The sequence below is a fragment of the Anopheles funestus genome (assembly GCF_943734845.2).
Source record: "Anopheles funestus chromosome X unlocalized genomic scaffold, idAnoFuneDA-416_04 X_unloc_29, whole genome shotgun sequence".
Lineage (NCBI taxonomy): Eukaryota > Metazoa > Arthropoda > Insecta > Diptera > Culicidae > Anopheles > Anopheles funestus.
In genome coordinates, this window is record NW_026045153.1 from 867874 (window position 1) to 1139443 (window position 271570).

Below are 271570 nucleotides of genomic sequence, written 5' to 3' on the forward strand. Positions count from 1 at the left end.
TGAAGAAAGATCGAGAAAATGTTGAAAATTGGCCGAGTTATGGCAGGTGAAAGAAAAAGCTTAGGTCGCGAATAACTTTTTTGCCCGACATCGGAGCACATGGTCGTGGAAGACTTTTAGCTTGCATTTGTCGAGATCTATCCAAATCACAAAGAAAATCCAAAATCGGTCGGTAAATGACTGAGATATGGGCAAAAATAGGTTGAAACGTGGCACCGGGGTTGAACGGGGTTGAAATAGGTTGAAATAGAGGTTTTTCGCGAATAACTTTTGTGCCCTACGTCTGAGCACATGGGTGTAGAATACTTTTTGGTAGAATTTCACGAGATGTAACTAAAACAGAAGAAATTTTGGAAAAATGTTGAAAATTCACCGAGTTACATCGAAGAATAGGTGCAAATGTGAACATTTTGTATGGAAAACAACAGTTGGTGCACCAAACTTTGTACCGCGAATAACTTTTTTGCCCGGCATCGGAGCGCATGGTCGTGGAACAACTTTTTGTAGCGCGTCACGAGACGCATCTAATTCTGAAGAAAGATCGAGAAAATGTTGAAAATTGACCGAGTTATGGCAGGTGAAAGAAAAAGTTTAGGTCGCGAATAACTTTTTTGCCCGACATCGGAGCACATGGTCGTGGAAGACTTTTAGCTTGCATTTGTCGAGATCTATCCAAATCACAAAGAAAATCCAAAATCGGTCGGTAAATGACTGAGATATGGGCAAAAATAGGTTTAAACGTGGCACCGGGGTTGAACGGGGTTGAAATAGGTTGAAATAGAGGTTTTTCGCGAATAACTTTTGTGCCCTACGTCTGAGCACATGGGTGTAGAATACTTTTTGGTAGAATTTCACGAGATGTAACTAAAACAGAAGAAATTTTGGAAAAATGTTGAAAATTCACCGAGTTACATCGAAGAATAGGTGCAAATGTGAACATTTTGTATGGAAAACAACAGTTGGTGCACCAAACTTTGTACCGCGAATAACTTTTTTGCCCGGCATCGGAGCGCATGGTCGTGGAACAACTTTTTGTAGCGCGTCACAAGACGCATCTAATTCTGAAGAAAGATCGAGAAAATGTTGAAAATTGGCCGAGTTATGGCAGGTGAAAGAAAAAGCTTAGGTCGCGAATAACTTTTTTGCCCGACATCGGAGCACATGGTCGTGGAAGACTTTTAGCTTGCATTTGTCGAGATCTATCCAAATCACAAAGAAAATCCAAAATCGGTCGGTAAATGACTGAGATATGGGCAAAAATAGGTTGAAACGTGGCACCGGGGTTGAACGGGGTTGAAATAGGCACCTTACTCGGTGGACACAAATCGGTACATAAAACAGGTTTTTCGCGAATAACTTTTGTGCCCTACGTCTGAGCACATGGGTGTAGAATACTTTTTGGTAGAATTTCACGAGATGTAACTAAAACAGAAGAAATTTTGGAAAAATGTTGAAAATTCACCGAGTTACATCGAAGAATAGGTGCAAATGTGAACATTTTGCATGGAAGACAACACTTGGTGCACCAAACTTTGTACCGCGAATAACTTTTTTGCCCGGCATCGGAGCGCATGGTCGTGGAACAACTTTTTGTAGCGCGTCACGAGACGCATCTAATTCTGAAGAAAGATCGAGAAAATGTTGAAAATTGGCCGAGTTATGGCAGGTGAAAGAAAAAGCTTAGGTCGCGAATAACTTTTTTGCCCGACATCGGAGCACATGGTCGTGGAAGACTTTTAGCTTGCATTTGTCGAGATCTATCCAAATCACAAAGAAAATCCAAAATCGGTCGGTAAATGACTGAGATATGGGCAAAAATAGGTTGAAACGTGGCACCGGGGTTGAACGGGGTTGAAATAGGTTGAAATAGAGGTTTTTCGCGAATAACTTTTGTGCCCTACGTCTGAGCACATGGGTGTAGAATACTTTTTGGTAGAATTTCACGAGATGTAACTAAAACAGAAGAAATTTTGGAAAAATGTTGAAAATTCACCGAGTTACATCGAAGAATAGGTGCAAATGTGAACATTTTGTATGGAAAACAACAGTTGGTGCACCAAACTTTGTACCGCGAATAACTTTTTTGCCCGGCATCGGAGCGCATGGTCGTGGAACAACTTTTTGTAGCGCGTCACGAGACGCATCTAATTCTGAAGAAAGATCGAGAAAATGTTGAAAATTGGCCGAGTTATGGCAGGTGAAAGAAAAAGCTTAGGTCGCGAATAACTTTTTTGCCCGACATCGGAGCACATGGTCGTGGAAGACTTTTAGCTTGCATTTGTCGAGATCTATCCAAATCACAAAGAAAATCCAAAATCGGTCGGTAAATGACTGAGATATGGGCAAAAGTAGGTTGAAACGTGGCACCGGGGTTGAACGGGGTTGAAATAGGCACCTTACTCGGTGGACACAAATCGGTACATAAAACAGGTTTTTCGCGAATAACTTTTGTGCCCTACGTCTGAGCACATGGGTGTAGAATACTTTTTGGTAGAATTTCACGAGATGTAACTAAAACAGAAGAAATTTTGGAAAAATGTTGAAAATTCACCGAGTTACATCGAAGAATAGGTGCAAATGTGAACATTTTGCATGGAAGACAACACTTGGTGCACCAAACTTTGTACCGCGAATAACTTTTTTGCCCGGCATCGGAGCGCATGGTCGTGGAACAACTTTTTGTAGCGCGTCACGAGACGCATCTAATTCTGAAGAAAGATCGAGAAAATGTTGAAAATTGGCCGAGTTATGGCAGGTGAAAGAAAAAGCTTAGGTCGCGAATAACTTTTTTGCCCGACATCGGAGCACATGGTCGTGGAAGACTTTTAGCTTGCATTTATCGAGATCTATCCAAATCACAAAGAAAATCCAAAATCGGTCGGTAAATGACTGAGATATGGGCAAAAATAGGTTGAAACGTGGCACCGGGGTTGAACGGGGTTGAAATAGGCACCTTACTCGGTGGACACAAATCGGTACATAAAACAGGTTTTTCGCGAATAACTTTTGTGCCCTACGTCTGAGCACATGGGTGTAGAATACTTTTTGGTAGAATTTCACGAGATGTAACTAAAACAGAAGAAATTTTGGAAAAATGTTGAAAATTCACCGAGTTACATCGAAGAATAGGTGCAAATGTGAACATTTTGCATGGAAGACAACACTTGGTGCACCAAACTTTGTACCGCGAATAACTTTTTTGACCGGCATCGGAGCGCATGGTCGTGGAACAACTTTTTGTAGCGCGTCACGAGACGCATCTAATTCTGAAGAAAGATCGAGAAAATGTTGAAATTTGGCCGAGTTATGGCAGGTGAAAGAAAAAGCTTAGGTCGCGAATAACTTTTTTGCCCGACATCGGAGCACATGGTCGTGGAAGACTTTTAGCTTGCATTTGTCGAGATCTATCCAAATCACAAAGAAAATCCAAAATCGGTCGGTAAATGACTGAGATATGGGCAAAAATAGGTTGAAACGTGGCACCGGGGTTGAACGGGGTTGAAATAGGTTGAAATAGAGGTTTTTCGCGAATAACTTTTGTGCCCTACGTCTGAGCACATGGGTGTAGAATACTTTTTGGTAGAATTTCACGAGATGTAACTAAAACAGAAGAAATTTTGGAAAAATGTTGAAAATTCACCGAGTTACATCGAAGAATAGGTGCAAATGTGAACATTTTGTATGGAAAACAACAGTTGGTGCACCAAACTTTGTACCGCGAATAACTTTTTTGCCCGGCATCGGAGCGCATGGTCGTGGAACAACTTTTTGTAGCGCGTCACGAGACGCATCTAATTCTGAAGAAAGATCGAGAAAATATTGAAAATTGACCGAGTTATGGCAGGTGAAAGAAAAAGTTTAGGTCGCGAATAACTTTTTTGCCCGACATCGGAGCACATGGTCGTGGAAGACTTTTAGCTTGCATTTGTCGAGATCTATCCAAATCACAAAGTAAATCCAAAATCGGTCGGTAAATGACTGAGATATGGGCAAAAATAGGTTGAAACGTGGCACCGGGGTTGAACGGGGTTGAAATAGGTTGAAATAGAGGTTTTTCGCGAATAACTTTTGTGCCCTACGTCTGAGCACATGGGTGTAGAATACTTTTTGGTAGAATTTCACGAGATGTAACTAAAACAGAAGAAATTTTGGAAAAATGTTGAAAATTCACCGAGTTACATCGAAGAATAGGTGCAAATGTGAACATTTTGCATGGAAGACAACACTTGGTGCACCAAACTTTGTACCGCGAATAACTTTTTTGCCCGGCATCGGAGCGCATGGTCGTGGAACAACTTTTTGTAGCGCGTCACGAGACGCATCTAATTCTGAAGAAAGATCGAGAAAATGTTGAAAATTGGCCGAGTTATGGCAGGTGAAAGAAAAAGCTTAGGTCGCGAATAACTTTTTTGCCCGGCATCGGAGCGCATGGTCGTGGAAGACTTTTAGCTTGCATTTGTCGAGATCTATTAAAATCACAAAGAAAATCCAAAATCGGTCGGTAAATGACTGAGATATGGGCAAAAATAGGTTGAAACGTGGCACCGGGGTTGAACGGGGTTGAAATAGGTTGAAATAGAGGTTTTTCGCGAATAACTTTTGTGCCCTACGTCTGAGCACATGGGTGTAGAATACTTTTTGGTAGAATTTCACGAGATGTAACTAAAACAGAAGAAATTTTGGAAAAATGTTGAAAATTCACCGAGTTACATCGAAGAATAGGTGCAAATGTGAACATTTTGTATGGAAAACAACAGTTGGTGCACCAAACTTTGTACCGCGAATAACTTTTTTGCCCGGCATCGGAGCGCATGGTCGTGGAACAACTTTTTGTAGCGCGTCACAAGACGCATCTAATTCTGAAGAAAGATCGAGAAAATATTGAAAATTGACCGAGTTATGGCAGGTGAAAGAAAAAGTTTAGGTCGCGAATAACTTTTTTGCCCGACATCGGAGCACATGGTCGTGGAAGACTTTTAGCTTGCATTTGTCGAGATCTATCCAAATCACAAAGAAAATCCAAAATCGGTCGGTAAATGACTGAGATATGGGCAAAAATAGGTTGAAACGTGCGCACCTTACTCGGTGGACACAAATCGGTACACAAAACAGGTTTTTCGCGAATAACTTTTGTGCCCTACGTCTGAGCACATGGGTGTAGAATACTTTTTGGTAGAATTTCACGAGATGTAACTAAAACAGAAGAAATTTTGGAAAAATGTTGAAAATTCACCGAGTTACATCGAAGAATAGGTGCAAATGTGAACATTTTGTATGGAAAACAACAGTTGGTGCACCAAACTTTGTACCGCGAATAACTTTTTTGCCCGGCATCGGAGCGCATGGTCGTGGAACAACTTTTTGTAGCGCGTCACAAGACGCATCTAATTCTGAAGAAAGATCGAGAAAATGTTGAAAATTGGCCGAGTTATGGCAGGTGAAAGAAAAAGCTTAGGTCGCGAATAACTTTTTTGCCCGACATCGGAGCACATGGTCGTGGAAGACTTTTAGCTTGCATTTGTCGAGATCTATATAAATCACAAAGAAAATCCAAAATCGGTCGGTAAATGACTGAGATATGGGCAAAAATAGGTTGAAACGTGGCACCGGGGTTGAACGGGGTTGAAATAGGTTGAAATAGAGGTTTTTCGCGAATAACTTTTGTGCCCTACGTCTGAGCACATGGGTGTAGAATACTTTTTGGTAGAATTTCACGAGATGTAACTAAAACAGAAGAAATTTTGGAAAAATGTTGAAAATTCACCGAGTTACATCGAAGAATAGGTGCAAATGTGAACATTTTGTATGGAAAACAACAGTTGGTGCACCAAACTTTGTACCGCGAATAACTTTTTTGCCCGGCATCGGAGCGCATGGTCGTGGAACAACTTTTTGTAGCGCGTCACAAGACGCATCTAATTCTGAAGAAAAATCGAGAAAATGTTGAAAATTGACCGAGTTATGGCAGGTGAAAGAAAAAGTTTAGGTCGCGAATAACTTTTTTGCCCGACATCGGAGCACATGGTCGTGGAAGACTTTTAGCTTGCATTTATCGAGATCTATCCAAATCACAAAGAAAATCCAAAATCGGTCGGTAAATGACTGAGATATGGGCAAAAATAGGTTGAAACGTGGCACCGGGGTTGAACGGGGTTGAAATAGGCACCTTACTCGGTGGACACAAATCGGTACATAAAACAGGTTTTTCGCGAATAACTTTTGTGCCCTACGTCTGAGCACATGGGTGTAGAATACTTTTTGGTAGAATTTCACGAGATGTAACTAAAACAGAAGAAATTTTGGAAAAATGTTGAAAATTCACCGAGTTACATCGAAGAATAGGTGCAAATGTGAACATTTTGCATGGAAGACAACACTTGGTGCACCAAACTTTGTACCGCGAATAACTTTTTTGCCCGGCATCGGAGCGCATGGTCGTGGAACAACTTTTTGTAGCGCGTCACGAGACGCATCTAATTCTGAAGAAAGATCGAGAAAATGTTGAAAATTGGCCGAGTTATGGCAGGTGAAAGAAAAAGCTTAGGTCGCGAATAACTTTTTTGCCCGACATCGGAGCACATGGTCGTGGAAGACTTTTAGCTTGCATTTGTCGAGATCTATCCAAATCACAAAGAAAATCCAAAATCGGTCGGTAAATGACTGAGATATGGGCAAAAATAGGTTGAAACGTGGCACCGGGGTTGAACGGGGTTGAAATAGGTTGAAATAGAGGTTTTTCGCGAATAACTTTTGTGCCCTACGTCTGAGCACATGGGTGTAGAATACTTTTTGGTAGAATTTCACGAGATGTAACTAAAACAGAAGAAATTTTGGAAAAATGTTGAAAATTCACCGAGTTACATCGAAGAATAGGTGCAAATGTGAACATTTTGTATGGAAAACAACAGTTGGTGCACCAAACTTTGTACCGTGAATAACTTTTTTGCCCGGCATCGGAGCGCATGGTCGTGGAACAACTTTTTGTAGCGCGTCACGAGACGCATCTAATTCTGAAGAAAGATCGAGAAAATGTTGAAAATTGACCGAGTTATGGCAGGTGAAAGAAAAAGTTTAGGTCGCGAATAACTTTTTTGCCCGACATCGGAGCACATGGTCGTGGAAGACTTTTAGCTTGCATTTATCGAGATCTATCCAAATCACAAAGAAAATCCAAAATCGGTCGGTAAATGACTGAGATATGGGCAAAAATAGGTTGAAACGTGGCACCGGGGTTGAACGGGGTTGAAATAGGTTGAAATAGAGGTTTTTCGCGAATAACTTTTGTGCCCTACGTCTGAGCACATGGGTGTAGAATACTTTTTGGTAGAATTTCACGAGATGTAACTAAAACAGAAGAAATTTTGGAAAAATGTTGAAAATTCACCGAGTTACATCGAAGAATAGGTGCAAATGTGAACATTTTGTATGGAAAACAACACTTGGTGCACCAAACTTTGTACCTCGAATAACTTTTTTGCCCGGCATCGGAGCGCATGGTCGTGGAACAACTTTTTGTAGCGCGTCACAAGACGCATCTAATTCTGAAGAAAGATCGAGAAAATGTTGAAAATTGACCGAGTTATGGCAGGTGAAAGAAAAAGCTTAGGTCGCGAATAACTTTTTTGCCCGACATCGGAGCACATGGTCGTGGAAGACTTTTAGCTTGCATTTGTCGAGATCTATCTAAATCACAAAGAAAATCCAAAATCGGTCAGTAAATGACTGAGATATGGGCAAAAATAGGTTGAAACGTGGCACCGGGGTTGAACGGGGTTGAAATAGGCACCTTACTCGGTGGACACAAATCGGTACATAAAACAGGTTTTTCGCGAATAACTTTTGTGCCCTACGTCTGAGCACATGGGTGTAGAATACTTTTTGGTAGAATTTCACGAGATGTAACTAAAACAGAAGAAATTTTGGAAAAATGTTGAAAATTCACCGAGTTACATCGAAGAATAGGTGCAAATGTGAACATTTTGTATGGAAAACAACACTTGGTGCACCAAACTTTGTACCGCGAATAACTTTTTTGCCCGGCATCGGAGCGCATGGTCGTGGAACAACTTTTTGTAGCGCGTCACGAGACGCATCTAATTCTGAAGAAAGATCGAGAAAATGTTGAAAATTGACCGAGTTATGGCAGGTGAAAGAAAAAGCTTAGGTCGCGAATAACTTTTTTGCCCGACATCGGAGCACATGGTCGTGGAAGACTTTTAGCTTGCATTTGTCGAGATCTATCCAAATCACAAAGAAAATCCAAAATCGGTCGGTAAATGACTGAGATATGGGCAAAAATAGGTTGAAACGTGGCACCGGGGTTGAACGGGGTTGAAATAGGCACCTTACTCGGTGGACACAAATCGGTACATAAAACAGGTTTTTCGCGAATAACTTTTGTGCCCTACGTCTGAGCACATGGGTGTAGAATACTTTTTGGTAGAATTTCACGAGATGTAACTAAAACAGAAGAAATTTTGGAAAAATGTTGAAAATTCACCGAGTTACATCGAAGAATAGGTGCAAATGTGAACATTTTGTATGGAAAACAACACTTGGTGCACCAAACTTTGTACCGCGAATAACTTTTTTGCCCGGCATCGGAGCGCATGGTCGTGGAACAACTTTTTGTAGCGCGTCACGAGACGCATATAATTCTGAAGAAAGATCGAGAAAATGTTGAAAATTGACCGAGTTATGGCAGGTGAAAGAAAAAGCTTAGGTCGCGAATAACTTTTTTGCCCGACATCGGAGCACATGGTCGTGGAAGACTTTTAGCTTGCATTTGTCGAGATCTATCCAAATCACAAAGAAAATCCAAAATCGGTCGGTAAATGACTGAGATATGGGCAAAAATAGGTTGAAACGTGGCACCGGGGTTGAACGGGGTTGAAATAGGCACCTTACTGGGTGGACACAAATCGGTACACAAAACAGGTTTTTCGCGAATAACTTTTGTGCCCTACGTCTGAGCACATGGGTGTAGAATACTTTTTGGTAGAATTTCACGAGATGTAACTTAAACAGAAGAAATTTTGGAAAAATGTTGAAAATTCACCGAGTTACATCGAAGAATAGGTGCAAATGTGAACATTTTGTATGGAAAACAACAGTTGGTGCACCAAACTTTGTACCGCGAATAACTTTTTTGCCCGGCATCGGAGCGCATGGTCGTGGAACAACTTTTTGTAGCGCGTCACAAGACGCATCTAATTCTGAAGAAAGATCGAGAAAATGTTGAAAATTGGCCGAGTTATGGCAGGTGAAAGAAAAAGCTTAGGTCGCGAATAACTTTTTTGCCCGACATCGGAGCACATGGTCGTGGAAGACTTTTAGCTTGCATTTGTCGAGATCTATCCAAATCACAAAGAAAATCCAAAATCGGTCGGTAAATGACTGAGATATGGGCAAAAATAGGTTGAAACGTGGCACCGGGGTTGAACGGGGTTGAAATAGGTTGAAATAGAGGTTTTTCGGGAATAACTTTTGTGCCCTACGTCTGAGCACATGGGTGTAGAATACTTTTTGGTAGAATTTCACGAGATGTAACTAAAACAGAAGAAATTTTGGAAAAATGTTGAAAATTCACCGAGTTACATCGAAGAATAGGTGCAAATGTGAACATTTTGTATGGAAAACAACAGTTGGTGCACCAAACTTTGTACCGCGAATAACTTTTTTGCCCGGCATCGGAGCGCATGGTCGTGGAACAACTTTTTGTAGCGCGTCACGAGACGCATCTAATTCTGAAGAAAGATCGAGAAAATGTTGAAAATTGACCGAGTTATGGCAGGTGAAAGAAAAAGTTTAGGTCGCGAATAACTTTTTTGCCCGGCATCGGAGCGCATGGTCGTGCAACAACTTTTTGTAGCGCGTCACAAGACGCATCTAATTCTGAAGAAGGATCGAGAAAATGTTGAAAATTGACCGAGTTATGGCAGGTGACAGAAAAAGCTTAGGTCGCGAATAACTTTTTTGCCCGACATCGGAGCACATGGTCGTGGAAGACTTTTAGCTTGCATTTGTCGAGATCTATCCAAATCACAAAGAAAATCCAAAATCGGTCGGTAAATGACTGAGATATGGGCAAAAATAGGTTGAAACGTGCGCACCTTACTCGGTGGACACAAATCGGTACACAAAACAGGTTTTTCGCGAATAACTTTTGTGCCCTACGTCTGAGCACATGGGTGAAGAATACTTTTTGGTAGAATTTCACGAGATGTAACTAAAACAGAAGAAATTTTGGAAAAATGTTGAAAATTCACCGAGTTACATCGAAGAATAGGTGCAAATGTGAACATTTTGTATGGAAGACAACACTTGGTGCACCAAACTTTGTACCGCGAATAACTTTTTTGCCCGGCATCGGAGCGCATGGTCGTAGAACAACTTTTTGTAGCGCGTCACGAGAAGCATCTAATTCTGAAGAAAGATCGAGAAAATGTTGAAAATTGACCGACTTATGGCAGGTGAAAGAAAAAGCTTAGGTCGCGAATAACTTTTTTGCCCGACATCGGAGCACATGGTCGTGGAAAACTTTTAGCTTGCATTTGTCGAGATCTATCCAAATCACAAAGAAAATCCAAAATCGGTCGGTAAATGACTGAGATATGGGCAAAAATAGGTTGAAACGTGCGCACCTTACTCGGTGGACACAAATCGGTACACAAAACAGGTTTTTCGCGAATAACTTTTGTGCCCTACGTCTGAGCACATGGGTGTAGAATACTTTTTGGTAGAATTTCACGAGATGTAACTAAAACAGAAGAAATTTTGGAAAAATGTTGAAAATTCACCGAGTTACATCGAAGAATAGGTGCAAATGTGAACATTTTGTATGGAAAACAACAGTTGGTGCACCAAACTTTGTACCGCGAATAACTTTTTTGCCCGGCATCGGAGTGCATGGTCGTGGAACAACTTTTTGTAGCGCGTCATAAGACGCATCTAATTCTGAAGAAACATCGAGAAAATGTTGAAAATTGACCGAGTTATGGCAGGTGAAAGAAAAAGCTTAGGTCGCGAATAACTTTTTTGCCCGACATCGGAGCACATGGTCGTGGAAGACTTTTAGCTTGCATTTGTCGAGATCTATCCAAATCACAAAGAAAATCCAAAATCGGTCGGTAAATGACTGAGATATGGGCAAAAACAGGTTGAAACGTGCGCACCTTACTCGGTGGACACAAATCGGTACACAAAACAGGTTTTTCGCGAATAACTTTTGTGCCCTACGTCTGAGCACATGGGTGTTGAATACTTTTTGGTAGAATTTCACGAGATGTAACTAAAACAGAAGAAATTTTGGAAAAATGTTGAAAATTCACCGAGTTACATCGAAGAATAGGTGCAAATGTGAACATTTTGTATGGAAAACAACAGTTGGTGCACCAAACTTTGTACCGCGAATAACTTTTTTGCCCGGCATCGGAGCGCATGGTCGTGGAACAACTTTTTGTAGCGCGTCACAAGACGCATCTAATTCTGAAGAAAAATCGAGAAAATATTGAAAATTGACCGAGTTATGGCAGGTGAAAGAAAAAGTTTAGGTCGCGAATAACTTTTTTGCCCGACATCGGAGCACATGGTCGTGGAAGACTTTTAGCTTGCATTTGTCGAGATCTATCCAAATCACAAAGAAAATCCAAAATCGGTCGGTAAATGACTGAGATATGGGCAAAAATAGGTCGAAACGTGGCACCGGGGTTGAACGGGGTTGAAATAGGTTGAAATAGAGGTTTTTCGCGAATAACTTTTGTGCCCTACGTCTGAGCACATGGGTGTAGAATACTTTTTGGTAGAATTTCACGAGATGTAACTAAAACAGAAGAAATTTTGGAAAAATGTTGAAAATTCACCGAGTTACATCGAAGAATAGGTGCAAATGTGAACATTTTGTATGGAAAACAACAGTTGGTGCACCAAACTTTGTACCGCGAATAACTTTTTTGCCCGGCATCGGAGCGCATGGTCGTGGAACAACTTTTTGTAGCGCGTCACAAGACGCATCTAATTTTGAAGAAAGATCGAGAAAATGTTGAAAATTGGCCGAGTTATGGCAGGTGAAAGAAAAAGCTTAGGTCGCGAATAACTTTTTTGCCCGACATCGGAGCACATGGTCGTGGAAGACTTTTAGCTTGCATTTGTCGAGATCTGTCCAAATCACAAAGAAAATTCAAAATCGGTCGGTAAATGACTGAGATATGGGCAAAAATAGGTTGAAACGTGGCACCGGGGTTGAACGGGGTTGAAATAGGCACCTTACTCGGTGGACACAAATCGGTACATAAAACAGGTTTTTCGCGAATAACTTTTGTGCCCTACGTCTGAGCACATGGGTGTAGAATACTTTTTGGTAGAATTTCACGAGATGTAACTAAAACAGAAGAAATTTTGGAAAAATGTTGAAAATTCACCGAGTTACATCGAAGAATAGGTGCAAATGTGAACATTTTGTATGGAAAACAACAGTTGGTGCACCAAACTTTGTACCGCGAATAACTTTTTTGCCCGGCATCGGAGCGCATGGTCGTGGAACAACTTTTTGTAGCGCGTCACAAGACGCATCTAATTTTGAAGAAAGATCGAGAAAATGTTGAAAATTGGCCGAGTTATGGCAGGTGAAAGAAAAAGCTTAGGTCGCGAATAACTTTTTTGCCCGACATCGGAGCACATGGTCGTGGAAGACTTTTAGCTTGCATTTGTCGAGATCTATCCAAATCACAAAGAAAATCCAAAATCGGTCGGTAAATGACTGAGATATGGGCAAAAATAGGTTGAAACGTGGCACCGGGGTTGAACGGGGTTGAAATAGGTTGAAATAGAGGTTTTTCGCGAATAACTTTTGTGCCCTACGTCTGAGCACATGGGTGTGGAATACTTTTTGGTAGAATTTCACGAGATGTAACTAAAACAGAAGAAATTTTGGAAAAATGTTGAAAATTCACCGAGTTACATCGAAGAATAGGTGCAAATGTGAACATTTTGTATGGAAAACAACACTTGGTGCACCAAACTTTGTACCGCGAATAACTTTTTTGCCCGGCATCGGAGCGCATGGTCGTGGAACAACTTTTTGTAGCGCGTCACGAGACGCATCTAATTCTGAAGAAAGATCGAGAAAATGTTGAAAATTGACCGAGTTATGGCAGGTGAAAGAAAAAGCTTAGGTCGCGAATAACTTTTTTGCCCGACATCGGAGCACATGGTCGTGGAAGACTTTTAGCTTGCATTTGTCGAGATCTATCCAAATCACAAAGAAAATCCAAAATCGGTCGGTAAATGACTGAGATATGGGCAAAAATAGGTTGAAACGTGGCACCGGGGTTGAACGGGGTTGAAATAGGCACCTTACTCGGTGGACACAAATCGGTACACAAAACAGGTTTTTCGCGAATAACTTTTGTGCCCTACGTCTGAGCACATGGGTGTAGAATACTTTTTGGTAGAATTTCACGAGATGTAACTTAAACAGAAGAAATTTTGGAAAAATGTTGAAAATTCACCGAGTTACATCGAAGAATAGGTGCAAATGTGAACATTTTGTATGGAAAACAACAGTTGGTGCACCAAACTTTGTACCGCGAATAACTTTTTTGCCCGGCATCGGAGCGCATGGTCGTGGAACAACTTTTTGTAGCGCGTCACAAGACGCATCTAATTTTGAAGAAAGATCGAGAAAATGTTGAAAATTGGCCGAGTTATGGCAGGTGAAAGAAAAAGCTTAGGTCGCGAATAACTTTTTTGCCCGACATCGGAGCACATGGTCGTGGAAGACTTTTAGCTTGCATTTGTCGAGATCTATCCAAATCACAAAGAAAATCCAAAATCGGTCGGTAAATGACTGAGATATGGGCAAAAATAGGTTGAAACGTGGCACCGGGGTTGAACGGGGTTGAAATAGGTTGAAATAGAGGTTTTTCGCGAATAACTTTTGTGCCCTACGTCTGAGCACATGGGTGTAGAATACTTTTTGGTAGAAGCTCACGAGATGTAACTAAAACAGAAGAAATTTTGGAAAAATGTTGAAAATTCACCGAGTTACATCGAAGAATAGGTGCAAATGTGAACATTTTGTATGGAAAACAACACTTGGTGCACCAAACTTTGTACCGCGAATAACTTTTTTGCCCGGCATCGGAGCGCATGGTCGTGGAACAACTTTTTGTAGCGCGTCACGAGACGCATCTAATTCTGAAGAAAGATCGAGAAAATGTTGAAAATTGACCGAGTTATGGCAGGTGAAAGAAAAAGCTTAGGTCGCGAATAACTTTTTTGCCCGACATCGGAGCACATGGTCGTGGAAGACTTTTAGCTTGCATTTGTCGAGATCTATCCAAATCACAAAGAAAATCCAAAATCGGTTGGTAAATGACTGAGATATGTGCAAAAACAGGTTGAAACGTGCGCACCTTACTCGGTGGACACAAATCGGTACACAAAACAGGTTTTTCGCGAATAACTTTTGTGCCCTACGTCTGAGCACATGGGTGTAGAATACTTTTTGGTAGAATTTCACGAGATGTAACTAAAACAGAAGAAATTTTGGAAAAATGTTGAAAATTCACCGAGTTACATCGAAGAATAGGTGCAAATGTGAACATTTTGTATGGAAGACAACACTTGGTGCACCAAACTCTGTACCGCGAATAACTTTTTTGCCCGGCATCGGAGCGCATGGTCGTGGAACAACTTTTTGTAGCGCGTCACAAGACGCATCTAATTCTGAAGAAAGATCGAGAAAATGTTGAAAATTGACCGAGTTATGGCAGGTGAAAGAAAAAGCTTAGGTCGCGAATAACTTTTTTGCCCGACATCGGAGCACATGGTCGTGGAAGACTTTTAGCTTGCATTTGTCGAGATCTATCCAAATCACGAAGAAAATCCAAAATCGGTCGGTAAATGACTGAGATATAAGCAAAAATAGGTTGAAACGTGCGCACCTTACTCGGTAGACACAAATCGGTACACAAAACAGGTTTTTCGCGAATAACTTTTGTGCCCTACGTCTGAGCACATGGGTGTAGAATACTTTTTGGTAGAATTTCACGAGATGTAACTAAAACAGAAGAAATTTTGGAAAAATGTTGAAAATTCACCGAGTTACATCGAAGAATAGGTGCAAATGTGAACATTTTGTATGGAAAACAACAGTTGGTGCACCAAACTTTGTACCGCGAATAACTTTTTTGCCCGGCATCGGAGCGCATGGTCGTGGAACAACTTTTTGTAGCGCGTCACAAGACGCATCTAATTCTGAAGAAAGATCGAGAAAATGTTGAAAATTGACCGAGTTATGGCAGGTGAAAGAAAAAGCTTAGGTCGCGAATAACTTTTTTGCCCGACATCGGAGCACATGGTCGTGGAAGACTTTTAGCTTGCATTTGTCGAGATCTATCCAAATCACAAAGAAAATCCAAAATCGGTCGGTAAATGACTGAGATATGGGCAAAAATAGGTTGAAACGTGGCACCGGGGTTGAACGGGGTTGAAATAGGCACCTTACTCGGTGGACACAAATCGGTACATAAAACAGGTTTTTCGCGAATAACTTTTGTGCCCTACGTCTGAGCACATGGGTGTAGAATACTTTTTGGTAGAATTTCACGAGATGTAACTAAAACAGAAGAAATTTTGGAAAAATGTTGAAAATTCACCGAGTTACATCGAAGAATAGGTGCAAATGTGAACATTTTGTATGGAAAACAACACTTGGTGCACCAAACTTTGTACCGCGAATAACTTTTTTGCCCGGCATCGGAGCGCATGGTCGTGGAACAACTTTTTGTAGCGCGTCACAAGACGCATCTAATTCTGAAGAAAGATCGAGAAAATGTTGAAAATTGACCGAGTTATGGCAGGTGAAAGAAAAAGTTTAGGTCGCGAATAACTTTTTTGCCCGACATCGGAGCACATGGTCGTGGAAGACTTTTAGCTTGCATTTGTCGAGATCTATCCAAATCACAAAGAAAATCCAAAATCGGTCGGTAAATGACTGAGATATGGGCAAAAATAGGTTGAAACGTGGCACCGGGGTTGAACGGGGTTGAAATAGGTTGAAATAGAGGTTTTTCGCGAATAACTTTTGTGCCCTACGTCTGAGCACATGGGTGTAGAATACTTTTTGGTAGAATTTCACGAGATGTAACTAAAACAGAAGAAATTTTGGAAAAATGTTGAAAATTCACCGAGTTACATCGAAGAATAGGTGCAAATGTGAACATTTTGTATGGAAAACAACAGTTGGTGCACCAAACTTTGTACCGCGAATAACTTTTTTGCCCGGCATCGGAGCGCATGGTCGTGGAACAACTTTTTGTAGCGCGTCACAAGACGCATCTAATTCTGAAGAAAGATCGAGAAAATGTTGAAAATTGACCGAGTTATGGCAGGTGAAAGAAAAAGTTTAGGTCGCGAATAACTTTTTTGCCCGACATCGGAGCACATGGTCGTGGAAGACTTTTAGCTTGCATTTATCGAGATCTATCCAAATCACAAAGAAAATCCAAAATCGGTCGGTAAATGACTGAGATATGGGCAAAAATAGGTTGAAACGTGGCACCGGGGTTGAACGGGGTTGAAATAGGTTGAAATAGAGGTTTTTCGCGAATAACTTTTGTGCCCTACGTCTGAGCACATGGGTGTAGAATACTTTTTGGTAGAATTTCACGAGATGTAACTAAAACAGAAGAAATTTTGGAAAAATGTTGAAAATTCACCGAGTTACATCGAAGAATAGGTGCAAATGTGAACATTTTGTATGGAAAACAACACTTGGTGCACCAAACTTTGTACCGCGAATAACTTTTTTGCCCGGCATCGGAGCGCATGGTCGTGGAACAACTTTTTGTAGCGCGTCACGAGACGCATCTAATTCTGAAGAAAGATCGAGAAAATGTTGAAAATTGGCCGAGTTATGGCAGGTGAAAGAAAAAGCTTAGGTCGCGAATAACTTTTTTGCCCGACATCGGAGCACATGGTCGTGGAAGATTTTTAGCTTGCATTTGTCGAGATCTATCCAAATCACAAAGAAAATCCAAAATCGGTCGGTAAATGACTGAGATATAGTCAAAAATAGAAATTGAAATGCGAATCGCGAGAAATCAGCCTGAAGGTAGGCAATTCGTATAAGCCATTCAAAGTATTAGAAGCTACTTTTTCGAATAACTTTTTCCACAGACATCTTAGCACATCGGCTTAGAATAACTTTTGGTAGCTGATGAGCAGATCTATCCAAATCTGTGTTACAATTGAAGATCCATTGGAAACTGACCGAGTTATAAGCATCCAAAGTGGCAAAATGAGGAATTTTTTAGGAAAAATTGAGAAAATTTTAAGTCTTTGTACCTCTAATAACTTTTTCCACAGACAACTTAGCACATCGGCGTAGAATAACTTTTGGTAGCTGATGAGCAGATCTTTCCAAATCTGTGTTACAATTGAAGATCCATTGGAAACTGACCGAGTTATAAGCATCCAAAATGGCAAAATGAGGAATTTTTTAGGAAAAATTGAGAAAATTTTAAGTGTTTGTACCTCGAATAACTTTTTCCACAGATAACTTAGCACATCGGCGTAGAATAACTTTTGGTAGCTGATGAGCAGATCTTTCCAAATCTGTGTTACAATTGAAGATCCATTGGAAACTGACCGAGTTATAAGCATCCAAAGTGGCAAAATGAGGAATTTTTTAGGAAAAATTGAGAAAATTTTAAGTCTTTGTACCTCAAATAACTTTTTCCACAGACAACTTAGCACATCGGCGTAGAATAACTTTTGGTAGCTAATGACAAGATCTATCCAAATCTGTGTTACAATTGAAGATCCATTGGAAACTGACCGAGTTATAAGCATCCAAAGTGGCAAAATGAGGAATTTTTTTGGAAAAGTTGAGAAAATGTTAAGTCTTTGTACCTCGAATAACTTTTTCCACAGACAACTTAGCACATCGGCGTAGAATAACTTTTGGTAGCTGATGAGCAGATCTTTCCAAATCTGTGTTACAATTGAAGATCCATTGGAAACTGACCGAGTTATAAGCATCCAAAGTGGCAAAATGAGGAATTTTTTTGGAAAAGTTGAGAAAATGTTAAGTCTTTGTACCTCGAATAACTTTTTCCACAGACAACTTAGCACATCGGCGTAGAATAACTTTTGGTAGCTGATGAGCAGATCTTTCCAAATCTGTGTTACAATTGAAGATCCATTGGAAACTGACCGCGTTATAAGCATCCAAAGTGGCAAAATGAGGAATTTTTTAGGAAAAATTGAGAAAATTTTAAGTCTTTGTACCTCGAATAACTTTTTCCACAGACAACTTAGCACATCGGCGTAGAATAACTTTTGGTAGCTGATGAGCAGATCTTTCCAAATCTGTGTTACAATTGAAGATCCATTGGAAACTGACCGAGTTATAAGCATCCAAAGTGGCAAAATGAGGAATTTTTTTGGAAAAATTGAGAAAATTTTAAGTCTTTGTACCTCTAATAACTTTTTCCACAGACAACTTAGCACATCGGCGTAGAATAACTTTTGGTAGCTGATAAGCAGATCTTTCCAAATCTGTGTTACAATTGAAGATCCATTGGAAACTGACCGAGTTATAAGCATCCAAAGTGGCAAAATGAGGAATTTTTTAGGAAAAATTGAGAAAATTTTAAGTCTTTGTACCTCTAATAACTTTTTCCACAGACAACTTAGCACATCGGCGTAGAATAACTTTTGGTAGCTGATGAGCAGATCTTTCCAAATCTGTGTTACAATTGAAGATCCATTGGAAACTGACCGAGTTATAAGCATCCAAAGTGGCAAAATGAGGAATTTTTTTGGAAAAGTTGAGAAAATTTTAAGTGTTTGTACCTCGAATAACTTTTTCCACAGATAACTCAGCACATCGGCGTAGAATAACTTTTGGTAGCTGATGAGCAGATCTTTCCAAATCTGTGTTACAATTGAAGATCCATTGGAAACTGACCGAGTTATAAGCATCCAAAGTGGCAAAATGAGGATTTTTTTAGGAAAAATTGAGAAAATTTTAAGTCTTTGTACCTCAAATAACTTTTTCCACAGACAACTTAGCACATCGGCGTAGAATAACTTTTGGTAGCTAATGACAAGATCTATCCAAATATGTGCTACAATTGAAGATCCATTGGAAACTGACCGAGTTATGAGCATCCAAAGTGGCAAAATGAGGATTTTTTTGGAAAAGTTGAGAAAATGTTAAGTCTTTGTACCTCGAATAACTTTTTCCACAGACAACTTAGCACATCGGCGTAGAATAACTTTTGGTAGCTAATGACCAGATCTATCCAAATATGTGCTACAATTGAAGATCCATTGGAAACTGACCGAGTTATAAGCATCCAAAGTGGCAAAATGAGGAATTTTTTTGGAAAAGTTGAGAAAATGTTAAGTCTTTGTACCTCGAATAACTTTTTCCACAAACAACTTAGCACATCGGCGTAGAATAACTTTTGGTAGCTAATGACCAGATCTATCCAAATATGTGCTACAATTGAAGATCCATTGGAAACTGACCGAGTTATAAGCATCCAAATTGGCAAAATGAGGAATTTTTTTGGAAAAGTTGAGAAAATGTTAAGTCTTTGTACCTCGAATAACTTTTTCCACAAACAACTTAGCACATCGGCGTAGAATAACTTTTGGTAGCTAATGACCAGATCTATCCAAATCTGTGCTACAATTGAAGATCCATTGGAAACTGACCGAGTTATAAGCATCCAAAGTGGCAAAATGAGGAATTTTTTTGGAAAAGTTGAGAAAATGTTAAGTCTTTGTACCTCAAATAACTTTTTCCACAGACAACTTAGCACATCGGCGTAGAATAACTTTTGGTAGCTAATGACCAGATCTATCCAAATATGTGCTACAATTGAAGATCCATTGGAAACTGACCGAGTTATAAGCATCCAAAGTGGCAAAATGAGGAATTTTTTTGGAAAAGTTGAGAAAATGTTAAGTCTTTTGTACCTCGAATAACTTTTTCCACAGACAACTTAGCATATCGGCGTAGAATAACTTTTGGTAGCTAATGACCAGATCTATCCAAATATGTGCTACAATTGAAGATCCATGGGAAACTGACCGAGTTATAAGCATCCAAAGTGGCAAAATGAGGAATTTTTTTGGAAAAGTTGAGAAAATGTTAAGTCTTTGTACCTCGAATAACTTTTTCCACAGACAACTTAGCACATCGGCGTAGAATAACTTTTGGTAGCTAATGACCAGATCTATCCAAATATGTGCTACAATTGAAGATCCATTGGAAACTGACCGAGTCCAAAGTGGCAAAATGAGGAATTTTTTTGGAAAAGTTGAGAAAATGTTAAGTCTTTGTACCTCAAATAACTTTTTCCACAGACAACTTAGCACATCGGCGTAGAATAACTTTTGGTAGCTAATGACCAGATCTATTCAAATATGTGCTACAATTGAAGATCCATTGGAAACTGACCGAGTTATAAGCATCCAAAGTGGCAAAATGAGGAATTTTTTTGGAAAAGTTGAGAAAATGTTAAGTCTTTGTACCTCGAATAACTTTTTCCACAAACAACTTAGCACATCGGCGTAGAATAACTTTTGGTAGCTAATGACCAGATCTATCCAAATATGTGCTACAATTGAAGATCCATTGGAAACTGACCGAGTTATAAGCATCCAAATTGGCAAAATGAGGAATTTTTTTGGAAAAGTTGAGAAAATGTTAAGTCTTTGTACCTCGAATAACTTTTTCCACAAACAACTTAGCACATCGGCGTAGAATAACTTTTGGTAGCTAATGACCAGATCTATCCAAATCTGTGCTACAATTGAAGATCCATTGGAAACTGACCGAGTTATAAGCATCCAAAGTGGCAAAATGAGGAATTTTTTTGGAAAAGTTGAGAAAATGTTAAGTCTTTGTACCTTGAATAACTTTTTCCACAGACAACTTAGCACATCGGCGTAGAATAATTTTTGGTAGCTAATGACCAGATCTATCCAAATATGTGCTACAATTGAAGATCCATTGGAAACTGACCGAGTTATAAGCATCCAAAGTGGCAAAATGAGGAATTTTTTTGGAAAAGTTGAGAAAATGTTAAGTCTTTGTACCTCGAATAACTTTTTCCACAGACAACTTAGCACATCGGCGTAGAATAACTTTTGGTAGCTAATGATCAGATCTATCCAAATATGTGCTACAATTGAAGATCCATTGGAAACTGACCGAGTTATAAGCATCCAAAGTGGCAAAATGAGGATTTTTTTTGGAAAAGTTGAGAAAATGTTAAGTCTTTGTACCTCGAATAACTTTTTCCACAGACAACTTAGCACATCGGCGTAGAATAACTTTTGGTAGCTAATGACCAGATCTATCCAAATATGTGCTACAATTGAAGATCCATTGGAAACTGACCGAGTTATAAGCATCCAAAGTGGCAAAATGAGGAATTTTTTTAGAAAAATTGAGAAAATGTTAAGTCTTTGTACCTCAAATAACTTTTTCCACAGACAACTTAGCACATCGGCGTAGAATAAGTTTTGGTAGCTGATGAGCAGATCTTTCCAAATATGTGCTACAATTGAAGATCCATTGGAAACTGACCGAGTTATAAGCATCCAAAGTGGCAAAATGAGGAATTTTTTTGGAAAAGTTGAGAAAATGTTAAGTCTTTGTACCTCGAATAACTTTTTCCACAGACAACTTAGCACATCGGCGTAGAATAACTTTTGGTAGCTAATGACCAGATCTATCCAAATATGTGCTACAATTGAAGATCCATTGGAAACTGACCGAGTTATAAGCATCCAAAGTGGCAAAATGAGGATTTTTTTTGGAAAAGTTGAGAAAATGTTAAGTCTTTGTACCTCGAATAACTTTTTCCACAGACAACTTAGCACATCGGCGTAGAATAACTTTTGGTAGCTAATGACCAGATCTATCCAAATATGTGCTACAATTGAAGATCCATTGGAAACTGACCGAGTTATAAGCATCCAAAGTGGCAAAATGAGGAATTTTTTTGGAAAAGTTGAGAAAATGTTAAGTCTTTGTACCTCGAATAACTTTTTCCACAGACAACTTAGCACATCGGCGTAGAATAACTTTTGGTAGCTAATGACCAGATCTATCCAAATATGTGCTACAATTGAAGATCCATTGGAAACTGACCGAGTTATAAGCATCCAAAGTGGCAAAATGAGGAATTTTTTTAGAAAAATTGAGAAAATGTTAAGTCTTTGTACCTCAAATAACTTTTTCCACAGACAACTTAGCACATCGGCCTGGAATATCTTTTGGTAGCTAATGACCAGATCTATCCAAATATGTGCTACAATTGAAGATCCATTGGAAACTGACCGAGTTATAAGCATCCAAAGTGGCAAAATGAGGAATTTTTTGGAAAAGTTGAGAAAATGTTAAGTCTTTGTACCTCGAATAACTTTTTCCACAGACAACTTAGCACATCGGCGTAGAATAACTTTTGGTAGCTAATGACCAGATCTATCCAAACATGTGCTACAATTGAAGATCCATTGGAAACTGACCGAGTTATAAGCATCCAAAGTGGCAAAATGAGGAATTTTTTTGGAAAAGTTGAGAAAATGTTAAGTCTTTGTACCTCGAATAACTTTTTCCACAGACAACTTAGCACATCGGCGTAGAATAACTTTTGGTAGCTAATGACCAGATCTATCCAAATATGTGCTACAATTGAAGATCCATTGGAAACTGACCGAGTTATAAGCATCCAAAGTGGCAAAATGAGGAATTTTTTTGGAAAAGTTGAGAAAATGTTAAGTCTTTGTACCTCGAATAACTTTTTCCACAGACAACTTAGCACATCGGCGTAGAATAACTTTTGGTAGCTAATGACCAGATCTATCCAAATATGTGCTACAATTGAAGATCCATTGGAAACTGACCGAGTTATAAGCATCCAAAGTGGCAAAATGAGGAATTTTTTTTGGAAAAGTTGAGAAAATGTTAAGTCTTTGTACCTCGAATAACTTTTTCCACAGACAACTTAGCACATCGGCGTAGAATAACTTTTGGTAGCTAATGACCAGATCTATCCAAATATGTGCTACAATTGAAGATCCATTGGAAACTGACCGAGTTATAAGCATCCAAAGTGGCAAAATGAGGATTTTTTTTGGAAAAGTTGAGAAAATGTTAAGTCTTTGTACCTCGAATAACTTTTTCCACAGACAACTTAGCACATCGGCGTAGAATAACTTTTGGTAGCTAATGACCAGATCTATCCAAATATGTGCTACAATTGAAGATCCATTGGAAACTGACCGAGTTATAAGCATCCAAAGTGGCAAAATGAGGAATTTTTTTGGAAAAGTTGAGAAAATGTTAAGTCTTTGTACCTCGAATAACTTTTTCCACAGACAACTTAGCACATCGGCGTAGAATAACTTTTGGTAGCTAATGACCAGATCTTTCCAAATATGTGCTACAATTGAAGATCCATTGGAAACTGACCGAGTTATAAGCATCCAAAGTGGCAAAATGAGGAATTTTTTTGGAAAAGTTGAGAAAATGTTAAGTCTTTGTACCTCGAATAACTTTTTCCACAGACAACTTAGCACATCGGCGTAGAATAACTTTTGGTAGCTAATGACCAGATCTATCCAAATATGTGCTACAATTGAAGATCCATTGGAAACTGACCGAGTTATAAGCATCCAAAGTGGCAAAATGAGGAATTTTTTTGGAAAAGTTGAGAAAATGTTAAGTCTTTGTACCTCGAATAACTTTTTCCACAGACAACTTAGCACATCGGCGTAGAATAACTTTTGGTAGCTAATGACCAGATCTATCCAAATATGTGCTACAATTGAAGATCCATTGGAAACTGACCGAGTTATAAGCATCCAAAGTGGCAAAATGAGGAATTTTTTTGGAAAAGTTGAGAAAATGTTAAGTCTTTGTACCTCGAATAACTTTTTCCACAGACAACTTAGCACATCGGCGTAGAATAACTTTTGGTAGCTAATGACCAGATCTATCCAAATATGTGTTACAATTGAAGATCCATTGGAAACTGACCGAGTTATAAGCATCCAAAGTGGCAAAATGAGGAATTTTTTTTGGAAAAGTTGAGAAAATGTTAAGTCTTTGTACCTCGAATAACTTTTTCCACAGACAACTTAGCACATCGACGTAGAATAACTTTTGGTAGCTAATGACCAGATCTATCCAAATATGTGCTACAATTGAAGATCCATTGGAAACTGACCGAGTTATAAGCATCCAAAGTGGCAAAATGAGGAATTTTTTTGGAAAAATTGAGAAAATGTTAAGTCTTTGTACCTCGAATAACTTTTTCCACAGACAACTAAGCACATCGGCGTAGAATAACTTTTGGTAGCTAATGACCAGATCTATCCAAATATGTGCTATAATTGAAGATCCATTGGAAACTGACCGAGTTATAAGCATCCAAAGTGGCAAAATGAGGAATTTTTTAGGAAAAATTGAGAAAATTTTAAGTCTTTGTACCTCGAATAACTTTTTCCACAGACAACTTAGCACATCGGCGTAGAATAACTTTTGGTAGCTAATGACCAGATCTATCTAAATATTTGCTACAATTGAAGATCCTTTGGAAACTGACCGAGTTATAAGCATCCAAAGTGGCAAAATGAGGAATTTTTTTTGGAAAAGTTGAGAAAATGTTAAGTCTTTGTACCTCGAATAACTTTTTCCACAGACAACTTAGCACATCGGCGTAGAATAACTTTTGGTAGCTAATGACCAGATCTATCCAAATATGTGCTACAATTGAAGATCCATTGGAAACTGACCGAGTTATAAGCATCCAAAGTGGCAAAATGAGGAATTTTTTTGGAAAAGTTGAGAAAATGTTAAGTCTTTGTACCTCGAATAACTTTTTCCACAGACAACTTAGCACATCGGCGTAGAATAACTTTTGGTAGCTGATGAGCAGATCTATCCAAATATGTGCTACAATTGAAGATCCATTGGAAACTGACCGAGTTATAAGCATCCAAAGTGGCAAAATGAGGAATTTTTTTGGAAAAGTTGAGAAAATTTTAAGTCTTTGTACCTCGAATAACTTTTTCCACAGACAACTTAGCACATCGGCGTAGAATAACTTTTGGTAGCTAATGACCAGATCTATCCAAATATGTGCTACAATTGAAGATCCATTGGAAACTGACCGAGTTATAAGCATCCAAAGTGGCAAAATGAGGAATTTTTTGGAAAAGTTGAGAAAATGTTAAGTCTTTGTACCTCGAATAACTTTTTCCACAGACAACTAAGCACATCGGCGTAGAATAACTTTTGGTAGCTGATGAGCAGATCTTTCCAAATCTGTGTTACAATTGAAGATCCATTGGAAACTGACCGAGTTATAAGCATCCAAAGTGGCAAAATGAGGAATTTTTTAGGAAAAATTGAGAAAATTTTAAGTCTTTGTACCTCGAATAACTTTTTCCACAGACAACTTAGCACATCGGCGTAGAATAACTTTTGGTAGCTAATGACCAGATCTATCCAAATATGTGCTACAATTGAAGATCCATTGGAAACTGACCGAGTTATAAGCATCCAAAGTGGCAAAATGAGGAATTTTTTTAGAAAAGTTGAGAAAATGTTAAGTCTTTGTACCTCGAATAACTTTTTCCACAGACAACTTAGCACATCGGCGTAGAATAACTTTTGGTAGCTAATGACCAGATCTATCTAAATATGTGCTACAATTGAAGATCCATTGGAAACTGACCGAGTTATAAGCATCCAAAGTGGCAAAATGAGGAATTTTTTTGGAAAAGTTGAGAAAATGTTAAGTCTTTGTACCTTGAATAACTTTTTCCACAGACAACTTAGCACATCGGCGTAGAATAATTTTTGGTAGCTAATGACCAGATCTATCCAAATATGTGCTACAATTGAAGATCCATTGGAAACTGACCGAGTTATAAGCATCCAAAGTGGCAAAATGAGGAATTTTTTTGGAAAAGTTGAGAAAATGTTAAGTCTTTGTACCTCGAATAACTTTTTCCACAGACAACTTAGCACATCGGCGTAGAATAACTTTTGGTAGCTAATGATCAGATCTATCCAAATATGTGCTACAATTGAAGATCCATTGGAAACTGACCGAGTTATAAGCATCCAAAGTGGCAAAATGAGGATTTTTTTTGGAAAAGTTGAGAAAATGTTAAGTCTTTGTACCTCGAATAACTTTTTCCACAGACAACTTAGCACATCGGCGTAGAATAACTTTTGGTAGCTAATGACCAGATCTATCCAAATATGTGCTACAATTGAAGATCCATTGGAAACTGACCGAGTTATAAGCATCCAAAGTGGCAAAATGAGGAATTTTTTTGGAAAAGTTGAGAAAATGTTAAGTCTTTGTACCTCGAATAACTTTTTCCACAGACAACTTAGCACATCGGCGTAGAATAACTTTTGGTAGCTGATGAGCAGATCTTTCCAAATCTGTGTTACAATTGAAGATCCATTGGAAACTGACCGAGTTATAAGCATCCAAAGTGGCAAAATGAGGAATTTTTTTGGAAAAGTTGAGAAAATGTTAAGTCTTTGTACCTCGAATAACTTTTTCCACAGACAACTTAGCACATCGGCGTAGAATAACTTTTGGTAGCTAATGACCAGATCTTTCCAAATATGTGCTACAATTGAAGATCCATTGGAAACTGACCGAGTTATAAGCATCCAAAGTGGCAAAATGAGGAATTTTTTTAGAAAAATTGAGAAAATGTTAAGTCTTTGTACCTCAAATAACTTTTTCCACAGACAACTTAGCACATCGGCGTAGAATAACTTTTGGTAGCTAATGACAAGATCTATCCAAATCTGTGTTACAATTGAAGATCCATTGGAAACTGACCGAGTTATAAGCATCCAAAGTGGCAAAATGAGGAATTTTTTTGGAAAAGTTGAGAAAATGTTAAGTCTTTGTACCTCGAATAACTTTTTCCACAGACAACTTAGCACATCGGCGTAGAATAACTTTTGGTAGCTGATGAGCAGATCTTTCCAAATCTGTGTTACAATTGAAGATCCATTGGAAACTGACCGAGTTATAAGCATCCAAAGTGGCAAAATGAGGAATTTTTTTGGAAAAGTTGAGAAAATGTTAAGTCTTTGTACCTCGAATAACTTTTTCCACAGACAACTTAGCACATCGGCGTAGAATAACTTTTGGTAGCTAATGACCAGATCTTTCCAAATATGTGCTACAATTGAAGATCCATTGGAAACTGACCGAGTTATAAGCATCCAAAGTGGCAAAATGAGGAATTTTTTTGGAAAAGTTGAGAAAATGTTAAGTCTTTGTACCTCGAATAACTTTTTCCACAGACAACTTAGCACATCGGCGTAGAATAACTTTTGGTAGCTAATGACCAGATCTATCCAAATATGTGCTACAATTGAAGATCCATTGGAAACTGACCGAGTTATAAGCATCCAAAGTGGCAAAATGAGGAATTTTTTTGGAAAAGTTGAGAAAATGTTAAGTCTTTGTACCTCGAATAACTTTTTCCACAGACAACTTAGCACATCGGCGTAGAATAACTTTTGGTAGCTAATGACCAGATCTATCCAAATATGTGCTACAATTGAAGATCCATTGGAAACTGACCGAGTTATAAGCATCCAAAGTGGCAAAATGAGGAATTTTTTTGGAAAAGTTGAGAAAATGTTAAGTCTTTGTACCTCGAATAACTTTTTCCACAGACAACTTAGCACATCGGCGTAGAATAACTTTTGGTAGCTAATGACCAGATCTATCCAAATATGTGTTACAATTGAAGATCCATTGGAAACTGACCGAGTTATAAGCATCCAAAGTGGCAAAATGAGGAATTTTTTTTGGAAAAGTTGAGAAAATGTTAAGTCTTTGTACCTCGAATAACTTTTTCCACAGACAACTTAGCACATCGACGTAGAATAACTTTTGGTAGCTAATGACCAGATCTATCCAAATATGTGCTACAATTGAAGATCCATTGGAAACTGACCGAGTTATAAGCATCCAAAGTGGCAAAATGAGGAATTTTTTTAGAAAAATTGAGAAAATGTTAAGTCTTTGTACCTCGAATAACTTTTTCCACAGACAACTAAGCACATCGGCGTAGAATAACTTTTGGTAGCTAATGACCAGATCTATCCAAATATGTGCTACAATTGAAGATCCATTGGAAACTGACCGAGTTATAAGCATCCAAAGTGGCAAAATGAGGAATTTTTTAGGAAAAATTGAGAAAATTTTAAGTCTTTGTACCTCGAATAACTTTTTCCACAGACAACTTAGCACATCGGCGTAGAATAACTTTTGGTAGCTAATGACCAGATCTATCCAAATATGCGCTACAATTGAAGATCCATTGGAAACTGACCGAGTTATAAGCATCCAAAGTGGCAAAATGAGGAATTTTTTAGGAAAAATTGAGAAAATTTTAGGTCTTTGTACCTCGAATAACTTTTTCCACAGACAACTTAGCACATCGGCGTAGAATAACTTTTGGTAGCTAATGACCAGATCTATCCAAATATGTGCTACAATTGAAGATCCATTGAAAACTGACCGAGTTATAAGCATCCAAAGTGGCAAAATGAGGAATTTTTTTTGGAAAAGTTGAGAAAATTTTAAGTCTTTGTACCTCGAATAACTTTTTCCACAGACAACTTAGCACATCGGCGTAGAATAACTTTTGGTAGCTAATGACCAGATCTATCCAAATATGTGCTACAATTGAAGATCCATTGGAAACTGACCGAGTTATAAGCATCCAAAGTGGCAAAATGAGGAATTTTTTAGGAAAAGTTGAGAAAATGTTAAGTCTTTGTACCTCGAATAACTTTTTCCACAGACAACTTAGCACATCGACTTAGAATAACTTTTGGTAGCTTATGACCAGATCTATCCAAAAAAGTGCTACAATTGAAGATCCATTGGAAACTGACCGAGTTATAAGCATCCAAAGTGGCAAAATGAGGAATTTTTTTTGGAAAAGTTGAGAAAATGTTAAGTCTTTGTACCTCGAATAACTTTTTCCACAGACAACTTAGCACATCGGCGTAGAATAACTTTTGGTAGCTAATGACCAGATCTATCCAAATATGTGCTACAATTGAAGATCCATTGGAAACTGACCGAGTTATAAGCATCCAAAGTGGCAAAATGAGGAATTTTTTGGAAAAGTTGAGAAAATGTTAAGTCTTTGTACCTCGAATAACTTTTTCCACAGACAACTTAGCACATCGGCGTAGAATAACTTTTGGTAGCTGATGAGCAGATCTTTCCAAATCTGTGTTACAATCGAAGATCCATTGGAAACTGACCGAGTTATAAGCATCCAAAGTGGCAAAATGAGGAATTTTTTAGGAAAAATTGAGAAAATTTTAAGTCTTTGTACCTCGAATAACTTTTTCCACAGACAACTTAGCACATCGGCGTAGAATAACTTTTGGTAGCTAATGACCAGATCTATCCAAATATGTGCTACAATTGAAGATCCATTGGAAACTGACCGAGTTATAAGCATCCAAAGTGGCAAAATGAGGAATTTTTTTAGAAAAGTTGAGAAAATGTTAAGTCTTTGTACCTCGAATAACTTTTTCCACAGACAACTTAGCACATCGGCGTAGAATAACTTTTGGTAGCTAATGACCAGATCTATCTAAATATGTGCTACAATTGAAGATCCATTGGAAACTGACCGAGTTATAAGCATCCAAAGTGGCAAAATGAGGAATTTTTTTGGAAAAATTGAGAAAATGTTAAGTCTTTGTACCTCGAATAACTTTTTCCACAGACAACTTAGCACATCGGCGTAGAATAACTTTTGGTAGCTAATGACCAGATCTATCCAAATATGTGCTACAATTGAAGATCCATTGGAAACTGACCGAGTTATAAGCATCCAAAGTGGCAAAATGAGGATTTTTTTTGGAAAAGTTGAGAAAATGTTAAGTCTTTGTACCTCGAATAACTTTTTCCACAGACAACTTAGTACATTGGCGTAGAATAACTTTTGGTAGCTAATGACCAGATCTATCCAAATATGTGTTACAATTGAAGATCCATTGGAAACTGACCGAGTTATAAGCATCCAAAGTGGCAAAATGAGGAATTTTTTAGGAAAAATTGAGAAAATTTTAAGTCTTTGTACCTCGAATAACTTTTTCCACAGACAACTAAGCACATCGGCGTAGTATAACTTTTGGTAGCTAATGACCAGATCTATCCAAATATGTGCTACAATTGAAGATCCATTGGAAACTGACCGAGTTATAAGGATCCAAAGTGGCAAAATGAGGAATTTTTTTGGAAAAGTTGAGAAAATGTTAAGTCTTTGTACCTCGAATAACTTTTTTCACAGACAACTTAGCACATCGGCGTAGAATAACTTTTGGTAGCTAATGACCAGATCTATCCAAATATGTGCTACAATTGAAGATCCATTGGAAACTGACCGAGTTATAAGCATCCAAAGTGGCAAAATGAGGAATTTTTTTGGAAAAGTTGAGAAAATGTTAAGTCTTTGTACCTCGAATAACTTTTTCCACAGACAACTTAGCACATCGGCGTAGAATAACTTTTGGTAGCTAATGACCAGATCTATCCAAATATGTGCTACAATTGAAGATCCATTGGAAACTGACCGAGTTATAAGCATCCAAAGTGGCAAAATGAGGAATTTTTTTGGAAAAGTTGAGAAAATGTTAAGTCTTTGTACCTCGAATAACTTTTTCCACAGACAACTTAGCACATCGGCGTAGAATAACTTTTGGTAGCTAATGACCAGATTTATCCAAATATGTGCTACAATTGAAGATCCATTGGAAACTGACCGAGTTATAAGCATCCAAAGTGGCAAAATGGGTAAAATTTTACGGGGCAAAGCCAAGGGTAATTTTTTTTATCCCTCTAATAACTTCTAGCACAGACATTGAATCGCTTTGTGATGTACGGATGAAATGTAGCAAACAGTTGGAACTACCCATAAAATCTTAAAGATAGACGATAAAATGTATAGAACCGGAGTAATTTGCGATACTTGGTGAAAAATCGAGTGAAAAATTAACTATAAACTGTTTTTCCTCAATAACTCGAATACTAGACGTCGGAGGGGGGTGCCGTAGAACAATTTTTTGTAGCCCTTAAAATTACCTTTCGAATGATATATAGTGGTTTTTTGGTCAAACAGTGACCCCGAGACTAGTAACGCTCCATACACAAAACCGCCTAAAAAGATTTGGTTTTGCAAAATTTTGAAAAGTGCGTCAAAAAATTTTTTTCAAAAAGTACCAAATCGTGATCAGAACTCACTATAGACCATAAAAAGTGAAATCCGATGATCATTTGCAACACTTGGTCAATCGAGAAAAATTTCACTTTTTTACTAGAGTCGGGTACCCTGTACGAAAAACCGCTATAGTTGCGGTTTTTGGCCAATAACTCGAATACTAGACGTCGGAGGGGGGTGCCGTAGAACAATTTTTTGTAGCCCTTGAAATTACCTTTCGAATGATATATAGTGGTTTTTTGGTCAAACAGTGACCCCGAGACTAGTAACGCTCCATACACAAAACCGCCTAAAAAGTTTTGGTTTTGCAAAATTTTGAAAAGCGCGTCAAAAAATTTTTTTCAAAAAGTACCAAATCGTGATCAGAACTCACTATAGACCATAAAAAGTGAAATCCGATGGTCATTTGCAACACTTGGTCAATCGAGAAAAATTTCACTTTTTTACTAGAGTCGGGTACCCTGAACGAAAAATCGCTCAAGTGATGGTTTTTGGCCAATAACTCGAATACTAGACGTCGGAGGGGGGTGCCGTAGAACAATTTTTTGTAGCCCTTGAAATTACCTTTCGAATGATATATAGTGGTTTTTTGGTCAAACAGTGACCCCGAGACTAGTAACCCTCCATACACAAAACCGCCTACAAAAACTTTGTTTTGAAAAATTTTGAAAAGTTCAAAAAATTTTTTTTTTCAAAAACTACTAAAACGTGATAAGAACTTACTATAGACCATGAAAAGTGATATCCGATGATAATTTGCAAAAGTTGGTAACTAGTAAAAAATTTCACTTTTTTACTAGAGTCGGGTACCCGTACATTGAACATTTTGTATGGAAGACAACACTTGGTGCACCAAACTTTGTACCGCGAATAACTTTTTTGCCCGGCATCGGAGCGCATTGTCGTGGAACAACTTTTTGTAGCGCGTCACGAGACGCATCTAATTCTGAAGAAAGATCGAGAAAATGTTGAAAATTGGCCGAGTTATGGCAGGTGAAAGAAAAAGCTTAGGTCGCGAATAACTTTTTTGCCCGACATCGGAGCACATGATCGTGGAAGACTTTTAGCTTGCATTTGTCGAGATCTATCCAAATCACAAAGAAAATCCAAAATCGGTCGGTAAATGACTGAGATATGGGCAAAAATAGGTTGAAACGTGGCACCGGGGTTGAACGGGGTTGAAATAGGCACCTTACTCGGTGGACACAAATCGGTACATAAAACAGGTTTTTCGCGAATAACTTTTGTGCCCTACGTCTGAGCACATGGGTGTAGAATACTTTTTGGTAGAATTTCACGAGATGTAACTAAAACAGAAGAAATTTTGGAAAAATGTTGAAAATTCACCGAGTTACATCGAAGAATAGGTGCAAATGTGAACATTTTGTATGGAAAACAACACTTGGTGCACCAAACTTTGTACCGCGAATAACTTTTTTGCCCGGCATCAGAGCGCATGGTCGTGGAACAACTTTTTGTAGCGCGTCACAAGACGCATCTAATTCTGAAGAAAGATCGAGAAAATGTTGAAAATTGACCGAGTTATGGCAGGTGAAAGAAAAAGTTTAGGTCGCGAATAACTTTTTTGCCCGACATCGGAGCACATGGTCGTGGAAGACTTTTAGCTTGCATTTGTCGAGATCTATCCAAATCACAAAGAAAATCCAAAATCGGTCGGTAAATGACTGAGATATGGGCAAAAATAGGTTGAAACGTGCGCACCTTACTCGGTGGACACAAATCGGTACACAAAACAGGTTTTTCGCGAATAACTTTTGTGCCCTACGTCTGAGCACATGGGTGTAGAATACTTTTTGGTAGAATTTCACGAGATGTAACTAAAACAGAACAAATTTTGGAAAAATGTTGAAAATTCACCGAGTTACATCGAAGAATAGGTGCAAATGTGAACATTTTGTATGGAAAACAACAGTTGGTGCACCAAACTTTGTACCGCGAATAACTTTTTTGCCCGGCATCGGAGCGCATGGTCGTGGAACAACTTTTTGTAGCGCGTCACAAGACGCATCTAATTCTGAAGAAAGATCGAGAAAATATTGAAAATTGACCGAGTTATGGCAGGTGAAAGAAAAAGTTTAGGTCGCGAATAACTTTTTTGCCCGACATCGGAGCACATGGTCGTGGAAGACTTTTAGCTTGCATTTGTCGAGATCTATCCAAATCACAAAGAAAATCCAAAATCGGTCGGTAAATGACTGAGATATGGGCAAAAATAGGTTGAAACGTGGCACCGGGGTTGAACGGGGTTGAAATAGGTTGAAATAGAGGTTTTTCGCGAATAACTTTTGTGCCCTACGTCTGAGCACATGGGTGTAGAATACTTTTTGGTAGAATTTCACGAGATGTAACTAAAACAGAAGAAATTTTGGAAAAATGTTGAAAATTCACCGAGTTACATCGAAGAATAGGTACAAATGTGAACATTTTGCATGGAAGACAACACTTGGTGCACCAAACTTTGTACCGCGAATAACTTTTTTGCCCGGCATCGGAGCGCATGGTCGTGGAACAACTTTTTGTAGCGCGTCACGAGACGCATCTAATTCTGAAGAAAGATTGAGAAAATGTAGAAAATTGGCCGAGTTATGGCAGGTGAAAGAAAAAGCTTAGGTCGCGAATAACTTTTTTGCCCGACATCGGAGCACATGGTCGTGGAAGACTTTTAGCTTGCATTTGTCGAGATCTATCCAAATCACAAAGAAAATCCAAAATCGGTCGGTAAATGACTGAGATATGGGCAAAAATAGGTTGAAACGTGGCACCGGGGTTGAACGGGGTTGAAATAGGTTGAAATAGAGGTTTTTCGCGAATAACTTTTGTGCCCTACGTCTGAGCACATGGGTGTAGAATACTTTTTGGTAGAATTTCACGAGATGTAACTAAAACAGAAGAAATTTTGGAAAAATGTTGAAAATTCACCGAGTTACATCGAAGAATAGGTGCAAATGTGAACATTTTGTATGGAAAACAACAGTTGGTGCACCAAACTTTGTACCGCGAATAACTTTTTTGCCCGGCATCGGAGCGCATGGTCGTGGAACAACTTTTTGTAGCGCGTCACAAGACGCATCTAATTCTGAAGAAAGATTGAGAAAATGTTGAAAATTGGCCGAGTTATGGCAGGTGAAAGAAAAAGCTTAGGTCGCGAATAACTTTTTTTGCCCGACATCGGAGCACATGGTCGTGGAAGACTTTTAGCTTGCATTTGTCGAGATCTATCCAAATCACAAAGAAAATCCAAAATCGGTCGGTAAATGACTGAGATATGGGCAAAAATAGGTTGAAACGTGGCACCGGGGTTGAACGGGGTTGAAATAGGTTGAAATAGAGGTTTTTCGCGAATAACTTTTGTGCCCTACGTCTGAGCACATGGGTGTAGAATACTTTTTGGTAGAATTTCACGAGATGTAACTAAAACAGAAGAAATTTTGGAAAAATGTTGAAAATTCACCGAGTTACATCGAAGAATAGGTGCAAATGTGAACATTTTGTATGGAAAACAACAGTTGGTGCACCAAACTTTGTACCGCGAATAACTTTTTTGCCCGGCATCGGAGCGCATGGTCGTGGAACAACTTTTTGTAGCGCGTCACAAGACGCATCTAATTCTGAAGAAAGATCGAGAAAATGTTGAAAATTGGCCGAGTTATGGCAGGTGAAAGAAAAAGCTTAGGTCGCGAATAACTTTTTTGCCCGGCATCGGAGCGCATGGTCGTGGAAGACTTTTAGCTTGCATTTGTCGAGATCTATCCAAATCACAAAGAAAATCCAAAATCGGTCGGTAAATGACTGAGATATGGGCAAAAATAGGTTGAAACGTGGCACCGGGGTTGAACGGGGTTGAAATAGGCACCTTACTCGGTGGACACAAATCGGTACATAAAACAGGTTTTTCGCGAATAACTTTTGTGCCCTACGTCTGAGCACATGGGTGTAGAATACTTTTTGGTAGAATTTCACGAGATGTAACTAAAACAGAAGAAATTTTGGAAAAATGTTGAAAATTCACCGAGTTACATCGAAGAATAGGTGCAAATGTGAACATTTTGTATGGAAAACAACAGTTGGTGCACCAAACTTTGTACCGCGAATAACTTTTTTGCCCGGCATCGGAGCGCATGGTCGTGGAACAACTTTTTGTAGCGCGTCACAAGACGCATCTAATTCTGAAGAAAGATCGAGAAAATATTGAAAATTGACCGAGTTATGGCAGGTGAAAGAAAAAGTTTAGGTCGCGAATAACTTTTTTGCCCGACATCGGAGCACATGATCGTGGAAGACTTTTAGCTTGCATTTGTCGAGATCTATCCAAATCACAAAGAAAATCCAAAATCGGTCGGTAAATGACTGAGATATGGGCAAAAATAGGTTGAAACGTGCGCACCTTACTCGGTGGACACAAATCGGTACACAAAACAGGTTTTTCGCGAATAACTTTTGTGCCCTACGTCTGAGCACATGGGTGTAGAATACTTTTTGGTAGAATTTCACGAGATGTAACTAAAACAGAAGAAATTTTGGAAAAATGTTGAAAATTCACCGAGTTACATCGAAGAATAGGTGCAAATGTGAACATTTTGTATGGAAAACAACAGTTGGTGCACCAAACTTTGTACCGCGAATAACTTTTTTGCCCGGCATCGGAGCGCATGGTCGTGGAACAACTTTTTGTAGCGCGTCACAAGACGCATCTAATTCTGAAGAAAGATCGAGAAAATATTGAAAATTGACCGAGTTATGGCAGGTTAAAGAAAAAGTTTAGGTCGCGAATAACTTTTTTGCCCGACATCGGAGCACATGGTCGTGGAAGACTTTTAGCTTGCATTTATCGAGATCTATCCAAATCACAAAGAAAATCCAAAATCGGTCGGTAAATGACTGAGATATGGGCAAAAATAGGTTGAAACGTGGCACCGGGGTTGAACGGGGTTGAAATAGGCACCTTACTCGGTGGACACAAATCGGTACATAAAACAGGTTTTTCGCGAATAACTTTTGTGCCCTACGTCTGAGCACATGGGTGTAGAATACTTTTTGGTAGAATTTCACGAGATGTAACTAAAACAGAAGAAATTTTGGAAAAATGTTGAAAATTCACCGAGTTACATCGAAGAATAGGTGCAAATGTGAACATTTTGCATGGAAGACAACACTTGGTGCACCAAACTTTGTACCGCGAATAACTTTTTTGCCCGGCATCGGAGCGCATGGTCGTGGAACAACTTTTTGTAGCGCGTCACGAGACACATCTAATTCTGAAGAAAGATCGAGAAAATGTTGAAAATTGGCCGAGTTATGGCAGGTGAAAGAAAAAGCTTAGGTCGCGAATAACTTTTTTGCCCGACATCGGAGCACATGGTCGTGGAAGACTTTTAGCTTGCATTTATCGAGATCTATCCAAATCACAAAGAAAATCCAAAATCGGTCGGTAAATGACTGAGATATGGGCAAAAATAGGTTGAAACGTGGCACCGGGGTTGAACGGGGTTGAAATAGGCACCTTACTCGGTGGACACAAATCGGTACATAAAACAGGTTTTTCGCGAATAACTTTTGTGCCCTACGTCTGAGCACATGGGTGTAGAATACTTTTTGGTAGAATTTCACGAGATGTAACTAAAACAGAAGAAATTTTGGAAAAATGTTGAAAATTCACCGAGTTACATCGAAGAATAGGTGCAAATGTGAACATTTTGTATGGAAAACAACAGTTGGTGCACCAAACTTTGTACCGCGAATAACTTTTTTGCCCGGCATCGGAGCGCATGGTCGTGGAACAACTTTTTGTAGCGCGTCACGAGACGCATCTAATTCTGAAGAAAGATCGAGAAAATGTTGAAAATTGGCCGAGTTATGGCAGGTGAAAGAAAAAGCTTAGGTCGCGAATAACTTTTTTGCCCGACATCGGAGCACATGGTCGTGGAAGACTTTTAGCTTGCATTTGTCGAGATCTATCCAAATCACAAAGAAAATCCAAAATCGGTCGGTAAATGACTGAGATATGGGCAAAAATAGGTTGAAACGTGGCACCGGGGTTGAACGGGGTTGAAATAGGTTGAAATAGAGGTTTTTCGCGAATAACTTTTGTGCCCTACGTCTGAGCACATGGGTGTAGAATACTTTTTGGTAGAATTTCACGAGATGTAACTAAAACAGAAGAAATTTTGGAAAAATGTTGAAAATTCACCGAGTTACATCGAAGAATAGGTGCAAATGTGAACATTTTGCATGGAAGACAACACTTGGTGCACCAAACTTTGTACCGCGAATAACTTTTTTGCCCGGCATCGGAGCGCATGGTCGTGGAACAACTTTTTGTAGCGCGTCACGAGACGCATCTAATTCTGAAGAAAGATCGAGAAAATGTTGAAAATTGGCCGAGTTATGGCAGGTGAAAGAAAAAGTTTAGGTCGCGAATAACTTTTTTGCCCGACATCGGAGCACATGGTCGTGGAAGACTTTTAGCTTGCATTTGTCGAGATCTATCCAAATCACAAAGAAAATCCAAAATCGGTCGGTAAATGACTGAGATATGGGCAAAAATAGGTTGAAACGAGGCACCGGGGTTGAACGGGGTTGAAATAGGCACCTTACTCGGTGGACACAAATCGGTACATAAAACAGGTTTTTCGCGAATAACTTTTGTGCCCTACGTCTGAGCACATGGGTGTAGAATACTTTTTGGTAGAATTTCACGAGATGTAACTAAAACAGAAGAAATTTTGGAAAAATGTTGAAAATTCACCGAGTTACATCGAAGAATAGGTGCAAATGTGAACATTTTGCATGGAAGACAACACTTGGTGCACCAAACTTTGTACCGCGAATAACTTTTTTGCCCGGCATCGGAGCGCATGGTCGTGGAACAACTTTTTGTAGCGCGTCACGAGACGCATCTAATTCTGAAGAAAGATCGAGAAAATGTTGAAAATTGGCCGAGTTATGGCAGGTGAAAGAAAAAGCTTAGGTCGCGAATAACTTTTTTGCCCGACATCGGAGCACATGGTCGTGGAAGACTTTTAGCTTGCATTTGTCGAGATCTATCCAAATCACAAAGAAAATCCAAAATCGGTCGGTAAATGACTGAGATATGGGCAAAAATAGGTTGAAACGTGGCACCGGGGTTGAACGGGGTTGAAATAGGTTGAAATAGAGGTTTTTCGCGAATAACTTTTGTGCCCTACGTCTGAGCACATGGGTGTAGAATACTTTTTGGTAGAATTTCACGAGATGTAACTAAAACAGAAGAAATTTTGGAAAAATGTTGAAAATTCACCGAGTTACATCGAAGAATAGGTGCAAATGTGAACATTTTGTATGGAAAACAACAGTTGGTGCACCAAACTTTGTACCGCGAATAACTTTTTTGCCCGGCATCGGAGCGCATGGTCGTGGAACAACTTTTTGTAGCGCGTCACGAGACGCATCTAATTCTGAAGAAAGATCGAGAAAATGTTGAAAATTGACCGAGTTATGGCAGGTTAAAGAAAAAGTTTAGGTCGCGAATAACTTTTTTGCCCGACATCGGAGCACATGGTCGTGGAAGACTTTTAGCTTGCATTTATCGAGATCTATCCAAATCACAAAGAAAATCCAAAATCGGACGGTAAATGACTGAGATATGGGCAAAAATAGGTTGAAACGTGGCACCGGGGTTGAACGGGGTTGAAATAGGCACCTTACTCGGTGGACACAAATCGGTACATAAAACAGGTTTTTCGCGAATAACTTTTGTGCCCTACGTCTGAGCACATGGGTGTAGAATACTTTTTGGTAGAATTTCACGAGATGTAACTAAAACAGAAGAAATTTTGGAAAAATGTTGAAAATTCACCGAGTTACATCGAAGAATAGGTGCAAATGTGAACATTTTGCATGGAAGACAACACTTGGTGCACCAAACTTTGTACCGCGAATAACTTTTTTGCCCGGCATCGGAGCGCATGGTCGTGGAACAACTTTTTGTAGCGCGTCACGAGACACATCTAATTCTGAAGAAAGATCGAGAAAATGTTGAAAATTGGCCGAGTTATGGCAGGTGAAAGAAAAAGCTTAGGTCGCGAATAACTTTTTTGCCCGACATCGGAGCACATGGTCGTGGAAGACTTTTAGCTTGCATTTATCGAGATCTATCCAAATCACAAAGAAAATCCAAAATCGGTCGGTAAATGACTGAGATATGGGCAAAAATAGGTTGAAACGTGGCACCGGGGTTGAACGGGGTTGAAATAGGCACCTTACTCGGTGGACACAAATCGGTACATAAAACAGGTTTTTCGCGAATAACTTTTGTGCCCTACGTCTGAGCACATGGGTGTAGAATACTTTTTGGTAGAATTTCACGAGATGTAACTAAAACAGAAGAAATTTTGGAAAAATGTTGAAAATTCACCGAGTTACATCGAAGAACAGGTGCAAATGTGAACATTTTGTATGGAAAACAACAGTTGGTGCACCAAACTTTGTACCGCGAATAACTTTTTTGCCCGGCATCGGAGCGCATGGTCGTGGAACATTTTTTTGTAGCGCGTCACGAGACGCATCTAATTCTGAAGAAAGATCGAGAAAATGTTGAAAATTGGCCGAGTTATGGCAGGTGAAAGAAAAAGCTTAGGTCGCGAATAACTTTTTTGCCCGACATCGGAGCACATGGTCGTGGAAGACTTTTAGCTTGCATTTGTCGAGATCTATCCAAATCACAAAGAAAATCCAAAATCGGTCGGTAAATGACTGAGATATGGGCAAAAATAGGTTGAAACGTGGCACCGGGGTTGAACGGGGTTGAAATAGGTTGAAATAGAGGTTTTTCGCGAATAACTTTTGTGCCCTACGTCTGAGCACATGGGTGTAGAATACTTTTTGGTAGAATTTCACGAGATGTAACTAAAACAGAAGAAATTTTGGAAAAATGTTGAAAATTCACCGAGTTACATCGAAGAATAGGTGCAAATGTGAACATTTTGCATGGAAGACAACACTTGGTGCACCAAACTTTGTACCGCGAATAACTTTTTTGCCCGGCATCGGAGCGCATGGTCGTGGAACAACTTTTTGTAGCGCGTCACGAGACGCATCTAATTCTGAAGAAAGATCGAGAAAATGTTGAAAATTGGCCGAGTTATGGCAGGTGAAAGAAAAAGTTTAGGTCGCGAATAACTTTTTTGCCCGACATCGGAGCACATGGTCGTGGAAGACTTTTAGCTTGCATTTGTCGAGATCTATCCAAATCACAAAGAAAATCCAAAATCGGTCGGTAAATGACTGAGATATGGGCAAAAATAGGTTGAAACGAGGCACCGGGGTTGAACGGGGTTGAAATAGGCACCTTACTCGGTGGACACAAATCGGTACATAAAACAGGTTTTTCGCGAATAACTTTTGTGCCCTACGTCTGAGCACATGGGTGTAGAATACTTTTTGGTAGAATTTTACGAGATGTAACTAAAACAGAAGAAATTTTGGAAAAATGTTGAAAATTCACCGAGTTACATCGAAGAATAGGTGCAAATGTGAACATTTTGCATGGAAGACAACACTTGGTGCACCAAACTTTGTACCGCGAATTACTTTTTTGCCCGGCATCGGAGCGCATGGTCGTGGAACAACTTTTTGTAGCGCGTCACGAGACGCATCTAATTCTGAAGAAAGATCGAGAAAATGTTGAAAATTGGCCGAGTTATGGCAGGTGAAAGAAAAAGCTTAGGTCGCGAATAACTTTTTTGCCCGACATCGGAGCACATGGTCGTGGAAGACTTTTAGCTTGCATTTGTCGAGATCTATCCAAATCACAAAGAAAATCCAAAATCGGTCGGTAAATGACTGAGATATGGGCAAAAATAGGTTGAAACGTGGCACCGGGGTTGAACGGGGTTGAAATAGGTTGAAATAGAGGTTTTTCGCGAATAACTTTTGTGCCCTACGTCTGAGCACATGGGTGTAGAATACTTTTTGGTAGAATTTCACGAGATGTAACTAAAACAGAAGAAATTTTGGAAAAATGTTGAAAATTCACCGAGTTACATCGAAGAATAGGTGCAAATGTGAACATTTTGTATGGAAAACAACACTTGGTGCACCAAACTTTGTACCGCGAATAACTTTTTTGCCCGGCATCGGAGCGCATGGTCGTGGAACAACTTTTTGTAGCGCGTCACAAGACGCATCTAATTCTGAAGAAAGATCGAGAAAATGTTGAAAATTGACCGAGTTATGGCAGGTGAAAGAAAAAGTTTAGGTCGCGAATAACTTTTTTGCCCGACATCGGAGCACATGGTCGTGGAAGACTTTTAGCTTGCATTTGTCGAGATCTATCCAAATCACAAAGAAAATCCAAAATCGGTCGGTAAATGACTGAGATATGGGCAAAAATAGGTTGAAACGTGGCACCGGGGTTGAACGGGGTTGAAATAGGTTGAAATAGAGGTTTTTCGCGAATAACTTTTGTGCCCTACGTCTGAGCACATGGGTGTAGAATACTTTTTGGTAGAATTTCACGAGATGTAACTAAAACAGAAGAAATTTTGGAAAAATGTTGAAAATTCACCGAGTTACATCGAAGAATAGGTGCAAATGTGAACATTTTGTATGGAAAACAACACTTGGTGCACCAAACTTTGTACCGCGAATAACTTTTTTGCCCGGCATCGGAGCGCATGGTCGTGGAACAACTTTTTGTAGCGCGTCACAAGACGCATCTAATTCTGAAGAAAGATCGAGAAAATGTTGAAAATTGACCGAGTTATGGCAGGTGAAAGAAAAAGTTTAGGTCGCGAATAACTTTTTTGCCCGACATCGGAGCACATGGTCGTGGAAGACTTTTAGCTTGCATTTGTTGAGATCTATCCAAATCACAAAGAAAATCCAAAATCGGTCGGTAAATGACTGAGATATGGGCAAAAATAGGTTGAAACGTGGCACCGGGGTTGAACGGGGTTGAAATAGGCACCTTACTCGGTGGACACAAATCGGTACATAAAACAGGTTTTTCGCGAATAACTTTTGTGCCCTACGTCTGAGCACATGGGTGTAGAATACTTTTTGGTAGAATTTCACGAGATGTAACTAAAACAGAAGAAATTTTGGAAAAATGTTGAAAATTCACCGAGTTACATCGAAGAATAGGTGCAAATGTGAACATTTTGTATGGAAAACAACAGTTGGTGCACCAAACTTTGTACCGCGAATAACTTTTTTGCCCGGCATCGGAGCGCATGGTCGTGGAACAACTTTTTGTAGCGCGTCACAAGACGCATCTAATTCTGAAGAAAGATCGAGAAAATGTTGAAAATTGACCGAGTTATGGCAGGTGAAAGAAAAAGTTTAGGTCGCGAATAACTTTTTTGCCCGACATCGGAGCACATGGTCGTGGAAGACTTTTAGCTTGCATTTGTCGAGATCTATCCAAATCACAAAGAAAATCCAAAATCGGTCGGTAAATGACTGAGATATGGGCAAAAATAGGTTGAAACGTGGCACCGGGGTTGAACGGGGTTGAAATAGGTTGAAATAGAGGTTTTTCGCGAATAACTTTTGTGCCCTACGTCTGAGCACATGGGTGTAGAATACTTTTTGGTAGAATTTCACGAGATGTAACTAAAACAGAAGAAATTTTGGAAAAATGTTGAAAATTCACCGAGTTACATCGAAGAATAGGTGCAAATGTGAACATTTTGTATGGAAAACAACAGTTGGTGCACCAAACTTTGTACCGCGAATAACTTTTTTGCCCGGCATCGGAGTGCATGGTCGTGGAACAACTTTTTGTAGCGCGTCACAAGACGCATCTAATTCTGAAGAAAGATCGAGAAAATGTTGAAAATTGACCGAGTTATGGCAGGTGAAAGAAAAAGTTTAGGTCGCGAATAACTTTTTTGCCCGACATCGGAGCACATGGTCGTGGAAGACTTTTAGCTTGCATTTGTCGAGATCTATCCAAATCATAAAGAAAATCCAAAATCGGTCGGTAAATGACTGAGATATGGGCAAAAATAGGTTGAAACGTGCGCACCTTACTCGGTGGACACAAATCGGTACACAAAACAGGTTTTTCGCGAATAACTTTTGTGCCCTACGTCTGAGCACATGGGTGTAGAATACTTTTTGGTAGAATTTCACGAGATGTAACTAAAACAGAAGAAATTTTGGAAAAATGTTGAAAATTCACCGAGTTACATCGAAGAATAGGTGCAAATGTGAACATTTTGTATGGAAAACAACAGTTGGTGCACCAAACTTTGTACCGCGAATAACTTTTTTGCCCGACATCGGAGCACATGGTCGTGGAAGACTTTTAGCTTGCATTTGTCGAGATCTATCCAAATCACAAAGAAAATCCAAAATCGGTCGGTAAATGACTGAGATATGGGCAAAAATAGGTTGAAACGTGGCACCGGGGTTGAACGGGGTTGAAATAGGTTGAAATAGAGGTTTTTCGCGAATAACTTTTGTGCCCTACGTCTGAGCACATGGGTGTAGAATACTTTTTGGTAGAATTTCACGAGATGTAACTAAAACAGAAGAAATTTTGGAAAAATGTTGAAAATTCACCGAGTTACATCGAAGAATAGGTGCAAATGTGAACATTTTGTATGGAAAACAACACTTGGTGCACCAAACTTTGTACCGCGAATAACTTTTTTGCCCGGCATCGGAGAGCATGGTCGTGGAACAACTTTTTGTAGCGCGTCACAAGACGCATCTAATTCTGAAGAAAGATCGAGAAAATGTTGAAAATTGACCGAGTTATGGCAGGTGAAAGAAAAAGCTTAGGTCGCGAATAACTTTTTTGCCCGACATCGGAGCACATGGTCGTGGAAGACTTTTAGCTTGCATTTGTCGAGATCTATCCAAATCACAAAGAAAATCCAAAATCGGTCGGTAAATGACTGAGATATGGGCAAAAATAGGTTGAAACGTGGCACCGGGGTTGAACGGGGTTGAAATAGGCACCTTACTCGGTGGACACAAATCGGTACATAAAACAGGTTTTTCGCGAATAACTTTTGTGCCCTACGTCTGAGCACATGGGTGTAGAATACTTTTTGGTAGAATTTCACGAGATGTAACTAAAACAGAAGAAATTTTGGAAAAATGTTGAAAATTCACCGAGTTACATCGAAGAATAGGTGCAAATGTGAACATTTTGTATGGAAAACAACACTTGGTGCACCAAACTTTGTACCGCGAATAACTTTTTTGCCCGGCATCGGAGCGCATGGTCGTGGAACAACTTTTTGTAGCGCGTCACAAGACGCATCTAATTCTGAAGAAAGATCGAGAAAATGTTGAAAATTGACCGAGTTATGGCAGGTGAAAGAAAAAGCTTAGGTCGCGAATAACTTTTTTGCCCGACATCGGAGCACATGGTCGTGGAAGACTTTTAGCTTGCATTTGTCGAGATCTATCCAAATCACAAAGAAAATCCAAAATCGGTCGGTAAATGACTGAGATATGGGCAAAAATAGGTTGAAACGTGGCACCGGGGTTGAACGGGGTTGAAATAGGCACCTTACTCGGTGGACACAAATCAGTACATAAAACAGGTTTTTCGCGAATAACTTTTGTGCCCTACGTCTGAGCACATGGGTGTAGAATACTTTTTGGTAGAATTTCACGAGATGTAACTAAAACAGAAGAAATTTTGGAAAAATGTTGAAAATTCACCGAGTTACATCGAAGAATAGGTGCAAATGTGAACATTTTGTATGGAAAACAACACTTGGTGCACCAAACTTTGTACCGCGAATAACTTTTTTGCCCGGCATCGGAGCGCATGGTCGTGGAACAACTTTTTGTAGCGCGTCACAAGACGCATCTAATTCTGAAGAAAGATCGAGAAAATATTGAAAATTGACCGAGTTATGGCAGGTGAAAGAAAAATTTTATTTCGCGAATAACTTTTTTGCCCGACATCGGAGCACATGGTCGTGGAAGACTTTTAGCTTGCATTTGTCGAGATCTATCCAAATCACAAAGAAAATCCAAAATCGGTCGGTAAATGACTGAGATATGGGCAAAAATAGGTTGAAACGTGGCACCGGGGTTGAACGGGGTTGAAATAGGTTGAAATAGAGGTTTTTCGCGAATAACTTTTGTGCCCTACGTCTGAGCACATGGGTGTAGAATACTTTTTGGTAGAATTTCACGAGATGTAACTAAAACAGAAGAAATTTTGGAAAAATGTTGAAAATTCACCGAGTTACATCGAAGAATAGGTGCAAATGTGAACATTTTGTATGGAAAACAACACTTGGTGCACCAAACTTTGTACCGCGAATAACTTTTTTGCCCGGCATCGGAGCGCATGGTCGTGGAACAACTTTTTGTAGCGCGTCACAAGACGCATCTAATTCTGAAGAAAGATCGAGAAAATGTTGAAAATTGACCGAGTTATGGCAGGTGAAAGAAAAAGTTTAGGTCGCGAATAACTTTTTTGCCCGACATCGGAGCACATGGTCGTGGAAGACTTTTAGCTTGCATTTGTTGAGATCTATCCAAATCACAAAGAAAATCCAAAATCGGTCGGTAAATGACTGAGATATGGGCAAAAATAGGTTGAAACGTGGCACCGGGGTTGAACGGGGTTGAAATAGGCACCTTACTCGGTGGACACAAATCGGTACATAAAACAGGTTTTTCGCGAATAACTTTTGTGCCCTACGTCTGAGCACATGGGTGTAGAATACTTTTTGGTAGAATTTCACGAGATGTAACTAAAACAGAAGAAATTTTGGAAAAATGTTGAAAATTCACCGAGTTACATCGAAGAATAGGTGCAAATGTGAACATTTTGTATGGAAAACAACAGTTGGTGCACCAAACTTTGTACCGCGAATAACTTTTTTGCCCGGCATCGGAGCGCATGGTCGTGGAACAACTTTTTGTAGCGCGTCACAAGACGCATCTAATTCTGAAGAAAGATCGAGAAAATGTTGAAAATTGACCGAGTTATGGCAGGTGAAAGAAAAAGTTTAGGTCGCGAATAACTTTTTTGCCCGACATCGGAGCACATGGTCGTGGAAGACTTTTAGCTTGCATTTGTCGAGATCTATCCAAATCACAAAGAAAATCCAAAATCGGTCGGTAAATGACTGAGATATGGGCAAAAATAGGTTGAAACGTGGCACCGGGGTTGAACGGGGTTGAAATAGGTTGAAATAGAGGTTTTTCGCGAATAACTTTTGTGCCCTACGTCTGAGCACATGGGTGTAGAATACTTTTTGGTAGAATTTCACGAGATGTAACTAAAACAGAAGAAATTTTGGAAAAATGTTGAAAATTCACCGAGTTACATCGAAGAATAGGTGCAAATGTGAACATTTTGTATGGAAGACAACACTTGGTGCACCAAACTTTGTACCGCGAATAACTTTTTTGCCCGGCATCGGAGCGCATTGTCGTGGAACAACTTTTTGTAGCGCGTCACGAGACGCATCTAATTCTGAAGAAAGATCGAGAAAATGTTGAAAATTGGCCGAGTTATGGCAGGTGAAAGAAAAAGCTTAGGTCGCGAATAACTTTTTTGCCCGACATCGGAGCACATGATCGTGGAAGACTTTTAGCTTGCATTTGTCGAGATCTATCCAAATCACAAAGAAAATCCAAAATCGGTCGGTAAATGACTGAGATATGGGCAAAAATAGGTTGAAACGTGCGCACCTTACTCGGTGGACACAAATCGGTACACAAAACAGGTTTTTCGCGAATAACTTTTGTGCCCTACGTCTGAGCACATGGGTGTAGAATACTTTTTGGTAGAATTTCACGAGATGTAACTAAAACAGAAGAAATTTTGGAAAAATGTTGAAAATTCACCGAGTTACATCGAAGAATAGGTGCAAATGTGAACATTTTGTATGGAAAACAACAGTTGGTGCACCAAACTTTGTACCGCGAATAACTTTTTTGCCCGGCATCGGAGCGCATGGTCGTGGAACAACTTTTTGTAGCGCGTCACAAGACGCATCTAATTCTGAAGAAAGATCGAGAAAATGTTGAAAATTGACCGAGTTATGGCAGGTGAAAGAAAAAGTTTAGGTCGCGAATAACTTTTTTGCCCGACATCGGAGCACATGGTCGTGGAAGACTTTTAGCTTGCATTTGTCGAGATCTATCCAAATCACAAAGAAAATCCAAAATCGGTCGGTAAATGACTGAGATATGGGCAAAAATAGGTTGAAACGTGCGCACCTTACTCGGTGGACACAAATCGGTACACAAAACAGGTTTTTCGCGAATAACTTTTGTGCCCTACGTCTGAGCACATGGGTGTAGAATACTTTTTGGTAGAATTTCACGAGATGTAACTAAAACAGAACAAATTTTGGAAAAATGTTGAAAATTCACCGAGTTACATCGAAGAATAGGTGCAAATGTGAACATTTTGTATGGAAAACAACAGTTGGTGCACCAAACTTTGTACCGCGAATAACTTTTTTGCCCGGCATCGGAGCGCATGGTCGTGGAACAACTTTTTGTAGCGCGTCACAAGGCGCATCTAATTCTGAAGAAAGATCGAGAAAATATTGAAAATTGACCGAGTTATGGCAGGTGAAAGAAAAAGTTTAGGTCGCGAATAACTTTTTTGCCCGACATCGGAGCACATGGTCGTGGAAGACTTTTAGCTTGCATTTGTCGAGATCTATCCAAATCACAAAGAAAATCCAAAATCGGTCGGTAAATGACTGAGATATGGGCAAAAATAGGTTGAAACGTGGCACCGGGGTTGAACGGGGTTGAAATAGGCACCTTACTCGGTGGACACAAATCGGTACATAAAACAGGTTTTTCGCGAATAACTTTTGTGCCCTACGTCTGAGCACATGGGTGTAGAATACTTTTTGGTAGAATTTCACGAGATGTAACTAAAACAGAAGAAATTTTGGAAAAATGTTGAAAATTCACCGAGTTACATCGAAGAATAGGTGCAAATGTGAACATTTTGCATGGAAGACAACACTTGGTGCACCAAACTTTGTACCGCGAATAACTTTTTTGCCCGGCATCGGAGCGCATGGTCGTGGAACAACTTTTTGTAGCGCGTCACGAGACGCATCTAATTCTGAAGAAAGATTGAGAAAATGTTGAAAATTGGCCGAGTTATGGCAGGTGAAAGAAAAAGCTTAGGTCGCGAATAACTTTTTTGCCCGACATCGGAGCACATGGTCGTGGAAGACTTTTAGCTTGCATTTGTCGAGATCTATCCAAATCACAAAGAAAATCCAAAATCGGTCGGTAAATGACTGAGATATGGGCAAAAATAGGTTGAAACGTGGCACCGGGGTTGAACGGGGTTGAAATAGGTTGAAATAGAGGTTTTTCGCGAATAACTTTTGTGCCCTACGTCTGAGCACATGGGTGTAGAATACTTTTTGGTAGAATTTCACGAGATGTAACTAAAACAGAAGAAATTTTGGAAAAATGTTGAAAATTCACCGAGTTACATCGAAGAATAGGTGCAAATGTGAACATTTTGTATGGAAAACAACAGTTGGTGCACCAAACTTTGTACCGCGAATAACTTTTTTGCCCGGCATCGGAGCGCATGGTCGTGGAACAACTTTTTGTAGCGCGTCACAAGACGCATCTAATTCTGAAGAAAGATTGAGAAAATGTTGAAAATTGGCCGAGTTATGGCAGGTGAAAGAAAAAGCTTAGGTCGCGAATAACTTTTTTGCCCGACATCGGAGCACATGGTCGTGGAAGACTTTTAGCTTGCATTTGTCGAGATCTATCCAAATCACAAAGAAAATCCAAAATCGGTCGGTAAATGACTGAGATATGGGCAAAAATAGGTTGAAACGTGGCACCGGGGTTGAACGGGGTTGAAATAGGTTGAAATAGAGGTTTTTCGCGAATAACTTTTGTGCCCTACGTCTGAGCACATGGGTGTAGAATACTTTTTGGTAGAATTTCACGTGATGTAACTAAAACAGAAGAAATTTTGGAAAAATGTTGAAAATTCACCGAGTTACATCGAAGAATAGGTGCAAATGTGAACATTTTGTATGGAAAACAACAGTTGGTGCACCAAACTTTGTACCGCGAATAACTTTTTTGCCCGGCATCGGAGCGCATGGTCGTGGAACAACTTTTTGTAGCGCGTCACAAGACGCATCTAATTCTGAAGAAAGATCGAGAAAATGTTGAAAATTGGCCGAGTTATGGCAGGTGAAAGAAAAAGCTTAGGTCGCGAATAACTTTTTTGCCCGGCATCGGAGCGCATGGTCGTGGAAGACTTTTAGCTTGCATTTGTCGAGATCTATCCAAATCACAAAGAAAATCCAAAATCGGTCGGTAAATGACTGAGATATGGGCAAAAATAGGTTGAAACGTGGCACCGGGGTTGAACGGGGTTGAAATAGGCACCTTACTCGGTGGACACAAATCGGTACATAAAACAGGTTTTTCGCGAATAACTTTTGTGCCCTACGTCTGAGCACATGGGTGTAGAATACTTTTTGGTAGAATTTCACGAGATGTAACTAAAACAGAAGAAATTTTGGAAAAATGTTGAAAATTCACCGAGTTACATCGAAGAATAGGTGCAAATGTGAACATTTTGTATGGAAAACAACAGTTGGTGCACCAAACTTTGTACCGCGAATAACTTTTTTGCCCGGCATCGGAGCGCATGGTCGTGGAACAACTTTTTGTAGCGCGTCACGAGACGCATCTAATTCTGAAGAAAGATCGAGAAAATGTTGAAAATTGGCCGAGTTATGGCAGGTGAAAGAAAAAGCTTAGGTCGCGAATAACTTTTTTGCCCGACATCGGAGCACATGGTCGTGGAAGACTTTTAGCTTGCATTTGTCGAGATCTATCCAAATCACAAAGAAAATCCAAAATCGGTCGGTAAATGACTGAGATATAGTCAAAAATAGAAATTGAAATGCGAATCGCGAGAAATCAGCCTGAAGGTAGGCAATTCGTATAAGCCATTCAAAGTATTAGAAGCTACTTTTTCGAATAACTTTTTCCACAGACAACTTAGCACATCGGCGTAGAATAACTTTTGGTAGCTGATGAGCAGATCTTTCCAAATCTGTGTTACAATCGAAGATCCATTGGAAACTGACCGAGTTATAAGCATCCCAAGTGGCAAAATGAGGAATTTTTTAGGAAAAATTGAGAAAATTTTAAGTCTTTGTACCTCGAATAACTTTTTCCACAGACAACTTAGCACATCGGCGTAGAATAACTTTTGGTAGCTGATGAGCAGATCTTTCCAAATCTGTGTTACAATCGAAGATCCATTGGAAACTGACCGAGTTATAAGCATCCAAAGTGGCAAAATGAGGAATTTTTTAGGAAAAATTGAGAAAATTTTAAGTCTTTGTACCTCGAATAACTTTTTCCACAGACAACTTAGCACATCGGCGTAGAATAACTTTTGGTAGCTGATGAGCAGATCTTTCCAAATCTGTGTTACAATTGAAGATCCATTGGAAACTGACCGAGTTATAAGCATCCAAAGTGGCAAAATGAGGAATTTTTTAGGAAAAATTGGGAAAATTTTAAGTCTTTGTACCTCGAATAACTTTTTCCACAGACAACTTAGCACATCGGCGTAGAATAACTTTTGGTAGCTGATGAGCAGATCTTTCCAAATCTGTGTTACAATTGAAGATCCATTGGAAACTGACCGAGTTATAAGCATCCAAAGTGGCAAAATGAGGAATTTTTTAGGAAAAATTGAGAAAATTTTAAGTCTTTGTACCTCGAATAACTTTTTCCACAGACAACTTAGCACATCGGCGTAGAATAACTTTTGGTAGCTGATGAGCAGATCTATCCAAATCTGTGTTACAATTGAAGATCCATTGGAAACTGACCGAGTTATAAGCATCCAAAGTGGCAAAATGAGGAATTTTTTAGGAAAAATTGAGAAAATTTTAAGTCTTTGTACCTCGAATAACTTTTTCCACAGACAACTTAGCACATCGGCGTAGAATAACTTTTGGTAGCTGATGACCAGATCTATCCAAATCTGTGTTTTAATTGAAGATCCATTGGAAACTGACCGAGTTATAAGCATCCAAAGTGGCAAAATGAGGAATTTTTTAGGAAAAATTGAGAAAATTTTAAGTCTTTGTACCTCGAATAACTTTTTCCACAGACAACTTAGCACATCGGCGTAGAATAACTTTTGGTAGCTGATGAGCAGATCTTTCCAAATCTGTGTTACAATTGAAGATCCATTGGAAACTGACCGAGTTATAAGCATCCAAAGTGGCAAAATGAGGAATTTTTTAGGAAAAATTGAGAAAATTTTAGGTCTTTGTACCTCGAATAACTTTTTCCACAGACAACTTAGCACATCGGCGTAGAATAACTTTTGGTAGCTGATGAGCAGATCTTTCCAAATCTGTGTTACAATTGAAGATCCATTGGAAACTGACCGAGTTATAAGCATCCAAAGTGGCAAAATGAGGAATTTTTTAGGAAAAATTGAGAAAATTTTAGGTCTTTGTACCTCGAATAACTTTTTCCACAGACAACTTAGCACATCGGCGTAGAATAACTTTTGGTAGCTAATGACCAGATCTATCCAAATATGTGTTACAATTGAAGATCAATTGAAAACTGACCGAGTTATAAGCATCCAAAGTGGCAAAATGAGGGTTTTTTTGGAAAAGTTGAGAAAATGTTAAGTCTTTGTACCTCGAATAACTTTTTCCACAGACAACTTAGCACATCGGCGTAGAATAACTTTTGGTAGCTGATGAGCAGATCTTTCCAAATATGTGCTACAATTGAAGATCCATTGGAAACTGACCGAGTTATAAGCATCCAAAGTGGCAAAATGAGGAATTTTTTAGGAAAAGTTGAGAAAATGTTAAGTCTTTGTACCTCGAATAACTTTTTCCACAGACAACTTAGCACATCGGCGTAGAATAACTTTTGGTAGCTAATGACCAGATCTATCCAAATATGTGCTACAATTGAAGATCCATTGGAAACTGACCGAGTTATAAGCATCCAAAGTGGCAAAATGAGGAATTTTTTAGGAAAAGTTGAGAAAATGTTAAGTCTTTGTACCTCGAATAACTTTTTCCACAGACAACTTAGCACATCGACGTAGAATAACTTTTGGTAGCTAATGACCAGATCTATCCAAATCTGTGTTACAATTGAAGATCCATTGGAAACTGACCGAGTTATAAGCATCCAAAGTGGCAAAATGAGGAATTTTTTAGGAAAAATTGAGAAAATTTTAGGTCTTTGTACCTCGAATAACTTTTTCCACAGACAACTTAGCACATCGGCGTAGAATAACTTTTGGTAGCTAATGACCAGATCTATCCAAATATGTGTTACAATTGAAGATCAATTGAAAACTGACCGAGTTATAAGCATCCAAAGTGGCAAAATGAGGAATTTATTAGGAAAAGTTGAGAAAATTTTAAGTCTTTGTACCTCGAATAACTTTTTCCACAGACAACTTAGCACATCGGCGTAGAATAACTTTTGGTAGCTAATGACCAGATCTATCCAAATATGTGCTACAATTGAAGATCCATTGGAAACTGACCGAGTTATAAGCATCCAAAGTGGCAAAATGAGGATTTTTTTTGGAAAAATTGAGAAAATGTTAAGTCTTTGTACCTCGAATAACTTTTTCCACAGACAACTTAGCACATCGGCGTAGAATAACTTTTGGTAGCTAATGACCAGATCTATCCAAATATGTGCTACAATTGAAGATCCATTGGAAACTGACCGAGTTATAAGCATCCAAAGTGGCAAAATGAGGAATTTTTTTGGAAAAGTTGAGAAAATGTTAAGTCTTTGTACCTCGAATAACTTTTTCCACAGACAACTTAGCACATCGGCGTAGAATAACTTTTGGTAACTAATGACTAGATCTATCAAAATATGTGCTACAATTGAAGATCCATTGGAAACTGACCGAGTTATAAGCATCCAAATTGGCAAAATGAGGAATTTTTTTGGAAAAGTTGAGAAAATGTTAAGTCTTTGTACCTCAAATAACTTTTTCCACAGACAACTTAGCACATCGGCGTAGAATAACTTTTGGTAGCTAATGACCAGATCTATCCAAATATGTGCTACAATTGAAGATCCATTGGAAACTGACCGAGTTATAAGCATCCAAAGTGGCAAAATGAGGAATTTTTTTTTGGAAAAGTTGAGAAAATGTTAAGTCTTTGTACCTCGAATAACTTTTTCCACAGACAACTTAGCACATCGGCGTAGAATAACTTTTGGTAGCTAATGACCAGATCTATCCAAATATGTGCTACAATTGAAGATCCATTGGAAACTGACCGAGATATAAGCATCCAAAGTGGCAAAATGAGGAATTTTTTTGGAAAAGTTGAGAAAATGTTAAGTCTTTGTACCTCAAATAACTTTTTCCACAGACAACTTAGCACATCGGCGTAGAATAACTTTTGGTAGCTAATAACCAGATCTATCCAAATATGTGCTACAATTGAAGATCCATTGGAAACTGACCGAGTTATAAGCATCCAAAGTGGCAAAATGAGGAATTTTTTTTGGAAAAGTTGAGAAAATGTTAAGTCTTTGTACCTCGAATAACTTTTTCCACAGACAACTTAGCACATCGGCGTAGAATAACTTTTGGTAGCTAATGACCAGATCTATCCAAATATGTGCTACAATTGAAGATCCATTGGAAACTGACCGAGTTATAAGCATCCAAAGTGGCAAAATGAGGATTTTTTTTGGAAAAGTTGAGAAAATGTTAAGTCTTTGTACCTCGAATAACTTTTTCCACAGACAACTTAGCACATTGGCGTAGAATAACTTTTGGTAGCTAATGACCAGATCTATCCAAATATGTGCTACAATTGAAGATCCATTGGAAACTGACCGAGTTATAAGCATCCAAAGTGGCAAAATGAGGATTTTTTTTGGAAAAATTGAGAAAATGTTAAGTCTTTGTACCTCAAATAACTTTTTCCACAGACAACTTAGCACATCGGCGTAGAATAACTTTTGGTAGCTAATGACCAGATCTATCCAAATATGTGCTACAATTGAAGATCCATTGGAAACTGACCGAGTTATAAGCATCCAAAGTGGCAAAATGAGGAATTTTTTTGGAAAAGTTGAGAAAACGTTAAGTCTTTGTACGTCAAATAACTTTTTCCACAGACAACTTAGCACATCGGCGTAGAATAACTTTTGGTAGCTAATGACCAGATCTATCCAAATATGTGTTACAATTGAAGATCCATTGGAAACTGACCGAGTTATAAGCATCCAAAGTGGCAAAATGAGGAATTTTTTTTGGAAAAGTTGAGAAAATGTTAAGTCTTTGTACCTCGAATAACTTTTTCCACAGACAACTTAGCACATCGACGTAGAATAACTTTTGGTAGCTAATGACCAGATCTATCCAAATATGTGCTACAATTGAAGATCCATTGGAAACTGACCGAGTTATAAGCATCCAAAGTGGCAAAATGAGGAATTTTTTTAGAAAAATTGAGAAAATGTTAAGTCTTTGTACCTCGAATAACTTTTTCCACAGACAACTAAGCACATCGGCGTAGAATAACTTTTGGTAGCTAATGACCAGATCTATCCAAATATGTGCTATAATTGAAGATCCATTGGAAACTGACCGAGTTATAAGCATCCAAAGTGGCAAAATGAGGAATTTTTTAGGAAAAATTGAGAAAATTTTAAGTCTTTGTACCTCGAATAACTTTTTCCACAGACAACTTAGCACATCGGCGTAGAATAACTTTTGGTAGCTAATGACCAGATCTATCTAAATATTTGCTACAATTGAAGATCCTTTGGAAACTGACCGAGTTATAAGCATCCAAAGTGGCAAAATGAGGAATTTTTTTTGGAAAAGTTGAGAAAATGTTAAGTCTTTGTACCTCGAATAACTTTTTCCACAGACAACTTAGCACATCGGCGTAGAATAACTTTTGGTAGCTAATGACCAGATCTATCCAAATATGTGCTACAATTGAAGATCCATTGGAAACTGACCGAGTTATAAGCATCCAAAGTGGCAAAATGAGGAATTTTTTTGGAAAAGTTGAGAAAATGTTAAGTCTTTGTACCTCGAATAACTTTTTCCACAGACAACTTAGCACATCGGCGTAGAATAACTTTTGGTAGCTGATGAGCAGATCTATCCAAATATGTGCTACAATTGAAGATCCATTGGAAACTGACCGAGTTATAAGCATCCAAAGTGGCAAAATGAGGAATTTTTTTGGAAAAGTTGAGAAAATTTTAAGTCTTTGTACCTCGAATAACTTTTTCCACAGACAACTTAGCACATCGGCGTAGAATAACTTTTGGTAGCTAATGACCAGATCTATCCAAATATGTGCTACAATTGAAGATCCATTGGAAACTGACCGAGTTATAAGCATCCAAAGTGGCAAAATGAGGAATTTTTTGGAAAAGTTGAGAAAATGTTAAGTCTTTGTACCTCGAATAACTTTTTCCACAGACAACTTAGCACATCGGCGTAGAATAACTTTTGGTAGCTGATGAGCAGATCTTTCCAAATCTGTGTTACAATTGAAGATCCATTGGAAACTGACCGAGTTATAAGCATCCAAAGTGGCAAAATGAGGAATTTTTTAGGAAAAATTGAGAAAATTTTAAGTCTTTGTACCTCGAATAACTTTTTCCACAGACAACTTAGCACATCGGCGTAGAATAACTTTTGGTAGCTAATGACCAGATCTATCCAAATATGTGCTACAATTGAAGATCCATTGGAAACTGACCGAGTTATAAGCATCCAAAGTGGCAAAATGAGGAATTTTTTTAGAAAAGTTGAGAAAATGTTAAGTCTTTGTACCTCGAATAACTTTTTCCACAGACAACTTAGCACATCGGCGTAGAATAACTTTTGGTAGCTAATGACCAGATCTATCTAAATATGTGCTACAATTGAAGATCCATTGGAAACTGACCGAGTTATAAGCATCCAAAGTGGCAAAATGAGGAATTTTTTTGGAAAAGTTGAGAAAATGTTAAGTCTTTGTACCTTGAATAACTTTTTCCACAGACAACTTAGCACATCGGCGTAGAATAATTTTTGGTAGCTAATGACCAGATCTATCCAAATATGTGCTACAATTGAAGATCCATTGGAAACTGACCGAGTTATAAGCATCCAAAGTGGCAAAATGAGGAATTTTTTTGGAAAAGTTGAGAAAATGTTAAGTCTTTGTACCTCGAATAACTTTTTCCACAGACAACTTAGCACATCGGCGTAGAATAACTTTTGGTAGCTAATGATCAGATCTATCCAAATATGTGCTACAATTGAAGATCCATTGGAAACTGACCGAGTTATAAGCATCCAAAGTGGCAAAATGAGGATTTTTTTTGGAAAAGTTGAGAAAATGTTAAGTCTTTGTACCTCGAATAACTTTTTCCACAGACAACTTAGCACATCGGCGTAGAATAACTTTTGGTAGCTAATGACCAGATCTATCCAAATATGTGCTACAATTGAAGATCCATTGGAAACTGACCGAGTTATAAGCATCCAAAGTGGCAAAATGAGGAATTTTTTTAGAAAAATTGAGAAAATGTTAAGTCTTTGTACCTCAAATAACTTTTTCCACAGACAACTTAGCACATCGGCGTAGAATAACTTTTGGTAGCTAATGAGCAGATCTATCCAAATCTGTGTAACAATTGAAGATCCATTGGAAACTGACCGAGTTATAAGCATCCAAAGTGGCAAAATGAGGAATTTTTTTGGAAAAGTTGAGAAAATGTTAAGTCTTTGTACCTCGAATAACTTTTTCCACAGACAACTTAGCACATCGGCGTAGAATAACTTTTGGTAGCTGATGAGCAGATCTTTCCAAATCTGTGTTACAATTGAAGATCCATTGGAAACTGACCGAGTTATAAGCATCCAAAGTGGCAAAATGAGGAATTTTTTTGGAAAAGTTGAGAAAATGTTAAGTCTTTGTACCTCGAATAACTTTTTCCACAGACAACTTAGCACATCGGCGTAGAATAACTTTTGGTAGCTAATGACCAGATCTTTCCAAATATGTGCTACAATTGAAGATCCATTGGAAACTGACCGAGTTATAAGCATCCAAAGTGGCAAAATGAGGAATTTTTTTGGAAAAGTTGAGAAAATGTTAAGTCTTTGTACCTCGAATAACTTTTTCCACAGACAACTTAGCACATCGGCGTAGAATAACTTTTGGTAGCTAATGACCAGATCTATCCAAATATGTGCTACAATTGAAGATCCATTGGAAACTGACCGAGTTATAAGCATCCAAAGTGGCAAAATGAGGAATTTTTTTTGAAAAGTTGAGAAAATGTTAAGTCTTTGTACCTCGAATAACTTTTTCCACAGACAACTTAGCACATCGGCGTAGAATAACTTTTGGTAGCTAATGACCAGATCTATCCAAATATGTGCTACAATTGAAGATCCATTGGAAACTGACCGAGTTATAAGCATCCAAAGTGGCAAAATGAGGAATTTTTTTGGAAAAGTTGAGAAAATGTTAAGTCTTTGTACCTCGAATAACTTTTTCCACAGACAACTTAGCACATCGGCGTAGAATAACTTTTGGTAGCTAATGACCAGATCTATCCAAATATGTGTTACAATTGAAGATCCATTGGAAACTGACCGAGTTATAAGCATCCAAAGTGGCAAAATGAGGAATTTTTTTTGGAAAAGTTGAGAAAATGTTAAGTCTTTGTACCTCGAATAACTTTTTCCACAGACAACTTAGCACATCGACGTAGAATAACTTTTGGTAGCTAATGACCAGATCTATCCAAATATGTGCTACAATTGAAGATCCATTGGAAACTGACCGAGTTATAAGCATCCAAAGTGGCAAAATGAGGAATTTTTTTAGAAAAATTGAGAAAATGTTAAGTCTTTGTACCTCGAATAACTTTTTCCACAGACAACTAAGCACATCGGCGTAGAATAACTTTTGGTAGCTAATGACCAGATCTATCCAAATATGTGCTATAATTGAAGATCCATTGGAAACTGACCGAGTTATAAGCATCCAAAGTGGCAAAATGAGGAATTTTTTAGGAAAAATTGAGAAAATTTTAAGTCTTTGTACCTCGAATAACTTTTTCCACAGACAACTTAGCACATCGGCGTAGAATAACTTTTGGTAGCTAATGACCAGATCTATCCAAATATGCGCTACAATTGAAGATCCATTGGAAACTGACCGAGTTATAAGCATCCAAAGTGGCAAAATGAGGAATTTTTTAGGAAAAATTGAGAAAATTTTAGGTCTTTGTACCTCGAATAACTTTTTCCACAGACAACTTAGCACATCGGCGTAGAATAACTTTTGGTAGCTAATGAGCAGATCTTTCCAAATATGTGCTACAATTGAAGATCCATTGAAAACTGACCGAGTTATAAGCATCCAAAGTGGCAAAATGAGGAATTTTTTTTGGAAAAGTTGAGAAAATTTTAAGTCTTTGTACCTCGAATAACTTTTTCCACAGACAACTTAGCACATCGGCGTAGAATAACTTTTGGTAGCTAATGACCAGATCTATCCAAATATGTGCTACAATTGAAGATCCATTGGAAACTGACCGAGTTATAAGCATCCAAAGTGGCAAAATGAGGAATTTTTTTGGAAAAGTTGAGAAAATGTTAAGTCTTTGTACCTCGAATAACTTTTTCCACAGACAACTTAGCACATCGACTTAGAATAACTTTTGGTAGCTTATGACCAGATCTATCCAAAAAAGTGCTACAATTGAAGATCCATTGGAAACTGACCGAGTTATAAGCATCCAAAGTGGCAAAATGAGGAATTTTTTTTGGAAAAGTTGAGAAAATGTTAAGTCTTTGTACCTCGAATAACTTTTTCCACAGACAACTTAGCACATCGGCGTAGAATAACTTTTGGTAGCTAATGACCAGATCTATCCAAATATGTGCTACAATTGAAGATCCATTGGAAACTGACCGAGTTATAAGCATCCAAAGTGGCAAAATGAGGAATTTTTTGGAAAAGTTGAGAAAATGTTAAGTCTTTGTACCTCGAATAACTTTTTCCACAGACAACTTAGCACATCGGCGTAGAATAACTTTTGGTAGCTGATGAGCAGATCTTTCCAAATCTGTGTTACAATTGAAGATCCATTGGAAACTGACCGAGTTATAAGCATCCAAAGTGGCAAAATGAGGAATTTTTTAGGAAAAATTGAGAAAATTTTAAGTCTTTGTACCTCGAATAACTTTTTCCACAGACAACTTAGCACATCGGCGTAGAATAACTTTTGGTAGCTAATGACCAGATCTATCCAAATATGTGCTACAATTGAAGATCCATTGGAAACTGACCGAGTTATAAGCATCCAAAGTGGCAAAATGAGGAATTTTTTTAGAAAAGTTGAGAAAATGTTAAGTCTTTGTACCTCGAATAACTTTTTCCACAGACAACTTAGCACATCGGCGTAGAATAACTTTTGGTAGCTAATGACCAGATCTATCTAAATATGTGCTACAATTGAAGATCCATTGGAAACTGACCGAGTTATAAGCATCCAAAGTGGCAAAATGAGGAATTTTTTTGGAAAAATTGAGAAAATGTTAAGTCTTTGTACCTCGAATAACTTTTTCCACAGACAACCTAGCACATCGGCGTAGAATAACTTTTGGTAGCTAATGACCAGATCTATCCAAATATGTGCTACAATTGAAGATCCATTGGAAACTGACCGAGTTATAAGCATCCAAAGTGGCAAAATGAGGATTTTTTTTGGAAAAGTTGAGAAAATGTTAAGTCTTTGTACCTCGAATAACTTTTTCCACAGACAACTTAGTACATTGGCGTAGAATAACTTTTGGTAGCTAATGACCAGATCTATCCAAATATGTGTTACAATTGAAGATCCATTGGAAACTGACCGAGTTATAAGCATCCAAAGTGGCAAAATGAGGAATTTTTTAGGAAAAATTGAGAAAATTTTAAGTCTTTGTACCTCGAATAACTTTTTCCACAGACAACTAAGCACATCGGCGTAGTATAACTTTTGGTAGCTAATGACCAGATCTATCCAAATATGTGCTACAATTGAAGATCCATTGGAAACTGACCGAGTTATAAGGATCCAAAGTGGCAAAATGAGGAATTTTTTTGGAAAAGTTGAGAAAATGTTAAGTCTTTGTACCTCGAATAACTTTTTTCACAGACAACTTAGCACATCGGCGTAGAATAACTTTTGGTAGCTAATGACCAGATCTATCCAAATATGTGCTACAATTGAAGATCCATTGGAAACTGACCGAGTTATAAGCATCCAAAGTGGCAAAATGAGGAATTTTTTTGGAAAAGTTGAGAAAATGTTAAGTCTTTGTACCTCGAATAACTTTTTCCACAGACAACTTAGCACATCGGCGTAGAATAACTTTTGGTAGCTAATGACCAGATCTATCCAAATATGTGCTACAATTGAAGATCCATTGGAAACTGACCGAGTTATAAGCATCCAAAGTGGCAAAATGAGGAATTTTTTTGGAAAAGTTGAGAAAATGTTAAGTCTTTGTACCTCGAATAACTTTTTCCACAGACAACTTAGCACATCGGCGTAGAATAACTTTTGGTAGCTAATGACCAGATTTATCCAAATATGTGCTACAATTGAAGATCCATTGGAAACTGACCGAGTTATAAGCATCCAAAGTGGCAAAATGGGTAAAATTTTACGGGGCAAAGCCAAGGGTAATTTTTTTTATCCCTCTAATAACTTCTAGCACAGACATTGAATCGCTTTGTGATGTACGGATGAAATGTAGCAAACAGTTGGAACTACCCATAAAATCTTAAAGATAGACGATAAAATGTATAGAACCGGAGTAATTTGCGATACTTGGTGAAAAATCGAGTGAAAAATTAACTATAAACTGTTTTTCCTCAATAACTCGAATACTAGACGTCGGAGGGGGGTGCCGTAGAACAATTTTTTGTAGCCCTTAAAATTACCTTTCGAATGATATATAGTGGTTTTTTGGTCAAAAAGTGACCCCGAGACTAGTAACCCTCCATACACAAAACCGCCTAAAAAGTTTTGGTTTTGCAAAATTTTGAAAAGTGCGTCAAAAAATTTTTTTCAAAAAGTACCAAATCGTGATCAGAACTCACTATAGACCATAAAAAGTGAAATCCGATGATCATTTGCAACACTTGGTCAATCGAGAAAAATTTCACTTTTTTACTAGAGTCGGGTACCCTGAACGAAAAATCGCTCAAGTGATGGTTTTTGGCCAATAACTCGAATACTAGACGTCGGAGGGGGGTGCCGTAGAACAATTTTTTGTAGCCCTTAAAATTACCTTTCGAATGATATATAGTGGTTTTTTGGTCAAACAGTGACCCCGAGACTAGTAACGCTCCATACACAAAACCGCCTAAAAAGTTTTGGTTTTGCAAAATTTTGAAAAGTGCGTCAAAAAATTTTTTTCAAAAAGTACCAAATCGTGATCAGAATTCACTATAGACCATAAAAAGTGAAATCCGATGGTCATTTGCAACACTTGGTCAATCGAGAAAAATTTCACTTTTTTACTAGAGTCGGGTACCCTGAACGAAAAATCGCTCAAGTGATGGTTTTTGGCCAATAACTCGAATACTAGACGTCGGAGGGGGGTGCCGTAGAACAATTTTTTGTAGCCCTTGAAATTACCTTTCGAATGATATATAGTGGTTTTTTGGTCAAACAGTGACCCCGAGACTAGTAACCCTCCATACACAAAACCGCCTAAAAAGTTTTGGTTTTGCAAAATTTTGAAAAGTGCGTCAAAAAAATTTTTTCAAAAAGTGCCAAATCGTGATCAGAACTCACTATAGACCATAAAAAGTGAAATCCGATGGTCATTTGCAACACTTGGTCAATCGAGAAAAATTTCACTTTTTTACTAGAGTCGGGTACCCTGAACGAAAAATCGCTCAAGTGATGGTTTTTGGCCAATAACTCGAATACTAGACGTCGGAGGGGGGTGCCGTAGAACAATTTTTTGTAGCCCTTGAAATTACCTTTCGAATGATATATAGTGGTTTTTTGGTCAAAAAGTGACCCCGAGACTAGTAACGCTCCATACAAAAAACCGCCTAAAAAGTTTTGGTTTTGCAAAATTTTGAAAAGTTCAAAAAAATTTTTTTTTCAAAAACTACTAAAACGTGATAAGAACTTACTATAGACCATGAAAAGTGATATCCGATGATAATTTGCAAAAGTTGGTAACTAGTAAAAAATTTCACTTTTTTACTAGAGTCGGGTACCCGTACATTGAACATTTTGTATGGAAGACAACACTTGGTGCACCAAACTTTGTACCGTGAATAACTTTTTTGCCCGGCATCGGAGCGCATTGTCGTGGAACAACTTTTTGTAGCGCGTCACGAGACGCATCTAATTCTGAAGAAAGATCGAGAAAATGTTGAAAATTGACCGAGTTATGGCAGGTGAAAGAAAAAGCTTAGGTCGCGAATAACTTTTTTGCCCGACATCGGAGCACATGGTCGTGGAAGACTTTTAGCTTGCATTTGTCGAGATCTATCCAAATCACAAAGAAAATCCAAAATCGGTCGGTAAATGACTGAGATATGGGCAAAAATAGGTTGAAACGTGGCACCGGGGTTGAACGGGGTTGAAATAGGCACCTTACTCGGTGGACACAAATCGGTACATAAAACAGGTTTTTCGCGAATAACTTTTGTGCCCTACGTCTGAGCACATGGGTGTAGAATACTTTTTGGTAGAATTTCACGAGATGTAACTAAAACAGAAGAAATTTTGGAAAAATGTTGAAAATTCACCGAGTTACATCGAAGAATAGGTGCAAATGTGAACATTTTGTATGGAAAACAACACTTGGTGCACCAAACTTTGTACCGCGAATAACTTTTTTGCCCGGCATCGGAGCGCATGGTCGTGGAACAACTTTTTGTAGCGCGTCACGAGACGCATCTAATTCTGAAGAAAGATCGAGAAAATGTTGAAAATTGGCCGAGTTATGGCAGGTGAAAGAAAAAGCTTAGGTCGCGAATAACTTTTTTGCCCGACATCGGAGCACATGGTCGTGGAAGACTTTTAGCTTGCATTTGTCGAGATCTATCCTAATCACAAAGAAAATCCAAAATCGGTCGGTAAATGACTGAGATATGGGCAAAAATAGGTTGAAACGTGGCACCGGGGTTGAACGGGGTTGAAATAGGTTGAAATAGAGGTTTTTCGCGAATAACTTTTGTGCCCTACGTCTGAGCACATGGGTGTAGAATACTTTTTGGTAGAATTTCACGAGATGTAACTAAAACAGAAGAAATTTTGGAAAAATGTTGAAAATTCACCGAGTTACATCGAAGAATAGGTGCAAATGTGAACATTTTGTATGGAAAACAACACTTGGTGCACCAAACTTTGTACCGCGAATAACTTTTTTGCCCGGCATCGGAGCGCATGGTCGTGGAACAACTTTTTGTAGCGCGTCACGAGACGCATCTAATTCTGAAGAAAGATCGAGAAAATGTTGAAAATTGGCCGAGTTATGGCAGGTGAAAGAAAAAGCTTAGGTCGCGAATAACTTTTTTGCCCGACATCGGAGCACATGGTCGTGGAAGACTTTTAGCTTGCATTTGTCGAGATCTATCCAAATCACAAAGAAAATCCAAAATCGGTCGGTAAATGACTGAGATATGGGCAAAAATAGGTTGAAACGTGGCACCGGGGTTGAACGGGGTTGAAATAGGTTGAAATAGAGGTTTTTCGCGAATAACTTTTGTGCCCTACGTCTGAGCACATGGGTGTAGAATACTTTTTGGTAGAATTTCACGAGATGTAACTAAAACAGAAGAAATTTTGGAAAAATGTTGAAAATTCACCGAGTTACATCGAAGAATAGGTGCAAATGTGAACATTTTGTATGGAAAACAACAGTTGGTGCACCAAACTTTGTACCGCGAATAACTTTTTTGCCCGGCATCGGAGCGCATGGTCGTGGAACAACTTTTTGTAGCGCGTCACAAGACGCATCTAATTCTGAAGAAAGATCGAGAAAATGTTGAAAATTGACCGAGTTATGGCAGGTGAAAGAAAAAGTTTAGGTCGCGAATAACTTTTTTGCCCGACATCGGAGCACATGGTCGTGGAAGACTTTTAGCTTGCATTTGTCGAGATCTATCCAAATCACAAAGAAAATCCAAAATCGGTCGGTAAATGACTGAGATATGGGCAAAAATAGGTTGAAACGAGGCACCGGGGTTGAACGGGGTTGAAATAGGCACCTTACTCGGTGGACACAAATCGGTACATAAAACAGGTTTTTCGCGAATAACTTTTGTGCCCTACGTCTGAGCACATGGGTGTAGAATACTTTTTGGTAGAATTTCACGAGATGTAACTAAAACAGAAGAAATTTTGGAAAAATGTTGAAAATTCACCGAGTTACATCGAAGAATAGGTGCAAATGTGAACATTTTGCATGGAAGACAACACTTGGTGCACCAAACTTTGTACCGCGAATAACTTTTTTGCCCGGCATCGGAGCGCATGGTCGTGGAACAACTTTTTGTAGCGCGTCACGAGACGCATCTAATTCTGAAGAAAGATCGAGAAAATGTTGAAAATTGGCCGAGTTATGGCAGGTGAAAGAAAAAGCTTAGGTCGCGAATAACTTTTTTGCCCGACATCGGAGCACATGGTCGTGGAAGACTTTTAGCTTGCATTTGTCGAGATCTATCCAAATCACAAAGAAAATCCAAAATCGGTCGGTAAATGACTGAGATATGGGCAAAAATAGGTTGAAACGTGGCACCGGGGTTGAACGGGGTTGAAATAGGTTGAAATAGAGGTTTTTCGCGAATAACTTTTGTGCCCTACGTCTGAGCACATGGGTGTAGAATACTTTTTGGTAGAATTTCACGAGATGTAACTAAAACAGAAGAAATTTTGGAAAAATGTTGAAAATTCACCGAGTTACATCGAAGAATAGGTGCAAATGTGAACATTTTGTATGGAAAACAACAGTTGGTGCACCAAACTTTGTACCGCGAATAACTTTTTTGCCCGGCATCGGAGCGCATGGTCGTGGAACAACTTTTTGTAGCGCGTCACGAGACGCATCTAATTCTGAAGAAAGATCGAGAAAATATTGAAAATTGACCGAGTTATGGCAGGTTAAAGAAAAAGTTTAGGTCGCGAATAACTTTTTTGCCCGACATCGGAGCACATGGTCGTGGAAGACTTTTAGCTTGCATTTATCGAGATCTATCCAAATCACAAAGAAAATCCAAAATCGGTCGGTAAATGACTGAGATATGGGCAAAAATAGGTTGAAACGTGGCACCGGGGTTGAACGGGGTTGAAATAGGCACCTTACTCGGTGGACACAAATCGGTACATAAAACAGGTTTTTCGCGAATAACTTTTGTGCCCTACGTCTGAGCACATGGGTGTAGAATACTTTTTGGTAGAATTTCACGAGATGTAACTAAAACAGAAGAAATTTTGGAAAAATGTTGAAAATTCACCGAGTTACATCGAAGAATAGGTGCAAATGTGAACATTTTGCATGGAAGACAACACTTGGTGCACCAAACTTTGTACCGCGAATAACTTTTTTGCCCGGCATCGGAGCGCATGGTCGTGGAACAACTTTTTGTAGCGCGTCACGAGACACATCTAATTCTGAAGAAAGATCGAGAAAATGTTGAAAATTGGCCGAGTTATGGCAGGTGAAAGAAAAAGCTTAGGTCGCGAATAACTTTTTTGCCCGACATCGGAGCACATGGTCGTGGAAGACTTTTAGCTTGCATTTATCGAGATCTATCCAAATCACAAAGAAAATCCAAAATCGGTCGGTAAATGACTGAGATATGGGCAAAAATAGGTTGAAACGTGGCACCGGGGTTGAACGGGGTTGAAATAGGCACCTTACTCGGTGGACACAAATCGGTACATAAAACAGGTTTTTCGCGAATAACTTTTGTGCCCTACGTCTGAGCACATGGGTGTAGAATACTTTTTGGTAGAATTTCACGAGATGTAACTAAAACAGAAGAAATTTTGGAAAAATGTTGAAAATTCACCGAGTTACATCGAAGAATAGGTGCAAATGTGAACATTTTGTATGGAAAACAACAGTTGGTGCACCAAACTTTGTACCGCGAATAACTTTTTTGCCCGGCATCGGAGCGCATGGTCGTGGAACATTTTTTTGTAGCGCGTCACGAGACGCATCTAATTCTGAAGAAAGATCGAGAAAATGTTGAAAATTGGCCGAGTTATGGCAGGTGAAAGAAAAAGCTTAGGTCGCGAATAACTTTTTTGCCCGACATCGGAGCACATGGTCGTGGAAGACTTTTAGCTTGCATTTGTCGAGATCTATCCAAATCACAAAGAAAATCCAAAATCGGTCGGTAAATGACTGAGATATGGGCAAAAATAGGTTGAAACGTGGCACCGGGGTTGAACGGGGTTGAAATAGGTTGAAATAGAGGTTTTTCGCGAATAACTTTTGTGCCCTACGTCTGAGCACATGGGTGTAGAATACTTTTTGGTAGAATTTCACGAGATGTAACTAAAACAGAAGAAATTTTGGAAAAATGTTGAAAATTCACCGAGTTACATCGAAGAATAGGTGCAAATGTGAACATTTTGCATGGAAGACAACACTTGGTGCACCAAACTTTGTACCGCGAATAACTTTTTTGCCCGGCATCGGAGCGCATGGTCGTGGAACAACTTTTTGTAGCGCGTCACGAGACGCATCTAATTCTGAAGAAAGATCGAGAAAATGTTGAAAATTGGCCGAGTTATGGCAGGTGAAAGAAAAAGTTTAGGTCGCGAATAACTTTTTTGCCCGACATCGGAGCACATGGTCGTGGAAGACTTTTAGCTTGCATTTGTCGAGATCTATCCAAATCACAAAGAAAATCCAAAATCGGTCGGTAAATGACTAAGATATGGGCAAAAATAGGTTGAAACGAGGCACCGGGGTTGAACGGGGTTGAAATAGGCACCTTACTCGGTGGACACAAATCGGTACATAAAACAGGTTTTTCGCGAATAACTTTTGTGCCCTACGTCTGAGCACATGGGTGTAGAATACTTTTTGGTAGAATTTTACGAGATGTAACTAAAACAGAAGAAATTTTGGAAAAATGTTGAAAATTCACCGAGTTACATCGAAGAATAGGTGCAAATGTGAACATTTTGCATGGAAGACAACACTTGGTGCACCAAACTTTGTACCGCGAATTACTTTTTTGCCCGGCATCGGAGCGCATGGTCGTGGAACAACTTTTTGTAGCGCGTCACGAGACGCATCTAATTCTGAAGAAAGATCGAGAAAATGTTGAAAATTGGCCGAGTTATGGCAGGTGAAAGAAAAAGCTTAGGTCGCGAATAACTTTTTTGCCCGACATCGGAGCACATGGTCGTGGAAGACTTTTAGCTTGCATTTGTCGAGATCTATCCAAATCACAAAGAAAATCCAAAATCGGTCGGTAAATGACTGAGATATGGGCAAAAATAGGTTGAAACGTGGCACCGGGGTTGAACGGGGTTGAAATAGGTTGAAATAGAGGTTTTTCGCGAATAACTTTTGTGCCCTACGTCTGAGCACATGGGTGTAGAATACTTTTTGGTAGAATTTCACGAGATGTAACTAAAACAGAAGAAATTTTGGAAAAATGTTGAAAATTCACCGAGTTACATCGAAGAATAGGTGCAAATGTGAACATTTTGTATGGAAAACAACACTTGGTGCACCAAACTTTGTACCGCGAATAACTTTTTTGCCCGGCATCGGAGCGCATGGTCGTGGAACAACTTTTTGTAGCGCGTCACAAGACGCATCTAATTCTGAAGAAAGATCGAGAAAATGTTGAAAATTGACCGAGTTATGGCAGGTGAAAGAAAAAGTTTAGGTCGCGAATAACTTTTTTGCCCGACATCGGAGCACATGGTCGTGGAAGACTTTTAGCTTGCATTTGTCGAGATCTATCCAAATCACAAAGAAAATCCAAAATCGGTCGGTAAATGACTGAGATATGGGCAAAAATAGGTTGAAACGTGGCACCGGGGTTGAACGGGGTTGAAATAGGTTGAAATAGAGGTTTTTCGCGAATAACTTTTGTGCCCTACGTCTGAGCACATGGGTGTAGAATACTTTTTGGTAGAATTTCACGAGATGTAACTAAAACAGAAGAAATTTTGGAAAAATGTTGAAAATTCACCGAGTTACATCGAAGAATAGGTGCAAATGTGAACATTTTGTATGGAAAACAACACTTGGTGCACCAAACTTTGTACCGCGAATAACTTTTTTGCCCGGCATCGGAGCGCATGGTCGTGGAACAACTTTTTGTAGCGCGTCACAAGACGCATCTAATTCTGAAGAAAGATCGAGAAAATGTTGAAAATTGACCGAGTTATGGCAGGTGAAAGAAAAAGTTTAGGTCGCGAATAACTTTTTTGCCCGACATCGGAGCACATGGTCGTGGAAGACTTTTAGCTTGCATTTGTTGAGATCTATCCAAATCACAAAGAAAATCCAAAATCGGTCGGTAAATGACTGAGATATGGGCAAAAATAGGTTGAAACGTGGCACCGGGGTTGAACGGGGTTGAAATAGGCACCTTACTCGGTGGACACAAATCGGTACATAAAACAGGTTTTTCGCGAATAACTTTTGTGCCCTACGTCTGAGCACATGGGTGTAGAATACTTTTTGGTAGAATTTCACGAGATGTAACTAAAACAGAAGAAATTTTGGAAAAATGTTGAAAATTCACCGAGTTACATCGAAGAATAGGTGCAAATGTGAACATTTTGTATGGAAAACAACAGTTGGTGCACCAAACTTTGTACCGCGAATAACTTTTTTGCCCGGCATCGGAGCGCATGGTCGTGGAACAACTTTTTGTAGCGCGTCACAAGACGCATCTAATTCTGAAGAAAGATCGAGAAAATGTTGAAAATTGACCGAGTTATGGCAGGTGAAAGAAAAAGTTTAGGTCGCGAATAACTTTTTTGCCCGACATCGGAGCACATGGTCGTGGAAGACTTTTAGCTTGCATTTGTCGAGATCTATCCAAATCACAAAGAAAATCCAAAATCGGTCGGTAAATGACTGAGATATGGGCAAAAATAGGTTGAAACGTGGCACCGGGGTTGAACGGGGTTGAAATAGGTTGAAATAGAGGTTTTTCGCGAATAACTTTTGTGCCCTACGTCTGAGCACATGGGTGTAGAATACTTTTTGGTAGAATTTCACGAGATGTAACTAAAACAGAAGAAATTTTGGAAAAATGTTGAAAATTCACCGAGTTACATCGAAGAATAGGTGCAAATGTGAACATTTTGTATGGAAAACAACAGTTGGTGCACCAAACTTTGTACCGCGAATAACTTTTTTGCCCGGCATCGGAGTGCATGGTCGTGGAACAACTTTTTGTAGCGCGTCACAAGACGCATCTAATTCTGAAGAAAGATCGAGAAAATGTTGAAAATTGACCGAGTTATGGCAGGTGAAAGAAAAAGTTTAGGTCGCGAATAACTTTTTTGCCCGACATCGGAGCACATGGTCGTGGAAGACTTTTAGCTTGCATTTGTCGAGATCTATCCAAATCACAAAGAAAATCCAAAATCGGTCGGTAAATGACTGAGATATGGGCAAAAATAGGTTGAAACGTGCGCACCTTACTCGGTGGACACAAATCGGTACACAAAACAGGTTTTTCGCGAATAACTTTTGTGCCCTACGTCTGAGCACATGGGTGTAGAATACTTTTTGGTAGAATTTCACGAGATGTAACTAAAACAGAAGAAATTTTGGAAAAATGTTGAAAATTCACCGAGTTACATCGAAGAATAGGTGCAAATGTGAACATTTTGTATGGAAAACAACAGTTGGTGCACCAAACTTTGTACCGCGAATAACTTTTTTGCCCGGCATCGCAGCGCATTGTCGTGGAACAACTTTTTGTAGCGCGTCACGAGACGCATCTAATTCTGAAGAAAGATCGAGAAAATGTTGAAAATTGACCGAGTTATGGCAGGTGAAAGAAAAAGCTTAGGTCGCGAATAACTTTTTTGCCCGACATCGGAGCACATGGTCGTGGAAGACTTTTAGCTTGCATTTGTCGAGATCTATCCAAATCACAAAGAAAATCCAAAATCGGTCGGTAAATGACTGAGATATGGGCAAAAATAGGTTGAAACGTGGCACCGGGGTTGAACGGGGTTGAAATAGGTTGAAATAGAGGTTTTTCGCGAATAACTTTTGTGCCCTACGTCTGAGCACATGGGTGTAGAATACTTTTTGGTAGAATTTCACGAGATGTAACTAAAACAGAAGAAATTTTGGAAAAATGTTGAAAATTCACCGAGTTACATCGAAGAATAGGTGCAAATGTGAACATTTTGTATGGAAAACAACACTTGGTGCACCAAACTTTGTACCGCGAATAACTTTTTTGCCCGGCATCGGAGAGCATGGTCGTGGAACAACTTTTTGTAGCGCGTCACAAGACGCATCTAATTCTGAAGAAAGATCGAGAAAATGTTGAAAATTGACCGAGTTATGGCAGGTGAAAGAAAAAGCTTAGGTCGCGAATAACTTTTTTGCCCGACATCGGAGCACATGGTCGTGGAAGACTTTTAGCTTGCATTTGTCGAGATCTATCCAAATCACAAAGAAAATCCAAAATCGGTCGGTAAATGACTGAGATATGGGCAAAAATAGGTTGAAACGTGGCACCGGGGTTGAACGGGGTTGAAATAGGCACCTTACTCGGTGGACACAAATCGGTACATAAAACAGGTTTTTCGCGAATAACTTTTGTGCCCTACGTCTGAGCACATGGGTGTAGAATACTTTTTGGTAGAATTTCACGAGATGTAACTAAAACAGAAGAAATTTTGGAAAAATGTTGAAAATTCACCGAGTTACATCGAAGAATAGGTGCAAATGTGAACATTTTGTATGGAAAACAACACTTGGTGCACCAAACTTTGTACCGCGAATAACTTTTTTGCCCGGCATCGGAGCGCATGGTCGTGGAACAACTTTTTGTAGCGCGTCACAAGACGCATCTAATTCTGAAGAAAGATCGAGAAAATGTTGAAAATTGACCGAGTTATGGCAGGTGAAAGAAAAAGCTTAGGTCGCGAATAACTTTTTTGCCCGACATCGGAGCACATGGTCGTGGAAGACTTTTAGCTTGCATTTGTCGAGATCTATCCAAATCACAAAGAAAATCCAAAATCGGTCGGTAAATGACTGAGATATGGGCAAAAATAGGTTGAAACGTGGCACCGGGGTTGAACGGGGTTGAAATAGGCACCTTACTCGGTGGACACAAATCAGTACATAAAACAGGTTTTTCGCGAATAACTTTTGTGCCCTACGTCTGAGCACATGGGTGTAGAATACTTTTTGGTAGAATTTCACGAGATGTAACTAAAACAGAAGAAATTTTGGAAAAATGTTGAAAATTCACCGAGTTACATCGAAGAATAGGTGCAAATGTGAACATTTTGTATGGAAAACAACACTTGGTGCACCAAACTTTGTACCGCGAATAACTTTTTTGCCCGGCATCGGAGCGCATGGTCGTGGAACAACTTTTTGTAGCGCGTCACAAGACGCATCTAATTCTGAAGAAAGATCGAGAAAATGTTGAAAATTGACCGAGTTATGGCAGGTGAAAGAAAAAGTTTAGGTCGCGAATAACTTTTTTGCCCGACATCGGAGCACATGGTCGTGGAAGACTTTTAGCTTGCATTTGTCGAGATCTATCCAAATCACAAAGAAAATCCAAAATCGGTCGGTAAATGACTGAGATATGGGCAAAAATAGGTTGAAACGTGGCACCGGGGTTGAACGGGGTTGAAATAGGTTGAAATAGAGGTTTTTCGCGAATAACTTTTGTGCCCTACGTCTGAGCACATGGGTGTAGAATACTTTTTGGTAGAATTTCACGAGATGTAACTAAAACAGAAGAAATTTTGGAAAAATGTTGAAAATTCACCGAGTTACATCGAAGAATAGGTGCAAATGTGAACATTTTGTATGGAAAACAACACTTGGTGCACCAAACTTTGTACCGCGAATAACTTTTTTGCCCGGCATCGGAGCGCATGGTCGTGGAACAACTTTTTGTAGCGCGTCACAAGACGCATCTAATTCTGAAGAAAGATCGAGAAAATGTTGAAAATTGACCGAGTTATGGCAGGTGAAAGAAAAAGTTTAGGTCGCGAATAACTTTTTTGCCCGACATCGGAGCACATGGTCGTGGAAGACTTTTAGCTTGCATTTGTTGAGATCTATCCAAATCACAAAGAAAATCCAAAATCGGTCGGTAAATGACTGAGATATGGGCAAAAATAGGTTGAAACGTGGCACCGGGGTTGAACGGGGTTGAAATAGGCACCTTACTCGGTGGACACAAATCGGTACATAAAACAGGTTTTTCGCGAATAACTTTTGTGCCCTACGTCTGAGCACATGGGTGTAGAATACTTTTTGGTAGAATTTCACGAGATGTAACTAAAACAGAAGAAATTTTGGAAAAATGTTGAAAATTCACCGAGTTACATCGAAGAATAGGTGCAAATGTGAACATTTTGTATGGAAAACAACAGTTGGTGCACCAAACTTTGTACCGCGAATAACTTTTTTGCCCGGCATCGGAGCGCATGGTCGTGGAACAACTTTTTGTAGCGCGTCACAAGACGCATCTAATTCTGAAGAAAGATCGAGAAAATGTTGAAAATTGACCGAGTTATGGCAGGTGAAAGAAAAAGTTTAGGTCGCGAATAACTTTTTTGCCCGACATCGGAGCACATGGTCGTGGAAGACTTTTAGCTTGCATTTGTCGAGATCTATCCAAATCACAAAGAAAATCCAAAATCGGTCGGTAAATGACTGAGATATGGGCAAAAATAGGTTGAAACGTGGCACCGGGGTTGAACGGGGTTGAAATAGGTTGAAATAGAGGTTTTTCGCGAATAACTTTTGTGCCCTACGTCTGAGCACATGGGTGTAGAATACTTTTTGGTAGAATTTCACGAGATGTAACTAAAACAGAAGAAATTTTGGAAAAATGTTGAAAATTCACCGAGTTACATCGAAGAATAGGTGCAAATGTGAACATTTTGTATGGAAGACAACACTTGGTGCACCAAACTTTGTACCGCGAATAACTTTTTTGCCCGGCATCGGAGCGCATGGTCGTGGAACAACTTTTTGTAGCGCGTCACGAGACGCATCTAATTCTGAAGAAAGATCGAGAAAATGTTGAAAATTGGCCGAGTTATGGCAGGTGAAAGAAAAAGCTTAGGTCGCGAATAACTTTTTTGCCCGACATCGGAGCACATGATCGTGGAAGACTTTTAGCTTGCATTTGTCGAGATCTATCCAAATCACAAAGAAAATCCAAAATCGGTCGGTAAATGACTGAGATATGGGCAAAAATAGGTTGAAACGTGCGCACCTTACTCGGTGGACACAAATCGGTACACAAAACAGGTTTTTCGCGAATAACTTTTGTGCCCTACGTCTGAGCACATGGGTGTAGAATACTTTTTGGTAGAATTTCACGAGATGTAACTAAAACAGAAGAAATTTTGGAAAAATGTTGAAAATTCACCGAGTTACATCGAAGAATAGGTGCAAATGTGAACATTTTGTATGGAAAACAACAGTTGGTGCACCAAACTTTGTACCGCGAATAACTTTTTTGCCCGGCATCGGAGCGCATGGTCGTGGAACAACTTTTTGTAGCGCGTCACAAGACGCATCTAATTCTGAAGAAAGATCGAGAAAATGTTGAAAATTGACCGAGTTATGGCAGGTGAAAGAAAAAGTTTAGGTCGCGAATAACTTTTTTGCCCGACATCGGAGCACATGGTCGTGGAAGACTTTTAGCTTGCATTTGTCGAGATCTATCCAAATCACAAAGAAAATCCAAAATCGGTCGGTAAATGACTGAGATATGGGCAAAAATAGGTTGAAACGTGCGCACCTTACTCGGTGGACACAAATCGGTACACAAAACAGGTTTTTCGCGAATAACTTTTGTGCCCTACGTCTGAGCACATGGGTGTAGAATACTTTTTGGTAGAATTTCACGAGATGTAACTAAAACAGAACAAATTTTGGAAAAATGTTGAAAATTCACCGAGTTACATCGAAGAATAGGTGCAAATGTGAACATTTTGTATGGAAAACAACAGTTGGTGCACCAAACTTTGTACCGCGAATAACTTTTTTGCCCGGCATCGGAGCGCATGGTCGTGGAACAACTTTTTGTAGCGCGTCACAAGACGCATCTAATTCTGAAGAAAGATCGAGAAAATATTGAAAATTGACCGAGTTATGGCAGGTGAAAGAAAAAGTTTAGGTCGCGAATAACTTTTTTGCCCGACATCGGAGCACATGGTCGTGGAAGACTTTTAGCTTGCATTTGTCGAGATCTATCCAAATCACAAAGAAAATCCAAAATCGGTCGGTAAATGACTGAGATATGGGCAAAAATAGGTTGAAACGTGGCACCGGGGTTGAACGGGGTTGAAATAGGCACCTTACTCGGTGGACACAAATCGGTACATAAAACAGGTTTTTCGCGAATAACTTTTGTGCCCTACGTCTGAGCACATGGGTGTAGAATACTTTTTGGTAGAATTTCACGAGATGTAACTAAAACAGAAGAAATTTTGGAAAAATGTTGAAAATTCACCGAGTTACATCGAAGAATAGGTGCAAATGTGAACATTTTGTATGGAAAACAACAGTTGGTGCACCAAACTTTGTACCGCGAATAACTTTTTTGCCCGGCATCGGAGCGCATGGTCGTGGAACAACTTTTTGTAGCGCGTCACAAGACGCATCTAATTCTGAAGAAAGATCGAGAAAATATTGAAAATTGACCGAGTTATGGCAGGTGAAAGAAAAAGTTTAGGTCGCGAATAACTTTTTTGCCCGACATCGGAGCACATGGTCGTGGAAGACTTTTAGCTTGCATTTGTCGAGATCTATCCAAATCACAAAGAAAATCTAAAATCGGTCGGTAAATGACTGAGATATGGGCAAAAATAGGTTGAAACGTGGCACCGGGGTTGAACGGGGTTGAAATAGGCACCTTACTCGGTGGACACAAATCGGTACATAAAACAGGTTTTTCGCGAATAACTTTTGTGCCCTACGTCTGAGCACATGGGTGTAGAATACTTTTTGGTAGAATTTCACGAGATGTAACTAAAACAGAAGAAATTTTGGAAAAATGTTGAAAATTCACCGAGTTACATCGAAGAATAGGTGCAAATGTGAACATTTTGCATGGAAGACAACACTTGGTGCACCAAACTTTGTACCGCGAATAACTTTTTTGCCCGGCATCGGAGCGCATGGTCGTGGAACAACTTTTTGTAGCGCGTCACGAGACGCATCTAATTCTGAAGAAAGATTGAGAAAATGTTGAAAATTGGCCGAGTTATGGCAGGTGAAAGAAAAAGCTTAGGTCGCGAATAACTTTTTTGCCCGACATCGGAGCACATGGTCGTGGAAGACTTTTAGCTTGCATTTGTCGAGATCTATCCAAATCACAAAGAAAATCCAAAATCGGTCGGTAAATGACTGAGATATGGGCAAAAATAGGTTGAAACGTGGCACCGGGGTTGAACGGGGTTGAAATAGGTTGAAATAGAGGTTTTTCGCGAATAACTTTTGTGCCCTACGTCTGAGCACATGGGTGTAGAATACTTTTTGGTAGAATTTCACGAGATGTAACTAAAACAGAAGAAATTTTGGAAAAATGTTGAAAATTCACCGAGTTACATCGAAGAATAGGTGCAAATGTGAACATTTTGTATGGAAAACAACAGTTGGTGCACCAAACTTTGTACCGCGAATAACTTTTTTGCCCGGCATCGGAGCGCATGGTCGTGGAACAACTTTTTGTAGCGCGTCACAAGACGCATCTAATTCTGAAGAAAGATTGAGAAAATGTTGAAAATTGGCCGAGTTATGGCAGGTGAAAGAAAAAGCTTAGGTCGCGAATAACTTTTTTGCCCGACATCGGAGCACATGGTCGTGGAAGACTTTTAGCTTGCATTTGTCGAGATCTATCCAAATCACAAAGAAAATCCAAAATCGGTCGGTAAATGACTGAGATATGGGCAAAAATAGGTTGAAACGTGGCACCGGGGTTGAACGGGGTTGAAATAGGTTGAAATAGAGGTTTTTCGCGAATAACTTTTGTGCCCTACGTCTGAGCACATGGGTGTAGAATACTTTTTGGTAGAATTTCACGAGATGTAACTAAAACAGAAGAAATTTTGGAAAAATGTTGAAAATTCACCGAGTTACATCGAAGAATAGGTGCAAATGTGAACATTTTGTATGGAAAACAACAGTTGGTGCACCAAACTTTGTACCGCGAATAACTTTTTTGCCCGGCATCGGAGCGCATGGTCGTGGAACAACTTTTTGTAGCGCGTCACAAGACGCATCTAATTCTGAAGAAAGATCGAGAAAATGTTGAAAATTGGCCGAGTTATGGCAGGTGAAAGAAAAAGCTTAGGTCGCGAATAACTTTTTTGCCCGGCATCGGAGCGCATGGTCGTGGAAGACTTTTAGCTTGCATTTGTCGAGATCTATCCAAATCGCAAAGAAAATCCAAAATCGGTCGGTAAATGACTGAGATATGGGCAAAAATAGGTTGAAACGTGGCACCGGGGTTGAACGGGGTTGAAATAGGTTGAAATAGAGGTTTTTCGCGAATAACTTTTGTGCCCTACGTCTGAGCACATGGGTGTAGAATACTTTTTGGTAGAATTTCACGAGATGTAACTAAAACAGAAGAAATTTTGGAAAAATGTTGAAAATTCACCGAGTTACATCGAAGAATAGGTGCAAATGTGAACATTTTGTATGGAAAACAACAGTTGGTGCACCAAACTTTGTACCGCGAATAACTTTTTTGCCCGGCATCGGAGCGCATGGTCGTGGAACAACTTTTTGTAGCGCGTCACGAGACGCATCTAATTCTGAAGAAAGATCGAGAAAATGTTGAAAATTGGCCGAGTTATGGCAGGTGAAAGAAAAAGCTTAGGTCGCGAATAACTTTTTTGCCCGACATCGGAGCACATGGTCGTGGAAGACTTTTAGCTTGCATTTGTCGAGATCTATCCAAATCACAAAGAAAATCCAAAATCGGTCGGTAAATGACTGAGATATAGTCAAAAATAGAAATTGAAATGCGAATCGCGAGAAATCAGCCTGAAGGTAGGCAATTCGTATAAGCCATTCAAAGTATTAAAAGCTACTTTTTCGAATAACTTTTTCCACAGACAACTTAGCACATCGGCGTAGAATAACTTTTGGTAGCTGATGAGCAGATCTTTCCAAATCTGTGTTACAATCGAAGATCCATTGGAAACTGACCGAGTTATAAGCATCCCAAGTGGCAAAATGAGGAATTTTTTAGGAAAAATTGAGAAAATTTTAAGTCTTTGTACCTCGAATAACTTTTTCCACAGACAACTTAGCACATCGGCGTAGAATAACTTTTGGTAGCTGATGAGCAGATCTTTCCAAATCTGTGTTACAATCGAAGATCCATTGGAAACTGACCGAGTTATAAGCATCCAAAGTGGCAAAATGAGGAATTTTTTAGGAAAAATTGAGAAAATTTTAAGTCTTTGTACCTCGAATAACTTTTTCCACAGACAACTTAGCACATCGGCGTAGAATAACTTTTGGTAGCTGATGAGCAGATCTTTCCAAATCTGTGTTACAATTGAAGATCCATTGGAAACTGACCGAGTTATAAGCATCCAAAGTGGCAAAATGAGGAATTTTTTAGGAAAAATTGAGAAAATTTTAAGTCTTTGTACCTCGAATAACTTTTTCCACAGACAACTTAGCACATCGGCGTAGAATAACTTTTGGTAGCTGATGAGCAGATCTTTCCAAATCTGTGTTACAATTGAAGATCCATTGGAAACTGACCGAGTTATAAGCATCCAAAGTGGCAAAATGAGGAATTTTTTAGGAAAAATTGAGAAAATGTTAAGTCTTTGTACCTCGAATAACTTTTTCCACAGACAACTTAGCACATCGGCGTAGAATAACTTTTGGTAGCTGATGAGCAGATCTATCCAAATCTGTGTTACAATTGAAGATCCATTGGAAACTGACCGAGTTATAAGCATCCAAAGTGGCAAAATGAGGAATTTTTTAGGAAAAATTGAGAAAATTTTAAGTCTTTGTACCTCGAATAACTTTTTCCACAGACAACTTAGCACATCGGCGTAGAATAACTTTTGGTAGCTGATGACCAGATCTATCCAAATCTGTGTTTTAATTGAAGATCCATTGGAAACTGACCGAGTTATAAGCATCCAAAGTGGCAAAATGAGGAATTTTTTAGGAAAAATTGAGAAAATTTTAAGTCTTTGTACCTCGAATAACTTTTTCCACAGACAACTTAGCACATCGGCGTAGAATAACTTTTGGTAGCTGATGAGCAGATCTTTCCAAATCTGTGTTACAATTGAAGATCCATTGGAAACTGACCGAGTTATAAGCATCCAAAGTGGCAAAATGAGGAATTTTTTAGGAAAAATTGAGAAAATTTTAGGTCTTTGTACCTCGAATAACTTTTTCCACAGACAACTTAGCACATCGGCGTAGAATAACTTTTGGTAGCTGATGAGCAGATCTTTCCAAATCTGTGTTACAATTGAAGATCCATTGGAAACTGACCGAGTTATAAGCATCCAAAGTGGCAAAATGAGGAATTTTTTAGGAAAAATTGAGAAAATTTTAGGTCTTTGTACCTCGAATAACTTTTTCCACAGACAACTTAGCACATCGGCGTAGAATAACTTTTGGTAGCTAATGACCAGATCTATCCAAATATGTGTTACAATTGAAGATCAATTGAAAACTGACCGAGTTATAAGCATCCAAAGTGGCAAAATGAGGAATTTTTTTGGAAAAGTTGAGAAAATGTTAAGTCTTTGTACCTCGAATAACTTTTTCCACAGACAACTTAGCACATCGGCGTAGAATAACTTTTGGTAGCTGATGAGCAGATCTTTCCAAATATGTGCTACAATTGAAGATCCATTGGAAACTGACCGAGTTATAAGCATCCAAAGTGGCAAAATGAGGAATTTTTTAGGAAAAGTTGAGAAAATGTTAAGTCTTTGTACCTCGAATAACTTTTTCCACAGACAACTTAGCACATCGGCGTAGAATAACTTTTGGTAGCTAATGACCAGATCTATCCAAATATGTGCTACAATTGAAGATCCATTGGAAACTGACCGAGTTATAAGCATCCAAAGTGGCAAAATGAGGAATTTTTTAGGAAAAGTTGAGAAAATGTTAAGTCTTTGTACCTCGAATAACTTTTTCCACAGACAACTTAGCACATCGACGTAGAATAACTTTTGGTAGCTAATGACCAGATCTATCCAAATCTGTGTTACAATTGAAGATCCATTGGAAACTGACCGAGTTATAAGCATCCAAAGTGGCAAAATGAGGAATTTTTTAGGAAAAATTGAGAAAATTTTAGGTCTTTGTACCTCGAATAACTTTTTCCACAGACAACTTAGCACATCGGCGTAGAATAACTTTTGGTAGCTAATGACCAGATCTATCCAAATATGTGTTACAATTGAAGATCAATTGAAAACTGACCGAGTTATAAGCATCCAAAGTGGCAAAATGAGGAATTTATTAGGAAAAGTTGAGAAAATTTTAAGTCTTTGTACCTCGAATAACTTTTTCCACAGACAACTTAGCACATCGGCGTAGAATAACTTTTGGTAGCTAATGACCAGATCTATCCAAATATGTGCTACAATTGAAGATCCATTGGAAACTGACCGAGTTATAAGCATCCAAAGTGGCAAAATGAGGATTTTTTTTGGAAAAATTGAGAAAATGTTAAGTCTTTGTACCTCGAATAACTTTTTCCACAGACAACTTAGCACATCGGCGTAGAATAACTTTTGGTAGCTAATGACCAGATCTATCCAAATATGTGCTACAATTGAAGATCCATTGGAAACTGACCGAGTTATAAGCATCCAAAGTGGCAAAATGAGGAATTTTTTTGGAAAAGTTGAGAAAATGTTAAGTCTTTGTACCTCGAATAACTTTTTCCACAGACAACTTAGCACATCGGCGTAGAATAACTTTTGGTAACTAATGACTAGATCTATCAAAATATGTGCTACAATTGAAGATCCATTGGAAACTGACCGAGTTATAAGCATCCAAATTGGCAAAATGAGGAATTTTTTTGGAAAAGTTGAGAAAATGTTAAGTCTTTGTACCTCAAATAACTTTTTCCACAGACAACTTAGCACATCGGCGTAGAATAACTTTTGGTAGCTAATGACCAGATCTATCCAAATATGTGCTACAATTGAAGATCCATTGGAAACTGACCGAGTTATAAGCATCCAAAGTGGCAAAATGAGGAATTTTTTTTTGGAAAAGTTGAGAAAATGTTAAGTCTTTGTACCTCGAATAACTTTTTCCACAGACAACTTAGCACATCGGCGTAGAATAACTTTTGGTAGCTAATGACCAGATCTATCCAAATATGTGCTACAATTGAAGATCCATTGGAAACTGACCGAGATATAAGCATCCAAAGTGGCAAAATGAGGAATTTTTTTGGAAAAGTTGAGAAAATGTTAAGTCTTTGTACCTCAAATAACTTTTTCCACAGACAACTTAGCACATCGGCGTAGAATAACTTTTGGTAGCTAATAACCAGATCTATCCAAATATGTGCTACAATTGAAGATCCATTGGAAACTGACCGAGTTATAAGCATCCAAAGTGGCAAAATGAGGAATTTTTTTTGGAAAAGTTGAGAAAATGTTAAGTCTTTGTACCTCGAATAACTTTTTCCACAGACAACTTAGCACATCGGCGTAGAATAACTTTTGGTAGCTAATGACCAGATCTATCCAAATATGTGCTACAATTGAAGATCCATTGGAAACTGACCGAGTTATAAGCATCCAAAGTGGCAAAATGAGGATTTTTTTTGGAAAAGTTGAGAAAATGTTAAGTCTTTGTACCTCGAATAACTTTTTCCACAGACAACTTAGCACATTGGCGTAGAATAACTTTTGGTAGCTAATGACCAGATCTATCCAAATATGTGCTACAATTGAAGATCCATTGGAAACTGACCGAGTTATAAGCATCCAAAGTGGCAAAATGAGGATTTTTTTTGGAAAAATTGAGAAAATGTTAAGTCTTTGTACCTCAAATAACTTTTTCCACAGACAACTTAGCACATCGGCGTAGAATAACTTTTGGTAGCTAATGACCAGATCTATCCAAATATGTGCTACAATTGAAGATCCATTGGAAACTGACCGAGTTATAAGCATCCAAAGTGGCAAAATGAGGAATTTTTTTGGAAAAGTTGAGAAAACGTTAAGTCTTTGTACGTCAAATAACTTTTTCCACAGACAACTTAGCACATCGGCGTAGAATAACTTTTGGTAGCTAATGACCAGATCTATCCAAATATGTGTTACAATTGAAGATCCATTGGAAACTGACCGAGTTATAAGCATCCAAAGTGGCAAAATGAGGAATTTTTTTTGGAAAAGTTGAGAAAATGTTAAGTCTTTGTACCTCGAATAACTTTTTCCACAGACAACTTAGCACATCGACGTAGAATAACTTTTGGTAGCTAATGACCAGATCTATCCAAATATGTGCTACAATTGAAGATCCATTGGAAACTGACCGAGTTATAAGCATCCAAAGTGGCAAAATGAGGAATTTTTTTAGAAAAATTGAGAAAATGTTAAGTCTTTGTACCTCGAATAACTTTTTCCACAGACAACTAAGCACATCGGCGTAGAATAACTTTTGGTAGCTAATGACCAGATCTATCCAAATATGTGCTATAATTGAAGATCCATTGGAAACTGACCGAGTTATAAGCATCCAAAGTGGCAAAATGAGGAATTTTTTAGGAAAAATTGAGAAAATTTTAAGTCTTTGTACCTCGAATAACTTTTTCCACAGACAACTTAGCACATCGGCGTAGAATAACTTTTGGTAGCTAATGACCAGATCTATCTAAATATTTGCTACAATTGAAGATCCTTTGGAAACTGACCGAGTTATAAGCATCCAAAGTGGCAAAATGAGGAATTTTTTTTGGAAAAGTTGAGAAAATGTTAAGTCTTTGTACCTCGAATAACTTTTTCCACAGACAACTTAGCACATCGGCGTAGAATAACTTTTGGTAGCTAATGACCAGATCTATCCAAATATGTGCTACAATTGAAGATCCATTGGAAACTGACCGAGTTATAAGCATCCAAAGTGGCAAAATGAGGAATTTTTTTGGAAAAGTTGAGAAAATGTTAAGTCTTTGTACCTCGAATAACTTTTTCCACAGACAACTTAGCACATCGGCGTAGAATAACTTTTGGTAGCTGATGAGCAGATCTATCCAAATATGTGCTACAATTGAAGATCCATTGGAAACTGACCGAGTTATAAGCATCCAAAGTGGCAAAATGAGGAATTTTTTTGGAAAAGTTGAGAAAATTTTAAGTCTTTGTACCTCGAATAACTTTTTCCACAGACAACTTAGCACATCGGCGTAGAATAACTTTTGGTAGCTAATGACCAGATCTATCCAAATATGTGCTACAATTGAAGATCCATTGGAAACTGACCGAGTTATAAGCATCCAAAGTGGCAAAATGAGGAATTTTTTGGAAAAGTTGAGAAAATGTTAAGTCTTTGTACCTCGAATAACTTTTTCCACAGACAACTTAGCACATCGGCGTAGAATAACTTTTGGTAGCTGATGAGCAGATCTTTCCAAATCTGTGTTACAATTGAAGATCCATTGGAAACTGACCGAGTTATAAGCATCCAAAGTGGCAAAATGAGGAATTTTTTAGGAAAAATTGAGAAAATTTTAAGTCTTTGTACCTCGAATAACTTTTTCCACAGACAACTTAGCACATCGGCGTAGAATAACTTTTGGTAGCTAATGACCAGATCTATCCAAATATGTGCTACAATTGAAGATCCATTGGAAACTGACCGAGTTATAAGCATCCAAAGTGGCAAAATGAGGAATTTTTTTAGAAAAGTTGAGAAAATGTTAAGTCTTTGTACCTCGAATAACTTTTTCCACAGACAACTTAGCACATCGGCGTAGAATAACTTTTGGTAGCTAATGACCAGATCTATCTAAATATGTGCTACAATTGAAGATCCATTGGAAACTGACCGAGTTATAAGCATCCAAAGTGGCAAAATGAGGAATTTTTTTGGAAAAGTTGAGAAAATGTTAAGTCTTTGTACCTTGAATAACTTTTTCCACAGACAACTTAGCACATCGGCGTAGAATAATTTTTGGTAGCTAATGACCAGATCTATCCAAATATGTGCTACAATTGAAGATCCATTGGAAACTGACCGAGTTATAAGCATCCAAAGTGGCAAAATGAGGAATTTTTTTGGAAAAGTTGAGAAAATGTTAAGTCTTTGTACCTCGAATAACTTTTTCCACAGACAACTTAGCACATCGGCGTAGAATAACTTTTGGTAGCTAATGATCAGATCTATCCAAATATGTGCTACAATTGAAGATCCATTGGAAACTGACCGAGTTATAAGCATCCAAAGTGGCAAAATGAGGATTTTTTTTGGAAAAGTTGAGAAAATGTTAAGTCTTTGTACCTCGAATAACTTTTTCCACAGACAACTTAGCACATCGGCGTAGAATAACTTTTGGTAGCTAATGACCAGATCTATCCAAATATGTGCTACAATTGAAGATCCATTGGAAACTGACCGAGTTATAAGCATCCAAAGTGGCAAAATGAGGAATTTTTTTAGAAAAATTGAGAAAATGTTAAGTCTTTGTACCTCAAATAACTTTTTCCACAGACAACTTAGCACATCGGCGTAGAATAACTTTTGGTAGCTAATGACAAGATCTATCCAAATCTGTGTTACAATTGAAGATCCATTGGAAACTGACCGAGTTATAAGCATCCAAAGTGGCAAAATGAGGAATTTTTTTGGAAAAGTTGAGAAAATGTTAAGTCTTTGTACCTCGAATAACTTTTTCCACAGACAACTTAGCACATCGGCGTAGAATAACTTTTGGTAGCTGATGAGCAGATCTTTCCAAATCTGTGTTACAATTGAAGATCCATTGGAAACTGACCGAGTTATAAGCATCCAAAGTGGCAAAATGAGGAATTTTTTTGGAAAAGTTGAGAAAATGTTAAGTCTTTGTACCTCGAATAACTTTTTCCACAGACAACTTAGCACATCGGCGTAGAATAACTTTTGGTAGCTAATGACCAGATCTTTCCAAATATGTGCTACAATTGAAGATCCATTGGAAACTGACCGAGTTATAAGCATCCAAAGTGGCAAAATGAGGAATTTTTTTGGAAAAGTTGAGAAAATGTTAAGTCTTTGTACCTCGAATAACTTTTTCCACAGACAACTTAGCACATCGGCGTAGAATAACTTTTGGTAGCTAATGACCAGATCTATCCAAATATGTGCTACAATTGAAGATCCATTGGAAACTGACCGAGTTATAAGCATCCAAAGTGGCAAAATGAGGAATTTTTTTGGAAAAGTTGAGAAAATGTTAAGTCTTTGTACCTCGAATAACTTTTTCCACAGACAACTTAGCACATCGGCGTAGAATAACTTTTGGTAGCTAATGACCAGATCTATCCAAATATGTGCTACAATTGAAGATCCTTTGGAAACTGACCGAGTTATAAGCATCCAAAGTGGCAAAATGAGGAATTTTTTTGGAAAAGTTGAGAAAATGTTAAGTCTTTGTACCTCGAATAACTTTTTCCACAGACAACTTAGCACATCGGCGTAGAATAACTTTTGGTAGCTAATGACCAGATCTATCCAAATATGTGTTACAATTGAAGATCCATTGGAAACTGACCGAGTTATAAGCATCCAAAGTGGCAAAATGAGGAATTTTTTTTGGAAAAGTTGAGAAAATGTTAAGTCTTTGTACCTCGAATAACTTTTTCCACAGACAACTTAGCACATCGACGTAGAATAACTTTTGGTAGCTAATGACCAGATCTATCCAAATATGTGCTACAATTGAAGATCCATTGGAAACTGACCGAGTTATAAGCATCCAAAGTGGCAAAATGAGGAATTTTTTTAGAAAAATTGAGAAAATGTTAAGTCTTTGTACCTCGAATAACTTTTTCCACAGACAACTAAGCACATCGGCGTAGAATAACTTTTGGTAGCTAATGACCAGATCTATCCAAATATGTGCTATAATTGAAGATCCATTGGAAACTGACCGAGTTATAAGCATCCAAAGTGGCAAAATGAGGAATTTTTTAGGAAAAATTGAGAAAATTTTAAGTCTTTGTACCTCGAATAACTTTTTCCACAGACAACTTAGCACATCGGCGTAGAATAACTTTTGGTAGCTAATGACCAGATCTATCCAAATATGCGCTACAATTGAAGATCCATTGGAAACTGACCGAGTTATAAGCATCCAAAGTGGCAAAATGAGGAATTTTTTAGGAAAAATTGAGAAAATTTTAGGTCTTTGTACCTCGAATAACTTTTTCCACAGACAACTTAGCACATCGGCGTAGAATAACTTTTGGTAGCTAATGAGCAGATCTTTCCAAATATGTGCTACAATTGAAGATCCATTGAAAACTGACCGAGTTATAAGCATCCAAAGTGGCAAAATGAGGAATTTTTTTTGGAAAAGTTGAGAAAATTTTAAGTCTTTGTACCTCGAATAACTTTTTCCACAGACAACTTAGCACATCGGCGTAGAATAACTTTTGGTAGCTAATGACCAGATCTATCCAAATATGTGCTACAATTGAAGATCCATTGGAAACTGACCGAGTTATAAGCATCCAAAGTGGCAAAATGAGGAATTTTTTAGGAAAAGTTGAGAAAATGTTAAGTCTTTGTACCTCGAATAACTTTTTCCACAGACAACTTAGCACATCGACTTAGAATAACTTTTGGTAGCTTATGACCAGATCTATCCAAATATGTGCTACAATTGAAGATCCATTGGAAACTGACCGAGTTATAAGCATCCAAAGTGGCAAAATGAGGAATTTTTTTTGGAAAAGTTGAGAAAATGTTAAGTCTTTGTACCTCGAATAACTTTTTCCACAGACAACTTAGCACATCGGCGTAGAATAACTTTTGGTAGCTAATGACCAGATCTATCCAAATATGTGCTACAATTGAAGATCCATTGGAAACTGACCGAGTTATAAGCATCCAAAGTGGCAAAATGAGGAATTTTTTGGAAAAGTTGAGAAAATGTTAAGTCTTTGTACCTCGAATAACTTTTTCCACAGACAACTTAGCACATCGGCGTAGAATAACTTTTGGTAGCTGATGAGCAGATCTTTCCAAATCTGTGTTACAATTGAAGATCCATTGGAAACTGACCGAGTTATAAGCATCCAAAGTGGCAAAATGAGGAATTTTTTAGGAAAAGTTGAGAAAATTTTAAGTCTTTGTACCTCTAATAACTTTTTCCACAGACAACTTAGCACATCGGCGTAGAATAACTTTTGGTAGCTAATGACCAGATCTATCCAAATATGTGCTACAATTGAAGATCCATTGGAAACTGACCGAGTTATAAGCATCCAAAGTGGCAAAATGAGGAATTTTTTTAGAAAAGTTGAGAAAATGTTAAGTCTTTGTACCTCGAATAACTTTTTCCACAGACAACTTAGCACATCGGCGTAGAATAACTTTTGGTAGCTAATGACCAGATCTATCTAAATATGTGCTACAATTGAAGATCCATTGGAAACTGACCGAGTTATAAGCATCCAAAGTGGCAAAATGAGGAATTTTTTTGGAAAAATTGAGAAAATGTTAAGTCTTTGTACCTCGAATAACTTTTTCCACAGACAACCTAGCACATCGGCGTAGAATAACTTTTGGTAGCTAATGACCAGATCTATCCAAATATGTGCTACAATTGAAGATCCATTGGAAACTGACCGAGTTATAAGCATCCAAAGTGGCAAAATGAGGATTTTTTTTGGAAAAGTTGAGAAAATGTTAAGTCTTTGTACCTCGAATAACTTTTTCCACAGACAACTTAGTACATTGGCGTAGAATAACTTTTGGTAGCTAATGACCAGATCTATCCAAATATGTGTTACAATTGAAGATCCATTGGAAACTGACCGAGTTATAAGCATCCAAAGTGGCAAAATGAGGAATTTTTTAGGAAAAATTGAGAAAATTTTAAGTCTTTGTACCTCGAATAACTTTTTCCACAGACAACTAAGCACATCGGCGTAGTATAACTTTTGGTAGCTAATGACCAGATCTATCCAAATATGTGCTACAATTGAAGATCCATTGGAAACTGACCGAGTTATAAGGATCCAAAGTGGCAAAATGAGGAATTTTTTTGGAAAAGTTGAGAAAATGTTAAGTCTTTGTACCTCGAATAACTTTTTTCACAGACAACTTAGCACATCGGCGTAGAATAACTTTTGGTAGCTAATGACCAGATCTATCCAAATATGTGCTACAATTGAAGATCCATTGGAAACTGACCGAGTTATAAGCATCCAAAGTGGCAAAATGAGGAATTTTTTTGGAAAAGTTGAGAAAATGTTAAGTCTTTGTACCTCGAATAACTTTTTCCACAGACAACTTAGCACATCGGCGTAGAATAACTTTTGGTAGCTAATGACCAGATCTATCCAAATATGTGCTACAATTGAAGATCCATTGGAAACTGACCGAGTTATAAGCATCCAAAGTGGCAAAATGAGGAATTTTTTTGGAAAAGTTGAGAAAATGTTAAGTCTTTGTACCTCGAATAACTTTTTCCACAGACAACTTAGCACATCGGCGTAGAATAACTTTTGGTAGCTAATGACCAGATTTATCCAAATATGTGCTACAATTGAAGATCCATTGGAAACTGACCGAGTTATAAGCATCCAAAGTGGCAAAATGGGTAAAATTTTACGGGGCAAAGCCAAGGGTAATTTTTTTTATCCCTCTAATAACTTCTAGCACAGACATTGAATCGCTTTGTGATGTACGGATGAAATGTAGCAAACAGTTGGAACTACCCATAAAATCTTAAAGATAGACGATAAAATGTATAGAACCGGAGTAATTTGCGATACTTGGTGAAAAATCGAGTGAAAAATTAACTATAAACTGTTTTTCCTCAATAACTCGAATACTAGACGTCGGAGGGGGGTGCCGTAGAACAATTTTTTGTAGCCCTTAAAATTACCTTTCGAATGATATATAGTGGTTTTTTGGTCAAACAGTGACCCCGAGACTAGTAACGCTCCATACACAAAACCGCCTAAAAAGATTTGGTTTTGCAAAATTTTGAAAAGTGCGTCAAAAAATTTTTTTCAAAAAGTACCAAATCGTGATCAGAACTCACTATAGACCATAAAAAGTGAAATCCGATGATCATTTGCAACACTTGGTCAATCGAGAAAAATTTCACTTTTTTACTAGAGTCGGGTACCCTGTACGAAAAACCGCTATAGTTGCGGTTTTTGGCCAATAACTCGAATACTAGACGTCGGAGGGGGGTGCCGTAGAACAATTTTTTGTAGCCCTTGAAATTACCTTTCGAATGATATATAGTGGTTTTTTGGTCAAACAGTGACCCCGAGACTAGTAACGCTCCATACACAAAACCGCCTAAAAAGTTTTGGTTTTGCAAAATTTTGAAAAGTGCGTCAAAAAATTTTTTTCAAAAAGTACCAAATCGTGATCAGAATTCACTATAGACCATAAAAAGTGAAATCCGATGGTCATTTGCAACACTTGGTCAATCGAGAAAAATTTCACTTTTTTACTAGAGTCGGGTACCCTGAACGAAAAATCGCTCAAGTGATGGTTTTTGGCCAATAACTCGAATACTAGACGTCGGAGGGGGGTGCCGTAGAACAATTTTTTGTAGCCCTTGAAATTACCTTTCGAATGATATATAGTGGTTTTTTGGTCAAACAGTGACCCCGAGACTAGTAACCCTCCATACACAAAACCGCCTAAAAAGTTTTGGTTTTGCAAAATTTTGAAAAGTGCGTCAAAAAAATTTTTTCAAAAAGTGCCAAATCGTGATCAGAACTCACTATAGACCATAAAAAGTGAAATCCGATGGTCATTTGCAACACTTGGTCAATCGAGAAAAATTTCACTTTTTTACTAGAGTCGGGTACCCTGAACGAAAAATCGCTCAAGTGATGGTTTTTGGCCAATAACTCGAATACTAGACGTCGGAGGGGGGTGCCGTAGAACAATTTTTTGTAGCCCTTGAAATTACCTTTCGAATGATATATAGTGGTTTTTTGGTCAAAAAGTGACCCCGAGACTAGTAACGCTCCATACAAAAAACCGCCTAAAAAGTTTTGGTTTTGCAAAATTTTGAAAAGTTCAAAAAAATTTTTTTTTCAAAAACTACTAAAACGTGATAAGAACTTACTATAGACCATGAAAAGTGATATCCGATGATAATTTGCAAAAGTTGGTAACTAGTAAAAAATTTCACTTTTTTACTAGAGTCGGGTACCCGTACATTGAACATTTTGTATGGAAGACAACACTTGGTGCACCAAACTTTGTACCGCGAATAACTTTTTTGCCCGGCATCGGAGCGCATTGTCGTGGAACAACTTTTTGTAGCGCGTCACGAGACGCATCTAATTCTGAAGAAAGATCGAGAAAATGTTGAAAATTGACCGAGTTATGGCAGGTGAAAGAAAAAGCTTAGGTCGCGAATAACTTTTTTGCCCGACATCGGAGCACATGGTCGTGGAAGACTTTTAGCTTGCATTTGTCGAGATCTATCCAAATCACAAAGAAAATCCAAAATCGGTCGGTAAATGACTGAGATATGGGCAAAAATAGGTTGAAACGTGGCACCGGGGTTGAACGGGGTTGAAATAGGCACCTTACTCGGTGGACACAAATCGGTACATAAAACAGGTTTTTCGCGAATAACTTTTGTGCCCTACGTCTGAGCACATGGGTGTAGAATACTTTTTGGTAGAATTTCACGAGATGTAACTAAAACAGAAGAAATTTTGGAAAAATGTTGAAAATTCACCGAGTTACATCGAAGAATAGGTGCAAATGTGAACATTTTGTATGGAAAACAACACTTGGTGCACCAAACTTTGTACCGCGAATAACTTTTTTGCCCGGCATCGGAGCGCATGGTCGTGGAACAACTTTTTGTAGCGCGTCACGAGACGCATCTAATTCTGAAGAAAGATCGAGAAAATGTTGAAAATTGGCCGAGTTATGGCAGGTGAAAGAAAAAGCTTAGGTCGCGAATAACTTTTTTGCCCGACATCGGAGCACATGGTCGTGGAAGACTTTTAGCTTGCATTTGTCGAGATCTATCCTAATCACAAAGAAAATCCAAAATCGGTCGGTAAATGACTGAGATATGGGCAAAAATAGGTTGAAACGTGGCACCGGGGTTGAACGGGGTTGAAATAGGTTGAAATAGAGGTTTTTCGCGAATAACTTTTGTGCCCTACGTCTGAGCACATGGGTGTAGAATACTTTTTGGTAGAATTTCACGAGATGTAACTAAAACAGAAGAAATTTTGGAAAAATGTTGAAAATTCACCGAGTTACATCGAAGAATAGGTGCAAATGTGAACATTTTGTATGGAAAACAACACTTGGTGCACCAAACTTTGTACCGCGAATAACTTTTTTGCCCGGCATCGGAGCGCATGGTCGTGGAACAACTTTTTGTAGCGCGTCACGAGACGCATCTAATTCTGAAGAAAGATCGAGAAAATGTTGAAAATTGGCCGAGTTATGGCAGGTGAAAGAAAAAGCTTAGGTCGCGAATAACTTTTTTGCCCGACATCGGAGCACATGGTCGTGGAAGACTTTTAGCTTGCATTTGTCGAGATCTATCCAAATCACAAAGAAAATCCAAAATCGGTCGGTAAATGACTGAGATATGGGCAAAAATAGGTTGAAACGTGGCACCGGGGTTGAACGGGGTTGAAATAGGTTGAAATAGAGGTTTTTCGCGAATAACTTTTGTGCCCTACGTCTGAGCACATGGGTGTAGAATACTTTTTGGTAGAATTTCACGAGATGTAACTAAAACAGAAGAAATTTTGGAAAAATGTTGAAAATTCACCGAGTTACATCGAAGAATAGGTGCAAATGTGAACATTTTGTATGGAAAACAACAGTTGGTGCACCAAACTTTGTACCGCGAATAACTTTTTTGCCCGGCATCGGAGCGCATGGTCGTGGAACAACTTTTTGTAGCGCGTCACAAGACGCATCTAATTCTGAAGAAAGATCGAGAAAATGTTGAAAATTGACCGAGTTATGGCAGGTGAAAGAAAAAGTTTAGGTCGCGAATAACTTTTTTGCCCGACATCGGAGCACATGGTCGTGGAAGACTTTTAGCTTGCATTTATCGAGATCTATCCAAATCACAAAGAAAATCCAAAATCGGTCGGTAAATGACTGAGATATGGGCAAAAATAGGTTGAAACGTGGCACCGGGGTTGAACGGGGTTGAAATAGGCACCTTACTCGGTGGACACAAATCGGTACATAAAACAGGTTTTTCGCGAATAACTTTTGTGCCCTACGTCTGAGCACATGGGTGTAGAATACTTTTTGGTAGAATTTCACGAGATGTAACTAAAACAGAAGAAATTTTGGAAAAATGTTGAAAATTCACCGAGTTACATCGAAGAATAGGTGCAAATGTGAACATTTTGTATGGAAAACAACAGTTGGTGCACCAAACTTTGTACCGCGAATAACTTTTTTGCCCGGCATCGGAGCGCATGGTCGTGGAACAACTTTTTGTAGCGCGTCACGAGACGCATCTAATTCTGAAGAAAGATCGAGAAAATGTTGAAAATTGGCCGAGTTATGGCAGGTGAAAGAAAAAGCTTAGGTCGCGAATAACTTTTTTGCCCGACATCGGAGCACATGGTCGTGGAAGACTTTTAGCTTGCATTTGTCGAGATCTATCCAAATCACAAAGAAAATCCAAAATCGGTCGGTAAATGACTGAGATATGGGCAAAAATAGGTTGAAACGTGGCACCGGGGTTGAACGGGGTTGAAATAGGTTGAAATAGAGGTTTTTCGCGAATAACTTTTGTGCCCTACGTCTGAGCACACGGGTGTAGAATACTTTTTGGTAGAATTTCACGAGATGTAACTAAAACAGAAGAAATTTTGGAAAAATGTTGAAAATTCACCGAGTTACATCGAAGAATAGGTGCAAATGTGAACATTTTGTATGGAAAACAACAGTTGGTGCACCAAACTTTGTACCGCGAATAACTTTTTTGCCCGGCATCGGAGCGCATGGTCGTGGAACAACTTTTTGTAGCGCGTCACGAGACGCATCTAATTCTGAAGAAAGATCGAGAAAATGTTGAAAATTGACCGAGTTATGGCAGGTGAAAGAAAAAGTTTAGGTCGCGAATAACTTTTTTGCCCGACATCGGAGCACATGGTCGTGGAAGACTTTTAGCTTGCATTTGTCGAGATCTATCCAAATCACAAAGAAAATCCAAAATCGGTCGGTAAATGACTGAGATATGGGCAAAAATAGGTTGAAACGTGGCACCGGGGTTGAACGGGGTTGAAATAGGTTGAAATAGAGGTTTTTCGCGAATAACTTTTGTGCCCTACGTCTGAGCACATGGGTGTAGAATACTTTTTGGTAGAATTTCACGAGATGTAACTAAAACAGAAGAAATTTTGGAAAAATGTTGAAAATTCACCGAGTTACATCGAAGAATAGGTGCAAATGTGAACATTTTGTATGGAAAACAACAGTTGGTGCACCAAACTTTGTACCGCGAATAACTTTTTTGCCCGGCATCGGAGCGCATGGTCGTGGAACAACTTTTTGTAGCGCGTCACGAGACGCATCTAATTCTGAAGAAAGATCGAGAAAATGTTGAAAATTGACCGAGTTATGGCAGGTGAAAGAAAAAGTTTAGGTCGCGAATAACTTTTTTGCCCGACATCGGAGCACATGGTCGTGGAAAACTTTTAGCTTGCATTTGTCGAGATCTATCCAAATCACAAAGAAAATCCAAAATCGGTCGGTAAATGACTGAGATATGGGCAAAAATAGGTTTAAACGTGGCACCGGGGTTGAACGGGGTTGAAATAGGTTGAAATAGAGGTTTTTCGCGAATAACTTTTGTGCCCTACGTCTGAGCACATGGGTGTAGAATACTTTTTGGTAGAATTTCACGAGATGTAACTAAAACAGAAGAAATTTTGGAAAAATGTTGAAAATTCACCGAGTTACATCGAAGAATAGGTGCAAATGTGAACATTTTGTATGGAAAACAACAGTTGGTGCACCAAACTTTGTACCGCGAATAACTTTTTTGCCCGGCATCGGAGCGCATGGTCGTGGAACAACTTTTTGTAGCGCGTCACAAGACGCATCTAATTCTGAAGAAAGATCGAGAAAATGTTGAAAATTGGCCGAGTTATGGCAGGTGAAAGAAAAAGCTTAGGTCGCGAATAACTTTTTTGCCCGACATCGGAGCACATGGTCGTGGAAGACTTTTAGCTTGCATTTGTCGAGATCTATCCAAATCACAAAGAAAATCCAAAATCGGTCGGTAAATGACTGAGATATGGGCAAAAATAGGTTGAAACGTGCGCACCTTACTCGGTGGACACAAATCGGTACATAAAACAGGTTTTTCGCGAATAACTTTTGTGCCCTACGTCTGAGCACATGGGTGTAGAATACTTTTTGGTAGAATTTCACGAGATGTAACTAAAACAGAAGAAATTTTGGAAAAATGTTGAAAATTCACCGAGTTACATCGAAGAATAGGTGCAAATGTGAACATTTTGCATGGAAGACAACACTTGGTGCACCAAACTTTGTACCGCGAATAACTTTTTTGCCCGGCATCGGAGCGCATGGTCGTGGAACAACTTTTTGTAGCGCGTCACGAGACGCATCTAATTCTGAAGAAAGATCGAGAAAATGTTGAAAATTGGCCGAGTTATGGCAGGTGAAAGAAAAAGCTTAGGTCGCGAATAACTTTTTTGCCCGACATCGGAGCACATGGTCGTGGAAGACTTTTAGCTTGCATTTGTCGAGATCTATCCAAATCACAAAGAAAATCCAAAATCGGTCGGTAAATGACTGAGATATGGGCAAAAATAGGTTGAAACGTGGCACCGGGGTTGAACGGGGTTGAAATAGGTTGAAATAGAGGTTTTTCGCGAATAACTTTTGTGCCCTACGTCTGAGCACATGGGTGTAGAATACTTTTTGGTAGAATTTCACGAGATGTAACTAAAACAGAAGAAATTTTGGAAAAATGTTGAAAATTCACCGAGTTACATCGAAGAATAGGTGCAAATGTGAACATTTTGTATGGAAAACAACAGTTGGTGCACCAAACTTTGTACCGCGAATAACTTTTTTGCCCGGCATCGGAGCGCATGGTCGTGGAACAACTTTTTGTAGCGCGTCACGAGACGCATCTAATTCTGAAGAAAGATCGAGAAAATGTTGAAAATTGGCCGAGTTATGGCAGGTGAAAGAAAAAGCTTAGGTCGCGAATAACTTTTTTGCCCGACATCGGAGCACATGGTCGTGGAAGACTTTTAGCTTGCATTTGTCGAGATCTATCCAAATCACAAAGAAAATCCAAAATCGGTCGGTAAATGACTGAGATATGGGCAAAAGTAGGTTGAAACGTGGCACCGGGGTTGAACGGGGTTGAAATAGGCACCTTACTCGGTGGACACAAATCGGTACATAAAACAGGTTTTTCGCGAATAACTTTTGTGCCCTACGTCTGAGCACATGGGTGTAGAATACTTTTTGGTAGAATTTCACGAGATGTAACTAAAACAGAAGAAATTTTGGAAAAATGTTGAAAATTCACCGAGTTACATCGAAGAATAGGTGCAAATGTGAACATTTTGTATGGAAAACAACAGTTGGTGCACCAAACTTTGTACCGCGAATAACTTTTTTGCCCGGCATCGGAGCGCATGGTCGTGGAACAACTTTTTGTAGCGCGTCACAAGACGCATCTAATTCTGAAGAAAGATCGAGAAAATGTTGAAAATTGGCCGAGTTATGGCAGGTGAAAGAAAAAGCTTAGGTCGCGAATAACTTTTTTGCCCGACATCGGAGCACATGGTCGTGGAAGACTTTTAGCTTGCATTTGTCGAGATCTATCCAAATCACAAAGAAAATCCAAAATCGGTCGGTAAATGACTGAGATATGGGCAAAAATAGGTTGAAACGTGGCACCGGGGTTGAACGGGGTTGAAATAGGTTGAAATAGAGGTTTTTCGCGAATAACTTTTGTGCCCTACGTCTGAGCACATGGGTGTAGAATACTTTTTGGTAGAATTTCACGAGATGTAACTAAAACAGAAGAAATTTTGGAAAAATGTTGAAAATTCACCGAGTTACATCGAAGAATAGGTGCAAATGTGAACATTTTGTATGGAAAACAACACTTGGTGCACCAAACTTTGTACCGCGAATAACTTTTTTGCCCGGCATCGGAGCGCATGGTCGTGGAACAACTTTTTGTAGCGCGTCACAAGACGCATCTAATTCTGAAGAAAGATCGAGAAAATGTTGAAAATTGACCGAGTTATGGCAGGTGAAAGAAAAAGCTTAGGTCGCGAATAACTTTTTTGCCCGACATCGGAGCACATGGTCGTGGAAGACTTTTAGCTTGCATTTGTCGAGATCTATCCAAATCACAAAGAAAATCCAAAATCGGTCGGTAAATGACTGAGATATGGGCAAAAATAGGTTGAAACGTGGCACCGGGGTTGAACGGGGTTGAAATAGGCACCTTACTCGGTGGACACAAATCGGTACATAAAACAGGTTTTTCGCGAATAACTTTTGTGCCCTACGTCTGAGCACATGGGTGTAGAATACTTTTTGGTAGAATTTCACGAGATGTAACTAAAACAGAAGAAATTTTGGAAAAATGTTGAAAATTCACCGAGTTACATCGAAGAATAGGTGCAAATGTGAACATTTTGTATGGAAAACAACAGTTGGTGCACCAAACTTTGTACCGCGAATAACTTTTTTGCCCGGCATCGGAGCGCATGGTCGTGGAACAACTTTTTGTAGCGCGTCACGAGACGCATCTAATTCTGAAGAAAGATCGAGAAAATGTTGAAAATTGACCGAGTAATGGCAGGTGAAAGAAAAAGTTTAGGTCGCGAATAACTTTTTTGCCCGACATCGGAGCACATGGTCGTGGAAGACTTTTAGCTTGCATTTGTCGAGATCTATCCAAATCACAAAGAAAATCCAAAATCGGTCGGTAAATGACTGAGATATGGGCAAAAATAGGTTGAAACGTGGCACCGGGGTTGAACGGGGTTGAAATAGGTTGAAATAGAGGTTTTTCGCGAATAACTTTTGTGCCCTACGTCTGAGCACATGGGTGTAGAATACTTTTTGGTAGAATTTCACGAGATGTAACTAAAACAGAAGAAATTTTGGAAAAATGTTGAAAATTCACCGAGTTACATCGAAGAATAGGTGCAAATGTGAACATTTTGTATGGAAAACAACAGTTGGTGCACCAAACTTTGTACCGCGAATAACTTTTTTGCCCGGCATCGGAGCGCATGGTCGTGGAACAACTTTTTGTAGCGCGTCACAAGACGCATCTAATTCTGAAGAAAGATCGAGAAAATATTGAAAATTGACCGAGTTATGGCAGGTGAAAGAAAAAGTTTAGGTCGCGAATAACTTTTTTGCCCGACATCGGAGCACATGGTCGTGGAAGACTTTTAGCTTGCATTTGTCGAGATCTATCCAAATCACAAAGAAAATCCAAAATCGGTCGGTAAATGACTGAGATATGGGCAAAAATAGGTTGAAACGTGCGCACCTTACTCGGTGGACACAAATCGGTACACAAAACAGGTTTTTCGCGAATAACTTTTGTGCCCTACGTCTGAGCACATGGGTGTAGAATACTTTTTGGTAGAATTTCACGAGATGTAACTAAAACAGAAGAAATTTTGGAAAAATGTTGAAAATTCACCGAGTTACATCGAAGAATAGGTGCAAATGTGAACATTTTGCATGGAAGACAACACTTGGTGCACCAAACTTTGTACCGCGAATAACTTTTTTGCCCGGCATCGGAGCGCATGGTCGTGGAACAACTTTTTGTAGCGCGTCACGAGACGCATCTAATTCTGAAGAAAGATCGAGAAAATGTTGAAAATTGGCCGAGTTATGGCAGGTGAAAGAAAAAGCTTAGGTCGCGAATAACTTTTTTGCCCGACATCGGAGCACATGGTCGTGGAAGACTTTTAGCTTGCATTTGTCGAGATCTATCCAAATCACAAAGAAAATCCAAAATCGGTCGGTAAATGACTGAGATATGGGCAAAAATAGGTTGAAACGTGGCACCGGGGTTGAACGGGGTTGAAATAGGTTGAAATAGAGGTTTTTCGCGAATAACTTTTGTGCCCTACGTCTGAGCACATGGGTGTAGAATACTTTTTGGTAGAATTTCACGAGATGTAACTAAAACAGAAGAAATTTTGGAAAAATGTTGAAAATTCACCGAGTTACATCGAAGAATAGGTGCAAATGTGAACATTTTGCATGGAAGACAACACTTGGTGCACCAAACTTTGTACCGCGAATAACTTTTTTGCCCGGCATCGGAGCGCATGGTCGTGGAACAACTTTTTGTAGCGCGTCACGAGACGCATCTAATTCTGAAGAAAGATCGAGAAAATGTTGAAAATTGGCCGAGTTATGGCAGGTGAAAGAAAAAGCTTAGGTCGCGAATAACTTTTTTGCCCGACATCGGAGCACATGGTCGTGGAAGACTTTTAGCTTGCATTTGTCGAGATCTATCCAAATCACAAAGAAAATCCAAAATCGGTCGATAAATGACTGAGATATGGGCAAAAATAGGTTGAAACGTGGCACCGGGGTTGAACGGGGTTGAAATAGGTTGAAATAGAGGTTTTTCGCGAATAACTTTTGTGCCCTACGTCTGAGCACATGGGTGTAGAATACTTTTTGGTAGAATTTCACGAGATGTAACTAAAACAGAAGAAATTTTGGAAAAATGTTGAAAATTCACCGAGTTACATCGAAGAATAGGTGCAAATGTGAACATTTTGTATGGAAAACAACAGTTGGTGCACCAAACTTTGTACCGCGAATAACTTTTTTGCCCGGCATCGGAGCGCATGGTCGTGGAACAACTTTTTGTAGCGCGTCACAAGACGCATCTAATTCTGAAGAAAGATCGAGAAAATGTTGAAAATTGACCGAGTTATGGCAGGTGAAAGAAAAAGTTTAGGTCGCGAATAACTTTTTTGCCCGACATCGGAGCACATGGTCGTGGAAGACTTTTAGCTTGCATTTGTCGAGATCTATCCAAATCACAAAGAAAATCCAAAATCGGTCGGTAAATGACTGAGATATGGGCAAAAATAGGTTGAAACGTGCGCACCTTACTCGGTGGACACAAATCGGTACACAAAACAGGTTTTTCGCGAATAACTTTTGTGCCCTACGTCTGAGCACATGGGTGTAGAATACTTTTTGGTAGAATTTCACGAGATGTAACTAAAACAGAAGAAATTTTGGAAAAATGTTGAAAATTCACCGAGTTACATCGAAGAATAGGTGCAAATGTGAACATTTTGTATGGAAAACAACACTTGGTGCACCAAACTTTGTACCGCGAATAACTTTTTTGCCCGGCATCGGAGCGCATGGTCGTGGAACAACTTTTTGTAGCGCGTCACAAGACGCATCTAATTCTGAAGAAAGATCGAGAAAATGTTGAAAATTGACCGAGTTATGGCAGGTGAAAGAAAAAGTTTAGGTCGCGAATAACTTTTTTGCCTGACATCGGAGCACATGGTCGTGGAAAACTTTTAGCTTGCATTTATCGAGATCTATCCAAATCACAAAGAAAATCCAAAATCGGTCGGTAAATGACTGAGATATGGGCAAAAATAGGTTGAAACGTGCGCACCTTACTCGGTGGACACAAATCGGTACACAAAACAGGTTTTTCGCGAATAACTTTTGTGCCCTACGTCTGAGCACATGGGTGTAGAATACTTTTTGGTAGAATTTCACGAGATGTAACTAAAACAGAAGAAATTTTGGAAAAATGTTGAAAATTCACCGAGTTACATCGAAGAATAGGTGCAAATGTGAACGTTTTGTATGGAAGACAACACTTGGTGCACCAAACTTTGTACCGCGAATAACTTTTTTGCCCGGCATCGGAGCGCATGGTCGTGGAACAACTTTTTGTAGCGCGTCACGAGACGCATCTAATTCTGAAGAAAGATCGAGAAAATGTTGAAAATTGACCGAGTTATGGCAGGTGACAGAAAAAGCTTAGGTCGCGAATAACTTTTTTGCCCGACATCGGAGCACATGGTCGTGGAAGACTTTTAGCTTGCATTTGTCGAGATCTATCCAAATCACAAAGAAAATCCAAAATCGGTCGGTAAATGACTGAGATATGGGCAAAAATAGGTTGAAACGTGGCACCGGGGTTGAACGGGGTTGAAATAGGTTGAAATAGAGGTTTTTCGCGAATAACTTTTGTGCCCTACGTCTGAGCACATGGGTGTAGAATACTTTTTGGTAGAATTTCACGAGATGTAACTAAAACAGAAGAAATTTTGGAAAAATGTTGAAAATTCACCGAGTTACATCGAAGAATAGGTGCAAATGTGAACATTTTGTATGGAAAACAACACTTGGTGCACCAAACTTTGTACCGCGAATAACTTTTTTGCCCGGCATCGGAGCGCATGGTCGTGGAACAACTTTTTGTAGCGCGTCACGAGACGCATCTAATTCTGAAGAAAGATCGAGAAAATGTTGAAAATTGGCCGAGTTATGGCAGGTGAAAGAAAAAGCTTAGGTCGCGAATAACTTTTTTGCCCGACATCGGAGCACATGGTCGTGGAAGACTTTTAGCTTGCATTTGTCGAGATCTATCCAAATCACAAAGAAAATCCAAAATCGGTCGGTAAATGACTGAGATATGGGCAAAAATAGGTTGAAACGTGGCACCGGGGTTGAACGGGGTTGAAATAGGCACCTTACTCGGTGGACACAAATCGGTACACAAAACAGGTTTTTCGCGAATAACTTTTGTGCCCTACGTCTGAGCACATGGGTGTAGAATACTTTTTGGTAGAATTTCACGAGATGTAACTAAAACAGAAGAAATTTTGGAAAAATGTTGAAAATTCACCGAGTTACATCGAAGAATAGGTGCAAATGTGAACATTTTGTATGGAAAACAACAGTTGGTGCACCAAACTTTGTACCGCGAATAACTTTTTTGCCCGGCATCGGAGCGCATGGTCGTGGAACAACTTTTTGTAGCGCGTCACAAGACGCATCTAATTCTGAAGAAAGATCGAGAAAATGTTGAAAATTGACCGAGTTATGGCAGGTGAAAGAAAAAGTTTAGGTCGCGAATAACTTTTTTGCCCGACATCGGAGCACATGGTCGTGGAAGACTTTTAGCTTGCATTTATCGAGATCTATCCAAATCACAAAGAAAATCCAAAATCGGTCGGTAAATGACTGAGATATGGGCAAAAATAGGTTGAAACGTGGCACCGGGGTTGAACGGGGTTGAAATAGGCACCTTACTCGGTGGACACAAATCGGTACACAAAACAGGTTTTTCGCGAATAACTTTTGTGCCCTACGTCTGAGCACATGGGTGTAGAATACTTTTTGGTAGAATTTCACGAGATGTAACTAAAACAGAAGAAATTTTGGAAAAATGTTGAAAATTCACCGAGTTACATCGAAGAATAGGTGCAAATGTGAACATTTTGTATGGAAAACAACAGTTGGTGCACCAAACTTTGTACCGCGAATAACTTTTTTGCCCGGCATCGGAGCGCATGGTCGTGGAACAACTTTTTGTAGCGCGTCACGAGACGCATCTAATTCTGAAGAAAGATCGAGAAAATGTTGAAAATTGGCCGAGTTATGGCAGGTGAAAGAAAAAGCTTAGGTCGCGAATAACTTTTTTGCCCGACATCGGAGCACATGGTCGTGGAAGACTTTTAGCTTGCATTTGTCGAGATCTATCCAAATCACAAAGAAAATCCAAAATCGGTCGATAAATGACTGAGATATGGGCAAAAATAGGTTGAAACGTGGCACCGGGGTTGAACGGGGTTGAAATAGGTTGAAATAGAGGTTTTTCGCGAATAACTTTTGTGCCCTACGTCTGAGCACATGGGTGTAGAATACTTTTTGGTAGAATTTCACGAGATGTAACTAAAACAGAAGAAATTTTGGAAAAATGTTGAAAATTCACCGAGTTACATCGAAGAATAGGTGCAAATGTGAACATTTTGTATGGAAAACAACAGTTGGTGCACCAAACTTTGTACCGCGAATAACTTTTTTGCCCGGCATCGGAGCGCATGGTCGTGGAACAACTTTTTGTAGCGCGTCACAAGACGCATCTAATTCTGAAGAAAGATCGAGAAAATGTTGAAAATTGACCGAGTTATGGCAGGTGAAAGAAAAAGTTTAGGTCGCGAATAACTTTTTTGCCCGACATCGGAGCACATGGTCGTGGAAGACTTTTAGCTTGCATTTGTCGAGATCTATCCAAATCACAAAGAAAATCCAAAATCGGTCGGTAAATGACTGAGATATGGGCAAAAATAGGTTGAAACGTGCGCACCTTACTCGGTGGACACAAATCGGTACACAAAAGTTATTCGCGAAAAACTTTTGTGCCCTACGTCTGAGCACATGGGTGTAGAATACTTTTTGGTAGAATTTCACGAGATGTAACTAAAACAGAAGAAATTTTGGAAAAATGTTGAAAATTCACCGAGTTACATCGAAGAATAGGTGCAAATGTGAACATTTTGTATGGAAAACAACACTTGGTGCACCAAACTTTGTACCGCGAATAACTTTTTTGCCCGGCATCGGAGCGCATGGTCGTGGAACAACTTTTTGTAGCGCGTCACAAGACGCATCTAATTCTGAAGAAAGATCGAGAAAATGTTGAAAATTGACCGAGTTATGGCAGGTGAAAGAAAAAGTTTAGGTCGCGAATAACTTTTTTGCCTGACATCGGAGCACATGGTCGTGGAAAACTTTTAGCTTGCATTTATCGAGATCTATCCAAATCACAAAGAAAATCCAAAATCGGTCGGTAAATGACTGAGATATGGGCAAAAATAGGTTGAAACGTGCGCACCTTACTCGGTGGACACAAATCGGTACACAAAACAGGTTTTTCGCGAATAACTTTTGTGCCCTACGTCTGAGCACATGGGTGTAGAATACTTTTTGGTAGAATTTCACGAGATGTAACTAAAACAGAAGAAATTTTGGAAAAATGTTGAAAATTCACCGAGTTACATCGAAGAATAGGTGCAAATGTGAACGTTTTGTATGGAAGACAACACTTGGTGCACCAAACTTTGTACCGCGAATAACTTTTTTGCCCGGCATCGGAGCGCATGGTCGTGGAACAACTTTTTGTAGCGCGTCACGAGACGCATCTAATTCTGAAGAAAGATCGAGAAAATGTTGAAAATTGACCGAGTTATGGCAGGTGACAGAAAAAGCTTAGGTCGCGAATAACTTTTTTGCCCGACATCGGAGCACATGGTCGTGGAAAACTTTTAGCTTGCATTTGTCGAGATCTATCCAAATCACAAAGAAAATCCAAAATCGGTCGGTAAATGACTGAGATATGGGCAAAAATAGGTTGAAACGTGGCACCGGGGTTGAACGGGGTTGAAATAGGTTGAAATAGAGGTTTTTCGCGAATAACTTTTGTGCCCTACGTCTGAGCACATGGGTGTAGAATACTTTTTGGTAGAATTTCACGAGATGTAACTAAAACAGAAGAAATTTTGGAAAAATGTTGAAAATTCACCGAGTTACATCGAAGAATAGGTGCAAATGTGAACATTTTGTATGGAAAACAACACTTGGTGCACCAAACTTTGTACCGCGAATAACTTTTTTGCCCGGCATCGGAGCGCATGGTCGTGGAACAACTTTTTGTAGCGCGTCACGAGACGCATCTAATTCTGAAGAAAGATCGAGAAAATGTTGAAAATTGGCCGAGTTATGGCAGGTGAAAGAAAAAGCTTAGGTCGCGAATAACTTTTTTGCCCGACATCGGAGCACATGGTCGTGGAAGACTTTTAGCTTGCATTTGTCGAGATCTATCCAAATCACAAAGAAAATCCAAAATCGGTCGGTAAATGACTGAGATATGGGCAAAAATAGGTTGAAACGTGGCACCGGGGTTGAACGGGGTTGAAATAGGCACCTTACTCGGTGGACACAAATCGGTACACAAAACAGGTTTTTCGCGAATAACTTTTGTGCCCTACGTCTGAGCACATGGGTGTAGAATACTTTTTGGTAGAATTTCACGAGATGTAACTAAAACAGAAGAAATTTTGGAAAAATGTTGAAAATTCACCGAGTTACATCGAAGAATAGGTGCAAATGTGAACATTTTGTATGGAAAACAACAGTTGGTGCACCAAACTTTGTACCGCGAATAACTTTTTTGCCCGGCATCGGAGCGCATGGTCGTGGAACAACTTTTTGTAGCGCGTCACAAGACGCATCTAATTCTGAAGAAAGATCGAGAAAATGTTGAAAATTGACCGAGTTATGGCAGGTGAAAGAAAAAGTTTAGGTCGCGAATAACTTTTTTGCCCGACATCGGAGCACATGGTCGTGGAAGACTTTTAGCTTGCATTTATCGAGATCTATCCAAATCACAAAGAAAATCCAAAATCGGTCGGTAAATGACTGAGATATGGGCAAAAATAGGTTGAAACGTGGCACCGGGGTTGAACGGGGTTGAAATAGGCACCTTACTCGGTGGACACAAATCGGTACACAAAACAGGTTTTTCGCGAATAACTTTTGTGCCCTACGTCTGAGCACATGGGTGTAGAATACTTTTTGGTAGAATTTCACGAGATGTAACTAAAACAGAAGAAATTTTGGAAAAATGTTGAAAATTCACCGAGTTACATCGAAGAATAGGTGCAAATGTGAACATTTTGTATGGAAAACAACAGTTGGTGCACCAAACTTTGTACCGCGAATAACTTTTTTTCCCGGCATCGGAGCGCATGGTCGTGGAACAACTTTTTGTAGCGCGTCACAAGACGCATCTAATTCTGAAGAAAGATCGAGAAAATGTTGAAAATTGGCCGAGTTATGGCAGGTGAAAGAAAAAGCTTAGGTCGCGAATAACTTTTTTGCCCGACATCGGAGCACATGGTCGTGGAAGACTTTTAGCTTGCATTTGTCGAGATCTATCCAAATCACAAAGAAAATCCAAAATCGGTCGGTAAATGACTGAGATATGGGCAAAAATAGGTTGAAACGTGGCACCGGGGTTGAACGGGGTTGAAATAGGTTGAAATAGAGGTTTTTCGCGAATAACTTTTGTGCCCTACGTCTGAGCACATGGGTGTAGAATACTTTTTGGTAGAATTTCACGAGATGTAACTAAAACAGAAGAAATTTTGGAAAAATGTTGAAAATTCACCGAGTTACATCGAAGAATAGGTGCAAATGTGAACATTTTGTATGGAAAACAACACTTGGTGCACCAAACTTTGTACCGCGAATAACTTTTTTGCCCGGCATCGGAGCGCATGGTCGTGGAACAACTTTTTGTAGCGCGTCACAAGACGCATCTAATTCTGAAGAAAGATCGAGAAAATGTTGAAAATTGACCGAGTTATGGCAGGTGAAAGAAAAAGCTTAGGTCGCGAATAACTTTTTTGCCCGACATCGGAGCACATGGTCGTGGAAGACTTTTAGCTTGCATTTGTCGAGATCTATCCAAATCACAAAGAAAATCCAAAATCGGTCGGTAAATGACTGAGATATGGGCAAAAATAGGTTGAAACGTGGCACCGGGGTTGAACGGGGTTGAAATAGGCACCTTACTCGGTGGACACAAATCGGTACATAAAACAGGTTTTTCGCGAATAACTTTTGTGCCCTACGTCTGAGCACATGGGTGTAGAATACTTTTTGGTAGAATTTCACGAGATGTAACTAAAACAGAAGAAATTTTGGAAAAATGTTGAAAATTCACCGAGTTACATCGAAGAATAGGTGCAAATGTGAACATTTTGTATGGAAAACAACAGTTGGTGCACCAAACTTTGTACCGCGAATAACTTTTTTGCCCGGCATCGGAGCGCATGGTCGTGGAACAACTTTTTGTAGCGCGTCACAAGACGCATCTAATTCTGAAGAAAGATCGAGAAAATGTTGAAAATTGACCGAGTAATGGCAGGTGAAAGAAAAAGTTTAGGTCGCGAATAACTTTTTTGCCCGACATCGGAGCACATGGTTGTGGAAGACTTTTAGCTTGCATTTGTCGAGATCTATCCAAATCACAAAGAAAATCCAAAATCGGTCGGTAAATGACTGAGATATGGGCAAAAATAGGTTGAAACGTGGCACCGGGGTTGAACGGGGTTGAAATAGGTTGAAATAGAGGTTTTTCGCGAATAACTTTTGTGCCCTACGTCTGAGCACATGGGTGTAGAATACTTTTTGGTAGAATTTCACGAGATGTAACTAAAACAGAAGAAATTTTGGAAAAATGTTGAAAATTCACCGAGTTACATCGAAGAATAGGTGCAAATGTGAACATTTTGTATGGAAAACAACAGTTGGTGCACCAAACTTTGTACCGCGAATAACTTTTTTGCCCGGCATCGGAGCGCATGGTCGTGGAACAACTTTTTGTAGCGCGTCACAAGACGCATCTAATTCTGAAGAAAGATCGAGAAAATATTGAAAATTGACCGAGTTATGGCAGGTGAAAGAAAAAGTTTAGGTCGCGAATAACTTTTTTGCCCGACATCGGAGCACATGGTCGTGGAAGACTTTTAGCTTGCATTTGTCGAGATCTATCCAAATCACAAAGAAAATCCAAAATCGGTCGGTAAATGACTGAGATATGGGCAAAAATAGGTTGAAACGTGCGCACCTTACTCGGTGGACACAAATCGGTACACAAAAGTTATTCGCGAAAAACTTTTGTGCCCTACGTCTGAGCACATGGGTGTAGAATACTTTTTGGTAGAATTTCACGAGATGTAACTAAAACAGAAGAAATTTTGGAAAAATGTTGAAAATTCACCGAGTTACATCGAAGAATAGGTGCAAATGTGAACATTTTGCATGGAAGACAACACTTGGTGCACCAAACTTTGTACCGCGAATAACTTTTTTGCCCGGCATCGGAGCGCATGGTCGTGGAACAACTTTTTGTAGCGCGTCACGAGACGCATCTAATTCTGAAGAAAGATCGAGAAAATGTTGAAAATTGGCCGAGTTATGGCAGGTGAAAGAAAAAGCTTAGGTCGCGAATAACTTTTTTGCCCGACATCGGAGCACATGGTCGTGGAAGACTTTTAGCTTGCATTTGTCGAGATCTATCCAAATCACAAAGAAAATCCAAAATCGGTCGGTAAATGACTGAGATATGGGCAAAAATAGGTTGAAACGTGGCACCGGGGTTGAACGGGGTTGAAATAGGTTGAAATAGAGGTTTTTCGCGAATAACTTTTGTGCCCTACGTCTGAGCACATGGGTGTAGAATACTTTTTGGTAGAATTTCACGAGATGTAACTAAAACAGAAGAAATTTTGGAAAAATGTTGAAAATTCACCGAGTTACATCGAAGAATAGGTGCAAATGTGAACATTTTGCATGGAAGACAACACTTGGTGCACCAAACTTTGTACCGCGAATAACTTTTTTGCCCGGCATCGGAGCGCATGGTCGTGGAACAACTTTTTGTAGCGCGTCACGAGACGCATCTAATTCTGAAGAAAGATCGAGAAAATGTTGAAAATTGGCCGAGTTATGGCAGGTGAAAGAAAAAGCTTAGGTCGCGAATAACTTTTTTGCCCGACATCGGAGCACATGGTCGTGGAAGACTTTTAGCTTGCATTTGTCGAGATCTATCCAAATCACAAAGAAAATCCAAAATCGGTCGATAAATGACTGAGATATGGGCAAAAATAGGTTGAAACGTGGCACCGGGGTTGAACGGGGTTGAAATAGGTTGAAATAGAGGTTTTTCGCGAATAACTTTTGTGCCCTACGTCTGAGCACATGGGTGTAGAATACTTTTTGGTAGAATTTCACGAGATGTAACTAAAACAGAAGAAATTTTGGAAAAATGTTGAAAATTCACCGAGTTACATCGAAGAATAGGTGCAAATGTGAACATTTTGTATGGAAAACAACAGTTGGTGCACCAAACTTTGTACCGCGAATAACTTTTTTGCCCGGCATCGGAGCGCATGGTCGTGGAACAACTTTTTGTAGCGCGTCACAAGACGCATCTAATTCTGAAGAAAGATCGAGAAAATGTTGAAAATTGACCGAGTTATGGCAGGTGAAAGAAAAAGTTTAGGTCGCGAATAACTTTTTTGCCCGACATCGGAGCACATGGTCGTGGAAGACTTTTAGCTTGCATTTGTCGAGATCTATCCAAATCACAAAGAAAATCCAAAATCGGTCGGTAAATGACTGAGATATGGGCAAAAATAGGTTGAAACGTGCGCACCTTACTCGGTGGACACAAATCGGTACACAAAACAGGTTTTTCGCGAATAACTTTTGTGCCCTACGTCTGAGCACATGGGTGTAGAATACTTTTTGGTAGAATTTCACGAGATGTAACTAAAACAGAAGAAATTTTGGAAAAATGTTGAAAATTCACCGAGTTACATCGAAGAATAGGTGCAAATGTGAACATTTTGTATGGAAAACAACACTTGGTGCACCAAACTTTGTACCGCGAATAACTTTTTTGCCCGGCATCGGAGCGCATGGTCGTGGAACAACTTTTTGTAGCGCGTCACAAGACGCATCTAATTCTGAAGAAAGATCGAGAAAATGTTGAAAATTGACCGAGTTATGGCAGGTGAAAGAAAAAGTTTAGGTCGCGAATAACTTTTTTGCCTGACATCGGAGCACATGGTCGTGGAAAACTTTTAGCTTGCATTTATCGAGATCTATCCAAATCACAAAGAAAATCCAAAATCGGTCGGTAAATGACTGAGATATGGGCAAAAATAGGTTGAAACGTGCGCACCTTACTCGGTGGACACAAATCGGTACACAAAACAGGTTTTTCGCGAATAACTTTTGTGCCCTACGTCTGAGCACATGGGTGTAGAATACTTTTTGGTAGAATTTCACGAGATGTAACTAAAACAGAAGAAATTTTGGAAAAATGTTGAAAATTCACCGAGTTACATCGAAGAATAGGTGCAAATGTGAACGTTTTGTATGGAAGACAACACTTGGTGCACCAAACTTTGTACCGCGAATAACTTTTTTGCCCGGCATCGGAGCGCATGGTCGTGGAACAACTTTTTGTAGCGCGTCACGAGACGCATCTAATTCTGAAGAAAGATCGAGAAAATGTTGAAAATTGACCGAGTTATGGCAGGTGACAGAAAAAGCTTAGGTCGCGAATAACTTTTTTGCCCGACATCGGAGCACATGGTCGTGGAAGACTTTTAGCTTGCATTTGTCGAGATCTATCCAAATCACAAAGAAAATCCAAAATCGGTCGGTAAATGACTGAGATATGGGCAAAAATAGGTTGAAACGTGGCACCGGGGTTGAACGGGGTTGAAATAGGTTGAAATAGAGGTTTTTCGCGAATAACTTTTGTGCCCTACGTCTGAGCACATGGGTGTAGAATACTTTTTGGTAGAATTTCACGAGATGTAACTAAAACAGAAGAAATTTTGGAAAAATGTTGAAAATTCACCGAGTTACATCGAAGAATAGGTGCAAATGTGAACATTTTGTATGGAAAACAACACTTGGTGCACCAAACTTTGTACCGCGAATAACTTTTTTGCCCGGCATCGGAGCGCATGGTCGTGGAACAACTTTTTGTAGCGCGTCACGAGACGCATCTAATTCTGAAGAAAGATCGAGAAAATGTTGAAAATTGGCCGAGTTATGGCAGGTGAAAGAAAAAGCTTAGGTCGCGAATAACTTTTTTGCCCGACATCGGAGCACATGGTCGTGGAAGACTTTTAGCTTGCATTTGTCGAGATCTATCCAAATCACAAAGAAAATCCAAAATCGGTCGGTAAATGACTGAGATATGGGCAAAAATAGGTTGAAACGTGGCACCGGGGTTGAACGGGGTTGAAATAGGCACCTTACTCGGTGGACACAAATCGGTACACAAAACAGGTTTTTCGCGAATAACTTTTGTGCCCTACGTCTGAGCACATGGGTGTAGAATACTTTTTGGTAGAATTTCACGAGATGTAACTAAAACAGAAGAAATTTTGGAAAAATGTTGAAAATTCACCGAGTTACATCGAAGAATAGGTGCAAATGTGAACATTTTGTATGGAAAACAACAGTTGGTGCACCAAACTTTGTACCGCGAATAACTTTTTTGCCCGGCATCGGAGCGCATGGTCGTGGAACAACTTTTTGTAGCGCGTCACAAGACGCATCTAATTCTGAAGAAAGATCGAGAAAATGTTGAAAATTGACCGAGTTATGGCAGGTGAAAGAAAAAGTTTAGGTCGCGAATAACTTTTTTGCCCGACATCGGAGCACATGGTCGTGGAAGACTTTTAGCTTGCATTTATCGAGATCTATCCAAATCACAAAGAAAATCCAAAATCGGTCGGTAAATGACTGAGATATGGGCAAAAATAGGTTGAAACGTGGCACCGGGGTTGAACGGGGTTGAAATAGGCACCTTACTCGGTGGACACAAATCGGTACACAAAACAGGTTTTTCGCGAATAACTTTTGTGCCCTACGTCTGAGCACATGGGTGTAGAATACTTTTTGGTAGAATTTCACGAGATGTAACTAAAACAGAAGAAATTTTGGAAAAATGTTGAAAATTCACCGAGTTACATCGAAGAATAGGTGCAAATGTGAACATTTTGTATGGAAAACAACAGTTGGTGCACCAAACTTTGTACCGCGAATAACTTTTTTGCCCGGCATCGGAGCGCATGGTCGTGGAACAACTTTTTGTAGCGCGTCACAAGACGCATCTAATTCTGAAGAAAGATCGAGAAAATGTTGAAAATTGGCCGAGTTATGGCAGGTGAAAGAAAAAGCTTAGGTCGCGAATAACTTTTTTGCCCGACATCGGAGCACATGGTCGTGGAAGACTTTTAGCTTGCATTTGTCGAGATCTATCCAAATCACAAAGAAAATCCAAAATCGGTCGGTAAATGACTGAGATATGGGCAAAAATAGGTTGAAACGTGGCACCGGGGTTGAACGGGGTTGAAATAGGTTGAAATAGAGGTTTTTCGCGAATAACTTTTGTGCCCTACGTCTGAGCACATGGGTGTAGAATACTTTTTGGTAGAATTTCACGAGATGTAACTAAAACAGAAGAAATTTTGGAAAAATGTTGAAAATTCACCGAGTTACATCGAAGAATAGGTGCAAATGTGAACATTTTGTATGGAAAACAACACTTGGTGCACCAAACTTTGTACCGCGAATAACTTTTTTGCCCGGCATCGGAGCGCATGGTCGTGGAACAACTTTTTGTAGCGCGTCACAAGACGCATCTAATTCTGAAGAAAGATCGAGAAAATATTGAAAATTGACCGAGTTATGGCAGGTGAAAGAAAAAGTTTAGGTCGCGAATAACTTTTTTGCCCGACATCGGAGCACATGGTCGTGGAAGACTTTTAGCTTGCATTTGTCGAGATCTATCCAAATCACAAAGAAAATCCAAAATCGGTCGGTAAATGACTGAGATATGGGCAAAAATAGGTTGAAACGTGGCACCGGGGTTGAACGGGGTTGAAATAGGTTGAAATAGAGGTTTTTCGCGAATAACTTTTGTGCCCTACGTCTGAGCACATGGGTGTAGAATACTTTTTGGTAGAATTTCACGAGATGTAACTAAAACAGAAGAAATTTTGGAAAAATGTTGAAAATTCACCGAGTTACATCGAAGAATAGGTGCAAATGTGAACATTTTGTATGGAAAACAACACTTGGTGCACCAAACTTTGTACCGCGAATAACTTTTTTGCCCGGCATCGGAGCGCATGGTCGTGGAACAACTTTTTGTAGCGCGTCACGAGACGCATCTAATTCTGAAGAAAGATCGAGAAAATGTTGAAAATTGACCGAGTTATGGCAGGTGAAAGAAAAAGTTTAGGTCGCGAATAACTTTTTTGCCCGACATCGGAGCACATGGTCGTGGAAGACTTTTAGCTTGCATTTATTGAGATCTATCCAAATCACAAAGAAAATCCAAAATCGGTCGGTAAATGACTGAGATATGGGCAAAAATAGGTTGAAACGTGGCACCGGGGTTGAACGGGGTTGAAATAGGCACCTTACTCGGTGGACACAAATCGGTACATAAAACAGGTTTTTCGTGAATAACTTTTGTGCCCTACGTCTGAGCACATGGGTGTAGAATACTTTTTGGTAGAATTTCACGAGATGTAACTAAAACAGAAGAAATTTTGGAAAAATGTTGAAAATTCACCGAGTTACATCGAAGAATAGGTGCAAATGTGAACATTTTGTATGGAAAACAACAGTTGGTGCACCAAACTTTGTACCGCGAATAACTTTTTTGCCCGGCATCGGAGCGCATGGTCGTGGAACAACTTTTTGTAGCGCGTCACGAGACGCATCTAATTCTGAAGAAAGATCGAGAAAATGTTGAAAATTGGCCGAGTTATGGCAGGTGAAAGAAAAAGCTTAGGTCGCGAATAACTTTTTTGCCCGACATCGGAGCACATGGTCGTGGAAGACTTTTAGCTTGCATTTGTCGAGATCTATCCAAATCACAAAGAAAATCCAAAATCGGTCGGTAAATGACTGAGATATGGGCAAAAATAGGTTGAAACGTGGCACCGGGGTTGAACGGGGTTGAAATAGGTTGAAATAGAGGTTTTTCGCGAATAACTTTTGTGCCCTACGTCTGAGCACATGGGTGTAGAATACTTTTTGGTAGAATTTCACGAGATGTAACTAAAACAGAAGAAATTTTGGAAAAATGTTGAAAATTCACCGAGTTACATCGAAGAATAGGTGCAAATGTGAACATTTTGCATGGAAGACAACACTTGGTGCACCAAACTTTGTACCGCGAATAACTTTTTTGCCCGGCATCGGAGCGCATGGTCGTGGAACAACTTTTTGTAGCGCGTCACGAGACGCATCTAATTCTGAAGAAAGATCGAGAAAATGTTGAAAATTGACCGAGTTATGGCAGGTGAAAGAAAAAGCTTAGGTCGCGAATAACTTTTTTGCCCGACATCGGAGCACATGGTCGTGGAAGACTTTTAGCTTGCATTTGTCGAGATCTATCCAAATCACAAAGAAAATCCAAAATCGGTCGGTAAATGACTGAGATATGGGCAAAAATAGGTTGAAACGTGGCACCGGGGTTGAACGGGGTTGAAATAGGCACCTTACTCGGTGGACACAAATCGGTACATAAAACAGGTTTTTCGCGAATAACTTTTGTGCCCTACGTCTGAGCACATGGGTGTAGAATACTTTTTGGTAGAATTTCACGAGATGTAACTAAAACAGAAGAAATTTTGGAAAAATGTTGAAAATTCACCGAGTTACATCGAAGAATAGGTGCAAATGTGAACATTTTGCATGGAAGACAACACTTGGTGCACCAAACTTTGTACCGCGAATAACTTTTTTGCCCGGCATCGGAGCGCATGGTCGTGGAACAACTTTTTGTAGCGCGTCACGAGACGCATCTAATTCTGAAGAAAGATCGAGAAAATGTTGAAAATTGACCGAGTTATGGCAGGTGAAAGAAAAAGCTTAGGTCGCGAATAACTTTTTTGCCCGACATCGGAGCACATGGTCGTGGAAGACTTTTAGCTTGCATTTGTCGAGATCTATCCAAATCACAAAGAAAATCCAAAATCGGTCGGTAAATGACTGAGATATGGGCAAAAATAGGTTGAAACGTGGCACCGGGGTTGAACGGGGTTGAAATAGGCACCTTACTCGGTGGACACAAATCGGTACATAAAACAGGTTTTTCGCGAATAACTTTTGTGCCCTACGTCTGAGCACATGGGTGTAGAATACTTTTTGGTAGAATTTCACGAGATGTAACTAAAACAGAAGAAATTTTGGAAAAATGTTGAAAATTCACCGAGTTACATCGAAGAATAGGTGCAAATGTGAACATTTTGCATGGAAGACAACACTTGGTGCACCAAACTTTGTACCGCGAATAACTTTTTTGCCCGGCATCGGAGCGCATGGTCGTGGAACAACTTTTTGTAGCGCGTCACGAGACGCATCTAATTCTGAAGAAAGATCGAGAAAATGTTGAAAATTGGCCGAGTTATGGCAGGTGAAAGAAAAAGCTTAGGTCGCGAATAACTTTTTTGCCCGACATCGGAGCACATGGTCGTGGAAGACTTTTAGCTTGCATTTGTCGAGATCTATCCAAATCACAAAGAAAATCCAAAATCGGTCGGTAAATGACTGAGATATGGGCAAAAATAGGTTGAAACGTGGCACCGGGGTTGAACGGGGTTGAAATAGGTTGAAATAGAGGTTTTTCGCGAATAACTTTTGTGCCCTACGTCTGAGCACATGGGTGTAGAATACTTTTTGGTAGAATTTCACGAGATGTAACTAAAACAGAAGAAATTTTGGAAAAATGTTGAAAATTCACCGAGTTACATCGAAGAATAGGTGCAAATGTGAACATTTTGTATGGAAAACAACACTTGGTGCACCAAACTTTGTACCGCGAATAACTTTTTTGCCCGGCATCGGAGCGCATGGTCGTGGAACAACTTTTTGTAGCGCGTCACAAGACGCATCTAATTCTGAAGAAAGATCGAGAAAATGTTGAAAATTGACCGAGTTATGGCAGGTGAAAGAAAAAGTTTAGGTCGCGAATAACTTTTTTGCCCGACATCGGAGCACATGGTCGTGGAAGACTTTTAGCTTGCATTTGTCGAGATCTATCCAAATCACAAAGAAAATCCAAAATCGGTCGGTAAATGACTGAGATATGGGCAAAAATAGGTTGAAACGTGCGCACCTTACTCGGTGGACACAAATCGGTACACAAAACAGGTTTTTCGCGAATAACTTTTGTGCCCTACGTCTGAGCACATGGGTGTAGAATACTTTTTGGTAGAATTTCACGAGATGTAACTAAAACAGAAGAAATTTTGGAAAAATGTTGAAAATTCACCGAGTTACATCGAAGAATAGGTGCAAATGTGAACATTTTGTATGGAAAACAACAGTTGGTGCACCAAACTTTGTACCGCGAATAACTTTTTTGCCCGGCATCGGAGCGCATGGTCGTGGAACAACTTTTTGTAGCGCGTCACAAGACGCATCTAATTCTGAAGAAAGATCGAGAAAATGTTGAAAATTGACCGAGTTATGGCAGGTGAAAGAAAAAGTTTAGGTCGCGAATAACTTTTTTGCCTGACATCGGAGCACATGGTCGTGGAAAACTTTTAGCTTGCATTTATCGAGATCTATCCAAATCACAAAGAAAATCCAAAATCGGTCGGTAAATGACTGAGATATGGGCAAAAATAGGTTGAAACGTGCGCACCTTACTCGGTGGACACAAATCGGTACACAAAACAGGTTTTTCGCGAATAACTTTTGTGCCCTACGTCTGAGCACATGGGTGTAGAATACTTTTTGGTAGAATTTCACGAGATGTAACTAAAACAGAAGAAATTTTGGAAAAATGTTGAAAATTCACCGAGTTACATCGAAGAATAGGTGCAAATGTGAACGTTTTGTATGGAAGACAACACTTGGTGCACCAAACTTTGTACCGTTAATAACTTTTTTGCCCGGCATCGGAGCGCATGGTCGTGGAACAACTTTTTGTAGCGCGTCACGAGACGCATCTAATTCTGAAGAAAGATCGAGAAAATGTTGAAAATTGACCGAGTTATGGCAGGTGACAGAAAAAGCTTAGGTCGCGAATAACTTTTTTGCCCGACATCGGAGCACATGGTCGTGGAAGATTTTTAGCTTGCATTTGTCGAGATCTATCCAAATCACAAAGAAAATCCAAAATCGGTCGGTAAATGACTGAGATATGGGCAAAAATAGGTTGAAACGTGGCACCGGGGTTGAACGGGGTTGAAATAGGTTGAAATAGAGGTTTTTCGCGAATAACTTTTGTGCCCTACGTCTGAGCACATGGGTGTAGAATACTTTTTGGTAGAATTTCACGAGATGTAACTAAAACAGAAGAAATTTTGGAAAAATGTTGAAAATTCACCGAGTTACATCGAAGAATAGGTGCAAATGTGAACATTTTGTATGGAAAACAACAGTTGGTGCACCAAACTTTGTACCGCGAATAACTTTTTTGCCCGGCATCGGAGCGCATGGTCGTGGAACAACTTTTTGTAGCGCGTCACAAGACGCATCTAATTCTGAAGAAAGATCGAGAAAATGTTGAAAATTGACCGAGTTATGGCAGGTGAAAGAAAAAGTTTAGGTCGCGAATAACTTTTTTGCCCGACATCGGAGCACATGGTCGTGGAAGACTTTTAGCTTGCATTTGTCGAGATCTATCCAAATCACAAAGAAAATCCAAAATCGGTCGGTAAATGACTGAGATATGGGCAAAAATAGGTTGAAACGTGGCACCGGGGTTGAACGGGGTTGAAATAGGTTGAAATAGAGGTTTTTCGCGAATAACTTTTGTGCCCTACGTCTGAGCACATGGGTGTAGAATACTTTTTGGTAGAATTTCACGAGATGTAACTAAAACAGAAGAAATTTTGGAAAAATATTGAAAATTCACCGAGTTACATCGAAGAATAGGTGCAAATGTGAACATTTTGTATGGAAAACAACAGTTGGTGCACCAAACTTTGTACCGCGAATAACTTTTTTGCCCGGCATCGGAGCGCATGGTCGTGGAACAACTTTTTGTAGCGCGTCACAAGACGCATCTAATTCTGAAGAAAGATTGAGAAAATGTTGAAAATTGGCCGAGTTATGGCAGGTGAAAGAAAAAGTTTAGGTCGCGAATAACTTTTTTGCCCGACATCGGAGCACATGGTCGTGGAAGACTTTTAGCTTGCATTTGTCGAGATCTATCCAAATCACAAAGAAAATCCAAAATCGGTCGGTAAATGACTGAGATATGGGCAAAAATAGGTTGAAACGTGACACCGGGGTTGAACGGGGTTGAAATAGGTTGAAATAGAGGTTTTTCGCGAATAACTTTTGTGCCCTACGTCTGAGCACATGGGTGTAGAATACTTTTTGGTAGAATTTCACGAGATGTAACTAAAACAGAAGAAATTTTGGAAAAATGTTGAAAATTCACCGAGTTACATCGAAGAATAGGTGCAAATGTGAACATTTTGTATGGAAAACAACAGTTGGTGCACCAAACTTTGTACCGCGAATAACTTTTTTGCCCGGCATCGGAGCGCATGGTCGTGGAACAACTTTTTGTAGCGCGTCACAAGACGCATCTAATTCTGAAGAAAGATCGAGAAAATGTTGAAAATTGACCGAGTTATGGCAGGTGAAAGAAAAAGCTTAGGTCGCGAATAACTTTTTTGCCCGACATCGGAGCACATGGTCGTGGAAGACTTTTAGCTTGCATTTGTCGAGATCTATCCAAATCACAAAGAAAATCCAAAATCGGTCGGTAAATGACTGAGATATGGGCAAAAATAGGTTGAAACGTGGCACCGGGGTTGAACGGGGTTGAAATAGGCACCTTACTCGGTGGACACAAATCGGTACATAAAACAGGTTTTTCGCGAATAACTTTTGTGCCCTACGTCTGAGCACATGGGTGTAGAATACTTTTTGGTAGAATTTCACGAGATGTAACTAAAACAGAAGAAATTTTGGAAAAATGTTGAAAATTCACCGAGTTACATCGAAGAATAGGTGCAAATGTGAACATTTTGCATGGAAGACAACACTTGGTGCACCAAACTTTGTACCGCGAATAACTTTTTTGCCCGGCATCGGAGCGCATGGTCGTGGAACAACTTTTTGTAGCGCGTCACGAGACGCATCTAATTCTGAAGAAAGATCGAGAAAATGTTGAAAATTGGCCGAGTTATGGCAGGTGAAAGAAAAAGCTTAGGTCGCGAATAACTTTTTTGCCCGACATCGGAGCACATGGTCGTGGAAGACTTTTAGCTTGCATTTGTCGAGATCTATCCAAATCACAAAGAAAATCCAAAATCGGTCGGTAAATGACTGAGATATGGGCAAAAATAGGTTGAAACGTGGCACCGGGGTTGAACGGGGTTGAAATAGGTTGAAATAGAGGTTTTTCGCGAATAACTTTTGTGCCCTACGTCTGAGCACATGGGTGTAGAATACTTTTTGGTAGAATTTCACGAGATGTAACTAAAACAGAAGAAATTTTGGAAAAATGTTGAAAATTCACCGAGTTACATCGAAGAATAGGTGCAAATGTGAACATTTTGTATGGAAAACAACACTTGGTGCACCAAACTTTGTACCGCGAATAACTTTTTTGCCCGGCATCGGAGCGCATGGTCGTGGAACAACTTTTTGTAGCGCGTCACAAGACGCATCTAATTCTGAAGAAAGATCGAGAAAATGTTGAAAATTGACCGAGTTATGGCAGGTGAAAGAAAAAGTTTAGGTCGCGAATAACTTTTTTGCCCGACATCGGAGCACATGGTCGTGGAAGACTTTTAGCTTGCATTTGTCGAGATCTATCCAAATCACAAAGAAAATCCAAAATCGGTCGGTAAATGACTGAGATATGGGCAAAAATAGGTTGAAAATTGCGCACCTTACTCGGTGGACACAAATCGGTACACAAAACAGGTTTTTCGCGAATAACTTTTGTGCCCTACGTCTGAGCACATGGGTGTAGAATACTTTTTGGTAGAATTTCACGAGATGTAACTAAAACAGAAGAAATTTTGGAAAAATGTTGAAAATTCACCGAGTTACATCGAAGAATAGGTGCAAATGTGAACATTTTGTATGGAAAACAACAGTTGGTGCACCAAACTTTGTACCGCGAATAACTTTTTTGCCCGGCATCGGAGCGCATGGTCGTGGAACAACTTTTTGTAGCGCGTCACAAGACGCATCTAATTCTGAAGAAAGATCGAGAAAATGTTGAAAATTGACCGAGTTATGGCAGGTGAAAGAAAAAGTTTAGGTCGCGAATAACTTTTTTGCCCGACATCGGAGCACATGGTCGTGGAAAACTTTTAGCTTGCATTTATTGAGATCTATCCAAATCACAAAGAAAATCCAAAATCGGTCGGTAAATGACTGAGATATGGGCAAAAATAGGTTGAAACGTGGCACCGGGGTTGAACGGGGTTGAAATAGGCACCTTACTCGGTGGACACAAATCGGTACATAAAACAGGTTTTTCGCGAATAACTTTTGTGCCCTACGTCTGAGCACATGGGTGTGGAATACTTTTTGGTAGAATTTCACGAGATGTAACTAAAACAGAAGAAATTTTGGAAAAATGTTGAAAATTCACCGAGTTACATCGAAGAATAGGTGCAAATGTGAACATTTTGTATGGAAAACAACAGTTGGTGCACCAAACTTTGTACCGCGAATAACTTTTTTGCCCGGCATCGGAGCGCATGGTCGTGGAACAACTTTTTGTAGCGCGTCACAAGACGCATCTAATTCTGAAGAAAGATCGAGAAAATGTTGAAAATTGACCGAGTTATGGCAGGTGAAAGAAAAAGTTTAGGTCGCGAATAACTTTTTTGCCCGACATCGGAGTACATGGTCGTGGAAGACTTTTAGCTTGCATTTGTCGAGATCTATCCAAATCACAAAGAAAATCCAAAATCGGTCGGTAAATGACTGAGATATGGGCAAAAATAGGTTGAAACGTGGCACCGGGGTTGAACGGGGTTGAAATAGGTTGAAATAGAGGTTTTTCGCGAATAACTTTTGTGCCCTACGTCTGAGCACATGGGTGTAGAATACTTTTTGGTAGAATTTCACGAGATGTAACTAAAACAGAAGAAATTTTGGAAAAATGTTGAAAATTCACCGAGTTACATCGAAGAATAGGTGCAAATGTGAACATTTTGTATGGAAAACAACAGTTGGTGCACCAAACTTTGTACCGCGAATAACTTTTTTGCCCGGCATCGGAGCGCATGGTCGTGGAACAACTTTTTGTAGCGCGTCACGAGACGCATCTAATTCTGAAGAAAGATCGAGAAAATGTTGAAAATTGACCGAGTTATGGCAGGTGAAAGAAAAAATTTAGGTCGCGAATAACTTTTTTGCCCGATATCGGAGCACATGGTCGTGGAAGACTTTTAGCTTGCATTTGTCGAGATCTATCCAAATCACAAAGAAAATCCAAAATCGGTCGGTAAATGACTGAGATATGGGCAAAAATAGGTTGAAACGTGGCACCGGGGTTGAACGGGGTTGAAATAGGCACCTTACTCGGTGGACACAAATCGGTACACAAAACAGGTTTTTCGCGAATAACTTTTGTGCCCTACGTCTGAGCACATGGGTGTAGAATACTTTTTGGTAGAATTTCACGAGATGTAACTAAAACAGAAGAAATTTTGGAAAAATGTTGAAAATTCACCGAGTTACATCGAAGAATAGGTGCAAATGTGAACATTTTGCATGGAAGACAACACTTGGTGCACCAAACTTTGTACCGCGAATAACTTTTTTGCCCGGCATCGGAGCGCATGGTCGTGGAACAACTTTTTGTAGCGCGTCACGAGACGCATCTAATTCTGAAGAAAGATCGAGAAAATGTTGAAAATTGGCCGAGTTATGGCAGGTGAAAGAAAAAGCTTAGGTCGCGAATAACTTTTTTGCCCGACATCGGAGCACATGGTCGTGGAAGACTTTTAGCTTGCATTTGTCGAGATCTATCCAAATCACAAAGAAAATCCAAAATCGGTCGGTAAATGACTGAGATATGGGCAAAAATAGGTTGAAACGTGGCACCGGGGTTGAACGGGGTTGAAATAGGTTGAAATAGAGGTTTTTCGCGAATAACTTTTGTGCCCTACGTCTGAGCACATGGGTGTAGAATACTTTTTGGTAGAATTTCACGAGATGTAACTAAAACAGAAGAAATTTTGGAAAAATGTTGAAAATTCACCGAGTTACATCGAAGAATAGGTGCAAATGTGAACATTTTGTATGGAAAACAACAGTTGGTGCACCAAACTTTGTACCGCGAATAACTTTTTTGCCCGGCATCGGAGCGCATGGTCGTGGAACAACTTTTTGTAGCGCGTCACGAGACGCATCTAATTCTGAAGAAAGATCGAGAAAATATTGAAAATTGACCGAGTTATGGCAGGTGAAAGAAAAAATTTAGGTCGCGAATAACTTTTTTGCCCGACATCGGAGCACATGGTCGTGGAAGACTTTTAGCTTGCATTTGTCGAGATCTATCCAAATCACAAAGAAAATTCAAAATCGGTCGGTAAATGACTGAGATATGGGGAAAAATAGGTTGAAACGTGGCACCGGGGTTGAACGGGGTTGAAATAGGTTGAAATAGAGGTTTTTCGCGAATAACTTTTGTGCCCTACGTCTGAGCACATGGGTGTAGAATACTTTTTGGTAGAATTTCACGAGATGTAACTAAAACAGAAGAAATTTTGGAAAAATGTTGAAAATTCACCGAGTTACATCGAAGAATAGGTGCAAATGTGAACATTTTGTATGGAAAACAACACTTGGTGCACCAAACTTTGTACCGCGAATAACTTTTTTGCCCGGCATCGGAGCGCATGGTCGTGGAACAACTTTTTGTAGCGCGTCACGAGACGCATCTAATTCTGAAGAAAGATCGAGAAAATGTTGAAAATTGGCCGAGTTATGGCAGGTGAAAGAAAAAGCTTAGGTCGCGAATAACTTTTTTGCCCGACATCGGAGCACATGGTCGTGGAAGACTTTTAGCTTGCATTTGTCGAGATCTATCCAAATCACAAAGAAAATCCAAAATCGGTCGGTAAATGACTGAGATATGGGCAAAAATAGGTTGAAACGTGGCACCGGGGTTGAACGGGGTTGAAATAGGTTGAAATAGAGGTTTTTCGCGAATAACTTTTGTGCCCTACGTCTGAGCACATGGGTGTAGAATACTTTTTGGTAGAATTTCACGAGATGTAACTAAAACAGAAGAAATTTTGGAAAAATGTTGAAAATTCACCGAGTTACATCGAAGAATAGGTGCAAATGTGAACATTTTGTATGGAAAACAACAGTTGGTGCACCAAACTTTGTACCGCGAATAACTTTTTTGCCCGGCATCGGAGCGCATGGTCGTGGAACAACTTTTTGTAGCGCGTCACGAGACGCATCTAATTCTGAAGAAAGATCGAGAAAATGTTGAAAATTGACCGAGTTATGGCAGGTGAAAGAAAAAATTTAGGTCGCGAATAACTTTTTTGCCCGATATCGGAGCACATGGTCGTGGAAGACTTTTAGCTTGCATTTGTCGAGATCTATCCAAATCACAAAGAAAATCCAAAATCGGTCGGTAAATGACTGAGATATGGGCAAAAATAGGTTGAAACGTGGCACCGGGGTTGAACGGGGTTGAAATAGGCACCTTACTCGGTGGACACAAATCGGTACACAAAACAGGTTTTTCGCGAATAACTTTTGTGCCCTACGTCTGAGCACATGGGTGTAGAATACTTTTTGGTAGAATTTCACGAGATGTAACTAAAACAGAAGAAATTTTGGAAAAATGTTGAAAATTCACCGAGTTACATCGAAGAATAGGTGCAAATGTGAACATTTTGCATGGAAGACAACACTTGGTGCACCAAACTTTGTACCGCGAATAACTTTTTTGCCCGGCATCGGAGCGCATGGTCGTGGAACAACTTTTTGTAGCGCGTCACGAGACGCATCTAATTCTGAAGAAAGATCGAGAAAATGTTGAAAATTGGCCGAGTTATGGCAGGTGAAAGAAAAAGCTTAGGTCGCGAATAACTTTTTTGCCCGACATCGGAGCACATGGTCGTGGAAGACTTTTAGCTTGCATTTGTCGAGATCTATCCAAATCACAAAGAAAATCCAAAATCGGTCGGTAAATGACTGAGATATGGGCAAAAATAGGTTGAAACGTGGCACCGGGGTTGAACGGGGTTGAAATAGGTTGAAATAGAGGTTTTTCGCGAATAACTTTTGTGCCCTACGTCTGAGCACATGGGTGTAGAATACTTTTTGGTAGAATTTCACGAGATGTAACTAAAACAGAAGAAATTTTGGAAAAATGTTGAAAATTCACCGAGTTACATCGAAGAATAGGTGCAAATGTGAACATTTTGTATGGAAAACAACACTTGGTGCACCAAACTTTGTACCGCGAATAACTTTTTTGCCCGGCATCGGAGCGCATGGTCTTGGAACAACTTTTTGTAGCGCGTCACGAGACGCATCTAATTCTGAAGAAAGATCGAGAAAATGTTGAAAATTGGCCGAGTTATGGCAGGTGAAAGAAAAAGCTTAGGTCGCGAATAACTTTTTTGCCCGACATCGGAGCACATGGTCGTGGAAGACTTTTAGCTTGCATTTGTCGAGATCTATCCAAATCACAAAGAAAATCCAAAATCGGTCGGTAAATGACTGAGATATGGGCAAAAATAGGTTGAAACGTGGCACCGGGGTTGAACGGGGTTGAAATAGGTTGAAATAGAGGTTTTTCGCGAATAACTTTTGTGCCCTACGTCTGAGCACATGGGTGTAGAATACTTTTTGGTAGAATTTCACGAGATGTAACTAAAACAGAAGAAATTTTGGAAAAATGTTGAAAATTCACCGAGTTACATCGAAGAATAGGTGCAAATGTGAACATTTTGTATGGAAAACAACAGTTGGTGCACCAAACTTTGTACCGCGAATAACTTTTTTGCCCGGCATCGGAGCGCATGGTCGTGGAACAACTTTTTGTAGCGCGTCACAAGACGCATCTTATTCCGGAGAAAGATCGAGAAAATGTTGAAAATTGACCGAGTTATGGCAGGTGAAAGAAAAAGTTTAGGTCGCGAATAACTTTTTTGCCCGACATCGGAGCACATGGTCGTGGAAGACTTTTAGCTTGCATTTGTCGAGATCTATCCAAATCACAAAGAAAATCCAAAATCGGTCGGTAAATGACTGAGATATGGGGAAAAATAGGTTGAAACGTGCGCACCTTACTCGGTGGACACAAATCGGTACACAAAACAGGTTTTTCGCGAATAACTTTTGTGCCCTACGTCTGAGCACATGGGTGTAGAATACTTTTTGGTAGAATTTCACGAGATGTAACTAAAACAGAAGAAATTTTGGAAAAATGTTGAAAATTCACCGAGTTACATCGAAGAATAGGTGCAAATGTGAACATTTTGTATGGAAAACAACAGTTGGTGCACCAAACTTTGTACCGCGAATAACTTTTTTGCCCGGCATCGGAGCGCATGGTCGTGGAACAACTTTTTGTAGCGCGTCACAAGACGCATCTTATTCCGAAGAAAGATCGAGAAAATGTTGAAAATTGACCGAGTTATGGCAGGTGAAAGAAAAAGTTTAGGTCGCGAATAACTTTTTTGCCCGACATCGGAGCACATGGTCGTGGAAGACTTTTAGCTTGCATTTGTCGAGATCTATCCAAATCACAAAGAAAATCCAAAATCGGTCGGTAAATGACTGAGATATGGGCAAAAATAGGTTGAAACGTGCGCACCTTACTCGGTGGACACAAATCGGTACACAAAACAGGTTTTTCGCGAATAACTTTTGTGCCCTACGTCTGAGCACATGGGTGTAGAATACTTTTTGGTAGAATTTCACGAGATGTAACTAAAACAGAAGAAATTTTGGAAAAATGTTGAAAATTCACCGAGTTACATCGAAGAATAGGTGCAAATGTGAACATTTTGTATGGAAAACAACAGTTGGTGCACCAAACTTTGTACCGCGAATAACTTTTTTGCCCGGCATCGGAGCGCATGGTCGTGGAACAACTTTTTGTAGCGCGTCACAAGACGCATCTAATTATGAAGAAAGATCGAGAAAATATTGAAAATTGACCGAGTTATGGCAGGTGAAAGAAAAAGTTTAGGTCGCGAATAACTTTTTTGCCCGACATCGGAGCACATGGTCGTGGAAGACTTTTAGCTTGCATTTGTCGAGATCTATCCAAATCACAAAGAAAATCCAAAATCGGTCGGTAAATGACTGAGATATGGGCAAAAATAGGTTGAAACGTGGCACCGGGGTTGAACGGGGTTGAAATAGGCACCTTACTCGGTGGACACAAATCGGTACACAAAACAGGTTTTTCGCGAATAACTTTTGTGCCCTACGTCTGAGCACATGGGTGTAGAATACTTTTTGGTAGAATTTCACGAGATGTAACTAAAACAGAAGAAATTTTGGAAAAATGTTGAAAATTCACCGAGTTACATCGAAGAATAGGTGCAAATGTGAACATTTTGTATGGAAAACAACAGTTGGTGCACCAAACTTTGTACCGCGAATAACTTTTTTGCCCGGCATCGGAGCGCATGGTCGTGGAACAATTTTTTGTAGCGCGTCACAAGACGCATCTAATTCTGAAGAAAGATCGAGAAAATATTGAAAATTGACCGAGTTATGGCAGGTGAAAGAAAAAGTTTAGGTCGCGAATAACTTTTTTGCCCGACATCGGAGCACATGGTCGTGGAAGACTTTTAGCTTGCATTTGTCGAGATCTATCCAAATCACAAAGAAAATCCAAAATCGGTCGGTAAATGACTGAGATATGGGCAAAAATAGGTTGAAACGTGGCACCGGGGTTGAACGGGGTTGAAATAGGTTGAAATAGAGGTTTTTCGCGAATAACTTTTGTGCCCTACGTCTGAGCACATGGGTGTAGAATACTTTTTGGTAGAATTTCACGAGATGTAACTAAAACAGAAGAAATTTTGGAAAAATGTTGAAAATTCACCGAGTTACATCGAAGAATAGGTGCAAATGTGAACATTTTGTATGGAAAACAACAGTTGGTGCACCAAACTTTGTACCGCGAATAACTTTTTTGCCCGGCATCGGAGCGCATGGTCGTGGAACAACTTTTTGTAGCGCGTCACGAGACGCATCTAATTCTGAAGAAAGATCGCGAAAATGTTGAAAATTGGCCGAGTTATGGCAGGTGAAAGAAAAAGCTTAGGTCGCGAATAACTTTTTTGCCCGACATCGGAGCACATGGTCGTGGAAGACTTTTAGCTTGCATTTGTCGAGATCTATCCAAATCACAAAGAAAATCCAAAATCGGTCGGTAAATGACTGAGATATGGGCAAAAATAGGTTGAAACGTGGCACCGGGGTTGAACGGGGTTGAAATAGGTTGAAATAGAGGTTTTTCGCGAATAACTTTTGTGCCCTACGTCTGAGCACATGGGTGTAGAATACTTTTTGGTAGAATTTCACGAGATGTAACTAAAACAGAAGAAATTTTGGAAAAATGTTGAAAATTCACCGAGTTACATCGAAGAATAGGTGGAAATGTGAACATTTTGTATGGAAAACAACAGTTGGTGCACCAAACTTTGTACCGCGAATAACTTTTTTGCCCGGCATCGGAGCGCATGGTCGTGGAACAACTTTTTGTAGCGCGTCACAAGACGCATCTAATTCTGAAGAAAGATCGAGAAAATATTGAAAATTGACCGAGTTATGGCAGGTGAAAGAAAAAGTTTAGGTCGCGAATAACTTTTTTGCCCGACATCGGAGCACATGGTCGTGGAAGACTTTTAGCTTGCATTTGTCGAGATCTATCCAAATCACAAAGAAAATCCAAAATCGGTCGGTAAATGACTGAGATATGGGCAAAAATAGGTTGAAACGTGGCACCGGGGTTGAACGGGGTTGAAATAGGTTGAAATAGAGGTTTTTCGAGAATAACTTATGTGCCCTACGTCTGAGCACATGGGTGTAGAATACTTTTTGGTAGAATTTCACGAGATGTAACTAAAACAGAAGAAATTTTGGAAAAATGTTGAAAATTCACCGAGTTACATCGAAGAATAGGTGCAAATGTGAACATTTTGTATGGAAAACAACAGTTGGTGCACCAAACTTTGTACCGCGAATAACTTTTTTGCCCGGCATCGGAGCGCATGGTCGTGGAACAACTTTTTGTAGCGCGTCACAAGACGCATCTAATTCTGAAGAAAGATCGAGAAAATGTTGAAAATTGGCCGAGTTATGGCAGGTGAAAGAAAAAGCTTAGGTCGCGAATAACTTTTTTGCCCGACATCGGAGCACATAGTCGTGGAAGACTTTTAGCTTGCATTTGTCGAGATCTATCCAAATCACAAAGAAAATCCAAAATCGGTCGGTAAATGACTGAGATATGGGCAAAAATAGGTTGAAACGTGGCACCGGGGTTGAACGGGGTTGAAATAGGCACCTTACTCGGTGGACACAAATCGGTACATAAAACAGGTTTTTCGCGAATAACTTTTGTGCCCTACGTCTGAGCACATGGGTGTAGAATACTTTTTGGTAGAATTTCACGAGATGTAACTAAAACAGAAGAAATTTTGGAAAAATGTTGAAAATTCACCGAGTTACATCGAAGAATAGGTGCAAATGTGAACATTTTGTATGGAAAACAACAGTTGGTGCACCAAACTTTGTACCGCGAATAACTTTTTTGCCCGGCATCGGAGCGCATGGTCGTGGAACAACTTTTTGTAGCGCGTCACGAGACGCATCTAATTCTGAAGAAAGATCGAGAAAATGTTGAAAATTGGCCGAGTTATGGCAGGTGAAAGAAAAAGCTTAGGTCGCGAATAACTTTTTTGCCCGACATCGGAGCACATGGTCGTGGAAGACTTTTAGCTTGCATTTGTCGAGATCTATCCAAATCACAAAGAAAATCCAAAATCGGTCGGTAAATGACTGAGATATGGGCAAAAATAGGTTGAAACGTGGCACCGGGGTTGAACGGGGTTGAAATAGGTTGAAATAGAGGTTTTTCGCGAATAACTTTTGTGCCCTACGTCTGAGCACATGGGTGTAGAATACTTTTTGGTAGAATTTCACGAGATGTAACTAAAACAGAAGAAATTTTGGAAAAATGTTGAAAATTCACCGAGTTACATCGAAGAATAGGTGCAAATGTGAACATTTTGTATGGAAAACAACAGTTGGTGCACCAAACTTTGTACCGCGAATAACTTTTTTGCCCGGCATCGGAGCGCATGGTCGTGGAACAACTTTTTGTAGCGCGTCACGAGACGCATCTAATTCTGAAGAAAGATCGAGAAAATGTTGAAAATTGGCCGAGTTATGGCAGGTGAAAGAAAAAGCTTAGGTCGCGAATAACTTTTTTGCCCGACATCGGAGCACATGGTCGTGGAAGACTTTTAGCTTGCATTTGTCGAGATCTATCCAAATCACAAAGAAAATTCAAAATCGGTCGGTAAATGACTGAGATATGGGCAAAAATAGGTTGAAACGTGGCACCGGGGTTGAACGGGGTTGAAATAGGTTGAAATAGAGGTTTTTCGCGAATAACTTTTGTGCCCTACGTCTGAGCACATGGGTGTAGAATACTTTTTGGTAGAATTTCACGAGATGTAACTAAAACAGAAGAAATTTTGGAAAAATGTTGAAAATTCACCGAGTTACATCGAAGAATAGGTGCAAATGTGAACATTTTGTATGGAAAACAACAGTTGGTGCACCAAACTTTGTACCGCGAATAACTTTTTTGCCCGGCATCGAAGCGCATGGTCGTGGAACAACTTTTTGTAGCGCGTCACGAGACGCATCTAATTCTGAAGAAAGATCGAGAAAATGTTGAAAATTGACCGAGTTATGGCAGGTGAAAGAAAAAGTTTAGGAAGCGAATAACTTTTTTGCCCGACATCGGAGCACATGATCGTGGAAGACTTTTAGCTTGCATTTATCGAGATCTATCCAAATCACAAAGAAAATTCAAAATCGGTCGGTAAATGACTGAGATATGGGCAAAAATAGGTTGAAACGTGGCACCGGGGTTGAACGGGGTTGAAATAGGCACCTTACTCGGTGGACACAAATCGGTACATAAAACAGGTTTTTCGCGAATAACTTTTGTGCCCTACGTCTGAGCACATGGGTGTAGAATACTTTTTGGTAGAATTTCACAAGATGTAACTAAAACAGAAGAAATTTTGGAAAAATGTTGAAAATTCACCGAGTTACATCGAAGAATAGGTGCAAATGTGAACATTTTGTATGGAAGACAACACTTGGTGCACCAAACTTTGTACCGCGAATAACTTTTTTGCCCGGCATCGGAGCGCATGGTCGTGGAACAACTTTTTGTAGCGCGTCACGAGACGCATCTAATTCTGAAGAAAGATCGAGAAAATGTTGAAAATTGGCCGAGTTATGGCAGGTGAAAGAAAAAGCTTAAGTCGCGAATAACTTTTTTGCCCGACATCGGAGCACATGGTCGTGGAAGACTTTTAGCTTGCATTTGTCGAGATCTATCCAAATCACGAAGAAAATCCAAAATCGGTCGGTAAATGACTGAGATATGGGCAAAAATAGGTTGAAACGTGGCACCGGGGTTGAACGGGGTTGAAATAGGTTGAAATAGAGGTTTTTCGCGAATAACTTTTGTGCCCTACGTCTGAGCACATGGGTGTAGAATACTTTTTGGTAGAATTTCACGAGATGTAACTAAAACAGAAGAAATTTTGGAAAAATGTTGAAAATTCACCGAGTTACATCGAAGAATAGGTGCAAATGTGAACATTTTGTATGGAAAACAACAGTTGGTGCACCAAACTTTGTACCGCGAATAACTTTTTTGCCCGGCATCGGAGCGCATGGTCGTGGAACAACTTTTTGTAGCGCGTCACAAGACGCATCTAATTCTGAAGAAAGATCGAGAAAATGTTGAAAATTGGCCGAGTTATGGCAGGTGAAAGAAAAAGCTTAGGTCGCGAATAACTTTTTTGCCCGACATCGGAGCACATGGTCGTGGAAGACTTTTAGCTTGCATTTGTCGAGATCTATCCAAATCACAAAGAAAATCCAAAATCGGTCGGTAAATGACTGAGATATGGGCAAAAATAGGTTGAAACGTGGCACCGGGGTTGAACGGGGTTGAAATAGGTTGAAATAGAGGTTTTTCGCGAATAACTTTTGTGCCCTACGTCTGAGCACATGGGTGTAGAATACTTTTTGGTAGAATTTCACGAGATGTAACTAAAACAGAAGAAATTTTGGAAAAATGTTGAAAATTCACCGAGTTACATCGAAGAATAGGTGCAAATGTGAACATTTTGTATGGAAAACAACAGTTGGTGCACCAAACTTTGTACCGCGAATAACTTTTTTGCCCGGCATCGGAGCGCATGGTCGTGGAACAACTTTTTGTAGCGCGTCACAAGACGCATCTAATTCCGAAGAAAGATCGAGAAAATATTGAAAATTGACCGAGTTATGGCAGGTGAAAGAAAAAGCTTAGGTCGCGAATAACTTTTTTGCCCGACATCGGAGCACATGGTCGTGGAAGACTTTTAGCTTGCATTTGTCGAGATCTATCCAAATCACAAAGAAAAGCCAAAATCGGTCGGTAAATGACTGAGATATGGGCAAAAATAGGTTGAAACGTGGCACCGGGGTTGAACGGGGTTGAAATAGGTTGAAATAGAGGTTTTTCGCGAATAACTTTTGTGCCCTACGTCTGAGCACATGGGTGTAGAATACTTTTTGGTAGAATTTCACGAGATGTAACTAAAACAGAAGAAATTTTGGAAAAATGTTGAAAATTCACCGAGTTACATCGAAGAATAGGTGCAAATGTGAACATTTTGTATGGAAAACAACACTTGGTGCACCAAACTTTGTACCGCGAATAACTTTTTTGCCCGGCATCGGAGCGCATGGTCGTGGAACAACTTTTTGTAGCGCGTCACAAGACGCATCTAATTCTGAAGAAAGATCGAGAAAATATTGAAAATTGACCGAGTTATGGCAGGTGAAAGAAAAAGTTTAGGTCGCGAATAACTTTTTTGCCCGACATCGGAGCACATGGTCGTGGAAGACTTTTAGCTTGCATTTGTCGAGATCTATCCAAATCACAAAGAAAATCCAAAATCGGTCGGTAAATGACTGAGATATGGGCAAAAATAGGTTGAAACGTGGCACCGGGGTTGAACGGGGTTGAAATAGGCACCTTACTCGGTGGACACAAATCGGTACATAAAACAGGTTTTTCGCGAATAACTTTTGTGCCCTACGTCTGAGCACATGGGTGTAGAATACTTTTTGGTAGAATTTCACGAGATGTAACTAAAACAGAAGAAATTTTGGAAAAATGTTGAAAATTCACCGAGTTACATCGAAGAATAGGTGCAAATGTGAACATTTTGTATGGAAAACAACACTTGGTGCACCAAACTTTGTACCGCGAATAACTTTTTTGCCCGGCATCGGAGCGCATGGTCGTGGAACAACTTTTTGTAGCGCGTCACGAGACGCATCTAATTCTGAAGAAAGATCGAGAAAATATTGAAAATTGACCGAGTTATGGCAGGTGAAAGAAAAAGTTTAGGTCGCGAATAACTTTTTTGCCCGACATCGGAGCACATGGTCGTGGAAAACTTTTAGCTTGCATTTGTCGAGATCTATCCAAATCACAAAGAAAATCCAAAATCGGTCGGTAAATGACTGAGATATGGGCAAAAATAGGTTGAAACGTGGCACCGGGGTTGAACGGGGTTGAAATAGGTTGAAATAGAGGTTTTTCGCGAATAACTTTTGTGCCCTACGTCTGAGCACATGGGTGTAGAATACTTTTTGGAAGAATTTCACGAGATGTAACTAAAACAGAAGAAATTTTGGAAAAATGTTGAAAATTCACCGAGTTACATCGAAGAATAGGTGCAAATGTGAACATTTTGTATGGAAAACAACAGTTGGTGCACCAAACTTTGTACCGCGAATAACTTTTTTGCCCGGCATCGGAGCGCATGGTCGTGGAACAACTTTTTGTAGCGCGTCACAAGACGCATCTAATTCTGAAGAAAGATCGAGAAAATATTGAAAATTGACCGAGTTATGGCAGGTGAAAGAAAAAGTTTAGGTCGCGAATAACTTTTTTGCCCGACATCGGAGCACATGGTCGTGGAAGACTTTTAGCTTGCATTTGTCGAGATCTATCCAAATCACGAAGAAAATCCAAAATCGGTCGGTAAATGACTGAGATATGGGCAAAAATAGGTTGAAACGTGGCACCGGGGTTGAACGGGGTTGAAATAGGTTGAAATAGAGGTTTTTCGCGAATAACTTTTGTGCCCTACGTCTGAGCACATGGGTGTAGAATACTGTTTGGTAGAATTTCACGAGATGTAACTAAAACAGAAGAAATTTTGGAAAAATGTTGAAAATTCACCGAGTTACATCGAAGAATAGGTGCAAATGTGAACATTTTGTATGGAAGACAACACTTGGTGCACCAAACTTTGTACCGCGAATAACTTTTTTGCCCGGCATCGGAGCGCATGGTCGTGGAACAACTTTTTGTAGCGCGTCACGAGACGCATCTAATTCTGAAGAAAGATCGAGAAAATGTTGAAAATTGGTCGAGTTATGGCAGGTGAAAGAAAAAGCTTAGGTCGCGAATAACTTTTTTGCCCGACATCGGAGCACATGGTCGTGGAAGACTTTTAGCTTGCATTTGTCGAGATCTATCCAAATCACGAAGAAAATCCAAAATCGGTCGGTAAATGACTGAGATATGGGCAAAAATAGGTTGAAACGTGGCACCGGGGTTGAACGGGGTTGAAATAAGTTGAAATAGAGGTTTTTCGCGAATAACTTTTGTGCCCTACGTCTGAGCACATGGGTGTAGAATACTTTTTGGTAGAATTTCACGAGATGTAACTAAAACAGAAGAAATTTTGGAAAAATGTTGAAAATTCACCGAGTTACATCGAAGAATAGGTGCAAATGTGAACATTTTGTATGGAAAACAACAGTTGGTGCACCAAACTTTGTACCGCGAATAACTTTTTTGCCCAGGATCGGAGGGCATGGTCGTGCAACAACTTTTTGTAGCGCGTCACAAGACGCATCTAATTCTGAAGAAAGATCGAGAAAATGTTGAAAATTGGCCGAGTTATGGCAGGTGAAAGAAAAAGCTTAGGTCGCGAATAACTTTTTTGCCCGACATCGGAGCACATGGTCGTGGAAGACTTTTAGCTTGCATTTGTCGAGATCTATCCAAATCACAAAGAAAATCCAAAATCGGTCGGTAAATGACTGAGATATGGGCAAAAATAGGTTGAAACGTGGCACCGGGGTTGAACGGGGTTGAAATAGGTTGAAATAGAGGTTTTTCGCGAATAACTTTTGTGCCCTACGTCTGAGCACATGGGTGTAGAATACTTTTTGGTAGAATTTCACGAGATGTAACTAAAACAGAAGAAATTTTGGAAAAATGTTGAAAATTCACCGAGTTACATCGAAGAATAGGTGCAAATGTGAACATTTTGTATGGAAAACAACAGTTGGTGCACCAAACTTTGTACCGCGAATAACTTTTTTGCCCGGCATCGGAGCGCATGGTCGTGGAACAACTTTTTGTAGCGCGTCACAAGACGCATCTAATTCTGAAGAAAGATCGAGAAAATATTGAAAATTGACCGAGTTATGGCAGGTGAAAGAAAAAGTTTAGGTCGCGAATAACTTTTTTGCCCGACATCGGAGCACATGGTCGTGGAAGACTTTTAGCTTGCATTTGTCGAGATCTATCCAAATCACAAAGAAAATCCAAAATCGGTCGGTAAATGACTGAGATATGGGCAAAAATAGGTTGAAACGTGGCACCGGGGTTGAACGGGGTTGAAATAGGCACCTTACTCGGTGGACACAAATCGGTACATAAAACAGGTTTTTCGCGAATAACTTTTGTGCCCTACGTCTGAGCACATGGGTGTAGAATACTTTTTGGTAGAATTTCACGAGATGTAACTAAAACAGAAGAAATTTTGGAAAAATGTTGAAAATTCACCGAGTTACATCGAAGAATAGGTGCAAATGTGAACATTTTGTATGGAAAACAACAGTTGGTGCACCAAACTTTGTACCGCGAATAACTTTTTTGCCCGGCATCGGAGCGCATGGTCGTGGAACAACTTTTTGTAGCGCGTCACAAGACGCATCTAATTCTGAAGAAAGATCGAGAAAATGTTGAAAATTGACCGAGTTATGGCAGGTGAAAGAAAAAGTTTAGGTCGCGAATAACTTTTTTGCCCGACATCGGAGCACATGGTCGTGGAAGACTTTTAGCTTGCATTTGTCGAGATCTATCCAAATCACAAAGAAAATCCAAAATCGGTCGGTAAATGACTGAGATATGGGCAAAAATAGGTTGAAACGTGGCACCGGGGTTGAACGGGGTTGAAATAGGCACCTTACTCGGTGGACACAAATCGGTACATAAAACAGGTTTTTCGCGAATAACTTTTGTGCCCTACGTCTGAGCACATGGGTGTAGAATACTTTTTGGTAGAATTTCACGAGATGTAACTAAAACAGAAGAAATTTTGGAAAAATGTTGAAAATTCACCGAGTTACATCGAAGAATAGGTGCAAATGTGAACATTTTGCATGGAAGACAACACTTGGTGCACCAAACTTTGTACCGCGAATAACTTTTTTGCCCGGCATCGGAGCGCATGGTCGTGGAACAACTTTTTGTAGCGCGTCACGAGACGCATCTAATTCTGAAGAAAGATCGAGAAAATGTTGAAAATTGGCCGAGTTATGGCAGGTGAAAGAAAAAGCTTAGGTCGCGAATAACTTTTTTGCCCGACATCGGAGCACATGGTCGTGGAAGACTTTTAGCTTGCATTTGTCGAGATCTATCCAAATCACAAAGAAAATCCAAAATCGGTCGGTAAATGACTGAGATATGGGCAAAAATAGGTTGAAACGTGGCACCGGGGTTGAACGGGGTTGAAATAGGCACCTTACTCGGTGGACACAAATCGGTACATAAAACAGGTTTTTCGCGAATAACTTTTGTGCCCTACGTCTGAGCACATGGGTGTAGAATACTTTTTGGTAGAATTTCACGAGATGTAACTAAAACAGAAGAAATTTTGGAAAAATGTTGAAAATTCACCGAGTTACATCGAAGAATAGGTGCAAATGTGAACATTTTGCATGGAAGACAACACTTGGTGCACCAAACTTTGTACCGCGAATAACTTTTTTGCCCGGCATCGGAGCGCATGGTCGTGGAACAACTTTTTGTAGCGCGTCACGAGACGCATCTAATTCTGAAGAAAGATCGAGAAAATGTTGAAAATTGGCCGAGTTATGGCAGGTGAAAGAAAAAGTTTAGGTCGCGAATAACTTTTTTGCCCGACATCGGAGCACATGGTCGTGGAAGACTTTTAGCTTGCATTTGTCGAGATCTATCCAAATCACAAAGAAAATCCAAAATCGGTCGGTAAATGACTGAGATATGGGCAAAAATAGGTTGAAACGTGGCACCGGGGTTGAACGGGGTTGAAATAGGCACCTTACTCGGTGGACACAAATCGGTACATAAAACAGGTTTTTCGCGAATAACTTTTGTGCCCTACGTCTGAGCACATGGGTGTAGAATACTTTTTGGTAGAATTTCACGAGATGTAACTAAAACAGAAGAAATTTTGGAAAAATGTTGAAAATTCACCGAGTTACATCGAAGAATAGGTGCAAATGTGAACATTTTGTATGGAAAACAACACTTGGTGCACCAAACTTTGTACCGCGAATAACTTTTTTACCCGGCATCGGAGCGCATGGTCGTGGAACAACTTTTTGTAGCGCGTCACAAGACGCATCTAATTCTGAAGAAAGATCGAGAAAATGTTGAAAATTGACCGAGTTATGGCAGGTGAAAGAAAAAGTTTAGGTCGCGAATAACTTTTTTGCCCGACATCGGAGCACATGGTCGTGGAAGACTTTTAGCTTGCATTTATCGAGATCTATCCAAATCACAAAGAAAATCCAAAATCGGTCGGTAAATGACTGAGATATGGGCAAAAATAGGTTGAAACGTGGCACCGGGGTTGAACGGGGTTGAAATAGGTTGAAATAGAGGTTTTTCGCGAATAACTTTTGTGCCCTACGTCTGAGCACATGGGTGTAGAATACTTTTTGGTAGAATTTCACGAGATGTAACTAAAACAGAAGAAATTTTGGAAAAATGTTGAAAATTCACCGAGTTACATCGAAGAATAGGTGCAAATGTGAACATTTTGTATGGAAAACAACAGTTGGTGCACCAAACTTTGTACCGCGAATAACTTTTTTGCCCGGCATCGGAGCGCATGGTCGTGGAACAACTTTTTGTAGCGCGTCACAAGACGCATCTAATTCTGAAGAAAGATCGAGAAAATGTTGAAAATTGACCGAGTTATGGCAGGTGAAAGAAAAAGTTTAGGTCGCGAATAACTTTTTTGCCCGACATCGGAGCACATGGTCGTGGAAGACTTTTAGCTTGCATTTATCGAGATCTATCCAAATCACAAAGAAAATCCAAAATCGGTCGGTAAATGACTGAGATATGGGCAAAAATAGGTTGAAACGTGGCACCGGGGTTGAACGGGGTTGAAATAGGTTGAAATAGAGGTTTTTCGCGAATAACTTTTGTGCCCTACGTCTGAGCACATGGGTGTAGAATACTTTTTGGTAGAATTTCACGAGATGTAACTAAAACAGAAGAAATTTTGGAAAAATGTTGAAAATTCACCGAGTTACATCGAAGAATAGGTGCAAATGTGAACATTTTGCATGGAAGACAACACTTGGTGCACCAAACTTTGTACCGCGAATAACTTTTTTGCCCGGCATCGGAGCGCATGGTCGTGGAACAACTTTTTGTAGCGCGTCACGAGACGCATCTAATTCTGAAGAAAGATCGAGAAAATGTTGAAAATTGGCCGAGTTATGGCAGGTGAAAGAAAAAGTTTAGGTCGCGAATAACTTTTTTGCCCGACATCGGAGCACATGGTCGTGGAAGACTTTTAGCTTGCATTTATCGAGATCTATCCAAATCACAAAGAAAATCCAAAATCGGTCGGTAAATGACTGAGATATGGGCAAAAATAGGTTGAAACGTGGCACCGGGGTTGAACGGGGTTGAAATAGGCACCTTACTCGGTGGACACAAATCGGTACATAAAACAGGTTTTTCGCGAATAACTTTTGTGCCCTACGTCTGAGCACATGGGTGTAGAATACTTTTTGGTAGAATTTCACGAGATGTAACTAAAACAGAAGAAATTTTGGAAAAATGTTGAAAATTCACCGAGTTACATCGAAGAATAGGTGCAAATGTGAACATTTTGCATGGAAAACAACAGTTGGTGCACCAAACTTTGTACCGCGAATAACTTTTTTGCCCGGCATCGGAGCGCATGGTCGTGGAACAACTTTTTGTAGCGCGTCACAAGACGCATCTAATTCTGAAGAAAGCTCGAGAAAATATTGAAAATTGGCCGAGTTATGGCAGGTGAAAGAAAAAGCTTAGGTCGCGAATAACTTTTTTGCCCGACATCGGAGCACATGGTCGTGGAAGACTTTTAGCTTGCATTTGTCGAGATCTATCCAAATCACAAAGAAAATCCAAAATCGGTCGGTAAATGACTGAGATATGGGCAAAAATAGGTTGAAACGTGGCACCGGGGTTGAACGGGGTTGAAATAGGTTGAAATAGAGGTTTTTCGCGAATAACTTTTGTGCCCTACGTCTGAGCACATGGGTGTAGAATACTTTTTGGTAGAATTTCACGAGATGTAACTAAAACAGAAGAAATTTTGGAAAAATGTTGAAAATTCACCGAGTTACATCGAAGAATAGGTGCAAATGTGAACATTTTGTATGGAAAACAACAGTTGGTGCACCAAACTTTGTACCGCGAATAACTTTTTTGCCCGGCATCGGAGCGCATGGTCGTGGAACAACTTTTTGTAGCGCGTCTCAAGACGCATCTAATTCTGAAGAAAGATCGAGAAAATGTTGAAAATTGGCCGAGTTATGGCAGGTGAAAGAAAAAGTTTAGGTCGCGAATAACTTTTTTGCCCGACATCGGAGCACATGGTCGTGGAAGACTTTTAGCTTGCATTTATCGAGATCTATCCAAATCACAAAGAAAATCCAAAATCGGTCGGTAAATGACTGAGATATGGGCAAAAATAGGTTGAAACGTGGCACCGGGGTTGAACGGGGTTGAAATAGGTTGAAATAGAGGTTTTTCGCGAATAACTTTTGTGCCCTACGTCTGAGCACATGGGTGTAGAATACTTTTTGGTAGAATTTCACGAGATGTAACTAAAACAGAAGAAATTTTGGAAAAATGTTGAAAATTCACCGAGTTACATCGAAGAATAGGTGCAAATGTGAACATTTTGCATGGAAGACAACACTTGGTGCACCAAACTTTGTACCGCGAATAACTTTTTTGCCCGGCATCGGAGCGCATGGTCGTGGAACAACTTTTTGTAGCGCGTCACGAGACGCATCTAATTCTGAAGAAAGATCGAGAAAATATTGAAAATTGGCCGAGTTATGGCAGGTGAAAGAAAAAGTTTAGGTCGCGAATAACTTTTTTGCCCGACATCGGAGCACATGGTCGTGGAAGACTTTTAGCTTGCATTTATCGAGATCTATCCAAATCACAAAGAAAATCCAAAATCGGTCGGTAAATGACTGAGATATGGGCAAAAATAGGTTGAAACGTGGCACCGGGGTTGAACGGGGTTGAAATAGGCACCTTACTCGGTGGACACAAATCGGTACATAAAACAGGTTTTTCGCGAATAACTTTTGTGCCCTACGTCTGAGCACATGGGTGTAGAATACTTTTTGGTAGAATTTCACGAGATGTAACTAAAACAGAAGAAATTTTGGAAAAATGTTGAAAATTCACCGAGTTACATCGAAGAATAGGTGCAAATGTGAACATTTTGTATGGAAAACAACACTTGGTGCACCAAACTTTGTACCGCGAATAACTTTTTTGCCCGGCATCGGAGCGCATGGTCGTGGAACAACTTTTTGTAGCGCGTCACAAGACGCATCTAATTCTGAAGAAAGATCGAGAAAATGTTGAAAATTGACCGAGTTATGGCAGGTGAAAGAAAAAGTTTAGGTCGCGAATAACTTTTTTGCCCGACATCAGAGCACATGGTCGTGGAAGACTTTTAGCTTGCATTTATCGAGATCTATCCAAATCACAAAGAAAATCCAAAATCGGTCGGTAAATGACTGAGATATGGGCAAAAATAGGTTGAAACGTGGCACCGGGGTTGAACGGGGTTGAAATAGGTTGAAATAGAGGTTTTTCGCGAATAACTTTTGTGCCCTACGTCTGAGCACATGGGTGTAGAATACTTTTTGGTAGAATTTCACGAGATGTAACTAAAACAGAAGAAATTTTGGAAAAATGTTGAAAATTCACCGAGTTACATCGAAGAATAGGTGCAAATGTGAACATTTTGCATGGAAAACAACAGTTGGTGCACCAAACTTTGTACCGCGAATAACTTTTTTGCCCGGCATCGGAGCGCATGGTCGTGGAACAACTTTTTGTAGCGCGTCACAAGACGCATCTAATTCTGAAGAAAGCTCGAGAAAATATTGAAAATTGGCCGAGTTATGGCAGGTGAAAGAAAAAGCTTAGGTCGCGAATAACTTTTTTGCCCGACATCGGAGCACATGGTCGTGGAAGACTTTTAGCTTGCATTTGTCGAGATCTATCCAAATCACAAAGAAAATCCAAAATCGGTCGGTAAATGACTGAGATATGGGCAAAAATAGGTTGAAACGTGGCACCGGGGTTGAACGGGGTTGAAATAGGTTGAAATAGAGGTTTTTCGCGAATAACTTTTGTGCCCTACGTCTGAGCACATGGGTGTAGAATACTTTTTGGTAGAATTTCACGAGATGTAACTAAAACAGAAGAAATTTTGGAAAAATGTTGAAAATTCACCGAGTTACATCGAAGAATAGGTGCAAATGTGAACATTTTGTATGGAAAACAACAGTTGGTGCACCAAACTTTGTACCGCGAATAACTTTTTTGTCCGGCATCGGAGCGCATGGTCGTGGAACAACTTTTTGTAGCGCGTCACAAGACGCATCTAATTCTGAAGAAAGATCGAGAAAATATTGAAAATTGACCGAGTTATGGCAGGTGAAAGAAAAAGTTTAGGTCGCGAATAACTTTTTTGCCCGACATCGGAGCACATGGTCGTGGAAGACTTTTAGCTTGCATTTGTCGAGATCTATCCAAATCACAAAGAAAATCCAAAATCGGTCGGTAAATGACTGAGATATGGGCAAAAATAGGTTGAAACGTGGCACCGGGGTTGAACGGGGTTGAAATAGGTTGAAATAGAGGTTTTTCGCGAATAACTTTTGTGCCCTACGTCTGAGCACATGGGTGTAGAATACTTTTTGGTAGAATTTCACGAGATGTAACTAAAACAGAAGAAATTTTGGAAAAATGTTGAAAATTCACCGAGTTACATCGAAGAATAGGTGCAAATGTGAACATTTTGTATGGAAAACAACAGTTGGTGCACCAAACTTTGTACCGCGAATAACTTTTTTGCCCGGCATCGGAGCGCATGGTCGTGGAACAACTTTTTGTAGCGCGTCTCAAGACGCATCTAATTCTGAAGAAAGATCGAGAAAATGTTGAAAATTGGCCGAGTTATGGCAGGTGAAAGAAAAAGCTTAGGTCGCGAATAACTTTTTTGCCCGACATCGGAGCACATGGTCGTGGAAGACTTTTAGCTTGCATTTGTCGAGATCTATCCAAATCACAAAGAAAATCCAAAATCGGTCGGTAAATGACTGAGATATGGGCAAAAATAGGTTGAAACGTGGCACCGGGGTTGAACGGGGTTGAAATAGGTTGAAATAGAGGTTTTTCGCGAATAACTTTTGTGCCCTACGTCTGAGCACATGGGTGTAGAATACTTTTTGGTAGAATTTCACGAGATGTAACTAAAACAGAAGAAATTTTGGAAAAATGTTGAAAATTCACCGAGTTACATCGAAGAATAGGTGCAAATGTGAACATTTTGCATGGAAGACAACACTTGGTGCACCAAACTTTGTACCGCGAATAACTTTTTTGCCCGGCATCGGAGCGCATGGTCGTGGAACAACTTTTTGTAGCGCGTCACGAGACGCATCTAATTCTGAAGAAAGATCGAGAAAATGTTGAAAATTGGCCGAGTTATGGCAGGTGAAAGAAAAAGCTTAGGTCGCGAATAACTTTTTTGCCCGACATCGGAGCACATGGTCGTGGAAGACTTTTAGCTTGCATTTGTCGAGATCTATCCAAATCACAAAGAAAATCCAAAATCGGTCGGTAAATGACTGAGATATGGGCAAAAATAGGTTGAAACGTGGCACCGGGGTTGAACGGGGTTGAAATAGGTTGAAATAGAGGTTTTTCGCGAATAACTTTTGTGCCCTACGTCTGAGCACATGGGTGTAGAATACTTTTTGGTAGAATTTCACGAGATGTAACTAAAACAGAAGAAATTTTGGAAAAATGTTGAAAATTCACCGAGTTACATCGAAGAATAGGTGCAAATGTGAACATTTTGTATGGAAAACAACAGTTGGTGCACCAAACTTTGTACCGCGAATAACTTTTTTGCCCGGCATCGGAGCGCATGGTCGTGGAACAACTTTTTATAGCGCGTCACAAGACGCATCTAATTCTGAAGAAAGATCGAGAAAATGTTGAAAATTGACCGAGTTATGGCAGGTGAAAGAAAAAGTTTAGGTCGCGAATAACTTTTTTGCCCGACATCGGAGCACATGGTCGTGGAAGACTTTCAGCTTGCATTTGTCGAGATCTATCCAAATCACAAAGAAAATCCAAAATCGGTCGGTAAATGACTGAGATATGGGCAAAAATAGGTTGAAACGTGGCACCGGGGTTGAACGGGGTTGAAATAGGTTGAAATAGAGGTTTTTCGCGAATAACTTTTGTGCCCTACGTCTGAGCACATGGGTGTAGAATACTTTTTGGTAGAATTTCACGAGATGTAACTAAAACAGAAGAAATTTTGGAAAAATGTTGAAAATTCACCGAGTTACATCGAAGAATAGGTGCAAATGTGAACATTTTGTATGGAAAACAACAGTTGGTGCACCAAACTTTGTACCGCGAATAACTTTTTTGCCCGGCATCGGAGCGCATGGTCGTGGAACAACTTTTTGTAGCGCGTCACAAGACGCATCTAATTCTGAAGAAAGATCGAGAAAATGTTGAAAATTGACCGAGTTATGGCAGGTGAAAGAAAAAGTTTAGGTCGCGAATAACTTTTTTGCCCGACATCGGAGCACATGGTCGTGGAAGACTTTTAGCTTGCATTTATCGAGATCTATCCAAATCACAAAGAAAATCCAAAATCGGTCGGTAAATGACTGAGATATAGTCAAAAATAGAAATTGAAATGCGAATCGCGAGAAATCAGCCTGAAGGTAGGCAATTCGTATAAGCCATTCAAAGTATTAGAAGCTACTTTTTCGAATAACTTTTTCCACAGACAACTTAGCACATCGGCGTAGAATAACTTTTGGTAGCTGATGAGCAGATCTTTCCAAATATGTGCTACAATTGAAGATCCATTGGAAACTGACCGAGTTATAAGCATCCAAAGTGGCAAAATGAGGAATTTTTTTGGAAAAGTTGAGAAAATGTTAAGTCTTTGTACCTCGAATAACTTTTTCCACAGACAACTTAGCACATCGGCGTAGAATAACTTTTGGTAGCTAATGACCAGATCTATCTAAATATGTGCTACAATTGAAGATCCATTGGAAACTGACCGAGTTATAAGCATCCAAAGTGGCAAAATGAGGAATTTTTTTGGAAAAGTTGAGAAAATGTTAAGTCTTTGTACCTCGAATAACTTTTTCCACAGACAACTTAGCACATCGGCGTAGAATAACTTTTGGTAGCTAATGACCAGATCTATCCAAATATGTGCTACAATTGAAGATCCATTGGAAACTGACCGAGTTATAAGCATCCAAAGTGGCAAAATGAGGAATTTTTTTGGAAAAGTTGAGAAAATGTTAAGTCTTTGTACCTCGAATAACTTTTTCCACAGACAACTTAGCACATCGGCGTAGAATAACTTTTGGTAGCTGATGAGCAGATCTTTCCAAATCTGTGTTACAATTGAAGATCCATTGGAAACTGACCGAGTTATAAGCATCCAAAGTGGCAAAAGGGGTAAAATTTTACGGGGCAAAGCCAAGGGTAATTATTTTTATCCCTCTAATAACTTCTAGCACAGACATTGAATCGCTTTGTGATGTACGGATGAAATGTAGCAAACAGTTGGAACTACCCATAAAATCTTAAAGATAGACGATCCAATGTATAGAACCGGAGTAATGTGCGATACATGGTGAAAAATCGAGTGAAAAATTAACTATAAACTGTTTTTCCTCAATAACTCGAATACTAGACGTCGGAGGGGGGTGCCGTAGAACAATTTTTTGTAGCCCTTGAAATTACCTTTCGAATGATATATAGTGGTTTTTTGGTCAAAAAGTGACCCCGAGACTAGTAACCCTCCATACACAAAACCGCCTAAAAAGTTTTGGTTTTGCAAAATTTTGAAAAGTGCGTCAAAAAAATTTTTTCAAAAAGTACCAAATCGTGATCAGAACTCACTATAGACCATAAAAAGTGAAATCCGATGATCATTTGCAACACTTGGTCAATCGAGAAAAATTTCACTTTTTTACTAGAGTCGGGTACCCTGAACGAAAAATCGCTCAAGTGATGGTTTTTGGCCAATAACTCGAATACTAGACGTCGGAGGGGGGTGCCGTAGAACAATTTTTTGTAGCCCTTGAAATTACCTTTCGAATGATATATAGTGGTTTTTTGGTCAAAAAGTGACCCCGAGACTAGTAACCCTCCATACACAAAACCGCCTAAAAAGTTTTGGTTTTGCAAAATTTTGAAAAGTGCGTCAAAAAATTTTTTTCAAAAAGTACCAAATCGTGATCAGAACTCACTATAGACCATAAAAAGTGAAATCCGATGGTCATTTGCAACACTTGGTCAATCGAGAAAAATTTCACTTTTTTACTAGAGTCGGGTACCCTGAACGAAAAATCGCTCAAGTGATGGTTTTTGGCCAATAACTCGAATACTAGACGTCGGAGGGGGGTGCCGTAGAACAATTTTTTGTAGCCCTTGAAATTACCTTTCGAATGATATATAGTGGTTTTTTGGTCAAAAAGTGACCCCGAGACTAGTAACGCTCCATACAAAAAACCGCCTAAAAAGTTTTGGTTTTGCAAAATTTTGAAAAGTTCAAAAAAATTTTTTTTTCAAAAACTACTAAAACGTGATAAGAACTTACTATAGACCATGAAAAGTGATATCCGATGATAATTTGCAAAAGTTGGTAACTAGTAAAAAATTTCACTTTTTTACTAGAGTCGGGTACCCGTACATTGAACATTTTGTATGGAAGACAACAGTTGGTGCACCAAACTTTGTACCGCGAATAACTTTTTTGCCCGGCATCGGAGCGCATGGTCGTGGAACAACTTTTTGTAGCGCGTCACGAGACGCATCTAATTCTGAAGAAAGATCGAGAAAATGTTGAAAATTGACCGAGTTATGGCAGGTGAAAGAAAAAGTTTAGGTCGCGAATAACTTTTTTGCCCGGCATCGGAGCGCATGGTCGTGGAACAACTTTTTGTAGCGCGTCACGAGACGCATCTAATTCTGAAGAAAAATCGAGAAAATGTTGAAAATTGACCGAGTTATGGCAGGTGAAAGAAAAAGTTTAGGTCGCGAATAACTTTTTTGCCCGACATCGGAGCACATGGTCGTGGAAGACTTTTAGCTTGCATTTATCGAGATCTATCCAAATCACAAAGAAAATCCAAAATCGGTCGGTAAATGACTGAGATATGGGCAAAAATAGGTTGAAACGTGGCACCGGGGTTGAACGGGGTTGAAATAGGCACCTTACTCGGTGGACACAAATCGGTACATAAAACAGGTTTTTCGCGAATAACTTTTGTGCCCTACGTCTGAGCACATGGGTGTAGAATACTTTTTGGTAGAATTTCACGAGATGTAACTAAAACAGAAGAAATTTTGGAAAAATGTTGAAAATTCACCGAGTTACATCGAAGAATAGGTGCAAATGTGAACATTTTGTATGGAAAACAACACTTGGTGCACCAAACTTTGTACCGCGAATAACTTTTTTGCCCGGCATCGGAGCGCATGGTCGTGGAACAACTTTTTGTAGCGCGTCGCAAGACGCATCTAATTTTGAAGAAAGATCGAAAAAATGTTGAAAATTGGCCGAGTTATGGCAGGTGAAAGAAAAAGCTTAGGTCGCGAATAACTTTTTTGCCCGACATCGGAGCACATGGTCGTGGAAGACTTTTAGCTTGCATTTGTCGAGATCTATCCAAATCACAAAGAAAATCCAAAATCGGTCGGTAAATGACTGAGATATGGGCAAAAATAGGTTGAAACGTGGCACCGGGGTTGAACGGGGTTGAAATAGGCACCTTACTCGGTGGACACAAATCGGTACATAAAACAGGTTTTTCGCGAATAACTTTTGTGCCCTACGTCTGAGCACATGGGTGTAGAATACTTTTTGGTAGAATTTCACGAGATGTAACTAGAACAGAAGAAATTTTGGAAAAATGTTGAAAATTCACCGAGTTACATCGAAGAATAGGTGCAAATGTGAACATTTTGTATGGAAAACAACAGTTGGTGCACCAAACTTTGTACCGCGAATAACTTTTTTGCCCGGCATCGGAGCGCATGGTCGTGGAACAACTTTTTGTAGCGCGTCGCAAGACGCATCTAATTTTGAAGAAAGATCGAAAAAATGTTGAAAATTGGCCGAGTTATGGCAGGTGAAAGAAAAAGCTTAGGTCGCGAATAACTTTTTTGCCCGACATCGGAGCACATGGTCGTGGAAGACTTTTAGCTTGCATTTGTCGAGATCTATCCAAATCACAAAGAAAATCCAAAATCGGTCGGTAAATGACTGAGATATGGGCAAAAATAGGTTGAAACGTGGCACCGGGGTTGAACGGGGTTGAAATAGGCACCTTACTCGGTGGACACAAATCGGTACATAAAACAGGTTTTTCGCGAATAACTTTTGTGCCCTACGTCTGAGCACATGGGTGTAGAATACTTTTTGGTAGAATTTCACGAGATGTAACTAAAACAGAAGAAATTTTGGAAAAATGTTGAAAATTCACCGAGTTACATCGAAGAATAGGTGCAAATGTGAACATTTTGCATGGAAGACAACACTTGGTGCACCAAACTTTGTACCGCGAATAACTTTTTTGCCCGGCATCGGAGCGCATGGTCGTGGAACAACTTTTTGTAGCGCGTCACGAGACGCATCTAATTCTGAAGAAAGATCGAGAAAATGTTGAAAATTGGCCGAGTTATGGCAGGTGAAAGAAAAAGCTTAGGTCGCGAATAACTTTTTTGCCCGACATCGGAGCACATGGTCGTGGAAGACTTTTAGCTTGCATTTGTCGAGATCTATCCAAATCACAAAGAAAATCCAAAATCGGTCGGTAAATGACTGAGATATGGGCAAAAATAGGTTGAAACGTGGCACCGGGGTTGAACGGGGTTGAAATAGGTTGAAATAGAGGTTTTTCGCGAATAACTTTTGTGCCCTACGTCTGAGCACATGGGTGTAGAATACTTTTTGGTAGAATTTCACGAGATGTAACTAAAACAGAAGAAATTTTGGAAAAATGTTGAAAATTCACCGAGTTACATCGAAGAATAGGTGCAAATGTGAACATTTTGTATGGAAAACAACACTTGGTGCACCAAACTTTGTACCGCGAGTAACTTTTTTGCCCGGCATCGGAGCGCATGATCGTGGAACAACTTTTTGTAGCGCGTCACGAGACGCATCTAATTCTGAAGAAAGATCGAGAAAATGTTGAAAATTGGCCGAGTTATGGCAGGTGAAAGAAAAAGCTTAGGTCGCGAATAACTTTTTTGCCCGACATCGGAGCACATGGTCGTGGAAGACTTTTAGCTTGCATTTATCGAGATCTATCCAAATCACAAAGAAAATCCAAAATCGGTCGGTAAATGACTGAGATATGGGCAAAAATAGGTTGAAACGTGTGCACCTTACTCGGTGGACACAAATCGGTACACAAAACAGGTTTTTCGCGAATAACTTTTGTGCCCTACGTCTGAGCACATGGGTGTAGAATACTTTTTGGTAGAATTTCACGAGATGTAACTAAAACAGAAGAAATTTTGGAAAAATGTTGAAAATTCACCGAGTTACATCGAAGAATAGGTGCAAATGTGAACATTTTGTATGGAAAACAACACTTGGTGCACCAAACTTTGTACCGCGAATAACTTTTTTGCCCGGCATCGGAGCGCATGATCGTGGAACAACTTTTTGTAGCGCGTCACGAGACGCATCTAATTCTGAAGAAAGATCGAGAAAATGTTGAAAATTGGCCGAGTTATGGCAGGTGAAAGAAAAAGCTTAGGTCGCGAATAACTTTTTTGCCCGACATCGGAGCACATGGTCGTGGAAGACTTTTAGCTTGCATTTATCGAGATCTATCCAAATCACAAAGAAAATCCAAAATCGGTCGGTAAATGACTGAGATATGGGCAAAAATAGGTTGAAACGTGCGCACCTTACTCGGTGGACACAAATCGGTACATAAAACAGGTTTTTCGCGAATAACTTTTGTGCCCTACGTCTGAGCACATGGGTGTAGAATACTTTTTGGTAGAATTTCACGAGATGTAACTAAAACAGAAGAAATTTTGGAAAAATGTTGAAAATTCACCGAGTTACATCGAAGAATAGGTGCAAATGTGAACATTTTGTATGGAAAACAACACTTGGTGCACCAAACTTTGTACCGCGAATAACTTTTTTGCCCGGCATCGGAGCGCATGATCGTGGAACAACTTTTTGTAGCGCGTCACGAGACGCATCTAATTCTGAAGAAAGATCGAGAAAATGTTGAAAATTGGCCGAGTTATGGCAGGTGAAAGAAAAAGCTTAGGTCGCGAATAACTTTTTTGCCCGACATCGGAGCACATGGTCGTGGAAGACTTTTAGCTTGCATTTATCGAGATCTATCCAAATCACAAAGAAAATCCAAAATCGGTCGGTAAATGACTGAGATATGGGCAAAAATAGGTTGAAACGTGCGCACCTTACTCGGTGGACACAAATCGGTACATAAAACAGGTTTTTCGCGAATAACTTTTGTGCCCTACGTCTGAGCACATGGGTGTAGAATACTTTTTGGTAGAATTTCACGAGATGTAACTAAAACAGAAGAAATTTTGGAAAAATGTTGAAAATTCACCGAGTTACATCGAAGAATAGGTGCAAATGTGAACATTTTGCATGGAAGACAACACTTGGTGCACCAAACTTTGTACCGCGAATAACTTTTTTGCCCGGCATCGGAGCGCATGGTCGTGGAACAACTTTTTGTAGCGCGTCACGAGACGCATCTAATTCTGAAGAAAGATCGAGAAAATGTTGAAAATTGGCCGAGTTATGGCAGGTGAAAGAAAAAGCTTAGGTCGCGAATAACTTTTTTGCCCGACATCGGAGCACATGGTCGTGGAAGACTTTTAGCTTGCATTTATCGAGATCTATCCAAATCACAAAGAAAATCCAAAATCGGTCGGTAAATGACTGAGATATAGTCAAAAATAGAAATTGAAATGCGAATCGCGAGAAATCAGCCTGAAGGTAGGCAATTCGTATAAGCCATTCAAAGTATTAGAAGCTACTTTTTCGAATAACTTTTTCCACAGACAACTTAGCACATCGGCGTAGAATAACTTTTGGTAGCTGATGAGCAGATCTTTCCAAATCTGTGTTACAATCGAAGATCCATTGGAAACTGACCGAGTTATAAGCATCCAAAGTGGCAAAATGAGGAATTTTTTAGGAAAAATTGAGAAAATTTTAAGTCTTTGTACCTCGAATAACTTTTTCCACAGACAACTTAGCACATCGGCGTAGAATAACTTTTGGTAGCTGATGAGCAGATCTTTCCAAATCTGTGTTACAATTGAAGATCCATTGGAAACTGACCGAGTTATAAGCATCCAAAGTGGCAAAATGAGGAATTTTTTAGGAAAAATTGAGAAATTTTTAAGTCTTTGTACCTCGAATAACTTTTTCCACAGACAACTTAGCACATCGGCGTAGAATAACTTTTGGTAGCTGATGAGCAGATCTTTCCAAATCTGTGTTACAATTGAAGATCCATTGGAAACTGACCGAGTTATAAGCATCCAAAGTGGCAAAATGAGGAATTTTTTAGGAAAAATTGAGAAAATTTTAAGTCTTTGTACCTCGAATAACTTTTTCCACAGACAACTTAGCACATCGGCGTAGAATAACTTTTGGTAGCTGATGAGCAGATCTTTCCAAATCTGTGTTACAATTGAAGATCCATTGGAAACTGACCGAGTTATAAGCATCCAAAATGGCAAAATGAGGAATTTTTGAGGAAAAATTGAGAAAATTTTAAGTCTTTGTACCTCGAATAACTTTTTCCACAGACAACTTAGCACATCGGCGTAGAATAACTTTTGGTAGCTGATGAGCAGATCTTTCCAAATCTGTGTTACAATTGAAGATCCATTGGAAACTGACCGAGTTATAAGCATCCAAAGTGGCAAAATGAGGAATTTTTTAGGAAAAATTGAGAAAATTTTAAGTCTTTGTACCTCGAATAACTTTTTCCACAGACAACTTAGCACATCGGCGTAGAATAACTTTTGGTAGCTAATGACCAGATCTATCCAAATATGTGCTACAATTGAAGATCCATTGGAAACTGACCGAGTTATAAGCATCCAAAGTGGCAAAATGAGGAATTTTTTTTGGAAAAGTTGAGAAAATGTTAAGTCTTTGTACCTCGAATAACTTTTTCCACAGACAACTTAGCACATCGGCGTAGAATAACTTTTGGTAGCTAATGACCAGATCTATCCAAATATGTGCTACAATTGAAGATCCATTGGAAACTGACCGAGTTATAAGCATCCAAAGTGGCAAAATGAGGATTTTTTTTGGAAAAGTTGAGAAAATGTTAAGTCTTTGTACCTCGAATAACTTTTTCCACAGACAACTTAGCACATCGGCGTAGAATAACTTTTGGTAGCTAATGATCAGATCTATCCAAATATGTGCTACAATTGAAGATCCATTGGAAACTGACCGAGTTATAAGCATCCAAAGTGGCAAAATGAGGAATTTTTTTTGGAAAAGTTGAGAAAATGTTAAGTCTTTGTACCTCGAATAACTTGTTCCACAGACAACTTAGCACATCGGCGTAGAATAACTTTTGGTAGCTAATGACCAGATCTATCCAAATATGTGCTACAATTGAAGATCCATTGGAAACTGACCGAGTTATAAGCATCCAAAGTGGCAAAATGAGGAATTTTTTTGGAAAAGTTGAGAAAATGTTAAGTCTTTGTACCTCGAATAACTTTTTCCACAGACAACTTAGCACATCGGCGTAGAATAACTTTTGGTAGCTAATGATCAGATCTATCCAAATATGTGCTACAATTGAAGATCCATTGGAAACTGACCGAGTTATAAGCATCCAAAGTGGCAAAATGAGGAATTTTTTTTGGAAAAGTTGAGAAAATGTTAAGTCTTTGTACCTCGAATAACTTGTTCCACAGACAACTTAGCACATCGGCGTAGAATAACTTTTGGTAGCTAATGACCAGATCTATCCAAATATGTGCTACAATTGAAGATCCATTGGAAACTGACCGAGTTATAAGCATCCAAAGTGGCAAAATGAGGAATTTTTTTGGAAAAGTTGAGAAAATGTTAAGTCTTTGTACCTCGAATAACTTTTTCCACAGACAACTTAGCACATCGGCGTAGAATAACTTTTGGTAGCTAATGATCAGATCTATCCAAATATGTGCTACAATTGAAGATCCATTGGAAACTGACCGAGTTATAAGCATCCAAAGTGGCAAAATGAGGAATTTTTTTTGGAAAAGTTGAGAAAATGTTAAGTCTTTGTACCTCGAATAACTTGTTCCACAGACAACTTAGCACATCGGCGTAGAATAACTTTTGGTAGCTAATGACCAGATCTATCCAAATATGTGCTACAATTGAAGATCCATTGGAAACTGACCGAGTTATAAGCATCCAAAGTGGCAAAATGAGGAATTTTTTTGGAAAAGTTGAGAAAATGTTAAGTCTTTGTACCTCGAATAACTTTTTCCACAGACAACTTAGCACATCGGCGTAGAATAACTTTTGGTAGCTAATGATCAGATCTATCCAAATATGTGCTACAATTGAAGATCCATTGGAAACTGACCGAGTTATAAGCATCCAAAGTGGCAAAATGAGGAATTTTTTTGGAAAAGTTGAGAAAATGTTAAGTCTTTGTACCTCGAATAACTTTTTCCACAGACAACTTAGCACATCGGCGTAGAATAACTTTTGGTAGCTAATGATCAGATCTATCCAAATATGTGCTACAATTGAAGATCCATTGGAAACTGACCGAGTTATAAGCATCCAAAGTGGCAAAATGAGGAATTTTTTTTGGAAAAGTTGAGAAAATGTTAAGTCTTTGTACCTCGAATAACTTGTTCCACAGACAACTTAGCACATCGGCGTAGAATAACTTTTGGTAGCTAATGACCAGATCTATCCAAATATGTGCTACAATTGAAGATCCATTGGAAACTGACCGAGTTATAAGCATCCAAAGTGGCAAAATGAGGAATTTTTTTGGAAAAGTTGAGAAAATGTTAAGTCTTTGTACCTCGAATAACTTTTTCCACAGACAACTTAGCACATCGGCGTAGAATAACTTTTGGTAGCTAATGACCAGATCTATCCAAATATGTGCTACAATTGAAGATCCATTGGAAACTGACCGAGTTATAAGCATCCAAAGTGGCAAAATGAGGAATTTTTTTGGAAAAGTTGAGAAAATGTTAAGTCTTTGTACCTCGAATAACTTTTTCCACAGACAACTTAGCACATCGGCGTAGAATAACTTTTGGTAGCTAATGACCAGATCTATCCAAATATGTGCTACAATTGAAGATCCATTGGAAACTGACCGAGTTATAAGCATCCAAAGTGGCAAAATGAGGAATTTTTTTGGAAAAGTTGAGAAAATGTTAAGTCTTTGTACCTCGAATAACTTTTTCCACAGACAACTTAGCACATCGGCGTAGAATAACTTTTGGTAGCTAATGACCAGATCTATCCAAATATGTGCTACAATTGAAGATCCATTGGAAACTGACCGAGTTATAAGCATCCAAAGTGGCAAAATGAGGAATTTTTTTAGAAAAATTGAGAAAATGTTAAGTCTTTGTACCTCAAATAACTTTTTCCACAGACAACTTAGCACATCGGCGTAGAATAACTTTTGGTAGCTAATGACCAGATCTATCCAAATATGTGCTACAATTGAAGATCCATTGAAAACTGACCGAGTTATAAGCATCCAAAGTGGCAAAATGAGGAATTTTTTTGGAAAAGTTGAGAAAATGTTAAGTCTTTGTACCTCAAATAACTTTTTCCACAGACAACTTAGCACATCGGCGTAGAATAACTTTTGGTAGCTAATGACCAGATCTATCCAAATATGTGCTACAATTGAAGATCCATTGGAAACTGACCGAGTTATAAGCATCCAAAGTGGCAAAATGAGGAATTTTTTGGAAAAGTTGAGAAAATGTTAAGTCTTTGTACCTCGAATAACTTTTTCCACAGACAACTTAGCACATCGGCGTAGAATAACTTTTGGTAGCTAATGACCAGATCTATCCAAACATGTGCTACAATTGAAGATCCATTGGAAACTGACCGAGTTATAAGCATCCAAAGTGGCAAAATGAGGAATTTTTTGGAAAAGTTGAGAAAATGTTAAGTCTTTGTACCTCGAATAACTTTTTCCACAGACAACTTAGCACATCGGCGTAGAATAACTTTTGGTAGCTAATGACCAGATCTATCCAAATATGTGCTACAATTGAAGATCCATTGGAAACTGACCGAGTTATAAGCATCCAAAGTGGCAAAATGAGGAATTTTTTTGGAAAAATTGAGAAAATGTTAAGTCTTTGTACCTCGAATAACTTTTTCCACAGACAACTTAGCACATCGGCGTAGAATAACTTTTGGTAGCTAATGACCAGATCTATCCAAATATGTGCTACAATTGAAGATCCATTGGAAACTGACCGAGTTATAAGCATCCAAAGTGGCAAAATGAGGAATTTTTTGGAAAAGTTGAGAAAATGTTAAGTCTTTGTACCTCGAATAACTTTTTCCACAGACAACTTAGCACATCGGCGTAGAATAACTTTTGGTAGCTAATGACCAGATCTATCCAAATATGTGCTACAATTGAAGATCCATTGGAAACTGACCGAGTTATAAGCATCCAAAGTGGCAAAATGAGGAATTTTTTGGAAAAGTTGAGAAAATGTTAAGTCTTTGTACCTCAAATAACTTTTTCCACAGACAACTTAGCACATCGGCGTAGAATAACTTTTGGTAGCTAATGACCAGATCTATCTAAATATGTGCTACAATTGAAGATCCATTGGAAACTGACCGAGTTATAAGCATCCAAAGTGGCAAAATGAGGAATTTTTTGGAAAAGTTGAGAAAATGTTAAGTCTTTGTACCTCAAATAACTTTTTCCACAGACAACTTAGCACATCGGCGTAGAATAACTTTTGGTAGCTAATGACCAGATCTATCCAAATATGTGCTACAATTGAAGATCCATTGGAAACTGACCGAGTTATAAGCATCCAAAGTGGCAAAATGAGGAATTTTTTTTGGAAAAGTTGAGAAAATGTTAAGGCTTTGTACCTCGAATAACTTTTTCCACAGACAACTTAGCACATCGGCGTAGAATAACTTTTGGTAGCTAATGACCAGATCTATCCAAATATTCGCTAATATTGAAGATCCATTGAAAACTGACCGAGTTATAAGCATCCAAAGTGGCAAAATGAGGAATTTTTTTGGAAAAGTTGAGAAAATGTTAAATCTTTGTACCTCGAATAACTTTTTCCACAGACAACTTAGCACATCGGCGTAGAATAACTTTTGGTAGCTAATAACCAGATCTATCCAAATATGTGCTAATATTGAAGATCCATTGAAAACTGACCGAGTTATAAGCATCCAAAGTGGCAAAATGAGGATTTTTTTTTGGAAAAGTTGAGAAAATGTTAAGTCTTTGTACCTCGAATAACTTTTTCCACAGACAATTTAGCACATCGGCGTAGAATAACTTTTGGTAGCTAATGACCAGATCTATCCAAATATGTGCTAATATTGAAGATCCATTGAAAACTGACCGAGTTATAAGCATCCAAAGTGGCAAAATGAGGATTTTTTTGGAAAAATTGAGAAAATGTTAAGTCTTTGTACCTCAAATAACTTTTTCCACAGACAACTTAGCACATCGGCGTAGAATAACTTTTGGTAGCTAATAACCAGATCTATCCAAATATGTGCTACAATTGAAGATCCATTGGAAACTGACCGAGTTATAAGCATCCAAAGTGGCAAAATGAGGAATTTTTTAGGAAAAATTGAGAAAATTTTAAGTCTTTGTACCTCAAATAACTTTTTCCACAGACAACTTAGCACATCGGCGTAGAATAACTTTTGGTAGCTAATGACCAGATCTATCCAAATATGTGCTACAATTGAAGATCCATTGGAAACTGACCGAGTTATAAGCATCCAAAGTGGCAAAATGAGGAATTTTTTTGGAAAAGTTAATAAAATGTTAAGTCTTTGTACCTCGAATAACTTTTTCCACAGACAACTTAGCACATCGGCGTAGAATAACTTTTGGTAGCTAATGACCAGATCTATCCAAATATGTGCTACAATTGAAGATCCATTGGAAACTGACCGAGTTATAAGGATCCAAAGTGGCAAAATGGGTAAAATTTTACGGGGCAAAGCCAAGGGTAATTTTTTTTATCCCTCTAATAACTTCTAGCACAGACATTGAATCGCTTTGTGATGTACGGATGAAATGTAGCAAACAGTTGGAACTACCCATAAAATCTTAAAGATAGACGATCCAATGTATAGAACCGGAGTAATGTGCGATACATGGTGAAAAATCGAGTGAAAAATTAACTATAAACTGTTTTTCCTCAATAACTCGAATACTAGACGTCGGAGGGGGGTGCCGTAGAACAATTTTTTGTAGCCCTTGAAATTACCTTTCGAATGATATATAGTGGTTTTTTGGTCAAAAAGTGACCCCGAGACTAGTAACCCTCCATACACAAAACCGCCTAAAAAGTTTTGGTTTTGCAAAATTTTGAAAAGTGCGTCAAAAAAATTTTTTCAAAAAGTACCAAATCGTGATCAGAACTCACTATAGACCATAAAAAGTGAAATCCGATGATCATTTGCAACACTTGGTCAATCGAGAAAAATTTCACTTTTTTACTAGAGTCGGGTACCCTGAACGAAAAATCGCTCAAGTGATGGTTTTTGGCCAATAACTCGAATACTAGACGTCGGAGGGGGGTGCCGTAGAACAATTTTTTGTAGCCCTTGAAATTACCTTTCGAATGATATATAGTGGTTTTTTGGTCAAAAAGTGACCCCGAGACTAGTAACCCTCCATACACAAAACCGCCTAAAAAGTTTTGGTTTTGCAAAATTTTGAAAAGTGCGTCAAAAAATTTTTTTCAAAAAGTACCAAATCGTGATCAGAACTCACTATAGACCATAAAAAGTGAAATCCGATGATCATTTGCAACACTTGGTCAATCGAGAAAAATTTCACTTTTTTACTAGAGTCGGGTACCCTGTACGAAAAACCGCTATAGTTGCGGTTTTTGGCCAATAACTCGAATACTAGACGTCGGAGGGGGGTGCCGTAGAACAATTTTTTGTAGCCCTTGAAATTACCTTTCGAATGATATATAGTGGTTTTTTGGTCAAACAGTGACCCCGAGACTAGTAACCCTCCATACACAAAACCGCCTAAAAAGTTTTGGTTTTGCAAAATTTTGAAAAGTGCGTCAAAAAATTTTTTTCAAAAAGTACCAAATCGTGATCAGAACTCACTATAGACCATAAAAAGTGAAATCCGATGGTCATTTGCAACACTTGGTCAATCGAGAAAAATTTCACTTTTTTACTAGAGTCGGGTACCCTGAACGAAAAATCGCTCAAGTGATGGTTTTTGGCCAATAACTCGAATACTAGACGTCGGAGGGGGGTGCCGTAGAACAATTTTTTGTAGCCCTTGAAATTACCTTTCGAATGATATATAGTGGTTTTTTGGTCAAAAAGTGACCCCGAGACTAGTAACGCTCCATACAAAAAACCGCCTAAAAAGTTTTGGTTTTGCAAAATTTTGAAAAGTTCAAAAAAATTTTTTTTTCAAAAACTACTAAAACGTGATAAGAACTTACTATAGACCATGAAAAGTGATATCCGATGATAATTTGCAAAAGTTGGTAACTAGTAAAAAATTTCACTTTTTTACTAGAGTCGGGTACCCGTAAATTGAACATTTTGTATGGAAGACAACACTTGGTGCACCAAACTTTGTACCGCGAATAACTTTTTTGCCCGGCATCGGAGCGCATTGTCGTGGAACAACTTTTTGTAGCGCGTCACGAGACGCATCTAATTCTGAAGAAAGATCGAGAAAATGTTGAAAATTGGCCGAGTTATGGCAGGTGACAGAAAAAGCTTAGGTCGCGAATAACTTTTTTGCCCGACATCGGAGCACATGGTCGTGGAAGACTTTTAGCTTGCATTTGTCGAGATCTATCCAAATCACAAAGAAAATCCAAAATCGGTCGGTAAATGACTGAGATATGGGCAAAAATAGGTTGAAACGTGCGCACCTTACTCGGTGGACACAAATCGGTACACAAAACAGGTTTTTCGCTAATAACTTTTGTGCCCTACGTCTGAGCACATGGGTGTAGAATACTTTTTGGTAGAATTTCACGAGATGTAACTAAAACAGAAGAAATTTTGGAAAAATGTTGAAAATTCACCGAGTTACATCGAAGAATAGGTGCAAATGTGAACATTTTGTATGGAAAACAACACTTGGTGCACCAAACTTTGTACCGCGAATAACTTTTTTGCCCGGCATCGAAGCGCATGGTCGTGGAACAACTTTTTGTAGCGCGTCACGAGACGCATCTAATTCTGAAGAAAGATCGAGAAAATGTTGAAAATTGGCCGAGTTATGGCAGGTGAAAGAAAAAGCTTAGGTCGCGAATAACTTTTTTGCCCGACATCGGAGCACATGGTCGTGCAAGACTTTTAGCTTGCATTTGTCGAGATCTATCCAAATCACAAAGAAAATCCAAAATCGGTCGGTAAATGACTGAGATATGGGCAAAAATAGGTTGAAACGTGGCACCGGGGTTGAACGGGGTTGAAATAGGCACCTTACTCGGTGGACACAAATCGGTACATAAAACAGGTTTTTCGCGAATAACTTTTGTGCCCTACGTCTGAGCACATGGGTGTAGAATACTTTTTGGTAGAATTTCACGAGATGTAACTAAAACAGAAGAAATTTTGGAAAAATGTTGAAAATTCACCGAGTTACATCGAAGAATAGGTGCAAATGTGAACATTTTGTATGGAAAACAACACTTGGTGCACCAAACTTTGTACCGCGAATAACTTTTTTGCCCGGCATCGGAGCGCATGGTCGTGGAACAACTTTTTGTAGCGCGTCACAAGACGCATCTAATTCTGAAGAAAGATCGAGAAAATGTTGAAAATTGGCCGAGTTATGGCAGGTGAAAGAAAAAGCTTAGGTCGCGAATAACTTTTTTGCCCGACATCGGAGCACATGGTCGTGGAAAACTTTTAGCTTGCATTTGTCGAGATCTATCCAAATCACAAAGAAAATCCAAAATCGGTCGGTAAATGACTGAGATATGGGCAAAAATAGGTTGAAACGTGGCACCGGGGTTGAACGGGGTTGAAATAGGTTGAAATAGAGGTTTTTCGCGAATAACTTTTGTGCCCTACGTCTGAGCACATGGGTGTAGAATACTTTTTGGTAGAATTTCACGAGATGTAACTAAAACAGAAGAAATTTTGGAAAAATGTTGAAAATTCACCGAGTTACATCGAAGAATAGGTGCAAATGTGAACATTTTGTATGGAAAACAACACTTGGTGCACCAAACTTTGTACCGCGAATAACTTTTTTGCCCGGCATCGGAGCGCATTGTCGTGGAACAACTTTTTGTAGCGCGTCACGAGACGCATCTAATTCTGAAGAAAGATCGAGAAAATGTTGAAAATTGACCGAGTTATGGCAGGTGACAGAAAAAGCTTAGGTCGCGAATAACTTTTTTGCCCGACATCGGAGCACATGGTCGTGGAAGACTTTTAGCTTGCATTTGTCGAGATCTATCCAAATCACAAAGAAAATCCAAAATCGGTCGGTAAATGACTGAGATATGGGCAAAAATAGGTTGAAACGTGGCACCGGGGTTGAACGGGGTTGAAATAGGTTGAAATAGAGGTTTTTCGCGAATAACTTTTGTGCCCTACGTCTGAGCACATGGGTGTAGAATACTTTTTGGTAGAATTTCACGAGATGTAACTAAAACAGAAGAAATTTTGGAAAAATGTTGAAAATTCACCGAGTTACATCGAAGAATAGGTGCAAATGTGAACATTTTGTATGGAAAACAACAGTTGGTGCACCAAACTTTGTACCGCGAATAACTTTTTTGCCCGGCATCGGAGCGCATGGTCGAGGAACAACTTTTTGTAGCGCGTCACAAGACGCATCTAATTCTGAAGAAAGATGGAGAAAATGTTGAAAATTGACCGAGTTATGGCAGGTGAAAGAAAAAGTTTAGGTCGCGAATAACTTTTTTGCCCGACATCGGAGCACATGGTCGTGGAAGACTTTTAGCTTGCATTTGTCGAGATCTATCCAAATCACAAAGAAAATCCAAAATCGGTCGGTAAATGACTGAGATATGGGCAAAAATAGGTTGAAACGTGGCACCGGGGTTGAACGGGGTTGAAATAGGTTGAAATAGAGGTTTTTCGCGAATAACTTTTGTGCCCTACGTCTGAGCACATGGGTGTAGAATACTTTTTGGTAGAATTTCACGAGATGTAACTAAAACAGAAGAAATTTTGGAAAAATGTTGAAAATTCACCGAGTTACATCGAAGAATAGGTGCAAATGTGAACATTTTGCATGGAAGACAACACTTGGTGCACCAAACTTTGTACCGCGAATAACTTTTTTGCCCGGCATCGGAGCGCATGGTCGTGGAACAACTTTTTGTAGCGCGTCACGAGACGCATCTAATTCTGAAGAAAGATCGAGAAAATGTTGAAAATTGGCCGAGTTATGGCAGGTGAAAGAAAAAGCTTAGGTCGCGAATAACTTTTTTGCCCGACATCGGAGCACATGGTCGTGGAAGACTTTTAGCTTGCATTTGTCGAGATCTATCCAAATCACAAAGAAAATCCAAAATCGGTCGGTAAATGACTGAGATATGGGCAAAAATAGGTTGAAACGTGGCACCGGGGTTGAACGGGGTTGAAATAGGTTGAAATAGAGGTTTTTCGCGAATAACTTTTGTGCCCTACGTCTGAGCACATGGGTGTAGAATACTTTTTGGTAGAATTTCACGAGATGTAACTAAAACAGAAGAAATTTTGGAAAAATGTTGAAAATTCACCGAGTTACATCGAAGAATAGGTGCAAATGTGAACATTTTGTATGGAAAACAACAGTTGGTGCACCAAACTTTGTACCGCGAATAACTTTTTTGCCCGGCATCGGAGCGCATGGTCGTGGAACAACTTTTTGTAGCGCGTCACAAGACGCATCTAATTCTGAAGAAAGATTGAGAAAATGTTGAAAATTGACCGAGTTATGGCAGGTGAAAGAAAAAGTTTAGGTCGCGAATAACTTTTTTGCCCGACATCGGAGCACATGGTCGTGGAAGACTTTTAGCTTGCATTTATCGAGATCTATCCAAATCACAAAGAAAATCCAAAATCGGTCGGTAAATGACTGAGATATGGGCAAAAATAGGTTGAAACGTGGCACCGGGGTTGAACGGGGTTGAAATAGGCACCTTACTCGGTGGACACAAATCGGTACATAAAACAGGTTTTTCGCGAATAACTTTTGTGCCCTACGTCTGAGCACATGGGTGTAGAATACTTTTTGGTAGAATTTCACGAGATGTAACTAAAACAGAAGAAATTTTGGAAAAATGTTGAAAATTCACCGAGTTACATCGAAGAATAGGTGCAAATGTGAACATTTTGCATGGAAAACAACAGTTGGTGCACCAAACTTTGTACCGCGAATAACTTTTTTGCCCGGCATCGGAGCGCATGGTCGTGGAACAACTTTTTGTAGCGCGTCACAAGACGCATCTAATTCTGAAGAAAGATCGAGAAAATGTTGAAAATTGGCCGAGTTATGGCAGGTGAAAGAAAAAGCTTAGGTCGCGAATAACTTTTTTGCCCGACATCGGAGCACATGGTCGTGGAAGACTTTTAGCTTGCATTTGTCGAGATCTATCCAAATCACAAAGAAAATCCAAAATCGGTCGGTAAATGACTGAGATATGGGCAAAAATAGGTTGAAACGTGGCACCGGGGTTGAACGGGGTTGAAATAGGTTGAAATAGAGGTTTTTCGCGAATAACTTTTGTGCCCTACGTCTGAGCACATGGGTGTAGAATACTTTTTGGTAGAATTTCACGAGATGTAACTAAAACAGAAGAAATTTTGGAAAAATGTTGAAAATTCACCGAGTTACATCGAAGAATAGGTGCAAATGTGAACATTTTGTATGGAAAACAACACTTGGTGCACCAAACTTTGTACCGCGAATAACTTTTTTGCCCGGCATCGAAGCGCATGGTCGTGGAACAACTTTTTGTAGCGCGTCACGAGACGCATCTAATTCTGAAAAAAGATCGAGAAAATATTGAAAATTGACCGAGTTATGGCAGGTGAAAGAAAAAGTTTAGGTCGCGAATAACTTTTTTGCCCGACATCGGAGCACATGGTCGTGGAAGACTTTTAGCTTGCATTTGTCGAGATCTATCCAAATCACAAAGAAAATCCAAAATCGGTCGGTAAATGACTGAGATATGGGCAAAAATAGGTTGAAACGTGGCACCGGGGTTGAACGGGGTTGAAATAGGTTGAAATAGAGGTTTTTCGCGAATAACTTTTGTGCCCTACGTCTGAGCACATGGGTGTAGAATACTTTTTGGTAGAATTTCACGAGATGTAACTAAAACAGAAGAAATTTTGGAAAAATGTTGAAAATTCACCGAGTTACATCGAAGAATAGGTGCAAATGTGAACATTTTGTATGGAAAACAACACTTGGTGCACCAAACTTTGTACCGCGAATAACTTTTTTGCCCGGCATCGGAGCGCATGGTCGTGGAACAACTTTTTGTAGCGCGTCACGAGACGCATCTAATTCTGAAGAAAGATCGAGAAAATGTTGAAAATTGACCGAGTTATGGCAGGTGAAAGAAAAAGTTTAGGTCGCGAATAACTTTTTTGCCCGACATCGGAGCACATGGTCGTGGAAGACTTTTAGCTTGCATTTATCGAGATCTATCCAAATCACAAAGAAAATCCAAAATCGGTCGGTAAATGACTGAGATATAGTCAAAAATAGAAATTGAAATGCGAATCGCGAGAAATCAGCCTGAAGGTAGGCAATTCGTATAAGCCATTCAAAGTATTAGAAGCTACTTTTTCGAATAACTTTTTCCACAGACAACTTAGCACATCGGCGTAGAATAACTTTTGGTAGCTGATGAGCAGATCTTTCCAAATATGTGCTACAATTGAAGATCCATTGGAAACTTACCGAGTTATAAGCATCCAAAGTGGCAAAATGAGGAATTTTTTTGGAAAAGTTGAGAAAATGTTAAGTCTTTGTACCTCGAATAACTTTTTCCACAGACAACTTAGCACATCGGCGTAGAATAACTTTTGGTAGCTAATGACCAGATCTATCCAAATATGTGCTACAATTGAAGATCCATTGGAAACTGACCGAGTTATAAGCATCCAAAGTGGCAAAATGAGGAATTTTTTTGGAAAAGTTGAGAAAATGTTAAGTCTTTGTACCTCGAATAACTTTTTCCACAGACAACTTAGCACATCGGCGTAGAATAACTTTTGGTAGCTAATGACCAGATCTATCCAAATATGTGCTACAATTGAAGATCCATTGGAAACTGACCGAGTTATAAGCATCCAAAGTGGCAAAATGAGGAATTTTTTTTGGAAAAGTTGAGAAAATGTTAAGTCTTTGTACCTCGAATAACTTTTTCCACAGACAACTTAGCACATCGGCGTAGAATAACTTTTGGTAGCTAATGACCAGATCTATCCAAATATGTGCTACAATTGAAGATCCATTGGAAACTGACCGAGTTATAAGCATCCAAAGTGGCAAAATGAGGAATTTTTTTGGAAAAGTTGAGAAAATGTTAAGTCTTTGTACCTCGAATAACTTTTTCCACAGACAACTTAGCACATCGGCGTAGAATAACTTTTGGTAGCTAATGACCAGATCTATCCAAATATGTGCTACAATTGAAGATCCATTGGAAACTGACCGAGTTATAAGCATCCAAAGTGGCAAAATGAGGAATTTTTTTGGAAAAGTTGAGAAAATGTTAAGTCTTTGTACCTCAAATAACTTTTTCCACAGACAACTTAGCACATCGGCGTAGAATAACTTTTGGTAGCTAATGACCAGATCTATCCAAATATGTGCTACAATTGAAGATCCATTGGAAACTGACCGAGTTATAAGCATCCAAAGTGGCAAAGTGAGGAATTTTTTTGGAAAAGTTGAGAAAATGTTAAGTCTTTGTACCTCGAATAACTTTTTCCACAGACAACTTAGCACATCGGCGTAGAATAACTTTTGATAGCTAATGACCAGATCTATCCAAATATGTGCTACAATTGAAGATCCATTGGAAACTGACCGAGTTATAAGCATCCAAAGTGGCAAAATGAGGAATTTTTTTGGAAAAGTTGAGAAAATGTTAAGTCTTTGTACCTCGAATAACTTTTTCCACAGACAACTTAGCACATCGGCGTAGAATAACTTTTGGTAGCTAATGACCAGATCTATCCAAATATGTGCTACAATTGAAGATCCATTGGAAACTGACCGAGTTATAAGCATCCAAAGTGGCAAAATGAGGAATTTTTTTGGAAAAGTTGAGAAAATGTTAAGTCTTTGTACCTCAAATAACTTTTTCCACAGACAACTTAGCACATCGGCGTAGAATAACTTTTGGTAGCTAATGACCAGATCTATCCAAATATGTGCTACAATTGAAGATCCATTGGAAACTGACCGAGTTATAAGCATCCAAAGTGGCAAAATGAGGAATTTTTTTGGAAAAGTTGAGAAAATGTTAAGTCTTTGTACCTCGAATAACTTTTTCCACAGACAACTTAGCACATCGGCGTAGAATAACTTTTGGTAGCTAATGACCAGATCTATCCAAATATGTGCTACAATTGAAGATCCATTGGAAACTGACCGAGTTATAAGCATCCAAAGTGGCAAAATGAGGAATTTTTTTGGAAAAGTTGAGAAAATGTTAAGTCTTTGTACCTCGAATAACTTTTTCCACAGACAACTTAGCACATCGGCGTAGAATAATTTTTGGTAGCTGATGAGCAGATCTTTCCAAATATGTGCTACAATTGAAGATCCATTGGAAACTGACCGAGTTATAAGCATCCAAAGTGGCAAAATGAGGAATTTTTTTGGAAAAGTTGATAAAATGTTAAGTCTTTGTACCTCGAATAACTTTTTCCACAGACAACTTAGCACATCGGCGTAGAATAACTTTTGGTAGCTAATGACCAGATCTATCCAAATATGTGCTTCAATTGAAGATCCATTGGAAACTGACCGAGTTATAAGCATCCAAAGTGGCAAAATGAGGAATTTTTTTGGAAAAGTTGAGAAAATGTTAAGTCTTTGTACCTCGAATAACTTTTTCCACAGACAACTTAGCACATCGGCGTAGAATAACTTTTGGTAGCTAATGACCAGATCTATTCAAATATGTGCTACAATTGAAGATCCATTGGAAACTGACCGAGTTATAAGCATCCAAAGTGGCAAAATGAGGAATTTTTTAGGAAAAATTCAGAAAATTTTAAGTCTTTGTACCTCTAATAACTTTTTCCACAGACAACTTAACACATCGGCGTAGAATAACTTTTGGTAGCTAATGACCAGATCTATCCAAATATGTGCTACAATTGAAGATCCATTGGAAACTGACCAAGTTATAAGCATCCAAAGTGGCAATATGAGGAATTTTTTTGGAAAAGTTGAGAAAATGTTAAGTCTTTGTACCTCGAATAACTTTTTCCACAGACAACTTAGCACAACGGCGTGGAATAACTTTTGGTAGCTAATGACCAGATCTATCCAAATATGTGCTACAATTGAAGATTCATTGGAAACTGACCGAGTTATAAGCATCCAAAGTGGCAAAATGAGGATTTTTTTGGAAAAGTTGAGAAAATGTTAAGTCTTTGTACCTCGAATAACTTTTTCCACAGACAACTTAGCACATCGACGTAGAATAACTTTTGGTAGCTAATGACCAGATCTATCCAAATATGTGCTACAATTGAAGATCCATCGGAAACTGACCGAGTTATAAGCATCCAAAGTGGCAAAATGAGGATTTTTTTTGGAAAAGTTGAGAAAATGTTAAGTCTTTGTACCTCGAATAACTTTTTCCACAGACAACTTAGCACATCGGCGTAGAATAACTTTTGGTAGCTAATGACCAGATCTATCCAAATATGTGCTACAATTGAAGATCCATTGGAAACTGACCGAGTTATAAGCATCCAAAGTGGCAAAATGAGGAATTTTTTTGGAAAAGTTGAGAAAATGTTAAGTCTTTGTACCTCAAATAACTTTTTCCACAGACAACTTAGCACATCGGCGTAGAATAACTTTTGGTAGCTAATGACCAGATCTATCCAAATATGTGCTACAATTGAAGATCCATTGGAAACTGACCGAGTTATAGGCATCCAAAGTGGCAAAATGAGGAATTTTTTTGGAAAAGTTGAGAAAATGTTAAGTCTTTGTACCTCGAATAACTTTTTCCACAGACAACTTAGCACATCGGCGTAGAATAACTTTTGGTAGCTAATGACCAGATCTATCCAAATATGTGCTACAATTGAAGATCCATTGGAAACTGACCGAGTTATAAGCATCCAAAGTGGCAAAATGAGGAATTTTTTTGGAAAAGTTGAGAAAATGTTAAGTCTTTGTACCTCGAATCACTTTTTCCACAGACAACTTAGCACATCGGCGTAGAATAACTTTTGGTAGCTAATGACCAGATCTATCCAAATATGTGCTACAATTGAAGATCCATTGGAAACTGACCGAGTTATAAGCATCCAAAGTGGCAAAATGAGGAATTTTTTTGGAAAAGTTGAGAAAATGTTAAGTCTTTGTACCTCGAATAACTTTTTCCACAGACAACTTAGCACATCGGCGTAGAATAACTTTTGGTAGCTAATGACCAGATCTATCCAAATATGTGCTACAATTGAAGATCCATTGGAAACTGTCCGAGTTATAAGCATCCAAAGTGGCAAAATGAGGAATTTTTTTGGAAAAGTTGAGAAAATGTTAAGTCTTTGTACCTCAAATAACTTTTTCCACAGACAACTTAGCACATCGGCGTAGAATAACTTTTGGTAGCTAATGACCAGATCTATCCAAATATGTGCTACAATTGAAGATCCATTGGAAACTGACCGAGTTATAAGCATCCAAAGTGGCAAAATGAGGAATTTTTTTGGAAAAGTTGAGAAAATGTTAAGTCTTTGTACCTCGAATAACTTTTTCCACAGACAACTTAGCACATCGGCGTAGAATAACTTTTGGTAGCTAATGACCAGATCTATCCAAATATGTGCTACAATTGAAGATCCATTGGAAACTGACCGAGTTATAAGGATCCAAAGTGGCAAAATGGGTAAAATTTTACGGGGCAAAGCCAAGGGTAATTTTTTTTATCCCTCTAATAACTTCTAGCACAGACATTGAATCGCTTTGTGATGTACGGATGAAATGTAGCAAACAGTTGGAACTACCCATAAAATCTTAAAGATAGACGATCCAATGTATAGAACCGGAGTAATGTGCGATACATGGTGAAAAATCGAGTGAAAAATTAACTATAAACTGTTTTTCCTCAATAACTCGAATACTAGACGTCGGAGGGGGGTGCCGTAGAACAATTTTTTGTAGCCCTTGAAATTACCTTTCGAATGATATATAGTGGTTTTTTGGTCAAAAAGTGACCCCGAGACTAGTAACCCTCCATACACAAAACCGCCTAAAAAGTTTTGGTTTTGCAAAATTTTGAAAAGTGCGTCAAAAAATTTTTTTCAAAAAGTACCAAATCGTGATCAGAACTCACTATAGACCATAAAAAGTGAAATCCGATGATCATTTGCAACACTTGGTCAATCGAGAAAAATTTCACTTTTTTACTAGAGTCGGGTACCCTGTACGAAAAACCGCTATAGTTGCGGTTTTTGGCCAATAACTCGAATACTAGACGTCGGAGGGGGGTGCCGTAGAACAATTTTTTGTAGCCCTTGAAATTACCTTTCGAATGATATATAGTGGTTTTTTGGTCAAACAGTGACCCCGAGACTAGTAACCCTCCATACACAAAACCGCCTAAAAAGTTTTGGTTTTGCAAAATTTTGAAAAGTGCGTCAAAAAATTTTTTTCAAAAAGTACCAAATCGTGATCAGAACTCACTATAGACCATAAAAAGTGAAATCCGATGGTCATTTGCAACACTTGGTCAATCGAGAAAAATTTCACTTTTTTACTAGAGTCGGGTACCCTGAACGAAAAATCGCTCAAGTGATGGTTTTTGGCCAATAACTCGAATACTAGACGTCGGAGGGGGGTGCCGTAGAACAATTTTTTGTAGCCCTTGAAATTACCTTTCGAATGATATATAGTGGTTTTTTGGTCAAACAGTGACCCCGAGACTAGTAACGCTCCATACACAAAACCGCCTAAAAAGTTTTGGTTTTGCAAAATTTTGAAAAGTGCGTCAAAAAATTTTTTTCAAAAAGTACCAAATCGTGATCAGAACTCACTATAGACCATAAAAAGTGAAATCCGATGGTCATTTGCAACACTTGGTCAATCGAGAAAAATTTCACTTTTTTACTAGAGTCGGGTACCCTGTACGAAAAACCGCTATAGTTGCGGTTTTTGGCCAATAACTCGAATACTAGACGTCGGAGGGGGGTGCCGTAGAACAATTTTTTGTAGCCCTTGAAATTACCTTTCGAATGATATATAGTGGTTTTTTGGTCAAACAGTGACCCCGAGACTAGTAACCCTCCATACACAAAACCGCCTAAAAAGTTTTGGTTTTGCAAAATTTTGAAAAGTGCGTCAAAAAAATTTTTTCAAAAAGTACCAAATCGTGATCAGAACTCACTATAGACCATAAAAAGTGAAATCCGATGGTCATTTGCAACACTTGGTCAATCGAGAAAAATTTCACTTTTTTACTAGAGTCGGGTACCCTGAACGAAAAATCGCTCAAGTGATGGTTTTTGGCCAATAACTCGAATACTAGACGTCGGAGGGGGGTGCCGTAGAACAATTTTTTGTAGCCCTTGAAATTACCTTTCGAATGATATATAGTGGTTTTTTGGTCAAAAAGTGACCCCGAGACTAGTAACCCTCCATACACAAAACCGCCTAAAAAGTTTTGGTTTTGCAAAATTTTGAAAAGTGCGTCAAAAAATTTTTTTCAAAAAGTACCAAATCGTGATCAGAACTCACTATAGACCATAAAAAGTGAAATCCGATGGTCATTTGCAACACTTGGTCAATCGAGAAAAATTTCACTTTTTTACTAGAGTCGGGTACCCGTACATTGAACATTTTGTATGGAAGACAACACTTGGTGCACCAAACTTTGTACCGCGAATAACTTTTTTGCCCGGCATCGGAGCGCATTGTCGTGGAACAACTTTTTGTAGCGCGTCACGAGACGCATCTAATTCTGAAGAAAGATCGAGAAAATGTTGAAAATTGACCGAGTTATGGCAGGTGAAAGAAAAAGTTTAGGTCGCGAATAACTTTTTTGCCCGACATCGGAGCACATGGTCGTGGAAGACTTTTAGCTTGCATTTGTCGAGATCTATCCAAATCACAAAGAAAATCCAAAATCGGTCGGTAAATGACTGAGATATGGGCAAAAATAGGTTGAAACGTGGCACCGGGGTTGAACGGGGTTGAAATAGGTTGAAATAGAGGTTTTTCGCGAATAACTTTTGTGCCCTACGTCTGAGCACATGGGTGTAGAATACTTTTTGGTAGAATTTCACGAGATGTAACTAAAACAGAAGAAATTTTGGAAAAATGTTGAAAATTCACCGAGTTACATCGAAGAATAGGTGCAAATGTGAACATTTTGTATGGAAAACAACAGTTGGTGCACCAAACTTTGTACCGCGAATAACTTTTTTGCCCGGCATCGGAGCGCATGGTCGTGGAACAACTTTTTGTAGCGCGTCACAAGACGCATCTAATTCTGAAGAAAGATCGAGAAAATGTTGAAAATTGACCGAGTTATGGCAGGTGAAAGAAAAAGCTTAGGTCGCGAATAACTTTTTTGCCCGACATCGGAGCACATGGTCGTGGAAGACTTTTAGCTTGCATTTGTCGAGATCTATCCAAATCACAAAGAAAATCCAAAATCGGTGGGTAAATGACTGAGATATGGGCAAAAATAGGTTGAAACGTGGCACCGGGGTTGAACGGGGTTGAAATAGGTTGAAATAGAGGTTTTTCGCGAATAACTTTTGTGCCCTACGTCTGAGCACATGGGTGTAGAATACTTTTTGGTAGAATTTCACGAGATGTAACTAAAACAGAAGAAATTTTGGAAAAATGTTGAAAATTCACCGAGTTACATCGAAGAATAGGTGCAAATGTGAACATTTTGTATGGAAAACAACAGTTGGTGCACCAAACTTTGTACCGCGAATAACTTTTTTTCCCGGCATCGGAGCGCATGGTCGTGGAACAACTTTTTGTAGCGCGTCACGAGACGCATCTAATTCTGAAGAAAGATCGAGAAAATGTTGAAAATTGACCGAGTTATGGCAGGTGAAAGAAAAAGTTTAGGTCGCGAATAACTTTTTTGCCCGACATCGGAGCACATGGTCGTGGAAGACTTTTAGCTTGCATTTATCGAGATCTATCCAAATCACAAAGAAAATCCAAAATCGGTCGGTAAATGACTGAGATATGGGCAAAAATAGGTTGAAACGTGGCACCGGGGTTGAACGGGGTTGAAATAGGTTGAAATAGAGGTTTTTCGCGAATAACTTTTGTGCCCTACGTCTGAGCACATGGGTGTAGAATACTTTTTGGTAGAATTTCACGAGATGTAACTAAAACAGAAGAAATTTTGGAAAAATGTTGAAAATTCACCGAGTTACATCGAAGAATAGGTGCAAATGTGAACATTTTGTATGGAAAACAACAGTTGGTGCACCAAACTTTGTACCGCGAATAACTTTTTTGCCCGGCATCGGAGCGCATGGTCGTGGAACAACTTTTTGTAGCGCGTCACAAGACGCATCTAATTCTGAAGAAAGATCGAGAAAATATTGAAAATTGACCGAGTTATGGCAGGTGAAAGAAAAAGTTTAGGTCGCGAATAACTTTTTTGCCCGACATCGGAGCACATGGTCGTGGAAGACTTTTAGCTTGCATTTGTCGAGATCTATCCAAATCACAAAGTAAATCCAAAATCGGTCGGTAAATGACTGAGATATGGGCAAAAATAGGTTGAAACGTGGCACCGGGGTTGAACGGGGTTGAAATAGGTTGAAATAGAGGTTTTTCGCGAATAACTTTTGTGCCCTACGTCTGAGCACATGGGTGTAGAATACTTTTTGGTAGAATTTCACGAGATGTAACTAAAACAGAAGAAATTTTGGAAAAATGTTGAAAATTCACCGAGTTACATCGAAGAATAGGTGCAAATGTGAACATTTTGTATGGAAAACAACAGTTGGTGCACCAAACTTTGTACCGCGAATAACTTTTTTGCCCGGCATCGGAGCGCATGGTCGTGGAACAACTTTTTGTAGCGCGTCACGAGACGCATCTAATTCTGAAGAAAGATCGAGAAAATGTTGAAAATTGACCGAGTTATGGCAGGTGAAAGAAAAAGTTTAGGTCGCGAATAACTTTTTTGCCCGACATCGGAGCACATGGTCGTGGAAGACTTTTAGCTTGCATTTATCGAGATCTATCCAAATCACAAAGAAAATCCAAAATCGGTCGGTAAATGACTGAGATATGGGCAAAAATAGGTTGAAACGTGCGCACCTTACTCGGTGGACACAAATCGGTACACAAAACAGGTTTTTCGCGAATAACTTTTGTGCCCTACGTCTGAGCACATGGGTGTAGAATACTTTTTGGTAGAATTTCACGAGATGTAACTAAAACAGAAGAAATTTTGGAAAAATGTTGAAAATTCACCGAGTTACATCGAAGAATAGGTGCAAATGTGAACATTTTGTATGGAAAACAACAGTTGGTGCACCAAACTTTGTACCGCGAATAACTTTTTTGCCCGGCATCGGAGCGCATGGTCGTGGAACAACTTTTTGTAGCGCGTCACGAGACGCATCTAATTCTGAAGAAAGATCGAGAAAATGTTGAAAATTGACCGAGTTATGGCAGGTGAAAGAAAAAGCTTAGGTCGCGAATAACTTTTTTGCCCGACATCGGAGCACATGGTCGTGGAAGACTTTTAGCTTGCATTTGTCGAGATCTATCCAAATCACAAAGAAAATCCAAAATCGGTCGGTAAATGACTGAGATATGGGCAAAAATAGGTTGAAACGTGGCACCGGGGTTGAACGGGGTTGAAATAGGCACCTTACTCGGTGGACACAAATCGGTACATAAAACAGGTTTTTCGCGAATAACTTTTGTGCCCTACGTCTGAGCACATGGGTGTAGAATACTTTTTGGTAGAATTTCACGAGATGTAACTAAAACAGAAGAAATTTTGGAAAAATGTTGAAAATTCACCGAGTTACATCGAAGAATAGGTGCAAATGTGAACATTTTGTATGGAAAACAACAGTTGGTGCACCAAACTTTGTACCGCGAATAACTTTTTTGCCCGGCATCGGAGCGCATGGTCGTGGAACAACTTTTTGTAGCGCGTCACGAGACGCATCTAATTCTGAAGAAAGATCGAGAAAATGTTGAAAATTGACCGAGTTATGGCAGGTGAAAGAAAAAGTTTAGGTCGCGAATAACTTTTTTGCCCGACATCGGAGCACATGGTCGTGGAAGACTTTTAGCTTGCATTTATCGAGATCTATCCAAATCACAAAGAAAATCCAAAATCGGTCGGTAAATGACTGAGATATGGGCAAAAATAGGTTGAAACGTGGCACCGGGGTTGAACGGGGTTGAAATAGGCACCTTACTCGGTGGACACAAATCGGTACATAAAACAGGTTTTTCGCGAATAACTTTTGTGCCCTACGTCTGAGCACATGGGTGTAGAATACTTTTTGGTAGAATTTCACGAGATGTAACTAAAACAGAAGAAATTTTGGAAAAATGTTGAAAATTCACCGAGTTACATCGAAGAATAGGTGCAAATGTGAACATTTTGCATGGAAGACAACACTTGGTGCACCAAACTTTGTACCGCGAATAACTTTTTTGCCCGGCATCGGAGCGCATGGTCGTGGAACAACTTTTTGTAGCGCGTCACGAGACGCATCTAATTCTGAAGAAAGATCAAGAAAATGTTGAAAATTGGCCGAGTTATGGCAGGTGAAAGAAAAAGCTTAGGTCGCGAATAACTTTTTTGCCCGACATCGGAGCACATGGTCGTGGAAGACTTTTAGCTTGCATTTGTCGAGATCTATCCAAATCACAAAGAAAATCCAAAATCGGTCGGTAAATGACTGAGATATGGGCAAAAATAGGTTGAAACGTGGCACCGGGGTTGAACGGGGTTGAAATAGGTTGAAATAGAGGTTTTTCGCGAATAACTTTTGTTCCCTACGTCTGAGCACATGGGTGTAGAATACTTTTTGGTAGAATTTCACGAGATGTAACTAAAACAGAAGAAATTTTGGAAAAATGTGGAAAATTCACCGAGTTACATCGAAGAATAGGTGCAAATGTGAACATTTTGTATGGAAAACAACAGTTGGTGCACCAAACTTTGTACCGCGAATAACTTTTTTGCCCGGCATCGGAGCGCATGGTCGTGGAACAACTTTTTGTAGCGCGTCACAAGACGCATCTAATTCTGAAGAAAGATCGAGAAAATGTTGAAAATTGGCCGAGTTATGGCAGGTGAAAGAAAAAGCTTAGGTCGCGAATAACTTTTTTGCCCGACATCGGAGCACATGGTCGTGGAAGACTTTTAGCTTGCATTTGTCGAGATCTATCCAAATCACAAAGAAAATCCAAAATCGGTCGGTAAATGACTGAGATATGGGCAAAAATAGGTTGAAACGTGGCACCGGGGTTTAACGGGGTTGAAATAGGTTGAAATAGAGGTTTTTCGCGAATAACTTTTGTGCCCTACGTCTGAGCACATGGGTGTAGAATACTTTTTGGTAGAATTTCACGAGATGTAACTAAAACAGAAGAAATTTTGGAAAAATGTTGAAAATTCACCGAGTTACATCGAAGAATAGGTGCAAATGTGAACATTTTGTATGGAAAACAACAGTTGGTGCACCAAACTTTGTACCGCGAATAACTTTTTTGTCCGGCATCGGAGCGCATGGTCGTGGAACAACTTTTTGTAGCGCGTCACAAGACGCATCTAATTCTGAAGAAAGATCGAGAAAATATTGAAAATTGACCGAGTTATGGCAGGTGAAAGAAAAAGTTTAGGTCGCGAATAACTTTTTTGCCCGACATCGGAGCACATGGTCGTGGAAGACTTTTAGCTTGCATTTGTCGAGATCTATCCAAATCACAAAGAAAATCCAAAATCGGTCGGTAAATGACTGAGATATGGGCAAAAATAGGTTGAAACGTGCGCACCTTACTCGGTGGACACAAATCGGTACACAAAACAGGTTTTTCGCGAATAACTTTTGTGCCCTACGTCTGAGCACATGGGTGTAGAATACTTTTTGGTAGAATTTCACGAGATGTAACTAAAACAGAAGAAATTTTGGAAAAATGTTGAAAATTCACCGAGTTACATCGAAGAATAGGTGCAAATGTGAACATTTTGCATGGAAGACAACACTTGGTGCACCAAACTTTGTACCGCGAATAACTTTTTTGCCCGGCATCGGAGCGCATGGTCGTGGAACATTTTTTTGTAGCGCGTCACGAGACGCATCTAATTCTGAAGAAAGATCGAGAAAATGTTGAAAATTGGCCGAGTTATGGCAGGTGAAAGAAAAAGCTTAGGTCGCGAATAACTTTTTTGCCCGACATCGGAGCACATGGTCGTGGAAGACTTTTAGCTTGCATTTGTCGAGATCTATCCAAATCACAAAGAAAATCCAAAATCGGTCGGTAAATGACTGAGATATGGGCAAAAATAGGTTGAAACGTGGCACCGGGGTTGAACGGGGTTGAAATAGGTTGAAATAGAGGTTTTTCGCGAATAACTTTTGTTCCCTACGTCTGAGCACATGGGTGTAGAATACTTTTTGGTAGAATTTCACGAGATGTAACTAAAACAGAAGAAATTTTGGAAAAATGTGGAAAATTCACCGAGTTACATCGAAGAATAGGTGCAAATGTGAACATTTTGTATGGAAAACAACAGTTGGTGCACCAAACTTTGTACCGCGAATAACTTTTTTGCCCGGCATCGGAGCGCATGGTCGTGGAACAACTTTTTGTAGCGCGTCACAAGACGCATCTAATTCTGAAGAAAGATCGAGAAAATGTTGAAAATTGGCCGAGTTATGGCAGGTGAAAGAAAAAGCTTAGGTCGCGAATAACTTTTTTGCCCGACATCGGAGCACATGGTCGTGGAAGACTTTTAGCTTGCATTTGTCGAGATCTATCCAAATCACAAAGAAAATCCAAAATCGGTCGGTAAATGACTGAGATATGGGCAAAAATAGGTTGAAACGTGGCACCGGGGTTTAACGGGGTTGAAATAGGTTGAAATAGAGGTTTTTCGCGAATAACTTTTGTGCCCTACGTCTGAGCACATGGGTGTAGAATACTTTTTGGTAGAATTTCACGAGATGTAACTAAAACAGAAGAAATTTTGGAAAAATGTTGAAAATTCACCGAGTTACATCGAAGAATAGGTGCAAATGTGAACATTTTGTATGGAAAACAACAGTTGGTGCACCAAACTTTGTACCGCGAATAACTTTTTTGTCCGGCATCGGAGCGCATGGTCGTGGAACAACTTTTTGTAGCGCGTCACAAGACGCATCTAATTCTGAAGAAAGATCGAGAAAATATTGAAAATTGACCGAGTTATGGCAGGTGAAAGAAAAAGTTTAGGTCGCGAATAACTTTTTTGCCCGACATCGGAGCACATGGTCGTGGAAGACTTTTAGCTTGCATTTGTCGAGATCTATCCAAATCACAAAGAAAATCCAAAATCGGTCGGTAAATGACTGAGATATGGGCAAAAATAGGTTGAAACGTGCGCACCTTACTCGGTGGACACAAATCGGTACACAAAACAGGTTTTTCGCGAATAACTTTTGTGCCCTACGTCTGAGCACATGGGTGTAGAATACTTTTTGGTAGAATTTCACGAGATGTAACTAAAACAGAAGAAATTTTGGAAAAATGTTGAAAATTCACCGAGTTACATCGAAGAATAGGTGCAAATGTGAACATTTTGTATGGAAGACAACACTTGGTGCACCAAACTTTGTACCGCGAATAACTTTTTTGCCCGGCATCGGAGCGCATGGTCGTGGAAAAACTTTTTGTAGCGCGTCACGAGACGCATCTAATTCTGAAGAAAGATCGAGAAAATGTTGAAAATTGACCGAGTTATGGCAGGTGAAAGAAAAAGCTTAGGTCGCGAATAACTTTTTTGCCCGACATCGGAGCACATGGTCGTGGAAGACTTTTAGCTTGCATTTGTCGAGATCTATCCAAATCACAAAGAAAATCCAAAATCGGTCGGTAAATGACTGAGATATGGGCAAAAATAGGTTGAAACGTGCGCACCTTACTCGGTGGACACAAATCGGTACACAAAACAGGTTTTTCGCGAATAACTTTTGTGCCCTACGTCTGAGCACATGGGTGTAGAATACTTTTTGGTAGAATTTCACGAGATGTAACTAAAACAAAAGAAATTTTGGAAAAATGTTGAAAATTCACCGAGTTACATCGAAGAATAGGTGCAAATGTGAACATTTTGTATGGAAAACAACACTTGGTGCACCAAACTTTGTACCGCGAATAACTTTTTTGCCCGGCATCGGAGCGCATGGTCGTGGAACAACTTTTTGTAGCGCGTCACGAGACGCATCTAATTCTGAAGAAAGATCGAGAAAATGTTGAAAATTGACCGAGTTATGGCAGGTGACAGAAAAAGCTTAGGTCGCGAATAACTTTTTTTCCCGACATCGGAGCACATGGTCGTGGAAGACTTTTAGCTTGCATTTGTCGAGATCTATCCAAATCACAAAGAAAATCCAAAATCGGTCGGTAAATGACTGAGATATGGGCAAAAATAGGTTGAAACGTGGCACCGGGGTTGAACGGGGTTGAAATAGGCACCTTACTCGGTGGACACAAATCGGTACATAAAACAGGTTTTTCGCGAATAACTTTTGTGCCCTACGTCTGAGCACATGGGTGTAGAATACTTTTTGGTAGAATTTCACGAGATGTAACTAAAACAGAAGAAATTTTGGAAAAATGTTGAAAATTCACCGAGTTACATCGAAGAATAGGTGCAAATGTGAACATTTTGCATGGAAGACAACACTTGGTGCACCAAACTTTGTACCGCGAATAACTTTTTTGCCCGGCATTGGAGCGCATGGTCGTGGAACAACTTTTTGTAGCGCGTCACGAGACGCATCTAATTCTGAAGAAAGATCGAGAAAATGTTGAAAATTGGCCGAGTTATGGCAGGTGAAAGAAAAAGCTTAGGTCGCGAATAACTTTTTTGCCCGACATCGGAGCACATGGTCGTGGAAGACTTTTAGCTTGCATTTGTCGAGATCTATCCAAATCACAAAGAAAATCCAAAATCGGTCGGTAAATGACTGAGATATGGGCAAAAATAGGTTGAAACGTGGCACCGGGGTTGAACGGGGTTGAAATAGGCACCTTACTCGGTGGACACAAATCGGTACATAAAACAGGTTTTTCGCGAATAACTTTTGTGCCCTACGTCTGAGCACATGGGTGTAGAATACTTTTTGGTAGAATTTCACGAGATGTAACTAAAACAGAAGAAATTTTGGAAAAATGTTGAAAATTCACCGAGTTACATCGAAGAATAGGTGCAAATGTGAACATTTTGCATGGAAGACAACACTTGGTGCACCAAACTTTGTACCGCGAATAACTTTTTTGCCCGGCATTGGAGCGCATGGTCGTGGAACAACTTTTTGTAGCGCGTCACGAGACGCATCTAATTCTGAAGAAAGATCGAGAAAATGTTGAAAATTGGCCGAGTTATGGCAGGTGAAAGAAAAAGCTTAGGTCGCGAATAACTTTTTTGCCCGACATCGGAGCACATGGTCGTGGAAGACTTTTAGCTTGCATTTGTCGAGATCTATCCAAATCACAAAGAAAATCCAAAATCGGTCGGTAAATGACTGAGATATGGGCAAAAATAGGTTGAAACGTGGCACCGGGGTTGAACGGGGTTGAAATAGGTTGAAATAGAGGTTTTTCGCGAATAACTTTTGTGCCCTACGTCTGAGCACATGGGTGTAGAATACTTTTTGGTAGAATTTCACGAGATGTAACTAAAACAGAAGAAATTTTGGAAAAATGTTGAAAATTCACCGAGTTACATCGAAGAATAGGTGCAAATGTGAACATTTTGTATGGAAAACAACAGTTGGTGCACCAAACTTTGTACCGCGAATAACTTTTTTGCCCGGCATCGGAGCGCATGGTCGTGGAACAACTTTTTGTAGCGCGTCACAAGACGCATCTAATTCTGAAGAAAGATCGAGAAAATGTTGAAAATTGGCCGAGTTATGGCAGGTGAAAGAAAAAGCTTAGGTCGCGAATAACTTTTTTGCCCGACATCGGAGCACATGGTCGTGGAAGACTTTTAGCTTGCATTTGTCGAGATCTATCCAAATCACAAAGAAAATCCAAAATCGGTCGGTAAATGACTGAGATATGGGCAAAAATAGGTTGAAACGTGGCACCGGGGTTGAACGGGGTTGAAATAGGCACCTTACTCGGTGGACACAAATCGGTACATAAAACAGGTTTTTCGCGAATAACTTTTGTGCCCTACGTCTGAGCACATGGGTGTAGAATACTTTTTGGTAGAATTTCACGAGATGTAACTAAAACAGAAGAAATTTTGGAAAAATGTTGAAAATTCACCGAGTTACATCGAAGAATAGGTGCAAATGTGAACATTTTGCATGGAAGACAACACTTGGTGCACCAAACTTTGTACCGCGAATAACTTTTTTGCCCGGCATCGGAGCGCATGGTCGTGGAACAACTTTTTGTAGCGCGTCACGAGACGCATCTAATTCTGAAGAAAGATCGAGAAAATGTTGAAAATTGGCCGAGTTATGGCAGGTGAAAGAAAAAGCTTAGGTCGCGAATAACTTTTTTGCCCGACATCGGAGCACATGGTCGTGCAAGACTTTTAGCTTGCATTTGTCGAGATCTATCCAAATCACAAAGAAAATCCAAAATCGGTCGGTAAATGACTGAGATATGGGCAAAAATAGGTTGAAACGTGGCACCGGGGTTGAACGGGGTTGAAATAGGCACCTTACTCGGTGGACACAAATCGGTACACAAAACAGGTTTTTCGCGAATAACTTTTGTGCCCTACGTCTGAGCACATGGGTGTGGAATACTTTTTGGTAGAATTTCACGAGATGTAACTAAAACAGAAGAAATTTTGGAAAAATGTTGAAAATTCACCGAGTTACATCGAAGAATAGGTGCAAATGTGAACATTTTGTATGGAAAACAACACTTGGTGCACCAAACTTTGTACCGCGAATAACTTTTTTGCCCGGCATCGGAGCGCATGGTCGTGGAACAACTTTTTGTAGCGCGTCACGAGACGCATCTAATTCTGAAGAAAGATCAAGAATATGTTGAAAATTGACCGAGTTATGGCAGGTGACAGAAAAAGCTTAGGTCGCGAATAACTTTTTTGCCCGACATCGGAGCACATGGTCGTGGAAGACTTTTAGCTTGCATTTGTCGAGATCTATCCAAATCACAAAGAAAATCCAAAATCGGTCGGTAAATGACTGAGATATGGGCAAAAATAGGTTGAAACGTGGCACCGGGGTTGAACGGGGTTGAAATAGGTTGAAATAGAGGTTTTTCGCGAATAACTTTTGTGCCCTACGTCTGAGCACATGGGTGTAGAATACTTTTTGGTAGAATTTCACGAGATGTAACTAAAACAGAAGAAATTTTGGAAAAATGTTGAAAATTCACCGAGTTACATCGAAGAATAGGTGCAAATGTGAACATTTTGTATGGAAAACAACACTTGGTGCACCAAACTTTGTACCGCGAATAACTTTTTTGCCCGGCATCGGAGCGCATTGTCGTGGAACAACTTTTTGTAGCGCGTCACGAGACGCATCTAATTCTGAAGAAAGATCGAGAAAATGTTGAAAATTGACCGAGTTATGGCAGGTGACAGAAAAAGCTTAGGTCGCGAATAACTTTTTTGCCCGACATCGGAGCACATGGTCGTGGAAGACTTTTAGCTTGCATTTGTCGAGATCTATCCAAATCACAAAGAAAATCCAAAATCGGTCGGTAAATGACTGAGATATGGGCAAAAATAGGTTGAAACGTGGCACCGGGGTTGAACGGGGTTGAAATAGGTTGAAATAGAGGTTTTTCGCGAATAACTTTTGTGCCCTACGTCTGAGCACATGGGTGTAGAATACTTTTTGGTAGAATTTCACGAGATGTAACTAAAACAGAAGAAATTTTGGAAAAATGTTGAAAATTCACCGAGTTACATCGAAGAATAGGTGCAAATGTGAACATTTTGTATGGAAAACAACAGTTGGTGCACCAAACTTTGTACCGCGAATAACTTTTTTGCCCGGCATCGGAGCGCATGGTCGAGGAACAACTTTTTGTAGCGCGTCACAAGACGCATCTAATTCTGAAGAAAGATGGAGAAAATGTTGAAAATTGACCGAGTTATGGCAGGTGAAAGAAAAAGTTTAGGTCGCGAATAACTTTTTTGCCCGACATCGGAGCACATGGTCGTGGAAGACTTTTAGCTTGCATTTGTCGAGATCTATCCAAATCACAAAGAAAATCCAAAATCGGTCGGTAAATGACTGAGATATGGGCAAAAATAGGTTGAAACGTGGCACCGGGGTTGAACGGGGTTGAAATAGGTTGAAATAGAGGTTTTTCGCGAATAACTTTTGTGCCCTACGTCTGAGCACATGGGTGTAGAATACTTTTTGGTAGAATTTCACGAGATGTAACTAAAACAGAAGAAATTTTGGAAAAATGTTGAAAATTCACCGAGTTACATCGAAGAATAGGTGCAAATGTGAACATTTTGCATGGAAGACAACACTTGGTGCACCAAACTTTGTACCGCGAATAACTTTTTTGCCCGGCATCGGAGCGCATGGTCGTGGAACAACTTTTTGTAGCGCGTCACGAGACGCATCTAATTCTGAAGAAAGATCGAGAAAATGTTGAAAATTGGCCGAGTTATGGCAGGTGAAAGAAAAAGCTTAGGTCGCGAATAACTTTTTTGCCCGACATCGGAGCACATGGTCGTGGAAGACTTTTAGCTTGCATTTGTCGAGATCTATCCAAATCACAAAGAAAATCCAAAATCGGTCGGTAAATGACTGAGATATGGGCAAAAATAGGTTGAAACGTGGCACCGGGGTTGAACGGGGTTGAAATAGGTTGAAATAGAGGTTTTTCGCGAATAACTTTTGTGCCCTACGTCTGAGCACATGGGTGTAGAATACTTTTTGGTAGAATTTCACGAGATGTAACTAAAACAGAAGAAATTTTGGAAAAATGTTGAAAATTCACCGAGTTACATCGAAGAATAGGTGCAAATGTGAACATTTTGTATGGAAAACAACAGTTGGTGCACCAAACTTTGTACCGCGAATAACTTTTTTGCCCGGCATCGGAGCGCATGGTCGTGGAACAACTTTTTGTAGCGCGTCACAAGACGCATCTAATTCTGAAGAAAGATCGAGAAAATGTTGAAAATTGACCGAGTTATGGCAGGTGAAAGAAAAAGTTTAGGTCGCGAATAACTTTTTTGCCCGACATCGGAGCACATGGTCGTGGAAGACTTTTAGCTTGCATTTATCGAGATCTATCCAAATCACAAAGAAAATCCAAAATCGGTCGGTAAATGACTGAGATATGGGCAAAAATAGGTTGAAACGTGGCACCGGGGTTGAACGGGGTTGAAATAGGCACCTTACTCGGTGGACACAAATCGGTACATAAAACAGGTTTTTCGCGAATAACTTTTGTGCCCTACGTCTGAGCACATGGGTGTAGAATACTTTTTGGTAGAATTTCACGAGATGCAACTAAAACAGAAGAAATTTTGGAAAAATGTTGAAAATTCACCGAGTTACATCGAAGAATAGGTGCAAATGTGAACATTTTGCATGGAAAACAACAGTTGGTGCACCAAACTTTGTACCGCGAATAACTTTTTTGCCCGGCATCGGAGCGCATGGTCGTGGAACAACTTTTTGTAGCGCGTCACAAGACGCATCTAATTCTGAAGAAAGATCGAGAAAATGTTGAAAATTGGCCGAGTTATGGCAGGTGAAAGAAAAAGCTTAGGTCGCGAATAACTTTTTTGCCCGACATCGGAGCACATGGTCGTGGAAGACTTTTAGCTTGCATTTGTCGAGATCTATCCAAATCACAAAGAAAATCCAAAATCGGTCGGTAAATGACTGAGATATGGGCAAAAATAGGTTGAAACGTGGCACCGGGGTTGAACGGGGTTGAAATAGGTTGAAATAGAGGTTTTTCGCGAATAACTTTTGTGCCCTACGTCTGAGCACATGGGTGTAGAATACTTTTTGGTAGAATTTCACGAGATGTAACTAAAACAGAAGAAATTTTGGAAAAATGTTGAAAATTCACCGAGTTACATCGAAGAATAGGTGCAAATGTGAACATTTTGTATGGAAAACAACACTTGGTGCACCAAACTTTGTACCGCGAATAACTTTTTTGCCCGGCATCGAAGCGCATGGTCGTGGAACAACTTTTTGTAGCGCGTCACGAGACGCATCTAATTCTGAAGAAAGATCGAGAAAATATTGAAAATTGACCGAGTTATGGCAGGTGAAAGAAAAAGTTTAGGTCGCGAATAACTTTTTTGCCCGACATCGGAGCACATGGTCGTGGAAGACTTTTAGCTTGCATTTGTCGAGATCTATCCAAATCACAAAGAAAATCCAAAATCGGTCGGTAAATGACTGAGATATGGGCAAAAATAGGTTGAAACGTGGCACCGGGGTTGAACGGGGTTGAAATAGGTTGAAATAGAGGTTTTTCGCGAATAACTTTTGTGCCCTACGTCTGAGCACATGGGTGTAGAATACTTTTTGGTAGAATTTCACGAGATGTAACTAAAACAGAAGAAATTTTGGAAAAATGTTGAAAATTCACCGAGTTACATCGAAGAATAGGTGCAAATGTGAACATTTTGTATGGAAAACAACACTTGGTGCACCAAACTTTGTACCGCGAATAACTTTTTTGCCCGGCATCGGAGCGCATGGTCGTGGAACAACTTTTTGTAGCGCGTCACGAGACGCATCTAATTCTGAAGAAAGATCGAGAAAATGTTGAAAATTGACCGAGTTATGGCAGGTGAAAGAAAAAGTTTAGGTCGCGAATAACTTTTTTGCCCGACATCGGAGCACATGGTCGTGGAAGACTTTTAGCTTGCATTTATCGAGATCTATCCAAATCACAAAGAAAATCCAAAATCGGTCGGTAAATGACTGAGATATAGTCAAAAATAGAAATTGAAATGCGAATCGCGAGAAATCAGCCTGAAGGTAGGCAATTCGTATAAGCCATTCAAAGTATTAGAAGCTACTTTTTCGAATAACTTTTTCCACAGACAACTTAGCACATCGGCGTAGAATAACTTTTGGTAGCTGATGAGCAGATCTTTCCAAATATGTGCTACAATTGAAGATCCATTGGAAACTTACCGAGTTATAAGCATCCAAAGTGGCAAAATGAGGAATTTTTTTTGGAAAAGTTGAGAAAATGTTAAGTCTTTGTACCTCGAATAACTTTTTCCACAGACAACTTAGCACATCGGCGTAGAATAACTTTTGGTAGCTAATGACCAGATCTATCCAAATATGTGCTACAATTGAAGATCCATTGGAAACTGACCGAGTTATAAGCATCCAAAGTGGCAAAATGAGGAATTTTTTTGGAAAAGTTGAGAAAATGTTAAGTCTTTGTACCTCGAATAACTTTTTCCACAGACAACTTAGCACATCGGCGTAGAATAACTTTTGGTAGCTAATGACCAGATCTATCCAAATATGTGCTACAATTGAAGATCCATTGGAAACTGACCGAGTTATAAGCATCCAAAGTGGCAAAATGAGGAATTTTTTTTGGAAAAGTTGAGAAAATGTTAAGTCTTTGTACCTCGAATAACTTTTTCCACAGACAACTTAGCACATCGGCGTAGAATAACTTTTGGTAGCTAATGACCAGATCTATCCAAATATGTGCTACAATTGAAGATCCATTGGAAACTGACCGAGTTATAAGCATCCAAAGTGGCAAAATGAGGAATTTTTTTGGAAAAGTTGAGAAAATGTTAAGTCTTTGTACCTCGAATAACTTTTTCCACAGACAACTTAGCACATCGGCGTAGAATAACTTTTGGTAGCTAATGACCAGATCTATCCAAATATGTGCTACAATTGAAGATCCATTGGAAACTGACCGAGTTATAAGCATCCAAAGTGGCAAAATGAGGAATTTTTTTGGAAAAGTTGAGAAAATGTTAAGTCTTTGTACCTCGAATAACTTTTTCCACAGACAACTTAGCACATCGGCGTAGAATAACTTTTGGTAGCTAATGACCAGATCTATCCAAATATGTGCTACAATTGAAGATCCATTGGAAACTGACCGAGTTATAAGCATCCAAAGTGGCAAAGTGAGGAATTTTTTTGGAAAAGTTGAGAAAATGTTAAGTCTTTGTACCTCGAATAACTTTTTCCACAGACAACTTAGCACATCGGCGTAGAATAACTTTTGATAGCTAATGACCAGATCTATCCAAATATGTGCTACAATTGAAGATCCATTGGAAACTGACCGAGTTATAAGCATCCAAAGTGGCAAAATGAGGAATTTTTTTGGAAAAGTTGAGAAAATGTTAAGTCTTTGTACCTCGAATAACTTTTTCCACAGACAACTTAGCACATCGGCGTAGAATAACTTTTGGTAGCTAATGACCAGATCTATCCAAATATGTGCTACAATTGAAGATCCATTGGAAACTGACCGAGTTATAAGCATCCAAAGTGGCAAAATGAGGAATTTTTTTGGAAAAGTTGAGAAAATGTTAAGTCTTTGTACCTCAAATAACTTTTTCCACAGACAACTTAGCACATCGGCGTAGAATAACTTTTGGTAGCTAATGACCAGATCTATCCAAATATGTGCTACAATTGAAGATCCATTGGAAACTGACCGAGTTATAAGCATCCAAAGTGGCAAAATGAGGAATTTTTTTGGAAAAGTTGAGAAAATGTTAAGTCTTTGTACCTCGAATAACTTTTTCCACAGACAACTTAGCACATCGGCGTAGAATAACTTTTGGTAGCTAATGACCAGATCTATCCAAATATGTGCTACAATTGAAGATCCATTGGAAACTGACCGAGTTATAAGCATCCAAAGTGGCAAAATGAGGAATTTTTTTGGAAAAGTTGAGAAAATGTTAAGTCTTTGTACCTCGAATAACTTTTTCCACAGACAACTTAGCACATCGGCGTAGAATAATTTTTGGTAGCTGATGAGCAGATCTTTCCAAATATGTGCTACAATTGAAGATCCATTGGAAACTGACCGAGTTATAAGCATCCAAAGTGGCAAAATGAGGAATTTTTTTGGAAAAGTTGATAAAATGTTAAGTCTTTGTACCTCGAATAACTTTTTCCACAGACAACTTAGCACATCGGCGTAGAATAACTTTTGGTAGCTAATGACCAGATCTATCCAAATATGTGCTTCAATTGAAGATCCATTGGAAACTGACCGAGTTATAAGCATCCAAAGTGGCAAAATGAGGAATTTTTTTGGAAAAGTTGAGAAAATGTTAAGTCTTTGTACCTCGAATAACTTTTTCCACAGACAACTTAGCACATCGGCGTAGAATAACTTTTGGTAGCTAATGACCAGATCTATTCAAATATGTGCTACAATTGAAGATCCATTGGAAACTGACCGAGTTATAAGCATCCAAAGTGGCAAAATGAGGAATTTTTTAGGAAAAATTCAGAAAATTTTAAGTCTTTGTACCTCTAATAACTTTTTCCACAGACAACTTAACACATCGGCGTAGAATAACTTTTGGTAGCTAATGACCAGATCTATCCAAATATGTGCTACAATTGAAGATCCATTGGAAACTGACCAAGTTATAAGCATCCAAAGTGGCAATATGAGGAATTTTTTTGGAAAAGTTGAGAAAATGTTAAGTCTTTGTACCTCGAATAACTTTTTCCACAGACAACTTAGCACAACGGCGTGGAATAACTTTTGGTAGCTAATGACCAGATCTATCCAAATATGTGCTACAATTGAAGATTCATTGGAAACTGACCGAGTTATAAGCATCCAAAGTGGCAAAATGAGGATTTTTTTGGAAAAGTTGAGAAAATGTTAAGTCTTTGTACCTCGAATAACTTTTTCCACAGACAACTTAGCACATCGACGTAGAATAACTTTTGGTAGCTAATGACCAGATCTATCCAAATATGTGCTACAATTGAAGATCCATCGGAAACTGACCGAGTTATAAGCATCCAAAGTGGCAAAATGAGGATTTTTTTTGGAAAAGTTGAGAAAATGTTAAGTCTTTGTACCTCGAATAACTTTTTCCACAGACAACTTAGCACATCGGCGTAGAATAACTTTTGGTAGCTAATGACCAGATCTATCCAAATATGTGCTACAATTGAAGATCCATTGGAAACTGACCGAGTTATAAGCATCCAAAGTGGCAAAATGAGGAATTTTTTTGGAAAAGTTGAGAAAATGTTAAGTCTTTGTACCTCAAATAACTTTTTCCACAGACAACTTAGCACATCGGCGTAGAATAACTTTTGGTAGCTAATGACCAGATCTATCCAAATATGTGCTACAATTGAAGATCCATTGGAAACTGACCGAGTTATAGGCATCCAAAGTGGCAAAATGAGGAATTTTTTTGGAAAAGTTGAGAAAATGTTAAGTCTTTGTACCTCGAATAACTTTTTCCACAGACAACTTAGCACATCGGCGTAGAATAACTTTTGGTAGCTAATGACCAGATCTATCCAAATATGTGCTACAATTGAAGATCCATTGGAAACTGACCGAGTTATAAGCATCCAAAGTGGCAAAATGAGGAATTTTTTTGGAAAAGTTGAGAAAATGTTAAGTCTTTGTACCTCGAATCACTTTTTCCACAGACAACTTAGCACATCGGCGTAGAATAACTTTTGGTAGCTAATGACCAGATCTATCCAAATATGTGCTACAATTGAAGATCCATTGGAAACTGACCGAGTTATAAGCATCCAAAGTGGCAAAATGAGGAATTTTTTTGGAAAAGTTGAGAAAATGTTAAGTCTTTGTACCTCGAATAACTTTTTCCACAGACAACTTAGCACATCGGCGTAGAATAACTTTTGGTAGCTAATGACCAGATCTATCCAAATATGTGCTACAATTGAAGATCCATTGGAAACTGTCCGAGTTATAAGCATCCAAAGTGGCAAAATGAGGAATTTTTTTGGAAAAGTTGAGAAAATGTTAAGTCTTTGTACCTCAAATAACTTTTTCCACAGACAACTTAGCACATCGGCGTAGAATAACTTTTGGTAGCTAATGACCAGATCTATCCAAATATGTGCTACAATTGAAGATCCATTGGAAACTGACCGAGTTATAAGCATCCAAAGTGGCAAAATGAGGAATTTTTTTGGAAAAGTTGAGAAAATGTTAAGTCTTTGTACCTCGAATAACTTTTTCCACAGACAACTTAGCACATCGGCGTAGAATAACTTTTGGTAGCTAATGATCAGATCTATCCAAATATGTGCTACAATTGAAGATCCATTGGAAACTGACCGAGTTATAAGGATCCAAAGTGGCAAAATGGGTAAAATTTTACGGGGCAAAGCCAAGGGTAATTTTTTTTATCCCTCTAATAACTTCTAGCACAGACATTGAATCGCTTTGTGATGTACGGATGAAATGTAGCAAACAGTTGGAACTACCCATAAAATCTTAAAGATAGACGATCCAATGTATAGAACCGGAGTAATGTGCGATACATGGTGAAAAATCGAGTGAAAAATTAACTATAAACTGTTTTTCCTCAATAACTCGAATACTAGACGTCGGAGGGGGGTGCCGTAGAACAATTTTTTGTAGCCCTTGAAATTACCTTTCGAATGATATATAGTGGTTTTTTGGTCAAAAAGTGACCCCGAGACTAGTAACCCTCCATACACAAAACCGCCTAAAAAGTTTTGGTTTTGCAAAATTTTGAAAAGTGCGTCAAAAAATTTTTTTCAAAAAGTACCAAATCGTGATCAGAACTCACTATAGACCATAAAAAGTGAAATCCGATGATCATTTGCAACACTTGGTCAATCGAGAAAAATTTCACTTTTTTACTAGAGTCGGGTACCCTGAACGAAAAATCGCTCAAGTGATGGTTTTTGGCCAATAACTCGAATACTAGACGTCGGAGGGGGGTGCCGTAGAACAATTTTTTGTAGCCCTTGAAATTACCTTTCGAATGATATATAGTGGTTTTTTGGTCAAAAAGTGACCCCGAGACTAGTAACCCTCCATACACAAAACCGCCTAAAAAGTTTTGGTTTTGCAAAATTTTGAAAAGTGCGTCAAAAATTTTTTTTCAAAAAGTACCAAATCGTGATCAGAACTCACTATAGACCATAAAAAGTGAAATCCGATGGTCATTTGCAACACTTGGTCAATCGAGAAAAATTTCACTTTTTTACTAGAGTCGGGTACCCTGAACGAAAAATCGCTCAAGTGATGGTTTTTGGCCAATAACTCGAATACTAGACGTCGGAGGGGGGTGCCGTAGAACAATTTTTTGTAGCCCTTGAAATTACCTTTCGAATGATATATAGTGGTTTTTTGGTCAAACAGTGACCCCGAGACTAGTAACGCTCCATACACAAAACCGCCTAAAAAGTTTTGGTTTTGCAAAATTTTGAAAAGTGCGTCAAAAAATTTTTTTCAAAAAGTACCAAATCGTGATCAGAACTCACTATAGACCATAAAAAGTGAAATCCGATGGTCATTTGCAACACTTGGTCAATCGAGAAAAATTTCACTTTTTTACTAGAGTCGGGTACCCTGTACGAAAAACCGCTATAGTTGCGGTTTTTGGCCAATAACTCGAATACTAGACGTCGGAGGGGGGTGCCGTAGAACAATTTTTTGTAGCCCTTGAAATTACCTTTCGAATGATATATAGTGGTTTTTTGGTCAAACAGTGACCCCGAGACTAGTAACCCTCCATACACAAAACCGCCTAAAAAGTTTTGGTTTTGCAAAATTTTGAAAAGTGCGTCAAAAAAATTTTTTCAAAAAGTACCAAATCGTGATCAGAACTCACTATAGACCATAAAAAGTGAAATCCGATGGTCATTTGCAACACTTGGTCAATCGAGAAAAATTTCACTTTTTTACTAGAGTCGGGTACCCTGAACGAAAAATCGCTCAAGTGATGGTTTTTGGCCAATAACTCGAATACTAGACGTCGGAGGGGGGTGCCGTAGAACAATTTTTTGTAGCCCTTGAAATTACCTTTCGAATGATATATAGTGGTTTTTTGGTCAAAAAGTGACCCCGAGACTAGTAACCCTCCATACACAAAACCGCCTAAAAAGTTTTGGTTTTGCAAAATTTTGAAAAGTGCGTCAAAAAATTTTTTTCAAAAAGTACCAAATCGTGATCAGAACTCACTATAGACCATAAAAAGTGAAATCCGATGGTCATTTGCAACACTTGGTCAATCGAGAAAAATTTCACTTTTTTACTAGAGTCGGGTACCCGTACATTGAACATTTTGTATGGAAGACAACACTTGGTGCACCAAACTTTGTACCGCGAATAACTTTTTTGCCCGGCATCGGAGCGCATTGTCGTGGAACAACTTTTTGTAGCGCGTCACGAGACGCATCTAATTCTGAAGAAAGATCGAGAAAATGTTGAAAATTGACCGAGTTATGGCAGGTGAAAGAAAAAGTTTAGGTCGCGAATAACTTTTTTGCCCGACATCGGAGCACATGGTCGTGGAAGACTTTTAGCTTGCATTTGTCGAGATCTATCCAAATCACAAAGAAAATCCAAAATCGGTCGGTAAATGACTGAGATATGGGCAAAAATAGGTTGAAACGTGGCACCGGGGTTGAACGGGGTTGAAATAGGTTGAAATAGAGGTTTTTCGCGAATAACTTTTGTGCCCTACGTCTGAGCACATGGGTGTAGAATACTTTTTGGTAGAATTTCACGAGATGTAACTAAAACAGAAGAAATTTTGGAAAAATGTTGAAAATTCACCGAGTTACATCGAAGAATAGGTGCAAATGTGAACATTTTGTATGGAAAACAACAGTTGGTGCACCAAACTTTGTACCGCGAATAACTTTTTTGCCCGGCATCGGAGCGCATGGTCGTGGAACAACTTTTTGTAGCGCGTCACAAGACGCATCTAATTCTGAAGAAAGATCGAGAAAATGTTGAAAATTGACCGAGTTATGGCAGGTGAAAGAAAAAGCTTAGGTCGCGAATAACTTTTTTGCCCGACATCGGAGCACATGGTCGTGGAAGACTTTTAGCTTGCATTTGTCGAGATCTATCCAAATCACAAAGAAAATCCAAAATCGGTGGGTAAATGACTGAGATATGGGCAAAAATAGGTTGAAACGTGGCACCGGGGTTGAACGGGGTTGAAATAGGTTGAAATAGAGGTTTTTCGCGAATAACTTTTGTGCCCTACGTCTGAGCACATGGGTGTAGAATACTTTTTGGTAGAATTTCACGAGATGTAACTAAAACAGAAGAAATTTTGGAAAAATGTTGAAAATTCACCGAGTTACATCGAAGAATAGGTGCAAATGTGAACATTTTGTATGGAAAACAACAGTTGGTGCACCAAACTTTGTACCGCGAATAACTTTTTTTCCCGGCATCGGAGCGCATGGTCGTGGAACAACTTTTTGTAGCGCGTCACGAGACGCATCTAATTCTGAAGAAAGATCGAGAAAATGTTGAAAATTGACCGAGTTATGGCAGGTGAAAGAAAAAGTTTAGGTCGCGAATAACTTTTTTGCCCGACATCGGAGCACATGGTCGTGGAAGACTTTTAGCTTGCATTTATCGAGATCTATCCAAATCACAAAGAAAATCCAAAATCGGTCGGTAAATGACTGAGATATGGGCAAAAATAGGTTGAAACGTGGCACCGGGGTTGAACGGGGTTGAAATAGGTTGAAATAGAGGTTTTTCGCGAATAACTTTTGTGCCCTACGTCTGAGCACATGGGTGTAGAATACTTTTTGGTAGAATTTCACGAGATGTAACTAAAACAGAAGAAATTTTGGAAAAATGTTGAAAATTCACCGAGTTACATCGAAGAATAGGTGCAAATGTGAACATTTTGTATGGAAAACAACAGTTGGTGCACCAAACTTTGTACCGCGAATAACTTTTTTGCCCGGCATCGGAGCGCATGGTCGTGGAACAACTTTTTGTAGCGCGTCACAAGACGCATCTAATTCTGAAGAAAGATCGAGAAAATATTGAAAATTGACCGAGTTATGGCAGGTGAAAGAAAAAGTTTAGGTCGCGAATAACTTTTTTGCCCGACATCGGAGCACATGGTCGTGGAAGACTTTTAGCTTGCATTTGTCGAGATCTATCCAAATCACAAAGTAAATCCAAAATCGGTCGGTAAATGACTGAGATATGGGCAAAAATAGGTTGAAACGTGGCACCGGGGTTGAACGGGGTTGAAATAGGTTGAAATAGAGGTTTTTCGCGAATAACTTTTGTGCCCTACGTCTGAGCACATGGGTGTAGAATACTTTTTGGTAGAATTTCACGAGATGTAACTAAAACAGAAGAAATTTTGGAAAAATGTTGAAAATTCACCGAGTTACATCGAAGAATAGGTGCAAATGTGAACATTTTGTATGGAAAACAACAGTTGGTGCACCAAACTTTGTACCGCGAATAACTTTTTTGCCCGGCATCGGAGCGCATGGTCGTGGAACAACTTTTTGTAGCGCGTCACGAGACGCATCTAATTCTGAAGAAAGATCGAGAAAATGTTGAAAATTGACCGAGTTATGGCAGGTGAAAGAAAAAGTTTAGGTCGCGAATAACTTTTTTGCCCGACATCGGAGCACATGGTCGTGGAAGACTTTTAGCTTGCATTTATCGAGATCTATCCAAATCACAAAGAAAATCCAAAATCGGTCGGTAAATGACTGAGATATGGGCAAAAATAGGTTGAAACGTGCGCACCTTACTCGGTGGACACAAATCGGTACACAAAACAGGTTTTTCGCGAATAACTTTTGTGCCCTACGTCTGAGCACATGGGTGTAGAATACTTTTTGGTAGAATTTCACGAGATGTAACTAAAACAGAAGAAATTTTGGAAAAATGTTGAAAATTCACCGAGTTACATCGAAGAATAGGTGCAAATGTGAACATTTTGTATGGAAAACAACAGTTGGTGCACCAAACTTTGTACCGCGAATAACTTTTTTTCCCGGCATCGGAGCGCATGGTCGTGGAACAACTTTTTGTAGCGCGTCACAAGACGCATCTAATTCTGAAGAAAGATCGAGAAAATGTTGAAAATTGGCCGAGTTATGGCAGGTGAAAGAAAAAGCTTAGGTCGCGAATAACTTTTTTGCCCGACATCGGAGCGCATGGTCGTGGAAGACTTTTAGCTTGCATTTGTCGAGATCTATCCAAATCACAAAGAAAATCCAAAATCGGTCGGTAAATGACTGAGATATGGGCAAAAATAGGTTGAAACGTGGCACCGGGGTTGAACGGGGTTGAAATAGGTTGAAATAGAGGTTTTTCGCGAATAACTTTTGTGCCCTACGTCTGAGCACATGGGTGTAGAATACTTTTTGGTAGAATTTCACGAGATGTAACTAAAACAGAAGAAATTTTGGAAAAATGTTGAAAATTCACCGAGTTACATCGAAGAATAGGTGCAAATGTGAACATTTTGTATGGAAAACAACACTTGGTGCACCAAACTTTGTACCGCGAATAACTTTTTTGCCCGGCATCGAAGCGCATGGTCGTGGAACAACTTTTTGTAGCGCGTCACGAGACGCATCTAATTCTGAAGAAAGATCGAGAAAATATTGAAAATTGACCGAGTTATGGCAGGTGAAAGAAAAAGTTTAGGTCGCGAATAACTTTTTTGCCCGACATCGGAGCACATGGTCGTGGAAGACTTTTAGCTTGCATTTGTCGAGATCTATCCAAATCACAAAGAAAATCCAAAATCGGTCGGTAAATGACTGAGATATGGGCAAAAATAGGTTGAAACGTGGCACCGGGGTTGAACGGGGTTGAAATAGGTTGAAATAGAGGTTTTTCGCGAATAACTTTTGTGCCCTACGTCTGAGCACATGGGTGTAGAATACTTTTTGGTAGAATTTCACGAGATGTAACTAAAACAGAAGAAATTTTGGAAAAATGTTGAAAATTCACCGAGTTACATCGAAGAATAGGTGCAAATGTGAACATTTTGTATGGAAAACAACACTTGGTGCACCAAACTTTGTACCGCGAATAACTTTTTTGCCCGGCATCGGAGCGCATGGTCGTGGAACAACTTTTTGTAGCGCGTCACGAGACGCATCTAATTCTGAAGAAAGATCGAGAAAATGTTGAAAATTGACCGAGTTATGGCAGGTGAAAGAAAAAGTTTAGGTCGCGAATAACTTTTTTGCCCGACATCGGAGCACATGGTCGTGGAAGACTTTTAGCTTGCATTTATCGAGATCTATCCAAATCACAAAGAAAATCCAAAATCGGTCGGTAAATGACTGAGATATAGTCAAAAATAGAAATTGAAATGCGAATCGCGAGAAATCAGCCTGAAGGTAGGCAATTCGTATAAGCCATTCAAAGTATTAGAAGCTACTTTTTCGAATAACTTTTTCCACAGACAACTTAGCACATCGGCGTAGAATAACTTTTGGTAGCTGATGAGCAGATCTTTCCAAATATGTGCTACAATTGAAGATCCATTGGAAACTTACCGAGTTATAAGCATCCAAAGTGGCAAAATGAGGAATTTTTTTTGGAAAAGTTGAGAAAATGTTAAGTCTTTGTACCTCGAATAACTTTTTCCACAGACAACTTAGCACATCGGCGTAGAATAACTTTTGGTAGCTAATGACCAGATCTATCCAAATATGTGCTACAATTGAAGATCCATTGGAAACTGACCGAGTTATAAGCATCCAAAGTGGCAAAATGAGGAATTTTTTTGGAAAAGTTGAGAAAATGTTAAGTCTTTGTACCTCGAATAACTTTTTCCACAGACAACTTAGCACATCGGCGTAGAATAACTTTTGGTAGCTAATGACCAGATCTATCCAAATATGTGCTACAATTGAAGATCCATTGGAAACTGACCGAGTTATAAGCATCCAAAGTGGCAAAATGAGGAATTTTTTTTGGAAAAGTTGAGAAAATGTTAAGTCTTTGTACCTCGAATAACTTTTTCCACAGACAACTTAGCACATCGGCGTAGAATAACTTTTGGTAGCTAATGACCAGATCTATCCAAATATGTGCTACAATTGAAGATCCATTGGAAACTGACCGAGTTATAAGCATCCAAAGTGGCAAAATGAGGAATTTTTTTGGAAAAGTTGAGAAAATGTTAAGTCTTTGTACCTCGAATAACTTTTTCCACAGACAACTTAGCACATCGGCGTAGAATAACTTTTGGTAGCTAATGACCAGATCTATCCAAATATGTGCTACAATTGAAGATCCATTGGAAACTGACCGAGTTATAAGCATCCAAAGTGGCAAAATGAGGAATTTTTTTGGAAAAGTTGAGAAAATGTTAAGTCTTTGTACCTCGAATAACTTTTTCCACAGACAACTTAGCACATCGGCGTAGAATAACTTTTGGTAGCTAATGACCAGATCTACCCAAATATGTGCTACAATTGAAGATCCATTGGAAACTGACCGAGTTATAAGCATCCAAAGTGGCAAAGTGAGGAATTTTTTTGGAAAAGTTGAGAAAATGTTAAGTCTTTGTACCTCGAATAACTTTTTCCACAGACAACTTAGCACATCGGCGTAGAATAACTTTTGATAGCTAATGACCAGATCTATCCAAATATGTGCTACAATTGAAGATCCATTGGAAACTGACCGAGTTATAAGCATCCAAAGTGGCAAAATGAGGAATTTTTTTGGAAAAGTTGAGAAAATGTTAAGTCTTTGTACCTCGAATAACTTTTTCCACAGACAACTTAGCACATCGGCGTAGAATAACTTTTGGTAGCTAATGACCAGATCTATCCAAATATGTGCTACAATTGAAGATCCATTGGAAACTGACCGAGTTATAAGCATCCAAAGTGGCAAAATGAGGAATTTTTTTGGAAAAGTTGAGAAAATGTTAAGTCTTTGTACCTCAAATAACTTTTTCCACAGACAACTTAGCACATCGGCGTAGAATAACTTTTGGTAGCTAATGACCAGATCTATCCAAATATGTGCTACAATTGAAGATCCATTGGAAACTGACCGAGTTATAAGCATCCAAAGTGGCAAAATGAGGAATTTTTTTGGAAAAGTTGAGAAAATGTTAAGTCTTTGTACCTCGAATAACTTTTTCCACAGACAACTTAGCACATCGGCGTAGAATAACTTTTGGTAGCTAATGACCAGATCTATCCAAATATGTGCTACAATTGAAGATCCATTGGAAACTGACCGAGGTTATAAGCATCCAAAGTGGCAAAATGAGGAATTTTTTTGGAAAAGTTGAGAAAATGTTAAGTCTTTGTACCTCGAATAACTTTTTCCACAGACAACTTAGCACATCGGCGTAGAATAACTTTTGGTAGCTAATGACCAGATCTATCCAAATATGTGCTACAATTGAAGATCCATTGGAAACTGACCGAGTTATAAGCATCCAAAGTGGCAAAATGAGGAATTTTTTTGGAAAAGTTGAGAAAATGTTAAGTCTTTGTACCTCGAATAACTTTTTCCACAGACAACTTAGCACATCGGCGTAGAATAACTTTTGGTAGCTAATGACCAGATCTATCCAAATATGTGCTACAATTGAAGATCCATTGGAAACTGACCGAGTTATAAGCATCCAAAGTGGCAAAATGAGGAATTTGTTTGGAAAAGTTGAGAAAATGTTAAGTCTTTGTACCTCGAATAACTTTTTCCACAGACAACTTAGCACATCGGCGTAGAATAACTTTTGGTAGCTAATGACCAGATCTATCCAAATATGTGCTACAATTGAAGATCCATTGGAAACTGACCGAGTTATAAGCATCCAAAGTGGCAAAATGAGGAATTTTTTTGGAAAAGTTGAGAAAATGTTAAGTCTTTGTACCTCGAATAACTTTTTCCACAGACAACTTAGCACATCGGCGTAGAATAACTTTTGGTAGCTAATGACCAGATCTATCCAAATATGTGCTACAATTGAAGATCCATTGGAAACTGACCGAGTTATAAGCATCCAAAGTGGCAAAATGAGGAATTTTTTGGAAAAGTTGAGAAAATGTTAAGTCTTTGTACCTCGAATAACTTTTTCCACAGACAACTTAGCACATCGGCGTAGAATAACTTTTGGTAGCTAATGACCAGATCTATCCAAATATGTGCTACAATTGAAGATCCATTGGAAACTGACCGAGTTATAAGCATCCAAAGTGGCAAAATGAGGAATTTTTTTTGGAAAAGTTGAGAAAATGTTAAGTCTTTGTACCTCGAATAACTTTTTCCACAGACAACTTAGCACATCGGCGTAGAATAACTTTTGGTAGCTAATGACCAGATCTATCCAAATATGTGCTACAATTGAAGATCCATTGGAAACTGACCGAGTTATAAGCATCCAAAGTGGCAAAATGAGGAATTTTTTTGGAAAAGTTGAGAAAATGTTAAGTCTTTGTACCTCGAATAACTTTTTCCACAGACAACTTAGCACATCGGCGTAGAATAACTTTTGGTAGCTAATGACCAGATCTATCCAAATATGTGCTACAATTGAAGATCCATTGGAAACTGACCGAGTTATAAGCATCCAAAGTGGCAAAATGAGGAATTTTTTTGGAAAAGTTGAGAAAATGTTAAGTCTTTGTACCTCGAATAACTTTTTCCACAGACAACTTAGCACATCGGCGTAGAATAACTTTTGGTAGCTAATGACCAGATCTATCCAAATATGTGCTACAATTGAAGATCCATTGGAAACTGACCGAGTTATAAGCATCCAAAGTGGCAAAATGAGGAATTTTTTTGGAAAAGTTGAGAAAATGTTAAGTCTTTGTACCTCGAATAACTTTTTCCACAGACAACTTAGCACATCGGCGTAGAATAACTTTTGGTAGCTAATGACCAGATCTATCCAAATATGTGCTACAATTGAAGATCCATTGGAAACTGACCGAGTTATAAGCATCCAAAGTGGCAAAATGAGGAATTTTTTTGGAAAAGTTGAGAAAATGTTAAGTCTTTGTACCTCGAATAACTTTTTCCACAGACAACTTAGCACATCGGCGTAGAATAACTTTTGGTAGCTAATGACCAGATCTATCCAAATATGTGTTACAATTGAAGATCCATTGAAAACTGACCGAGTTATAAGCATCCAAAGTGGCAAAATGAGGAATTTTTTTGGAAAAGTTGAGAAAATGTTAAGTCTTTGTACCTCGAATAACTTTTTCCACAGACAACTTAGCACATCGGCGTAGAATAACTTTTGGTAGCTAATGACCAGATCTATCCAAATATGTGCTACAATTGAAGATCCATTGGAAACTGACCGAGTTATAAGCATCCAAAGTGGCAAAATGAGGAATTTTTTTGGAAAAGTTGAGAAAATGTTAAGTCTTTGTACCTCAAATAACTTTTTCCACAGACAACTTAGCACATCGGCGTAGAATAACTTTTGGTAGCTAATGACCAGATCTATCCAAATATGTGTTACAATTGAAGATCCATTGAAAACTGACCGAGTTATAAGCATCCAAAGTGGCAAAATGAGGAATTTTTTTGGAAAAGTTGAGAAAATGTTAAGTCTTTGTACCTCGAATAACTTTTTCCACAGACAACTTAGCACATCGGCGTAGAATAACTTTTGGTAGCTAATGACCAGATCTATCCAAATATGTGCTACAATTGAAGATCCATTGGAAACTGTCCGAGTTATAAGCATCCAAAGTGGCAAAATGAGGAATTTTTTTGGAAAAGTTGAGAAAATGTTAAGTCTTTGTACCTCAAATAACTTTTTCCACAGACAACTTAGCACATCGGCGTAGAATAACTTTTGGTAGCTAATGACCAGATCTATCCAAATATGTGCTACAATTGAAGATCCATTGGAAACTGACCGAGTTATAAGCATCCAAAGTGGCAAAATGAGGATTTTTTTTGGAAAAGTTGAGAAAATGTTAAGTCTTTGTACCTCAAATAACTTTTTCCACAGACAACTTAGCACATCGGCGTAGAATAACTTTTGGTAGCTAATGACCAGATCTATCCAAATATGTGCTACAATTGAAGATCCATTGGAAACTGACCGAGTTATAAGCATCCAAAGTGGCAAAATGAGGAATTTTTTTGGAAAAGTTGAGAAAATGTTAAGTCTTTGTACCTCGAATAACTTTTTCCACAGACAACTTAGCACATCGGCGTAGAATAACTTTTGGTAGCTAATGACCAGATCTATCCAAATATGTGCTACAATTGAAGATCCATTGGAAACTGACCGAGTTATAAGCATCCAAAGTGGCAAAATGAGGAATTTTTTTGGAAAAGTTGAGAAAATGTTAAGTCTTTGTACCTCGAATAACTTTTTCCACAGACAACTTAGCACATCGGCGTAGAATAACTTTTGGTAGCTAATGACCAGATCTATCCAAATATGTGCTACAATTGAAGATCCATTGGAAACTGACCGAGTTATAAGCATCCAAAGTGGCAAAATGAGGAATTTTTTTAGAAAAATTGAGAAAATGTTAAGTCTTTGTACCTCAAATAACTTTTTCCACAGACAACTTAGCACATCGGCGTAGAATAACTTTTGGTAGCTAATGACCAGATCTATCCAAATATGTGCTACAATTGAAGATCCATTGGAAACTGTCCGAGTTATAAGCATCCAAAGTGCAAAATGAGGAATTTTTTTGGAAAAGTTGAGAAAATGTTAAGTCTTTGTACCTCAAATAACTTTTTCCACAGACAACTTAGCACATCGGCGTAGAATAACTTTTGGTAGCTAATGACCAGATCTATCCAAATATGTGCTACAATTGAAGATCCATTGGAAACTGACCGAGTTATAAGCATCCAAAGTGGCAAAATGAGGAATTTTTTTGGAAAAGTTGAGAAAATGTTAAGTCTTTGTACCTCAAATAACTTTTTCCACAGACAACTTAGCTCATCGGCGTAGAATAACTTTTGGTAGCTAATGACCAGATCTATCCAAATATGTGCTACAATTGAAGATCCATTGGAAACTGACCGAGTTATAAGCATCCAAAGTGGCAAAATGAGGAATTTTTTTGGAAAAGTTGAGAAAATGTTAAGTCTTTGTACCTCAAATAACTTTTTCCACAGACAACTTAGCACATCGGCGTAGAATAACTTTTGGTAGCTAATGACCAGATCTATCTAAATATGTGCTACAATTGAAGATCCATTGGAAACTGTCCGAGTTATAAGCATCCAAAGTGCAAAATGAGGAATTTTTTTGGAAAAGTTGAGAAAATGTTAAGTCTTTGTACCTCAAATAACTTTTTCCACAGACAACTTAGCACATCGGCGTAGAATAACTTTTGGTAGCTAATGACCAGATCTATCCAAATATGTGCTACAATTGAAGATCCATTGGAAACTGACCGAGTTATAAGCATCCAAAGTGGCAAAATGAGGAATTTTTTTGGAAAAGTTGAGAAAATGTTAAGTCTTTGTACCTCAAATAACTTTTTCCACAGACAACTTAGCTCATCGGCGTAGAATAACTTTTGGTAGCTAATGACCAGATCTATCCAAATATGTGCTACAATTGAAGATCCATTGGAAACTGACCGAGTTATAAGCATCCAAAGTGGCAAAATGAGGAATTTTTTTGGAAAAGTTGAGAAAATGTTAAGTCTTTGTACCTCGAATAACTTTTTCCACAGACAACTTAGCACATCGGCGTAGAATAACTTTTGGTAGCTAATGACCAGATCTATCCAAATATGTGCTACAATTGAAGATCCATTGGAAACTGACCGAGTTATAAGCATCCAAAGTGGCAAAATGAGGAATTTTTTTTGGAAAAGTTGAGAAAATGTTAAGTCTTTGTACCTCGAATAACTTTTTCCACAGACAACTTAGCACATCGGCGTAGAATAACTTTTGGTAGCTAATGACCAGATCTATCTAAATATGTGCTACAATTGAAGATCCATTGGAAACTGTCCGAGTTATAAGCATCCAAAGTGCAAAATGAGGATTTTTTTTGGAAAAGTTGAGAAAATGTTAAGTCTTTGTACCTCGAATAACTTTTTCCACAGACAACTTAGCACATCGGCGTAGAATAACTTTTGGTAGCTAATGACCAGATCTATCCAAATATGTGCTACAATTGAAGATCCATTGGAAACTGACCGAGTTATAAGCATCCAAAGTGGCAAAATGAGGAATTTTTTTGGAAAAGTTGAGAAAATGTTAAGTCTTTGTACCTCAAATAACTTTTTCCACAGACAACTTAGCTCATCGGCGTAGAATAACTTTTGGTAGCTAATGACCAGATCTATCCAAATATGTGCTACAATTGAAGATCCATTGGAAACTGACCGAGTTATAAGCATCCAAAGTGGCAAAATGAGGAATTTTTTTGGAAAAGTTGAGAAAATGTTAAGTCTTTGTACCTCAAATAACTTTTTCCACAGACAACTTAGCACATCGGCGTAGAATAACTTTTGGTAGCTAATGACCAGATCTATCTAAATATGTGCTACAATTGAAGATCCATTGGAAACTGTCCGAGTTATAAGCATCCAAAGTGCAAAATGAGGAATTTTTTTGGAAAAGTTGAGAAAATGTTAAGTCTTTGTACCTCAAATAACTTTTTCCACAGACAACTTAGCACATCGGCGTAGAATAACTTTTGGTAGCTAATGACCAGATCTATCCAAATATGTGCTACAATTGAAGATCCATTGGAAACTGACCGAGTTATAAGCATCCAAAGTGGCAAAATGAGGAATTTTTTTGGAAAAGTTGAGAAAATGTTAAGTCTTTGTACCTCAAATAACTTTTTCCACAGACAACTTAGCTCATCGGCGTAGAATAACTTTTGGTAGCTAATGACCAGATCTATCCAAATATGTGCTACAATTGAAGATCCATTGGAAACTGACCGAGTTATAAGCATCCAAAGTGGCAAAATGAGGAATTTTTTGGAAAAGTTGAGAAAATGTTAAGTCTTTGTACCTCGAATAACTTTTTCCACAGACAACTTAGCACATCGGCGTAGAATAACTTTTGGTAGCTAATGACCAGATCTATCCAAATATGTGCTACAATTGAAGATCCATTGGAAACTGACCGAGTTATAAGCATCCAAAGTGGCAAAATGAGGAATTTTTTTTGGAAAAGTTGAGAAAATGTTAAGTCTTTGTACCTCGAATAACTTTTTCCACAGACAACTTAGCACATCGGCGTAGAACAACTTTTGGTAGCTAATGACCAGATCTATCCAAATATGTGTTACAATTGAAGATCCATTGGAAACTGACCGAGTTATAAGCATCCAAAGTGGCAAAATGAGGAATTTTTTTGGAAAAGTTGAGAAAATGTTAAGTCTTTGTACCTCGAATAACTTTTTCCACAGACAACTTAGCACATCGGCGTAGAATAACTTTTGGTAGCTAATGACCAGATCTATCCAAATATGTGCTACAATTGAAGATCCATTGGAAACTGACCGAGTTATAAGCATCCAAAGTGGCAAAATGAGGAATTTTTTTTGGAAAAGTTGAGAAAATGTTAAGTCTTTGTACCTCGAATAACTTTTTCCACAGACAACTTAGCACATCGGCGTAGAACAACTTTTGGTAGCTAATGACCAGATCTATCCAAATATGTGTTACAATTGAAGATCCATTGAAAACTGACCGAGTTATAAGCATCCAAAGTGGCAAAATGAGGAATTTTTTTGGAAAAGTTGAGAAAATGTTAAGTCTTTGTACCTCGAATAACTTTTTCCACAGACAACTTAGCACATCGGCGTAGAATAACTTTTGGTAGCTAATGACCAGATCTATCCAAATATGTGCTACAATTGAAGATCCATTGGAAACTGACCGAGTTATAAGCATCCAAAGTGGCAAAATGAGGAATTTTTTGGAAAAGTTGAGAAAATGTTAAGTCTTTGTACCTCGAATAACTTTTTCCACAGACAACTTAGCACATCGGCGTAGAATAACTTTTGGTAGCTAATGACCAGATCTATCCAAATATGTGCTACAATTGAAGATCCATTGGAAACTGACCGAGTTATAAGCATCCAAAGTGGCAAAATGAGGAATTTTTTTTGGAAAAGTTGAGAAAATGTTAAGTCTTTGTACCTCGAATAACTTTTTCCACAGACAACTTAGCACATCGGCGTAGAACAACTTTTGGTAGCTAATGACCAGATCTATCCAAATATGTGTTACAATTGAAGATCCATTGAAAACTGACCGAGTTATAAGCATCCAAAGTGGCAAAATGAGGAATTTTTTTGGAAAAGTTGAGAAAATGTTAAGTCTTTGTACCTCGAATAACTTTTTCCACAGACAACTTAGCACATCGGCGTAGAATAACTTTTGGTAGCTAATGACCAGATCTATCCAAATATGTGTTACAATTGAAGATCCATTGGAAACTGACCGAGTTATAAGCATCCAAAGTGGCAAAATGAGGAATTTTTTTGGAAAAGTTGAGAAAATGTTAAGTCTTTGTACCTCGAATAACTTTTTCCACAGACAACTTAGCACATCGGCGTAGAATAACTTTTGGTAGCTAATGACCAGATCTATCCAAATATGTGCTACAATTGAAGATCCATTGGAAACTGACCGAGTTATAAGCATCCAAAGTGGCAAAATGAGGAATATTTTTAGAAAAATTGAGAAAATGTTAAGTCTTTGTACCTCGAATAACTTTTTCCACAGACAACTTAGCACATCGGCGTAGAATAACTTTTGGTAGCTAATGACCAGATCTATCCAAATATGTGTTACAATTGAAGATCCATTGGAAACTGACCGAGTTATAAGCATCCAAAGTGGCAAAATGAGGAATTTTTTTTGGAAAAGTTGAGAAAATGTTAAGTCTTTGTACCTCGAATAACTTTTTCCACAGACAACTTAGCACATCGGCGTAGAACAACTTTTGGTAGCTAATGACCAGATCTATCCAAATATGTGTTACAATTGAAGATCCATTGAAAACTGACCGAGTTATAAGCATCCAAAGTGGCAAAATGAGGAATTTTTTTGGAAAAGTTGAGAAAATGTTAAGTCTTTGTACCTCAAATAACTTTTTCCACAGACAACTTAGCACATCGGCGTAGAATAACTTTTGGTAGCTAATGACCAGATCTATCTAAATATGTGCTACAATTGAAGATCCATTGGAAACTGTCCGAGTTATAAGCATCCAAAGTGCAAAATGAGGAATTTTTTTGGAAAAGTTGAGAAAATGTTAAGTCTTTGTACCTCAAATAACTTTTTCCACAGACAACTTAGCACATCGGCGTAGAATAACTTTTGGTAGCTAATGACCAGATCTATCCAAATATGTGCTACAATTGAAGATCCATTGGAAACTGACCGAGTTATAAGCATCCAAAGTGGCAAAATGAGGAATTTTTTTGGAAAAGTTGAGAAAATGTTAAGTCTTTGTACCTCAAATAACTTTTTCCACAGACAACTTAGCTCATCGGCGTAGAATAACTTTTGGTAGCTAATGACCAGATCTATCCAAATATGTGCTACAATTGAAGATCCATTGGAAACTGACCGAGTTATAAGCATCCAAAGTGGCAAAATGAGGAATTTTTTGGAAAAGTTGAGAAAATGTTAAGTCTTTGTACCTCGAATAACTTTTTCCACAGACAACTTAGCACATCGGCGTAGAATAACTTTTGGTAGCTAATGACCAGATCTATCCAAATATGTGCTACAATTGAAGATCCATTGGAAACTGACCGAGTTATAAGCATCCAAAGTGGCAAAATGAGGAATTTTTTTTGGAAAAGTTGAGAAAATGTTAAGTCTTTGTACCTCGAATAACTTTTTCCACAGACAACTTAGCACATCGGCGTAGAACAACTTTTGGTAGCTAATGACCAGATCTATCCAAATATGTGTTACAATTGAAGATCCATTGAAAACTGACCGAGTTATAAGCATCCAAAGTGGCAAAATGAGGAATTTTTTTGGAAAAGTTGAGAAAATGTTAAGTCTTTGTACCTCGAATAACTTTTTCCACAGACAACTTAGCACATCGGCGTGGAATAACTTTTGGTAGCTAATGACCAGATCTATCCAAATATGTGCTACAATTGAAGATCCATTGGAAACTGACCGAGTTATAAGCATCCAAAGTGGCAAAATGAGGAATTTTTTTGGAAAAGTTGAGAAAATGTTAAGTCTTTGTACCTCGAATAACTTTTTCCACAGACAACTTAGCACATCGGCGTAGAACAACTTTTGGTAGCTAATGACCAGATCTATCCAAATATGTGTTACAATTGAAGATCCATTGAAAACTGACCGAGTTATAAGCATCCAAAGTGGCAAAATGAGGAATTTTTTTGGAAAAGTTGAGAAAATGTTAAGTCTTTGTACCTCGAATAACTTTTTCCACAGACAACTTAGCACATCGGCGTAGAATAACTTTTGGTAGCTAATGACCAGATCTATCCAAATATGTGCTACAATTGAAGATCCATTGGAAACTGACCGAGTTATAAGCATCCAAAGTGGCAAAATGAGGAATTTTTTGGAAAAGTTGAGAAAATGTTAAGTCTTTGTACCTCGAATAACTTTTTCCACAGACAACTTAGCACATCGGCGTAGAATAACTTTTGGTAGCTAATGACCAGATCTATCCAAATATGTGCTACAATTGAAGATCCATTGGAAACTGACCGAGTTATAAGCATCCAAAGTGGCAAAATGAGGAATTTTTTTTGGAAAAGTTGAGAAAATGTTAAGTCTTTGTACCTCGAATAACTTTTTCCACAGACAACTTAGCACATCGGCGTAGAACAACTTTTGGTAGCTAATGACCAGATCTATCCAAATATGTGTTACAATTGAAGATCCATTGAAAACTGACCGAGTTATAAGCATCCAAAGTGGCAAAATGAGGAATTTTTTTGGAAAAGTTGAGAAAATGTTAAGTCTTTGTACCTCGAATAACTTTTTCCACAGACAACTTAGCACATCGGCGTAGAATAACTTTTGGTAGCTAATGACCAGATCTATCCAAATATGTGTTACAATTGAAGATCCATTGGAAACTGACCGAGTTATAAGCATCCAAAGTGGCAAAATGAGGAATTTTTTTGGAAAAGTTGAGAAAATGTTAAGTCTTTGTACCTCGAATAACTTTTTCCACAGACAACTTAGCACATCGGCGTAGAATAACTTTTGGTAGCTAATGACCAGATCTATTAAAATATGTGCTACAATTGAAGATCCATTGGAAACTGACCGAGTTATAAGCATCCAAAGTGGCAAAATGAGGAATTTTTTTAGAAAAATTGAGAAAATGTTAAGTCTTTGTACCTCAAATAACTTTTTCCACAGACAACTTAGCACATCGGCGTAGAATAACTTTTGGTAGCTAATGACCAGATCTATCTAAATATGTGCTACAATTGAAGATCCATTGGAAACTGTCCGAGTTATAAGCATCCAAAATGCAAAATGAGGAATTTTTTTGGAAAAGTTGAGAAAATGTTAAGTCTTTGTACCTCAAATAACTTTTTCCACAGACAACTTAGCACATCGGCGTAGAATAACTTTTGGTAGCTAATGACCAGATCTATCCAAATATGTGCTACAATTGAAGATCCATTGGAAACTGACCGAGTTATAAGCATCCAAAGTGGCAAAATGAGGAATTTTTTTGGAAAAGTTGAGAAAATGTTAAGTCTTTGTACCTCGAATAACTTTTTCCACAGACAACTTAGCACATCGGCGTAGAATAACTTTTGGTAGCTAATGACCAGATCTATCCAAATATGTGCTACAATTGAAGATCCATTGGAAACTGACCGAGTTATAAGCATCCAAAGTGGCAAAATGAGGAATTTTTTTGGAAAAGTTGAGAAAATGTTAAGTCTTTGTACCTCGAATAACTTTTTCCACAGACAACTTAGCACATCGGCGTAGAATAACTTTTGGTAGCTAATGACCAGATCTATCCAAATATGTGCTACAATTGGAGATCCATTGGAAACTGACCGAGTTATAAGCATCCAAATTGGCAAAATGAGGAATTTTTTTGGAAAAGTTGAGAAAATGTTAAGTCTTTGTACCTCGAATAACTTTTTCCACAGACAACTTAGCACATCGGCGTAGAATAACTTTTGGTAGCTAATGACTAGATCTATCCAAATATGTGCTACAATTGAAGATCCATTGGAAACTGACCGAGTTATAAGCATCCAAAGTGGCAAAATGAGGAATTTTTTAGGAAAAATTGAGAAAATGTTAAGTCTTTGTACCTCGAATAACTTTTTCCACAGACAACTTAGCACATCGGCGTAGAATAACTTTTGGTAGCTAATGACCAGATCTATCCAAATATGTGCTACAATTGAAGATCCATTGGAAACTGACCGAGTTATAAGCATCCAAAGTGGCAAAATGAGGATTTTTTTTGGAAAAGTTGAGAAAATGTTAAGTCTTTGTACCTCGAATAACTTTTTCCACAGACAACTTAGCACATCGGCGTAGAATAACTTTTGGTAGCTAATGACCAGATCTATCCAAATATGCGCTACAATTGAAGATCCATTGGAAACTGTCCGAGTTATAAGCATCCAAAGTGGCAAAATGAGGAATTTTTTTGGAAAAGTTGAGAAAATGTTAAGTCTTTGTACCTCAAATAACTTTTTCCACAGACAACTTAGCACATCGGCGTAGAATAACTTTTGGTAGCTAATGACCAGATCTATCCAAATATGTGCTACAATTGAAGATCCATTGGAAACTGACCGAGTTATAAGCATCCAAAGTGGCAAAATGAGGAATTTTTTTGGAAAAGTTGAGAAAATGTTAAGTCTTTGTACCTCAAATAACTTTTTCCACAGACAACTTAGCACATCGGCGTAGAATAACTTTTGGTAGCTAATGACCAGATCTATCCAAATATGTGCTACAATTGAAGATCCATTGGAAACTGACCGAGTTATAAGCATCCAAAGTGGCAAAATGAGGAATTTTTTTTGGAAAAGTTGAGAAAATGTTAAGTCTTTGTACCTCGAATAACTTTTTCCACAGACAACTTAGCACATCGGCGTAGAATAACTTTTGGTAGCTAATGACCAGATCTATCCAAATATGTGCTACAATTGAAGATCCATTGGAAACTGGCCGAGTTATAAGCATCCAAAGTGGCAAAATGAGGAATTTTTTTGGAAAAGTTGAGAAAATGTTAAGTCTTTGTACCTCGAATAACTTTTTCCACAGACAACTTAGCACATCGGCGTAGAATAACTTTTGGTAGCTAATGACCAGATCTATCCAAATATGTGCTACAATTGAAGATCCATTGGAAACTGACCGAGTTATAAGCATCCAAAGTGGCAAAATGAGGAATTTTTTTGGAAAAGTTGAGAAAATGTTAAGTCTTTGTACCTCAAATAACTTTTTCCACAGACAACTTAGCACATCGGCGTAGAATAACTTTTGGTAGCTAATGACCAGATCTATCCAAATATGTGCTACAATTGAAGATCCATTGGAAACTGACCGAGTTATAAGCATCCAAAGTGGCAAAATGAGGAATTTTTTGGAAAAGTTGAGAAAATGTTAAGTCTTTGTACCTCGAATAACTTTTTCCACAGACAACTTAGCACATCGGCGTAGAATAAATTTTGGTAGCTAATGACCAGATCTATCCAAATATGTGCTACAATTGAAGATCCATTGGAAACTGACCGAGTTATAAGCATCCAAAGTGGCAAAATGAGGAATTTTTTTAGAAAAATTGAGAAAATGTTAAGTCTTTGTACCTCAAATAACTTTTTCCACAGACAACTTAGCACATCGGCGTAGAATAACTTTTGGTAGCTAATGACCAGATCTATCCAAATATGTGCTACAATTGAAGATCCATTGGAAACTGTCCGAGTTATAAGCATCCAAAGTGGCAAAATGAGGAATTTTTTTGGAAAAGTTGAGAAAATGTTAAGTCTTTGTACCTCGAATAACTTTTTCCACAGACAACTTAGCACATCGGCGTAGAATAACTTTTGGTAGCTAATGACCAGATCTATCCAAATATGTGCTACAATTGAAGATCCATTGGAAACTGACCGAGTTATAAGCATCCAAAGTGGCAAAATGAGGAATTTTTTGGAAAAGTTGAGAAAATGTTAAGTCTTTGTACCTCGAATAACTTTTTCCACAGACAACTTAGCACATCGGCGTAGAATAACTTTTGGTAGCTAATGACCAGATCTATCCAAATATGTGCTACAATTGAAGATCCATTGGAAACTGACCGAGTTATAAGCATCCAAAGTGGCAAAATGAGGAATTTTTTGGAAAAGTTGAGAAAATGTTAAGTCTTTGTACCTCGAATAACTTTTTCCACAGACAACTTAGCACATCGGCGTAGAATAACTTTTGGTAGCTAATGACCAGATCTATCCAAATATGTGCTACAATTGAAGATCCATTGGAAACTGACCGAGTTATAAGGATCCAAAATGGCAAAATGAGGAATTTTTTGGAAAAGTTGAGAAAATGTTAAGTCTTTGTACCTCAAATAACTTTTTCCACAGACAACTTAGCACATCGGCGTAGAATAACTTTTGGTAGCTAATGACCAGATCTATCCAAATATGTGCTACAATTGAAGATCCATTGGAAACTGACCGAGTTATAAGCATCCAAAGTGGCAAAATGAGGAATTTTTTGGAAAAGTTGAGAAAATGTTAAGTCTTTGTACCTCGAATAACTTTTTCCACAGACAACTTAGCACATCGGCGTAGAATAACTTTTGGTAGCTAATGACCAGATCTATCCAAATATGTGCTACAATTGAAGATCCATTGGAAACTGACCGAGTTATAAGCATCCAAAGTGGCAAAATGAGGAATTTTTTTGGAAAAGTTGAGAAAATGTTAAGTCTTTGTACCTCGAATAACTTTTTCCACAGACAACTTAGCACATCGGCGTAGAATAACTTTTGGTAGCTAATGACCAGATCTATCCAAATATGTGCTACAATTGAAGATCCATTGGAAACTGACCGAGTTATAAGCATCCAAAGTGGCAAAATGAGGAATTTTTTTTGGAAAAGTTGATAAAATGTTAAGTCTTTGTACCTCGAATAACTTTTTCCACAGACAACTTAGCACATCGGCGTAGAATAACTTTTGGTAGCTAATGACCAGATCTATCCAAATATGTGCTACAATTGAAGATCCATTGGAAACTGTCCGAGTTATAAGCATCCAAAGTGGCAAAATGAGGAATTTTTTTGGAAAAGTTGAGAAAATGTTAAGTCTTTGTACCTCAAATAACTTTTTCCACAGACAACTTAGCACATCGGCGTAGAATAACTTTTGGTAGCTAATGACCAGATCTATCCAAATATGTGCTACAATTGAAGATCCATTGGAAACTGACCGAGTTATAAGCATCCAAAGTGGCAAAATGAGGAATTTTTTTGGAAAAGTTGAGAAAATGTTAAGTCTTTGTACCTCGAATAACTTTTTCCACAGACAACTTAGCACATCGGCGTAGAATAACTTTTGGTAGCTAATGACCAGATCTATCCAAATATGTGCTACAATTGAAGATCCATTGGAAACTGTCCGAGTTATAAGCATCCAAAGTGGCAAAATGAGGAATTTTTTTGGAAAAGTTGAGAAAATGTTAAGTCTTTGTACCTCAAATAACTTTTTCCACAGACAACTTAGCACATCGGCGTAGAATAACTTTTGGTAGCTAATGACCAGATCTATCCAAATATGTGCTACAATTGAAGATCCATTGGAAACTGACCGAGTTATAAGCATCCAAAGTGGCAAAATGAGGAATTTTTTGGAAAAGTTGAGAAAATGTTAAGTCTTTGTACCTCGAATAACTTTTTCCACAGACAACTTAGCACATCGGCGTAGAATAACTTTTGGTAGCTAATGACCAGATCTATCCAAATATGTGCTACAATTGAAGATCCATTGGAAACTGACCGAGTTATAAGCATCCAAAGTGGCAAAATGAGGAATTTTTCTAAAAAAATTGAGAAAATGTTAAGTCTTTGTACCTCAAATAACTTTTTCCACAGACAACTTAGCACATCGGCGTAGAATAACTTTTGGTAGCTAATGACCAGATCTATCCAAATATGTGCTACAATTGAAGATCCATTGGAAACTGTCCGAGTTATAAGCATCCAAAGTGGCAAAATGAGGAATTTTTTGGAAAAGTTGAGAAAATGTTAAGTCTTTGTACCTCGAATAACTTTTTCCACAGACAACTTAGCACATCGGCGTAGAATAACTTTTGGTAGCTAATGACCAGATCTATCCAAATATGTGCTACAATTGAAGATCCATTGGAAACTGACCGAGTTATAAGCATCCAAAGTGGCAAAATGAGGAATTTTTTTTGGAAAAGTTGAGAAAATGTTAAGTCTTTGTACCTCGAATAACTTTTTCCACAGACAACTTAGCACATCGGCGTAGAATAACTTTTGGTAGCTAATGACCAGATCTATCCAAATATGTGCTACAATTGAAGATCCATTGCAAACTGACCGAGTTATAAGCATCCAAAGTGGCAAAATGAGGAATTTTTTTGGAAAAGTTGAGAAAATGTTAAGTCTTTGTACCTCGAATAACTTTTTCCACAGACAACTTAGCACATCGGCGTAGAATAACTTTTGGTAGCTAATGACCAGATCTATCCAAATATGTGCTACAATTGAAGATCCATTGGAAACTGACCGAGTTATAAGCATCCAAAGTGGCAAAATGAGGAATTTTTTTGGAAAAGTTGAGAAAATGTTAAGTCTTTGTACCTCGAATAACTTTTTCCACAGACAACTTAGCACATCGGCGCAGAATAACTTTTGGTAGCTAATGACCAGATCTATCCAAATATGCGCTACAATTGAAGATCCATTGGAAACTGACCGAGTTATAAGCATCCAAAGTGGCAAAATGAGGAATTTTTTTGGAAAAGTTGAGAAAATGTTAAGTCTTTGTACCTCGAATAACTTTTTCCACAGACAACTTAGCACATCGGCGTAGAATAACTTTTGGTAGCTGATGAGCAGATCTTTCCAAATATGTGCTACAATTGAAGATCCATTGGAAACTGACCGAGTTATAAGCATCCAAAGTGGCAAAATGAGGAATTTTTTTTGGAAAAGTTGAGAAAATGTTAAGTCTTTGTACCTCGAATAACTTTTTCCACAGACAACTTAGCACATCGGCGTAGAATAACTTTTGGTAGCTAATGACCAGATCTATCCAAATATGTGCTACAATTGAAGATCCATTGGAAACTGACCGAGTTATAAGCATCCAAAGTGGCAAAATGAGGAATTTTTTTTGGAAAAGTTGAGAAAATGTTAAGTCTTTGTACCTCAAATAACTTTTTCCACAGACAACTTAGCACATCGGCGTAGAATAACTTTTGGTAGCTGATGAGCAGATCTTTCCAAATCTGTGTTACAATTGAAGATCCATTGGAAACTGACCGAGTTATAAGCATCCAAAGTGGCAAAATGAGGAATTTTTTTGGAAAAGTTGAGAAAATGTTAAGTCTTTGTACCTCGAATAACTTTTTCCACAGACAACTTAGTACATCGGCGTAGAATAACTTTTGGTAGCTAATGACCAGATCTATCCAAATATGTGCTACAATTGAAGATCCATTGGAAACTGACCGAGTTATAAGCATCCAAAGTTGCAAAATGAGGAATTTTTTTTGGAAAAGTTGAGAAAATGTTAAGTCTTTGTACCTCGAATAACTTTTTCCACAGACAACTTAGCACATCGGCGTAGAATAACTTTTGGTAGCTAATGACCAGATCTATCCAAATATGTGCTACAATTGAAGATCCATTGGAAACTGACCGAGTTATAAGCATCCAAAGTTGCAAAATGAGGAATTTTTTTTGGAAAAGTTGAGAAAATGTTAAGTCTTTGTACCTCGAATAACTTTTTCCACAGACAACTTAGCACATCGGCGTAGAATAACTTTTGGTAGCTAATGACCAGATCTATCCAAATATGTGCTACAATTGAAGATCCATTGGAAACTGACCGAGTTATAAGCATCCAAAGTGGCAAAATGAGGAATTTTTTGGAAAAGTTGAGAAAATGTTAAGTCTTTGTACCTCGAATAACTTTTTCCACAGACAACTTAGCACATCGGCGTAGAATAACTTTTGGTAGCTAATGACCAGATCTATCCAAATATGTGCTACAATTGAAGATCCATTGGAAACTGACCGAGTTATAAGCATCCAAAGTGGCAAAATGAGGATTTTTTTTGGAAAAGTTGAGAAAATGTTAAGTCTTTGTACCTCGAATAACTTTTTCCACAGACAACTTAGCACATCGGCGTAGAATAACTTTTGGTAGCTAATGACCAGATCTATCCAAATATGTGCCACAATTTAAGATCCATTGGAAACTGACCGAGTTATAAGCATCCAAAGTGGCAAAATGAGGAATTTTTTTGGAAAAGTTGAGAAAATGTTAAGTCTTTGTACCTCCAATAACTTTTTCCACAGACAACTTAGCACATCGGCGTAGAATAACTTTTGGTAGCTAATGACCAGATCTATCCAAACATGTGCTACAATTGAAGATCCATTGGAAACTGACCGAGTTATAAGCATCCAAAGTGGCAAAATGAGGAATTTTTTTGGAAAAGTTGAGAAAATGTTAAGTCTTTGTACCTCGAATAACTTTTTCCACAGACAACTTAGTACATCGGCGTAGAATAACTTTTGGTAGCTAATGACCAGATCTATCCAAATATGTGCTACAATTGAAGATCCATTGGAAACTGACCGAGTTATAAGCATCCAAAGTTGCAAAATGAGGAATTTTTTTTGGAAAAGTTGAGAAAATGTTAAGTCTTTGTACCTCGAATAACTTTTTCCACAGACAACTTAGCACATCGGCGTAGAATAACTTTTGGTAGCTAATGACCAGATCTATCCAAATATGTGCTACAATTGAAGATCCATTGGAAACTGACCGAGTTATAAGGATGCAAAGTGGCAAAATGAGGAATTTTTTGGAAAAGTTGAGAAAATGTTAAGTCTTTGTACCTCGAATAACTTTTTCCACAGACAACTTAGTACATCGGCGTAGAATAACTTTTGGTAGCTAATGACCAGATCTATCCAAATATGTGCTACAATTGAAGATCCATTGGAAACTGACCGAGTTATAAGCATCCAAAGTGGCAAAATGAGGAATTTTTTTGGAAAAGTTGAGAAAATGTTAAGTCTTTGTACCTCGAATAACTTTTTCCACAGACAACTTAGCACATCGGCGTAGAATAACTTTTGGTAGCTAATGACCAGATCTATCCAAATATGTGCTACAATTGAAGATCCATTGGAAACTGACCGAGTTATAAGCATCCAAAGTTGCAAAATGAGGAATTTTTTTTGGAAAAGTTGAGAAAATGTTAAGTCTTTGTACCTCGAATAACTTTTTCCACAGACAACTTAGCACATCGGCGTAGAATAACTTTTGGTAGCTAATGATTAGATCTATCCAAATATGTGCTACAATTGAAGATCCATTGGAAACTGACCGAGTTATAAGGATCCAAAGTGGCAAAATGAGGAATTTTTTGGAAAAGTTGAGAAAATGTTAAGTCTTTGTACCTCGAATAACTTTTTCCACAGACAACTTAGCACATCGGCGTAGAATAACTTTTGGTAGCTAATGACCAGATCTATCCAAATATGTGCTACAATTGAAGATCCATTGGAAACTGACCGAGTTATAAGGATCCAAAGTGGCAAAATGAGGAATTTTTTGGAAAAGTTGAGAAAATGTTAAGTCTTTGTACCTCGAATAACTTTTTCCACAGACAACTTAGCACATCGGCGTAGAATAACTTTTGGTAGCTAATGACCAGATCTATCCAAATATGTGCTACAATTGAAGATCCATTGGAAACTGACCGAGTTATAAGCATCCAAAGTGGCAAAATGAGGAATTTTTTTGGAAAAGTTGAGAAAATGTTAAGTCTTTGTACCTCGAATAACTTTTTCCACAGACAACTTAGCACATCGGCGTAGAATAACTTTTGGTAGCTAATGACCAGATCTATCCAAATATGTGCTACAATTGAAGATCCATTGGAAACTGACCGAGTTATAAGGATCCAAAGTGGCAAAATGAGGAATTTTTTTGGAAAAGTTGAGAAAATGTTAAGTCTTTGTACCTCGAATAACTTTTTCCACAGACAACTTAGCACATCGGCGTAGAATAACTTTTGGTAGCTAATGACCAGATCTATCCAAATATGTGCTACAATTGAAGATCCATTGGAAACTGACCGAGTTATAAGCATCCAAAGTTGCAAAATGAGGAATTTTTTTTGGAAAAGTTGAGAAAATGTTAAGTCTTTGTACCTCGAATAACTTTTTCCACAGACAACTTAGCACATCGGCGTAGAATAACTTTTGGTAGCTAATGACTAGATCTATCCAAATATGTGCTACAATTGAAGATCCATTGGAAACTGACCGAGTTATAAGCATCCAAAGTGGCAAAATGAGGAATTTTTTTGGAAAAGTTGAGAAAATGTTAAGTCTTTGTACCTCAAATAACTTTTTCCACAGACAACTTAGCACATCTAGAATAACTTTTGGTAGCTGATGAGCAGATCTATCCAAATATGTGCTACAATTGAAGATCCATTGGAAACTGACCGAGTTATAAGCATCCAAAGTGGCAAAATGAGGAATTTTTTTGGAAAAGTTGAGAAAATGTTAAGTCTTTGTACCTCGAATAACTTTTTCCACAGACAACTAGCACATCGGCGTAGAATAACTTTTGGTAGCTAATGACCAGATCTATCCTAAATATGTGCTACAATTGAAGATCCATTGAAAACTGACCGAGTTATAAGCATCCAAAGTGGCAAAATGAGGGAATTTTTTTGGAAAAGTTGAGAAAAAGTTAAGTCTTTGTACCTCGAATAACTTTTTTCCACAGACAACTTAGCACATCGGCGTAGAATAACTTTTGGTAGCTAATGACCAGATCTATCCAAATATGTGCTACAATTGAAGATCCATTGGAAAACTGACCGAGTTATAAGCATCCAAAGTGGCAAAATGAGGAATTTTTTTTGGAAAAGTTGAGAAAATGTTAAGTCTTTGTACCTCGAATAACTTTTTCCACAGACAACTTAGCACATCGGCGTAGAATAAAATTTTTGGTAGCTAATGACCAGATCTATCCAAATATGTGCTACAATGAAGATCCAATTGGAAACTGACCGAGTTATAAGCATCCAAAGTGGCAAAATGAGGAATTTTTTTGGAAAAGTATAGAAAATGTTAAGTCTTTGTACCTCGAATAACTTTTTCCACAGACAACTTAGCACATCGGCGTAGAATAACTTTTGGTAGCTAATGACCAGATCTATCCAAATATGTGCTACAATTGAAGATCCATTGGAAACTGACCGAGTTATAAGCATCCAAACAGGCAAAATGAGGATTTTTTTTGGAAAAGTTGAGAAAATGTTAAGTCTTTGTACCTCGAATAACTTTTTCCACAGACAACTTAGCACATCGGCGTAGAATAACTTTTGGTAGCTAATGACCAGATCTATCCAAATATGTGCTACAATTGAAGATCCATTGGAAACTGACCGAGTTATAAGCATCCAAAGTGGCAAAATGAGGAATTTTTTTGGAAAAGTTGAGAAAATGTTAAGTCTTTGTACCTCGAATAACTTTTTCCACAGACAACTTAGCACATCGGCGTAGAATAACTTTTGGTAGCTAATGACCAGATCTATCCAAATATGTGCTACAATTGAAGATCCATTGGAAACTGACCGAGTTATAAGCATCCAAAGTGGCAAAATGAGGATTTTTTTTTGGAAAGTTGAGAAAATGTTAAGTCTTTGTACCTCGAATAACTTTTTCCACAGACAAACTTAGCACATCGGCGTAGAATAACTTTTGGTAGCTAATGACCAGATCTATCCAAATATGTGCTACAATTGAAGATCCATTGGAAACATGACCGAGTTATAAGCAATCCAAAGTGGCAAAATGAGGAATTTTTTGGAAAAGTTGAGAAAATGTTAAGTCTTTGTACCTCGAATACTTTTTCCACAGACAACTTAGCACATCGGCGTAGAACAAACCTTTTGGTAGCTAATGACCAGATCTATCCAAATATGTGTTACAATTGAAGATCCATTGAAAACTGACCGAGTTATAAGCATCCAAAGTGGCAAAATGAGGAAATTTTTTTGGAAAAGTTGAGAAAATGTTAAGTCTTTGTACTCGAATAACTTTTTCCACAGACAACTTAGCACATCGGCGTAGAATAACTTTTGGTAGCTGATGAGCAGATCTTTCCAAATCTGTGTTACAATTGAAGATCCATTGGAAACTGACCGAGTTATAAGCATCCAAAGTGGCAAAATGAGGAATTTTTTAGGAAAAATTGAGAAAATGTTAAGTCTTTGTACCCTCGAATAACTTTTTCCACAGACAACTTAGCACATCGGCGTAGAATAACTTTTGGTAGCTAATGACCAGATCTATCCAAATATGTGCTACAATTGAAGATCCATTGGAAACTGACCGAGTTATAAGCATCCAAAGTGGCAAAATGAGGAATTTTTTTTGGAAAAGTTGAGAAAATGTTAAGTCTTTGTACCTCGAATAACTTTTTCCACAGACAACTTAGCACATCGGCGTAGAATTAACTTTTGGTAGCTAATGACCAGATCTATCCAAATATGTGCTACAATTGAAGATCCATTGGAAACTGACCGAGTTATAAGCATCCAAAGTGGCAAAATGAGGATTTTTTTTTGGAAAAGTTGAGAAAATGTTAAGTCTTTGTACCTCGAATAACTTTTTCCACAGACAACTTAGCACATCGGCGTAGAATAACTTTTGGTAGCTAATGACCAGATCTATCCAAATATGTGCTACAATTGAAGATCCATTGAAACTGACCGAGTTATAAGCATCCAAGTGGCAAAATGAGGATTTTTTTTTGGAAAGTTGAGAAAATGTTAAGTCTTTGTACCTCGAATAACTTTTTCCACAGACAACTTAGCACATCGGCGTAGAATAACTTTTGGTAGCTAATGACCAGATCTATCCAAATATGTGCTACAATTGAAGATCCATTGGAAACTGACCGAGTTATAAGCATCCAAAGTGGCAAAAATGAGGAATTTTTTTGGAAAAGTTGAGAAAATGTTAAGTCTTTGTACCTCGAATAACTTTTTCCACAGACAACTTAGCACATCGGGCGTAGAATAACTTTTGGTAGTTAATGGACCAGATCTATCCAAATATGTGCCTACAATTGAAGATCCATTGGAAACTGACCAAGTTATAAGCATCCAAAGTGGCAAAATGAGGAATTTTTTTGGAAAAGTTGAGAAAATGTTAAGTCTTTGTACCTCGAATAACTTTTTCCACAGACAACTTAGCACATCGGCGTAGAATAACTTTTGGTAGCTAATGACCAGATCTATCCAAATATGTGCTACAATTGAAGATCCATTGGAAACTGACCGAGTTATAAGCACCCAAAGTGGCAAAATGAGGAATTTTTTTGGAAAAGTTGAGAAAATGTTAAGTCTTTGTACCTCGAATAACTTTTTCCACAGACAACTTAGCACATCGGCGTAGAATAACTTTTGGTAGCTAATGACCAGATCTATCCAAATATGTGCTACAATTGAAGATTCCATTGGAAACTGACCAAGTTATAAGCATCCAAAGTGGCAAAATGAGGAATTTTTTTGGAAAAGTTGAGAAAATGTTAAGTCTTTGTACCTCGATAACTTTTTCCACAGACAACTTAGCACATCGGCGTAGAATAACTTTTGGTAGCTAATGACCAGATCTATCCAAATATGTGCTACAATTGAAGATCCATTGGAAACTGACCGAGTTATAAGCATCCAAAGTGGCAAAATGAGGAATTTTTTTGGAAAAGTTGAGAAAATGTTAAGTCTTTGTACCTCGAATAACTTTTTCCACAGACAACTTAGCACATCGGCGTAGAATAACTTTTGGTAGCTAATGACCAGATCTATCCAAATATGTGCTACAATTGAAGATCCATTGGAAACTGAACCGAGTTATAAGCATCCAAAGTGGCAAAATGAGGAATTTTTTTGGAAAAGTTGAGAAAATGTTAAGTCTTTGTACCTCGAATAACTTTTTCCACAGACAACTTAGCACATCGGCGTAGAATAACTTTTGGTAGCTAATGACCAGATCTATCCAAATATGTGCTACAATTGAAGATCCATTGGAAACTGACCGAGTTATAAGCATCCAAAGTGGCAAAATGAGGAATTTTTTTGGAAAAGTTGAGAAAATGTTAAGTCTTTGTACCTCGAATAACTTTTTCCACAGACAACTTAGCACATCGGCGTAGAATAACTTTTGGTAGCTAATGACCAGATCTATCCAAATATGTGCTACAATTGAAGATCCATTGGAAACTGACCGAGTTATAAGCATCCAAAGTGGCAAAATGAGGAATTTTGTTTGGAAAAGTTGAGAAAATGTTAAGTCTTTGTACCTCGAATAACTTTTTCCACAGACAACTTATCACAATCGGCGTAGAATAACTTTTGGTAGCTAATGACCAGATCTATCCAAATATGTGCTACAATTGAAGATCCATTGGAAACTGACCGAGTTATAAGCATCCAAAGTGGCAAAATGAGGAATTTTTTTGGAAAAGTTGAGAAAATGTTAAGTCTTTGTACCTCGAATAACTTTTTCCACAGACAACTTAGCACATCGGCGTAGAATAACTTTTGGTAGCTAATGACCAGATCTATCCAAATATGTGCTACAATTGAAGATCCATTGGAAACTGACCGAGTTATAAGCATCCAAAGTGGCAAAATGAGGAATTTTTTGGAAAAGTTGAGAAAATGTTAAGTCTTTGTACCTCGAATAACTTTTTTCCACAGACAACTTAGCACATCGGCGTAGAATAACTTTTGGTAGCTAATGACCAGATCTATCCAAATATGTGCTACAATTGAAGATCCATTGGAAACTGACCGAGTTATAAGCATCCAAAGTGGCATAATGAGGAATTTTTTTTGGAAAAGTTGAGAAAATGTTAAGTCTTTGTACCTCGAATAACTTTTTCCACAGACAACTTAGCACATCGGCGTAGAATAACTTTTGGTAGCTAATGACCAGATCTATCCAAATATGTGCTACAATTGAAGATCCATTGGAAACTGACCGAGTTATAAGCATCCAAAGTGGCAAAATGAGGAATTTTTTTGGAAAAGTTGAGAAAATGTTAAGTCTTTGTACCTCGAATAACTTTTTCCACAGACAACTTAGCACATCGGCGTAGAATAACTTTTGGTAGCTAATGACCAGATCTATCCAAATATGTGCTACAATTGAAGATCCATTGGAAACTGACCGAGTTATAAGCATCCAAAGTGGCAAAATGAGGAATTTTTTTGGAAAAGTTGAGAAAATGTTAAGTCTTTGTACCTCGAATAACTTTTTCCACAGACAACTTAGCACATCGGCGTAGAATAACTTTTGGTAGCTAATGACCAGATCTATCCAAATATGTGCTACAATTGAAGATCCATTGGAAACTGACCGAGTTATAAGCATCCAAAGTGGCAAAATGAGGAATTTTTTTGGAAAAGTTGAGAACATGTTAAGTCTTTGTACCTCGAATAACTTTTTCCACAGACAACTTAGCACATCGGCGTAGAATAACTTTTGGTAGCTAATGACCAGATCTATCCAAATATGTGCTACAATTGAAGATCCATTGGAAACTGACCGAGTTATAAGCATCCAAAGTGGCAAAATGAGGAATTTTTTTGGAAAAGTTGAGAAAATGTTAAGTCTTTGTACCTCGAATAACTTTTTTCCACAGACAACTTAGCACATCGGCGTAGAATAACTTTTGGTAGCTAATGACCAGATCTATCCAAAATATGTGTTACAATTGAAGATCCATTGGAAACTGACCGAGTTATAAGCATCCAAAGTGGCAAAATGAGGAATTTTTTTGGAAAAGTTGAGAAAATGTTAAGTCTTTGTACCTCGAATAACTTTTTCCACAGACAACTTAGCACATCGGCGTAGAATAACTTTTGGTAGCTAATGACCAGATCTATCCAAATATGTGCTACAATTGAAGATCCATTGGAAACTGACCGAGTTATAAGCATCCAAAGTGGCAAAATGAGGAATTTTTTGGAAAAGTTGAGAAAATGTTAAGTCTTTGTACCTCAAATAACTTTTTCCACAGACAACTTAGCACATCGGCGTAGAATAACTTTTGGTAGCTAATGACCAGATCTATCCAATATGTGTTACAATTGAAGATCCATTGAAAACTGACCGAGTTATAAGCATCCAAAGTGGCAAAATGAGGAATTTTTTTGGAAAAGTTGAGAAAATGTTAAGTCTTTGTACCTCGAATAACTTTTTCCACAGACAACTTAGCACATCGGCGTAGAATAACTTTTGGTAGCTAATGACCAGATCTATCCAAATATGTGCTACAATTGAAGATCCATTGGAAACTGTCCGAGTTATAAGCATCCAAAGTGGCAAAATGAGGAATTTTTTTGGAAAAGTTGAGAAAATGTTAAGTCTTTGTACTCAAATAACTTTTTCCACAGACAACTTAGCACATCGGCGTAGAATAACTTTTGGTAGCTAATGACCAGATCTATCCAAATATGTGCTACAATTGAAGATCCATTGGAAACTGACCGAGTTATAAGCATCCAAAGTGGCAAAATGAGGATTTTTTTTGGAAAAGTTGAGAAAATGTTAAGTCTTTGTACCTCAAATAACTTTTTTCCACAGACAACTTAGCACATCGGCGTAGAATAACTTTTGGTAGCTAATGACCAGATCTATCCAAATATGTGCTACAATTGAAGATCCATTGGAAACTGACCGAGTTATAAGCATCCAAAGTGGCAAAATGAGGAATTTTTTTAGAAAAATTGAGAAAATGTTAAGTCTTTGTACCTCAAATAACTTTTTCCACAGACAACTTAGCACATCGGCGTAGAATAACTTTTGGTAGCTAATGACCAGATCTATCTAAATATGTGCTACAATTGAAGATCCATTGGAAACTGTCCGAGTTATAAGCATCCAAAGTGCAAAATGAGGAATTTTTTTGGAAAAGTTGAGAAAATGTTAAGTCTTTGTACCTCAAATAACTTTTTCCACAGACAACTTAGCACATCGGCGTAGAATAACTTTTGGTAGCTAATGACCAGATCTATCCAAATATGTGCTACAATTGAAGATCCATTGGAAACTGACCGAGTTATAAGCATCCAAAGTGGCAAAATGAGGAATTTTTTTGGAAAAGTTGAGAAAATGTTAAGTCTTTGTACCTCAAATAACATTTTCCACAGACATCTTAGCTCATCGGCGTAGAATAACTTTTGGTAGCTAATGACCAGATCTATCCAAATATGTGCTACAATTGAAGATCCATTGGAAACTGACCGAGTTATAAGCATCCAAAGTGGCAAAATGAGGAATTTTTTTGGAAAAGTTGAGAAAATGTTAAGTCTTTGTACCTCAAATAACTTTTTCCACAGACAACTTAGCACATCGGCGTAGAATAACTTTTGGTAGCTAATGACCAGATCTATCTAAATATGTGCTACAATTGAAGATCCATTGGAAACTGTCCGAGTTATAAGCATCCAAAGTGCAAAATGAGGAATTTTTTTGGAAAAGTTGAGAAAATGTTAAGTCTTTGTACCTCAAATAACTTTTTCCACAGACAACTTAGCACATCGGCGTAGAATAACTTTTGGTAGCTAATGACCAGATCTATCCAAATATGTGCTACAATTGAAGATCCATTGGAAACTGACCGAGTTATAAGCATCCAAAGTGGCAAAATGAGGAATTTTTTTGGAAAAGTTGAGAAAATGTTAAGTCTTTGTACCTCAAATAACTTTTTCCACAGACAACTTAGCTCATCGGCGTAGAATAACTTTTGGTAGCTAATGACCAGATCTATCCAAATATGTGCTACAATTGAAGATCCATTGGAAACTGACCGAGTTATAAGCATCCAAAGTGGCAAAATGAGGAATTTTTTTGGAAAAGTTGAGAAAATGTTAAGTCTTTGTACCTCGAATAACTTTTTCCACAGACAACTTAGCACATCGGCGTAGAATAACTTTTGGTAGCTAATGACCAGATCTATCCAAATATGTGCTACAATTGAAGATCCATTGGAAACTGACCGAGTTATAAGCATCCAAAGTGGCAAAATGAGGAATTTTTTTTGGAAAAGTTGAGAAAATGTTAAGTCTTTGTACCTCGAATAACTTTTTCCACAGACAACTTAGCACATCGGCGTAGAATAACTTTTGGTAGCTAATGACCAGATCTATCTAAATATGTGCTACAATTGAAGATCCATTGGAAACTGTCCGAGTTATAAGCATCCAAAGTGCAAAATGAGGATTTTTTTTGGAAAAGTTGAGAAAATGTTAAGTCTTTGTACCTCAAATAACTTTTTCCACAGACAACTTAGCACATCGGCGTAGAATAACTTTTGGTAGCTAATGACCAGATCTATCCAAATATGTGCTACAATTGAAGATCCATTGGAAACTGACCGAGTTATAAGCATCCAAAGTGGCAAAATGAGGAATTTTTTTGGAAAAGTTGAGAAAATGTTAAGTCTTTGTACCTCAAATAACTTTTTCCACAGACAACTTAGCTCATCGGCGTAGAATAACTTTTGGTAGCTAATGACCAGATCTATCCAAATATGTGCTACACAATTGAAGATCCATTGGAAACTGACCGAGTTATAAGCATCCAAAGTGGCAAAATGAGGAATTTTTTTGGAAAAGTTGAGAAAATGTTAAGTCTTTGTACCTCAAATACTTTTTCCACAGACAACTTAGCACATCGGCGTAGAATAACTTTTGGTAGCTAATGACCAGATCTATCTAAATATGTGCTACAATTGAAGATCCATTGGAAACTGTCCGAGTTATAAGCATCCAAAGTGCAAAATGAGGAATTTTTTTGGAAAAGTTGAGAAAATGGTTAAGTCCTTTGTACCTCAAATAACTTTTTCCACAGACAACTTAGCACATCGGCGTAGAATAACTTTTGGTAGCTAATGACCAGATCTATCCAAATATGTGCTACAATTGAAGATCCATTGGAAACTGACCGAGTTATAAGCATCCAAAGTGGCAAAATGAGGAATTTTTTTGGAAAAGTTGAGAAAATGTTAAGTCTTTGTACCTCAAATAACTTTTTCCACAGACAACTTAGCTCATCGGCGTAGAATAACTTTTGGTAGCTAATGACCAGATCTATCCAAATATGTGCTACAATTGAAGATCCATTGGAAACTGACCGAGTTATAAGCATCCAAAGTGGCAAAATGAGGAATTTTTTGGAAAAGTTGAGAAAATGTTAAGTCTTTGTACCTCGAATAACTTTTTCCACAGACAACTTAGCACATCGGCGTAGAATAACTTTTGGTAGCTAATGACCAGATCTATCCAAATATGTGCTACAATTGAAGATCCATTGGAAACTGACCGAGTTATAAGCATCCAAAGTGGCAAAATGAGGAATTTTTTTTTGGAAAAGTTGAGAAAATGTTAAGTCTTTGTACCTCGAATAACTTTTTCCACAGACAACTTAGCACATCGGCGTAGAACAACTTTTGGTAGCTAATGACCAGATCTATCCAAATATGTGTTACAATTGAAGATCCATTGAAAACTGACCGAGTTATAAGCATCCAAAGTGGCAAAATGAGGAATTTTTTTGGAAAAGTGAGAAAATGTTAAGTCTTTGTACCTCGAATAACTTTTTCCACAGACAACTTAGCACATCGGCGTAGAATAACTTTTGGTAGCTAATGACCAGATCTATCCAAATATGTGCTACAATTGAAGATCCATTGGAAACTGACCGAGTTATAAGCATCCAAAGTGGCAAAATGAGGAATTTTTTTTGGAAAAGTTGAGAAAATTTTAGGTCTTTGTACCTCGAATAACTTTTTCCACAGACAACTTAGCAATCGGCGTAGAACAACTTTTGGTAGCTAATGACCAGATCTATCCAAATATGTGTTACAATTGAAGATCCATTGAAAACTGACCGAGTTATAAGCATCCAAAGTGGCAAAATGAGGAATTTTTTTGGAAAAGTTGAGAAAAATGTTAAGTCTTTGTACCTCGAATAACTTTTTCCACAGACAACTAGCACATCGGCGTAGAATAACTTTTGGTAGCTAATGACCAGATCTATCCAAATATGTGCTACAATTGAAGATCCATTGGAAACTGACCGAGTTATAAGCATCCAAAGTGGCAAAATGAGAATTTTTTGGAAAAGTTGAGAAAATGTTAAGTCTTTGTACCTCGAATAACTTTTTCCACAGACAACTTAGCACATCGGCGTAGAATAACTTTTGGTAGCTAATGACCAGATCTATCCAAATATGTGCTACAATTGAAGATCCATTGGAAAATGACCGAGTTATAAGCATCCAAAGTGGCAAAATGAGGAATTTTTTTTGGAAAAGTTGAGAAAATGTTAAGTCTTTGTACCTCGAATAACTTTTTCCACAGACAACTTAGCACATCGCGTAGAACAACTTTTGGTAGCTAATGACCAGATCTATCCAAATATGTGTTACAATAGAAGATCCATTGAAAATTGACCGAGTTATAAGCATCCAAAGTGGCAAAATGAGGAATTTTTTGGAAAAGTTGAGAAAATGTTAAGTCTTTGTACCTCGAATAACTTTTTCCACAGACAACTTAGCACATCGGCGTAGAATAACTTTTGGTAGCTAATGACCAGATCTATCCAAATATGTGTTACAATTGAAGATCCATTGGAAACTGACCGAGTTATAAGCATCCAAAGTGGCAAAATGAGGAATTTTTTTGGAAAAGTTGAGAAAATGTTAAGTCTTTGTACCTCGAATAACTTTTTCCACAGACAACTTAGCACATCGGCGTAGAATAACTTTTGGTAGCTAATGACCAGATCTATCCAAATATGTGCTACAATTGAAGATCCATTGGAAACTGACCGAGTTATAAGCATCCAAAGTGGCAAAATGAGGAATATTTTTAGAAAAATTGAGAAAATGTTAAGTCTTTGTACCTCGAATAACTTTTTCCACAGACAACTTAGCACATCGGCGTAGAATAACTTTTGGTAGCTAATGACCAGATCTATCCAAATATGTGTTACAATTGAAGATCCATTGGAAACTGACCGAGTTATAAGCATCCAAAGTGGCAAAATGAGGAATTTTTTTGGAAAGTTGAGAAAATGTTAAGTCTTTGTACCTCGAATAACTTTTTCCACAGACAACTTAGCACATCGGCGTAGAATAACTTTTGGTAGCTAATGACCAGATCTATCCAAATATGTGTTACAATTGAAGATCCATTGAAAACTGACCGAGTTATAAGCATCCAAAGTGGCAAAATGAGGAATTTTTTTGGAAAAGTTGAGAAAATGTTAAGTCTTTGTACCTCAAATAACTTTTTCCACAGACAACTTAGCACATCGGCGTAGAATAACTTTTGGTAGCTAATGACCAGATCTATCTAAATATGTGCTACAATTGAAGATCCATTGGAAACTGTCCGAGTTATAAGCATCCAAAGTGCAAAATGAGGAATTTTTTTGGAAAAGTTGAGAAAATGTTAAGTCTTTGTACCTCAAATAACTTTTTCCACAGACAACTTAGCACATCGGCGTAGAATAACTTTTGGTAGCTAATGACCAGATCTATCCAAATATGTGCTACAATTGAAGATCCATTGGAAACTGACCGAGTTATAAGCATCCAAAGTGGCAAAATGAGGAATTTTTTTGGAAAAGTTGAGAAAATGTTAAGTCTTTGTACCTCAAATAACTTTTTCCACAGACAACTTAGCTCATCGGCGTAGAATAACTTTTGGTAGCTAATGACCAGATCTATCCAAATATGTGCTACAATTGAAGATCCATTGGAAACTGACCGAGTTATAAGCATCCAAAGTGGCAAAATGAGGAATTTTTTGGAAAAGTTGAGAAAATGTTAAGTCTTTGTACCTCGAATAACTTTTTCCACAGACAACTTAGCACATCGGCGTAGAATAACTTTTGGTAGCTAATGACCAGATCTATCCAAATATGTGCTACAATTGAAGATCCATTGGAAACTGACCGAGTTATAAGCATCCAAAGTGGCAAAATGAGGAATTTTTTTGGAAAAGTTGAGAAAATGTTAAGTCTTTGTACCTCAAATAACTTTTTCCACAGACAACTTAGCACATCGGCGTAGAATAACTTTTGGTAGCTAATGACCAGATCTATCCAAATATGTGCTACAAATGAAGATCCATTGGAAACTGTCCGAGTTATAAGCATCCAAAGTGGCAAAATGAGGAATTTTTTTGGAAAAGTTGAGAAAATGTTAAGTCTTTGTACCTCAAATAACTTTTTCCACAGACAACTTAGCACATCGGCGTAGAATAACTTTTGGTAGCTAATGACCAGATCTATCCAAATATGTGCTACAATTGAAGATCCATTGGAAACTGACCGAGTTATAAGCATCCAAAGTGGCAAAATGAGGAATATTTTTAGAAAAATTGAGAAAATGTTAAGTCTTTGTACCTCGAATAACTTTTTCCACAGACAACTTAGCACATCGGCGTAGAATAACTTTTGGTAGCTAATGACCAGATCTATCCAAATATGTGTTACAATTGAAGATCCATTGGAAACTGACCGAGTTATAAGCATCCAAAGTGGCAAAATGAGGAATTTTTTTTGGAAAAGTTGAGAAAATGTTAAGTCTTTGTACCTCGAATAACTTTTTCCACAGACAACTTAGCACATCGGCGTAGAACAACTTTTGGTAGCTAATGACCAGATCTATCCAAATATGTGTTACAATTGAAGATCCATTGAAAACTGACCGAGTTATAAGCATCCAAAGTGGCAAAATGAGGAATTTTTTTGGAAAAGTTGAGAAAATGTTAAGTCTTTGTACCTCAAATAACTTTTTCCACAGACAACTTAGCACATCGGCGTAGAATAACTTTTGGTAGCTAATGACCAGATCTATCTAAATATGTGCTACAATTGAAGATCCATTGGAAACTGTCCGAGTTATAAGCATCCAAAGTGCAAAATGAGGAATTTTTTTGGAAAAGTTGAGAAAATGTTAAGTCTTTGTACCTCAAATAACTTTTTCCACAGACAACTTAGCACATCGGCGTAGAATAACTTTTGGTAGCTAATGACCAGATCTATCCAAATATGTGCTACAATTGAAGATCCATTGGAAACTGACCGAGTTATAAGCATCCAAAGTGGCAAAATGAGGAATTTTTTTGGAAAAGTTGAGAAAATGTTAAGTCTTTGTACCTCAAATAACTTTTTCCACAGACAACTTAGCTCATCGGCGTAGAATAACTTTTGGTAGCTAATGACCAGATCTATCCAAATATGTGCTACAATTGAAGATCCATTGGAAACTGACCGAGTTATAAGCATCCAAAGTGGCAAAATGAGGAATTTTTTGGAAAAGTTGAGAAAATGTTAAGTCTTTGTACCTCGAATAACTTTTTCCACAGACAACTTAGCACATCGGCGTAGAATAACTTTTGGTAGCTAATGACCAGATCTATCCAAATATGTGCTACAATTGAAGATCCATTGGAAACTGACCGAGTTATAAGCATCCAAAGTGGCAAAATGAGGAATTTTTTTTGGAAAAGTTGAGAAAATGTTAAGTCTTTGTACCTCGAATAACTTTTTCCACAGACAACTTAGCACATCGGCGTAGAACAACTTTTGGTAGCTAATGACCAGATCTATCCAAATATGTGTTACAATTGAAGATCCATTGAAAACTGACCGAGTTATAAGCATCCAAAGTGGCAAAATGAGGAATTTTTTTGGAAAAGTTGAGAAAATGTTAAGTCTTTGTACCTCGAATAACTTTTTCCACAGACAACTTAGCACATCGGCGTGGAATAACTTTTGGTAGCTAATGACCAGATCTATCCAAATATGTGCTACAATTGAAGATCCATTGGAAACTGACCGAGTTATAAGCATCCAAAGTGGCAAAATGAGGAATTTTTTTGGAAAAGTTGAGAAAATGTTAAGTCTTTGTACCTCGAATAACTTTTTCCACAGACAACTTAGCACATCGGCGTAGAACAACTTTTGGTAGCTAATGACCAGATCTATCCAAATATGTGTTACAATTGAAGATCCATTGAAAACTGACCGAGTTATAAGCATCCAAAGTGGCAAAATGAGGAATTTTTTTGGAAAAGTTGAGAAAATGTTAAGTCTTTGTACCTCGAATAACTTTTTCCACAGACAACTTAGCACATCGGCGTAGAATAACTTTTGGTAGCTAATGACCAGATCTATCCAAATATGTGCTACAATTGAAGATCCATTGGAAACTGACCGAGTTATAAGCATCCAAAGTGGCAAAATGAGGAATTTTTTGGAAAAGTTGAGAAAATGTTAAGTCTTTGTACCTCGAATAACTTTTTCCACAGACAACTTAGCACATCGGCGTAGAATAACTTTTGGTAGCTAATGACCAGATCTATCCAAATATGTGCTACAATTGAAGATCCATTGGAAACTGACCGAGTTATAAGCATCCAAAGTGGCAAAATGAGGAATTTTTTTTGGAAAAGTTGAGAAAATGTTAAGTCTTTGTACCTCGAATAACTTTTTCCACAGACAACTTAGCACATCGGCGTAGAACAACTTTTGGTAGCTAATGACCAGATCTATCCAAATATGTGTTACAATTGAAGATCCATTGAAAACTGACCGAGTTATAAGCATCCAAAGTGGCAAAATGAGGAATTTTTTTGGAAAAGTTGAGAAAATGTTAAGTCTTTGTACCTCGAATAACTTTTTCCACAGACAACTTAGCACATCGGCGTAGAATAACTTTTGGTAGCTAATGACCAGATCTATCCAAATATGTGTTACAATTGAAGATCCATTGGAAACTGACCGAGTTATAAGCATCCAAAGTGGCAAAATGAGGAATTTTTTTGGAAAAGTTGAGAAAATGTTAAGTCTTTGTACCTCGAATAACTTTTTCCACAGACAACTTAGCACATCGGCGTAGAATAACTTTTGGTAGCTAATGACCAGATCTATCCAAATATGTGCTACAATTGAAGATCCATTGGAAACTGACCGAGTTATAAGCATCCAAAGTGGCAAAATGAGGAATTTTTTTAGAAAAATTGAGAAAATGTTAAGTCTTTGTACCTCAAATAACTTTTTCCACAGACAACTTAGCACATCGGCGTAGAATAACTTTTGGTAGCTAATGACCAGATCTATCTAAATATGTGCTACAATTGAAGATCCATTGGAAACTGTCCGAGTTATAAGCATCCAAAATGCAAAATGAGGAATTTTTTTGGAAAAGTTGAGAAAATGTTAAGTCTTTGTACCTCAAATAACTTTTTCCACAGACAACTTAGCACATCGGCGTAGAATAACTTTTGGTAGCTAATGACCAGATCTATCCAAATATGTGCTACAATTGAAGATCCATTGGAAACTGACCGAGTTATAAGCATCCAAAGTGGCAAAATGAGGAATTTTTTTGGAAAAGTTGAGAAAATGTTAAGTCTTTGTACCTCGAATAACTTTTTCCACAGACAACTTAGCACATCGGCGTAGAATAACTTTTGGTAGCTAATGACCAGATCTATCCAAATATGTGCTACAATTGAAGATCCATTGGAAACTGACCGAGTTATAAGCATCCAAAGTGGCAAAATGAGGAATTTTTTTGGAAAAGTTGAGAAAATGTTAAGTCTTTGTACCTCGAATAACTTTTTCCACAGACAACTTAGCACATCGGCGTAGAATAACTTTTGGTAGCTAATGACCAGATCTATCCAAATATGTGCTACAATTGGAGATCCATTGGAAACTGACCGAGTTATAAGCATCCAAATTGGCAAAATGAGGAATTTTTTTGGAAAAGTTGAGAAAATGTTAAGTCTTTGTACCTCGAATAACTTTTTCCACAGACAACTTAGCACATCGGCGTAGAATAACTTTTGGTAGCTAATGACTAGATCTATCCAAATATGTGCTACAATTGAAGATCCATTGGAAACTGACCGAGTTATAAGCATCCAAAGTGGCAAAATGAGGAATTTTTTAGGAAAAATTGCGAAAATTTTAAGTCTTTGTACCTCGAATAACTTTTTCCACAGACAACTTAGCACATCGGCGTAGAATAACTTTTGGTAGCTAATGACCAGATCTATCCAAATATGTGCTACAATTGAAGATCCATTGGAAACTGACCGAGTTATAAGCATCCAAAGTGGCAAAATGAGGATTTTTTTTGGAAAAGTTGAGAAAATGTTAAGTCTTTGTACCTCGAATAACTTTTTCCACAGACAACTTAGCACATCGGCGTAGAATAACTTTTGGTAGCTAATGACCAGATCTATCCAAATATGCGCTACAATTGAAGATCCATTGGAAACTGTCCGAGTTATAAGCATCCAAAGTGGCAAAATGAGGAATTTTTTTGGAAAAGTTGAGAAAATGTTAAGTCTTTGTACCTCAAATAACTTTTTCCACAGACAACTTAGCACATCGGCGTAGAATAACTTTTGGTAGCTAATGACCAGATCTATCCAAATATGTGCTACAATTGAAGATCCATTGGAAACTGACCGAGTTATAAGCATCCAAAGTGGCAAAATGAGGAATTTTTTTGGAAAAGTTGAGAAAATGTTAAGTCTTTGTACCTCAAATAACTTTTTCCACAGACAACTTAGCACATCGGCGTAGAATAACTTTTGGTAGCTAATGACCAGATCTATCCAAATATGTGCTACAATTGAAGATCCATTGGAAACTGACCGAGTTATAAGCATCCAAAGTGGCAAAATGAGGAATTTTTTTTGGAAAAGTTGAGAAAATGTTAAGTCTTTGTACCTCGAATAACTTTTTCCACAGACAACTTAGCACATCGGCGTAGAATAACTTTTGGTAGCTAATGACCAGATCTATCCAAATATGTGCTACAATTGAAGATCCATTGGAAACTGGCCGAGTTATAAGCATCCAAAGTGGCAAAATGAGGAATTTTTTTGGAAAAGTTGAGAAAATGTTAAGTCTTTGTACCTCGAATAACTTTTTCCACAGACAACTTAGCACATCGGCGTAGAATAACTTTTGGTAGCTAATGACCAGATCTATCCAAATATGTGCTACAATTGAAGATCCATTGGAAACTGACCGAGTTATAAGCATCCAAAGTGGCAAAATGAGGAATTTTTTTTGGAAAAGTTGAGAAAATGTTAAGTCTTTGTACCTCGAATAACTTTTTCCACAGACAACTTAGCACATCGGCGTAGAATAACTTTTGGTAGCTAATGACCAGATCTATCCAAATATGTGCTACAATTGAAGATCCATTGGAAACTGACCGAGTTATAAGCATCCAAAGTGGCAAAATGAGGAATTTTTTTGGAAAAGTTGAGAAAATGTTAAGTCTTTGTACCTCAAATAACTTTTTCCACAGACAACTTAGCACATCGGCGTAGAATAACTTTTGGTAGCTAATGACCAGATCTATCCAAATATGTGCTACAATTGAAGATCCATTGGAAACTGACCGAGTTATAAGCATCCAAAGTGGCAAAATGAGGAATTTTTTTTGGAAAAGTTGAGAAAATGTTAAGTCTTTGTACCTCGAATAACTTTTTCCACAGACAACTTAGCACATCGGCGTAGAATAACTTTTGGTAGCTAATGACCAGATCAATCCAAATATGTGCTACAATTGAAGATCCATTGGAAACTGACCGAGTTATAAGCATCCAAAGTGGCAAAATGAGGAATTTTTTTGGAAAAGTTGAGAAAATGTTAAGTCTTTGTACCTCAAATAACTTTTTCCACAGACAACTTAGCACATCGGCGTAGAATAACTTTTGGTAGCTAATGACCAGATCTATCCAAATATGTGCTACAATTGAAGATCCATTGGAAACTGACCGAGTTATAAGCATCCAAAGTGGCAAAATGAGGAATTTTTTTGGAAAAGTTGAGAAAATGTTAAGTCTTTGTACCTCGAATAACTTTTTCCACAGACAACTTAGCACATCGGCGTAGAATAACTTTTGGTAGCTAATGACCAGATCTATCCAAATATGTGCTACAATTGAAGATCCATTGGAAACTGTCCGAGTTATAAGCATCCAAAGTGGCAAAATGAGGAATTTTTTTGGAAAAGTTGAGAAAATGTTAAGTCTTTGTACCTCGAATAACTTTTTCCACAGACAACTTAGCACATCGGCGTAGAATAACTTTTGGTAGCTAATGACCAGATCTATCCAAATATGTGCTACAATTGAAGATCCATTGGAAACTGACCGAGTTATAAGCATCCAAAGTGGCAAAATGAGGAATTTTTTTAGAAAAATTGAGAAAATGTTAAGTCTTTGTACCTCAAATAACTTTTTCCACAGACAACTTAGCACATCGGCGTAGAATAACTTTTGGTAGCTAATGACCAGATCTATCTAAATATGTGCTACAATTGAAGATCCATTGGAAACTGTCCGAGTTATAAGCATCCAAAGTGCAAAATGAGGAATTTTTTTGGAAAAGTTGAGAAAATGTTAAGTCTTTGTACCTCAAATAACTTTTTCCACAGACAACTTAGCACATCGGCGTAGAATAACTTTTGGTAGCTAATGACCAGATCTATCCAAATATGTGCTACAATTGAAGATCCATTGGAAACTGACCGAGTTATAAGCATCCAAAGTGGCAAAATGAGGAATTTTTTTGGAAAAGTTGAGAAAATGTTAAGTCTTTGTACCTCAAATAACTTTTTCCACAGACAACTTAGCTCATCGGCGTAGAATAACTTTTGGTAGCTAATGACCAGATCTATCCAAATATGTGCTACAATTGAAGATCCATTGGAAACTGACCGAGTTATAAGCACCTATAGTGGCAAAATGAGGAATTTTTTTGGAAAAGTTGAGAAAATGTTAAGTCTTTGTACCTCGAATAACTTTTTCCACAGACAACTTAGCACATCGGCGTAGAATAACTTTTGGTAGCTGATGAGCAGATCTTTTCAAATCTGTGTTACAATTGAAGATCCATTGGAAACTGACCGAGTTATAAGCATCCAAAGTGGCAAAATGAGGAATTTTTTAGGAAAAATTGAGAAAATTTTAAGTCTTTGTACCTCGAATAACTTTTTCCACAGACAACTTAGCACATCGGCGTAGAATAACTTTTGGTAGCTAATGACCAGATCTATCCAAATATGTGCTACAATTGAAGATCCATTGGAAACTGACCGAGTTATAAGCATCCAAAGTGGCAAAATGAGGAATTTTTTTTAGAAAAATTGAGAAAATGTTAAGTCTTTGTACCTCAAATAACTTTTTCCACAGACAACTTAGCACATCGGCGTAGAATAACTTTTGGTAGCTAATGACCAGATCTATCCAAATATGTGCTACAATTGAAGATCCATTGGAAACTGACCGAGTTATAAGCATCCAAAGTGGCAAAATGAGGAATTTTTTGGAAAAGTTGAGAAAATGTTAAGTCTTTGTACCTCGAATAACTTTTTCCACAGACAACTTAGCACATCGGCGTAGAATAACTTTTGGTAGCTAATGACCAGATCTATCCAAATATGTGCTACAATTGAAGATCCATTGGAAACTGACCGAGTTATAAGCATCCAAACTGGCAAAATGAGGAATTTTTTTGGAAAAGTTGAGAAAATGTTAAGTCTTTGTACCTCGAATAACTTTTTCCACAGACAACTTAGCACATCGGCGTAGAATAACTTTTGGTAGCTAATGACCAGATCTATCCAAATATGTGCTACAATTGAAGATCCATTGGAAACTGACCGAGTTATAAGCATCCAAAGTGGCAAAATGAGGAATTTTTTGGAAAAGTTGAGAAAATGTTAAGTCTTTGTACCTCGAATAACTTTTTCCACAGACAACTTAGCACATCGGCGTAGAATAACTTTTGGTAGCTAATGACCAGATCTATCCAAATATGTGCTACAATTGAAGATCCATTGGAAACTGACCGAGTTATAGGCATCCAAAGTGGCAAAATGAGGAATTTTTTTGGAAAAGTTGAGAAAATGTTAAGTCTTTGTACCTCGAATAACTTTTTCCACAGACAACTTAGCACATCGGCGTAGAATAACTTTTGGTAGCTAATGACCAGATCTATCCAAATATGTGCTACAATTGAAGATCCATTGGAAACTGACCGAGTTATAAGCATCCAAAGTGGCAAAATGAGGAATTTTTTGGAAAAGTTGAGAAAATGTTAAGTCTTTGTACCTCGAATAACTTTTTCCACAGACAACTTAGCACATCGGCGTAGAATAACTTTTGGTAGCTAATGACCAGATCTATCCAAATATGTGCTACAATTGAAGATCCATTGGAAACTGACCGAGTTATAAGGATCCAAAGTGGCAAAATGGGTAAAATTTTACGGGGCAAAGCCAAGGGTAATTTTTTTTATCCCTCTAATAACTTCTAGCACAGACATTGAATCGCTTTGTGATGTACGGATGAAATGTAGCAAACAGTTGGAACTACCCATAAAATCTTAAAGATAGACGATCCAATGTATAGAACCGGAGTAATGTGCGATACATGGTGAAAAATCGAGTGAAAAATTAACTATAAACTGTTTTTCCTCAATAACTCGAATACTAGACGTCGGAGGGGGGTGCCGTAGAACAATTTTTTGTAGCCCTTGAAATTACCTTTCGAATGATATATAGTGGTTTTTTGGTCAAAAAGTGACCCCGAGACTAGTAACCCTCCATACACAAAACCGCCTAAAAAGTTTTGGTTTTGCAAAATTTTGAAAAGTGCGTCAAAAAAATTTTTTCAAAAAGTACCAAATCGTGATCAGAACTCACTATAGACCATAAAAAGTGAAATCCGATGATCATTTGCAACACTTGGTCAATCGAGAAAAATTTCACTTTTTTACTAGAGTCGGGTACCCTGTACGAAAAAACCGCTATAGTTGCGGTTTTTGGCCAATAACTCGAATACTAGACGTCGGAGGGGGGTGCCGTAGAACAATTTTTTGTAGCCCTTGAAATTACCTTTCGAATGATATATAGTGGTTTTTTGGTCAAACAGTGACCCCGAGACTAGTAACGCTCCATACACAAAACCGCCTAAAAAGTTTTGGTTTTGCAAAATTTTGAAAAGTGCGTCAAAAATTTTTTTTCAAAAAGTACCAAATCGTGATCAGAACTCACTATAGACCATAAAAAGTGAAATCCGATGGTCATTTGCAACACTTGGTCAATCGAGAAAAATTTCACTTTTTTACTAGAGTCGGGTACCCTGAACGAAAAATCGCTCAAGTGATGGTTTTTGGCCAATAACTCGAATACTAGACGTCGGAGGGGGGTGCCGTAGAACAATTTTTTGTAGCCCTTGAAATTACCTTTCGAATGATATATAGTGGTTTTTTGGTCAAACAGTGACCCCGAGACTAGTAACCCTCCATACACAAAACCGCCTACAAAAACTTTGTTTTGAAAAATTTTGAAAAGTTCAAAAAAATTTTTTTTTCAAAAACTACTAAAACGTGATAAGAACTTACTATAGACCATGAAAAGTGATATCCGATGATAATTTGCAAAAGTTGGTAACTAGTAAAAAATTTCACTTTTTTACTAGAGTCGGGTACCCGTACATTGAACATTTTGTATGGAAGACAACACTTGGTGCACCAAACTTTGTACCGCGAATAACTTTTTTGCCCGGCATCGGAGCGCATTGTCGTGGAACAACTTTTTGTAGCGCGTCACGAGACGCATCTAATTCTGAAGAAAGATCGAGAAAATGTTGAAAATTGACCGAGTTATGGCAGGTGAAAGAAAAAGCTTAGGTCGCGAATAACTTTTTTGCCCGACATCGGAGCACATGGTCGTGGAAGACTTTTAGCTTGCATTTGTCGAGATCTATCCAAATCACAAAGAAAATCCAAAATCGGTCGGTAAATGACTGAGATATGGGCAAAAATAGGTTGAAACGTGGCACCGGGGTTGAACGGGGTTGAAATAGGTTGAAATAGAGGTTTTTCGCGAATAACTTTTGTGCCCTACGTCTGAGCACATGGGTGTAGAATACTTTTTGGTAGAATTTCACGAGATGTAACTAAAACAGAAGAAATTTTGGAAAAATGTTGAAAATTCACCGAGTTACATCGAAGAATAGGTGCAAATGTGAACATTTTACATGGAAGACAACACTTGGTGCACCAAACTTTGTACCGCGAATAACTTTTTTGCCCGGCATCGGAGCGCATGGTCGTGGAACAACTTTTTGTAGCGCGTCACGAGACGCATCTAATTCTGAAGAAAGATCGAGAAAATGTTGAAAATTGACCGAGTTATGGCAGGTGAAAGAAAAAGTTTAGGTCGCGAATAACTTTTTTGCCCGACATCGGAGCACATGGTCGTGGAAGACTTTTAGCTTGCATTTATCGAGATCTATCCAAATCACAAAGAAAATCCAAAATCGGTCGGTAAATGACTGAGATATGGGCAAAAATAGGTTGAAACGTGGCACCGGGGTTGAACGGGGTTGAAATAGGTTGAAATAGAGGTTTTTCGCGAATAACTTTTGTGCCCTACGTCTGAGCACATGGGTGTAGAATACTTTTTGGTAGAATTTCACGAGATGTAACTAAAACAGAAGAAATTTTGGAAAAATGTTGAAAATTCACCGAGTTACATCGAAGAATAGGTGCAAATGTGAACATTTTGTATGGAAAACAACAGTTGGTGCACCAAACTTTGTACCGCGAATAACTTTTTTGCCCGGCATCGGAGCGCATGGTCGTGGAACAACTTTTTGTAGCGCGTTACGAGACGCATCTAATTCTGAAGAAAGATCGAGAAAATGTTGAAAATTGACCGAGTTATGGCAGGTGAAAGAAAAAGCTTAGGTCGCGAATAACTTTTTTGCCCGACATCGGAGCACATGGTCGTGGAAGACTTTTAGCTTGCATTTGTCGAGATCTATCCAAATCACAAAGAAAATCCAAAATCGGTCGGTAAATGACTGAGATATGGGCAAAAATAGGTTGAAACGTGGCACCGGGGTTGAACGGGGTTGAAATAGGTTGAAATAGAGGTTTTTCGCGAATAACTTTTGTGCCCTACGTCTGAGCACATGGGTGTAGAATACTTTTTGGTAGAATTTCACGAGATGTAACTAAAACAGAAGAAATTTTGGAAAAATGTTGAAAATTCACCGAGTTACATAGAAGAATAGGTGCAAATGTGAACATTTTGTATGGAAAACAACAGTTGGTGCACCAAACTTTGTACCGCGAATAACTTTTTTGCTCGGCATCGGAGCGCATGGTCGTGGAACAACTTTTTGTAGCGCGTCACAAGACGCATCTAATTCTGAAGAAAGATTGAGAAAATGTTGAAAATTGACCGAGTTATGGCAGGTGAAAGAAAAAGCTTAGGTCGCGAATAACTTTTTTGCCCGACATCGGAGCACATGGTCGTGGAAGACTTTTAGCTTGCATTTGTCGAGATCTATCCAAATCACAAAGAAAATCCAAAATCGGTCGGTAAATGACTGAGATATGGGCAAAAATAGGTTGAAACGTGGCACCGGGGTTGAACGGGGTTGAAATAGGCACCTTACTCGGTGGACACAAATCGGTACACAAAACAGGTTTTTCGCGAATAACTTTTGTGCCCTACGTCTGAGCACATGGGTGTAGAATACTTTTTGGTAGAATTTCACGAGATGTAACTAAAACAGAAGAAATTTTGGAAAAATGTTGAAAATTCACCGAGTTACATCGAAGAATAGGTGCAAATGTGAACATTTTGCATGGAAGACAACACTTGGTGCACCAAACTTTGTACCGCGAATAACTTTTTTGCCCGGCATCGGAGCGCATGGTCGTGGAACAACTTTTTGTAGCGCGTCACGAGACGCATCTAATTCTGAAGAAAGATCGAGAAAATGTTGAAAATTGGCCGAGTTATGGCAGGTGAAAGAAAAAGCTTAGGTCGCGAATAACTTTTTTGCCCGACATCGGAGCACATGGTCGTGGAAGACTTTTAGCTTGCATTTGTCGAGATCTATCCAAATCACAAAGAAAATCCAAAATCGGTCGGTAAATGACTGAGATATGGGCAAAAATAGGTTGAAACGTGGCACCGGGGTTGAACGGGGTTGAAATAGGCACCTTACTAGGTGGACACAAATCGGTACATAAAACAGGTTTTTCGCGAATAACTTTTGTGCCCTACGTCTGAGCACATGGGTGTAGAATACTTTTTGGTAGAATTTCACGAGATGTAACTAAAACAGAAGAAATTTTGGAAAAATGTTGAAAATTCACCGAGTTACATCGAAGAATAGGTGCAAATGTGAACATTTTGCATGGAAGACAACACTTGGTGCACCAAACTTTGTACCGCGAATAACTTTTTTGCCCGGCATCGGAGCGCATGGTCGTGGAACAACTTTTTGTAGCGCGTCACGAGACGCATCTAATTCTGAAGAAAGATCGAGAAAATGTTGAAAATTGGCCGAGTTATGGCAGGTGAAAGAAAAAGCTTAGGTCGCGAATAACTTTTTTGTCCGACATCGGAGCACATGGTCGTGGAAGACTTTTAGCTTGCATTTGTCGAGATCTATCCAAATCACAAAGAAAATCCAAAATCGGTCGGTAAATGACTGAGATATGGGCAAAAATAGGTTGAAACGTGGCACCGGGGTTGAACGGGGTTGAAATAGGTTGAAATAGAGGTTTTTCGCGAATAACTTTTGTGCCCTACGTCTGAGCACATGGGCGTAGAATACTTTTTGGTAGAATTTCACGAGATGTAACTAAAACAGAAAAAATTTTGGAAAAATGTTGAAAATTCACCGAGTTACATCGAAGAATAGGTGCAAATGTGAACATTTTGTATGGAAAACAACAGTTGGTGCACCAAACTTTGTACCGCGAATAACTTTTTTGCCCGGCATCGGAGCGCATGGTCGTGGAACACCTTTTTGTAGCGCGTCACAAGACGCATCTAATTCTGAAGAAAGATCGAGAAAATGTTGAAAATTGACCGAGTTATGGCAGGTGAAAGAAAAAGTTTAGGTCGCGAATAACTTTTTTGCCCGACATCGGAGCACATGGTCGTGGAAGACTTTTAGCTTGCATTTGTCGAGATCTATTAAAATCACAAAGAAAATCCAAAATCGGTCGGTAAATGACTGAGATATGGGCAAAAATAGGTTGAAACGTGGCACCGGGGTTGAACGGGGTTGAAATAGGCACCTTACTCGGTGGACACAAATCGGTACACAAAACAGGTTTTTCGCGAATAACTTTTGTGCCCTACGTCTGAGCACATGGGTGTAGAATACTTTTTGGTAGAATTTCACGAGATGTAACTAAAACAGAAGAAATTTTGGAAAAATGTTGAAAATTCACCGAGTTACATCGAAGAATAGGTGCAAATGTGAACATTTTGCATGGAAGACAACACTTGGTGCACCAAACTTTGTACCGCGAATAACTTTTTTGCCCGGCATCGGAGCGCATTGTCGTGGAACAACTTTTTGTAGCGCGTCACGAGACGCATCTAATTCTGAAGAAAGATCGAGAAAATGTTGAAAATTGGCCGAGTTATGGCAGGTGAAAGAAAAAGCTTAGGTCGCGAATAACTTTTTTGCCCGACATCGGAGCACATGGTCGTGGAAGACTTTTAGCTTGCATTTGTCGAGATCTATCCAAATCACAAAGAAAATCCAAAATCGGTCGGTAAATGACTGAGATATGGGCAAAAATAGGTTGAAACGTGGCACCGGGGTTGAACGGGGTTGAAATAGGTTGAAATAGAGGTTTTTCGCGAATAACTTTTGTGCCCTACGTCTGAGCACATGGGTGTAGAATACTTTTTGGTAGAATTTCACGAGATGTAACTAAAACAGAAGAAATTTTGGAAAAATGTTGAAAATTCACCGAGTTACATCGAAGAATAGGTGCAAATGTGAACATTTTGTATGGAAAACAACAGTTGGTGCACCAAACTTTGTACCGCGAATAACTTTTTTGCCCGGCATCGGAGCGCATGGTCGTGGAACAACTTTTTGTAGCGCGTCACGAGACGCATCTAATTCTGAAGAAAGATCGAGAAAATAATGAAAATTGACCGAGTTATGGCAGGTGAAAGAAAAAGTTTAGGTCGCGAATAACTTTTTTGCCCGACATCGGAGCACATGGTCGTGGAAGACTTTTAGCTTGCATTTATCGAGATCTATCCAAATCACAAAGAAAATCCAAAATCGGTCGGTAAATGACTGAGATATAGTCAAAAATAGAAATTGAAATGCGAATCGCGAGAAATCAGCCTGAAGGTAGGCAATTCGTATAAGCCATTCAAAGTATTAGAAGCTACTTTTTCGAATAACTTTTTCCACAGACAACTTAGCACATCGGCGTAGAATAACTTTTGGTAGCTGATGAGCAGATCTTTCCAAATATGTGCTACAATTGAAGATCCATTGGAAACTGACCGAGTTATAAGCATCCAAAGTGGCAAAATGAGGAATTTTTTTAGAAAAATTGAGAAAATGTTAAGTCTTTGTACCTCAAATAACTTTTTCCACAGACAACTTAGCACATCGGCGTAGAATAACTTTTGGTAGCTAATGACCAGATCTATCCAAATATGTGCTACAATTGAAGATCCATTGGAAACTGACCGAGTTATAAGCATCCAAAGTGGCAAAATGAGGAATTTTTTTTGGAAAAGTTGAGAAAATGTTAAGTCTTTGTACCTCGAATAACTTTTTCCACAGACAACTTAGCACATCGGCGTAGAACAACTTTTGGTAGCTAATGACCAGATCTATCCAAATATGTGTTACAATTGAAGATCCATTGAAAACTGACCGAGTTATAAGCATCCAAAGTGGCAAAATGAGGAATTTTTTTGGAAAAGTTGAGAAAATGTTAAGTCTTTGTACCTCGAATAACTTTTTCCACAGACAACTTAGCACATCGGCGTGGAATAACTTTTGGTAGCTAATGACCAGATCTATCCAAATATGTGCTACAATTGAAGATCCATTGGAAACTGACCGAGTTATAAGCATCCAAAGTGGCAAAATGAGGAATTTTTTTGGAAAAGTTGAGAAAATGTTAAGTCTTTGTACCTCGAATAACTTTTTCCACAGACAACTTAGCACATCGGCGTAGAACAACTTTTGGTAGCTAATGACCAGATCTATCCAAATATGTGTTACAATTGAAGATCCATTGAAAACTGACCGAGTTATAAGCATCCAAAGTGGCAAAATGAGGAATTTTTTTGGAAAAGTTGAGAAAATGTTAAGTCTTTGTACCTCGAATAACTTTTTCCACAGACAACTTAGCACATCGGCGTAGAATAACTTTTGGTAGCTAATGACCAGATCTATCCAAATATGTGCTACAATTGAAGATCCATTGGAAACTGACCGAGTTATAAGCATCCAAAGTGGCAAAATGAGGAATTTTTTGGAAAAGTTGAGAAAATGTTAAGTCTTTGTACCTCGAATAACTTTTTCCACAGACAACTTAGCACATCGGCGTAGAATAACTTTTGGTAGCTAATGACCAGATCTATCCAAATATGTGCTACAATTGAAGATCCATTGGAAACTGACCGAGTTATAAGCATCCAAAGTGGCAAAATGAGGAATTTTTTTTGGAAAAGTTGAGAAAATGTTAAGTCTTTGTACCTCGAATAACTTTTTCCACAGACAACTTAGCACATCGGCGTAGAACAACTTTTGGTAGCTAATGACCAGATCTATCCAAATATGTGTTACAATTGAAGATCCATTGAAAACTGACCGAGTTATAAGCATCCAAAGTGGCAAAATGAGGAATTTTTTTGGAAAAGTTGAGAAAATGTTAAGTCTTTGTACCTCGAATAACTTTTTCCACAGACAACTTAGCACATCGGCGTAGAATAACTTTTGGTAGCTAATGACCAGATCTATCCAAATATGTGTTACAATTGAAGATCCATTGGAAACTGACCGAGTTATAAGCATCCAAAGTGGCAAAATGAGGAATTTTTTTGGAAAAGTTGAGAAAATGTTAAGTCTTTGTACCTCGAATAACTTTTTCCACAGACAACTTAGCACATCGGCGTAGAATAACTTTTGGTAGCTAATGACCAGATCTATCCAAATATGTGCTACAATTGAAGATCCATTGGAAACTGACCGAGTTATAAGCATCCAAAGTGGCAAAATGAGGAATTTTTTTAGAAAAATTGAGAAAATGTTAAGTCTTTGTACCTCAAATAACTTTTTCCACAGACAACTTAGCACATCGGCGTAGAATAACTTTTGGTAGCTAATGACCAGATCTATCTAAATATGTGCTACAATTGAAGATCCATTGGAAACTGTCCGAGTTATAAGCATCCAAAATGCAAAATGAGGAATTTTTTTGGAAAAGTTGAGAAAATGTTAAGTCTTTGTACCTCAAATAACTTTTTCCACAGACAACTTAGCACATCGGCGTAGAATAACTTTTGGTAGCTAATGACCAGATCTATCCAAATATGTGCTACAATTGAAGATCCATTGGAAACTGACCGAGTTATAAGCATCCAAAGTGGCAAAATGAGGAATTTTTTTGGAAAAGTTGAGAAAATGTTAAGTCTTTGTACCTCGAATAACTTTTTCCACAGACAACTTAGCACATCGGCGTAGAATAACTTTTGGTAGCTAATGACCAGATCTATCCAAATATGTGCTACAATTGAAGATCCATTGGAAACTGACCGAGTTATAAGCATCCAAAGTGGCAAAATGAGGAATTTTTTTGGAAAAGTTGAGAAAATGTTAAGTCTTTGTACCTCGAATAACTTTTTCCACAGACAACTTAGCACATCGGCGTAGAATAACTTTTGGTAGCTAATGACCAGATCTATCCAAATATGTGCTACAATTGGAGATCCATTGGAAACTGACCGAGTTATAAGCATCCAAATTGGCAAAATGAGGAATTTTTTTGGAAAAGTTGAGAAAATGTTAAGTCTTTGTACCTCGAATAACTTTTTCCACAGACAACTTAGCACATCGGCGTAGAATAACTTTTGGTAGCTAATGACTAGATCTATCCAAATATGTGCTACAATTGAAGATCTATTGGAAACTGACCGAGTTATAAGCATCCAAAGTGGCAAAATGAGGAATTTTTTAGGAAAAATTGAGAAAATTTTAAGTCTTTGTACCTCGAATAACTTTTTCCACAGACAACTTAGCACATCGGCGTAGAATAACTTTTGGTAGCTAATGACCAGATCTATCCAAATATGTGCTACAATTGAAGATCCATTGGAAACTGACCGAGTTATAAGCATCCAAAGTGGCAAAATGAGGATTTTTTTTGGAAAAGTTGAGAAAATGTTAAGTCTTTGTACCTCGAATAACTTTTTCCACAGACAACTTAGCACATCGGCGTAGAATAACTTTTGGTAGCTAATGACCAGATCTATCCAAATATGCGCTACAATTGAAGATCCATTGGAAACTGTCCGAGTTATAAGCATCCAAAGTGGCAAAATGAGGAATTTTTTTGGAAAAGTTGAGAAAATGTTAAGTCTTTGTACCTCAAATAACTTTTTCCACAGACAACTTAGCACATCGGCGTAGAATAACTTTTGGTAGCTAATGACCAGATCTATCCAAATATGTGCTACAATTGAAGATCCATTGGAAACTGACCGAGTTATAAGCATCCAAAGTGGCAAAATGAGGAATTTTTTTGGAAAAGTTGAGAAAATGTTAAGTCTTTGTACCTCAAATAACTTTTTCCACAGACAACTTAGCACATCGGCGTAGAATAACTTTTGGTAGCTAATGACCAGATCTATCCAAATATGTGCTACAATTGAAGATCCATTGGAAACTGACCGAGTTATAAGCATCCAAAGTGGCAAAATGAGGAATTTTTTTTGGAAAAGTTGAGAAAATGTTAAGTCTTTGTACCTCGAATAACTTTTTCCACAGACAACTTAGCACATCGGCGTAGAATAACTTTTGGTAGCTAATGACCAGATCTATCCAAATATGTGCTACAATTGAAGATCCATTGGAAACTGGCCGAGTTATAAGCATCCAAAGTGGCAAAATGAGGAATTTTTTTGGAAAAGTTGAGAAAATGTTAAGTCTTTGTACCTCGAATAACTTTTTCCACAGACAACTTAGCACATCGGCGTAGAATAACTTTTGGTAGCTAATGACCAGATCTATCCAAATATGTGCTACAATTGAAGATCCATTGGAAACTGACCGAGTTATAAGCATCCAAAGTGGCAAAATGAGGAATTTTTTTTGGAAAAGTTGAGAAAATGTTAAGTCTTTGTACCTCGAATAACTTTTTCCACAGACAACTTAGCACATCGGCGTAGAATAACTTTTGGTAGCTAATGACCAGATCTATCCAAATATGTGCTACAATTGAAGATCCATTGGAAACTGACCGAGTTATAAGCATCCAAAGTGGCAAAATGAGGAATTTTTTTGGAAAAGTTGAGAAAATGTTAAGTCTTTGTACCTCAAATAACTTTTTCCACAGACAACTTAGCACATCGGCGTAGAATAACTTTTGGTAGCTAATGACCAGATCTATCCAAATATGTGCTACAATTGAAGATCCATTGGAAACTGACCGAGTTATAAGCATCCAAAGTGGCAAAATGAGGAATTTTTTTTGGAAAAGTTGAGAAAATGTTAAGTCTTTGTACCTCGAATAACTTTTTCCACAGACAACTTAGCACATCGGCGTAGAATAACTTTTGGTAGCTAATGACCAGATCAATCCAAATATGTGCTACAATTGAAGATCCATTGGAAACTGACCGAGTTATAAGCATCCAAAGTGGCAAAATGAGGAATTTTTTTGGAAAAGTTGAGAAAATGTTAAGTCTTTGTACCTCAAATAACTTTTTCCACAGACAACTTAGCACATCGGCGTAGAATAACTTTTGGTAGCTAATGACCAGATCTATCCAAATATGTGCTACAATTGAAGATCCATTGGAAACTGACCGAGTTATAAGCATCCAAAGTGGCAAAATGAGGAATTTTTTTGGAAAAGTTGAGAAAATGTTAAGTCTTTGTACCTCGAATAACTTTTTCCACAGACAACTTAGCACATCGGCGTAGAATAACTTTTGGTAGCTAATGACCAGATCTATCCAAATATGTGCTACAATTGAAGATCCATTGGAAACTGTCCGAGTTATAAGCATCCAAAGTGGCAAAATGAGGAATTTTTTTGGAAAAGTTGAGAAAATGTTAAGTCTTTGTACCTCGAATAACTTTTTCCACAGACAACTTAGCACATCGGCGTAGAATAACTTTTGGTAGCTAATGACCAGATCTATCCAAATATGTGCTACAATTGAAGATCCATTGGAAACTGACCGAGTTATAAGCATCCAAAGTGGCAAAATGAGGAATTTTTTTAGAAAAATTGAGAAAATGTTAAGTCTTTGTACCTCAAATAACTTTTTCCACAGACAACTTAGCACATCGGCGTAGAATAACTTTTGGTAGCTAATGACCAGATCTATCTAAATATGTGCTACAATTGAAGATCCATTGGAAACTGTCCGAGTTATAAGCATCCAAAGTGCAAAATGAGGAATTTTTTTGGAAAAGTTGAGAAAATGTTAAGTCTTTGTACCTCAAATAACTTTTTCCACAGACAACTTAGCACATCGGCGTAGAATAACTTTTGGTAGCTAATGACCAGATCTATCCAAATATGTGCTACAATTGAAGATCCATTGGAAACTGACCGAGTTATAAGCATCCAAAGTGGCAAAATGAGGAATTTTTTTGGAAAAGTTGAGAAAATGTTAAGTCTTTGTACCTCAAATAACTTTTTCCACAGACAACTTATCTCATCGGCGTAGAATAACTTTTGGTAGCTAATGACCAGATCTATCCAAATATGTGCTACAATTGAAGATCCATTGGAAACTGACCGAGTTATAAGCACCTATAGTGGCAAAATGAGGAATTTTTTTGGAAAAGTTGAGAAAATGTTAAGTCTTTGTACCTCGAATAACTTTTTCCACAGACAACTTAGCACATCGGCGTAGAATAACTTTTGGTAGCTGATGAGCAGATCTTTTCAAATCTGTGTTACAATTGAAGATCCATTGGAAACTGACCGAGTTATAAGCATCCAAAGTGGCAAAATGAGGAATTTTTTAGGAAAAATTGAGAAAATTTTAAGTCTTTGTACCTCGAATAACTTTTTCCACAGACAACTTAGCACATCGGCGTAGAATAACTTTTGGTAGCTAATGACCAGATCTATCCAAATATGTGCTACAATTGAAGATCCATTGGAAACTGTCCGAGTTATAAGCATCCAAAGTGGCAAAATGAGGAATTTTTTTTAGAAAAATTGAGAAAATGTTAAGTCTTTGTACCTCAAATAACTTTTTCCACAGACAACTTAGCACATCGGCGTAGAATAACTTTTGGTAGCTAATGACCAGATCTATCCAAATATGTGCTACAATTGAAGATCCATTGGAAACTGACCGAGTTATAAGCATCCAAAGTGGCAAAATGAGGAATTTTTTGGAAAAGTTGAGAAAATGTTAAGTCTTTGTACCTCGAATAACTTTTTCCACAGACAACTTAGCACATCGGCGTAGAATAACTTTTGGTAGCTAATGACCAGATCTATCCAAAAATGTGCTACAATTGAAGATCCATTGGAAACTGACCGAGTTATAAGCATCCAAACTGGCAAAATGAGGAATTTTTTTGGAAAAGTTGAGAAAATGTTAAGTCTTTGTACCTCGAATAACTTTTTCCACAGACAACTTAGCACATCGGCGTAGAATAACTTTTGGTAGCTAATGACCAGATCTATCCAAATATGTGCTACAATTGAAGATCCATTGGAAACTGACCGAGTTATAAGCATCCAAAGTGGCAAAATGAGGAATTTTTTGGAAAAGTTGAGAAAATGTTAAGTCTTTGTACCTCGAATAACTTTTTCCACAGACAACTTAGCACATCGGCGTAGAATAACTTTTGGTAGCTAATGACCAGATCTATCCAAATATGTGCTACAATTGAAGATCCATTGGAAACTGACCGAGTTATAGGCATCCAAAGTGGCAAAATGAGGAATTTTTTTGGAAAAGTTGAGAAAATGTTAAGTCTTTGTACCTCGAATAACTTTTTCCACAGACAACTTAGCACATCGGCGTAGAATAACTTTTGGTAGCTAATGACCAGATCTATCCAAATATGTGCTACAATTGAAGATCCATTGGAAACTGACCGAGTTATAAGCATCCAAAGTGGCAAAATGAGGAATTTTTTGGAAAAGTTGAGAAAATGTTAAGTCTTTGTACCTCGAATAACTTTTTCCACAGACAACTTAGCACATCGGCGTAGAATAACTTTTGGTAGCTAATGACCAGATCTATCCAAATATGTGCTACAATTGAAGATCCATTGGAAACTGACCGAGTTATAAGGATCCAAAGTGGCAAAATGGGTAAAATTTTACGGGGCAAAGCCAAGGGTAATTTTTTTTATCCCTCTAATAACTTCTAGCACAGACATTGAATCGCTTTGTGATGTACGGATGAAATGTAGCAAACAGTTGGAACTACCCATAAAATCTTAAAGATAGACGATCCAATGTATAGAACCGGAGTAATGTGCGATACATGGTGAAAAATCGAGTGAAAAATTAACTATAAACTGTTTTTCCTCAATAACTCGAATACTAGACGTCGGAGGGGGGTGCCGTAGAACAATTTTTTGTAGCCCTTGAAATTACCTTTCGAATGATATATAGTGGTTTTTTGGTCAAAAAGTGACCCCGAGACTAGTAACCCTCCATACACAAAACCGCCTAAAAAGTTTTGGTTTTGCAAAATTTTGAAAAGTGCGTCAAAAAAATTTTTTCAAAAAGTACCAAATCGTGATCAGAACTCACTATAGACCATAAAAAGTGAAATCCGATGATCATTTGCAACACTTGGTCAATCGAGAAAAATTTCACTTTTTTACTAGAGTCGGGTACCCTGTACGAAAAACCGCTATAGTTGCGGTTTTTGGCCAATAACTCGAATACTAGACGTCGGAGGGGGGTGCCGTAGAACAATTTTTTGTAGCCCTTGAAATTACCTTTCGAATGATATATAGTGGTTTTTTGGTCAAACAGTGACCCCGAGACTAGTAACGCTCCATACACAAAACCGCCTAAAAAGTTTTGGTTTTGCAAAATTTTGAAAAGTGCGTCAAAAATTTTTTTTCAAAAAGTACCAAATCGTGATCAGAACTCACTATAGACCATAAAAAGTGAAATCCGATGGTCATTTGCAACACTTGGTCAATCGAGAAAAATTTCACTTTTTTACTAGAGTCGGGTACCCTGAACGAAAAATCGCTCAAGTGATGGTTTTTGGCCAATAACTCGAATACTAGACGTCGGAGGGGGGTGCCGTAGAACAATTTTTTGTAGCCCTTGAAATTACCTTTCGAATGATATATAGTGGTTTTTTGGTCAAACAGTGACCCCGAGACTAGTAACCCTCCATACACAAAACCGCCTACAAAAACTTTGTTTTGAAAAATTTTGAAAAGTTCAAAAAAATTTTTTTTTCAAAAACTACTAAAACGTGATAAGAACTTACTATAGACCATGAAAAGTGATATCCGATGATAATTTGCAAAAGTTGGTAACTAGTAAAAAATTTCACTTTTTTACTAGAGTCGGGTACCCGTACATTGAACATTTTGTATGGAAGACAACACTTGGTGCACCAAACTTTGTACCGCGAATAACTTTTTTGCCCGGCATCGGAGCGCATTGTCGTGGAACAACTTTTTGTAGCGCGTCACGAGACGCATCTAATTCTGAAGAAAGATCGAGAAAATGTTGAAAATTGACCGAGTTATGGCAGGTGAAAGAAAAAGCTTAGGTCGCGAATAACTTTTTTGCCCGACATCGGAGCACATGGTCGTGGAAGACTTTTAGCTTGCATTTGTCGAGATCTATCCAAATCACAAAGAAAATCCAAAATCGGTCGGTAAATGACTGAGATATGGGCAAAAATAGGTTGAAACGTGGCACCGGGGTTGAACGGGGTTGAAATAGGTTGAAATAGAGGTTTTTCGCGAATAACTTTTGTGCCCTACGTCTGAGCACATGGGTGTAGAATACTTTTTGGTAGAATTTCACGAGATGTAACTAAAACAGAAGAAATTTTGGAAAAATGTTGAAAATTCACCGAGTTACATCGAAGAATAGGTGCAAATGTGAACATTTTACATGGAAGACAACACTTGGTGCACCAAACTTTGTACCGCGAATAACTTTTTTGCCCGGCATCGGAGCGCATGGTCGTGGAACAACTTTTTGTAGCGCGTCACGAGACGCATCTAATTCTGAAGAAAGATCGAGAAAATGTTGAAAATTGACCGAGTTATGGCAGGTGAAAGAAAAAGTTTAGGTCGCGAATAACTTTTTTGCCCGACATCGGAGCACATGGTCGTGGAAGACTTTTAGCTTGCATTTATCGAGATCTATCCAAATCACAAAGAAAATCCAAAATCGGTCGGTAAATGACTGAGATATGGGCAAAAATAGGTTGAAACGTGGCACCGGGGTTGAACGGGGTTGAAATAGGTTGAAATAGAGGTTTTTCGCGAATAACTTTTGTGCCCTACGTCTGAGCACATGGGTGTAGAATACTTTTTGGTAGAATTTCACGAGATGTAACTAAAACAGAAGAAATTTTGGAAAAATGTTGAAAATTCACCGAGTTACATCGAAGAATAGGTGCAAATGTGAACATTTTGTATGGAAAACAACAGTTGGTGCACCAAACTTTGTACCGCGAATAACTTTTTTGCCCGGCATCGGAGCGCATGGTCGTGGAACAACTTTTTGTAGCGCGTTACGAGACGCATCTAATTCTGAAGAAAGATCGAGAAAATGTTGAAAATTGACCGAGTTATGGCAGGTGAAAGAAAAAGCTTAGGTCGCGAATAACTTTTTTGCCCGACATCGGAGCACATGGTCGTGGAAGACTTTTAGCTTGCATTTGTCGAGATCTATCCAAATCACAAAGAAAATCCAAAATCGGTCGGTAAATGACTGAGATATGGGCAAAAATAGGTTGAAACGTGGCACCGGGGTTGAACGGGGTTGAAATAGGTTGAAATAGAGGTTTTTCGCGAATAACTTTTGTGCCCTACGTCTGAGCACATGGGTGTAGAATACTTTTTGGTAGAATTTCACGAGATGTAACTAAAACAGAAGAAATTTTGGAAAAATGTTGAAAATTCACCGAGTTGCATAGAAGAATAGGTGCAAATGTGAACATTTTGTATGGAAAACAACAGTTGGTGCACCAAACTTTGTACCGCGAATAACTTTTTTGCTCGGCATCGGAGCGCATGGTCGTGGAACAACTTTTTGTAGCGCGTCACAAGACGCATCTAATTCTGAAGAAAGATTGAGAAAATGTTGAAAATTGACCGAGTTATGGCAGGTGAAAGAAAAAGCTTAGGTCGCGAATAACTTTTTTGCCCGACATCGGAGCACATGGTCGTGGAAGACTTTTAGCTTGCATTTGTCGAGATCTATCCAAATCACAAAGAAAATCCAAAATCGGTCGGTAAATGACTGAGATATGGGCAAAAATAGGTTGAAACGTGGCACCGGGGTTGAACGGGGTTGAAATAGGCACCTTACTCGGTGGACACAAATCGGTACACAAAACAGGTTTTTCGCGAATAACTTTTGTGCCCTACGTCTGAGCACATGGGTGTAGAATACTTTTTGGTAGAATTTCACGAGATGTAACTAAAACAGAAGAAATTTTGGAAAAATGTTGAAAATTCACCGAGTTACATCGAAGAATAGGTGCAAATGTGAACATTTTGCATGGAAGACAACACTTGGTGCACCAAACTTTGTACCGCGAATAACTTTTTTGCCCGGCATCGGAGCGCATGGTCGTGGAACAACTTTTTGTAGCGCGTCACGAGACGCATCTAATTCTGAAGAAAGATCGAGAAAATGTTGAAAATTGGCCGAGTTATGGCAGGTGAAAGAAAAAGCTTAGGTCGCGAATAACTTTTTTGCCCGACATCGGAGCACATGGTCGTGGAAGACTTTTAGCTTGCATTTGTCGAGATCTATCCAAATCACAAAGAAAATCCAAAATCGGTCGGTAAATGACTGAGATATGGGCAAAAATAGGTTGAAACGTGGCACCGGGGTTGAACGGGGTTGAAATAGGCACCTTACTAGGTGGACACAAATCGGTACATAAAACAGGTTTTTCGCGAATAACTTTTGTGCCCTACGTCTGAGCACATGGGTGTAGAATACTTTTTGGTAGAATTTCACGAGATGTAACTAAAACAGAAGAAATTTTGGAAAAATGTTGAAAATTCACCGAGTTACATCGAAGAATAGGTGCAAATGTGAACATTTTGCATGGAAGACAACACTTGGTGCACCAAACTTTGTACCGCGAATAACTTTTTTGCCCGGCATCGGAGCGCATGGTCGTGGAACAACTTTTTGTAGCGCGTCACGAGACGCATCTAATTCTGAAGAAAGATCGAGAAAATGTTGAAAATTGGCCGAGTTATGGCAGGTGAAAGAAAAAGCTTAGGTCGCGAATAACTTTTTTGTCCGACATCGGAGCACATGGTCGTGGAAGACTTTTAGCTTGCATTTGTCGAGATCTATCCAAATCACAAAGAAAATCCAAAATCGGTCGGTAAATGACTGAGATATGGGCAAAAATAGGTTGAAACGTGGCACCGGGGTTGAACGGGGTTGAAATAGGTTGAAATAGAGGTTTTTCGCGAATAACTTTTGTGCCCTACGTCTGAGCACATGGGTGTAGAATACTTTTTGGTAGAATTTCACGAGATGTAACTAAAACAGAAAAAATTTTGGAAAAATGTTGAAAATTCACCGAGTTACATCGAAGAATAGGTGCAAATGTGAACATTTTGTATGGAAAACAACAGTTGGTGCACCAAACTTTGTACCGCGAATAACTTTTTTGCCCGGCATCGGAGCGCATGGTCGTGGAACAACTTTTTGTAGCGCGTCACGAGACGCATCTAATTCTGAAGAAAGATCGAGAAAATGTTGAAAATTGGCCGAGTTATGGCAGGTGAAAGAAAAAGCTTAGGTCGCGAATAACTTTTTTGCCCGACATCGGAGCACATGGTCGTGGAAGACTTTTAGCTTGCATTTGTCGAGATCTATCCAAATCACAAAGAAAATCCAAAATCGGTCGGTAAATGACTGAGATATGGGCAAAAATAGGTTGAAACGTGGCACCGGGGTTGAACGGGGTTGAAATAGGTTGAAATAGAGGTTTTTCGCGAATAACTTTTGTGCCCTACGTCTGAGCACATGGGTGTAGAATACTTTTTGGTAGAATTTCACGAGATGTAACTAAAACAGAAGAAATTTTGGAAAAATGTTGAAAATTCACCGAGTTACATCGAAGAATAGGTGCAAATGTGAACATTTTGTATGGAAAACAACAGTTGGTGCACCAAACTTTGTACCGCGAATAACTTTTTTGCCCGGCATCGGAGCGCATGGTCGTGGAACAACTTTTTGTAGCGCGTCACGAGACGCATCTAATTCTGAAGAAAGATCGAGAAAATAATGAAAATTGACCGAGTTATGGCAGGTGAAAGAAAAAGTTTAGGTCGCGAATAACTTTTTTGCCCGACATCGGAGCACATGGTCGTGGAAGACTTTTAGCTTGCATTTATCGAGATCTATCCAAATCACAAAGAAAATCCAAAATCGGTCGGTAAATGACTGAGATATAGTCAAAAATAGAAATTGAAATGCGAATCGCGAGAAATCAGCCTGAAGGTAGGCAATTCGTATAAGCCATTCAAAGTATTAGAAGCTACTTTTTCGAATAACTTTTTCCACAGACAACTTAGCACATCGGCGTAGAATAACTTTTGGTAGCTGATGAGCAGATCTTTCCAAATATGTGCTACAATTGAAGATCCATTGGAAACTGACCGAGTTATAAGCATCCAAAGTGGCAAAATGAGGAATTTTTTTAGAAAAATTGAGAAAATGTTAAGTCTTTGTACCTCAAATAACTTTTTCCACAGACAACTTAGCACATCGGCGTAGAATAACTTTTGGTAGCTAATGACCAGATCTATCCAAATATGTGCTACAATTGAAGATCCATTGGAAACTGACCGAGTTATAAGCATCCAAAGTGGCAAAATGAGGAATTTTTTTTGGAAAAGTTGAGAAAATGTTAAGTCTTTGTACCTCGAATAACTTTTTCCACAGACAACTTAGCACATCGGCGTAGAATAACTTTTGGTAGCTAATGACCAGATCTATCCAAATATGTGCTACAATTGAAGATCCATTGGAAACTGACCGAGTTATAAGCATCCAAAGTGGCAAAATGAGGAATTTTTTTGGAAAAGTTGAGAAAATGTTAAGTCTTTGTACCTCGAATAACTTTTTCCACAGACAACTTAGCACATCGGCGTAGAATAACTTTTGGTAGCTAATGACCAGATCTATCCAAATATGTGCTACAATTGAAGATCCATTGGAAACTGACCGAGTTATAAGCATCCAAAGTGGCAAAATGAGGAATTTTTTTGGAAAAGTTGAGAAAATGTTAAGTCTTTGTACCTCAAATAACTTTTTCCACAGACAACTTAGCACATCGGCGTAGAATAACTTTTGGTAGCTAATGACCAGATCTATCCAAATATGTGCTACAAATGAAGATCCATTGGAAACTGTCCGAGTTATAAGCATCCAAAGTGGCAAAATGAGGAATTTTTTTGGAAAAGTTGAGAAAATGTTAAGTCTTTGTACCTCAAATAACTTTTTCCACAGACAACTTAGCACATCGGCGTAGAATAACTTTTGGTAGCTAATGACCAGATCTATCCAAATATGTGCTACAATTGAAGATCCATTGGAAACTGACCGAGTTATAAGCATCCAAAGTGGCAAAATGAGGAATTTTTTGGAAAAGTTGAGAAAATGTTAAGTCTTTGTACCTCGAATAACTTTTTCCACAGACAACTTAGCACATCGGCGTAGAATAAATTTTGGTAGCTAATGACCAGATCTATCCAAATATGTGCTACAATTGAAGATCCATTGGAAACTGACCGAGTTATAAGCATCCAAAGTGGCAAAATGAGGAATTTTTTTAGAAAAATTGAGAAAATGTTAAGTCTTTGTACCTCGAATAACTTTTTTCACAGACAACTTAGCACATCGGCGTAGAATAACTTTTGGTAGCTAATGACCAGATCTATCCAAATATGTGCTACAATTGAAGATCCATTGGAAACTGACCGAGTTATAAGCATCCAAAGTGGCAAAATGAGGAATTTTTTTAGAAAAATTGAGAAAATGTTAAGTCTTTGTACCTCAAATAACTTTTTCCACAGACAACTTAGCACATCGGCGTAGAATAACTTTTGGTAGCTAATGACCAGATCTATCCAAATATGTGCTACAATTGAAGATCCATTGGAAACTGACCGAGTTATAAGCATCCAAAGTGGCAAAATGAGGAATTTTTTTGGAAAAGTTGAGAAAATGTTAAGTCTTTGTACCTCGAATAACTTTTTCCACAGACAACTTAGCACATCGGCGTAGAATAACTTTTGGTAGCTAATGACCAGATCTATCCAAATATGTGCTACAAATGAAGATCCATTGGAAACTGTCCGAGTTATAAGCATCCAAAGTGGCAAAATGAGGAATTTTTTTGGAAAAGTTGAGAAAATGTTAAGTCTTTGTACCTCAAATAACTTTTTCCACAGACAACTTAGCACATCGGCGTAGAATAACTTTTGGTAGCTAATGACCAGATCTATCCAAATATGTGCTACAATTGAAGATCCATTGGAAACTGACCGAGTTATAAGCATCCAAAGTGGCAAAATGAGGAATTTTTTGGAAAAGTTGAGAAAATGTTAAGTCTTTGTACCTCGAATAACTTTTTCCACAGACAACTTAGCACATCGGCGTAGAATAAATTTTGGTAGCTAATGACCAGATCTATCCAAATATGTGCTACAATTGAAGATCCATTGGAAACTGACCGAGTTATAAGCATCCAAAGTGGCAAAATGAGGAATTTTTTTAGAAAAATTGAGAAAATGTTAAGTCTTTGTACCTCAAATAACTTTTTCCACAGACAACTTAGCACATCGGCGTAGAATAACTTTTGGTAGCTAATGACCAGATCTATCCAAATATGTGCTACAATTGAAGATCCATTGGAAACTGTCCGAGTTATAAGCATCCAAAGTGGCAAAATGAGGAATTTTTTTGGAAAAGTTGAGAAAATGTTAAGTCTTTGTACCTCAAATAACTTTTTCCACAGACAACTTAGCACATCGGCGTAGAATAACTTTTGGTAGCTAATGACCAGATCTATCCAAATATGTGCTACAATTGAAGATCCATTGGAAACTGACCGAGTTATAAGCATCCAAAGTGGCAAAATGAGGAATTTTTTGGAAAAGTTGAGAAAATGTTAAGTCTTTGTACCTCGAATAACTTTTTCCACAGACAACTTAGCACATCGGCGTAGAATAACTTTTGGTAGCTAATGACCAGATCTATCCAAATATGTGCTACAATTGAAGATCCATTGGAAACTGACCGAGTTATAAGCATCCAAAGTGGCAAAATGAGGAAATTTTTGGAAAAGTTGAGAAAATGTTAAGTCTTTGTACCTCGAATAACTTTTTCCACAGACAACTTAGCACATCGGCGTAGAATAACTTTTGGTAGCTAATGACCAGATCTATCCAAATATGTGCTACAATTGAAGATCCATTGGAAACTGACCGAGTTATAAGGATCCAAAATGGCAAAATGAGGAATTTTTTGGAAAAGTTGAGAAAATGTTAAGTCTTTGTACCTCAAATAACTTTTTCCACAGACAACTTAGCACATCGGCGTAGAATAACTTTTGGTAGCTAATGACCAGATCTATCCAAATATGTGCTACAATTGAAGATCCATTGGAAACTGACCGAGTTATAAGCATCCAAAGTGGCAAAATGAGGAATTTTTTGGAAAAGTTGAGAAAATGTTAAGTCTTTGTACCTCGAATAACTTTTTCCACAGACAACTTAGCACATCGGCGTAGAATAACTTTTGGTAGCTAATGACCAGATCTATCCAAATATGTGCTACAATTGAAGATCCATTGGAAACTGACCGAGTTATAAGCATCCAAAGTGGCAAAATGAGGAATTTTTTTGGAAAAGTTGAGAAAATGTTAAGTCTTTGTACCTCGAATAACTTTTTCCACAGACAACTTAGCACATCGGCGTAGAATAACTTTTGGTAGCTAATGACCAGATCTATCCAAATATGTGCTACAATTGAAGATCCATTGGAAACTGACCGAGTTATAAGCATCCAAAGTGGCAAAATGAGGAATTTTTTTGGAAAAGTTGATAAAATGTTAAGTCTTTGTACCTCGAATAACTTTTTCCACAGACAACTTAGCACATCGGCGTAGAATAACTTTTGGTAGCTAATGACCAGATCTATCCAAATATGTGCTACAATTGAAGATCCATTGGAAACTGTCCGAGTTATAAGCATCCAAAGTGGCAAAATGAGGAATTTTTTTGGAAAAGTTGAGAAAATGTTAAGTCTTTGTACCTCAAATAACTTTTTCCACAGACAACTTAGCACATCGGCGTAGAATAACTTTTGGTAGCTAATGACCAGATCTATCCAAATATGTGCTACAATTGAAGATCCATTGGAAACTGACCGAGTTATAAGCATCCAAAGTGGCAAAATGAGGAATTTTTTTGGAAAAGTTGAGAAAATGTTAAGTCTTTGTACCTCGAATAACTTTTTCCACAGACAACTTAGCACATCGGCGTAGAATAACTTTTGGTAGCTAATGACCAGATCTATCCAAATATGTGCTACAATTGAAGATCCATTGGAAACTGTCCGAGTTATAAGCATCCAAAGTGGCAAAATGAGGAATTTTTTTGGAAAAGTTGAGAAAATGTTAAGTCTTTGTACCTCAAATAACTTTTTCCACAGACAACTTAGCACATCGGCGTAGAATAACTTTTGGTAGCTAATGACCAGATCTATCCAAATATGTGCTACAATTGAAGATCCATTGGAAACTGACCGAGTTATAAGCATCCAAAGTGGCAAAATGAGGAATTTTTTGGAAAAGTTGAGAAAATGTTAAGTCTTTGTACCTCGAATAACTTTTTCCACAGACAACTTAGCACATCGGCGTAGAATAACTTTTGGTAGCTAATGACCAGATCTTTCCAAATATGTGCTACAATTGAAGATCCATTGGAAACTGACCGAGTTATAAGCATCCAAAGTGGCAAAATGAGGAATTTTTTTAGAAAAATTGAGAAAATGTTAAGTCTTTGTACCTCAAATAACTTTTTCCACAGACAACTTAGCACATCGGCGTAGAATAACTTTTGGTAGCTAATGACCAGATCTATCCAAATATGTGCTACAATTGAAGATCCATTGGAAACTGTCCGAGTTATAAGCATCCAAAGTGGCAAAATGAGGAATTTTTTGGAAAAGTTGAGAAAATGTTAAGTCTTTGTACCTCAAATAACTTTTTCCACAGACAACTTAGCACATCGGCGTAGAATAACTTTTGGTAGCTAATGACCAGATCTATCCAAATATGTGCTACAATTGAAGATCCATTGGAAACTGACCGAGTTATAAGCATCCAAAGTGGCAAAATGAGGAATTTTTTTAGAAAAATTGAGAAAATGTTAAGTCTTTGTACCTCAAATAACTTTTTCCACAGACAACTTAGCACATCGGCGTAGAATAACTTTTGGTAGCTAATGACCAGATCTATCCAAATATGTGCTACAATTGAAGATCCATTGGAAACTGACCGAGTTATAAGCATCCAAAGTGGCAAAATGAGGAATTTTTTTTGGAAAAGTTGAGAAAATGTTAAGTCTTTGTACCTCGAATAACTTTTTCCACAGACAACTTAGCACATCGGCGTAGAATAACTTTTGGTAGCTAATGACCAGATCTATCCAAATATGTGCTACAATTGAAGATCCATTGCAAACTGACCGAGTTATAAGCATCCAAAGTGGCAAAATGAGGAATTTTTTTGGAAAAGTTGAGAAAATGTTAAGTCTTTGTACCTCGAATAACTTTTTCCACAGACAACTTAGCACATCGGCGTAGAATAACTTTTGGTAGCTAATGACCAGATCTATCCAAATATGTGCTACAATTGAAGATCCATTGGAAACTGACCGAGTTATAAGCATCCAAAGTGGCAAAATGAGGAATTTTTTTGGAAAAGTTGAGAAAATGTTAAGTCTTTGTACCTCGAATAACTTTTTCCACAGACAACTTAGCACATCGGCGCAGAATAACTTTTGGTAGCTAATGACCAGATCTATCCAAATATGCGCTACAATTGAAGATCCATTGGAAACTGACCGAGTTATAAGCATCCAAAGTGGCAAAATGAGGAATTTTTTTGGAAAAGTTGAGAAAATGTTAAGTCTTTGTACCTCGAATAACTTTTTCCACAGACAACTTAGCACATCGGCGTAGAATAACTTTTGGTAGCTGATGAGCAGATCTTTCCAAATATGTGCTACAATTGAAGATCCATTGGAAACTGACCGAGTTATAAGCATCCAAAGTGGCAAAATGAGGAATTTTTTTTGGAAAAGTTGAGAAAATGTTAAGTCTTTGTACCTCGAATAACTTTTTCCACAGACAACTTAGCACATCGGCGTAGAATAACTTTTGGTAGCTAATGACCAGATCTATCCAAATATGTGCTACAATTGAAGATCCATTGGAAACTGACCGAGTTATAAGCATCCAAAGTGGCAAAATGAGGAATTTTTTTTGGAAAAGTTGAGAAAATGTTAAGTCTTTGTACCTCAAATAACTTTTTCCACAGACAACTTAGCACATCGGCGTAGAATAACTTTTGGTAGCTGATGAGCAGATCTTTCCAAATATGTGTTACAATTGAAGATCCATTGGAAACTGACCGAGTTATAAGCATCCAAAGTGGCAAAATGAGGAATTTTTTTGGAAAAGTTGAGAAAATGTTAAGTCTTTGTACCTCGAATAACTTTTTCCACAGACAACTTAGTACATCGGCGTAGAATAACTTTTGGTAGCTAATGACCAGATCTATCCAAATATGTGCTACAATTGAAGATCCATTGGAAACTGACCGAGTTATAAGCATCCAAAGTTGCAAAATGAGGAATTTTTTTTGGAAAAGTTGAGAAAATGTTAAGTCTTTGTACCTCGAATAACTTTTTCCACAGACAACTTAGCACATCGGCGTAGAATAACTTTTGGTAGCTAATGACCAGATCTATCCAAATATGTGCTACAATTGAAGATCCATTGGAAACTGACCGAGTTATAAGCATCCAGCGTTGCAAAATGAGGAATTTTTTTTGGAAAAGTTGAGAAAATGTTAAGTCTTTGTACCTCGAATAACTTTTTCCACAGACAACTTAGCACATCGGCGTAGAATAACTTTTGGTAGCTAATGACCAGATCTATCCAAATATGTGCTACAATTGAAGATCCATTGGAAACTGACCGAGTTATAAGCATCCAAAGTGGCAAAATGAGGAATTTTTTGGAAAAGTTGAGAAAATGTTAAGTCTTTGTACCTCGAATAACTTTTTCCACAGACAACTTAGCACATCGGCGTAGAATAACTTTTGGTAGCTAATGACCAGATCTATCCAAATATGTGCTACAATTGAAGATCCATTGGAAACTGACCGAGTTATAAGCATCCAAAGTGGCAAAATGAGGATTTTTTTTGGAAAAGTTGAGAAAATGTTAAGTCTTTGTACCTCGAATAACTTTTTCCACAGACAACTTAGCACATCGGCGTAGAATAACTTTTGGTAGCTAATGACCAGATCTATCCAAATATGTGCCACAATTTAAGATCCATTGGAAACTGACCGAGTTATAAGCATCCAAAGTGGCAAAATGAGGAATTTTTTTGGAAAAGTTGAGAAAATGTTAAGTCTTTGTACCTCCAATAACTTTTTCCACAGACAACTTAGCACATCGGCGTAGAATAACTTTTGGTAGCTAATGACCAGATCTATCCAAACATGTGCTACAATTGAAGATCCATTGGAAACTGACCGAGTTATAAGCATCCAAAGTGGCAAAATGAGGAATTTTTTTGGAAAAGTTGAGAAAATGTTAAGTCTTTGTACCTCGAATAACTTTTTCCACAGACAACTTAGTACATCGGCGTAGAATAACTTTTGGTAGCTAATGACCAGATCTATCCAAATATGTGCTACAATTGAAGATCCATTGGAAACTGACCGAGTTATAAGCATCCAAAGTTGCAAAATGAGGAATTTTTTTTGGAAAAGTTGAGAAAATGTTAAGTCTTTGTACCTCGAATAACTTTTTCCACAGACAACTTAGCACATCGGCGTAGAATAACTTTTGGTAGCTAATGACCAGATCTATCCAAATATGTGCTACAATTGAAGATCCATTGGAAACTGACCGAGTTATAAGGATGCAAAGTGGCAAAATGAGGAATTTTTTGGAAAAGTTGAGAAAATGTTAAGTCTTTGTACCTCGAATAACTTTTTCCACAGACAACTTAGTACATCGGCGTAGAATAACTTTTGGTAGCTAATGACCAGATCTATCCAAATATGTGCTACAATTGAAGATCCATTGGAAACTGACCGAGTTATAAGCATCCAAAGTGGCAAAATGAGGAATTTTTTTGGAAAAGTTGAGAAAATGTTAAGTCTTTGTACCTCGAATAACTTTTTCCACAGACAACTTAGCACATCGGCGTAGAATAACTTTTGGTAGCTAATGACCAGATCTATCCAAATATGTGCTACAATTGAAGATCCATTGGAAACTGACCGAGTTATAAGCATCCAAAGTTGCAAAATGAGGAATTTTTTTTGGAAAAGTTGAGAAAATGTTAAGTCTTTGTACCTCGAATAACTTTTTCCACAGACAACTTAGCACATCGGCGTAGAATAACTTTTGGTAGCTAATGACTAGATCTATCCAAATATGTGCTACAATTGAAGATCCATTGGAAACTGACCGAGTTATAAGGATCCAAAGTGGCAAAATGAGGAATTTTTTGGAAAAGTTGAGAAAATGTTAAGTCTTTGTACCTCAAATAACTTTTTCCACAGACAACTTAGCACATCGGCGTAGAATAACTTTTGGTAGCTAATGACCAGATCTATCCAAATATGTGCTACAATTGAAGATCCATTGGAAACTGACCGAGTTATAAGGATCCAAAGTGGCAAAATGAGGAATTTTTTGGAAAAGTTGAGAAAATGTTAAGTCTTTGTACCTCGAATAACTTTTTCCACAGACAACTTAGCACATCGGCGTAGAATAACTTTTGGTAGCTAATGACCAGATCTATCCAAATATGTGCTACAATTGAAGATCCATTGGAAACTGACCGAGTTATAAGCATCCAAAGTGGCAAAATGAGGAATTTTTTTGGAAAAGTTGAGAAAATGTTAAGTCTTTGTACCTCGAATAACTTTTTCCACAGACAACTTAGCACATCGGCGTAGAATAACTTTTGGTAGCTAATGACCAGATCTATCCAAATATGTGCTACAATTGAAGATCCATTGGAAACTGACCGAGTTATAAGGATCCAAAGTGGCAAAATGAGGAATTTTTTTGGAAAAGTTGAGAAAATGTTAAGTCTTTGTACCTCGAATAACTTTTTCCACAGACAACTTAGCACATCGGCGTAGAATAACTTTTGGTAGCTAATGACCAGATCTATCCAAATATGTGCTACAATTGAAGATCCATTGGAAACTGACCGAGTTATAAGCATCCAAAGTTGCAAAATGAGGAATTTTTTTTGGAAAAGTTGAGAAAATGTTAAGTCTTTGTACCTCGAATAACTTTTTCCACAGACAACTTAGCACATCGGCGTAGAATAACTTTTGGTAGCTAATGACTAGATCTATCCAAATATGTGCTACAATTGAAGATCCATTGGAAACTGACCGAGTTATAAGCATCCAAAGTGGCAAAATGAGGAATTTTTTTGGAAAAGTTGAGAAAATGTTAAGTCTTTGTACCTCAAATAACTTTTTCCACAGACAACTTAGCACATCGGCGTAGAATAACTTTTGGTAGCTGATGAGCAGATCTTTCCAAATATGTGCTACAATTGAAGATCCATTGGAAACTGACCGAGTTATAAGCATCCAAAGTGGCAAAATGAGGAATTTTTTTTGGAAAAGTTGAGAAAATGTTAAGTCTTTGTACCTCGAATAACTTTTTCCACAGACAACTTAGCACATCGGCGTAGAATAACTTTTGGTAGCTAATGACCAGATCTATCCAAATATGTGCTACAATTGAAGATCCATTGGAAACTGACCGAGTTATAAGCATCCAAAGTGGCAAAATGAGGAATTTTTTTGGAAAAGTTGAGAAAATGTTAAGTCTTTGTACCTCGAATAACTTTTTCCACAGACAACTTAGCACATCGGCGTAGAATAACTTTTGGTAGCTAATGACCAGATCTATCCAAATATGTGCTACAATTGAAGATCCATTGGAAACTGACCGAGTTATAAGCATCCAAAGTGGCAAAATGAGGAATTTTTTAGGAAAAATTGAGAAAATTTTAAGTCTTTGTACCTCGAATAACTTTTTCCACAGACAACTTAGCACATCGGCGTAGAATAACTTTTGGTAGCTGATGAGCAGATCTTTCCAAATCTGTGTTACAATTGAAGATCCTTTGGAAACTGACCGAGTTATAAGCATCCAAAGTGGCAAAATGAGGAATTTTTTAGGAAAAATTGAGAAAATTTTAAGTCTTTGTACCTCGAATAACTTTTTCCACAGACAACTTAGCACATCGGCGTAGAATAACTTTTGGTAGCTGATGAGCAGATCTTTCCAAATCTGTGTTACAATTGAAGATCCATTGGAAACTGACCGAGTTATAAGCATCCAAAGTGGCAAAATGAGGAATTTTTTAGGAAAAATTGAGAAAATTTTAAGTCTTTGTACCTCGAATAACTTTTTCCACAGACAACTTAGCACATCGGCGTAGAATAACTTTTGGTAGCTGATGAGCAGATCTTTCCAAATCTGTGTTACAATTGAAGATCCATTGGAAACTGACCGAGTTATAAGCATCCAAAGTGGCAAAATGAGGAATTTTTTGGAAAAGTTGAGAAAATGTTAAGTCTTTGTACCTCGAATAACTTTTTCCACAGACAACTTAGCACATCGGCGTAGAATAACTTTTGGTAGCTAATGACCAGATCTATCCAAATATGTGCTACAATTGAAGATCCATTGGAAACTGACCGAGTTATAAGGATCCAAAGTGGCAAAATGAGGAATTTTTTGGAAAAGTTGAGAAAATGTTAAGTCTTTGTACCTCAAATAACTTTTTCCACAGACAACTTAGCACATCGGCGTAGAATAACTTTTGGTAGCTAATGACCAGATCTATCCAAATATGTGCTACAATTGAAGATCCATTGGAAACTGACCGAGTTATAAGCATCCAAAGTGGCAAAATGAGGAATTTTTTGGAAAAGTTGAGAAAATGTTAAGTCTTTGTACCTCGAATAACTTTTTCCACAGACAACTTAGCACATCGGCGTAGAATAACTTTTGGTAGCTAATGACCAGATCTATCCAAATATGTGCTACAATTGAAGATCCATTGGAAACTGACCGAGTTATAAGCATCCAAAGTGGCAAAATGAGGAATTTTTTTGGAAAAGTTGAGAAAATGTTAAGTCTTTGTACCTCGAATAACTTTTTCCACAGACAACTTAGCACATCGGCGTAGAATAACTTTTGGTAGCTAATGACCAGATCTATCCAAATATGTGCTACAATTGAAGATCCATTGGAAACTGACCGAGTTATAAGCATCCAAAGTGGCAAAATGAGGAATTTTTTTGGAAAAGTTGAGAAAATGTTAAGTCTTTGTACCTCGAATAACTTTTTCCACAGACAACTTAGCACATCGGCGTAGAATAACTTTTGGTAGCTAATGACCAGATCTATCCAAATATGTGCTACAATTGAAGATCCATTGGAAACTGACCGAGTTATAAGCATCCAAAGTGGCAAAATGAGGAATTTTTTAGGAAAAATTGAGAAAATTTTAAGTCTTTGTACCTCGAATAACTTTTTCCACAGACAACTTAGCACATCGGCGTAGAATAACTTTTGGTAGCTAATGACCAGATCTATCAAAATATGTGCTACAATTGAAGATTCATTGGAAACTGACCGAGTTATAAGCATCCAAAGTGGCAAAATGAGGAATTTTTTTGGAAAAGTTGAGAAAATGTTAAGTCTTTGTACCTCGAATAACTTTTTCCACAGACAACTTAGCACATCGGCGTAGAATAACTTTTGGTAGCTGATGAGCAGATCTTTCCAAATCTCTGTTACAATTGAAGATCCATTGGAAACTGACCGAGTTATAAGCATCCAAAGTGGCAAAATGAGGAATTTTTTTGGAAAAGTTGAGAAAATGTTAAGTCTTTGTACCTCAAATAACTTTTTCCACAGACAACTTAGCACATCGGCGTAGAATAACTTTTGGTAGCTAATGACCAGATCTATCCAAATATGTGCTACAATTGAAGATCCATTGAAAACTGACCGAGTTATAAGCATCCAAAGTGGCTAAATGAGGAATTTTTTTGGAAAAGTTGAGAAAATGTTAAGTCTTTGTACCTCAAATAACTTTTTCCACAGACAACTTAGCACATCGGCGTAGAATAACTTTTGGTAGCTGATGAGCAGATCTTTCCAAATCTCTGCTACAATTGAAGATCCATTGGAAACTGACCGAGTTATAAGCATCCAAAGTGGCAAAATGAGGAATTTTTTAGGAAAAATTGAGAAAATTTTAAGTCTTTGTACCTCGAATAACTTTTTCCACAGACAACTTAGCACATCGGCGTAGAATAACTTTTGGTAGCTAATGACCAGATCTATCCAAATATGTGCTACAATTGAAGATCCATTGGAAACTGACCGAGTTATAAGCATCCCAAGTGGCAAAATGAGGAATTTTTTTGGAAAAGTTGAGAAAATGTTAAGTCTTTGTACCTCGAATAACTTTTTCCACAGACAACTTAGCACATCGGCGTAGAATAACTTTTGGTAGCTAATGACCAGATCTATCCAAATATGTGCTACAATTGAAGATCCATTGGAAACTGACCGAGTTATAGGCATCCAAAATGGCAAAATGAGGAATTTTTTTGGAAAAGTTGAGAAAATGTTAAGTCTTTGTACCTCGAATAACTTTTTCCACAGACAACTTAGCACATCGGCGTAGAATAACTTTTGGTAGCTAATGACCAGATCTATCCAAATATGTGCTACAATTGAAGATCCATTGGAAACTGACCGAGTTATAAGCATCCAAAGTGGCAAAATGAGGAATTTTTTTGGAAAAGTTGAGAAAATGTTAAGTCTTTGTACCTCGAATAACTTTTTCCACAGACAACTTAGCACATCGGCGTAGAATAACTTTTGGTAGCTAATGACCAGATCTATTCAAATATGTGCTACAATTGAAGATCCATTGGAAACTGACCGAGTTATAAGCATCCAAAGTGGCAAAATGAGGAATTTTTTTGGAAAAGTTGAGAAAATGTTAAGTCTTTGTACCTCGAATAACTTTTTCCACAGACAACTTAGCACATCGGCGTAGAATAACTTTTGGTAGCTAATGACCAGATCTATCCAAATATGTGCTACAATTGAAGATCCATTGGAAACTGACCGAGTTATAAGCATCCAAAGTGGCAAAATGAGGAATTTTTTTGGAAAAGTTGAGAAAATGTTAAGTCTTTGTACCTCGAATAACTTTTTCCACAGACAACTTAGCACATCGGCGTAGAATAACTTTTGGTAGCTAATGACCAGATCTATCCAAATATGTGCTACAATTGAAGATCCATTGGAAACTGACCGAGTTATAAGCATCCAAAGTGGCAAAATGAGGAATTTTTTTGGAAAAGTTGAGAAAATGTTAAGTCTTTGTACCTCGAATAACTTTTTCCACAGACAACTTAGCACATCGGCGTAGAATAACTTTTGGTAGCTAATGACCAGATCTATCCAAATATGTGCTACAATTGAAGATCCATTGGAAACTGACCGAGTTATAAGCATCCAAAGTGGCAAAATGAGGAATTTTTTTAGAAAAATTGAGAAAATGTTAAGTCTTTGTACCTCAAATAACTTTTTCCACAGACAACTTAGCACATCGGCGTAGAATAACTTTTGGTAGCTAATGACCAGATCTATCCAAATATGTGCTACAATTGAAGATCCATTGGAAACTGACCGAGTTATAAGCATCCAAAGTGGCAAAATGAGGATTTTTTTTGGAAAAGTTGAGAAAATGTTAAGTCTTTGTACCTCGAATAACTTTTTCCACAGACAACTTAGCACATCGGCGTAGAATAACTTTTGGTAGCTAATGACCAGATCTATCCAAATATGTGCTACAATTGAAGATCCATTGGAAACTGACCGAGTTATAAGCATCCAAAGTGGCAAAATGAGGAATTTTTTTTGGAAAAGTTGAGAAAATGTTAAGTCTTTGTACCTCGAATAACTTTTTCCACAGACAACTTAGCACATCGGCGTAGAATAACTTTTGGTAGCTAATGACCAGATCTATCCAAATATGTGCTACAATTGAAGATCCATTGGAAACTGACCGAGTTATAAGGATCCAAAGTGGCAAAATGGGTAAAATTTTACGGGGCAAAGCCAAGGGTAATTTTTTTTATCCCTCTAATAACTTCTAGCACAGACATTGAATCGCTTTGTGATGTACGGATGAAATGTAGCAAACAGTTGGAACTACCCATAAAATCTTAAAGATAGACGATCCAATGTATAGAACCGGAGTAATGTGCGATACATGGTGAAAAATCGAGTGAAAAATTAACTATAAACTGTTTTTCCTCAATAACTCGAATACTAGACGTCGGAGGGGGGTGCCGTAGAACAATTTTTTGTAGCCCTTGAAATTACCTTTCGAATGATATATAGTGGTTTTTTGGTCAAAAAGTGACCCCGAGACTAGTAACCCTCCATACACAAAACCGCCTAAAAAGTTTTGGTTTTGCAAAATTTTGAAAAGTGCGTCAAAAAATTTTTTTCAAAAAGTACCAAATCGTGATCAGAACTCACTATAGACCATAAAAAGTGAAATCCGATGGTCATTTGCAACACTTGGTCAATCGAGAAAAATTTCACTTTTTTACTAGAGTCGGGTACCCTGAACGAAAAATCGCTCAAGTGATGGTTTTTGGCCAATAACTCGAATACTAGACGTCGGAGGGGGGTGCCGTAGAACAATTTTTTGTAGCCCTTGAAATTACCTTTCGAATGATATATAGTGGTTTTTTGGTCAAAAAGTGACCCCGAGACTAGTAACGCTCCATACAAAAAACCGCCTAAAAAGTTTTGGTTTTGCAAAATTTTGAAAAGTTCAAAAAAATTTTTTTTTCAAAAACTACTAAAACGTGATAAGAACTTACTATAGACCATGAAAAGTGATATCCGATGATAATTTGCAAAAGTTGGTAACTAGTAAAAAATTTCACTTTTTTACTAGAGTCGGGTACCCGTACATTGAACATTTTGTATGGAAGACAACACTTGGTGCACCAAACTTTGTACCGCGAATAACTTTTTTGCCCGGCATCGGAGCGCATGGTCGTGGAATAACTTTTTGTAGCGCGTCACGAGACGCATCTAATTCTGAAGAAAGATCGAGAAAATGTTGAAAATTGACCGAGTTATGGCAGGTGAAAGAAAAAGTTTAGGTCGCGAATAACTTTTTTGCCCGACATCGGAGCACATGGTCGTGGAAGACTTTTAGCTTGCATTTATCGAGATCTATCCAAATCACAAAGAAAATCCAAAATCGGTCGGTAAATGACTGAGATATAGTCAAAAATAGAAATTGAAATGCGAATCGCGAGAAATCAGCCTGAAGGTAGGCAATTCGTATAAGCCATTCAAAGTATTAGAAGCTACTTTTTCGAATAACTTTTTCCACAGACAACTTAGCACATCGGCGTAGAATAACTTTTGGTAGCTGATGATCAGATCTTTCCAAACCTGTGTTACAATTGAGGATCCATTGGAAACTGACCGAGTTATAAGCATCCAAAGTGGCAAAATGAGGAATTTTTTAGGAAAAATTGAGAAAATTTTAAGTCTTTGTACCTCGAATAACTTTTTCCACAGACAACTTAGCACATCGGCGTAGAATAACTTTTGGTAGCTAATGACCAGATCTATCCAAATATGTGCTACAATTGAAGATCCATTGGAAACTGACCGAGTTATAAGCATCCAAAGTGGCAAAATGAGGAATTTTTTTGGAAAAGTTGAGAAAATGTTAAGTCTTTGTACCTCGAATAACTTTTTCCACAGACAACTTAGCACATCGGCGTAGAATAACTTTTGGTAGCTAATGACCAGATCTATCCAAATATGTGCTACAATTGAAGATCCATTGGAAACTGACCGAGTTATACGCATCCAAAGTGGCAAAATGAGGAATTTTTTTTGGAAAAGTTGAGAAAATGTTAAGTCTTTGTACCTCGAATAACTTTTTCCACAGACAACTTAGCACATCGGCGTAGAATAACTTTTGGTAGCTAATGACCAGATCTATCCAAATATGTGCTACAATTGAAGATCCATTGGAAACTGACCGAGTTATAAGCATCCAAAGTGGCAAAATGAGGAATTTTTTGGAAAAGTTGAGAAAATGTTAAGTCTTTGTACCTCGAATAACTTTTTCCACAGACAACTTAGCACATCGGCGTAGAATAACTTTTGGTAGCTAATGATCAGATCTATCCAAATATGTGCTACAATTGAAGATCCATTGGAAACTGACCGAGTTATAAGCATCCAAAGTGGCAAAATGAGGAATTTTTTTGGAAAAGTTGAGAAAATGTTAAGTCTTTGTACCTCGAATAACTTTTTCCACAGACAACTTAGCACATCGGCGTAGAATAACTTTTGGTAGCTAATGACCAGATCTATCCAAATATGTGCTACAATTGAAGATCCATTGGAAACTGACCGAGTTATACGCATCCAAAGTGGCAAAATGAGGAATTTTTTTTTGGAAAAGTTGAGAAAATGTTAAGTCTTTGTACCTCGAATAACTTTTTCCACAGACAACTTAGCACATCGGCGTAGAATAACTTTTGGTAGCTAATGACCAGATCTATCCAAATATGTGCTACAATTGAAGATCCATTGGAAACTGACCGAGTTATAAGCATCCAAAGTGGCAAAATGAGGAATTTTTTTGGAAAAGTTGAGAAAATGTTAAGTCTTTGTACCTCGAATAACTTTTTCCACAGACAACTTAGCACATCGGCGTAGAATAACTTTTGGTAGCTAATGACCAGATCTATCCAAATATGTGCTACAATTGAAGATCCATTGGAAACTGACCGAGTTATACGCATCCAAAGTGGCAAAATGAGGAATTTTTTTTTGGAAAAGTTGAGAAAATGTTAAGTCTTTGTACCTCGAATAACTTTTTCCACAGACAACTTAGCACATCGGCGTAGAATAACTTTTGGTAGCTAATGACCAGATCTATCCAAATATGTGCTACAATTGAAGATCCATTGGAAACTGACCGAGTTATAAGCATCCAAAGTGGCAAAATGAGGAATTTTTTTGGAAAAATTGAGAAAATGTTAAGTCTTTGTACCTCGAATAACTTTTTCCACAGACAACTTAGCACATCGGCGTAGAATAACTTTTGGTAGCTAATGACCAGATCTATCCAAATATGTGCTTCAATTGAAGATCCATAGGAAACTGACCGAGTTATAAGCATCCAAAGTGGCAAAATGAGGAATTTTTTTTGGAAAAGTTGAGAAAATGTTAAGTCTTTGTACCTCGAATAACTTTTTCCACAGACAACTTAGCACATCGGCGTAGAATAACTTTTGGTAGCTAATGACCAGATCTATCCAAATATGTGCTACAATTGAAGATCCATTGGAAACTGACCGAGTTATAAGCATCCAAAGTGGCAAAATGAGGAATTTTTTGGAAAAGTTGAGAAAATGTTAAGTCTTTGTACCTCAAATAACTTTTTCCACAGACAACTTAGCACATCGGCGTAGAATAACTTTTGGTAGCTAATGACCAGATCTATCCAAATATGTGCTACAATTGAAGATCCATTGGAAACTGACCGAGTTATAAGCATCCAAAGTGGCAAAATGAGGAATTTTTTTTGGAAAGTTGAGAAAATGTTAAGTCTTTGTACCTCGAATAACTTTTTCCACAGACAACTTAGCACATCGGCGTAGAATAACTTTTGGTAGCTAATGACCAGATCTATCCAAATATGTGCTACAATTGAAGATCCATTGGAAACTGACCGAGTTATAAGCATCCAAAGTGGCAAAATGAGGAATTTTTTTTGGAAAAGTTGAGAAAATGTTAAGTCTTTGTACCTCGAATAACTTTTTCCACAGACAACTTAGCACATCGGCGTAGAATAACTTTTGGTAGCTAATGACCAGATCTATCCAAATATGTGCTACAATTGAAGATCCATTGGAAACTGACCGAGTTATAAGCATCCAAAGTGGCAAAATGAGGAATTTTTTGGAAAAGTTGAGAAAATGTTAAGTCTTTGTACCTCGAATAACTTTTTCCACAGACAACTTAGCACATCGGCGTAGAATAACTTTTGGTAGCTAATGACCAGATCTATCCAAATATGTGCTACAATTGAAGATCCATTGGAAACTGACCGAGTTATAAGCATCCAAAGTGGCAAAATGAGGAATTTTTTTGGAAAAGTTGAGAAAATGTTAAGTCTTTGTACCTCCAATAACTTTTTCCACGGACATTTTAGCACATCGGCGTAGAATAACTTTTGGTAGCTAATGACCAGATCTATCCAAATAGGTGCTACAATTGGAGATCCATTGGAAACTGACCGAGTTATAAGCATCCAAAGTGGCAAAATGAGGAATTTTTTTAGAAAAATTGAGAAAATGTTAAGTCTTTGTACCTCAAATAACTTTTTCCACAGACAACTTAGCACATCGGCGTAGAATAACTTTTGGTAGCTAAAGACCAGATCTATCCAAATATGTGCTACAATTGAAGATCCATTGGAAACTGACCGAGTTATAAGCATCCAAAGTGGCAAAATGAGGAATTTTTTTGGAAAAGTTGAGAAAATGTTAAGTCTTTGTACCTCAAATAACTTTTTCCACAGACAACTTAGCACATCGGCGTAGAATAACTTTTGGTAGCTAATGACCAGATCTATCCAAATATGTGCTACAATTGAAGATCCATTGGAAACTGACCGAGTTATAAGCATCCAAAGTGGCAAAATGAGGAATTTTTTTGTAAAAGTTGAGAAAATGTTAAGTCTTTGTACCTCGAATAACTTTTTCCACAGACAACTTAGCACATCGGCGTAGAATAACTTTTGGTAGCTAATGACCAGATCTATCCAAATATGTGCTACAATTGAAGATCCATTGGAAACTGACCGAGTTATACGCATCCAAAGTGGCAAAATGAGGAATTTTTTTTTGGAAAAGTTGAGAAAATGTTAAGTCTTTGTACCTCGAATAACTTTTTCCACAGACAACTTAGCACATCGGCGTAGAATAACTTTTGGTAGCTAATGACCAGATCTATCCAAATATGTGCTACAATTGAAGATCCATTGGAAACTGACCGAGTTATAAGCATCCAAAGTGGCAAAATGAGGAATTTTTTTGGAAAAGTTGAGAAAATGTTAAGTCTTTGTACCTCGAATAACTTTTTCCACAGACAACTTAGCACATCGGCGTAGAATAACTTTTGGTAGCTAATGACCAGATCTATCCAAATATGTGCTACAATTGAAGATCCATTGGAAACTGACCGAGTTATAAGCATCCAAAGTGGCAAAATGAGGAATTTTTTTGGAAAAGTTGAGAAAATGTTAAGTCTTTGTACCTTGAATAACTTTTTCCACAGACAACTTAGCACATCGGCGTAGAATAACTTTTGGTAGCTAATGACCAGATCTATCCAAATATGTGCTACAATTGAAGATCCATTGGAAACTGACCGAGTTATAAGCAT

At 38.5% G+C, this 271570-nt stretch overlaps 1 protein-coding gene across 10 annotated transcripts; it reads right to left on the minus strand.

The window, feature by feature from the left end:
* Positions 1 to 17024: 17024 nt before the first annotated feature.
* LOC125773303 (uncharacterized) lies at positions 17025 to 154387 on the minus strand. Of its 10 annotated transcripts, none has more exons than XM_049444331.1 (4): positions 154321 to 154387; positions 28305 to 28683; positions 18295 to 19050; positions 17025 to 17727 (listed from the first exon to the last, which is right to left on the minus strand). In XM_049444331.1, the coding sequence occupies exons 2-4, from the start codon at positions 28620 to 28622 to the stop codon at positions 17200 to 17202; spliced, it is 1602 nt and encodes a 533-aa protein (XP_049300288.1). In that variant the 5' UTR covers positions 28623 to 28683; positions 154321 to 154387; the 3' UTR covers positions 17025 to 17199. The 10 variants fall into 10 exon arrangements, with proteins under 10 accessions (XP_049300288.1, XP_049300290.1, XP_049300291.1 ...); XM_049444333.1 differs by lacking the exons at positions 28305 to 28683; positions 154321 to 154387 and adding exons at positions 29440 to 30006; positions 30763 to 31541; XM_049444334.1 differs by lacking the exons at positions 28305 to 28683; positions 154321 to 154387 and adding exons at positions 29440 to 30006; positions 30574 to 30640.
* Positions 154388 to 271570: the final 117183 nt, after the last annotated feature.

What these genes read in the sequence shown, in the direction of transcription:
- LOC125773303 (XM_049444331.1), bottom strand. Translation starts at nt 28,622, where the DNA reads ATGCTTATAACTCGGTCAGTTTTCAATGGATCTTCAATTGTAGCACAT. An exon ending in TGTGGAAAAAGTTATTCGAG is followed by an intron (nt 19,051 to 28,304) that starts GTACAAAGACTT and finishes AAGTTATTTGAG; the next exon opens with GTACAAAGACTTAAAATTTT. An exon ending in TGTGGAAAAAGTTATTCGAG is followed by an intron (nt 17,728 to 18,294) that starts GTACAAAGACTT and finishes AAGTTATTTGAG; the next exon opens with GTACAAAGACTTAAAATTTT.